This window comes from Homo sapiens, chromosome 2 (assembly GCF_000001405.40).
Source record: "Homo sapiens chromosome 2, GRCh38.p14 Primary Assembly".
Classification (NCBI taxonomy): domain Eukaryota; kingdom Metazoa; phylum Chordata; class Mammalia; order Primates; family Hominidae; genus Homo; species Homo sapiens.
This window is the reverse complement of record NC_000002.12, coordinates 176,064,369-176,346,121: the sequence shown is the minus strand read 5'-3', so window position 1 is coordinate 176,346,121 and position 281,753 is coordinate 176,064,369. Positions and strand designations below refer to the sequence as shown.

Here is a 281,753-nt window from a genome sequence, read left to right as displayed (position 1 = left end):
TTTTTCATAAAACCTGTTTTGAAAATTCAATACTTTTAATTCTAAATGAGTATTTCTTATCAAGAATAAAAAGGAACCTAGATTTCCAGCTTCTGCTTACAATGTAGAAAGATTTAAAAAGCACTGCTCCCACCCTCACAATAACAACAAACACCAGACAATATGCAAATTCACCACGGTTCTTGAACTTATACAGCTGAGGCTGCAGGACCAACGAATCCAAAATCTAAGGACAGAAGAGTCACAAGCACTTGCTTACCTGAAACAGATACTACTGGACAATGGTAAGAAAAAGTAAGCTAAATTTTTTAACTAATTGCTAAAGGTTTATTATAAGCAAACAAGAGTCTCTAAAAACCCTGGGGGTCACAGACACAAGGGGAATTCATACTCATTCATAGGTTCTTCTCCAAGAACCTCACAGAAAGTTTTTTTTAAAAAATTGCAGACACGGTAGGAATCCTAAGAAAGTGACCCTTGCTCTTTGGAGAGAACAGTTGCAGCTGTAGGAAAGGCTTAAAGCCCCCAGTTGGATCCTTCTCCCCTATCTCTATCCTTATTTTGTCACATGTTGATGGAACAAAAGGTGCCAAGGAAAATAAATTGCATAGCCATATGAAAAAAATAAAAGAGGAGACTCCTACCTCACACCATACGTTAAAATTAACTCAAAATGAATCATAGACTTAAATGTAAGAGCTAAAACAATAAAACTTCTAAAAGAAAAAATAGAAGAAAAACTTTGCAACTTTGGATTAGGCAAAGATTTCTTACATATGACAACACACACTCCATAAAAGAAAAAGTTAGTAAGTTGGACTTTATTAAAATTTAAAACTTCCACTCTTCCAAAGACACCAGTGAAAAATGAAAAGACAAGCCACAGACTGGAGTACAGTGTGTATTATTTGAACATAAGCTGTGATTAAAGATGTATATTGTAAGCCTTGGCTATTATTAAAAAACTGAGTTATAAATAATAAGCCAAGAGTGGAGACAAAATGGCCTCATTAAAAGTCAATCAAAATAATAAACGGTTATAAGAAACAAAGAACAAGCAGAACAAATAGGAAACACTTGGCAAGATGATGTTTTAATCCACCTATGTCAATAATTACATTAAATGAAAATGTCCTAAATGCAGCAATTAATACAGCAGTCCCCAACCTTTTTGGCACCAGGGACCAGTTTTGTGGAAGACAATTTTTCCACTGAACAAGGTGGGGTAGGGGTATGGTTTCGGGATGAAACTGTTCCACCCCAGGTCATCATCAGGCATTAGTTAGATTCTTATAAGGATCAGGCAACCTAGGCCAGGATTCACAGGTGTGGCCAGTGTTCCCACTCCTATGAGAATCTAATGCCCGCTGCTGATCTGACAGGAGGTGGGTCTTAGGTGGGAATGCTCACTTGCTGGGCGCTCACTTGCTGTGCAGTCTGGTTCCTAACAGGCCACGGACTGGGACTGGTACCGGTCCATCGCCCAGGAGTTGGGAACCCCTGAATTAAAAGAGAGATTGTCAGATAATCCAAGACTCAATTCTGAACTGTTTATACAAACACAGTGTAGGCTGCCACCATGGCTAATGTCTGTGATCCCAACACTTTGGGAAGCCAAGGCAGGAGGATTGCTTGAGGCCAGGAGTTCAAGACCAGCTGGGCAACATAGCGAGACTCCTGACTCCATCCAAATAAAAAAACAAAGAAATAAATATATTTTAAATAAAAGGTTACAAGTAGGCTAAAAGTAAAATGATAAAATATATAAACCTTGCAGCTGGGAGCGGTGGCTCATGCCTATAATCCCAGCTCTTTGGGAGGCTGAGGCAGGAGGATCACTTGAGGTCAGGAGCTCGAGATCAGCCTGGCCAACATGGTGAAACCCCATCTGTACTAAAAATAGAAAATTAGCCAGGCACGGTGGTGCGTCCCTGTTGTCCCAGCTACTTGGGAGGCTGAGGCATGAGAAGGGCTTAAACCCAGGAGGTAGAGGTTGCAGTGAGCCGAGACTGCACCATTGCACTCCAGACAGAGTGAGGCTCTGTCTCAAAAGTAAAAAATAAAAAATATATAAACTTTACAAACATTAATCTAAAGAAACCCTGAGTAGTCACTGAAATAATTAAATTAATATCAGACAAATAACTGTAGAATAAGAAATATCAGGGATAAAAAGAGCACATGTTGCTAAGGGGATCAATTCTTCAAGAAAAAATAATAATCCTAAATGTATGTGCATCTAACAAGAGATCTTCAAAATGCATGAAACAAGTTGATAGAAATGGTAGGAGAAAAAGAAGCCACAATTCAACATCCTTCTCTCAGCAACGCAGAATACTCCTCTCTTAGCAATGAAGAACAAGGAGGCAGAAAATCAGTAAGATATAGAACAATTAAACCAGCCAACCAAGAATAAAATCAACCAACCTGATCAACTTAATATTTATAGAATATTCCTCCCAACAACAGCAGAATAAAACATTCTTCTTTTTGTTTGTTTGTTTGAGACGAGGTCTCACTCCCTCACCTAGGCTGGAGTACAGTGGCACGATCTCAGCTCACAGCAACCTCCACCTCCTGGGTTCAAGTGATTCTCCTCCCTCAGCCTCCCAAGTAGCTGGGATTATAGGCGTGCGCCACCACGCCAGGCTACTTTTTGTATTTTTAGTAGAGACATGGTTTCACCATGTTGGCCAGGCTGGTCTCTAACTCCTGACCTCAAGTGATCCGCCAACCTCAGTCTCCCAAAATGCTGGGATTACAGGGGTGAGCCACAGTGCCCAGCCCCTAAAACATTCTTTACAATTGCACATGGAACATTCACCAAGATAACCACATTCTGAACCGCAATGCAAACTTGAACATATTTAAAAGACTTCAAATTATATAAAGTCTGTTCTAGAAACATAAGTTAAACTAGAAATCAATAACAGAACAAAATCTGAGAAATCTTCAAATATTTTCAAATTAAAGAATACAGTTATAAATAACCCATAGATCAAAGAGGAAATTGGAAAATATTTTGTATTAAATGAAAATAAAAGCACAACATATCAAAATTCCAAGCAGTGTTTAGAAGGAAAGTTATAGTATTAAATGCCCATATTAGAAAAGAGTCTCAAGTCAGTCTAAGCTTCCACATTAAGAAACTATTAAACCCAAAGCAAGTATAAGGAAGGAAATGACAATGATAGAACAGAGAAGAAACTGAGAACAAAACTACAGAGAGAAAAAAGAAAGTCAATGAAACTGGAAACTAGGGGGAAATTTTTAATTGATAAGCCTCTAACCGGACTGACATAATTTACAAATATGAAAAGGGAAAGATGGGATATTACTATAGGTGCCACAGATATTAAAAGGATAATTAAAAAAATACAAACAACTCTATGCCCATAAATCCAATAACTTAGAGAAAATGGACAAATTCTTTGAAAGGCACAAGCCAAAGCTCACCCAACAAGAAACAGATGACCTGAAGAGTCCTAAGTATATTAAAGAAATCAAAATTTTCATTTAAAATCTTCCACAAAAAAACCTCCAGGCCCAGGTGGTAAAATTGGTAAATTCTACAGAACATTTACAGAGAAAATAATAATATCAAATCTAAACTCTTCCCAAATGTAGAATAGGAAAGAACCCTTTCCACCTCTTTTAATGAGGACAATATTAACATGATACTAAAACCAGGCAAAGGCACTACAGGAAAACTAGAGACCAACATTTCTCATGACTATGGACATAAAGATCCTAAACAAAACACCCGGAAATAAAATCCAACAATATAAAAAGAGATAATATATCACAATTAAATATGATTTATCCCAGGATACTAGAGTTGACCTAATATTTGAAAATCAATTAATATAATTAGCCACTTCAACAGAATAAAATTTTTAAAAACCTATGATCAACTCGATGGATGCAGAAAAAGCCTTTGATAAAATATACCATCTATTCATGACCTTAAAAAAAAAAAAAAACACTCGGCAGACCAGGATTAGAAGGGAACTGCCTCAGCTCAGTAAAGGGCATCAACAAAAACCTACTCTCACACTTAATGGTGAAAGACTGAATACTTGCCCCTTAAGATACCACAAACAAGGTAAGAACATCCATTTTTTCATTCCCATTGAACAATGCACTGTGCTAGTTAGTGCAGTAAGGCAAAACAAAAGCAAAACAAAAAGGCATACAGATTGGAAAAGCTGAAATAAAACTATATTCACAGAAAACAGGATTGTCCAAGGAGAAAATCTCAGAGAAACTATTACAGTCTTATCACAATCGCCATAATTCAGCAAAAATGAAAAAATAAAGATAGAAATCTTATTTCAATTCTTAGAAATTTAAAAACAAATTAGGAAAACATTTATATCAGTCTAGATATAATCAAACCTTTAAATATTTCCTTTTAAGGCTCAATAAAATTTATAAATGATTTAATATATGTAAACATAAATGGATTAGACATACTACAAAATAGTTGACCAAGAAGCCACTGGTTTTAATAAACAAAAATGTCAGTATGTTCAAAAAAATTATAGTATCTTAAATTTTACTGTGGAATGTAACATCTTAAAATACCTCAATATAACACCTATATGATTAAATGACAACCATATACAATAGTAAAATACCATTCACTATTTGTTCATCAAAAAAGCATCAAGACCTATTATACTAATCTTTCAGATTGACATATTTTATAATTTCTAATTTTTCTGGATTTAGGGGAGGGATCCCAACCCCTGGGCCATGGACCCTTACTGTTAGGAACCAGGCTGCACAGCAAGAGGTGAGCAGCTGGCAAGCAAGCATATAGCCCTAGCCTTGGCTCCTGTGAGATCAGCAGTGGCATTAGATTCTCATAGGAGCACAAACCCTATTGTGAACTGTGCATGTGAGGGATCTAGGTTGTGTGCTCTTCATGAGAATCTAATGCCTGATGATCTGAAGTAGAACAGTTTCATCCTGAAACCATTCCCCGTTCCCCACCATCCCATGGAAAAGCTGTCTTCTACAAAACCGGTCCCTGGTGCCAAAAAGGTTGGGGACCACTGATTTTGAGTACCTAATGAACTAATACTACAGCTACTCATCCAATATTCAAATCAATTAAAAAGTAGTACGTTGGATTTCTAAAAAGTGTCATAGAAGATAAAATTATTTTAAACACAATAATGTAGATCATTCCAGTCATCAAATATGATACTGTAGACATTGTTGATTTAAAGTTTCTCATATGTAAAACCATCATTCTGAAGAACTACTTACAATTTAAATTTTTATTTAAATAAGGATGCATGTGCTTATTTTAAAATTCACAATATATGTAAGTATTTTGGCAGCATTTGTCAACAAACTGGTTTTACATGATAATTTTTAACTACTATGACTTGGCTTTCCAAACTCAAATTTAAAAGATAAAGGAAAAAAAAAAAACTGAATCACGAAAACGAGACGTCAGTTTCCATTTTCTATTGTATTGTTCCAAGGGTGATTCACCTCAACACTAGAAAGAAACAAGCCCTCTGAGAGTGAGCCATGTAAGTCTTAAATAAGAGTAAGCACCTCAACTTGGAATAAAACAACCAGTTTCCCAGTGTTCCTCATATTAAGAATACAGTCAGTTATAATCATTAAGATTAGAATATCACAACCAGGCCAGGTGTGGTGGCTCATGCTTCTACTCCTAGCACTTTGAGAGGTGGAGGTGGGCAGATCACTTGAGCTCAGGAGTTTGAGACCACCCTGACCAACATGGTGAGACCTCATCTCTACAAAAAATACCCAAATTAGTCAGGCATGGTGGCATGCACCTGTAGTCCCAGCTACCTGGGATGCTGAGATGAGAGGATCCATTCAGCCTAAAAGGTCAAGGCTGCAGTGAGCTGAGATTGCACCACTGCACTTCAGCCTGGGCAATAGGGTGAGCTCCTGTCTCAAAAATAAAATAAAATATCACAACCCATGTTGACATTGCATCTTTATATCTTTATATAGAAAAATCTCAAAGAAAACATCAGAATTTTGTATACTGAGGTACAAATGGTACTTGTACAATTAAATAAATGTGATGGTAGCATTAAAAGAAAAAAATACATCATTATATACCAGTACACAAAAATGTATACAAAACCTGTCATAAAAATTGTACAAAAACACAGATAGCTAGGGATTTTAATAATACACATTACAATATTAGCTCAGGAAACCTACTAAGAGCACTATAGTCCAAAGACAGTACTCAAAGTTTACATGGGATTTACACGAAGGCAAACCTAATGTATCCTTTACATGGTATAAATCTCTATCTTAAAAAAAAAAAAAAAAAAAAAAAGCATGGTGATGAGAAGCCAAACTCGGCCAGGCACCATGGTTCATGCCTGTAATCCCAACACAGGTAGGAGCCTTGGGAGGCCGAGGTGGGTGGAGCACTTGAGCCCAGGAGTTCCACAACAGCCTGGGCAACATGGTGCAATCTCATTTCTACAAAAAAATACAAAAATTAGGCATGGTGGCAGACCTGGACTCCCAGCTACATGGAGGCTGAGGGAGGAGGATCAACTGAGCCCGGAGGAAGGTCAAGGCTGCAATTAGTCATGAGCATGCCACTGCACACCAGCTTGGGTGACAGTGAGACCTTGTCCCCCAGAAAAAAAAAAAAAAAAAAAAAAAAAAACTTTAAAAAAAAAGCCAAACTGATGCCATGACTCATGGGTGTGAATTCCAACTCTACCATTTACCAACTTTATGACCTTGGACAAGGTATTTTTTGTGTCTCCATTTCCTCATCTGTAAACTGGGAATAATAACCTTCATGGTGTTTTGTCTTTGTTGTCAAGTTTTTATTTTATAATCATAAAATTAACCATTCAATCTAGCTAGATGTAGAAGGGAATAAGGAAAATATGGAACCCAAAGTACTACAGTGAGAGCACAAAGATTATGGGATATTGCAAACACGTAGAGTGGAAGGTTGCTCTCCTGAGCTACAGAAGGAATAGTCTGGTAGTTAAGATAACACAAAATTCAAATTTATTAGAGTTGTCCACAGTTGGCAATGGTGATCTTCTTGCTCATCTTGCCATTCTTGGACCCAAAGTATTCCATGGCTTCCATGACACTCATACCCTCTCTCTCACCTTTTCCCAAGACCACATGCCTACTATCTAAGCCTTCAGTCTTGGCACTACAGATAAAAAATTGGAAACCATTTGTGTTGGGTCCAGCATTTGCCATGGGCAAGATGCTAGGACCTGTATGCTTCAGGATGAAGTTCACATCATCGGATTTTTCCCCACAGATGGTCATGCCACCAGTGCCATTATGGCATGAAGTCACCACCCTGGCATATAAACTCTGGAATAATTCTGTGAAAGCAAGAACTCTTAAACCAAACCCTTTCTCTCCAGTGCTCAGGACACAAAAGTTTTCTGCTGTCTTTGGAACTTTGCCTGCAAACAGCCCAAAGGAGATGCGGAACTCCTACTTGGCAGCTATGTGGGAGAACATGGAGCTGATAATGGCTGATGGCAGGCGCCTCCAGATGGTAGCAGTGTCTGCAAAGCCATCCTATTTTTATAAGGATTAAATAAGTTAAAATTCCCTGGTACATAAAAAGAAAATATAAAAGTACTATTATTCTAGACATTTTTAAGAAATCATTTTTTACGTCTGTCTCTTCAGAGCATCCCTGGTTTTATAAGATATAAACTATGAGAAAATTTGGAAAGGACACAACATATAATCCTTAGTGTTTACATAAAAATTCCTGTTAATACTTTTGTGAAAACTATCTTCCCTTCCCCACAAAGGAATAAAAGAGCATTATTAAAATGTTCTTGTCTCAAAAAAAAAGGTTCCTCAAACTTTTCCTTTATCAAATGTAAATCACAGCTGCTCTGATGAAATGTTTTTTAATTAAGTCTCTATATAAAGAATGTTCTTAAATGTCAAATCTGCACCAAAATTTAATTACCTTAAAACCATCCATATTTTCTAAGTGCACACTTGTTAAGAACGTTTATTCCCATTATCTGCTTCACCATGTAACTAGCAAGGGAATCTTGGGAGTATGTAACACAAATTACTTGCCTTAGAAAAGACACTGTTTATTCCACATGTGTAAAATTCAGTGAATGACTTTCAGAAAAATCAAAAGAAAGTAAATGTAACATCCATACAGTTGTTTAAGCTTTATTTTTAAATGCATGCATGTTTCAAGGAAACAAAAATTTCAAGATACAGAATACAACATATCAGATTAAATAATTCAGAATTATTTTAATGTATACACAAATAACAATATAAAGCACATACATAAGATACATTATATAATTTGAGGTTTCAAAAAGCAGTAATTTGGTTTTAAAATTCTGACACCAATATCTAATGTAACATTCAAGTAAAACATATTTCAAAAGTTAAGACTCCTGAGACTAACACATAACTCTATGACAGCCTGCCTTTACCACGATCTTCAAAATAGTGCTGTTCAATTCTCCTACAGAAAGCAAGGAGGTTGCTATAGTTTTTCACCTTCTCAGAAAGTTCATCATTTGTCAATTGTGTGGTAAGAATGGTGTATAGATGGCCAAATACCAGTGCGTCAAGTTCAGTAGGCCTAAAAGTAGAAATGAGAGTAATGTGAGTAAGTAGCATTTAACTTTTACAATAGAAAACACAGTTGGCCCTCTTCACCCACAGGTCCCATACTCGTAGGTTCAACTAACCTCAGATCCAAAATATTTTAAAAGATTAGAAATAACAATATAGGCCAAGCATGGTGGCTCATGCCTGTAATCCCAGCACTTTGGGAGGCTGAGGTGGGCGGACTGTTTGAACTCAGGAATTCACAACCAGCCTGAACAATGTGGCAAAACCTCATCTCTACAAAAAATACAAAAATTAGCCAGGCATGGTGGTGCTTGGCTATAGTCCTAGCTACACGGGAGGCTGAGGTGGTAGAATGGCTTAAGCCCGGGAGGTGGAGGTTGCAGTGAGCTGAGATCACACTACTGCATATCATTTAGATTGTGTGTATTGGGTACTATAAGTAATCCAAAGATGATTTAAAATATACGGATGTACATAGATTACATGCAAACACTGCACCATTTTTTCTTTCTTTCTCAATACATTAAGTTTACGTAAGCAATTATGCCATTTTATATAAGAGACTTGAACTCTGCAGATTTTAGTATCTGTGGGGGTCCCGGAACAAATGTCCTGTGGATACTTGAAAGACCCCCGTGGATATGTTTTTTAAAATCATTTTATTCATCAACTTAAAAGAAAAAAGCCACGTAAGAAACAAATCCTACCACAACTTGATATAACTTTTCTTGGAGTTTCTGCTATATGGAAAAAAAATATGATTTGCTAGTTGTGTGACTTGCTTTCTTTAGTAACAACATTTAGGTGTGTTAAAATAATATAGATGTAATGATCATATTCATTTAATTCATTACTTTTCTCACTAAATATAGCAGATCTCCAATGTGCCAGAAACCATACCAAATGCTAGACATAAAAACAAGAAAAATACTCTAAGACATGTACATGAAACATAAATTATAAAGTTGTTTTAATAAATACAATTTATTAAGTGTTTTAATAGATGCATAAACAAAATGCTGTCAAAGCACAAAGGATTTCGCTGTGGTGATAGGACCAAAAAAATGATACCCAATCACAAATCAACAACAAGACACAACTTTAATTTTACCACATTTAAAGTAACTTAGATTTCTGAAGGAGACAAAATCATAAGGATGGCTTCAACATAAAAATTTCTAGGAATTTTTTTCTCTGTAATTATATATTACTAACAACAAAATGAAATCTACCCCACTACTAATGATCTATAAATGGGGCATCACCAATTTACATTATATTAAAATAATTACTAATGCACTATTACTAAAACAAGAAAATGTCATCATAATTACGAGCTAATTATTACTGTGTCCCACAGTGATAAAGTTTTTGAGAAAATATGTGCTAGCCTACATAAATGTGAAAATATGTTGCAGTAATCTGGTTTGGCAGAATAAATTTGGGGGTTGGTAAAAATCCAAATTTGAACTCCAATACTATCACTTACTAGCTATGTGGCCTTGAACCCTATTGATAAGTAGTCTCCTAGAGATGCATGGCTTTAAATACCATCTTGATGCCACTGACTCCTAAATATTTATCTCTGGTCCTAATGTCTCCCCTGAGCTCTGGATTCATACATTCAAATGCCTACATAACATCTCCACTTCAATGTGGAGTATCTGTGGAGCAGGATGTGGAGCATCTTGACTAAGATGTGTGGGATACTTTATTTTCTCAATAGCAGTAATTTACAGTATCCCAAACCTGCTTGTCCCCCAAACTTCCCAAAATAAAAGGCACCACTATCCAACCAGCTGTTCAGGCCAAAAATTTAGGGGCTACTCTTGAGTTCTTTCTTTCACCCTCCTATATCCATTAGCAAGTCTGGTGAGACACTACCTCCAAAATATGCCCTGAATGCCACCACTTATTCTTCATTATGATTTCACAGTGTAACCTACCATCATCTGTCACCTAGACCACTGAGATAGCCTCCTAAAGTGTCTTACTGCTTCTACTCATTCTCCATACCATGGTCAGAATGACTAATGTCAGCAGATCATACCAACTCCAAGCACAAAATATTCTAATGGATTTCTGTTCTACTTATACTAAAATGCCAAACTCCTTACACTAAGCACACAGAGCCTTGATAATCTGGCCTCTGCCTGCCTCTTTAGCCTCATATCCTACCATTCATAGCATACAACCCAAACTGGCCTTGTTTCTTGCATTTGAACGTAACAAACTCAAGCCAATTAGGGAACCTTGACTATAACTATTCCTGCTGCCTAAAATACTCTTCCTCTGACTTCACACTGGCTCCTTATTTTTTAGAATAAGGTTTAAATGGCACATCTTAAAGTCTCCTCAGACCACTCAAATTAAAGTGGACATGTAGTCACTCCTTATCATGTGGTCCTTTTTTAATTCTACATTTGATAATTAATACCATATAATTTTTTTTTTGCTTATTGTGCATCTCCTCTACCAGAAAGTCCTGTAGAGAAAGGACCTCACCTACTTGGTTCCTGCTGTAACCCCAATACCTAGAACAATTCCTTGCACAAAGCAGGAATTGTGCAATAAATTTGTGTTGAATGAACCAATAAAAAGGTGACACACTTCTCATACCATATTATAACTGTGTTCACTTAACTGTTTCCCTCACTACACTCCAAGCTCTTCAAAGGCAATGCTGTATATATCTTTATATTCCCAGTTCTTAGCACAGTATCTAAGGAACTGAAGTAGCACTTGCCGAATAAATACATGAATTAAAAAAGAAAGCATCCTAAGATGTGTGGAATATTTAATTTTCTCAATAGTAGTAACTTACATTCTTTGAAAGCCTTCCACTCTTTTGACATTCATGAAGTGTTAATCAAAGTCAAATGTGCAATCTATGGCCATGTTTAAATGGGTAGCCAACAGTATAGTTTTAAAAAAAAAAATCTCAAGGGTCCTTAGACTCAACAGCACCATAATCTTATCATCACAGGAATGAACCAATAATGAATAGATCCCTGCAAAAAACCAAGGATGTAGAGTGGATAAATGGGGAGCTGAGCTGAGGCACTTGGTGAGAATAATACAAACACCAATTCTTCCACATCCTTAAACATATTTCTTAAGAGGTACATCTTATCTTACCAATTTAGAACTTATTTTCCTAATCCTTGTTTAGTGCCAGCTACCCTATACTTCTTGTACTAGAGCCTAAAAAAGGTGCATATATTCTCTGATGCAACTTCCAGTAGTATAGATGGGCACCCTTTATTAATAAATGAAGGCTCTGAAAGAGTTCAACTATCAATGTATGCTCAAATGAGAGTGCTCCAGAAGTACCCCTGAAGTGGTTTGTTGCAAATATATATCCACATAACTCCAGAGGTACTGAATTATATATGGGCATGAGCATATAAAAACTGATCTGATTTTACATAAAGACAGCAACTTTGTGGCAAGTTACTTTAGAACATCAACAGAAGTAGAATTCAACAGATTAAACCAAAGCACATACAGTTGTGTGTTGCTTAACAGGAATACATTCTGAGAAATGCACTGTTTGGCAATTTTCTCACTGTGTGAACATCATAGAGTCTACTTACACAAACCTAGATGGTGCTATACACCTAGAGTATATGGTACACCCTATTGCTAATAGGCTACAAACCTATACAGCACATTGCCAAACAGAATACTGTAGGCAACTGTAACACAATGATAATGTGTATTTATGGTACACAAATACTTGTGTATTTAAACATATCTAAACACAGAAAAGGTAAGTAAAAATATATTACAATCTCAAGGGACCATCATCATATATTTGGTCCATCACAGACTGAAAGGTTGCCATACAGGGCATGACTGTATATATCCACACACACTAACCTTTAAAGCATATTTTTTGTAATTTTTCCAAATTTGAGCAACTCCTTACACTGACTCTGACATATATAAATTACTGATTCCAACAAGTCTTTTTAAGAAGTACAAATAATATTTTAGTTGATAGGTGACAGTTACACAACTGTATGCCTTTGTTAAAATTCATAGAACTACACGCATAAAAGTGCCAATTTTACTAGATGTAAATTACACATCAATAAACCTGACTTAACAAAAAGACAAGTAACATATTTTATCCAGTATTTCTACTGAACTATTTAATCAAGTCAAGATCTTCATATACCTCCAATTTTAATTATCTTGCTATATCACGTGAAGAGAAAACACAACTTTCTACCCTTCTGCTTACCAAATAGTTTGTGATTATAATTCAAATATAGATAGCAATTCCCCTCCTATGAGCTCTAAGATGTTTCATATATTATTGCATTTATCTTTATAGACTTTTTATTAGAAAAATATTCCAGGGTGACAAATATATTTTTAAAGTCCTAAGAAATTTGATGCCTTCTTACATTATTATTCTTTCCACATTCCTGTTGGTTATCTACTATTTTTTCATTTGAATATCAAAACAAAAACAGTAAAATTCAACGTTTTCATAACATTTTCCATTTAAGATTTTTCTGGCACTCAGTAAAATTCAACATTTTCCTAACATTTTCCATTTAAGATTTTTCTGGCACTCATATTTTTTGCTTTGCTTATTCATTATTTCACATTTATTTCTCTCTGATACCTTCATAGTATCATCTATATTAATGCTTTCAAAAGCATTAATTTTGTCTGAGTGTTTCCTAATTGTTCTTTCCCATTAACTTTTCATCTCTTTATAGTACTAGAAATAATCTACGTTATCTTTTCTTTACATCCTAATCACTTATCTTTAGGGCTGTCACCCAAGTTTTGTAAATCAAGCCCCTTGCTTTTTGGCCTCTTTTCCCAATTATTATTCTTTCTGTGAGATCTCCCTTAACTACCCTTTTCCTTTTCTCTCATCAAGTAACGGTATTTGGTTTCTTTCACGAGTCCTCCCAACATCCCCAGTAGTTGAGCTAGAAGGAAAGTTAATTCTAATTTTAGGGGATTAATTCTAATTGTAGGGGGTTAATTCTAATTTTAGGACTGGCATACACATAGAGAAATTAGAGTAACTTAGAGATATGTCAGAGCCAAGAATAGAATTCAGACCCTCTGACTTGCAGTATAATACCTGACTTAGGCCACAGCTCTATTCAACATAGTATCTCACAAAGTAATGACTCCTGCTACAGATAAAGGAATGAGAAAAATGTTGGCACAAGGAAGTGAAATACCAGTTACTTTTTTCTAAATGTACTTTATTTGCATTTTAGTATTAATTAAATGATCGAATAAAATTAAAAATCAAATCTCTTCTATCTTTAATCTTATTTTTAGGGAAAATGTTTATCTAAGTATCACGCAAAGGAAAATTATGTCAAAACTCTACATCATAATATCAATTAAATAGTTCCTCAAAAGCAAGGCTTTGGTGTTTGAACTGTTCTAAGTTAGAAGTTTTCATCACAAGTGTAAATGTAATTGTGCCCTTATGAAGAAAAATGATATCTTGATATTTCCACTGAGTCACATGCCAAACTCTGGTTACTAACACAATGACAATGAGTTTAACTGAGAAGAAAAGTAAGTTAGATCTATTCTCCTGGCCTCCTCTAAAGACAGTGTGCATAACAAAACTAAAATAGAATAATGCATTTCAATAAAACACACCCCTTCTGAGCTTTTCAATTCCTAAGAATTCCTCTGTTAGAAAGAAAAGAAATCACGTAATATTGACATTTGGATACATTTCTCTTGTGTTAGGGACTGAAAAATAGAATCTGTAGAGCAAACATCACTAGAAACAGGAACAGAGTTGTAGAAGCTTTACCCACCAGAATTTCACAGTTTGAATTCTGAAGATTTTTCTGCTTCAAAGATCAACAGAACCCAGATTTTAATATCAATTATATATGTATATATTACTTGTGTTATAGATTAATATAACTTAAATATTTCCAAACTATCATCATAGCCATTTTTACTACAAATATTATCTTTACCCAAATATGTTTGATATGGTTATAGAAGAGGAATGCTTATGACGATATAACACATAATAGCAAATAAAGCCTTTTAGAAATTATTAATCTAAAAATCAAATAATTTTTATTAAAATGTCAAGAAAAGGTCAGACTTTCTAGGGAAAGTTTTGAGATTAAAATGCTTTAAGCCCATCTTACACTGGATCACAGGACAGCTGATTCTGATATATTAAAATTGTAATTTTTTAACAACGGAAAATTCATTCTTTGCCTTCATTAGAGTCTTTTCAAAACTGCAAAAGCAAATCTATTAATGAAACATTATTCAACTTACATATATACACATATATTTAACCTATATCCTTTATATTAATTTCTGTGTTTTACAAATATTTTCATTAACATTTTAAAAGATAAGTTCATAATAGTGCTTGTCCATCAAACAATATTTTTTAATATTTAGTTTTATTGACTCTTCTAATCCTCCAGCTATCATTCTATATAGAAAACCATAGTTACATTAATAGTAACTTACTTTCCTTCATGTTTAATAGTACAAGTTTAGAATTTTGTTAAGATTTTGTAGTTCCATGTATAGCACCTTGAACTACCTCATTAAAACCTTATCATACAATGATTGATTTACATGACTGCCTTTAAGAGAAATTCTTAATGATAAGGACCATATTTTAGAAATCTTAGTCTCCTAGAGCCTAGCACTGTGCCTGAGAGTAAAGTGCCACAAAAATATTTGAGTACAAAAATTATAAAAATAGCTAAATATTTTCTTGAAAAAGCAATTCTTTTATGAAAAAAAGAAATTTGCAACCTAACAGTACAGAAAATTAACTTTAAAAAAGTAAAATTTCTTACTGCTTATTGAAGAAATACGGTTGTGTTCCCAGTCTTTGAGAGAGAGCTTGACAGCACTGGTCTACATCCTCTAAGACCTAACACAGGCAATGAACCCCAAGGAAAAGTATTTCAATTAGCAAAACAATAAAAAGTATCTAAAACGTAACTTGTATCACAGTTTATAACAAAAATATAAATTTAAGTTAACCTTTTATAATATATTTTAATAAGACCATAGACCACATATATATATAATACTTTCTATATAAGAAATACTTATAAGAAATACTTTCTATATAAGAAATACTTATAAGAAATACTTTCTATATAAGTATATATATATAATACTTTGTATACAAGAAATAGGAAGAAATTCTCAGTGAATGTCCTTCAAAATACAAGTACATTTAAGTTACTTATAAGGATTTTGTCAAGAACAAAAGTGTCTTCCTGAATCCATATATTCAAATGGCTTTGCATATACCAAAAAATCTGCTTAATAAAGGTAACAACATTGACCCACTATGAGTAAAAGCATTTGAGTTATTTTCCCACTAGTGGAGATAGATTTTTATTTATTCTATCCCTATTCATTTACTGAAACCCCCTTGTAGCCAATGGCACACATCAGTGAGATGGCTGGCTAGTATTAAGGGTAGCCTTGGAAAAGACGGGCATTAATTAACTTAATGATGCTTGTGGACAAGATAAGTATTTTTAAGTTTTGCTACTTTAGTAGCAAAAATATAGATAGACAGATAGATAGACAGATAGACAGATAGATAGACAGACAGACGGACAAAGTACTGTATTTAACAGGGCTTTTTTTTTAAGCCCTGATGCTGCAGATCTATATTTAGTTACATAAAAGGTGCCCACAATGTATTGTTCAATTAAAAAAAAAAAAAAACCCTCAGGTTATACAGTAGCAGGCATAATGATCCCATTTGAGAAAATGTTACTAAGAAACATCTAGAAGAAGGCTCTCCAAATAGTTAAGGGTGGTATTTTCTAGGTGATGAGATTTCAGGCAAGTTTTATTGCTTTTTTACACATATCTGCATTGCATTGTTTGCTTTACATCAAGCATGTATGATTTTTTAGAAATAAAATTACTTCATGTTAGTGAAAATCACAGGAAATGGTTTTCTTGCAAATCTTATATATATTTTTTTAAAGGAGTATCAATATAAAGAATGATTCTTTTAATGCATAAAAGTTGAGGGTTTTGTCAACTTCAACCTGAACTGACCTGGTCCAGAGTCTTCTTTCCCCATCCAATAGCTTTCATCTTACGTTTGACTTCCCACTGTTTTTGATAGGCCAAAATATGATTCAGAGGCCAAGGGTAAGGAGATCCATACCTAGCATGAGTGATCTAAAGTAAAAAGATTTTGTAAAAAAGGTGATCCTTCCTAAAAACAATGCCCGTTTTTACAAATAGAATTCTAAAAGAAATATATTTTCAGAGAACATAAATAGAGCAATCTGAAAAAAATACACATCCTGCAATCTAAAAAATTAAAATTTTAAGCCATTCCCTTTAAAAATATATAAACTTTTATGTACTTTGCAACCCGTTATATCAAACAATGACACATAGCTTCCCTAAAATGTTATGTGCAAGCAAAATTAAAGTAAGTGAAAAACTATATCACTAATGGTATAAACCACAATGTTTCATTTATGAGCAGGGACTTGCGATTCTGAGCAAAAGTGTTTTCTCATTAAATTTTAATTAAGATAAATGTTACAGAACCACTCACCTCCCCTACTGTAGCTTCATCACACCACTGAAGATACAGCTAGGAACAAAAGAACAGTCACTAAACTTTAGAATACCAAAGAGGAAAAGGATAAAGAAAGTTATTTTTTGCCAAGGCAATTTTTTATAAGCTAATTTCATAAGTCACACATGTAGCGGTTTGTTTTTCTTAGCTGCTATCCACAAAAATGTAATGATGGTACGTTATAAAAATATTTTTTATTCACACAATACATGTCTAAATACCATTAAAGTGTTTTACAGATATTATTTAAGCAAATTTCAAAAGGCCAAAGTAAAATAATGAGTAGGCAAGAATCACTCCTTTTTATAAACAGAAAAACTAGAACTGAAAATGTCAGGTAACTTGTTCAAAGGTAATAATCAAATAATTTAGGTAGCCAACTCAACTCTAGAATTACTTGACTATTTTCCCATTTCTCAATAACTTTAACCCATAAGAAAGATTATATTTTATGAGAATGAGAGAAAAAGCTTATTTTCAAGCCGTATCATCTAGTATTTTACCTCTGCAGTCAACAGCATATTGTTGACTAATTCCATGTAAGCTTTCATTTCTGCTTTTTGGACTTCCTCCAGCCCATCACTAAGAGAATGGCCCTAAAGGGAATTTAAAAAAATTTAAAAGAACATCATATTAAATATACAAAAACTTTCAGTTATCTCACTAACAAATAACGTAACATGCAACTATACAATGAATTAAACGTCCAAAATGCCCCCTAAAAATTATTTTATATAAAAGCATAAATAATACTCTGCTATCACTACAAAATATTAGTATGTACTTACTTGTCATTATACAAATGTATCTTTCAATAGAGAAAATTACACTATCAACTACTTCACAAAAGAAGAAAACAGAATGGTCAGCAAACCTTGTTTAAGAGATTAACCTTATTTAGAAATAAAGGAAATGCCAAAAGACTGACATGTGCTGTTTATAAAGTGGTCAAAGATGAAAAAAATACGTTTGTAAAGATATGGGGGGAGAAACCCACTTATTTTAAAATTCTAATACTCTATAGTTACTAGGAGATACATAAAATGATATAACCTTTAGTTCAATCTGGCAATCTATTACAAGATTTAAAAAGTACATAACCTATGACATCCTAATACCACTCTCAGGAATTTATCCTAAGGTACCAATACCAACCTTAGGAATTTATACAAAGATGTATATATAAGAAAATTTATCTTAGTACTCTATAAAAACAAAAAATTGGCCATGACCTAAAAGCCCAACAATAAACTTGAGTAAATAAAATTCTAATTTATCCAATACAGGGGGAGGGTGTTGAAGAAAAAAAAAATAATATATATATATATTTTGGAGATATATATATATCTCCAATACAGCAGAATACAACAATGTGAAAGGATGATATATACCTACAGCTATTAATATGGAAGAATTTCCAAACATATTTATGATTTTAAAAGGTATGTTGCAAAATAATACACACTAGTATGATCTAGGTTTTTCTATATATTCAAAAAGTCTGGAATGATTTTTCAGAAACACTAATGGGAGTTGTTCCTTAATAACTATTAAAATCTAAACTGAATAAATGAAAAGCAGAATCATTCAAATGGATAAATACATTCAACTTCAAACAAATCCTGTATCTCCCTTTTCAAAGGTCAGCCAGACACTTCAAAACCTAATAGTTTTTCATTTATGACCACAGTTGTAGTAAGCATAAGTTAGAAAATTATCTACCATTTTGTAAAGATCAAACCATCTCTTTAGACTAGATATTAAAATTACATACCTTTAATAAATTTGACATTAATAGAGGAAAAAAAGCTACCTCTTTTGCCATTATATCATGAAAAAATACTAACTTACACTTCAGAAATATTTTCCAGTAGTTTGCATTGGCATTTTATAAAACTAGGTTGAAATCAATGTAAATGTTAAGACACATTAAAGAATGATGAATGACTTGGTAACTGATCAAATACATTTAATATCTTTTTATTACCTTGGCTTTAACAAATTGGACTATTGGACCAAGTTCTGATACTACTTGATTTCCCACATGAATAAAAGGTACTTTACCTGTTGAGAGAAAAAAAAAGTATTTATAAAAATACTTCCAGTATGTTAAAGTTTGTGATAATTAAAAAAAATTAACACAAAACTCAGGTATTTATAAATAGGGATTTCATAAAACTGTAACTTTTGAAAATTTTTGTCAGATGTGTATATTAAATTCTGTAAGTTTTTAAACTGATTACTAACCAACTTTAGAAAAAAAGAACAGGTAAATTCATTTCTAGAGTTCTCACTTAGATATAATAACAGATCACATAACATTCTCTTTTCAGAGCCAACACAAACATATCACCATATAGCAGCAAACACTAATTATCCAAATTACATGAACCAAGCCAGGACACTGGTACATGACCACTGATATATTTCAAAGAAATGTAAGCTTTCTTTTCAGAGTACAGTGAATCAATCTATATTGTAAACTACATTTAAAAAACCTTTTTACATCTTTTAAGTCTTTGATACCCATTGAGATCAACATTTTAAGCAAGTAATTGTATATCAATAAATCTCTTTAACTCAAAATAGCAAGAATTAAAAGAATTAACAATCTTTGAAGGCATGCTAGTTGGTGAGTTGTAATACAGAGTATGTTCCCAACATGTGGGAAAAAATAATAGTATGTTTATAAAAACTAGCTTCTATAGATAAATGTCACATTAAAAAAGAAATATTTCACTTTAACAAATACTAATACTTGGAATTATTAGAGATGAGAGAACAAAATAATCTCCAAATAGCAAGAAGGGTCTACTCCAAATGCTAAAGAATGAAACCTGCTGTCACACCTAGTTCAAATAGAGTTCACACTAACAGCAGGCTTCTTCCTGTTCCTTTTCAATAGATTCACTCCTCTCTGGCTCCGTCAGCCTGGGGGTAATGGATGAAGTACAGAGGCCTAACAAAAGCTTCAACTGCATCCATAGGACAACATGCATTACAAAGAAAAGGCAGGCCTTTTGGAACACAACAACTCAATAGATGTATTGAGAAGATATTTCCCTGTTGCCAATTCTGCATTCCTTCCTTCTACTGCTTTATAAATCTTGCAAAAAAAAATTTTTTTATCTGGTTAAGCATTAGGCCACATTGTTTTCTTAACTCGGGATAAAATCTTTGTAACTACTATACTACCAGAATTATTACAGGTCCCCTGAGATCAAATGATCTGAGAATGAAAACTATTTAGTACCTAGACAAACAGTATTTGGGGGTATAATATTTTTAGAGCAAAGCATATTCCTTGTTTTTAATGACCAGTTTCAGGTTCTTGGAAAAAAGGGTTTGTATTTTTTTTCTTTTCTTAAAAATACATTGAGCGTTGTCAATTCTGAAGCAAAAAGAAGTGTGGATAGTCAACTGAGTATTAATCTTATATATCTCTAAATATAAAGAGATATATAAAAACAAACACAACAAATTAGAAGTGAATAATGTTTTCTGTCACTAGCCTGCTTAATGAAAATGGAGCCAATGTTATATCCTTATTATTGCAGGTATCAGGCAAAAACACAGTAAGACAGTTATTTTCTGGTGCGAATCAAAGGTCATATAAGAAAACTGAGGGCTTTGTTTACCGTCTTAGACAGAATAATCACTTTTAAAATTTTTATTCTAAAGAAAGCAAGAATATGTTGCCAAACAAGTTGGCAGATTCAAAGAATGCAAGAAATAGGACCTTGGATGTCATCTAATCCGGCTACCTTATATTACAGATGAAGTCACTGAGGCTCAGAGAAGTGAAATTTCTCAAGGAAATAGTTAATATGTGACAAAGTCACAGAAGGATTAGTTAAAGATTTCCTAACTCTTTAGGAAATAAGAGTTTAAGTCAACTGGTCTTCTGACTAGTCCATGCTCTCTGCTTTAAAAATCTACCGCAAGATCAAAGAAGCAAATACAATAAAAAACATTTCCCTATCACCTCAAATCATTAAATGAAAGAGAATACCAATCTGAGATATGATAAAGTTTAAATATCTTAGTAGAAAGTGCCATTTTCATCTACCTATAGGAGACTCCTATGAAAGAATGTATATTTTTGTATGTCTCTAGAATATTTATGTTTGTCTTTCGCGCAATCTAATAAAAAGAAAATAGGTATCTACCTAAATGACACTAAGTATAGTAATTTTAGGAAACAGGTAGATAAACTATATTGATATCTCACTTGCCAAAGATCTGAACTTTAGCATTAGATTACTAACCTTCTAACCTTTTTACATAAATATACAAACTGTTTGTATGACTACATAGAGGAAAAGGATGGACAAAACACAACATAACTTATTTCACCAGAACTCTGTAGTTCCTAAAATCTACGTATAAAACCAACACAAAAATGAGTCAATGAATGCCCTCCAAGAATCTAAAATATGTTTACATTTACAAGCCTAGAAATTATTTTATGGAAATGTTTTCTAAATGTATATTCATAAACCTCTAAAACCAGGTATTTATATAAAAGAACATTATGTACAGAAGGGGTGTCTTCATACCTTTTAACAATTTCTACCACCCTTAAAAACTTAAGGTGGAAAAAAAAAATTTAACACAAGTCACTCCTAAATTATCATATCAAAATGAAAAATGTCTCCCTAAAAAGCAATGTTACACACTTATACCAATCAGTTATACTTAATAATTTATTCAAAAAGGAGTAATTCTACGTATTATTGCTCCAACAAAACCATAATTACAATAATCATCCATGATAATTATATATAACATTTATTTATCAGCTTTGTAGCACATTTTTATATTAAAAATTTTGAATTATTTATTTAAAACAGTAATTTAATCTACTGACATAAAGATAATACTGATTTTAAAAAATAGGAAGCTAAAGCATCTCAAAACCTGTTAAAATTAAGCATTAGAAAAAATAATTAGAAACCAAAAACATTCAGTGATGACTTCAAGATCTAACGACAAATTAATTTTTCTACAATCTCTCTTCTTCCAGCTGTATTATGGGAGAATATAATTAAGAAAGATGTGTGGAATAATAAATGGATTCATTATTACTAAAATTTGTTTTCTCAACAGGAAAGTCTTATGTACATTAAGACTAGGGAAATCTGAGATCATGTATTTCCTTAACATTTACTATTTAAAACAATTCCCTTACTATTAAAACCATTTCCACACGTCAGTAACCATCTCTGATCACAGTTGAAATGAATAGATATGCCAACCCCAAGATTGTCAAATTTGCAATTGTTACTTTCTAAAACCATGGAAAGATTCTTCAAAGGGTAAACAAAAAAAATCAGGCATTTTAACATGTAGATACAAACTGGACTATCACTATAATTTTATCACTCCATAATATTAACAGAGAAGAAAAAAAAACACACTTACCAGATGGAGACATATATTCTGCATTTGCCCTACAAACTACTTTGATAGGCAAGTTACACATTTGCAAAAAGGCCTGTAAATCAAGATACATACAATAAGCCCAGTAAAAAGCATATGCATATTTGAACAGAAATTTGTATGCATTTCTTTTCTAAACTGAATAGTTTCATACTACAAAACTCTAATAGAAAACAATGAACCAATTTAAAGTGAAGGATTTGTTTTCCAAACAAAAATGTCATGTCACTACTTAAAAATCAGTATGATTTAGACATCAGTAAATACATGAAACTTAAAGTATGTATGTATACCTAAGGAATAAAATGTAAATTATCCACATTTATGTTACTGTATTAGTTTATGTAAACCAGCAATACTATATATATAGCTTTAATTTTCTTAAGTAGATGACTAAAGTCCAAATTTTATAAGCTATTAATTGCTTCATTCCACTATTTTCTATAGGATCATCATCTTCCTCATTTTAGAGGAAAACTCAAAATACTATCTCTGCTACCTCAAAGTTCTCTCCAGTAATACCCTATATTCCAACATGTAGTTTCTGTGCTCACGAATTCACTTTTTAAAGACTTAAATTGTTTATCTTTGCTCATAGTTACAAAAATGTTATAAGCAATTTAAATGTCTAATAATAAGGGTATGGGGTAAATCATTATAGTAAATCCAAACTATGGAATGCTATACACAATCAATTTTAAAACTCATGCTTTAGAAAAAATTTTACATCAAGAAAAAATGTACACATTATAATATTAAGTAAAAAAATGCAAAACTCTATTACTAGATCACACTAATTCATTTTTAAATGTTTTTAAGACACCAGTGAACTCTGCCAAACCCACTGTTTTTTACAATACTCAAAGTCCACTCCCCTTGTTCTCTCTTCTATGACTTCTTGGCTTCTTTTTCTCTATTCACAAAATTTACTATGTTATTTCTATAAAATAATTCAGTTATTCAATTGGGGAGGTCATAAGTTACAATGGTTCTAATTACCACATACAAATTGGAAGACAAACCTTTTGTCTATTTTGAAATTGAAAGTACTATAAATAGCTGTCAAAAGTAAGATAAGATAAATTAATAAATTAACAAGGATATTATTTATCATTTTACTCAACAGAGATTTCTCATAGGTTTATTATAATTCCTTCCTCAACTCTACATTAGAAATAAGTGTTAAGACTCTTAAGTGTTAAGGGTACAAAACAGTGATTAATATCTTGTACAAAGAACTCCATTTACCCAAAAGTATGTCAATTCTCTTCTGTTTTCTCAAAACTCCAGTCCTTTAGAGATGCCTGCCTCCAAAAATAAATCCCACGTGAGTCTGATTCCCCCACTAATTGCATCCTCTGATTCTTACATTGCTCTGTAACTTATGTATGCATGTCTGATCTCCTCAAGTAAATGGCATCTCTTAGAAAAGCAAGGGGGAGATTTTTAATTTTTTTTTTCAATTCTGTTCTCCTTCCCCCAATCTCCCTCATTTTCCCACAATTCATCTTTCATAGTGCACTACTTATAATAAGCAATATTGTTTACTGATTGAGCCATTCAAAGCTCCCAAGAGCTTATCCTGGTAGAGGCTGTTATCCCTGCCACATATGTTCTCTCCTTTCCCTACAGTGGTAGAAACTATCTGCACACAAGGCTGCCTAAAATAAAAACTTATTTTCCGGGCTCCCTTACAACTGGGTATGGCCAACTGGACTAAAAGTTCTGGACAACTGCTGGGAAGTTTCTTTAAAAGGAGAAAGTATCTCCTCTTTTTCCTCCCTGTTGACTAGAATGTAAAAAGGATGGCTATAGCTATAGCAGCCAAACAGAACCATGAAGTAGCAGCTGAGTGTTAGAAATGGTAGAGCAACAAGAGTAAAGGGGCCCAGGTTCTTGATAATCATGTAGTCACCAAACCTGGATTACCCGTGTTTGTCCGAGAAGTGAACTACCTTTTTAAGCTACCACTATATTGGGTTTCTGTCACTCACTGCCAAATCCAATCTTAATTAATTCACCTACAGTTATGATTTCTAAGTTTAAACACCATCCTGCCCCACCAGAAGTTGATTCTTCTGTGTCTATTTAAGTGGAAACTAACGGTCCTTTAAAACCTATAACCAGTGATTCCAATTCATAGCAATAATAGTGAGCTTCCTGACTGACCCACAAAGATAGGGTAGGGTGGTGATTCTCAAACTTCAGCATGCATCAAAATCATGTCAAAGCATGGCTTGCATGGAAAGAATTAGAGAAAATGAATATAAACAGTTCTTTCAAAAAGCCTGGATCTGAAAACAAGGAAGAAGGGAGGAGAAGAGTTGCCTCCCTTCTATTACATATGAAGAAGAGTGGAGCTTATTAAAACACAAAGAGAAAAAAAATAATGGAGATAGGCTGAAATTACATAAAACAAGTGAAATAACTGATATACAAGATCCATGTGGCCAGAAGCAGTGGCTCACACCTGTAATCTCAGCACTTTTGAGGAGGCCAAGGCAAAAGGACCACTTGAGGCCAGGAGTTCAAGACCAGCTTAGAAAACATAGGGAGAACCCATTCCTACAAAAGAGTTTAAAGAATTAGCTGGGCATGGTGGTGCACACCTTTAGTCTCAGCTACTCAAGAGGCTGAGGTGGGAAGATTGCTTGAACCTGGGAGGTCAAGGCTGCAGTAAGCCATGATCACACCACTGCACTCCAGCCTGGGCAATACAACAAGACCCTGTCTCAAAAAAAAAAAAAAAAAGAATAAGTAAAAAGGGAGGAAGTAAGACCTTAGCTGGAGAGATCTGTTTTTGTCAGAACAGGACACTTTTTCCACTGTAATGCAAGAGGTGGTGGGGAATCAGTGATGATGACTGAAAGTTGATAAGAAAGAACAAGAATGTGAGTGCTCATATTTTACGAAATAGAAGGAGAAATCTTTTGCTGAGAATGAAAAACTAAGAAGGGATTGAGGCCTTCAGTAGAACAAAAAAGAGTTTGAAATAACTGTTTAATATATCTTCTCAAAGGCCTGAATAATATTCAACTGTTAATAATAATATTGTATAAAATAGTAAATATAGTATATTTTGCTAAACTACATGCGTAGTGGTAACTATGCTAATTAATATTCCAAAATGCTGTATTTCACTTAAAATAAAAGCAGAATTGTAATGTTCTGCAATCAAACCTATGCTTCTTTTTTTTTTGAGACACAATTTCACTCTGTCGCCCAGGCTGGAGTGCAGTGGCACAATCTCAGCTCAATGCAACCTTCAACTCCCAAAACCCATGCTTCTTAGTCCCATGCTTTTTATTTTTTTATAAAAACTAACTGACAATTTTACCAATTAAATGACACTCAACTTACTACAGACCTCAACTGATAGCATAATTCTAGTTAGTCAATTAATCTGTAGTTCACAAAAAAGTTTGATGTCACAAAGCATTTTCATCCAAACTTTAAAAATGCAAAAACAGGCCAGTCCCAGTGCTTCCAGAGGCCGAGGAGGGAGCATTGCTTGAGGCCAAGAGTTCACGACCAGCCTGGGAAACATAGTGAGAGCTTCTCTCTACAAAAATTTTTAAAAATTTTTGGCTCATGCCTATAATCGCAGCACTTTGGGAGGCCAAGGCAGGTGGATCACAAGCTCAGGAGTTTGAGACCAGCCTGGCCAACATGGTGAAACCCTGACTCTACTAACAATACAAAAATTAGCCGGGCGTGGTGGTGTGTGCCTGTAGTCCCAGCTACTCAGAAGGGTGAGGCAGGAGAATCACTTGAACCCGGGAGGCAGAGGTTGCAGTGAGCTGAGGTCGCACCACTGCACTCCAGCCTAGGTGACAGAGCAAGACTCCATCTCAAAAAACAAAAAACAAAACAAAACAAACAAAAAAATTAGCAGCATGTGGTGGCAGGCACCTATAGCACCAGCTACTCGAGGAAGCTATGGTAGGATAGCTTGAGTCCAATAATTAAAGGTAAGCTATGATCACGCAAAAAAAAAAAAAAAAGCAAAGCCAAAACATCACCATGACTATCTTCAATAATGTAAACACCCTAAAACAATAGCAAGGTTTGACTCAAACAGTATTTCCCCTTTCTCTTGAAAGATGGAAGAAAACACTGGAGAGGCTCACTGTCACCTTCCGCTTTGACTTTCAATATCTTATCAGCACAAAAAATACTCCAAATAACTGGCATGGCACACTCATCTAAAATATATTTTCTTTTCAATTCGGAAATAGCAATCTGCATATTTTTATTCTTATGGAAGTCAAAGAAAAATGTATTTCAAATTATAATAATGAATAATGAACTTGGAACAACTCAGCTAACTCTTATTCCTCGGTTGAATACTTTATTCCAAACTAATTTAAATGAATAACAACATAAAATAATTTGAATAAAACACTTAGCACATCCTATCAGAATAACGTTTTATAACTATGCTGTCCAATATGGTAGCCACTAGTCACATGTGGCTCCTTAATTAATGTTTGAATAAAATTTTAAATTCAGTTCCCTAGTCACACTAGCCACATTTCAAGTGCTCAACAGGCACGTGTGGCTAGTGGCTACTGTATTTATTGAACAGCACAGATTTAGAACACTTCCATCTTCACAGTGTGATGTGATGATGTCTACTGGATGTCTATCAGACAGCATGGATATATAACAACAGTAATCAGTACATAAAGGAGACCTTAGCAAGAGAGGCTGACATCATCTGAAAGTGATTATAGCAAACATTATTTTTAAAAACCTGCATAATAGCACAGTGTCCAAAAACCCTGCAAGTGATACAATCAACTTTTGATGATGGTGACACATTAAATACTATATTTCCAATTTCTGAGAGAATATAAAGATTTCTCATTTGCTGAGCAACTCCAATTGCTAAAATGAGGAGGCAAATGTATTCTTATGTGAAAACTAAGAACTAAAGAATGAATTAAAACTGCACCCATTCTTTATATATAAATTTAGTGACTACCTGGTAGGAAATTTTTGAAATGCACACATATGTATATGTACACGTAACATAATTGCCTGTACCTGATTTCTAAGACCCTGAAATTTAATCAGCTTGATGTAGTTTCAACATATTGAATACATTAATTGAATTCATAACATCAAAAAAATTCACTTGAAGGGGTAAGGTATCAGGGGTAGGGTTTTTTACTTTAAAAAAAAATTCACAGGAAAAAAACTATTACCAGATCATCAATAACTGGTTAAACATGAAGGACTAAATTTACACATTTATCTCTGCAACCTTTAAAAAAAAATCTATTAAAATAACAATGAAGAAACAGAAAAGGTATACACCCAGAAAAACATTAAGAAGAGCAGAGGAGACAAAAGCAGACCAGAGATGTCAACCCATTTTTCTAAGATGGAAAGCAGACTTAGCAGGGCAGAGGGCAGAGGAAGCTGAAACCTAAGAGTTTGCACAGTAGAAAATCAATACATTTGCATCACAGAAACTAGGAAGATTCCAAAATTGGAAGCACCAAGTAACACAGAAGGCAGAGGTGAGACACAGGACAGCAAATAAAGGACTGGATGAAAGTCTACATAAGCATTAGACAATTAGCCCTCCCCCAGTCTAGCAGGAGACAAAGGTTTATTCTTTGGAGAAACTGAGCTAGAGGGACCCAAACAGCAGAGGGCACTGGGTGAGGTGCCACTCTGAAAGAGGCAAAGTTAAGGGTAAGTATACATACTGATCGAGGTTCACACAGGATCCCTCTCCCTCTCAGCTCCCAAACATAGGATATCACTCCAGGATATCTCTCTGGAGAAAAAAAATCTACATATTGATGGTTTTATTGGGGGTGGGGTGGGCTAGGAATAGTGACAAACAAAAATGACCTCTCAATATATAATCAATCTACAGTGACATCCACATGTCAAAAAGTCCCTCATCTCTTTAGCCTCACTCTTAACTATAAATTGTTAGCAGAGATCAATAGATACTTGAGGAAAGCCTCAAACAAAATACAGAGCCAAAACAAACCACAGAAAAAGGAACTGGCAAACAAAACTGCAGAGAGCAAGACAACTTCACTGAAAAATTATAATGGTGAATATTTACTGAGCACTTACTCTATGCCAAGTACTTGCACAAGAACTTTACCCTATAAGGTATGTACAAGTATCACTATCTTAACATGAGAAAAAAGAACAGAGATCAGGGTGTAGAGAGAGGGAGGGAGAGAAAAAGAAAGGAGGGAAAAAAGGAAGGAAAGAAGTTATGCGCCTGGTACATAACAGGCAGATAATGATTACCAGATGAATAAATAAATGAACATATGAAAATGTAAAAAATATTGTCTAGTTTTAGTCATGTGAATTTTTGAAAACAAAGCAACAGAAACTTCTGAAAATAAAAGTTTTTGTTTTTTTTTTTTTAAAAAAGACACTTAGTCAAAATCCAAAACACAATTTATAGTCAACCACTGGTTGTAATATACAATCAATGTGACCTTTTGAGGGCACTTTGGTAAGGTCTACCAAAATTCTATACATACATATCCTTTGAACTAGAAATGTTATTGCTATAAATACATAATATGAACATATATGTATAAAATTATACAAGATATGTGTAAGGATATTCACACTTAAGCCCTATTTATAACAGCAAAATAATCAATAGTTTGATACCTATCAATAAAAGACTGGTTAAAACAAATTGTGACGCATCCATCAACGGAATATTTATAGCCTTCAAAAAAGAATAAGGTTGGCTGGGCAAGGTGGCTCACACCAGTAATCCCAGCACTTTGGGAGGCCGAAGCAGGTGGATCGCTTGAGCCCAGGAGTTCAAGACCAGCCTGGGCAACACGGCAAAATCCCGTCTCAACTAAAAATACAAAAAAATGGACAAGCATGATGGTGTGTGCCTGTAGTCCCAGCTACTTGGGAGGCTGAGGTGGGAGAATCACCTAAGCCCAGGAGGTTGAGGCTGTAGTAAGCCGTGATCACACCACTGCACTCTAGCCTGGGTGATGGGCATAAGACCCTGTCAAAACAAAAACCAAACAAACAAATAAATAAATAAATAAAATAAAGAGCAAGGTTGCTTCTCAACTGGATTTCTTACACTAAATTCCAAAAGACATTTCTCCTCTGGAATCTCTAATAAGGGCTACTGAATTATACAAGATGACATATGCCAAATGCAAAATTGCTTTTCATGAGGCTGTTTCTTCTAATGACCTAGAGCAAAACATTAAAACATAGTTCAAAAAGGCCTACAAAGGCTATTTGGTCCACTATGAAACTTCCTGGTGAGCTAACTTGCCAGAAAGACATAACTTTGAGGACCTACAAAAATAAATTCAACATGTATATACTGAGCACCCACTATGTATCAAGGACTGTCCTAGCTACTGGGACAAGCAGGCAACATAAAGTCTTAGTCCTTATGGGGTTTACACCACAATGGATACAGATAACAAGCAAATAAACCAGAAAATATGCATGGTAATTCCTGCTACTTAGAAATACAAAGCAGTGTAAAGGTATGGCTATTAAATATAGGGTAGTCAGATAAGGCCTCACTAATAAGGTAACATTTGATCATAAACCTTAGAAAGTTAGGGAGCAAGCCATGCAGATATCTAAGGGGAGAACAGTCCAAGTTTAAACACCTGAAGCAGGCTTGTGCTTCAACTATGTTTCAGCAACAGTTAACAAGACCAGTATGACTATGTGGGAGTAAAGAAGTGAGTACTAAGAGATGGGATCAGAGAGGCAACCAAAAATATCATTTAGGACCTTATAGGTAATTGTGAAGTCTTTGGCTTCTACTGAGTGAGACAAGAAATCATTAGAAGGTGTTGAGCTGGGGATTGCTGTAATCTGACCGAACCCTTCAAAGGACACAAACAACTACACAGAGATTAGACTGTTGAGAGCAGAACCACTGAAGCAGGAGAACTAATTAGGAGGCTTTTGTAATGATCCAGGCAAGATATGATGGTGGCCTGGACCAGGGTGGGAGTGATGAAAGTGATACGTCAGATTCTAGCTATATTTTTAAGGGAGGGTCAAGAAGTTCTGCTGATAACTCGATGTGGATATAGGAAAAATAATTCCAAAAATGACTAAAAATTTCTGGCATAAACAACTAGAAAGATGGAACTGGTATTTACAAAGCTAGGAAAAACTGTGGGGTGAGCAGTTTTTGGTGGAAGGAAGGGGACCTACATGTCTTTAGATTGTTGTCTCTAATTATCACTTTTTGGATAGACTTCTGACGAGAAATGAATAGCAGACAACTCTACTCTTTTTTCAAAGGCCTAGAATTGCTAAGAGTACGGCCATGTGCTTTGAAAACCAGATAAGCAGGTTCTATTAAAAATTTGAGAAGCCCAATCCTCAAGGCCACCCAACCTCTTTTATGCACACAACTGACAGAAGAGCCTACAAATGTACATCATACTATCTGTTAGCACTTCCTGCAGGTATGATACTTATCAAGGTGCTAAGAAATGAGAAGAACTACAGATGTCAGGCAGAATAAAAATATAATCAAGGACCATCTTCATCTTTGGTCTTTTCTGCTTCCTGCACCTATAGCGTACCAAGTTTAAAAACTGAAAAGTCAATTTAACGTCTTAGTTAAATGAGAAGTTTTAAGAAGCTGTCCCATAAGAGCAGTATAATCTTCTGAAAATTTACTGAGAAGTTACACATGAAGGAACCACTGTTAGCTTGAATCCTTTAAAATCTCAGCAATTATGGCCCAATCTTCAGGACGTCAAAAGTAAACAAGCAGGTCTTATAATTAAGAAAAGCAGGTAAACAGAATAACATTAATGTGTAAATCAACAAAACAAAACATCTTAAATATTATACATATCTAATTTCAAGTCTTCAATCCCAAATATACTAATAATACTCCAGAAAGAAATGTTGGAGGAAATCAGTGAAACTAAATGTAAAGCCAAAAAGTAACCCAATTATTTTACAGAAAAAAGTAAATATATTGGGTTTTTTTTTTTTTGAGACAGAGTCTTGCTCTGTCACCCAGGCTGGAGTGCAGCAGTGCAATCTCGACTCACCATAATCTCTGCCTCCCAGGCTCAAGCAATTCTCATGCCTCAGCCTCCCAAGTAGGTGGGACTACAGGCGTGTACTACTACACCCAGCTAATTTTTTGTATTTTTAGTAGAGACGGGGTTTTGCCATGTTGGCCAGGCTGGTCGTGAACTCCTGGCCTCAAGTGATCTGCCCGTCTTACATTCCAAAGTGCTGGGATTAGAGGCGTGAGTCACCACCGCACCCAGCCCTTTAAATATGATGGTTTCTGACACGAGTAAGGGAACAGACTCTACAACACTTTTTAAAATATCAAATATACTTTGCTTTAACTGCATTAAGTTAAAAAAAAAAGAAGAAGCAATACACAGTTCAGAAAATGGTAAAAAGGGCTCAATGTGGTTGAATGGAAATAGTCAGCCTTGGTGGCTACTGTGCACAAGAATGACGCTAACTCATTGAGATTGCTGTCCTTACCATCCTTTATTCTTACTTTCTGTTGCTGAGTCATAAACCCTACCACTCATGACTGGGCAACCACCAGCACATTTTACTGATTAAGTACCCTAGCAGAACCTAATGGATCCTAACAGAATACAGATTTTGAAAGCAAGTTACCTAAGTGAAAAAAAGATTCGAGTGAACATACATTTAATTTAAAAGAAGGAAATCCTCTGCATCAGTCTTAAGAATCAGTATAGAACAATAAGGCCAGGTGCAGTGGCTCATGCCTGTAATCCCAGCACCTTGGGAGGTCAAGGCGGGTGGATTATTTGAGGTCAGGAGCTCAAGACCAGCTGGCCAAAATGGTGAAACCCCGTCTCTACTAAAAACACAAAAATTAGCTGGGTGGTGGTGGTGCACACCTGTAATCTCAGCTACTTGGGAGGCTGAGGCAGGACAATCACTTGAGCCTGGGAGATGGAAGTTGCAGTGAGCCAAGATCACACCACTGCACTCCAGTCTGGGAGACAGAGTGAGACCCTATCTCCAAAAAAAAAAAAAAAAAAAAAGAATCAGTGTAGAACAATAAGAAGTTAATGAGCAGAAGATCAGAGAGAGAGCTCTCTGGGTAGAATCCTGGGAACTGTGTTAGCTTGAAAAAGTACCTTTATCTCAGAAGCTTTCTCATTTCTAAATTAGACAATCAGGCAGATTAACTGAAGTTCTATATGTAAAACATTTTATACACTATCTGACACAGAGTAATTCAAAAAATATTAGGTATTATTATTAATAGTAGTAACAACATTCATAATAATAAATACTCATTTGTTCATCTGCAAAGGAAGAAAGACCACTTAACCTTGGTGACTTCAAAAGAAAGCTGGCTTCATTTATTTTATTACCTTTTAATGTCTCCTTATGAGAAAAATTAAAATAATTATTATGTACTATAATTTAATTGTATTTACTTCTATAAAATCAAAATACCAAGATTGTGTACCGAAATAAAAACTTCTAGAAAGATGTTAAAAGAATAAAGGAAAATAACCAAAAGTACTTTTCTTTCTTTCTTTTTTTTTTTTTTTTTTTTTGAGATGGCATTTCACTGTTGTTGCCCAGGCTGGAGTGCAATGATGCAATCTCGGCTCACTGCAACCTCCGCCTCCCAGATTCAAGTGATTCTCTCACCTCAGCCTCACGAGTAGCTGGGATTACAGGCATGCGCCACCACCCCTGGCTAATTTTTTGTATTTAGTAGAGATGGGGTTTCACCATGTTGGACAGGCTGGTCTCAAACTCCTGACCTCAGGTGATCCACCCGCCTCAGCCTTCCAAAGTGCTGGGATTACAGGCGTGAGACACCACACCCGGCCCAATAGCACTTTTCAAAAGAATAGTGAATATATGCTCTATGTTTTCAATATATATAATTACATAATATCATCTTTTCTAACAAAGCAAAAACAAGATATCTAAATATTGATATAGAGGTTTGTGAATAATTTTTAGAGTCATACACACTGATAAAACTGATAAATGAACTGACAGAAGGACTCCATCCCCCAAGAATATATGGTTCGTTAGTATACATAGACAATGTCTATCTTGTTTACTACTTTAGTCCTTGGCATACAATAAAGTCTCAATAAACATTTGCTTAATGAACAAGCCATAGATATTCCTAAAAATAAATGCAAACATTCCTAAGTTCACAGAAAGCTAGTAAACTATAGCAAAAATTAGCATTTTGTAATTTTATGGGTTCAGAGCTCACTGCTTTAAAAAGTTAGATGTAACTCTTGTTAAGTTCAGAGATATTTTAAAAAATCAATAGTTACAAATATCAATACGTTGATACTGCTTTAGAAAACAGTAACAGGAATTCAACTTAAAAACTATTAATAATGATCTGCACACAACTGCAAGAGGGCCGAACAGGAATGGCTCCAGTCTGCAGCTCCCAGCATGATCAACGCAGAAGATGGGTGATTTCTGCATTTCCAGCTGAGGTACCTAGTTCATCTCACTGGGACTGGATGGGCAGTGGGTGCAGCCCATGGAGGGCTAGGAAAAGCAGGGTGGGGCACTGCCTCACCCAGGAAGCGCAAGGGGTCAGGGGATATCCCTTTCTTAGCCAAAGGAAGCCATGACAGACTGCCTGGATAAACGGGACACTTCCACCCAAATACTGTGCTCTTCCCATGGTCTTAGCAACCGGCAGACAAGGTGATTCTCTCCCGTGCCTGGCTCAGTGGCTCCCACGCCCACAGAGCCTTGCTCACTGCTAGCACAGCAGTCTGAGATGGATCTGTGAGACAGCCCCCTGGCTGGAGGAGGGGTGTCCTCCATTGCTGAGGCTTGAGTAGGTAAACAAAGCCACCTGGAGGCTCAAACTGGGCGGAGCCCACTGCAGATCAACAAGGCCTACTGCCTCTACGCTTCACCTCCATGGGCAGGGCATAGCTGAATAAAAGACAGCAGACAACTTCTGCAGACTTCAATGTCCCTGTCTGACAGCTCTGAAGAGAACAGTGGTTCTCCCACCACAGCGTTTGAGCTCTGAGAACAGACACAATGCCTCTTCAAGTGGATCCCTGACCCCCGTGTAGCCTAACTCGAAGACACCTCCCAGTAAGGGCCGAAAGACACCTCACATAGTTCGGTGCTCCTCTGGGACGAAGCTTCCAGAGGAAGGAACAGGCAGTAATATTTGCCGTTCTGCAGCCTCCACTGGTGATACCCAGGCAAACAGGGTCTGGAGTGGACCTCCAGCAAACTCCAACAGACCTGCAGCTGAGGGACCTGGCTGTTAGAAGGAAAACTAACAAACAGAAAGGAATACCATCAACATCAATAAAAAGGTCATCTACACCAAAACCCCATTTGTAGGTCACCAACATCAAAGACCAAAGGTAGACAAAACCACAAAGATGGGGAGAAACCAGAGCAGAAAAGCTAAAAATTCTAAATCAGAGTGCCTCTCCTCCTCCAAAGGATAGCAGCTCCTCGCCAGCAATGGAACAAAGCTGGACAGAGAATGACTTTCACAAGTTGACAGAAGTAGGCTTCAGAAGGTCGGTAATAACAAACTACTGCAAGATAAAGGAGGATGTTCAAACCCATAGCAAGGAAGCTAAAAACCTTGAAAAAAGGTTAGACGAATGGCTAACTAGAATAAACAGTGTAGAGAAGACCTTAAATGACCTGACAGAGCTGAAAACCATGGCACGAGAACTTCGTGACGCATGCACAAGATTCAATAGCTGATTCAATCAAGTGGAAGAAAGGGTATCAGTGATCGAAGATCAAATTAATGAAATAAAGTGAGAAGACAAGGTTAGAGAAAAAAGAGTCAAAAGGAACAAACAAAGCCTCCAAGAAATATAGGACTATGTGAAAAGACCAAATCTACATTGGATTGGTGTATCTGAAAGTGATGGGGAATGGAACCAACCTGGAAAACACTCTTCAGGATATTATCCACTAGAACTTTCCCAGCCTAGCAAGGTAGGCCAACATCCAAATTCAGGAAATACAGAGAACACCACAAAGATACTCCTCAACAAGAGCAACCCCAACACACATAATTGTCAGATTCAACTTGAAATGAAGGAAAAGATGTTAAGGGCAGCCAGAGAGAAAGGTCGAGTTACCCACAAAGGGAGGCCCATCAGACTAACAGATCTCTCGGCAGAAACCCTACAAACCAGAAGAGACTGGGGGCCAATATTCAACATTGTTAAAGAAAAGAATTTTCAACACAGAATTTCATATCCAGCCAAACTAAGCTTCATAAGTGAAGGAGAAATAAAATCCTTTACAGACAAGCAAATGCTGAGAGAGTTTGTCACCACCAGGCCTGCCTTACAAGAGCTCCTGAAGGAAGCACTAAACATGGAAAGAAAACAACCAGTACCAGCCACGGCAAAAACAGGCCAAACTGTAAAGACCATCGATGTTACGAAGAAACTGCATTAATTAACAGGCAAAATAACCAGCTAATATCATAATGACAGGATCAAATTCACATATAACAATATTAACCTTAAATGTAAATGGGCTAAATGCCCCAATTAAAAGACACAGACTGGCAAATTGGATAAAGAGTCAAGACCCATCAGTGTGCTGTATTCAGGAGATGCATCTCATGTGCAAAGAGGCACACAGGCTCAAAATAAAGGGATGGGGGAAGATCTACCAAGCAAATGGAAGGCAAAAAAAAAAAAAAAAAAAAGCAGAGGTTGCAATCCTGGTCTCTGATAAAACAGACTTTAAACCAACAAAGATCAAAAGAGACAAAGAAGGCCATTACATAATGGTAAAGGGATCAATTCAACAAGAAGAGCTAACTATCCTAAATATATATGCACCCAATACAAGAGCACCCAGATTCATAAAGCAAGTCCTTAGAGACCTACAAAGAGACTTAGACTCCCACACAATAATAATGGGATACTTTAACACCCCACTGTCAATATCAGACAGATCAACAAGACAGCAGGTTAACAAGGATATCCAGGACCTGAACTCAGCTCTGCAACAAGCAGACCTAATAGACACCTACAGAACTCTCCACCCCAATTCAACAGAATATACATTCTTCTCAGCAACACATTGCACTTATTCTAAAATTGACCACATAATTGGAAGTAAAGCACTCCTGAGCAAATGTAAAAGAACTGAAATCACAACAAACTGTCTCTCAGACCACAGTGCAATCAAATTAGAACTCAGGATTAAGAAACTCACTCAGAACTGCTCAGCTACATGGAAACTGAACAACCTGCTTCTGAATGACTACTGGGTAAATAACGAAATGAAGGCAGAAATAAAGATGTTCTTTGAAACCAATAAGAACAAAGACACAACATATCAGAATCTCTGGAACACATTTAAAGCAGTGTGTAGAGGGAAATTTATAGCACTAAATGCCGACAAGAGAAAGCAGGAAAGTTCTAAAATCGACACCCTAACATCACAATTAAAAGAACTAGAGAAGCAAGAGCAAACAAATTCAAAAGCTAGCAGAAGGCAAGAAATAACTAAGATCAGAGCGGATCTGAAAGAGATACAGACACAAAAAACCCTTCAAAATATCAATGAATCTAGGAACTGGTTTTTTAAAAAGATCAACAAAATTGATAGACCACTAGCAAGACTAATAAAGAAGAAAAGAGAGAAGAATCAAATAGACACAATAAAAAATGACAAAGGGGATATCACCAACGATCCCAAAGAAATACAACCTACCATCAGAGAATACTATAAACACCTCTATGCAAATAAACTAGAAAATCTAGAAGAAATGGATACATTCCTGGACACATACACCCTCCCAAGACTAAACCAGGAAGAAGCTGAATCTCTGAATAGACCAATAACAGGCTCTGAAATTGAGGCAATAATTAATAGCGTACCAACCAAAAAACGTCCAGGACCAGATGGATTCACAGACAAATTCTACCAGAGGTAAAAAGAGGAGCTGGGACCATTGCTTCTCAAACTATTCCAAACAGGGAATCCTCCCAAACTGATTTTATGAGGCCAACATCATCCTGATACCAGAGCCTGGCAGAGACACAACAAAAAAAGAGAATTTTAGACCAACATTACTGATGAACATCAATGCGAAAATCCTCAATAAAATATTAGCAAACCGAATCCAGCAACAGCACATCAAAAACCTTATCCATCATGATCAAGTCGGCTTCATCCTTGGGATGCAAGGCTGGTTCAACATACGCAAATCAATAAAGGTAATCCATCACATAAACAGAACCAATGAAAAAAACCACATGATTATCTCAACAGATGCAGAAAAGGCCTTTGACAAAATTCAACAGTGCTTCATGCTAAAAACTCTCAATAAACTAAGTATTGATGGAACATATCTCAAAATAGTAAGAGCTATTTATGACAAACCCACAGCCAATATCATACTGAATAGGCAAAAATGGGAAGCACTCCCTTTGAAAACCCGCACAAGACAAGGATGCCCTCTCTCACCACTCCTATTGAACACAGTGTTAGAAGTTCTGGCCAGGTCAATCAGGCAAGAGAAGGAAATGAAGGGTATTCAATTAAGAAATCAGGAAGTCAAACTGTTCCTGTTTGCAGATGATATGATTGTATATTTAGAAAACCCCATCGTCTCAGCCCAAAATCTCAAGCTGATAAGCAACTTCAGCAAAGTGTCAGGGTACAAAATCAATGTGCAAAAATCACAAGCATTCCTATACACCATTAACAGACAAACAGAGCCAAATCATGAGTGAACTCCCATTCACAATTGCTACACAGAGAATAAAATACCTAGGAATCCAACTTACAAGGGATGTGAAGGAACTCTTCAAGGAGAACTACAAACTACTGCTCAAGGAAATAAAAGAGGACACAAACAAATGGAAGAACATTCCATGCTCATGGATAGGAAAAATCAATATCGTGAAAATGGCCATACTGCCTGAAGTAATTTATAGATTCAATGCCATCCCCATCAAGCTACCAATGACTTTTTTCACAGAATTGGAAAAAACTAAAGTTCATATGGAACCAAAAAAGAGTCTGCATTGCCAAGACAATCCTAAGCAAAAAGAACAAAGCTGGAGGCATCACACTACCTGACTTCAAACTACACTACAAGGCTACAGTAACAAAAACAGCATGGTACTGGTACCAAAACACAGATATAGACCAATGGAACAGAACAGAGCCCTCAGAAATAACACCACACATCTACAACCATCTGATCTTTGACAAACCTGACAAAAACAAGAAATGTGAAAAGGATTCCCTATTTAATAAATGGTGCTGGGAAAACTGGCTAGCCATATGTAGAAAGCTGAAACTGGATCCCTTCCTTACACCTTATACAGAAATTAATTCAAGATGCATTAAAGACTTAAATGTTAGACCTAAAACCATAAAAAATCTAGAAGAAAACCTAGGCAATACCATTCAGGACACAGGCATGGGCAAGGACTTCATGTCTAAAACACCAAAAACAATGGCAACAAAAGCCAAAATAGGCAAATGGGATCTAATTAAACTAAAGAGCTTCTGCACAGCAAAAGAAACTACCATCAGAGTGAACAGGCAACCTACAGAATGGGAGAAAATTTTTGCAAACTACCCATCCGACAAAGGGCTAATATCCAGAATCTACAAAGAACTCAAAAAAATTTACAAGAAAAAAACAACCCCATCAAAAAGTGAGCAAAGGATATGAACAGACACTTCTCAAAAGAAGACATCTACGCAGCCAATAGACACGTGAAAAAAATACTCATCATCACTGGTCATCAAAGAAATGCAAATCAAAACCAAAATGAGATATCATCTCATGCCAGTTAGAATGGCAATCATTAAAAAGTCAGGAAAAAACAGATGCTGGAGAGGATGTGGAGAAATAGGAATGCTTTTACACTGTTGGTGGGAGTGTAAATTAGCTCAACCATTGTGGAAGACAGTGTGGCGATTCCTCAAGGATCTAGAACTAGAATTACCATTTGAGCCAGCAATCCCATTACTGGGTATATACCCAAAGGATTATGAATCATGCTACTATAAAGACAAATGCACACATGTTTATTGCAGCACTATTCACAATAGTAAAGACTTGGAACCAACCCAAATGTCCATCAGTGATAGACTGGATTAAGAAAATGTGGCACATATACACCATGGAATACTATGCAGCCATAAAAAAGGATGAATTCATGTCCTTTGTAGGGACATGGATGAAGCTGGAAACCATCACTCTCAGCAAACTATCACAAGGACAGAAAACCAAACACATGTTCTCACTCATAGATGGGAATTGAACAATGAGATCACTTCGACACAGGGCAGGGAACATCACACACTGGGGCCTGTCAGGGGGTGGGGGTGCTGGGGGAGGGATAGCATTAGGAGAAATACCTAATGTAAATGATGAGTAGATGGGTGCAGCAAACCAACATGGCACATGTGTACCTATGTATCAAACCTGCACATTGTGCACATGTACCCTAGAACTTAAAGTATAAAAAATAATAATAATGATCTATGTAGAAATCAGAAACCACAATTCAATAAGCATAAAAAGCTTTAAAGAGAGTGAATTTATTACCAAAAAATATGAAATGTTATTTGAGAGAACATTTGAAGACATATCACTTCATAGACTGACCTTCCTTAATGAAACTCTCACCTAGAAACTACTCCTGGAATATTTGAGTCAATTTTAGATACATCAACATCTGACAGCTATAGAAAAAAATCAGGTTATTTCTGAAAGCAACAAAAGAGACAATTAGAATAGAGAAAGATATAAGCTTTCCCTGTGATAATTACATATAAATAACGCACTGATAAAACCAATAAATGAACGGATAAAAGCCTGTCCTCCCAAGAATATAAGCTTCATTAGTACATACAGACCATGTCTATCTTGTTTACAACTTTCATAAAGTTGTAGGGTCAAAATTAAGCAAGAGTTATAAAATAGTCGAAAGTACAGAAAGAACAATTCTTGTAACCCAATAACCTAACACAACAGCAGTTACATAGTTAGCACTCAATGAACAGTTGGGGAGAAAACGAAAAAATATATATATTCTTTTTCTGAGCTCCTATAATGAATGCTTTAAAATTTTGTTACTTACAAGAAAATTCCCAACTGATAAAAATAATAACAAAAAAATTAAAATTCTTAGGATGAACTAGTAGATGGAAGGAACATATATTCTTTTTAATTAACTAATAGTAACTCAATATTGAAACACTTGCCAATGACCAGCACCAACTGTCTTCTTTCCTCTTCTTTATTCCAAAGACAAAAATGAACATTTGTCTTTCAAGTTAGATACACAGCACACTCTCTTTAGTTGCACCTAAGCAATAAAATCAGCATTGCTTGCCAATAAAAATATAAAAGTAATTCAAAATTTTAAAGAATTGCCTTTAATAAGTTTTTAAAGATTAGATGCTTTACACTGATTAATACCATGAGATTCAAGGCGTTATAAACACAGCTTCTAAATTTATGTAAGTCACATGAACAAAGTTATTCAAATTCTAGATAGGTAGCAATCCATTTTCAGTCCAACCAGGTAAAGCTATCCTTAGACAGCAGACCTCAGGTTTTTCTTCTTTAGAACAAAGCTTCTATTTATTTCCTAATTAAATTTGAAATATTTTATGTAAGAATTCACTAACGACTACTCGCAAGCATGCAATGCCATTTTCAGGACACAAAATAAAAATGATTGTGAATTTTAATTCATATCCTTTTTCAACCAGACACAAAGGAAAATTTGTGACAATTGAAGAATTATTTTCTACCTTACTGAAGAGGCACAATTTAAAATTAAAAACCATGAACAAATCTATCTATAAAATAATTCATTTTTATATCAAACAGCTGCAGACCCTGTAATTGAAATAAGGTATCTAAGGTTATAAATGAAAAGTGTTAGGTATCATTCTTGACGCAACAGATTAAGTTCCTAATCCAGTTACCATAACAGCCATATTTGTAGTTTAACATAAATTAAGACCTTAATTATATTTGTGACTATTTTAAACAAAATAACAAATTCCTTTGTACCTGTGAATGTAATTTATAGCAAAGCCAGGTTCATTTTCCAAACCAATCTATTTCACACTGCAGAAGTACTCTGGTATAACAGTATAATGTAATTCTTGTTGTAGAATGTTCAAAGAATAGATTCACTAAAAGCACAGAAGGGGTTTGAAGATAAATGAAGATGCTATTCATTCAAGGGTAATTTCATCTTAGAACTATATGAAAGATGTTTCACTCACACAGGGTAGTGTATGGCCTCAAATTTAAGTGTATTTTCAGCTCAAATATAATGCTGCTAGATTGATTATGTTGATATTGTATATCTAATAATGAAAAATTCTAGCCTTTTTCTGTTTTAAAAAAAGGCTGTTGTTTTTCCATCTTACTACTGTATCTTTATGGTTCTGTTTAATAGCAACAAACTATAAAATCCTGCTTGCTATTTACTTTTTAAACAAAAAAGTACACAGCTGATATTCTAAGTTGCAATCTCTCAGAACTACAGGAGTGTGAATTTTCGTTAAGTTAAATACGTATTTATATCAGTAAACCATTACCCTTTAAAAACATTTTACATTATTTCACTAATTACTAAAAACAACAACTCCTATAGCCACCTAATTCTATTTTGAATATACTTCATTTCCACAAATTCTACACTGCCTAATTTTAATGTTGTATATACACCATGCCATTTAAGTGTTGAGAAACTAATATTGAGATTTGTTTTTTAATCTGCTAAATTCTATTTGCAATTTAAGTTCACAATTATCTTGATAAAGATCACATTTTATATACTGAAATAATCCAAGGTCTTATGAGCATAAATCAGCAAAATGCTTTAACATTTCTGACACACAAACTATAATAATGTAAGACAATCAGTCTGAAGAATTTAAACTCAGTGATATCAAAGAAACATCTGCAGCCTCCATTTTGCTTGTCTGGAATACTGAAAAGGACTTTACAAGTCTCTATATCTCATAAATGTTCACTAAATTCTATTTATCCCTTAGCTTTCCTTTCCTTCATCTAATCCTGAAAGTGAATTCAGAAGCCTCATCTGACAGAGGATGATCAAATTGAGAGGAATGTACAAATTTTAAAAACCTAAAACTTTATACTTTATGAGGCTTTAATAAAGTTTTGTCAATTTTTAAATCTTTTTCATAAAATATTATATTATTTATTAAAATATGTCCACTCATGTCATCCTACTTCTATTTACATCAGGTTTAAACTGATCCTTTAAAATGGCATAAAACCCTGAACAACTCATTTAAAACAAAATGTATCCAATCAAACTGAAAATTCAAAATCATTTCCTCTAAAATTCTGCAGGTAGCTGTCTACTATGGCCATTTAAATGACAAGACAAATTTACAGCAGCTGTATTTTCACACTCAAAGTTTTGTCTCTAAGGCAGTAATCAACCTGCAGCCTCAAAAGAAAGACAGATATTCCTCTCTCCTGCCCTTTCCCAAACACTACATTTGGATATTAGCATTAGCCAATAATTAATACATCCTTCTAGAAAGCATCATTTGCTAAAAGGAAAATGCAAGGGTCAGCTAAGTATTTATCATCAAATCTGAAATGTGAGTGTTCATGGCCCAGCATTAATGGGGCCTATAAAAATGCTGACTTTTGGTCAGGTGCAGTGGCTCACACCTGTAAACCCAGCACTTTGGGAGGCTGAGATGGGTGGATCATTTGAGGTCAGGAGTTCAAGATCACCCTGGCCAACATGGTGAAACCCCGTCTCTATTAAAAATACAAAAAAATAGCTGGGCTTGGTGGCACACACCTGTAATCCCAGCTACTCAGAAGGCTGAGGTGGGAGAATCACTTGAACCTGGGAAATGGAGGTTGCAGTGAGCCAAGATCACGCCACTGCACTCCAGCCTGGGCGACAGAGCTAGACTCCATCTCAAAAAAACAAAACAAAACAAAATGCTGACTTTTAAATTATATACTACATTCAACAGAAATAAAATAGTTTTTTTCTGTTGTCTTCCCTTTCATTTTTAGAGAAAAGTATTTATTAACAAAGAGTAAGAAAAAGTAAAAATATTAAATGGAACAAGAACATTCTCCTTCACTTTACCTTAAATGCTATTCTTACTTGAAGTAAAAAGGACAAAGTAAGATTACTTGTTCATGCAATATTCTAATAATGATCATCAGTTTGAGACACTCTAAAAAACAAATTCAAATTTTTATAATATCTAGATTAAGCCATACAAAAAAAAAAAAAAAACACCAGCTTTTTAAAACTGGCTTCACATACATGAAGCGAAATTCTTTCTAAAACTTACTAGAAAGTCTCTGTTGTGCAACGGCTAGCACATTGGACTTCTAAAACTTATTAGAAAGTAACATTTTATTATATAAAGACACTCACAAAATATGTACATAAATCTTTGAAGTCAAAATAGGCACTAATTCTGTATTTGACATCTTACATTCCTATTCCTTTCACTTTTTTCAAAAGAATTTCCCATTTATTACCTAACTTGAGCTTCATAATATTATAGAGGTAAGACTATCTTTATCCCATTTCAAAGATACAAAAGCTAAGACATGTTCTTTTACTCCTTAATGTAAACTATTAATCATAAGATATAATTTACTAAGAAATGTCAGAAGTAATTTGTGATTAAATGATCACTTATTGTTAGGTGAAACTTCAATATCTGTTATCACTGGACTAGACCAATATGCAGCAAAGTGTTATGAGTGTGGACTGTCGATCCAGACTTCCTGGGTCTGCATTCCAGCTGTGCCACATACTATTTATGTAACTTTGAGCTCACTGTTTAACCTCTCTGCCTTACCTTCCTAATCTGTAGGAAAATAGGAATAATAATAGTACCTACCTCATAGGGTAGCTGTGTGAAAGGATTATTTATGATACCTACCTTATACAGCACTTACCTCATACAGTTGTTATAAGGATTAAATGGGTTAATATGAATTAAGAGCTCAGCACAGTGACAAGCACAGGTGGCACTCAACCAATGTCGTTGTTGTTTTCTGTTTATCTCCACAATTTGTGGGTTCTATGAAATGTGGGCGAAGCATCTTTGAGCTTCAGTTTCCACATCTTTAAAATGAGGATAATAATAGTACTGTGCACTAGGGTCATGGGAAGGATTGAACGCAATGCTCCACATAAAAGCTTTCAATAGAGTGTCTTATACAATAAAAGTATTCAATAAATACTGTTTTAAAATATATTATTCAGTATCAATAAAATTTTGTTTGCATTAAAGCATTCAATATTAATTTTTAGATAAAGAATGATACAAAAGTTAATGTTCACACAAACACAAACATGTCCAAAAAAGATTCTTACACATAACATTTGTTTTCAATTACTCTAGTGTTTTCAGGTACTATGAAGGCTGCAAGCTTCCATTCCTCTTACTAACATTGAATACGTGTATTTCTTTCAAAGAATTAGGAGAGAAAGAAGTAATAAACAGCATTCATTGCATATTTACAATATGCCAGGTACTCTTCTAAGTGCTTTACATATGTTAACATATTCAATCCTCACATTCAATATGTTAACATATTCAATCCTATCCTACCCAACAGGATAGCTTCTATTATATTTCTATTTTACATTTGAGCAAACTTGAAACAAAGAGCTCTATTTAGGGTTTGCTGTTTTTTGAAACAGATACCAATTGGAATCTTCTATAAAAGACAGCATATACTCAATCAATAGACATAAACTTCTTAAATAAAACAATTTGGCCAAAACCTTTGAGAGCATATATGTATTTGCTCATATTGTATTCTAAACCTGCAGTGTCTAACACAAAAGCCACTAGCTACACGAGACTAGTGGGCATTTGAAATCTGGCTAGCATAAATTGAGAGGTACTGTAAGTGTAAAATACACATCAGATTTTGAACTTAATATAAAAAGTCCCATTAATAAATTATGTATTGGTTACATACTAAAATAATATTTGGATATACTGGGTAAAATAATGCATATTATTAAAATACATTTTGCCAATTTCTTTTTACTTTTGTTAAATGAGGCTTCTAGAAAATTTCAAATCACAAATGTGGCCAACATTGTGTATTTATTAGATGGCTGGTTTGGATTTGGGGGTAACAGAGAATAGTAACAGAGAATTATTATCAAAGTTACTTTTTCCAGTCAGCATAAGCTTAAGTCCTTCAAAGCACAAGTACAGAATGGAAGATATCTCTCTCTCTCTCTCTGTCTCTCTAGTGTGTGCATGTGTGTATAATACTGCATATATACACATTCGGCTCAAGGGACCAGAGAAACATGCTATACTAATACTTCAGTATACTCAACATACAAGAGTGAAGGAAAGCAAATCTAAGGGGAAATAGCTACAGGAAAAAAAAATTATTTTTAAACTGAAATCATAAAAGTTCTTAGAGTTCAAAAAGACCCAATCACTTAGTTTTGGGGGTATAATAAACACCAAGTGTATGTGTTAAGTAAAATTTAAATTTCCTAATGGCCTAACTGGCAGACTATTAAAATATCTGATGTTTGATATCTGGTATCTTCTAGAAAATAATCCAGTTTGTGGATACCTGTCACATTGTTTTGATCAATTTTATACATCAAATGTAGGCCTTTAACTGATTCTTCTAAACAAATGCTGGCCCACTATATAGAAGAAAATTACTCCATAAAGTTTATATCAGATAACTGGAAAAGTCACATTTATAGTCATGGCTACTATCAGCTGTCAAGCCAAAGAATATTGAAGAAAACCAAGAAATTTTAATATATGCTGCGTAATTTATCATCGAAGTGACATATGTAGGATAAAAACATTGAAATGGTTAAGGAAAATTCTACATTGTAAAAGGTCCTTTTTTCTGGTTTTATTTTTAATTGCAACTATGATTTGAGAAAGCAAATTAATAGAAATCATAAAAATAGAATTAACAAATAAAATACACACTAAGATTTATTTTTTCCCCCCTTCTCCGGGTTATTTAAAACGTTAGTTTTTTTAAATGGTAATATACTGGTATTTTGGTTTGTACTGAAAACTGGCTAACTCACCTATTCCAGGGTTTGTCAACCTTGACAAATCTATTTACATTTGGGGCTGGATAATTCTTTGTTGTGCAGGGACCACTCTGTATGTTTTAGGATTTTTAGCAGCATCTCTGGCATCTACCCAATGGATGAGAATAGCACTCAACCCTTCAACCGTTTTGACGAGCAAAAACACTTAAATATTGTCAAATGTCACAGGGTGGTGGTAGGGGGAGTACTAAAGAGCTGCCCAGTTGGAAACCACTGTCTATTCCTACCCAAAATACCTTTCTATTTGATGAAAATTACTTCAGCACTTCCTAAACTAGTATTATGTAGTTTTAGGGGCTCTTCCTAGGGGATCCCGATAGCTTCAGCAGGGAAATCAGTAAACCTACTGAAACCACATGCAGAATAGCCTGGCTATATTTTCTGTTAAAATGTTCTATAGCTTTTGCCAGATCCTGAAAGGGTTATCCCCAAAATAGCAATTTTAAAAGGGTTAAGAATCAGTGCTTCAACTAAAATATTCACAGTGCCTTCAAACTGTCTTTCCAAAGATATAAAGATTGAAAATATTATTTTATACACAGCAAATCATTTACTTTTACATTGGTTATCAAGGCATGACTACTTTCACCACACTTATAAACCATTCATACAACAGACATTTAGTGGATACAGTCTACATGCTCAGTCCTATGTTAAACTACACAAGCTAAGTAAATGGCAGCTAAATATGCAAAATGTTTGGATAACTATAATTCCATAACCTACATCATAAACATTGTTTTTTAAGCAAACCATCCCCAAGTATCCTATTCTTCCTATAATGCAGCTTAAAGTTTACAGGGGCACTAATTTTTTTTGGATTATACAAATGTTATATACAACTTGAAGAGCTGTTACATTTCATAAATGGTTTGGGGATAATAAACACTCATGTAATCAATAAATATATGAGGAGTGGCTAGAGAACCAGAACATTGCTACAGGATTACCAAACAGATTAAAAGCTAGAGGCCAATGAGTGCAATGAGCAAAACAATGCTTAAAAATATGTGATAAATAAATCTTAACGAATTAGAAAATAATTGTGAGTCCACAAATGAACATATCACCCCAAATAATCAACACCATCATATCCAGCCAAAAGCAAAACAACTGCTAAGACACAGAATGTGCCTACCACATAAAAGTGATTTCTAAAAAAAAAAAAAATTTATGTTTATTTTATATACTGACAATTAACTGAATAATATTACATAATAAAATTATTCTTCACAAAGAAGCAATGTTATATAGATAATGGTAAATCACACAGAAAAAAATCTAAACATATAGTATCAGACATTTTGGAAGGGGAAAAATATAACTGCAAGTCAAAATGATGCAAACCACCTAGGGGGTGAAAAAGATATTACATTATTTACATATTTACCTGCACTGCAAGAGAAGCTGCATTGTCAGAAAGTAAAATTTGCTCCCCTGTGGAAATACAATGAAGCATAAATGTTAACCAAGTAGAATATAGTATTTTTATTTTTAAAAAGTATTTCTATTTATTCAAAGGTATCGCCTACCACTAAATTCTAAAGTTTTATATCAATGTTAATATATAATTATAATTTTGATTAAATTATCACAAATAATGATAAACTAGGACAGTTTCCTCTAAAACTATTTGATCACTTATTTTATCAGCAATGTAATTAAAATTGTTTACTTAAAATCCAATTCATTTTTCAAGTTTTCAAGAAATGTTCCTCTTCATTAAAATTAAGTAAAATCTGGTGAAACCTTTCTAGTTAAAAGTAAAAGCATTCACAATAATATAAAACCAGCTTGCAGTTAATATTGCACAGTGTGTCTAGGTCCGTCACACAAAAGAAAGATGACAAGTTCGTGGCAATAAAAATTCCATGCTTAGAAGACTAGGGCTGCTGCCTATTAGTCTTCATTACTTTGCAGTCTTCTGACAACTGTAGCAGGCTGCTAAGCCCCAAATGGGGTCCATAATGTGATCTGATGATATATGAAGAGCTGCTAAAGGGAGCCTGAACCATCCTAGCCTATACATTTTAACAGTTCCTTTTTACTGAGAGCCCACTTTACCACAGGACTTCAAAAATCTGCTGTCTCAGCTATTGGTGCAGTAAATCTGCCAACTGCTCCTGCAACCACATCATTTTACACCGCCTACAGCAGCCAATATAATGAGTCAATAATAAACTAAGGACCTTATAGGCCATGAATAGTTGGTTTACACTGGCAGATACAAGTTCAGGTAAAACCTCCTAGACAAATTATACAAGGGAATCCCTTCTTTACATTTTATATTCTCTTTGCAGTAAATTGTATTACTGAGGATTTTTCCGTAATAAATATAGTTTGATACAAAGCCATTTTTAATTGTGAACAAGACTTACCTTTCAATTGCTGATATAATGTAGCATTTTCAGGCCAAGGTTCTGCAGCTATGGAAACAAGGCAGTGATAATTAGGCACATAAAGCAAAAACATATCAATAACAAACCAAATTAATAAGCATGTACATTTGCCTACAGCATTTAAAGTCATTTGCTAAGGTTGACTTATACATGGCAACTAATCACACTATCTTAGATTCTATGGTAACCTGTATAAGTAGGTTAGATAACTTGTTTTAAAAGCATGTTTGGTTTATTGTTTGGTGATTGTTTTTTAATGGGGAAGAGGGGAAGATACCTTGCCCAATCCAAAATGAGAATAAAAAAAACAAAATAGCTCATATGCTACAATTCCTTTAGCTTCTTTCAAACACAGACATATCCTAAATATTACTCATATGTATAAAAAGATACTGATGTTTAATTCACTACAAAAAATTGTAGTGAAATAATATTTTTAATATTTTACGGCAAACTTTTAACAAAGTAAAATTTCAAGCAGACATTGTAAGAAAGAATCAAATATATCTGTATCAAGCTGTCCATCTTTCCCCACAATCTGGCAGTATTTAAAAATACAGAGGAATCCTGTTGTATTCCAGAAGATTTCATTGCCTTGACCCTACCAACACCACCCCACAAACACAATTAGAGCAAAGTTGCATGATGAAGCATTACATACCTACAATGTGAAATAATGCCAGTAAAGATAATTTTAGGCCTGAAATGAAACTTGACTTGACCCTTAATCTCTCATCCAGAGAAGACTGCAGCTACAAAGAGAATATTACCAACCTCCCAGTGTTTGGGAAAAGTACTAGATTTGAATTTTGTCTAATCAACTGCACTTAAGAAGCAATGGCTCCACTGACAGAATATATAGGATATCAGGATATCACTTGCTGGATTCTCCTTTGTAAAAGCCATAAAACATCAGAATCACCCATTTTAATAACATAACTACATTTGCTCTCAGCAACTAAATATATGAGATTTGATAATAATTGATATATTTCTAATTGTGTTTATACTACTTTAGTCTCTGTGACATAGCAACAAATAACTTTAATATATAATTCTGGCTGATTTTTTAAAAGAAATTTATACATGTGAAGCATTTTTTTCTTAAGACTGATCATTTAAAATGTTCTAAAGCAATCCCTGGAATAGGAAAAAGGAACTCCTTAATTTGCTTTTACTTATGCTTTAGAATAAAAAGAAAAACACAGTATTATTACAATAAATAACAAATGTGACTTTTAGGTTTAGTTTGGTTTGGGCTACACAAAATTAAACTTGTATTTAGAGATAATGCCATGAAAACATCAAGTAAATAATGAACTACACATAGTTTTGTATGCTGTCACACACAATACTACACATATACGTAAGGGACTGAATTTCAACGCACATACCAACACAGCAATGAAACAAAATATTTTGCTGTCAACTTTTAACAAAGTAAAATTTCAATAAGAACCCAATTAACTTGTATAACAGTTTTTTAAATAAAAGGAAACAAAAACAAGCTGACATTAGCCAATTACTCAAAAAATAACCTTTTAGGATAAATTGTATGGTCAGCACACCTATATTGCTTACATCTATACTAAAAACAATACAATGAGATTCGTTATAAAATTCTAAATCATCAAAGATTCAATTATATGCATTACATTAATCTTACTAGCAATAAAGCATAGTAATAAAATTCACAAAATTTCAAAGAATAAATATTGAAATCAAGTTCCTTGGAGGCACAGATGTGTCATATGCATCTGTGTACCCCACACTGTACTACGATTTGCATACAGTTGATGTTAATTGTCTGTAGAAAGAAAGAAGATATTTGATTAAACCTACCATTTAATTCCCTAAACATGCTGGCTAATTAAAGTTTTACTCAATATTATCATCTATGTTAAGGTAACAGGATATTCTAATTTAAAATTGTGGTAATTTTAACTCTTAGTTAGCTATTTTGTGCACATACTAGGCATGCATTACAAATTTTTAAAACAATTAAGTATTAGGTTGGTGCAAAAGTATTGCCGTTTTTCCCCAAAAACTGTATTAAACCTGTATTACTGTGTTAAAATTGGTGATTCTGATGTTTTCTGGCTTTTACAAAGAAGAATCCAACAAACGATATGCCAAAAACTGCAATTATTTTTGCACCAACCTTTACATACACTAGCATTAAACATATGCTGAATATGATTTAAGTGTTCTCTGATAAATCAGAAGCTACTTCACTACTCTGTAATGTAACAGAGTTCTTATATGAACAGCAATTTATGTGGTCAGTAATTTCAGTTAAAAGTTAATTCATCAGCTGGGTGCCATGGCTCACGCCTGTAATCCCAAAACTTTGGGAGGCCGAGGCGGGTGGATCAAAAGCTCAGGAGTTCAAGACCAGCCTGGCCAAGATGGCCATCTCCACTAAAAATACAAAAATTAGCCGGGCGTGGTGGCTGGCGCCTGTAATCCCAGCTACTCAGGAGGCTGAGGCAGAGAATTGCTTGAACCCAGGAGGCAGAGGTTGCTGTGAGCCAAGATCACGCCACTGCAGTCCAGCCTGGGTGACAGAGGGAGACTCTGTCTTAGGAAAAAAAAAAAAAAAAAAAAAGTTAATTCATCATCACTCCCATGGATTCTCCAGATCTCATCCAAAAGACAAATATGAAAGTAATAGAAAGTTTGCAACATATTACTTCACTGCAAATAAGACTAAAGAAGCTTCCTACAAATACCAAAAGCTCTCTTATTAAGAATCTAAAGCTGGAAATAGGTGAAAAGGGTGAATATTTCACTCAATCTAAGACATAAACTCTGTTTCAACTCAGAAATCATTATTGAAAATAAATTCTCAGAAAGTAACTCTACCAAAACATCCAGTGTTTTCATCACAAATAGAACCTATGATTTAAAAAGAGAAGGCAAGTAGACTGATATAAACCCATATAGCCAGCAGCTAGGAATTGCAGTTTATCATGCAGTAGACAAGAAATGGTAGAGTATACAAAGAATGAACAGCTGCCTATCTTACCTATGAGCAGCTCAGAGAATATAAATATCACTGACTTAAGTGCATCACCTACATGATTCTGTTAGGCTGTTGGCACTGTTGTAAAGAAATACCTGAGACTGGGTAATTTATACAGAAAAGAAGTTTATTTTGGCTCATGGTTCTGCAGACTGTACAAGAAACACGGTGCCAGCATCTGCTTCTGGTGAGAGCTGCAGGAAGCTTACAATCATGGCAGAAGGCAAAGGGGGGAGCAGGTGTCACACACAGCAAGAGCAGGAGCAAGAGAAGGGGGGGAGATGCCGCTCTCTTTTAAACAACCAGATCTCATGTGAACACAGAGAGAGAACTCACTATCAAGGATAGCACTGAGCCATTCATGAGGGATCCACCCCCATGACCCAAACACCTCCACCAGGACCCACCTCCAACAACGGGGATTACATTTCAACAGGAGATTTGCAGGGAACAAACATCCAAACTGTATCAGTGACAGAGCTCATATAATTACACAGTAACTGGTATATTTCTAATTGTGTTTATACTACTTTAGTCTCTGTGACATAGCAACAAATAACTTTAATATGTAATTCTGGCTGATTTTTTAAAAGAAATTTATACATGTGAAGCATTTTTTTCTTAAGACTGATCATTTAAAATGTTCTAAAGCAATCCCTGGAGTGGGAAAAAGAACTCCTTAATTTGCTTTTACTTATGCTTTAGAATACTTATGCTTTAGAATAAAAAGAAAAACACAGTATTATTACAATAAATAACAAATGTGACTTTTAGGTTTATTTTGGTTTGGGCTACACAAAATTAAACTCGTATTTAGAGATAATGCCATGAAAACATCAAGTAAATAATGAACTACACATAGTTTTGTATGCTGTTACACACAATATTACACATATACGTAAGGGCTACTGAATTTCAACACACATACCAACACAGCAATGAAACAAAATTTATTTTGCTGTCAACTTTTAACAAAGTAAAATTTCAATAAGAACCCAATTAACTTGTATAACAGTTTTTTAAATAAAAGGAAACAAAAACAAGCTGACATCAGCAAATTACTGAAAAAATAACCTTTTAGGATAAATTGTATGTAAATTACATGTAAACCATGACATGAAAGAAAAAAAATCTCTAGTTTGTTATTCCCTAGGAATGCCAAAAGTGAAAATCCTAAACTGGGCAATGGATCTACAAATCAATCACGCAGGTATCATTCTAGGAAATGAGCTCTATAACTGTCTTCATATGTAAATCTATGAATCATGAAAATTATTATCCACATCTAACAGAAAGAAAGCTTATTTGTTGGTTTGGGAATACCTATTATGTAAAAGACAAAAAAAGACAACTTCTTCCCTACACTTCTCTTTCCCAAGGTCAAAGTCAGTAATCACCCCTTGCTCCTGAGCATGTGTAAAAGAGGAGATTAAGGATTTAAAATCATGATGCTGACAATATACATTTTAAAAATCTGTGGCATTTTAAAAGGAAAGTCATTTTAAAACAACAATAAAACATTTTTATATTTTACTAGTTTTTCTTCAGTTGACCTGAAATGTTTTAGACCACAAACTACTTCAATAGTAAATAAAATGTCATGACTCACCTACTCTACCTATTTTCAGTTTCTATCACCCTGGTGTGAAGTGCCATTTTAAACACACCTAAAGGAAGGGACAGCCTTAGAATAAACACAGAAGGTGAGACTGAAAGTTTCTAAAAAAGGGGTTGGTAAGAAATGGAGGCTGAGGAAGAAAGTTGTCCAATGCTGTCAAAGTGCAAGTTACTGGTATTCTCACCACATCAAAAGTAAATTTTATGCTTAAGACACATCAATAGTTATGTGTGGTTCTTGGAATAAAGACCAAAATCCTCAACATGGCCTACAGGGCTCTACTTAGCCTTTCAAGTTACCCTCTCTATCAGCCTACCTCATCACACACACATCCCTAACCTTGACTCTCTGCACTCCAGCCCCACTGGCCTTCATCCAGTTTCTGAATGCACCACTCTCCCCACTGCAGTTTCTTCTGCCTGGAACAATTTTATCCTCCTATGGTATTGTCACATCTCAGCTCAAAAATTACTTCCTCAGGTACAGCCAGGTTCACGAGCGTGTAACCTGTGCAGTTGCATAAGGTCTGCACTTGGAAGGGCCCCCTGCTTGGTTTAATGTTCTGCTGTCTCAGTCTTGAAAGTGGATAATATTTTAACACTTTCATGTTGCACTGGGCCTTAAAAATTATGTAGCCAGTTCTATCCACAGGGAAGTTTTCGCTGACCTCCTTGAATAGTTCAAACACTCCTTTTACAAGCTCTTACAGCATGCACTCCCCGTCTGTATTTTTACATTTAAGTATTTGTTTATCTTCTCCATGAGAAAATACGCACCATCAATCCAGCATTCACGTCTGATTTTTGCTTACCATTTCATCCCTAGAACCTAGCACATAGCAGGTAATCAGTAAATGTTGCTGAATAAACATCTGTTTTCATTATTAGCACTATCATCATTGTTGTTATTACTCTGTACTATTCAGGCTAAGAATGTAGCAGGGAAGATAAGAAAAATTCATGGCAAAACATAAAAAATAAAATAAACTTTACTCAAACAACTTCAACACTATAACCAACAACACAACTCAAAAAAATACTAAATAGCTGCCTAAAATTCCTGGAATTTGAATTTTATCTTTTTTAACTCTACTTTCTTTTTTAGTGTATGTTTTATAATGTGCATGATATATCGGCTCAGCAATTAACAACTTTATGATTTCTAAATTCAGGCCTGCATGCTCAAATTTTTATTGATAAGGACATGAGATTTTCATAAATGGTGATTCTTGGGTTAGAGTCATAGGAAATGGAAAGGGGAAGAGTGAGACTGTTTGTCAGATAAGCTGAACTGAGGAGTGATACAGCAGTAACATCTGATGTAAACTATATATTTAATATAAAACATTGTATAGAAAGAGATTTCCAGTTTTAGTGTTAGTGCAAAGGTAAGAAATATATAGTTAATTTATGTTTTTCTTCCTGTATTTCAAAGGGTTGTCTTGCACACATATTACATGTAAAGCATGACATGAGAGGAAAAAAAAAAAAAAAAACTAGTTATTCCCTAGGAGTGCCCAAAGTTGAAATCCTAAACTGGGCAATGAATCTACAAATCAACCATGTAGGTATCATTCTAGGAAATGAGCTCTATAACTGTCTTCATATGTAAATCTATGAATCATGAGAATTATTATCCACACCTTATAAAAAGCTGATCTCTTGGTTTGGGAAAAGACAAAATCCAAAAGGACAACTTCTTCTCTACTCTTCTCTTTCCCAAGGTCAGACAAAGTCAGTAATCACCCCTTGCTCCTACATACATCTCATCCCACATTGGAGAATGCCGTTCTAATTAAATAACTACTTATTTGAAGTTTTTGCAGGAAACCCAGTCATTCATGTACTCTAGAGCAAGGAAGAGTCTTGCTCTCTTCTGATAAAATCATCCTTTTTGACCAAGGAGAAAGCTTGCGGGGGGAACACACATGAATTAGTGAGGAGAATGGGGATCCCTGCCTACTACCTCCCTAACATGACCCTTGTATCAACCAGAGTACTTCAAATTTCCCCCACAAACTTCATACTTTCTCATCTTTGTGACTTTGCTCAAATTGTTCCCCTTAAGTTCAGAATACTCCTTCACTGCCATATACCCAAATCCTATACCTTTCTCAACCAAGTTTAAATGCCACATCCATCAAAAAGGCTTTTAGGACTAAGCAAATCTAATTTCTCCTTTATCTATACTGTCCATAGCAGTCTGCATTTTTCTTATATATCATTTTCTACTCTATCATATTGTTATGTCAATATCTTATTTCTCTTTCTAGTAGGTAAATTCCTAGAATGTGAAAAATTCCTTGTGGTCCCAAGGTTATTAAAAACTTGGCTTCTCAATTACTCCAAACTGAAGATGACATCTACAATAATACATGCCAAAATATGAAATTTAAATTAACCAAGATTAAATTTTATATAGGCATCATTTAAGCTAATATCTTCATTATAAGAGTTCTAAATTAAACTACCCACCTTTTAGAAATTAATTATTTCATGATAAAGAAATTCCTGTACCACTTTCATACCAAAGCAATAACTTACTCTAAGGTACTCCTAGTGACCTACATTAATTCACCCTTTAAAATTAGAATTACTATTCTAATAGTATTCTCTAACAAAAGATGCAATAAATTTTTATCATTTTTATAAAGAAGAAATATATCCCTATACTGCAGATAAAAAGAATACCTAGAAATAAAGCAAATATCAAAGCACCTCATAACTAAGTGCATATCCAATTAGTTATTAAAAGTCCAGTTAGTTCTTTACCTACTTCCCAATTTTGCCCAGGCCCTGATTATTCTATATTTAGTGTCTTCTTTACCAGGAGCAAAAGAGATGCTGCTTAAGGTTTCAGGCTTTAGTGGGAGAGTTTTTTTTATGCAAATGAATATTTCTCAAAGAAACTCATAAGTATTTACATTGGAGAACAAAGTAAAATCAAAAAGAAGTGACACATATTCTTGAACTTCTGAAAGCCATAAAATAAATAATGCATAAATGTTAGAAATGCACACATGATAAAGCAACACCCGTGACCCAAAAAAATAAGTATTTGCTTCTCATTCATTTTAATTATCTTTAAGTTACCTATTTTTAAGCTTTATCAACCAATACAAAAAAAACAATATTCTTACTATTAATCCATTATCATTTTTAATGAAATGACTGCTAACCAATAAATTCACATAAGTATACCCGTAAGTCTCTTAAAGACTTTATATATTACTTGTAGTATTCTCTTAAATATTAGGTTAGGATTATGTATCTATTTATTCCATTCAAATCAACGTATTTCAAAGTATGAAAGTGCTATGACCTAAAAAAAATTAGTCTAATTCTGAGGTCCATCTCTCGATGATCTAATATAAGAGGATTAAGAGAAGGGCCATGAAAAGAGATGCCCTCTGTTGTTTGTTTCTTTAAGTTCTGCCTTCTTGATGTACAACATGACTCCTCTGCCACATGAATGTAGGTGAAGACATAATTTCCAGAATAATAGGCACTAATATTACATGCTGCTTCAGTTCTGTCATATTTCCAATCCATCAAATTGATTAATGCTATAATAACTCTACACAAACCTATCATTTGTGCACTAATGAAGTCAAACTCAGTTTATCCTTAGGCAACTAGATTCCAAAAGCTCATAGATGTCATCTCTTCAGCACAGCAAGACTATTTAGACAGTGTTATATAAAAGGAGCAAGAAACATGGGTAGCCTATCTCCAAATTTGGATGGCTTCCTGCCAAAGTTGTAAATGCAAATACTGCTAATATAACAAAATGTTCAAAGAGCATTCGGCAGCTCTTAAACATGGACAAGTTACTGCAAGACACACAAAGAAAGGAAGGAAATTTGTTAATTTGACATAAATATTATACTAATGATATCAGTGATAACATAGACACCATACTCAAAACCCATCAAGTTTTAGGCAATATATGAAGGTTTCATTTAAAATAGATTTTTAAGATGTTTAGACTTAAAATATGATGATATGGGACTTTATCAAAACTGAAATTTTAAGGGCTATATATTAAATTCGAAAGCAATTCAACCTGCAAACTATAGTGCAAGTCAAAAATAACACTATATAATGATGGTCATGAAATTATTAAATAGTAATGCCCCTTAGCTAGTGTTTCATAGGGAATGTTTAATGATACGATACAGGATGTGTAAGCAGAAGTGACTCTTCCCACAAAAGGTGTTTAAAACCATTTTCCCATTACCTTAATAGTCAGAGATCAGTGTTTATGTAAGAAAATGGCTTGTGTTGGAGAACAGGGAAGTGCAGCGTCATATTGCCATTTCCATAAACGTTAAAAAAAAAAAAAAAGCAGTCAGTATTGCATAGCACAGTGGTAAGGCTACTTAAAAAACACATTTGCAAGCAGGTGTAGATACAAAGATATAGACTACCTTCAATTAAAATAGAAATCCTGAAGCAGAAAGCAAACATTCTAGGACAAAATAGAGAAGTATTAGACACAAATACAAAAGAAGTCCTAGATTCTAGAAGATTCTTCTAGAAGAAGATTCAGACCAGAACTATTCCTTTGGCTACACATCATCACAAGTTTTTAGGAAAAAGAAACTTGTTGACTGACATAAGAGTCTACTGTATATCCATTATTGCTTGTTACATACAGGTTGAGTATCCCTTATCCAAAATTCCTGACACGAGAAGTGTTTCAATTTTGGATTTTTCTCATAGTTTGGAATATCTGCATTATATACTTACCAGTTAAGCAACCCTAACCCAAAAATCAAACATCCAAAACACTTCAATGAGCATTTCCTTTGAGCATCATGTTGGCACTCAAAAAGTTTTGGATTTTGGAGCATTTTCAGATTTTGGACTTTCAAATTGGGGATACTCAGTGTATATAAATATGTATAGTAAATTATACATACATCTTACTTCAGAAAGTAAATTTAGCCACAGCTACAAATCAGTTTTATCGTTCATTCAATAAATACATTGAATGCATATAAAGTGTCAGGCACCATTCTAAGAGCTAAAGGCACAATTATAAAGAAAACCAAGTAACTGCCCATAAGGCACTTCTATTTTAGAGGTATCATGTGGCCTATCTCCTTATGTGTACCTTTACAATGTCTGAAGTTAAAAACACTGAAGTCTACCTCATTATGACAATATTATCTGGTATACATATAACAAGGCTTAATTCTGTTTGGGCTACACATTACACAAAAAACAAGAAAAAAACATACACGACAGTGTATAATCTCTAAAACACCAAATGAATTCCAATTTACTGAACTACGGCAAATAACTCAAATAATATTCCACAAATAACTATCTCCAGCAACCCATTCATTTGGAACAAGGTAGTAAGCAAAAGATTAAAATGACCCAGAGTGGGTCGGGCATGGTGGCTCACGCCTGTAATCCCAGCACTTTGGGAGGCTGAGGTGGGTGGATCACCTGAGGTCAGGAGTTCGAGACCAGCCTGGCCAACATGGTGAAACCTCATCTCTACTAAAAATACAAAATTAGCCGGGCATGGTGGTGCATACCTGTAATCCCAGCTACTTGGGAGGCTGAGGCAGGAGAATCGCTTGAACCTGGGAGACGGAGGTTGCAGTGAGCTGAGATCATGCCACTGCACTCCAGCCTGGGCAACCAGAGCGAAACTCCATCTCAGAAAAAAAAAAAAAAGACTCAGAGTGAGTAATAATGAATGAATGAGGACAGTAGAATACCCAAGGCAGATGGGTCTTAATACCCTGCCATTCTAGAAGCACAAGATGGAAAGCAACAAAGATTGAAAACACAGAAAAAGGAAGGCAGAACTTCCCTCTCACAACCAAAGCTGGAGCCCAAATAAAACTAGAGAATAACTAGAATCTATCTCCTGGTCAAATACAAACTAGACTTCTATTTAGGCAGATGATGATTATGATAACGACAGCAATTAAGATTCCGCAAAACTCATACAGCATATATCCAAAATATGTTAGAAACTCTTACAACCCTATAATAAAAAGACAACATAACCCAATTTTTAAAATTGAGCAAGGAATGTGAATAGCCATTTTTCCAAAGGAGATATACAAATGGCCAAAAAGCACATGAAAAGATACTCAGCATCATTAGTCATTAGGGAAATGCAAACCAAAACCACCATGAGATGCCACTTCACACCCAATAAGAAGGTCATAATCAACAAGACAGACAATAACAAATGTTTAGCAAATGTGGAGAAATCAAAAATTCTCACACGTTGCTGATGGGACCATGAAATGTTTGGCAATTTCTCAAAATGTTAAACACAGAATTTTACCATATGACCCATCAATTACACTCCTATGTATTCACCCAGGGGAAATAAAAATAAATATCCAAATAAAGACTTATATACAAATGTTCATAGCAGCATTATTCACAATAGTCAAAAAGGAAAGCAACCCAGATGTTCATTAACTGGTGAATGGACAGACATAATGCAGCATATCCATATGATGGAATACTATTTGGCAATAAGAAAGAACCAAGTTAAGTACTGATACATGCTACAACATGAATACATGGATGACCCTCAAAAAGCATTATGCCCAATAAAAAAAAAAAAGCCAGACACAAAAGAAAACATATGATTCCATTTATATGACATGTCCAGATGAGGCAAATCTACAGAAACAGAGTAGACCAGTGGTTGACTCAGGCTGGTGGTGGGAATGAGGAGTGGCTGTAAATGGGCAAGGAGTTTCTTTTGGAGGTGATGGAAACCTACTGTTAGACTGTGGTAACTGCAGAGATGAGTGGAAAACTAAAAAAAAAAAAAAAAAAAGATTGTGGCAATAGTCACACAATTATGTAAATATACTAAAAATCACTGAATTATAAATCTAAAAGGGTTTGTAAATTATATCTCAAGAAAGCTGAACAGAAAATCTTAAAAGACTTATTGCACTTACTGTACATGTAAGTGCTTGACATATATTAAACATCCCACAACTTTATGAGGTAGACACTATTATTATTTTCCCAATTTTACAATAAGAAAACTGAGGCACAAGCTAAGTAATTTGTTCAAAGTCACAATGCTAGTAAGTGACAGCAGCCAGGATTTGAACCCAAGTAGTGTTGCTCTACAGTCAGTGAACACACAACTAAATTAGCTAACCTCCTGCAGAGCTCACAAATAAACATTCTTGGGTAGTAATTATTAGAATTAAAGCAATTATAATTATCTTACAACAGTAGTTCTCAACTCTTCCTGTACACTTGAGGAACTTGATAAAGTTATGTATTTCCTAAACTCAGGAGTTCTGATACTGTAGAGATGAGGACCAAAAATCTGCACCTTTAACAAGCAATCCTGGTAAATCTGATGCAGATGGTCTGTGAACACCACAACAAAGACCATCCTAGAGACACAGATGGCACTTGAGATAAGATTATGTTCTTTTTATCTTTCATTCATTTAGCTCAGAGAAAATGGTAGTAAGGATGTGTGTAGATTAATTTTTTTCAAGAAGATTTTTGACCATCTTTTTCTCCTTAAGCATTGTGGCTATGGCTTAAAGCCATGTTTTAAAACATGCCTTAGTAACATGTTGCTATTTTATAATGTTCAAGAATAAGCCTTTAAGATTAATGAACTCAGGCCACATTTATTTTGCAATCAAAGTGGTAACATGATAGTTTTTCCATTAGAAGTATTCGATAAGGAAAGTAAAAATAAGTTAGTAATTATGAATATCAGTTGTGATATCTATCTGTGACTAGAGATCAATTTCAAAATGGTATTCAAGGACCAATTTCGTAAACCTGACAAACTTCTAGAGGTTAACAAGGGTCAAGAAAACAAATTCACAGCACCAACAAGCCAATAACTCAGGTAAAGTAAATAAATATAAGTCAAATTTAAAACTTTCCATTCTTCCTTAATAAGTATGTATGTGTCATGTTCTCAAATGGTTATGTTTAGACTTTGATCCATTATAAAAATAATCCATCATAGCTGGACATGGTGGTGTGCACCTGTAGTCCCAGCTACTTGGGAGGCTGAAGCAGAAGGATCCCTTGAGCCCAGAAGTTTGAGGCACGCCTGGGCAACATAACAAGACCCCATCACAAAAAGAAAAGGAAAAAAAAAAGAAAAAAATCCATTATTTTTCATTAATTTCCAATAAAAAGCAGGCCAACTACATATGATAATGATAAATTAACAGAAGAGTCTTGTAATTGTTACTCAAACTTTTTTCATTTTTAAAATGGTAATCTGAAATTTAAAAAAAAAAGAAGCACTGATACTATGAGTTTTTCTCAGAACTAAAAATGAATATGAGATCAACAGCAGAACTATAGAAAAACAGCTGGTTAAGAGTAAAAGTCTAATCCATCTGGCCAAAAAACAGATACAAAAACAGCCCCACACAACTGTGAGACCTCAACAACATTAACCTTCACAGTGCAATAGTTTAATGGTTCTCTAAATCTAACTCTAGAGACAGAAAACAAATATCCTTCAAACTAAGTAGTTCTTCCCATCTAAACCAAATACAATCACTGTAATGTCAGCACCTATGTTTTTAAGTATCTACTATGTGATTATGGTTCCAGGTACTGTACATATACTTTGCTATCTCATATCAAGCTAGCTAACCAAAAAACTCTATTCCTCTTCCTTCACTCCTCCCAGCTAGTTATAGAACAAATTATCCCCCACAGAGAATCTGACTTATTATTATACCACCTGAAATGCTGACAAAACTGCAAGATTCTCCAAGAAGAAGGAAACAGGAAATGAGGTAACGGTCAAGAATTTCCTTAAGAGTATGAGAACACAGTAGAAAATGCTCAGAGGATTCCCCCTAAAAAATATTAAAGGCATTTAAATGAACAAATAGGTGATAAACATCCAAAATGTACCCACAACTATAATACAAAGATGAATATAAAACTGTCATTGCCCTCTAGGATCTAATTTTGTTGAGCAGGTGAAGAACAAAAAGGGAGGTGGGATTAGGGGTGACTAAGGTAAACATAACCATTTAAAATACATTAAGCAAATACAGGTGGTGTAGGGAAAAAGCATACATTTCAGAGTCACACATACCTGGCTTCCCCTCCCAATTCTACAACTTATTGTGTGAGTTATGTTGGCCAAACTGGTTAACCTATTCTTGTCTCAATTACCTCACTGTAAAAGAGGGAAATATTAATTATCTTGTTGGGTTATTGGAAGAATAAAACTAGATTGGCCAGGTGTGATTGCTCACGCCTGTAATCCCAGCACTTTGGGAGGCCAAGTTGGGCAGATCACCAGGTCAGCAGTTCGAGACCAGCCTGACCAACATGGTGAAACCCTGTCTCTATCAAAAATACAAAAATTAGCCAGGTGTGGTGGTGCATGCCTGTAATCCCAGCTACTCAGGAGGCTAAGGCAGGACAATCGCATGAACCCAGGAGATGGAGGTTGCAGTGAGCTGAGATCGTGCGACTGCACTCTAGCCTGGGCAACAGAGCAAGACTCCATCTCAAAAAAAAAAACAAAAAAAAAAAAGTAGATAAACTAAGTACCCTATAAAGTCTCTAGCTCACAGTATATTTTCAATCAATAATTCTTAATATACACATTAGAACAAAAGTGTGTATAAAGCCCTATAGAAATATTCATGAAGAAATAACTAAATCTGCCTGAGGAAAACAGGAAAGAATTCACAAAAGGAGATGAAATCTGAATTGGATCCAAAAAAATAATCCAAAGCATGCCAGATAGAAGGTAGGAGGCATGGAGACGAGTTTAGATATTTACCAAAAACCTAACATCCCTAATGCAGTTTGAGGAAACGGAGGCAAAATGTTCAGCAAAGGCTTACTAAACTAGATGCCTCTGTGCAGATTTCTACTATAGATATAGCTCTTCATATTAAAATGATCTATTTCTGCAAAAGAATATAAGCTCATGAAAGGCAAGAATTGTTACTTATTTTTGTACCCCCAGCACCTGGCAGAGCACCTAGCACAAATTAGGTACTCAACAAACATTCTGCAGAAAATACAAGCAGGTCTTTTGCTATCTAAAGCCTGAAAGATATCTGACAGCAAAAAAAAAAAAAAAAAAAAAAAAAAAACTACTGTAACTCTAAAAATAATATCATTGAACCAATTTAAGGAAGGATAACATCTCAACAATGGGTACCAAATTCAACAGTGTAAACTCAAGAATTCACTTTCTCTCCGAATCATTCAGTGGTTCCTAATCAAAGACACACAGACAAATGATCTACAGAGTATTTGAAAACTATACTTGTCTTATCTCCATCCTCAATCTTTCCATATGATAGGCCTTTGGTGAGAATAAAGGAGTATTTGTATATGCATGCATGTTCGAGCAGGCATCACTAGCTTTAGAGAGTTCCATAGATAACTAATTACAACGTACAAAACCACCCGCACTACTCTACTCACCCCCAACTCCCCATCTATCCCCATCCTTCTTTAGAACCTCTATTCAGTCATGTGTGTGCCTTCTCGGTTCCCAGATCTAAGAAAAACAGGCAGTACCACCTTGGTTATTGTGGCAAAGTATATGTCTTAAATACGTCCACAACAGTAATTCCTACCCTACAATTCCCCTTCCCTTGAATCTGGGCTGGCACTGTGACCCACAGAATATTGTGGAAGTGATGCTGCAGGACAATTGAGAGTAGATTATAAAAGATGATGCAAATTCTATCTTGCTAGCTCAGGCACTTGTATGTGGTGCACTGAGTCACTACATAAAAAGTCTGACTACCCTCAGGCCACCAAGCTGTGAGGAAGCCAAGCCACATGAAGAAGCCACATGTAAGTATTCCAGAGAACAACCCCAGCCAAAGTCCTAGCCAGAATCAACTGTCAGAGATACAAGTGAAGATGCTTCCAGAGGTTTCCAACCCTGAACCACTGGATCATTCCCAGCCTTTGAGTCTTTTCAGCTTAAGACCCAGACATCATGAGTGAGAGACAAACCATCTTTCCTGTGCTGTATACAGCACCCTATACATAAGTAACCCTATCTTAGAAAAAGACCCCACCTTACATTTAAAAAGGCATCATGCCAACAGGGACCACATGTTCATCTAATCAACAGAGACTACACGTACCAACCAGACAAAGACATAACCAGACACACTTTTTACTATCAGTCCTCACCAGAAGATGTGAGGGCTATAAAAGGAGCAGAACTCCACCAACTCAAGATGGCCATCTTAATAGACACTGTCTGGCAGTCACTCATGATCAGCACCCAGCATTTGCTGCCAAATGCTCTGCCCAAATCAAGAACTCTTCCTTGCAAGACACTGACAACTGTCTGGATCAGCCCAGGACACTATCCTTGTCCATGACGCTCTCCTTAGACTGGTTCATTACCTCTTTTCCTGTCCCCTTTTCTCTTGATGTTAAATGTTACTGTGTGATGTGGAAATTTTAATCTATAACATTTATATATTAAGTATACTGCTACGTGCGGTTTGCAACATTGACTGACTTGTGGATTGGCTTAGTCTATGTGCCACAGCTCTGACTACTGAGTGAACAGGTAGTACTAAGGAGAATTGCCTCCTTAAGGAACTCGATGTTGCTTATTGCTTTTATGACTGAATAAGCACCAACAGAAGTCTGACCTTGTGGAAAGACACAAATGTGTGTGGATATGGTTATATCTCACCTTGTGCCACTCACAACATGTGCCCTGTGTGGATTACTGACCCACAGGATTCATAAACATAAGAAAGTGGCTGTTTTACACCTGTAAATTTAGGGTGGTTTGTTACACTGCAAAAGTAACTTGCCAGTTAAGACTTTTGATAGTTACTATTAATCACACAAAATGTTGACTCATCTGAAGCCTCAGAATTCCGTTTATCTAAATCGGTTACCAAGCTGACTCCTGACCATATTACGTTTATAAATTCCCTTTACTGCTTCAGACATAGATTTTGACACTTGCACTTTCCCTACAGTTTCACTTTATTAATCCAATATCTTGAATCTTTGCCTTCCTGAAATCTCACTATATCTCCAATTTGCTGACCACATCACCCTGACTCCCTGGCCTCTAGTCCCCAGGATTTGGTACCCAGTGACTAGAATGGCTTACATCCATCTTTAAAAACTGACCTAAATGGCAGTTGCTACATTATTCACAGATTGAGGAAACAAAAGAGAATCCAAGAGAGAAACAACTCTAGCTAAAGTCAAATCTAACTATATCTTTTCATAAAAGTCAAACCAATAGTCATTTACCTATGATACAAAGATAATCTAAAACAGTAAATAATGAAAGCATAGTTTATATTTGTCTATAATCTGCACTCTGTAATTTCTCACACATTAGCACCGTTTCTAAATATTTATTTTAATATTAAAATTATTTTATATTCTCCAAACAGCCACCAAATGCTAGTATGAGAAAATCAGTGCACGTAGATGGCAAAAAGGAGAAAACTGTTTAGGGAGAAAATACATCAAAAATAATTCACAATCTCAATGTAAGAACAAATGTCAATTATCACTTAAATAGTTAACATTATGTAACTAGTTCTCCTGGACTAGCCAACTTAGAATCTTAAATCGATGAACAGTAATAACAGTAATAGTAAAAATAACAATGATAGCATCTAACAAAAAACTAGATAGCAACTTTTATTTTTATGGTATTTCTCATAAAGACATAATCTTTTTTTAAATTTATAAAATAAGAAAGAAACATTACTTATAATTCATAATGCCAAAACATTTTTCTATAACATAAAAGCTAACAATCAAAAGAAATGGAGGTCAAAAGAAGGCTAGTTCATTGAGTCAGCTGCCAATATTACTTTACAGAAATAAACACTGGAATAATAATGGCCTCTTCATGTTATACAAATGACACAATTTATTCATATAAAGTTCTGATTAGTGCTCTAAATTGACCAGGTAATAAAATATGATGTGGGGGTAAATACCATTGTAATACTCAAAGATACTGTATCCACTGTAATAAATATACACATCAAAAGTCTATTTTTTTCCATCTAAAGACAGATCAAGTTATGAAGAAATTCTTTGGCTTATACAAGTTCTTAGAGATAAAATATATGATCAGCAAAAAAACATAGCTAAGTGTATAAAAACAGTGAAATGCATTTTATGGTTTCTATTTTGCCAACACAGTTACAGTTAACGAGAATTGTCATGACAAAATGATTGCTTTTATGAAAAGAACCTTCTTTATTACCAACCAATCAAATTTCATTTTTATTACTGATGTAAAAAAGTTCAAAACCATAATTCATTTATAGAGCGTACAAAAATAAGAAAAGTGTTCAAGAATAGAGGAGAGGATCATTTACAAAGCAATAAAAAATTAAAGCATGCATCCCTTTTACTGGCAAGGCAAATACTTCTATATATGAATGTCTATAGCTGGATTTACTGAATATTATAACTTCTGTCTTTGAAAAAAAAATGAGAAGCCTGAATTTTCAATATCTCATCTCTATTTGATATCTTCAGTCCATCTGATAACTGCTTATCAAGAAACTTCAAAAATGTTTGAAAAATATTAAAAAGTTTGGTGGCGTTTTCTTTCAATTTTCACCAAAATATGGCAAGCTTGGGCTAACGTTAATAACTCAAAAGTCTTCAAAGAAATAAGACTGACAAATTTTATGGGGCACCCATCACCAAAATCTTTTAAGTTAAAAACTAAAAATCATGTAATTTCAGAGTATAAAATGTTAATAAACCACATTAAGTAAATTAAAACTCATATTACAGCCTATGAACTATTTCATTAGCAGAAAACAAGCCTCTGAAGGGATCTTATTATCAAAGTTTTCAAAAATTTACATAATATTGCTGTTAAGAATTTAGTTTTGGCCAGGTGCAGTGGCTCACACCTATAATCCCAGCACTTTGGGAGGCTGAGGCGGGCAGATCACATAAGGTCAGCAGTTCAAGACCAGCCTGGCCAACATGGTAAAACCCCGTCTTTACTGAAAATACAAAAATTAGCCAGGTGTGGTGGTGGGCACCTATAATCCCAGCTACTTGGGAGGCTGAGGCAGGAGAATCACTTGAACCTGGGAGGCAGAGGTTGCAGTGAGCTGAGATCACCCCACTGCACTCCAGCCTGGGCAACAGAGCAAGACTCCATCTCAAAAAAAAAAAAAAAAAAAAAAAAAAACCAGTTTCAACCTATTCAGCAATACAGTATAATAAAATACAGGATCCACTGCTGTCAATAAACTATATCTTGCCTCTAGTCTGAAGTATAACCTATTTTGTCACTATTTTGCTTTACCATCTGCACCATTCAATCTCAGCTTCGTATCTTCAAGGTCATAAGCACAACTGTGTAAGATTATTCATATGACTAATATGTTTTTTTTTTAATTCTCTTAAACGTGACGGTCGGTCCAATAACTTTTTAATAATTCCTCAGTGCCTTCCTCAATACTGGAAAATCCTCAGAATACTGAGTAAAAATAACAAAATATCTTTATTTTCAAGAGCAAAAGATTAAAGGCTGGGCACGGTGGCTCACGCCTGTAATCCCAGCACTTTGGGAGGCCGGGGTGGGCAGATCACCTGAGGTCGGGAGTTCGAGACCAGCCTGAACAATGTGGAGAAACCCGGTCTCTACTAAAAATACAAAATTAGCCAGGTGTGGTGGCACATGCCTGTAATCCCAGCTACTCAGGAGTCTGAGGCAGGAGAATCACTTGAACCCAGGAGGCGGAGGTTGCAGTGAGCCAAGATTGTACCACTGCACTCCAGCCTGGGCAACAAGAGCGCAACTCCATCTCAAAAAAGAGAAAAATGAATTTAATGCATTGTATTTCTTCAATTATCTGTTGCAACTGTCATCATTAAATATTCTGATACATGGATATACAAGCCTTTACCATCATTTTCTTCATTGTGAGCAATAGCATCACTTCTATATTACAAAAGCCTTTAAACCTTTATTTTCTACTTCCTTTAGCCTCTGGAACTCTTCTGAATGCTTTTCAAGTCCAGATTCCCCAGTACTCATGTGAGGAGGGATGGAATGAAAACACTTTATTACCAATATAAAAACAAATTTTTAAAAACATACCTGTTTTAATCACACTTTCAAGATGCGTACATATGGGTTCCATGGAACGCTGCAAAACTACTTTCCTAGCTCATACTATAAATTAATGCTACTGCTTAAATGAAGTTATTAATAAATTTAAATAATTAAGCACCCAAATGCCCACAACGAGATAAATGGAATATTCCGACCATTCTTTTTTCATCCTTTATATAGTTTACTGAGCTTCTAAATAAAGAACAGAACAGATATTGTTCTTATTTCAAAAGATTAATAAATTATAGTATGATGAAACTAACTGATGTGCTTAAAATATGGCAAGGCACCGGTGGAGTAATAAATCAGAAAAGATGGTATATGAGTAAAGAAAAGTAAGAATACTTTGGGCATTTTCTGCTGTCCAAAATGGTAATGGGATACTACATGTTAAGAGTTAATATCCTCAAAGGACCCCTTACTATAAGGTGAAAGGCTCTTGGGCAATAAAAGTAACAATAGAAACTAACATGTACTGAACATTTATTATCTACCACCCTATACTAGATACTTGACATACATTATAAATATATTATCCCCTTTTACAAATGAGGAAACTGAGGACTAGAAAGGCCTGCCAACAAGAAGCAGGGTTGAGCTTACTCCAGCTCTTACTCCAATGACCTTGTTCCTAACCTTTATACTGAGTTTCAGTATTCTTATCCACAAAATACCTAACAAGACCAAATTGTTATTATTAGCAATTACGTATATAAATCATTTAACACAGTAGCTCAAAAGCTTACTCTTATTATCAATAACCAGCTATGGCAATTCTAATTAACAGACCGCCAATATGACCTATACCAAGATTCAATTTTATAATGAAAATAAACATGGCTGGAGCATATCAAATGTATATATCTTGAAATAAACATCCTGGAATAACAAATTATTCTAGGATACATTACTAAGTAATTTTAATAACTGCAATAACTGTATGTAGATACTTCATATTATTGAATTAAATTATCTGTTATTTACAAATAAATTTTTAAAGCTTTACCAAAATTGTATCTTTAAAGTAACACATTATTATTTTCACCATTTTACAAATGAGAAATCTCAGGCTTAAAAAGGCAGTTAATTTGCCCAAGTTCACACAGCTAGGAAGTAGCTGAATAAGAACCCAGGTTAGACCTTTCACTTCAAAATCCATAGAAAGTGTAAAAGCAACGTGAAGGAAGCAATCAACACTGCAGCCAATTTCTGCTGTTTAGTGCTCAACACCTCTCTCCCTTCTTTTGTGTATCTGGTGGCACTGTGGAGCCCTAATACCTGGAGCCACTCCTGGCACAGGGATGGGCAAGTGAGTTAGGCCTGTCCACCCAAGTACTCTACCCTTTTGGCTGCTCCAAATGCCGTCATGTAGCCCAAATGGGATTACACAACCCTCCCCTATGATATATTCATAACCAACTGACTGGAAGAACAAAATTAAAAAAACAAAATGTGAGTAATGTATTGAAAAATCTCTCCATTAAAAAAAGTGAAAACAAATATACAGGTTATAAAATATTTTTAAACTATTTTTAATAATATCCAGGTCTATTTTTATCCTTTTAAAATTCTAGGCCGGGCACAGTGGCTCACACCTGTAATCTCAGCACTTTGGGAGGCTAAGGCAGGCAGAACACTTGAGGCCAGCAGTTCAAGACAAGCCTGGCCAACATGGTGAAATCCCATCTCTACTAAAAATATAAAAATTAGCTGGGCATGGGGGCAGACACCTGTAATCCCAGCTACTCAAGAGGCTGAGGCAGGAGAATAACTTGAACCTGGGAGGTGGAGGTTGCAGTGAGCCAAGGTTGTGCCACTGCCCTCCAGCCTGGGTGACAAGAGTAAAATGCCACCTCAAAAAAAAAAAAAATTCTAAATCCAGCACATCATCATCTAGAGAAACAACTATTCATTCAAAAGCATAACTTACCATTTCTTTCCATATTAAGCTAAAAGAACAGTTCAAAATTATCTTCCACTTTAAAAAATATATTCCAAAAAACTACTGAACAGATGCATAAATATGTTTACGTAAGCACTGCTTACAACAGACAAAAATCACACACACGTGTGATGGCTTTGGGACACATCAGCTTACCTACACTGAATACACTTGCCAAAATTCCCTTTCTACTATGTCTCTAAAGTGGGCTACAAGGGATATTCTCCGCCAGGTGTTGGGAAGAGAAGAGAGGCAACGTCATTTTGTAGCAGACACACACTTCCTCCTAGCTTTTCTAACCCTAATCTAGGTGCTGCCATAAAGAGATTCTGCTGATATAATTAAAGTCCCTACTTAGTTAGCTTTACATTAATCAAAAGGGAGAGTATCCTAAGTGGCCTGATTTTATCAGTTGAAAGCCCTTTAAAAAAGGGTCTAAGTCCTCCCTGGGATCAGACACTCCAGGTAGTACCTGGTCTTGCCAGTGCTTAGTCCTGGATCTCCCCCGGCTCCTGACTGCCCGCCTTGCATGCTTTGCACTTACTTTGCCAGCCTCCACATTAAGAGCCAATTCTTTGCCATGTGTTTGTGTATGCACATACATGCATGTGTGTGTGTGGCTCGAGAGAGAAATAGATATCCTGGTACTTCTGCTTCTCTGGTTGAACTGACTGATAACAACTCTCTAAATACCCATCCGAGTAATACTACTTAAGTAAATTTTGGCTTCTTCATTACAATGAAATACTACATAACCATTTTAAAATGATGATGTGTAATTCCATTCACAGACATGAAAAGAGATCCCAATATATGACAAAACAGGTTACAAAAAATTATGCATATTATATGTCGATTTTTTTAATTCAGGGAAAGAGAATGAAATAGCTTTGCTCATCAAAGTTTTAATGATGGATGGAATTTTAAAGTCTTAATCTGTGTGGTATGATTTCAGGTAATTTTTACTTTATCTCTGGATTGTTTTCATTTTCCATAATGGCAACATATCATTATCATTATCAGGAAAAAAAAACTAGACAACAAACCTTTCTCATTTGACAGGAAAAAAATGTCAGGTAGACTTACATTAAATGGTTAAAACGGTGCCCAGAGTCTTAAAGGATGAACAGGAGTTATTCAAGCAAAGTGCACATCTCAGGCAAGGGGCAAGGAAAGAAGTGACAAGACATGAGGCTGTCCTACTGACAATGAGAAACCAACAAAATGTTAAAACAAGAGGAGGTTTTTTTTTTTTTAAGGAAAATTAAAATAAAACAAAACAAACAAAAAACCCACTGAGGCTTGCAGTGTATGGACTCTACTGGAAGGAAGCCAGACTGGAAGCAGAGAAATCAATTCAGAGACTACTATGGTTATCTAAGCAAAAAATGACAAAGCTTTGAACTAAGGTAACAGCAGTAGAAATGGACAGAATAAGTCCTATTTAGGAACGATAACTGAGAAAAGTTGGCAAGGGAAATACTGGTAGTAAGGAGATAGAAGCAGTTCACTTAAACTGGGGAGTTCAGAGAAGACTTCTAAAAAGATATCCTTATGAATAAGGATCTCAAAGAAGTCACTTCAAGAATACCACAGAGAGATGCCAGATATCTTTAAATGTTTCCAAAAGAAATAATCAGTGTTAGCTCATGTCCACAGGAAGGAAAGGTAATAAGCAAAGTGTTGGATACACTAAAAATTAGAGCTCTCAACTACAAAAACAGATTCATAATTACTTAAGTTATAACAGATCTATATAGATACATAACTCCAACCTGTACTACCAGAAACAGAACACTGTGAATAGTTGCTGGATTTGAGTCACATTTATAAGTCATTTACAAGTCAAACACAGGGTTTCCGATAAATTATTACTTTAACCACTGCTATAGTCTGAATATCCCCTTCACAACTCATGCTGAAATGGAATTACCATTCTGACAGTATTAACAGGTGGGATTGTTAAGAGATGACTAGATCATGAGGGCTCCACCCTCATGAATGGATTCATCTCTTTATCCCAAGAGTAGGTTGTTGTAAAAGCAAGTTCAGCCCTCTCAGTCCCTGGCTCTTGCCCTCCCTGGCCTTTCCACCTTCTGCCACAGGATAATGCAGCACAAAGGCTCGCATCAGATACCGGCACCTTGAAGCTGGAGTTCGTTGCCTCCCAAAATGTGAGACTTGAATTTTTTTTCTTTGTAACTTACCTAGTCTGTGGTATTCTGTTATAGCAACACAAAACAGATTAAGGCAGCCTCCTGTTTTCACTTCTTGGCAAAACATAATCTTATAAATTTTAACAATTACAATCATTTAAATTACAAAAGTAAACTATGCTCACTATAGTAATTCAAACAATTCAGAAATATAGTTCCTCCACCCTCTACCAACAATCTATCTTTATTATCCCAATCGCTAGTTACAATTAGTTGAATATTCTTAACATATATAAACATATGTATGTTTATATAGATTTCATGAGTTCATACAAAATAGATATTATTTTATAACTTTTTACTTAATATAACCATAGCTTTCAAGACAACGTATTTAACAGATATACTTCTTCATTTTTGGATCTGTAAAAATGTGACCATACCATAATTTTTGTATAAATGTTTTTGACAAATAATAACTGTACATTTAGGAGGTACAACGTGATATTTTGAACTAAATAAATCAAAGAATAGAAAGAATAAATCAAGGTAATTAATATATCCATCACCGCACCAACTTAAATTTTTGTAAGAAAATTATAAATCTAAGCCTTTAGCAATTTTGAAATATATAATACATTATTATTAACTGTGGTCACCTTGCAGTGCAATAGATCACTAAAACTTTTTCTTCTAGTCTAACAAACTTTGTTCCCTTTGATCAACATCTCTTCTCCATTCCTCTTCCCCATCTCTCACCTCTGTCCCCCTCAGCCTCTGGTAACCACCTTTCTATTCTGTTTCTAGGAGATCAACTTTCTTAGATTTCCCCAAAAAGATTAGATTTTAGATCACTACTTGTCTTTCTATGTCTAGCTTATTTCATTTAGCATAATGTCCTCCAGATCCATCCATTTTATCACAAATGATAGGGTTTCCTTCTTTTTTAAGGCTGAATAGTATTCCATTGTATCTTATATACATTTTCTTTATCCATTCATCCACTGATAAACACCTGGGTTGCTTCCATATCTTGGCTATTGTGAATACTGCTGCAATGAACATGGGACTGCACATACCTCTTAGACAATTTCAATTCCTTTGGATACATGCCCAGAAGTGGAATTGGTGGATTGGTGTACAATAATTTGACATATATTTAAAACATTTCTAGTTTTTCGCTATTACAAATAATGCTGCAATTAATATCATTGTGTATTTCTTTAAGTACTGGTCTTTACATTTCTATCAGATAAACCCCCATAAGTAGAATTTTCAGGCCAGAGAATGTCATTTTAATAAATATTGCTACATTACGTTCCCAAAAAGTAATACTAACTTACAGACCCAATAGTTTGAGAGTAACTTTTCCCCATGCCCTATTAGTACTAGAAATCATATTCACTTTTGTCCATCTGATGGCAGGGGTGGGAGGATGCTATACATTATTAGGGACAGAGAACATCTTTTCATCTGTTCACTGTCCATCTATATTTCACCCTTTTGTGAAATGCCTGTTCCAATCCTTTGTCCTTGATTCTGTTGGTTTGTCTTCTTATTTGTACTAACTTGAGATGTCTTTTATCAAAGTTTTAAAATTTTTTCGGCAATCAAATCTGCCAATTTCTTCTCTTATGGATTATGAATTCTTAAGTTTTGCTTAGGCCTCTTCTGCTATCCAAGGATTATTAAAATAATCTATGTTTTCCTCTAATTATTTTATTACAATTTTGTTGTTTTATATTTAGATCTTTAATCAATCTGGAATTTATTCATGTGGTGTAATGACTTAGTAGTTGTTCCAACACCATTTATTGAATTATCCATTTTTAAATGCTTCCTCCTAGAGTAACAGATCACTACAAATAGCTAAGACGGCAGACAGACAAAATGCCTAGAAATTTTTAAACGTCACTACTTAAAGCAGTATCCAAAGTTTATTAAAAGACATTCATCATTTTCTCATTAAAAGAAATCACATATTAGGACACATGCACACAGTGAACCACTCAACATACACTGTGAAGTTTTTTTTTTCAACATAGTAGCAAACTAAATTAAATCGCTGATCTAACTATATAAGCCTGATTTTGTTTCAACATAAATGGTAAAAGCAGAAATAATCATTGCTTGAAATCTCAAGATTAGTCATTGATTTGGGTCGCAAATATTTATTGAGCACCAACTGACTATGGATACAATGGGGAACAAAACAAGTTTGATCCCTACTTTCAGGAAGCTTGCAATCTAGTAGGAGCTTCTCTCCTCTAAAAAATAATGTTTTTAAGTGAAGAAGGAAAAAAAAGAAATGTACGTTCACACAAACGCAAAGCAGTGAAAAACATTCCGGCAAATTTTATGACACATTCTGTACTTCCCATTTCCAAAATACTATCTTATTACTTCAAATGTACCTATTTATTGTGGTGACTGTCTTCATTACTGTACTCATGTTGAAAACACTGCTAGGGAGTTATGACTAATTCCATTAGCCTCTATCTCAAAGTACCTATGTTTAGTCTCCTCACTTTCTCAACAATATTTAATTTCTTTCATTACAATAAATAAAAACCTCAATAAGAGAAATTACAAACCTATATACATCAGTCATGTTCAGTCCACCGACTCAAAAGTATTTCTTTAAAGTACATGCAGATTTAAAAATTTTCCATGAATCCGCGCGGGCGTGGTGGCGGGCGCCTGTAATCCCAACTACTCGGGAGGCTAAGGCAGGAGAATCGCTTGAACCCGGGAAGCGGAGGTTGCAGTGAGCCCAGGTTGTGCCACTGCACTCCAGCCTCGGTGACAAAAGAGAAACTCCGTCTCAACAAATAAATAAATAAATAACTCCTAGAGTCTTAGCAAATGGCACTACTGTGTCGCTGGGAGACGAAGCAAGAAGTCTGGTGTTCCCTCAACAATAGGTAACAACTGATTAGTGACAGTCACCTTAAACTTTTTGAGTACCAAGACCCAGAAACTGCCACCACTCTTAGACTGAAGCGTTCAGATGCTTGCCCCTGTGGTAACGCCCCCCACCTCAATCCCAATCCAAGGCCTCCCCCTCATACTCCAGCACCTCCCAACTGAATGGGGAGGTGGGACAAAGTACCGCCCAAGGGAAGGAGACGGGACTCCTGCTCCTGCGGGGTGACCTTGGCCAAGTGTCTCCTTCTCAGTTTTCCCATATGTGAGATAAGGTTGGTAGTCCGTGCCCGCCTCCACCATCCGGGCCGGGTTCAGCGTATAATGCCGCAAGGCTGGAGGAAAGCTCCAGCCCTGTACCCCACGCGGCTCCCCGAGACCGCGCCGCCACCTTCTGGGTCTGCGGCCAGCCGCGCTACCTGCAATCTGGGAGACGAAGGCTTCCGCCACTAGAGACATGTCGGCTGGGAGGCCCGGCGCCCGGGTGCCTGCCCCCCACGGGCCTCAGCGTCCTCCACCGCAAACCCGGAGGCTCTCGGCAGTTAACGAGCCTAGCCCCGCCAACGTTCAGACTCGCAAAGCCCACTCCAACAGCAGCGGCGGCTGCAGTGAGGCCCCCAAGGTTACCGCCAGGCCTGGCTAGGGACTTCCGGCGCAGCCGACAACGGCACTCGAGCGCTTCCGCCGGCCCCGCCCCCGCGCCGTCCTACGGGGCGCCGGCGCGGCTAGCTCCGTCCAGCCAATTCCAGGCTCTGCGCTGGGGGCCCGCAGGTGGAAGCGAAGTACCCGACTCGTCTCCCACCCAGGGGACTGGCAGGGGAATCTGGGAGATTTTTAGCGTCCTTTCTGTAAGCCAGAATTTTGTAACCGAGTAACATTTGTAAACGCCCACTGGATACCAGGCACTTATATACCTATATCTACACACACATATATACATATATACACACACACATACACACATATATAATATATACACGTATATATGTACACATGTACATATATACACATATATACATATATATACACATATATTCTATTTGACTTCGTCTTCTCAACAACCCATTAAAGTAATAATATTATCGCCATTTTACGGATAAGAATATAGGCTTAAGGAGTTTAAACTGCCTGCCCAGGCAGTCCTCCAAGGACCAGATTCAAGGCTGCATGAATTCCCTCTATTCCATTATATTGCTGGGTTGATTAGTCCGTGGATAGACATTAGTGTTTTTTGTTGTTGTTGTTTATTCAAACATGCTTGGCAGAAAGGAGGCTTGAGCAGCGCCTAAGCCAGAAGGTAATTTGTCCTTCAACTCCATACACCCGAAATGATGCTCAGCTTGGAGAATAAGATACTTTAGTTTCACACACTTCTCACCTTTCGGGGGTGAACGGGGCAGGAAGAGGAGAAACTAAATTCCCTGAGTAACTTTGTCTTAACCTAATAGCTTCTTAAATTACACAATTAAAGAAAAATCATATGCATTACAGATTGGTGGTATTACAAGTGGGACAGGCTTCAGAGCTGGTAACCCAAAGCCCCCTTCACTGATGAGAAACAAGTTCAGAGAGGTGAGGTAACTCATTTTAAATCACACAGTAAATCAAAAAGTCAGACAGCTTACTAGGTTTTTGCAGAGGAAACCTGTATTCTAAGAATTACTGTCCATGACATTTAGAAAGCTATATTTCCATTCTTTATATCCGTAGATCTCTATTACTGTTCATTCTGCCTCCTTAACTAGCGTGGTTGGTTTCCTAGAGCTGCCAGATTACCACAAACTGGTTGGCTAAACAACAGAAATTCATTCTCACAATTCTGGAGGCTAGAAGTCTGAAATCAAGGTGTCAGCAGGGCCATGCTGTCTTGCAAGGCTCCAGAGAAGGGGGTTGCCGGCAATCTTCCATGTACTTTGGCTTGTAGATACATCACTCCAATCTCTGCCACCACATCACACGGCATTCCCCCTGTGTGTCAATGTGTTCAAATTTCTCTCTTCTTGAGAAATAACACCAGTCATTGTGTTAGGGACCCCCACCCTAATCCAGCAGGACCTCATCTTAACATGATTTCTTTTCTTTTCTTTTCTTTTTTTTTTTTTTTTTTTTTGAGATGGAGTCTTGCTCTGTCACCTAGGCTGGAGTGCAGTGGCGTGATCTCGGCCCACTGCAACCTCCACCTTCCAGGTTCAAGCGATTCTCCTGCCTTGGCCTCCCAAATAGCTGAGATTACAGGTGCGTGCCACCATGCCCGGCTAATTTTTGTATTTTTAGTAGAGACCGGGTTTCACCATGTTGGCCAGGCTGGTCTCGAACTCCTGACCTCATGATCCGCCCGCCTTGGCTTCACAAAGTGCTGGAATTACAGGCGTGAGCCACTGTGCCCAGCCCCATAATTTTTTTAAGGTTAAGTCATATTTTCATCTCCCTCAGCAAAAGGAAGCTTCTTAAACAGCATTTAAATTTACCCAATAATTTACATTGACATAAACACAGCAGCGTCTTAGGAAGTAGTGTCTTCTCTATAGCTGAAATTCAGAGTTGACAAGCAGCTGTGAATAGTAGAAATACAGGGAAGATAATATTAATAGGTTTTTCTTGTTTGTGCAGAGAGAGGTAACACTGATAGTAAAGAATACATGAGATCCAATTTCCTCCTCATCCCATAGGTATTATTGACCAAGAGAAATGAGCTGTTCCAGATACTTTGTTATCAATCAAAAGAAAAGCTTTCAGGCCCTGTCTGTTCTCCTCACAGTGGAGAATTATGTATAACTGTAATAATGAAGAAGACATATCATCACTTTAAGTTCTATTATTAATTTTGGTTTGTCATTTTTATAAAGCTGAAGACACAATATTTTGACTACTTTTTGACAGATTTGAAGTTTAAGATTTCTCCATATCATAGGGCCTGTGTGAGAACTTGAGCCAAAGTCCCTAGAGAGTAATGAAGATTCAACTGGGGAAACCAAAATCAAACATATCCAAAGGGTAGAAGTGAGCCCCAAAGTGGAAGAGACTGGAAAGAGCCAGAGACTGGACACAGATGCAAGAGAAACAGAGCAAGATTAGAGGCAAAGTAGAATGTGCCCTTAAAATTTAAGTTAAGTACCCATGGCTTGATGCATGATACATGCATGAACTGAGCTGGCTGGAAGGTACTGGTTTGGGACTGACACCAATCATCTTTATTATGGCAAGTGCCTTAGTCCATTAGGGCTGCTATAACAAAATATCTTAGTCTGGATAATTTATAAACAGAAATATACTGCCCTGACTTTCGGAGGTTGGAAAGTCCATGATCAAGGCACCAGCAGATTCAGTGTCTTGGGGGTCCCAGTTCTCACAGATAGCACCTTGTACATGTCCTCACATGGCAGAAGGGCAAAAGGGGCAAATAAACTCCCTTGGGCCTCTTTTATAAGGACACTAATCCCATACATAAGGGCAGAGCCCTCTTGACCTAATTACCTCCTAAATTCCCCACCTCTTCTTAATACTACCATAGTGGCAATTGAGTTTCAACATATGAGTTGTTGAGGGACACAAATATTCAAGCCATAGCAGCATGCTTTTTAGAAAAAAACAGAGATGTGCCGGGGGCATTGTCGATACTCAACTCTTTCTTCATTTTAGCCAGGGAAGCAGAATCATCAGCACCATATGGATTCACTTTTTCCCCCTGACTGATGGTTCTTTTGCTTCCCACACAGGCACATTTAGGCTGGAAAGAATCTGTAATGTGGGAGGTCTTTATTACTAAAAATTAAGTTCAGTAAAATGCAGATGTCTTTATGGTGCCCACAAATAAACTGTCTTTGTAATAAATAGCCAACTGGAGAAAATATATTTACGCATCTGTATTAGAACGAACGGCAGATTTAAAACTGAAGATCTGTTTAAGATCACCACAATTGAGGGAAATACAAGAAAACAAGCCACCAGAATTTTTAAGAATGAGGTTATAAAACAAAAGTGCTGGGGAATCCATATGTTACTAAAAAAATAATTACACAATTTTTTAAATAAAATATCAATGCATGACATTAACAGTCTTATTGTTTGCCCTAATAAAATCACTTTCTTGCAAAACTATTATAGAATATTTTCATGTCCCTAATCTAGACTTTTATGTTACTGTATTAAATGTAAGAAAATAAGCAGTTATTATGATGAATATATACTTTATTAAGATTAAAATACTAAGATATTTTATCTACCTTTTAATTTTCTCTGACAGAATGTTAATATTTTTAAGGTAAACGTTTTATTTTTAAAAAGGTGTCAGCAAGGAAACATTTTTGTCTATGATTCCTTTAAAATTACTATTTACTTAAGAACAATATATAAATTCAGACCTTTTTATCAAATTACTCCCTCATACCTCATCAACAGAATTAACTATAGTTAAATCAATCAACCCAAATAGAGTGTTAATACAGTTAAAAACACTAAAATAACTGTATTAGTTCATTCTCACACTGCTATAAAGAACTACCTGAGACTGGGTAATCTATAAAGAAAAGAGGTTTAATTGATTCACAGTCTGCAGGCTGAACAGGAAGCGTGGCTGGGAGGCCTCAGGAAACTTACAATCATGGTGGAAGGCAAAGGGGAAGCAAGCATGTCTTGCCATGGTGGAGCAGGAGGAAGAGAAAGAGAAGGGAGAAGTGCCACACACCTTTAAAGGATCAGATCTCGTGAAAACTCACTATCACGAGAACAGCAAGGGGGAAATCTGCCCCCATGATCCCATCACCTCCCACCAGGCCTCTTCTCCAATTGTACATGAGATTTGAGCAGGGATACGAATCCAAACCATATCTGTAACAATGTTATGCTTCAGTGCCTTAAGTTCCTCTGTTAATAGTCTTTACTGCTTTAGAAACAAACTGTAGACAACTATAAGCAATCTAATATATAAGGTTTACAAAGATATTTTTAAAAGGGTAGATAAATGTGACAGTCATTCATCCTTATATCCCTCAACTCCTTTCCTCCCCTTATAATTCCTAAGAAATTATAACCAACTCAGGACTGTTACATTCTTACCTTTTTCTTGCTTTCTGTTCTTACCCCCTATTTTAGGCTAGCACACTGTCACATAAACTATGGCATATTTGACCATGCTTTGGGAAATACCTGCAATATTGATTGTAGTGGACCTAGATTATTCAAATATTAACTGCTTTTCAAAAGATATTAGGATGCTAAATTTCCAAAATATTCTTCCACCTTGAGCCTATATGTTGCCTCATTTTCATAGCTTTACCATATTGTAGGGAGCTGAATCTTTTTACTCTATCTATTGCCTGCTCTTTGCTGCTGGTGGTAATGTCTTATCTACAGTTACAGGAACTGTATTAGGACTTTTCTGGTTGCAAGTTATAAAAAAAAATACACAATAGAACTCAGCTTAAGAAAGTTTAATTTTATTGCTCCATAGTGGAAGAAAAGATACAGAAATAATTCACAGAACAGAATGGAGGGTTCTAGGAACCAATACCTTAGTCCTTCAGCTCTCTATCTCTCATCTCTGTTCAGCTTTATTCTTTTTAACTGAAGACATGCCTTCTCTCAGATGGCAGGAAAAATAGCAGCCAGCAGCACCAACTTGACATCTTCCAGGCTTGGCAACCCAACAGTAAAGAGAGTTACTCTCTTCCAACTTCCTTATGCTGTATTCATTTCAGGGAAGAATTATAATTGTCCTTGCTTGCATGGTCTCACTCTGGATTAAGTACTTTGTCCAAGTGAATGGGCTGAATGATTTACCAGGCCAGGGGGAAATGTGGCCTGTGACAAGAAGGAAAATGGGAGAAAATATGCTTGAGGTCAGGCGAAGTGGCTCACGCCTGTAATCCCTGCACTTTGGGAGGTTGAGGCAGGTTTCAGACCAGCCTGGGCAACATAGTGAAACCCCATCTTTACAAAAAATACCAAAATTAGCCCGGCGTGGTGGTATGCACCTGGCGGGAGGATCTGCTTGAGCCTGAGGCTGCAGTGAGCTGTGATTGCACCACTGCATTCCAGCCGGGGAGGCAGAGTGAGACCCTGTCTCAGAAAAAAAAAACAAAACAAAACAAAACTATATATATATATATATATATATATATATATATATATATATATATATATATATATTTGCTTGACATATATAAGCATATATATGCTTGACAGCCAAAACCATAGTACTGCTGTCCACAGTAAGAATTAGAGTGCTGTACTGTGGATACTCGTTTTAAAACTTAGACAAGCCAGGTGCGGTACGTCACGCCTGTAATCCCAGCACTTTGGGAGGCCGAGGCCGGAGGATTGCCTGAGGTCATGAGTTCAAGACCAGGCTGGCCAACATGGTGAAACCCTGTCTCTATTAAAAATACAAAAAATTAGCCAGGCGTGGTGGCACATGTCTGTAATCCCAGCTACTTGGGAGGCTGAGGCAGGAGAATTGCTTGAACCTGGGAGGTGGAGGTTGCAATGAGCCAAGGTCATGCCATTGCATCCCAGCCTGGGGAACGGAGCGAGACTCTGTCTCCAAAAATATATATAAATAAATAAATAAAACTTAGACAAATCATCTAAGCCTTTTAATATTTTTCATTTCTATGAAAGAAGTAGTAAAATATAATGATGCATTAATTACCACCCCTGGGGTGGGTAGGAGGGGGAATTCAGATGATTGGGTTAATCAAGAGGAAGAGAACTGAAGATGCCTTCAATGGAAGTATTATATATATGTGAAAGTAACTACTTTCTTTCACGTAAATATAATTAACACTAAACAATGCTAACAAAAATAGTCAACACCAAATCACCATAGCAATAAATTTAATATTTATAAGATAAAGGAAAACACACACACACAATTGCCTCATCCTTTGGTGTATGTTGTGCTTCCAGATCTGGCTAACAAGGATATACTTTCTTTCTGAAGCTATAATTAATATGTATGAAATCCATGCAATAGCATGAAAAATGTAAATGATGCAATGTTAAGGAAAAACAGCAGAATGTAAAATGTATTTTCTTGTGAATACAAGAATGCAAAAAAGCATGTATATAAAAAAACTGGATGGGATTTCTCAAATGTGATAACACTGTTATATCAAGGCAACATGGGATTTTTATTTTTATTTTTTGCTGCCATCTAAACTTCCTGGAATATTTTTATGCCACTTTTACCATTTGGGGAAAAAGGGTGTTTTTGTCACACTGGGTAGAACTTCTTTAAAAATGACTAATATAGCAAGTGCTCTAATCTGTCTGCATCCAGGTCTTGCATAATAGACAGTCTATTAATTATACTGCTGACAGGCTATTTCAAACCAGCTCCATGTTTGATGTTCCATGGCAGAGATTCACTCTTATGGTAATAATGAGAGAACATGTGCAGACAGAACAACAACACCGGCTAGGCGCGGTGGCTCACACCTGTAATCCCAGCACTTTGGGAGGCCAAGGCGGGGGGGTCACGAGGTCAGGAGATCGAGACCATCCTGGCTAATACGATGAAACCCCATCTCTACTAAAAATACAAAAAATTAGCCAGGCGTGGTGGCGGGCGCCTGTAGTCCCAGCTACTCAGGAGGATGAGGCAGGAGAATGGCGTGAACCCCGGAGGCAGAGCTTGCGGTGAGCAGAGATCGCGCCACTGCACTCCAGCCTGGGCGACAGAGGGAGACTCCATCTCAAAAAAAAAAAAAAAAAAAAAAAAAGACTGTATACAAATGGGCAAGACACATCTGGATATGTGATTTCTATTGTTGAATACTAAATAATGTGTTAAGCAGGGAGAAATTGGCAAACTTTGTAGACCAGTTATAGACACTTTTGTTAATTTGACATTGGTTTTAAACTGTATTTGAGTTGTTACATTTTACCTTATAGCCCCTAAACAAAGCTGAAAGGATGGCAATGATGCTTAAGGAACCCTGAAGCAAGAGCATTGGCAAATAACTGGTAAGGAGTTTACCCTAAGAAAGCAGAAATTTGAAAGGACTCCTGAATACTTGGAACTACTTTGAGGAAGACGCTGCCATGATGGAGAAATAGGTCCCTCTAATATAAAGCTGGCAATAATGCAAAACAGCATGGTCATCACCATTTTCCTTTGCCTTCTGTTCAAATCAGAATCTATAGTAGAGAATGAGATTCATTCACTCATTCATTCTTCAGGTAATTATTGAATCTCATTTTGGAATGTTGGGTCCTCAACATCTAGAGATACATGGTGAACAGAAGTCAGTGTCTGCTCTCCAGGGGTTTACCATCCAATTAAGAAGATGGTCAAGCAAACAGGCCATTTCAACACAGTGTAATACATGCTACTGAAAGAGTGTACAAACACATTCAAAGTTACAGGCAATGTTATCTAAGAAAGGTTTTATGTTGCCATGTTGCACAGCTACCACACTCTTCAGGGTAAGTGATATGCCCTTGCAAGTATACCAAATGACTTTCCAAAATTTGGATATCTGAAAAATAACTAACCGGGCTAATAGAAAATGCACCTTCAATAATTTCAGATATTTGAAACATCATCAAATATCTCAGCATTCACAAGAATAATGACCAACCTTGTTTTGGTACATGCTTGAGCCTCACAATTCCTCAGAGGCACAACATGCTTTGTTCATAGCAATCCCTTCCTTCCTACATAAAATGAAAACATCACACCATTTAACTCTTCAAAATTATTGAAAGCAACCATTTTAAGCTGCTGGTTAGTATGAAATATTTGGTATCTTGCCAACTTCCTTTTTCTTTTTCTTAACAGTATCCCAGAAATAAAGCACAGGAACTCAAAAGGAATAAAAACAACTAATATCAGATAGTAGTTCCTCCTGCCAATCACAGCAATCATTTCCATTTTTTCTCTGGATTTTTTTAATTGACTAAATATTCTCTTCCCTGTTGAAGCCAGTTACTCACATGAATCCACATGAACTTATATTCTATTTAGTTTTTCTGCATTTTACTGCAAGTAAAGGACCTAATTCCAAGTATTAAAAATCCCATCTTCCTCTGCTTTGTTTAAAGTTGTTTTTAAAATGCCAGTAGTGCTGTCAGGCTACCCCTCCAGTTCAGGAAAAAAAGGATATTTTTTGTATGGAGCACTCCAAGCACATCAGCTGCATCTACACTGCAATCTAAGGCTGAAGTATTAAAAACTCAAGAAGGCCTTTCACTAGCTTAGGAAAGGATCAGAGAATTCAATTTCTCCACACAACTCCCTCATCCAGTTTTCTCCAGAGGATTTGTAACTAGATCCCTACACAGCTGAGAAAAGAGAACTAGCTTATATATCTAGGAGTATAGTTGGGCACATGCAAAAACGCAAATATGGAAAACAATTTTAGTGTCTTAAAATTAAATGAAGTCAGGGTAAACAAAGATAATACTTAATAACTTTTTAAAAATAATAATAAATTTACTTTGGTCTCTAACAACAATTTAAAGGTCATATAAGTAACCTGTATATTTTTCTTATATCTCTTAACTTTTCCTTAATGCCCATTAACATGTTGAACTGTATGTTAACAGCAAGACACAGGATTTTAGAAAAAAATTGGCATGCCAGAAAGCATGTTAAGCTTACCAGCTCTGCCAGATTATGTTGTCATAAGAAAATACTTTATGGGCCCAGCATGCTTCTACTGTGCTACTCTGCTACATAGAAAATACTTTAAAGAAAATGTAAATTGGATTAAAATATACTGTAACAGGCCAAAAATTAAATTAAATATCATTGCTTTCTCAGTAGTTTTTAAAATTTCAGTTCTTGAGTATTATTTACTCCTAAAAGCTGAAAATTATGTGCTAATTTATCTAATTGCCTTTAACTTTTATTTTGAATAATTTTAGACTTATAGAAAAGTGGCAAACATTGTACAGATAATTCTCATATGCCCTTCACTCAGATTTCTCTAATGTTAATATCTAATAGAGAAATAGAATTTTTTATTTTATGTAAATACAAAGTGGTATTTGCAAATGTAGTGTACTTGTATTTGTAAAATGCACATGTATTTGTTAAGTATAAAATATAACATAGTAAAATTATTGAAACCACGAAATTATAATACAATTGACCAATCTACGAAGTTTATTCTGATTTCTTCCATTTTCCCACTAACTTCCTTCTTCTGGTCCAGGATCTCACATTGCATTTAGTTGTCATGTCCCTAGTTTCCAATCAGTGACAGTTCCTCAGTTTTTCTTTTATCTTTGTCTTCCATGACATTGACACTTTTGATAAATACTAGTCAGTTCTTTTGTGCAATGTCTCTTAATTTGAGTTTGCCTGATATTTCTCATGATAAATTGAGGTTATGTGTTTTTGGCAAGCATACCATTGAAGCAACATTGTGCTTTTGCCAGTACATCATGTTACGGGGTACACATCAATATATTTTATTACTGGTAATGTTAAATGTGATCTTTTAGTTAAGGTAGTATCTGCCAGGTTTCTCCATTATAAAGTAACTTTATTTTCTTTGTAATTAATAAGCACATTGTGGGAGATACTTTGAGACTATGAAAAACCCTGTTTGTAATCATACTTTTGTCGAGCAACTTTAGTTATCAGTAGATGGTTCTTGCCTGCAACAATGATTGCTTTGGTGTTTGCCTAATGGTGACTTTCCATAATATTTTTAACATTTTTTCTACATTTATTCATTTAAATTCTACTTGTAAAGAAGAGTTGTGCCTTCTCCCCCTTCATTTATTTATTTGATTATTTATATCAGTATGAATGTATGGATGTTTATTTTAGGAATCCTATTGGTTATAACCAAAAACTAACTTTTTTTTTTTTTGGCTCAAATTTTCCCAGATTGGTCTATTGGCGATCTTTCAAGTTGATTTCTGTGTCCTTCCAAAAATGCCTGTATTGTCTTTTGAACAATTCTTTATTTCCTTATTTTCTGGTGCTAGAAGATGTTCTAGACTAATTTTCTACTTTCCCTGCCCCAGACACAGAAGCAATCATTTTCCAAGGAGCCTTGGTTTCTTTTAATGGAGAATGATATTTAGAAACCAAGATCTGGGCTGGGCATGGTGGCTCACACCTGTAATCCCAGCACTTTGGGAGGCCAAGGCAGGCAGATCACATGAGGTCAGGAGTTCTAGACCATCCTGGCCAACATGGCAAAACCCCATGTCTACTAAAAATACAAAAAAATTAGCCAGGTGTGGTGGTGCGCACCTGTAATCCCAGCTACTTGGGAGGCTGAGGCAAGAGACTCACTTGAACTTGGGAGGCAGAGGTTGCAGTGAGCCAAGATTGTGTCACTGTACTCCAGCCTGGGCCACAGAGTGAGACTCCATCTCACAAAAATAAAGAAAGAAAGAAAGAAAGAAAGAAAAGAAAGGAAAAGAAAAGAAACCAATATCTGTTTCTTAGGTATGCCCAATGTTCCTGGGTCGTCATTTCTTCCAGGTCTTCTCAGCCCAGAAAGACAGGAAATATGTGTGTATATTAACATACTCTCACACGTCTGCATTTATTTCTAAAAATATCTGTGTGTGTATGTGTATATAAAACCATGAATTTATACTGATACCTTCCATTTTAATCCAACACAAAGTTCATTCTTAGCCTTCCCCTCTTTCCTTATTTGTAAATTTTTCTCTGACAGTGGGAAACCTGGCTCTCATTATCCACAATATATTTTCTTATTTGTTCAATCATAGTAATGTGTACACATAAAGTACTTTAAGAATTGCAAACCCATCTCCCCAAGAAACAAATTTACTAATTAGAGTACAATATTTCTATCCAGATTTTTGGTCTTTCATCTTACAGTTTATAGTCAAAATACTATTTTCCAAGGATACTCAAGTTAGTTCTTTCCTTCCCCACTTACTTCAGTGTGATTATGTTATTCATTTAATGCACTTAGTTTCATCTACCATTCTTCATATTCCATTTGGGGTTCCCCCACATCCTGGGTGATTTTAATTATTTATTTGGGGAGGTGGATATATGGGCTGTTACCGTGTTTATGATAGTCAGAGCTATACAGAAAGATGTACAGTCCCAGCATGGTGGCTCAGGCCTGTAATCCCAGTGCTTTGGGAGGCCTGGGCAGGAGGATCACTTGAGCTCATGAGTTCAAGACCAGCCTGAACAACATAGTAACACCCCCACCTCTACAAAAAATTTTAAAAATTAGCCAGGCAGGCCAGGCACGGTGGCTCATGACTGTAATCCCAACACCTGGGGAGGCCAAAGCAGGTGGATCACCTGAGGTCAGGAGTTGAAGACCAGCCTGGCCAACATGGTGAAACACCATCTCTACTAAGAATACAAAAATTAGCTGGGCATGGTGGCACGCACCTGTAGTCCCAGCTACTCAGGAGGCTGAGGCAGGAGAATTGCTTGAACCCAGGAGGCGGGGGTTGCAGTAAGCCGCGATTGCACCACTGCACTTCAGCCCGGCAATGGAGCGAGACTCCGTCTCAAAAAAAAAAAAAAAAATTAGCCAGGTGTGGTGGTGCGTACCTGTAGTCCCAGCTACTCCGAAGGCTGAAGTGGGAGGATCGCTTGAGCCTCGGGGTTTGAGGCTGTAGTGAGCCATCATCATGCCACTGCATTCCAGCCCGGGCGACGGAGCCAGACCCTGTCTCAAAAACAAAACAGAGCAAAAACAAAAGATCTATACAGAGAAGTGGCACTCTCCCCTCATTCTTCCTACACATTCTTTCCGCCCCATCTTTTTCTGCTCCCTGTAGGTAACCTATCTCATTGTTTCTGGTTTATCCCTCTTGCATTCCTTTTTCAAAAGTGAGCAGATAAATGTTTATTTTCTTAAAACCCCCTTTTTACATGAAGTACTTTATCTTTTTCAGTGTTTTTCTTCTCTTGCAGTTTTTGTTTTTCAGTGTTATCCTGACTATTCTTGCATGTTTGTTTTTCCACATGAACTTTGTGTCAATTTATACAACTCCATAAAAAAGCTTCTTGGTATTTTCATTGAGATTGCATTAAATCTATAAATTGATTTAAGGATAACTGACATGTTTATAATATTGACTTATCTTACCCAAGAATAGAGATTGTCTTTCCATTTGCACAAGTCTACTTTTCTGGCTTTCAGGAGTGTTTTAAATTGTTCACATCTAGGTTTTGCATATTTCATATTATGTTTATTCCTGAGTTTTTAATCTTCTTTATTGCTATTAAAATGGGATTTTTCTGTAATTTTATGGACTGTAACTGGTTATTGGTTATGTATATGAAGGCTATTCATTTTTGACATTTTGCCTTATATTTTAAATGTTAAATAGTTAACTTTGGTGACTAAATAGAGGTTATCCTTTGTGATTTTAATAAAAGGACATTAAGAGTGATATCATTTCGGCCGGGCGCGGTGGCTCACGCCTGTAATCCCAGCACTTTGGGAGGCCGAGGCGGGCGGATCACGAGGTCAGGAGATCGAGACCATCCTGGCTAACACGGTGAAACCCCATCTCTACTAAAAATACAAAAAATTAGCCGGGCGTGGTAGCGGGCGCCTGTAGTCCCAGCTACTTGGGAGGCTGAGGCAGGAGAATGGCGTGAACCCCGGAGGCGGAGCTTGCAGTGAGCCGAGATTGCGCCACTGCACTCCAGCCTGGGCGACAGAGCGAGACTCCATCTTAAAAAAAAAAAAAAAAGAGTGATATCATTTCTTACCACCATAGTTTCTCTTAATCTAGTATCTATAGTACATAATGCAGGCCTGAAAGTGCTAGATTTTGAGGAGCTTTTCCCCTCAATGTATATGTCAGCAAAAAATAATGCCAAATGACAGGGTTCTATTCAAATGAAGCCCTTATTTAATATTTCTAAAAATATATTGTCCACAAAAATCATAGCCAAAGTGACCAGTCCTTGGGGGAAGTCAAAAAAGCCTGCATTTTGTGGAAAGTGAGATATAAATATGTTGAATTTGAGGTGCCAGCAAAATATACGAGTGAAAACGTTCTGGGGCATTTTGAGATGCAGCACTAGAGCTTGGAGAGATAGTAGGGATTAATTTTTTAAGTCCATATATGAGTGATGATTGAAGACAATATATAGAATGTGACCCCTAAGGAAGAAAAGAAAGAACTGAGCTGAGGCCTGGACCTTGGAGAACACCCAGTTTTAGGACACCATGAGGAGGTAGGAGGAGCACTAGAATAAGGAACATCACAGAGACCAAGAAAGAAGAAAGGTCCAGAAAGGGAAAATGAGCTTCTCTGGCAAAGACAACAGTAGCTGCAAAGGAAATGAGGCCTGAGTCAATGCCATTAGGTGCAGGTGGTTCTAGTGTTTTCCAAAGTGTGGTCCCCAGCATTCTAGCTTCTTCTGGATGATAATATGTATTATTCCAAAAAAAGTTGCAGTGGTCAAAAAGTTTGGAAAACACTGTATTAATCAAAGTCAAACAGGTTACCTCACTACAGGGCTTCTCAGGGCTGTTAGCATGCTGCTGTGGATTGCAAATTTCTATGAACAAGGATAGTATGCAGATTTCTATAAATTTCTTTAACCAATTTCACCTGAAGTACTTTGACCAAGCTCGTTTTTCTCCTAGGCATTTCTCAAGATGAGATGTATCATGGAATACACTTTGGAAATTTTAGAGCACACTGTAAACTAATCTTCCTTAGCTTTCTCTCTGCCTTCAAAGTCAAACATAGAAGCTCAGAATCCTATTTTATTTTATGGGAAACAGCACTTTCTAACTCTGGAAGATTGCTGGTACTCCTGGCATTTTGCACAGTTCCAGCTGAACAGAATGCTGAAAATCCTCTAAAGCAGGAACTGTGAGCTGGAGACTGAGATGGGGACAGCAAGAGGATGCGCTGAGGAGGAGGGCTCTGTGGAGGGCAGAGGGGAAGAACAAGGAGCCATTTGAGTCAAGGGTCCCAGAGAATTTGGAATCTCAAATGCAATTTGGCAGCATCAGTTCCCAAGAGATCTGACCCAAAAGGGCCAGACGACCTTGTGGTTCTCAGAAGCAAACCCTCAACCCTAGGAGTAGGGAAGCTGTAGGCTATTTCCAGAAAGAAGGGAGCAGCTCATCTGGACTGACCCTGCAGTTGGACAGCAATACAGCAGGCCATTAAGGTGGAGAGATGAGGGCCAACTGGGATTCCATCTCTCTAACAGAAAACATTCTAAACTTTGGGGGAAATCCTGGAAAGTTCAAAGTAAAATTTTCTAAAATGAAAAATTACTCCCGTAAAGATACTTTATCAGCAAAAAAGTGCTTTTTGTTTTATAAACACCTTAAAAGAAATTATAGTGATAGTGGAAGCCAGATAGCAGAATTGGATGGACTTATCATAAATGTGTTCAGTGAGATTCAACATTCATTCAAATAGAAGTCATGTCTGCAAAAAGAAGTATTTTTGCATGATGTTTTGAATAAAGTTAAAGGGATGACAGTTGTTTTATTACCCAATACTAATGTAAGATTCATTTTTTAAGACTTAAGGGTATTGCACAGTCTAGAGATAAGTGGACATATAAATATAGTTGGTTGTATCAGTTCCTGCCTCATGAAACTCCAACTAGCAGTAGGCCCTAAATTTGCTCAAGATCTGAGCAAGAAAGCCTGGCAGCATATTGGAAACTCCATTCCCATCAGCATGTAGGGTCTGGAACTAGCCATGTTAACCTAAGTCTTGTATCCAGGGTACCCATATTTCCAACCCTGAACTATGTCATTCCTGCTTTCTATCTTCCTCATGCATGCCTAATCTGTATTACAGGACTTCTTTCCCAATTTATCTTGTAGGATATACATCTTCCCTACATTCAAGCCTTCTTGACCAGGGTCTTGACAGTCACCCAAGTCCTTGTCAGCTGCTATCTTCCACCCCTACTCTGACCCCTCCACCCCTGCTACCTGGTAGCTAGAGTCTTGCTTTGAACTAAACAGAATTTCACAGCCACTATTCTTCCATTTTACTTAAATTATCACCACTTAATGAAGATCCATGCCATGAGGCTTCACTAAGAAAATCTGACATTTTAAGTATCAGTATTAATTGAATAGAGTGGAAGTTCACGCTAGCCCCTTGGACACTAGGTTTGAAGTGTTGACAATTCCCAGACATTCATCTTAGCCCTGCTTTGTGCCCAACTTTGTCCCTTTTCCCAATAACCTGCCCAGAATGAGGTCTCAAAATATCTTTTTTTAAAGTTAATGACTTACTCTTTTCTATTGTTTTTAATTTCTTTTTTGAAGTCTTCAAGTATATAAAGATTTTGTAGGCCAGGTGTGGTGGCTTACGCCTGTAATCCCAGCACTTTGGGAGGCCTAGGCAGGTGGATCACCTGAGGTCAGGAGTTTGAGACCAGCCTGGCCAACATGGCGAAACCCCCTCTCTACTGAAAATACAAAAATTAGCTGGGCGTGGTGGCAGTCGCCTGTAATCCCAGCTACTTGGGAGGCTGAGGCAGGAGAATCACTTAAACCTGGGAGGCAGAGGTTGCAGTGAGCCGAGATCGTGCCATTGCACTCCAGCCTGGGCAACAAGAACGAGACTCCATCTCAAAAAAAAAAAAAGATTTTGTAATATCTAACTAACCAATACTTATATTAATTGAAGCTCTTGAAATATAATCATGCTATTTGATATATCTGCTAACTCTCACTCATAGTAGATTATTTCCTTGTGTCTTTTGTAAGTTTTTACCTGCTCTGCTTGTGTATGGAATTTATGTGCAACTAGGGTGTAAGAGGTAACCCTCCAGAAAGATATTGCATTTGCCTCCACCAAGCACCCTGGAGGTTTACCAGCCTGACCTTGATTACTTTTTTTAGGTTAATTTCTCAGTGTGGGAGAGTTCCTGGGTTCTACAAGTGGTGTAAGTTCAAATGACAAATGAGGGCTTGTGGTTACGAATTTTAAGAGGATACTATTTTGGTCCATGTGGAGCATACATGAAAATCAAGCTTTCTTGTTACCTTCCTGTGTTGGTAGACATTTTTCTGTTAGCTAGCTCTTTTTTTTTTTGAGGTCAGAACCTTTTGAGAGGTCTAGCAGTATGTGGGAATCTAACCTGTCACTGGCACAAGGTCTTGCATGGGAGAGTAAACCCAAGGCTCTAGGTTAATGAGACCAACAAATCCTTCAGGCAACCATAACATCATCTTCCCCGGCACCACTTTGGTTTTCAATTCCTTCTTCATTTTTGGTGCATGGATATGTTTGATTTTACCCTAAGTTTCCAAATGATTTTTCTTAGTCATTTTTGTTTTGTTTTGTTTTGTTACTGAGAGAGAGTCTCGCTCTATCACCCAGGCTGGAGTTCAGTGGTGTGAACTCAGCTCACTGCAACCTCCGCCTCCTGGGTTCAAATGATTCTCCTGCCTCAGCCTCCCGAGTAGTTGGGACTACAGGCACCCGCCACCACACCCAGCTAATTTTTGTATTTTTAGTAGAGATGAGGTTTTGCCACGTTGGCCAGGCTGGTCTCGAACTCCTGACCTCAGGTGATCCACCTGCCTTGGCCTCCCAAAATGCTGGGATTACAGGTGTGAGCCACTGCTCCAGGCCTTCCAAATTATTTACAATGGGAGAGTTTTTCAGGTTATTTAATCCACAGTTTTTCTATAAATAGAAATGCCAGTGTGTCTTTTTAATAATGAAAAGGTCAACTGTCAGTATAATTATACATTATTCAATATGTCTTTTACATAAACAAAAGTACCTTCAACAGAAATAATGCAAGACCTTACTAAAGAATATTTCAGAGAACATCTCACTGTAGTTTATACATTTACTATAAAACAAAAGACCTGGATATATTTTCTGCTCTGTGAAGTATTAATAATAAAATACAATTCATTTCCTATTGTCTTTTTCCATTTTCTTTGCATATTTACTACCACTCTTGTTTGGACCATTGACTCATGTCAGGACTTACGAAACAGACTCTTAATTGATTTCCTGTTTCCAGTCTTGCCCAACTCCAAATCATGCCACAGGTAACCCTGAGATTAATCTTGCTAAAATGCTACTCTTGTGGTAACATGTTTTCTGCATATCAGATACTTCTGTGCACAACTTAAACATTTACTCATTATCCCTTTGCTCTCCTTGTTAATTCTTGCATTTGCTCATAATTTTCCTGTCATCTAGTTTTCCCTTCTACCTTCTCTCTGCCTTTCCAACTCCCACCTATTCTTAAAGGCTCTGCATAAATCCTCCATCTTGAAAAGATCTCTCACCTACCCCACTGGAAGCAATCTTGCCCTCTTCAGCACACCTTTAGTGTCTAGTATCTGACACATCCATTTAATATTTATCATAATGAATACAGAGAACCCCCAATTTTATAAACAGGATGTGTTCCAAAAGCACGTTTGTAAATTGGCTGCTTGAAATGCTAAATACCATTTCCCTCAGAAGTCCCATTATAAATGCTGCTTAAATTTCAGAGCTAGCTCACAAAAGTCTATTCAGCCTTTGATGAAACAGAACCAAAGTACTGATCATACCAGTTCAAGAATCTGTGGATCAAACTTTATGCTGTCAAGGAAAGAACAAAAGGATATAGTAAAGTATTCCCCCCTTTTGATAAGGCAATAATTTCTATGTTTGAGCAAATTTCTGCTTAATCTGACAAATGCTTACTAAACAATTACTTAGTGCCAATTACTGTTCCCGGTCCTGTAGAAATACAATGAACAGGACAAACACATCCCTCGGCCTCATGGAAATCCTTTGTCACTACCCTTTCAGGTACACAATCTTCCCCGATCCCACTGTGGCTTTCTTCCAGTGCCCAAATCTTCTGACCTGGGGACTGGGTTGCTGGAAGTAGTACCATTCACCAATTGGAATTGTCAGGGAAAGAATGGTTTGGTGGGGTTTTGTTGTTTTGTGGGGAATGGAGGTGTCAATTGAAGTGGTTTCTGTTTTTCTTATATTTGCTTGTTGTGGGGTGCAGGGGAGATGATGTGTCAGGGAGAAAAAACATGTATTCTATTTGGAACTTAAACTTTGGAATGGAAAACATCAGAGTGAGGCAGGTATCAGGAGGAAAGTGGCTGTGGAGGAATGCAGCACCCAGGGGAACCCTGCAGAGGGCGGGGGAAAGCAAGCATCCTTATTGTCATCATCATCAGAAGCCACATCCAATATACAAAAGTGGGGTGTGACCTGAAGGAAGCAGATTCCTCCTGCAGGACCCGGGAGATACCCCAAATACTGTGCTGGTATCCACCACTGAGAGACCCACAGACAGTTCACATCACAGGACTCTGTGCAGACAACCCCCATTACCAGCCCAGAGCCTGGCAGACTTGCTAGGTGGCTAGATCCGGAAGAGAGACAACAATCACTACAGCTTGGCTCTCGGGAAGCCACATCCATAGGAAAAGGGGGAGAGTACTACATCAAGGGAACACCCCATGAGGCAAAAGAATCTGAACAACAGCCTTCAGCCCTAGACCTTCCCTCTGACAGAGACTACCCGAATGAGAAGGAACCAGAAAACCAACTCTGGTAATATGAAAAAATGAAGTTATTTAACACCCACAAAAAATCACACTAGCTCACCAGCAACGGACCCAAACCAAGAAGAAATCCCCGATTTACCTGAAAAAGAATTCAGGAGGTTAGTTATTAAGCTAATAAGGGAGACAACAGAGAAAGGCGAAGCACGGTGCAAGGAAATCCAAAAAAATGACACAAGAGGTGAAGGGAGAAATATTCAAGGAAATAGATAACATAAATAAAAAACAATCAAAACTTCAGGAAACAATAGACACACTTATAGAAATGCAAAATGCTGGCCGGGAGTGGTGGCTCACGCCTGTAATCTTAGCACTTTGGGAGGCGGGCGGATCCCCTGAGGTCAGGAGTTTGAGACCAGCCTGACCAACATGGTGAAACCCTGTCTCTACTAAAAAAAAATACAAAAATTAGCCAGGCAAGGTGGTGTGCACCTGTAATCCCAGCTACTTGGGGAGCTGAGGCAGGAGAATTGCTTGAACCTGGGAGGTAGAGGTTGCAGTGAGCTGAGATTGTACAACTGCACTCCAGCCTGGGTGACAGAGTGAGACTGTCTTAAAAAAAAAAAAAAAAAGAAATGCAAAATGTTTTGGAAAATCTCAGCAATAGAATCGAACAAGTAGAAGAAAGACATTCAGAGCTCGAAGACAAGGTCTTCTAATTAACCCAATCCAACAAAGACAAAGAAAAAAGAATAAGAAAATACGAACAAAGCCTCCAAGAAGTCTGGGATTATGTTAAGTGGCAAAACCTAAGGATAATCAGTGTTCTTGAGAAGAAGAGAAATCTAAAAGTTTGGAAAACATATTTGGAGGAATAATAGAGGAAAATTTCCCCAGCCTTCATAGAGACCTAGACACCCAAATACAAGAAGCACAAAGAACATCTGAGAAATTTATCACGAAAAGACCATCACCTAAGTACATTGTCATCAGGTTACCTAAAGTTAAGATGAAGGAAAGAATCTTAAGAGCTGTGAGACAAAAGCACCAGGTACCCTATCAGGTTAACAGCAGTTTCTCAGCAGAAACCTACAAGCTAGAAGGGAATGGGGCCCTATCTACAGCCTCCTCAAACAAAACAATTATCAGCCAAGAATTTTGTATCCAGCAAAACTAAGCTTCATGCACGAAGGAAAGATAGTCTTTTTCAGACAAATGCTGAGAGAATTCGCCACTACCGAGCCACCACTACAAGAACTGCTAAAAGGAGTTCTAAATCTTGAAACAAATCCTGGAAACACATCAGAACAGAATCTCTTTAAAGCATAAATCTCACAGGACCTATAAAACAAAAATACAATTTAAAAAACTTTGGAATGTTTGGAGGTCACTAGGTAGAGGATATGTAGTGTGAACAAATGTAAAGGAATCCTGTCCTAGAGTTGGTGGGGTGAAGTAACCTGGACCAGAGCTACAGGCTTGGGGTGATCAGTGTACCAAGGTAATCTTTCTCATCATGGGTATGAATAAGATCACTTTTGTAACTGTGGGTTGCTTGAAGGTTTACATTTTGAAAAGTGCTAAATTCACTATATAGCCTTGTACCTTATTTTGGTTTTTTCCTTGCAGCCATTTTATAACTGCAACTAGTTTTTTCCCTTAGGGCAAGAAACTTTCCAATCCAGTTTTATACCCCATAAAGACTCGCACACTATATGGATTCAATAAATATTCGTCGATTGTTCCACTGTGTCAGTGTTACATTCTGAGACACATCAATAATTTCCCTAGGGTTAATAAAAGTAATTGTAAACAGTTGGATACTCTGATGTACCACAGGTTGGCTAAATATAGCAATAATAGCTACCACATTTGCTAAAATAACAGCTAAGCTGCTGTATACAATTTGGGATTAAAGACTCATTAAATAATAACACAATTCTTTCCAGCCAAACTACCTTACTCTTTATTCTAAGCCAGGCATTGAATATTCCAGCTCTCATGTTTCTGGTGACTCCATTTATCTTGTCTGTTAAGACCTTATCACCACATTGCCACATTCTACCTTAACCTCTCTAAAGTCCCCTCTTTGAAGGTCTTCCCAAATGCCCTGGGCCTAGGTTGTCATTCCCACCCAGTATACAATACTCTGTTTCCTTAATTTTATCTATCTAACCCATCTTCCCAACCAGATCTAGCAGGAATCTTTTAAACCTTTTAGTATCCTCTTGACTAGCACAATGTGGTAAAATAATAGGTATTCCATAACTCATTATTGTCGATGATGATTGAAGGATAGGCACCAAATAAGTCCCAAGATCATAGACTGTTAGTGTTGGAAGGAAACCTTGGGACTTCAATGATCTGAGCTTAACACCTGATAGACATTGTATGTTTGACCTCAAATTGACCACATAGGCTAATCAAAGGTTCCCAATCAGGAGTCCCAAGACGGCTGCTGAAACGAGGGCCTCCAGTGATGAAGCTGGTCAGAAAAACTAGTCTAATCCAATGTTATTTTGAAAATGAAGAAACATAGTTGCAAAGAGCTGCAATTATTTTTCCTAGGTCACGTGACTGGTTAGTGATAGAGTCTAGAAACCTAGTTTACTGACCTCTACCTTGAAGATCCTTACACAACACCAAAGTATTTGGAGACTGATACTTCAGCCATATTACCTGTATAAAAGACATACATACTTGACAACTTTTCCTTTCTGCTTTCAATAATGATATTTTGAGTTCAAAATCCTTTTAATAATTAAACTAGACAGCGACTGGATAAACATTGTTCTTTGGGTTAACCAAAATAACTTTGTACTTAAAAATACTTTTTATGGTTATCACCACTGAGGCTTAACTACAAATAAAGTGAAGTAAAAGAAAGCTTCCATAATCAAATTGCTTCCACAATTCTATCCTTGCTATGACCTCCAACAAGGACAAAGATGCTGTGAACTACTAAATCCTCCAAAATAGTTCTTTAATGTAGGTATGTCTTCTTTGATGTTGTAAAATTATCATGCTTCATTTTGTTTTGAACATTCTAGAAAGAATTCAACTGTCTTAATATAGAAGATGCTTTTTACATGGAGTATGCTATGATACCCTCTCAAAAAGAGAGTTTATTAAGTAATTGAGCATACTTAGCTTTCATTGCATGCTCACGAAGTTCTGGTAATGGGAATAATCACTGCCAAAATAAAAAGCTATTTATTTCAGATCTATTCATGCTTTTAAGATTTTGGGGGTACTATCTCAATTTTTTAAATGACATTTAGTATATGAATTAGCTTTATTGCTCTCTGCTTTCCCCCATCTTTTAAACTAACAAAAAAATATGAATTTTAATTTTTAGACAATTTATTCAGCCTTGCTATTGTTATATCTCCAGGGACTAAATTTACATTTTGAAAAAATACCATGATGTGCAAATGTGCATACCCTATTCAGCCAACATATCATAGATACTGTATAGTAACATCTGGGAATATTAAACTTTGCCTTTACTGGCAACCCAATTGGCATCTTGAATTTACAGTGAAGATGTTTTATACTGATGTGTTTTGGAAATCTTTGAAGTATTCTCAAGACAGTATTCTGAGGTTTCTGCAGTGGTCCACTTGAGCCTTTTGAAGTTCCCTATACAATAGGATACATACATATATTTTCCAAAACATGTTTTAGTGGGAAAAGAAGAAAAGTTCAAGTTGGCGGTATAATAAGCTTCCCCGAGTTGTCTGAACCGAATTCCTTTTTGGCACTATTGTTTTGGCAGTCAGCAAGCTTTATGAGACCAGTCTGATAAAACCGTTCCTCTTCCCAGACTGCTTTGTAGATGCTAAATCATTTTAATGCCTCATATTTATGAAGCACTCATATTTCTAAAGTACAGATATAAAATTTTAAATTTACCTCTGAGCATCTGATATTTCAGCTGTGCTTTATCCAAGGGTGATACCCCACAATGGTGGTCACTGCCTGTGTGTGAGGAAATGCTAATGAGCCCACTGTGAAATGATGAGTCCTTCCACAGTGTTCGCCCTGAGCACTGTGCTTTCATTCACAGCCTCAGCCACTTCTGACGGTGCTTGCTCCTGTTTGCACCACTAGCTCCTCCACTGGAGCACAGTGTGGCTTTTGTTTAAAAAGACCTGCCTCGGCCATCTGTTGCTGGTGGTTGCCAGTGGTCCACTACAGTGCTGCAGGCTTACACCATGGATTTCAGAACATTTCTAAAGCACAGTTTTTATCTCCCCTATTTCAGTGTGGTGTCGTTAGCACATAGAAAGCACATAGCTCTGGAGACAACACATGTTCCCAGATGTAACTCCCAGCTCCATCACTTACTAGCTGTAAATCTTTGGAAAAAATCTCTTTGACTCTCAGTTTTCCTTCTCCTCTGGTGGAGTGGCGATACCTTCCTAATTAGACCGTGGTGAGGATGAAATACAACAATGGGTGTAGAACACTTTTCATATGTCAGACCTCTGTTACAGTGTGCAGTTGCCACTCTCTGAACTCCCTTGGATTAGCCAAATGTTAAAATGCACACTGCTTCAATTCTTTTTTAATGTAAAATACACATAACATAAAATTTGTCATTTTAATCATTTTTAAGTGTTCAGTGTCATTAAACACATTCACATTGTTGTGTTACCATCACCACCATCCATCTCTTTTTCATCATCCCAAACTGAAACCCGGGGCCCATTAAACACTGATTCCCCATTCCTCCCTTGTCCCAGCCCCTGGTAACTACCATTCTAATTTCTGTCTTTATGAATGTGACTATTCTTAGGTATGTCGTATAAGTGGAATCATATAATATTTGTCCTTTCTCTTCAATTCTTATAAGTTAGCTATGATTCAGGAATTATTGATTACCTTGCCTTGGCACTAAATTATTAACATTGCCATATATATAATGTATTCAAGCTGTTAGTATCTGTGTGTGTATGTACTTACTATCCTTCTAATGGGATATTAGATGGCAGGATGATGATGGTGGTGGTGGTGGTGTATCTTCCACTGTTATCTCCCCAGCATCCTCCTTTGCATCCTATGGAGCAATAATTTCACTATTAGCAAAATCTTCTCATCCTCTGTCTCTTCACAAGATCTGCCTCACCTCTTGCCTATGGAGAACTTAAGAACATTCTACACCCCCAGCAAGCTACTGCAGCCCTCTGGAGTGGAGGCTATTCATTTTGCATCTCCCATATTCAGTGGGCCCAGAGGCAATATTGGCATTGTCTTAATATTTCTGTTTTTAAATGCATTACTTTTTTATCTTTATGCAAAAACTCTTCATCCTTTAGGTATCTTGTAAACTGAGATTAGCTAATAAAAGTTGCTAAGGCATTGGATGTGGGGTATGAGAAAAAAAGTGATGTGAATCATGATGCCCAGGTTTTAGGCTTTAGAAGGATGGAGTTACTACTGACTAAAATAGAACTGAAAAGGTGGTTTGAAGTAGAAGGAATACATGGAGCTATGTCAGGACATGTTAAATTTGAGATACTCAGATGCTCATCAGATAGCCAATGGGAGATGGCAACTAGGCAGCCTGGGGGTCAGCGAAGAGGTAAAGGAATTTGAAATTCATCAGCCTCTAGATGGTAAAGTCGTGAAGTTAAATGAGATCATGTAGGGAATAAGTGTAGACAGGAAAGAGGAGAGGGCCAAGAATGGACACGCCAACATTTCCAGGTCAGCCAGAGGAAACTGAAAAGAAAAGGCCAGAAAAGTGGGAGGAAATGCAAGCTAGAACGGTATCCTGGAAGACAGGAAAAGAAAGTTTTTGAAGGAAGAAGGTCATCAATTGTCGAATGTTGCTGACAGGTCAAGAAAGATGAGGACTGAAAAATGTCCATTGGGTTTGGAAATCCGGATATCACTGATGACCTTAAAAAGAGCAGTTTTAGTGCAGTGGTGGGAGTGAAAACCTGCCTTAAGTGGGTCCATGAGAGACTTATGGAGAGAAATTGGAGACAGCTAGTATAAACAACTAATTTAAAGAGTTTTGCAGGAAAGGGACAGAGAAAAAAGTGTGCTTCTTGGAGGAGGAGGGAGGGCCATGAGAGGTTTTCTCATATGGGAGGAATAGCAGCAGCATGATTGTATGCTGATGGGAATGGGGTCATAGAGAGGAGGAAGAGCTGCCCCAGCAGCAGCCTTGCATTGAAGGGCATGACACTAGCATTCAGGCAAAGGGATTGGCCTTTGCTAGGAGCATGGCGGTTTTTCCATAAGTAATGTAAGAAAAGGTAGTGCATGTGGGCACAGATACTGGTAGATAAGTAGAAATGCCAGGGAGAGCTTATGAAAGTTCTCTTGTAATTCCGCCAAGTGTCTTGGTGAAGCAAAATCATCAGCTGATAGTGATGAAGGCTAAGGAAGTGATGGAAGTTTGAGAAGAGAGAAGGTACAAAATATTCTAGTCACTTAAAGCAGTAGAACTCCAGATATATTCTGCAGACCAGTGTTTTTTGTTTTTTGTTTTTTTTTTGCAAATTATTTGTTATCTTTCCATGAAAAGATGAGTTCAGAAATTAAGAATATGTATTTAGAAGATTCCGTAGCAACTGGACAGAGTAAAATTAGAGACCCATATTTTTATGTCTTTATTTCATTTTTGTTGTAGCCCATTTTTGCTGTAATTTACCAAAGTATTATACCAAGATGGATTTAAAATTATAAGAAGCTTGTCTCTCTCACTATGGATAATTTGAGAAATGCTGGTTTAAAGATGGACCTAAGCAAATATAGGATAATTTCTGGGAAGCATTAAAGGCCCAGTAGATGTTAGTAATCTTAAATTTGAAATAGTCAACATAGTCATTTTTGTCTTGTCTTATTCAATGGCACAGATCAATTTTTATTAGGAGAGTGGGATTTAAGCAAGGTTTTAGTTTCTCCAGGTGAGTATGGTAAAGGGAGAAAGGACAAGGGTGTCAGAGTGTAGCAAGGATTCAGTTATAACAGTGGTTTCCAACCCTTTTGGCATCAGGGACCGGTTTCTTGAAAGACAATTTTTCCAGGAACAGGGCCTGAGGGTGGGTGGGGGAGACAATTTTTCCAGCAGGGAGAGCTGGGGAGGGGGAAGGGAAGTAGGGAGGATGGGCGTGGTGGTTTCGGGATGAAGCTGTTCCACCTCAGATCATCAGGCATTAGTTAGATTCTCAGAAGGAGCACCATAACCTAGATTCCTTGCACATGCAGTTCACAATAGGGTTCCAGCTCCTATGAGAATCTAACGCTGCTGCAGATTTGACAGGAGGCAGAGCTCAGGCAGCAGTGCTGGCTCACCTCCTGCTGTGTGGCCCAGTACCAGTCTGAGGCCCAAGGGCTGGGGACCCCTGAGTTATAAAGAACGATATTATTTGCCAAAACTCAACAAATGTAAACTTAAGATTTGTGCATTCCTTCATAAGTACATTTTACATCAAAAGAAGAAAACTATAAACAAATATTGAACTTGATATGCATGCTGAAATATTTAGGGCGAATATACGGAATCTGTGATTTACTTTGAAATATATTTATTTATTTTTCTCTTTTATTTAGAAACTGATGTTTATTTTCCATCAGCATTATTTCCATGTTGCTTAAGTGCCTATGCAAGAACAGCTTAAGAGTTTAAGACCATTCAGTGGTTGCTTCTACCCATTCAGTGGCCGGAGCAGTGGGAGCTGCACACCAGCCTCCCGTGGCAGGCTAAGCACTCCAGGCTTCAGTAGGGAACTGCTGAATAAGCACAGAGGGCACCTGCATGTGCCCTCAGACCAGTCTGCACCCTCAGACTGAGTAGCGGAGAGCTCAGGAGCTGGCATAGTCCGTTCATCCTGAAATTCCTCGTTGGTCACAGCCTTTTCAGCAGCAGCCTGGTCTTTTTCCATCTCTTCAGGATCTCTGCAGATGTAGAAATCAGGCATGACATCCCACGGATGTTTGTGGGAAATGGTGCCAGGCATGTGCAGGACTTTCTGGGCCAGCATCCACCATGTCAAACCCCCTGAGTGAGCTCCCTTGTTGTTGCATGGGATGACAACTTCCACATAGCACAGAGGAGAATCTGTGTGACACAAAGCAATGGTAGGTAGGTTAACATAAGATGCCTCTGTGAGGGGCTGGTGGTCAGCCTGGGATTAGTAACCACCAGAAGCCATGGCTCCTGGAAGGCTGCCTGGATCTGGTTAGTGAATATTCTAGGAGTGAAGCAGCCAGTAACAAGAGTGGCTCCAGTGACAGCAGCCAATATCGGCGTGCCTTTCTGGCCAGTTTTCCTGGAGGATATGACACTGACATCAGCAGGGATTTCAATGACAACAATGGCATGAGCTGCCAGCAGAAACTTCTCCCAGGTCTTCTTCTGATTTAGGATGTAGATGCCATCACTTTTCATATAGATGTACTGTTCCATTTGGAAGTCAAGGTTGGTGCCACCTAAGTGGGTTCCTGCTGAAAGGAACTTGAGGACGTCCTCCTCCTTCATTGGCAGGACATCAAGGGCTCTGGACATTGTGAACGTTTTCCTTTAAGTTATGAAGGGAATCCAGAACAACACAGTATGGATCCCTCTGTGGGTAGCGCGGAAAGGCAAAATATATTTATAAAATGATGAATTGCATCAGGTGCAGTGGCTCACACCTGTAATCCCAGCACTTCCGGAGACCTAGGCAGGCAGACTGCTTGAGCTCAGGAGTTTGAGACCAACCTGGGCAACCTGGTGAAACCCTGTCTCTACAAAAAAAAATAATTAGCTTGGTGTGGTGGTGTGCACCTGTAGTCCCAGCTATTCGGGAGGCTGAGGTGAGAGGATTGCTTGAGCCTGAGAGGCGGAGGTTGCAGGGAGCTGAGATCGCACCCAGAACTTTACTCCAGCCTGGGTAACAGAGTTAAATGAGTCCATCTCAAAAAAAAAAAAAAATTGATGGATGGATAGAGAAATGGCTACATGAATAAATATATAATAAAGCTTAATGGCTGAATTTAAGTGATGGATATATGGGTAGTCACTATAAAATCTTTCCATTTTGCTGTTTGAAAATTTTTATAACAAATATCAGGGGAAAAAAATGTCTTGAATTTTTTTGTGACCATTTTATCTTCTCAGCCAGACTATTAGCTCCAAAGAGCAAAGGCAGTTACATCTGGAAGGTTATCTAGTTATATTTCTTATTTCACAGATGAGGAAACTAAGTCCTGAAGATACTAAATGACTTTATCAAGATCAGGTGGCAACCGGGTGCGGTGGCTCACGCCTGTAATCCTAGCACTTTGGGAGGCCAAGACAGGTGGATCGTTTGAGTCCAGGAGTTCGAGACCAGCCTGGACAACAAGGCAAAACCCCGTCTGTACAAAAAATACAAAAATTAGCCAGGCATGATGGCACTCGCCTGTAGTCCCAGCTACTTGGGAGGCTGAAGTGGGAAGATCACTTGACCTAGAGGGAGCAGAGGTTGTAGTGAGCAAGATCATGCCATTGCACTCCAGCCTGGGCAACAGTGCAAGACCCTATCTCAAACAAACAAACGAACAACAGCAGATGGCAAGTTAGGGACATACTTGATTCCATACTTAGTTTCTTCTCATTACACTAGGGACAACTGAAGCCCATAACTCAGGCCTAGAGGATCCATGGAAGGGCTCCTGGAATGCCCATAAAACCCCAAATTCTGAATGTAAAATTTAAGTATATGTTCAAAGATACATTTTCTTTTCTTTTCTTTTCTTTTTAAGGCAGTACTTTTATTTTTTCTTACACAATGATGTGTTGCTGGAGCCTAAAGATGCATTTTCTAAGGAGAAAAGTCATAGCTTTCAAAAGATCCTTAAGTGGTCTATGACTCAAAAGGAGTTCCTGTCTCTAAAAAGTTACTAGGATTAACTTTATTTCCATCAAATTCCTCCTTGAAAATAGCGAGCACAGTGTTAAGACATTCAAGAAATATCTTTAAACTGATAATATTTTACTGATAATCCATGTTAAGCTAATATTTTTAACTGATTAGTGATAATGGTATTCAAAAAAGCTTTTTGGAGTTCCAAGACAGATTGTAAGAACGTGTAATGTGAGCCACTCAAGCCCTTTAGAGTTTTTAACTATTTTTTATCTTGTCTCACACAAGGCTGTGGTGACCCACATGAAGTTGGCTAAGTTCTGAAAACATATTTATCTTTGTATTTTTTACTTCCTTGACCTTTGGAGATCACTGTGTTGCTCAGCAAAATCCATCCAGAGCTTTCCCTTCTTAATTTCCAAGCAAAATAGTTTATTGTAACATCCTTCAGGTTCAGGCTATAAGTTATTCTGCCTTGAGTATGCACTTAGCAAGGGGTTGCCTCCAAGTGTAGAGTTAGGCCTGTGAGCTCTAACCTCGTCCTCTGCTCTACCATTAGTTAGAGGAAAGCCGACTTCCTGAGCATTAGCTTTTTTTAACCTATAGACTAAATTTAACATCTCCTAAGGTATCCCACAAGGTTTTGTTAGCATGAGTAAATTGATATTTTTAAAATAGCTTGTAGAATATGATACAGAACTTAAAAATATGGTGTTACTTTTGGTCAAGGAAAAATGTATATGTCTTATTTGTATACTTTAAGAAACCAAACACTAAATTATGGAAGAAATAAATAATTTGGCAGAATTTCTTCCAACATTCAGGGAAAATATTCCATATCTCGTAGAAGGGTCACTTTCCCGAGTGACCCTTCCATCTACATGTGCCTGAGTTTGCCATCCCTCTATTTTTATTTCTCAACTCAGTCAATGCCTAACATTTGTTATATCACAAAAGCATATAAACATGAATTTTCAGGTTTCTTCTGAATCTCCCAGAGATAAACTGAATAGATACATCAGCACAGCTAAAACAAGACTGTCTGTAAATCTGCTTGGGCTGTCAAAAGAAGAAGAGAAGAAGAATTGTGCAGGAAGTAAAAGAGTCAATGAGACAAATTAAAGGAAATAAAGAATTCTGGTGTGGATTGAACTGACAAGCTCAAGAACAAAATGATAAAGACCTTTAATCACGTCAGAAAGTCTATAAAGCTATGTAAGTACAAGAACTAGCAAATGTTAATAATAAACCTTATCCTATTACATAAGAGACAAAATGAACTGCCAAAACTCCAGAAAGGTCAGATCTATCATATATTGTATCTGTATTGAATGCTCGTATTGAAAATTAATTGGAAGTCTAATGAATAACTTGCTTTGCTAAGAAAGAATGATCTGTTAATGCATCGGATGATTTAAAATTTAGAAGACTCCTGGAACCCTATGATTGCCACAAGATCATGCCTGAATTAGCCTGCTGTGGGATGACATACAAGGAACAAATGAGCTGTCCCAGTGGAGGCCACGCTAGATTAGGCAAACAGCTGGTCAACTGTGAGAGAGCCCTAGCTGAGATCAGAAAAGCCATACAGTCAAGCCCCGCCAAAATCAGCAAAACTGCCCAGCCAACACAGAGTTCAGTCCCTCCATAAAGAATATCCTTGATGAGGTGGGATGAGGTGGGAGCAAAGGGAAAATGGGAAGACCAGTGAAGAGGCTACTACAATATGCTATGCTAATAGCTCCCAAACTACGGGATCAATGTTAACATCACTAAAAGAGAGATAACAGGCCAGGAGCAGTGGCTCACGCCTGTAATCCTAGCACTTTGGAAAGCTGAGGCAAGTGGATCACTTTAGGTCAGGAGTTCAAAACCAGTCTGGCCAACATGGTGAAACCCCGTCTCTACTGAAAATACAAAAAAATTAGCCGGGCATGGTGGGAGGCACCTGTATTCCCAGCTACTTGGGAGGCTGAGACAAAAGAATTGCCTGAAACCAGGAGGTGGAGGTTGCAGTGAGCTGAGATCACCCTACTGCACTCCAGCCTGGGCAACAGAGTGAGACTCCATCTCAAAAAAAAAAAAAAAAAGAGAGAGAGAGAGAGAAAACAGGCATTATTTGCCTCCTGATGTGATGCATAGGGAATACACAATACCACTTAGGGAGTAGTCTTCCCTCAAATAGAACCTGCTCTGATTAAGTATCCATATCTAACTACAAATTTGCAAGAAATATAGGGGACAGAAAACATATTAAACAATGACGGGGGTTGCAATCGCATAATCTGGAATATGGAAAACCCTACAGGACAAATTAGCTGGTTTCTTCAACAAATAAAGGGTAAATATAAGGAGGGGGGAATCTAGACTAAAAAATATTCTATAGACAAATTGGCTTTAAAATACATATTTATGAAGGAATCGGGAATTTGGACAATGACTGGATATTTAACAATATCAGGGAATTATTAGGTTTTTTATAAAAGATGTGATAATGGTATTGTGGTTGCTTTTTTTGAGTCCTTATAGAAATACATACTGAAATACTTATGAATGAAAAGATATATTTGGATTTTCTCCTAAATAATGCACCTGGGAGTGGGGAAGTGAGTGGGGTACAGTATGAACAAAATAAGATTAGACGTGAATTGGTAATTAATGAAGCTGGTTGATGGGTACGTGGGGGTTCATTATATTTTTCTCTCTACTTTTGTGTATCTTTGAATTTTTCCATCAAAAATGTTTTAAAATTTTGGAAGAATATCATTTATATACAACATATGACAGGAAAAGGTTCATGGATACCGCTCTTCCTCATCATTGACAATTAAGCTCTGCTATTGCAAAAAGCCTTTCTCCCTTTGCAGACATGTCCTCTGGAGACTCTCCAGTGATATTATTAGTGCAATGATCCCCCTGGGCTAGAAAGTGGCTCAAACCAATATAAGAATGAAATTCGATTCAGCAATCCTACTTGTGGGAATTTACCCAAGAGATTCAAAATCAGTGTGTCCAAGAGATGTCTGCACTCCCATGTTCACAGCAGCACTATTGATGTAGCCAAGTTATAAAACCAACCTCATCAACAGATGAATAGATAAAGAACACGTGGTACATATACATAATGGAGTACTATTCAGACTTAGAAAGAATTTCTGTCGTGTGCAACAACACAGATGAAATTGGAAGACATGCTAAGTGAAATAAGCCAGACACAGTAAGACAAATACCGCATGTTCTCACTTATATGTGGAATTTAAAACATTCAAACTTATAGAAGCAGAGAGTAGAATGGTGGTTGCCAGAGGCTGGGGTGTGGAAGAAATGGGGAGATAATGGTCAATGAGTACAAATCCTCAATTAGGAGGATTAAGGGGTTTTTTTTAGCTCTATGGGTACAGCATGGTGAATATAGTTAATAATAATGTATTGTACATTCCAAAATCACTAGGAGTGCATTTCAAGTGTTCTCGCCACATAAAATGATAGGTATTTGAGGTGATAAATATGTTAATTAGCTTGATTTAATTATTCTACATTATATTCATTAATCATGAAATCATTTTGTACCCCCAAAAAATATATACAATTATAACTTAGCAATTTGCAATAAAAATTTTTTAATTAAAAAAAATTTTTAAAGATTGAAATGAAAGCATTGTAGCAACACATATGTATAATGTGTGCTATCCACTACAGTATTTATTTTAATGTACAAATACATACTATGTATTTTATACATAGTCACTGGATTACTTTATTATCCTTCTAAAATTAGACTTATAAAATTATCCAGATTTTTTATTATTAAAATAAAATGCTCATGACCAAAAAACCTAAACAGTACAGAAGATGAGGAAAAGGCAAAAAGTAAAAGTTCTTCCTCTGAACACCCAGTCAGTCTCACTCTCAGTGGTGTGGAATCACTTAATTAACACATTCTTGAGTATCCTTTCAGAAATGTTCAATGCATAATTGTGTGTGTGCTGGAAAAAGTTGTTTTTAAGGAATATTGATTAAGTACAAGGGTGACCTGGCTTTTGGTTAATTTTATTGTAAATAATTATTAGTTAATATATAATACATCTTTGTTTTGCAGAAATACTTTTATATTCACAAAGAAGGCATACAGCTTAATCACAGCCCTTTTGTCATATGATTATCCATATCATTATAACATAGTTATTTATGTTTGTATTGATCATTTGAAAATATAACTGAATTTTTCACCCTAATATAAAAAAGATACATTAAAATGAAAACACATTAATGACTTACCATTGTTTCTTTCTTTAAACCCTTCAAATTGAAATTGTTTAATAGATTTTCCTTTGGGGCTATTATGTTGCTGTCTTACATCAACAAAGTAATACAAAATTTTAGGGTATGAAAAGAAAACAAGATTGGTATCTTGCTTATTCTTATATTATCAGCCTGAATTAAAAATTAAAATAAAAATGGTAGATATATGCAATAAATTTTCAAAATATATTAAAATTATGAGGGTATTTCTTTTATATTACCTTTCTGTATGTTTTAACGTTCATATTTAAAAAGTTGTAAGATTTGCAGCAGTAAAACAGAAACGATTCATTCTTTAAAAAATTTAACCACTAATTTTCCACAGAACTACATGATTAAAGATGGCTTTCAAATGAACATTGACTACAAGTGTTTTTTTTTTCTATTAATTTTTTTTTTTTTTACCACATTTCAAGATTCATCTGAGGCTTGAGTTATCCATTACCAAGTTGTTTTTTAATGCTTCCCCATTGGCATGTGCTTATTTTGTTTGTGTTCTTCCAGTGATTACTGATTCTTCAAATTACTGAAAAAGAGAAGAAGAAGAAAGGCAACTCTTACCTTGGTGACATGCAGAGCTGGTTTCAAGGGTGCATGATGTGCACAGTCACAGAGTCCCACGGTCAGAAGTGTCTCATGGTTGGTTTAATGCTCTGCGGTCACCATCTTGAAATTCATAATAATGTTATCTTAAACTTGTTTTGTAAGTGAAGCCCAAAGAAACATTTTGTGCACGAACAATATGCACAATATGTTTGTATGGTGTTCCTTGCCACCTCATTTGCATACAGCCTTCTGATGTTCCATGAGCAGAGAATTCCAGTGGACCCAGCATGGGAGATCAGCAAGACGGAAGCAAATAGATAAACATTTTATGGGAGCCACTGGCTTCCACAGAGTGTTGGTAGAACAGGCATGTATCAAAAAGTGGAATAAAAAACAGTTGTTAGGTTTTTTGCATCATTTCCAGTGTTCTGGTAAGAACAAAATACATATGCATGCACAAGCTACAAAATACAAATTATATTATATCAGTGGTTCTAAATACAGTTTTGCATTTAAAACTGGCATTCCATAATATAAAGATGAATGGTTTTTAAAAATTATGCCAATAATTTAAATTTTTAATTTTTCTTCACTTAGACCAGCATTAAATAACAAACAACACCATGACAAGTCAAGAGAAAGACTGTGGAAGCAAGAAAAAAGCTTTACCTTTAAGTATCTTTAATGGCACTTTTCCCCAGATTTCAAAACAAGGGCCCTGTGTTTTCATTTTGCACGGGGCCTCACAAATACTGTAACCAGTACTGGTTACACATTCTTTGTCTTCCCCCAGAATCCTCCTGCAGGAAGCATCTGTCTTCTATTCTAAAGTCATTAGTTCACCTTTGCAGCTGAGTTTGGGCTGGAGAAGGGACATCTTTATTTTGGCAAATGGCAGAAGAACTGGCAAACAGAAATAGCAAAAGGAATAGACATGTTTCCTGAACTCTAGTATGGTAAAATGCTTAAGCTCTTACAGATTAGGTTTTCTTTGCTTCATTGTGGTTTACAGCTATGGATTTTTCACACTGAAGGGCAGTTGTCAAATAAATATTTTTCCTTCATCACTTCTTTACACTCAAGACTTCTCAGTATCAGTACCATCTTATTATGAATTCATTTTATCTTAGAGCTACTAGAAATGATTTAAGACCAACAAAAAGCTGTGTTATTAATTTTTATTTTGTGCTTTTTGTCATTGTCTCTATGAACCATTTTCAGATTGTTTCAACAAATATTTTTGGAGAGCCAGCTTTATGAGGACCACTGTGCTAGACACTGAGGACACCCAGTGAAAAAGAGTCCCCACCTGCCAGGGGTTTAGGTCTAATCATCCTCCAGAGGGAATAAATGGGCCAAAATATGATGGTGAGGGCTGGTTTATGTGGAAAGTTCTTTGGGTTTTGTTTTTTTTCTTCACACAAAGTGAACTCTATTCTTTGCGGTACATAAATCACTCCCTAATAGTGAGGTAAGTCCATTAAGTTAACTTAGAGCACCACTGGTTATATTATTGCTGCAGGAAATGGCAAGTCAGGATTGCAACTGACTCATTTTAGAGGAAGAAATGCCCCTTTGAAAAAAACTATTGTCCTTTGGAGCTGAAATTTCTTTCTCTGATTTTTAAAGCCAAGTACAGAAAGGCTGTTTAGGAGAATGAGACTAAAATAAAACTCCCTAAGTCCCAAATCTGTGATTCAGAGTAACTCCACTGACAATGATCAAAATCATTCCTCAAGTCGTGGCAGGCTGCTGTTATCCTTCCAGAGTCCATTTATCCATAAGTCTCTGAGGCCCTTTGTTTTCAACATTCACTCGCTCTTCTTCATTCCTAACACCTACATTAAGAGTGATCAATTGTGATGTGCTTCTGACACCAGGTTCTTGAGAGTGGTGCTTTTAGCTTTATTAGAAAACTCTTCCTGAAAATGGTTTAATGTATATCTTAAATTATGTATTTAACGTGGAAAGACAAACTTTTTGAGACTTGATTTCATTAAATTCTCATGGATACTTTATTCCCAATAGTTCCCAGTTACATCATATTTATCTATTCCCCAACATTTATTCTTTCCTTCTTCCTTGCAATAATACTGATTTTTAGCTGAGCAACCTGGAATAAACCCCACCAGAACAAATTTAGTCACCTGGAATAAAGACATTTCCCAGCTAGGTATCACCACATGACTAAGCTTTATATAATATCCCTTCCTGTTAGCTGCAATGCACATGTAATCGCTGGAACTTTAGCAGCCACTTTGGACTATGAGATGGAACATCAAAGACAGGAAAACAAAAAGACAGAAGTTTGAATCCCTGATGATTTCAAAGACTGCCTACTTCTAGACTTTTTTTTTTTTTTTTTGAGGCAGTCTTGCTCTGTCACCCAAACTGGAGTGCAGTGGCACGATCTCAGCTTACTGCAACCTCTGTCTCCAGGGTTCAAGCAATTCTCCTGCCTCAGCCTCTTGAGTAGCTGGGACTACAAGCATGCGCCACCACACTTGGCTAATTTTGTATTTTTAGTAGAGACAACATGGGGTTTCACCATGTTGGCCAGGCTGGTCTCGAACTCCTGACCTCAGGTGATCTGACCACATGGGCCTCCCAAAGTGCTGGGATTATAGGCTTAGTCACGGCGCCCGGCTGACTTATAGACTTTTAGATGAAAGAAAAGTGCAACTCCATCTTGTTAAAGTCACTATATTACTTTTTGTGTCTCTGTTACTTGCAGCTAAACCTAATTCTAACTGATAATTTATTATAGATTCCTGGTTCATTCTGCCTAGATGAATGCAGTCTTTTTTTTTTTTTCTTTGAGACGGAGTCTTGCTCTGTCGCCCAGGCTGGAGTGCAGTGGGGCGATCTTGGCTCACTGCAAGCTCTGCCTCCCGAGTTCGCGCCATTCTCCTGCCTCAGCCTCCTGAGTAGCTGGGACTACAGGCGCCCGCCACCACGCCCGGCTAATTTTTTGTATTTTTAGTAGAGACGGAGTTTCACCATGTTAGCCAGGATGGTCTCGATCTCCTGACCTCGTGATCCGCCCATCTTGGCCTCCCAAAGAGCTGGGATTACAGGCGTGAGCCACTGCGCCCTGCTGGTGAATGCAGTCTTAATACTTATTCTTTTTTCTCTACCTTGAAATTTATTGCTCCTTTGGCTAGAGAATCCTTAAGGAATATTATGTTTTTCACAGTTCAGTTAATTCATCTTTGTTATAAAAATGACTTAAACAATATAAGAGCAACAAATATTAAAGTAATAGCTGTAAATAGCAGTTATTGGTTTTCTGTCAATGCATATTCTAATTCTGCTAAGACTTTGAGTTTGGCTTATCTAGAGCACTCAGCACTGAGCCCACCTCTGGATTGGTTTCTGGTCCTACCCATTTCACCAGCTTCCACAAATCAATGTTTAATTAGCAAAATAAATAAATTAATTAAATTGAATTAAGGAACAGAGCATCTGAGTACCACCTCAAACCTGTATCAAGTCTGATGGGAGGGAGCATCATGTCTCCTTCTAAGTGGAACATGGGAGAGCATGTCCTGAGATGACATTAAGGAATTGCTAGAATGGGGGAGCCAGGAGATGATGCTGAAGTTATAACCTGAAGACTACTGGTGTCCTTCCAATCCAAATGACAAGGTGAGAACTCGATGGACAAATGAGTTATAGAGTCACCAGCAGAGAGAGTCTCAGACAGATGGGGGAACGCCAGACTGGGTCTACAAAAACGGTTTAGGACTTAGTCCAGCAGCAGAGTAAGCGCTGGTGGGGAGGGGGCATTACCGAGTGCCTTCCAGACACAAGTGAGAAGGATGTTCCAATGGCCTGAAAATTAAAAAGAAGACCTAAGATCATGAGCAAATTGCTACAAATGTGAGAAGAACATGCTGGCTGAAACAAAAATAAAGCACCTAAATAGATAACTATATAAAAATAAAAGTTTTGAAGAAAGTTATGGACAAAATTACCATGCTTTAATTGGTGTAACTTTTTAATTTGAATTTTTGGGTACCTAGATGGATGAGATGACATTAATACCAAGTGATGGTGACCAATATAAGGTCTACTGTCCATTTTAAACTACTCAGTTTCCCTGCACAGAACTATTTCCATCATGAAAATCCTGATGCATAAATAACATTCACTTTAACTCAAAGTAAAAAAGACCAGGAGTGTTGGAAATTAAATTAGTAATTGAAGAGAACCACTCCCAAACAATCTCAAAATATACTTGTTTGAATTACTGGGCACTTTAGTTCCTAAGAGAGCAATGGTAAAATATATCAGCCAGTGGCAATAGATATCAAGAATTTAGCAAGAAAACTAAAACAATAGTTTGTGACTGAACTCCAGTGAGCCTCAGATAAAGTCTTTACTTTCCCACTCTCTTTAATGAGGTGGGTTGGAAAACGGTTTCTCAACCCTGAGAGTTGAAGCCAGTTTAGCCACAGAGCTCCCTGTTCTTTCCTCTTTGGTCTTTTCCTTATTTGAAAAGGGTTTTCACAATGGGGTAGGGTGGCTCACCAAGAACGGGAGCATCTGAGCCCCCAGGAAGAAGGACTGGAATGCAGGAGCTGGCCCAGTCTATCAGACATCTGGAGCTATACAGTCTGATTTGACAGCTGTTTCAGAGTGTACAGAGAGCTAAGCAGGCATTATTCCCAATCTCATTTCCTTCTTTACTTTGAGGCTAGGTACCTGTGATGCCTTTGACACCATGGCAGACAGAGTAACAAACTCTGACTTACTAACAGGAAACATAAAAAGTATTTACTGAATATTGTCTATATGCTTGGTACTCAAAGGATGCAAAATAATAGATACGAGTCCTGCCCTATCCTTATGAGGAAGTTGGCAAAACAAGGAACGAACACATATAATGATCTCTTCATGTATCCCTGACCTCTCTTAGACTGTAAGCTCTATGAGAGTAGGGTCTGTATTCATCATATTACAACTGCTCATAATAACCCAGTTCCTGCCCACTCAATAAATACCAAAAATGAATAAACATGAGCCATTGAAGTAACAATACAAGGAAGCCTCTACATAGTTATGTACCAAAGAGAGAAGTAGACAATTAAAGCTAAAAGCAGTTATAGAAAGCAAGACAGCTAAGTAGACAGTCAGTGGGTTTAAAAGTGAGATTAGGCCAAGTGCAGTAGCTCATGCCTGTAATCCCAGCACTGTGGGAGGCCAAGGTGGGCGGGTCACCTGAGGTCAGGAGTTCGAGACCAGCCTGGGCAACATGGTGTAACCCCCATCTCTACTAAAAATACTAAATTAGCCGGATGTGGTGGTGCATGCCTGTAGTCCCACCTCCTCGGGAGGCTGAGGCAGGAGAATCACTTGAACCCAGGAGGTTGAGGTTGCAGTAAGCCAACATCGCACCACGCACTCTAGCCTGGGTGAAAGAGTGAGACTCCATCTCAAAAACAAAACAAACAAACAAAAGTGAGATTAGCGTTGGTCTTTCCCATTACCTGCAGAATAGAAGAAGTTCTCTCAGCTGGCTGGAGCCTGACTTTGGGGTCTTGACTCTGCCCCATCAAATGTATAAAGCATTCTCAAGAGAGGACATAAAGTGGCAAATGCCCCAGCTCCAATGTCAAGGCTATCTTTCCCATATAGAACAACAGTGGTATCTTTGTAGGGTTTCTCAGGACAATCTCTTATCTGGAGTCTGGGGATCTCCAAACAAATGACACGTAAAAACACTTTCTTTGGTCACTAGACTGTTCGTTAAAGAATTCAAAGCCTGAACGCCTTAGATACTGCTTTGGTTTGGGTGTGGTTTGTACCCACCAAAACTCGTGTTGAAATTTGATCCCCAATGTGCCAATGTTGGTAGGTAGGGCCTAGTGGGAGGTATTTAGGTCCTGGGAGCAGGTCTCTCATGAATTGATTAATTCCGTACCAAAGGGTTGAGTGAGTCCTCACTCTTATGGGAATGGATTAGTTTCTGAGACAGCGAACTGTTAAAAAGAGTATGGCTCCCTCAGTTTCTCTCTCTTGCTACCTCTCTTGCTGTTTGATCTCTTTGCACATGCCTGCCTTGATTCTGCTTTCTGCCATGAATGGAAGCAGCATGAGACAGAAGCTGAGCAGATGCTGGTACCATGCCCCTTGAACTTCCCAACCTGCAGACCCCTGAGCTAAAGAAACCTCTTTTCTTCATAAATTATTCAGCCCCAGGTGTTTTGTTATAGCAACACAAAGGAGACTAAGACAAATGCAAAGCTTGATTATAATACTGTAATTTAGGTGTGAATGATAGGCTTGAAAAGTGAGGATTTGGTTGACATTTAGCTACATAATTTTTAAGAATCAGTAGACGTCTGGACAGCTCAGCCCCAGATTGCCTAGCCACTCTTGATAAGGGTCCAAGCTATACTCAGAGGAGGAATGTAACAGTCATCTCCCCAGGACAGCCCAGGACAAAAGTTCACTGCACAGCCCAGGTCTCTTCTCATGATATGCTGAAGCTAATGGAAATGTCCCTTCATGTTTGACTGGAAGTGGAAGGATCTGGTTTACCTTTTTGTTTTTTGTTTTTTGAGACAGGACAGTGGCACAATCATGGCACACTGCAGCCTTGACCTCCTGTGCTCAAGCAATCCTCCCATTTCAGCCCCCTGAGTAGCTGGGACTACAGGAGCATGCCACTATGCCCAGCTATTTTTCTTTTCTTTTGTAGAGACAGGGTCTCCTTATGTTGGCCAGGCTGGTCTCAAGCTCCTGGGCTCCAGCAATCCTCCTGCCTCGGCCTCTCAAAGTGCTGGGATTACAGGTGTAAACCACCACACCCAGCCCAGTTTTCTTTGACTCATAGCTGTTGGAATAACTTATCTCCCTTTAGCATTAGCATCTGCCAAACCCAGTCTGGAGTAATGAGAAACCAGATCCTTCTTTGGCCAAGATGCCCCCTCTTTCTTTCCCAAAAGTTCTGGTTTGTGACAATAAAGTTTGTGTATCACTCAAAGTCCCAGTGGAAAACAGATGGCACACTAAAAATGGATAATTTAAGGAGAATTTGGTAAGGGCACTGTTTACGAGGGTGTGAGCAGGCTATAGAGAATCAACAATGGATAGCACTGCAGTACCCTAGGACTGTTGCCACCCTGAAATATATGCAAGGGAATAGAGAAATTGCTGGAACCTGAAGAGAGAGAGGCTACGTGCAGAGGACCACCAGATGGGAGCCAAGGCACCAAGCTGATGAAACCTCTCAGAGAGGAAACAGAAGAATAAGTACTCTCCTCCCACCAGTCTTACTTGGTAATACTCACAGGAAGTTGGAGGGCAAGGGAACCCTTTGATGGAGTCTGTCCAGATGAGACTGGTGCAGAGAGCAAGATGGACAGTGGTGAGAGTGGATCTCAGGGGCAAATGGAAGCTCTCCAGCACAGCTATGCTTTATCCATTCTCCAAGAATCTGTGTCTGTAAAACCCCACTCATTTCAAGTGAAAAAGACCTCCTTTTAGAATTAATCCTTAATCAGACTAATACAGTGAACCAAAAGCAAATAGAATTAGGGAAGCAAGACCCTACATTCTAATCCCATTTCTGCCAGTAATTTGCTGTGTGAGGCTGAGAAAAGTAAGTTTTCTGCATTTAGGCTTGTTTATCTACTGCTTACTATCTCTTGAGAGTATTGTGAGGATAGTTGCAGCACTTGAATATGTATCATCCTCCTTTTTTTCTTCAATCACTTTCCTTTATAGCATAACTACCAGGTGCTTCCTTGATTCTCTTTCTATTCATTTCTTCTCTCTCTCTCTCTCTCTCTCTCATTTTCTCTTCTTTCCCACCGTGCTTCATTTCATATTGAGGTCTGCCTTGTGGTGTACTGTGAATACTGTGTTGTGGTTTAATTCTATGTCTGTTGTAGTTATTGTTTAGCTCTGCAAAAAGCTGATCCTCCAAATTTGTGTTGAATCATCCCAGTGATAATTTTATTACAACTTGTTCAAAACACAAACGCTGCTCACAAATATTGTTCTAAATCTCCTTGCATTGCAGTATATGCCAGAGACAGTAAAATGCCAGGAGCTGCATTATTCAAAAAACAACCTATTCTATAGGATTGTGATTGTGATGATGATGACAATGATTAGTTAATCAGTGTTTATATATTACATATGTTTACAAATTACTAATAAATAATTAGTGTTGACTATGTGGCAGGAACCTTACTAAGTAGTTTGCACATGTAATTTTATGCCATTATTAATAGGTACTATTAAGTGTAATTATTATCCCCACTTTGTAGAAGAGGAATATGAGGCTTAGAAAGTTGGGTAACTTCCCCACAGTTGTAAAATATTACTCAGATTCAGGACTCAAATCCAGGTGTGTCTAACTCTATAGCCCATGCTCTTAGACACTACAATTTGCTTGAATTTTAAAAGTTAACAGGCATGTGATTTAAACCCTCTGACCCTATAATCACACTCAGGAGCATTTTTCCTAACCTAAAAGAAAAACAGTATCACTGATGTTAGATGAAGATAGTCGCACAACAATGTAAATGTACTTAATACCATCGAACTGTACACTTAAAAATGGTTAAAATGACAAAATTTATATTAGGCATATTTTACCACAGTAAGGACCGCAATAATTTGTAAGAATCAACAGGAACAAAAAAGAAAGCATTATGTAAAACAAATAAAGTGACTTTGCAAGGTTGCTTTAAAATTAATGATGAAATTAAATATCATAAATATCTAATACCTACTTTGTTTCCATGTATAAAACTGTATATTCAAGCTGGTTAAAAACTTTGAAAATTTATCTTCTTATTGGGGAGATGGAATTTTTCTTAAGTTCGATATTGCCATATATTTGGGCACGACAATTTTCAATATAAAATGAATAGCTGTCTAAGCTAATACTTAAAGAGGAGAAAAACAAAGATAGCTTTGGATATGATCTGACCCAAATTTTGCTATCCATTGACCACGGAGGATTATCTGAGGAGTTATTACAGCAATTACCAAGGAAGAGAATGGCATGGGAGAAATTGAAATGGAGAGGATAAAAAGGAAAGTACCATATAAACAAAGATTCTGATTGCAACATTATATTTAATTTCAAATGAAATATGGGAAGTAACTGAAATGCCCAAAGAGAATGAGGAAATTAGCTATTTTATAGTACCTTCACTTGAGAGAGTATTATGCAGCCATTAAAAATTATAATTATGAAGATTTTTGTAGCAACATGGAAATACTTATGGCTTAATGTTAAATAAAAGATAGGATGCAAAATTTTATTCACATTATGCTTACAGTGTAAATATATGTGTGAATATGTGTGCAGACTGAAATAAAACATGCAAAAACTAAAGCAGTGTTTGTGATTCAGTGGTAAAATTATGGGTGATTTTTTCCCCTCTGTTTTCCAAACTTTAATGTTAAACTTCATTGTTGTGTTAGTTATCTATTGTTATGGAACAAATTACCCCGAAACTTAGAAGCTTAAGACAACAAGCATGAATTTTCTCACAGATTTTGTGGGTGGAATCTAGGCATAAGCTTTGCCAGCTCTAATAGCCTCATGACTGCAGTCAGCTCAAGTCTTGACTAAGGGAAGATTCACTTCTAATGGTTGTTGACAGGATTCAGTTCCTCTGCAGCTGTCATAGCGAGAGCTGGGGTTCCTCCCTGGCTGTCACTTGGAAGCCTACCTCAGTTCTTTGTCACATGGCCTCTCCATAGGGCAGCTCAAAACATGGCAGCCCTTTTTTCATCAAAGCAAACACATGAAAGAGCAATCAAGGGCAAGTATGATGGAAACCAAAGTCTTTCTGTAGCCCAGTCTCGGAACCAAAATCTCATTACTTCTGCCTTATTCTGTTGGTTAGAAGCAAATTACTAGGTCCAGCCCATACTCAAGAAATCAGGGATCATTGGGACTGTTTTAAAGGCTGCCCACCACAATAGTCATCAGAAATAAATAAAATAAAAGGATGAAATAAGAGCTCTTGGGCTGGGCATGGTGGCTCATGTGTGTAATCCCAACACTTTGGAAGGCGGAAATGGGAGGATGGCTGGAGGCCAGGAGTTTGAAATAAGCCTGGGCAACAAAGTAACACTCCATTTCTACAAAAAATTTAAAAATTAGCTGGGCACAGTGGTCACAGCTACATGGGAGGCTGAAGTGGGAGGACCACTTGAGCCCATGAAGTTGAGGCTGCAGTGAGAAGTGATCTGGCCACTGCATTCCAGCTTAGGCAACAGACCAAGACCCTGTCTCCAATACACACACACACACATGCACACAGACACACACAAACACACACACACACAGAGCTGTTCTTCTGATCATCCAGCAGGATCTAAAATCAACTCATGACCCATTATTCTTTGGGAATAGGATTTAGCAAATCCTTTTCGTGTGAGTATCAGCAGGAGCGATTATCATCAGAAGCGTTTTGATATTGCAAAGTTTATGCTTCTAGGCATGTAAAGAGGCCCGTTGGGGCCTTTTCTGAAAGGGCTGCAATGGAGGTGGAGGCTGAGGAGTGGAGGAGTGCAGAAACAGATTGCTACTGTTACCTAGAAATAGAATCTTTTCCTCCCCTAACTCTACAAATCCTAAAAGATTTCCTTATGTCTTGTGGTTGACCAGCATGTCTTTGAATCTTTTGACTTAGGAAAGACCTATTATATTTTTTAAAGGATCAGAGGGAGAATTAAAAGGCAATAAAGAAAAACAATTCTAGCCAAGCCCAATCTGGCAGTTCATCACAGCTACATAGAATTCTACTATAAAAGCTGCACACATTTTACAGAACGGTAACTTATACCTTTTCACGGGGAGGTACTAGGTATCCCTGACAGACAAAAAACATGTGCAGGGATGTGGGAAGAAGAATGGGAGAGACAAAGTTGATCCCCTCCTCCAAAATAGTCAGAAAGAAAAAGAAAAAGATGCATCAATGATGGGGTGTTAGTATCTAATTATGCCCCAGATACCAGTAAAAACCACTGTCTGTGAAATTACCCACCCAGGGTCTGTCAGTACTGTAGTTAATGTCTTCATGTCTCCAACAGGGGATTGCAATCTATGCTTTGAGGAAAGGGGAAGCCTGTCCAGCTCTCTTCCACCCAGTTCAGATTACAATGGTACATCTTTCAACTATTCTCTTCAGACAACTGCAAGAAAGTTATTGTTTGCCTCAGTTTACTTTTTTTTTTTTTTTGAGATGGAGCCTCGCCCTGTCGACCAGGCTGCAGTGCATTGGCTCAATCTTGGCTCATTGAAACCTCCACCTCCCAGGTTCAAGCGATTCTCCTGCCTCAGCCTCCCAGGTAGCTGGGATTACGGGCATGTGCCACCAAGCCCAGCTATTTTATTTTTTAATTTTTATTTTTAGTAGAGACGATGTTTCACCATGTTGGCCAGGATGGCCTCGAATTCCTGACCTTAGGTGATCTGCCCATCTCAGCCTCCCAAAGTGCTGAGATTACAGGCGTGAGCCACTGAGCCTGGCCTCAGTTTACTATTTGAAACATGAAGTGAGCCCCCAAAGGACTCAAACCTCAATTCTGCTTCTGTGACTGTCACAAATCTGGGAACTTTCCCCAAGCTAGACAAGGCTCACTTGGAGTTTGTGATTCAAAAACATTTGCTCCCAATCCTCAAACCAAATGACAAATCTGTCCAGCTAAGAAGGGTTTTCATTTCACTCTCCTGAAAAAGAGAAATGGATTGCCTTTTTTGTTGTTGTTTTTTGTTTGGGGAGGTGGTTGTTGTTTAATGGGAGCATGGGAAGATTTTTTTTTCTGCCTTGTGGTAGGCAATGTCCATGTCCTAATCTTCAGAATTCGTGAATATGTTATGTTGCTGGGCAAAAGGAATTCAGATTGCAGATGGAATTATGGTTGCTAATCAGCTAAACCTAAAATAGAGAGGTTATTCTGGATTATCCAAGAATCACAAGGGTCCTTAAAAGTAGAAGCAGGCCAGGCGCAGTGGCTCATGCCTGTAATCCCAGCACTATGGGAGGCCAAGGCGAGTGGATCACCTGAGGTCAGGAGTTTGAGGCCAGCCTGACCAATATGGTGAAACTCCATCTCTATTAAAAATACAAAAATTGACAGGAATCCAGTATCTGGCCTCACTGCTGTAAGACATGGCTTCTGTTCAAACTCTTCTTCTTACCCAAGGAAGACAGTTTATTTCATGTGTCCACTTGGTCAGGGGTTAAGCATCAGATACATTAAAAGTAAATGCAGAGGAGATCTGTTCCAAGATGGCTGAATAGGAACAGCTCTGGTCTGCAGCTCCCAGCGTGATCGATGCAGAAGACAGGTGATTTCTGCATTTCCAACTGAGCCTCCACTGGTGATACCCAGGCAAACAGGGTCTGGGGTGGACCTCCAGCAAACTCCAACAGACCTGCAGCTGAGGGACCTGACTGTTAGAAGGAAAACTAACAAACAGAAAGGAATAGCATCAACATCAACAAAAAGGACATCCACACCAAAACCCCATCTGTAGGTCACCAATATCAAAGACCAAAGGTAGATAAACCCACAAAGATGGGGAGAAACCAGAGCAGAAAAGGTGAAAATTCTAAAAATCAGAGCACCTCTTCTCCTCCAAAGGATCACAGCTCCTCGCCAGCAACAGAACAAAGCTGGACGGAGAATGACTTTGACAAGTTGACAGAAGTTGGCTTCAGAAGGTCGGTAATAAGAAACTTCTTTGAGCTAAAGGAGCATGTTCAAATCCATCGCAAGGAAGCTAAAAACCTTGAAAAAAGGTTAGACGAATGGCTAACTAGAATAAACAGTGTAGAGAAGACCTTAAATGACGTGACGGAGCTGAAAACCATGGCATGAGAACTCTGTGATGCATGCACAAGCTTCAATAGCTGATTCAATCAAGTGGAAGAAAGGGTATCGGTGATTGAAGATCAAATTAATGAAATAAAGTGAGAAGACAAGGTTAGAGAAAAAAGAGTAAAAAGAAACAAACAAAGCCTCCAAGAAATATGGGACTATGTGAAAAGACCAAATATGTGTTTGATTGGTGTACCTGAAAGTGATAAGAATGGAAACAAGTTGGAAAACACTCTTCAGGATATTATTCAGGAGAACTTCCCCAACCTAGCAAGGTAGGCCAACATTCAAATTCAGGAAATACAGAGAACACCACAAAGATACTCCTCAACAAGAGCAACCCCAACACACACAATTGTCAGATTCACCAAGGTTGAAATGAAGGAAAAGATGTTAAGGGCAGCCAGAGAGAAAGGTCGAGTTACCCATAAAGGGAGGCCCATCAGACTAACAGCAGATCTCTCGGCAGAAACCCTACAAGCCAGAAGAGACTGGGGGCCAATATTCAACATTGTTAAAGAAAAGAATTTTCAACACAGAATTTCATATCCAGCCAAACTAAGCTTCATAAGTGAAGGAGAAATAAAATCCTTTACAGACAAGCAAATGTTGAGAGATTTTTGTCACCACCAGACCTGCCTTACAAGATCCTGAAGGAAGCACTAAACATGGAAAGAAAACAACCAGTATCAGCCACTGCAAAAACATGCCAAATTGTAAAGACCATTGATGATATGAAGAAACTGCATCAATTAACAGGCAAAATAACCAGCTAATATCATAACGACCGGATCAAACTCACACATAACAATAGTAACCTTTAATGTAAATAGGCTAAATGCCCCAATTAAAAGACACAGACTGGCAAATTGGATAAAGAGTCAAGACCCATCAGTGTGCTGTATTCAGGAGACCCAACTCACATGCAAAGATGCACATAGGCTCAAAATAAAGGGATGGGGGAAGATCTACCAAGCAAATGGAATGCAAAAAAAAAGCAGGGGTTGCAATCCTGGTCTCTGATAAAACACACTTTAAACCAGCAAAGATCAAAAGAGACAAAGAAGGCCATTACATAATGGTAAAGGGATCAATTCAACAAGAAGAGCTAATGATCCTAAATATATATGCACCCAATACAGGAGCACCCAGAATCTTAAAGCAAGTCCTTAGAGACCTACAAAGAGATTTAGACTCCCACACAATAATAATGGGAGACTCTAACACCCCACTGTCAATATTAGACAGATCAACGAGACAGAAGATTAACAAGGATATTGAACTCAGCTCAGCACCAAGCAGACTTAATAGACATCTACAGAACTCTCCACTCCAAATCAACAGAATATACATTCTTCTCAGCACCACCTCGCACTGTCTATTAAGCTCTGCACCAAGCAGACTTAATAGACATCTATAGAACTGTGCACCCCAAGTCAACAGAATATATATTCTTCTCAGCACCACCTCGTACTTATTATAAAATTGACCACATAATTGGAAGTAAAGCATTCCTCCTCAAATGTAAAAGAACTGAAATCACAACAAACTGTCTCTCAGACCACAGTGCAATCAAATTAGAACTCAGGATTAAGAAACTCACTGAAAACTGCACAACTACATGGAAACTGAACAACTTGCTCCTGGATGACTACTGGGTAAATAATGAAATGAATGCAAAAATAAAGGTGTTCTTTGAAACCAATGAGAACAATAACACAACGTACCAGAATCTCTGGGACACATGTAGAGCAGTGTGTAGAGGGAAATTTATAGCACTAAATGCCCACAAGAGAAAGCAGGAAAGATCTAAAATCCACACCCTAACATCACAATTAAAAGAACTAGAGAAGCAGGAGCAAACACATTCAAAAGCTAGCGGAAGGCAAGAAATAACTAAGATCAGAGCAGAACAGAAGGAGATACAGATACAAAAACCCTTCAAAAATCAATGAATCCAGGAGCTGGTTTTTTGAAAAGATCAACAAAATTGATAGACCACTAGCAAGACTAATAAAGAAGAAAAGAGAGAAGAATCAAATAGATGCAATAAAAAGTGATAAAGGGGATATTACCACCGATCCCACAGAAATACAAACTACCATCAGAGAATACTATAAACACTGCTACGCAAATAAACTAGAAAATCTAGAAGAAATGGATAAATTCCTGGACACATACACCCTCCCAAGACTAAACCAGGAAGAAGTTGAATCTCTGAATAGACCAATAACAGGCTCTGAAATTGGGGCAATAATTAATAGCCTACCAACCAAAAAAGTCCAGGACCAGACAGATTCACAGCCGAATTCTACCAGAGGTACAAAGAGGAGCTGGTACCATTGCTTCTGAAATTATTCCAATCAATAGAAAAAGAGGGAATCCTCCCTAACTCATTTTATGGGGCCAGCATCATCCTGATACCAAAGCCTGGCAGAGACACAACAAAAAAAGAGAATTTTAGACCAATATGCCTGATAAACATCAATGCAAAAATCCTCAATAAAATACTGGCAAACCGAATCCAGCAGCACATCAAAAAGCTTATCCACCACGATCAAGTCGGCTTCATCCTTGGTATGCAAGGCTGGTTCAACACACACAAATCAATAAACGTAATCCATCACATAAACAGAACCAATGACAAAAACCACATGATTATCTCAATAGATGCAGAAAAGGCCTTCAACGAAATTCAACAGTCCTTCATGCTAAAAAAAAAACCTCAATAAACTAAGTATTGATGGAACGTATCTCAAAATAATAGGAGCTATTTATGACAAACCCACAGCCAATATCATACTGATTGGGCAAAAACTGAAAGCATTCCCTTTGAAAACCAGCACAAGACAAAGATGCCCTCTCTCACCACTCCTATTCAACAGAGTGTTGGAAGTTCTGGCCAGGGCAATCGGGCAGGAGAAATAAATAAAGGGTATTCAATTAGGAAAAGAGGAAGTCAAATTGACCCTGTTCGTAGATGACATGATTGTATATTTAGAAAACCACACTGTCTCAGCCCCAAATCTCCTTAAGCTGATAAGCAACTTCCACAAAGTGTCAGGATACAAAATCAATGTGCAAAAATCACAAGCATTCCTATACACCAATAACAGACAAACACAGAGCCAAATCATGAGTGAACTCCCATTGCTACAAAAAGAATAAATACCTAGGAATTCAACTTACAAGGGATGTGAAGGACCTCTTCAAGGAGAACTACAAACCACTGCTCAATGAAATAAAAGAGGGCACAAACAAATGGAAGAACATTTCATGCTCATGGATAGGAAGAATCAATATCATGAAAATGGCCATAGTGCCCAAGGTAATTTATAGATTCAATGCCATCCCCATCAAGCTACCTGTATTCTGTAAAGAAAGTTTCTTCTTCACAGAATTGGGAAAAACTACTTTAAACTTCATATGGAACCAAAAAAGAGCCCACATTGCCAAGACAATCCTAAGCAAAAATAACAAAGCTGGAGGCCTCATGCTACCTGACTTCAAACTATACTACAAGGCTACAGTAACAAAAACAGCATGGTACTGGTACCAAAATAGATATATAGACCAATGGAATAGAACAGAGGCCTCAGAAATAACACCACACATCTACAACCATCTGATCTTTGACAAAACTGACAAGAACAAGAAATGGGGAAAGGATTCCCTATTTAATAAACGGTGCTGGGAAAACTGGCTAGCCATATGTAGAAAATTGAAACTGGATTCCTTCCTTACACCTTATACAAAAATTAATTCAAGATGAATTAAAGACTGAAATGTTAGAACTAAAACCATAAAAAATCTGGAAGAAAACCTAGGCAATACCATTCAGGACATAGGCATGGACAAGGACTTCATGACTAAAACACCAAAAGCATTGGCAACAAAAGCCAAAATAGACAAATGGGATCTAATTAAACTAAAGAGCTTCTGCACACAAAAGAAACTATCATCAGAGTGAACAGGCAACCTACAGAATGGGAGAACATTTTTGCAATCTACCCATCTGACAAAGAGCTAATATCCAGAATCTACAAAGAACTCAGACAAATTTACGAGAAAAAAACAAACAACCCCATCAAAAAGTGAGCAAAGGATATGAACAGACACTTCTCAAAAGAAGACATCTATGCAGCCAACAGACACGTGAAAAAATGCTCATGATCCCTGGTCATCAGAGAATTGCAAATCAAAACTGCAATGAGATATCTCACGCCAGTTAGAATGGCAATCATTAAAAATTCAGGAAACAACAGATGCTGGAGAGGATGTGGAGAAATAGGAATGCTTTTACACTGTTGGTGGGAGTGTAAATTAGTTCAACCATTGTGGAAGACAGTGTGGCAATCCCTCAAGGATCTAGAACTAGAAATACCATTTGACCCAGCAATCCCATTCCTGGATATATACCCAAAGGATTATAAATCATGCTGCTATAAAGACACATGCACACATATGTTTATTGTGGCACTATTCACAATAGCAAAGACTTGGAACCAACCCAAATGTCCATCAGTGATAGACTGGATTAAGAAAATGTGGCAAATATACACCATGGAATACTATGCAGCCATAAAAAAGGATGAGTTCATGTCGTTTGCAGGGACATGGATAAAGCTGGAAACCACCATTCTCAGCAAACTATCACAAGGACAGAAAACCAAACACCGCATGTTCTTACTCATAGGTGGGAATTGAACAATGAGCTCACTTGGACACAGGGCAGGGAACCATCACACACTGGGGCCTGTCAGGGCGTGGGGGGCTGGGAGAGGGATAGCATCAGGAGAAATACCTAATGTAAATGATGGGTTGATGGGTGCAGCAAACCAGCATGGCCTATGTATACCTATGTATCAAACCTGCATGTGGTGCACACGTACCCTAGAACTTAAAGTATAATAAAAATAAAATAAAATAAAATAAATATAAATATAAATAAATAAATAAAAATACAGAAATTTCTGGGCACAGTGGCTCAGGCCTGTAATCCCAGCACTTTGGGAGGCCAAGGTGGGCAAAGCACAAGATCAGGAGTTCAAGACCAGCCTGGCCAACATGGTGAAACCCCATGTTGTCACTACTAAAAATACAGAAATTAGCCGGGTGTGGTCGCACGTGCCTATAGTCCCAGCTACCCGGGAGGCTGAGGCAGGAGAATTGCTTGAACCCGGGAGGCGGAGGTTGCAGTGAGCCAGGATCGCACCACTGCACCCCAGCCTGGGTGACAGAGCGAGACTCCATCTCAAAAAATAAATAAATAAAATGAAATTCAAAAAATACAAATACAAATACAAAAATTAGCCAGGTGTGGTGGCATGCACCTGTAGTCCCAGCTACTCGAGAGGCTGAGACAGAAGAATCGCTTGAACCCGGGAGGCGGAAGTTGCAGTGAGCCAAGATCGCGCCACTGCACTGCAGCCTGGGCGACAGAGCGAGACTTAATAAAAAAAAAAAAAAAGTGGAAGCAGAAGGTGGAAGATGAGTGTCTGAGTGATTTGATGTGAGAAGGACTTGCCCAGCTGTTGCTAGCTTTGAAGATGAAAGGGGACCATAAGCCAAGGAGTATGGTGCTTCTGGAAGTTGGGAAGAAAAGGAAAAAGATTCTCCCTAGCGCCTCTAGAAAGAAACATAGCCCTGCCAACACATTGATTTTAGCCCAGTGAGACCCAAATCAGACTTCTGACTTCCAGAATTATAAGGTAATAAATTTGGGTTGTTTTGAACTACTGAGTTTATGGTAATTTGCTAAGACAATCATAGAGAACTAATGGCAGCCACAAGCCAAATAAATTGCTAAAGTATAGCTTATTCAGTCTCAGATTGAATGGTTGTTGCATTGGGAAAAGTTGCACAGAAATGGATAAGGATTGGTTTCGGCCTGGTTTACAGTAATATTGTTTAAGCAGTCTAAGCTGCCATGGTGATCATTAGAAGTGGTCATAGAAACAGCAGTCTTAAATTTCTCATTGACTTTTCACACTGAATTGTGATAATAACTTTCATGCACTGTAGAAATTGATTTCAGTTAGTGGAGAAATTGGAAAATATAGACTTGTTTATTTCATTGAAAAATGAATGGAAAAACAAAGACATTTAACTTTTACTAAAACTCTGAGAGCACAAAGCCTGCTCTCAGCTTTCTTTAAGTCCTGCAATTTAGAGACATTCTGGATTAGGCCAAAAAAAAAAAAAAAAAAGAAGTGCTTTAATGCCCATGTATATCAGAGAGGCCTCTCTTTTTAAAACTTGTCCTTCATAAAATAAGTTAGATGAAATCCCATTAACATTATCTAGAAAGATAAAGAGCAAAATCCATTCTCCAGGGATGAGAAACTGTGATTCCAAACAGTTTAGCCATTTTAAAGCTAAAGCTATGGTGTGGTGAACTGGTAAGTATAAAGGACTTCTCTTGCTTAAAAAGCTTTGAAAATGCTATGAGATTTTCTTTCCTTTTCCACCGACCTTTAAGAGTCTGTAAAATGGAAGACTGACAGATGACTGTGGCTGTTAAGAGGTATACTCTTCCAGTGATGCATTTGTGCAGCTTCCATTAACACTTAGGGAAATTACGTGCAACTATCAGTGGGAGAATATATCCATAATACTCTATTTTAATTTTTTTTTCAATTAACAGTTATGTTTAGTCAATCCCCAGCAGGGTTTGTTAGTGAGATTGCTGGATTCCTAATGCAAGTTTCTTTTTAGTTAGCCAAGCTAGTGCTGATGACCTGTTATTACTTGGTGATGCATTGTTAGATATATCCAGTATCTACCTAAATGGATTTGTGAATTAAATCTTGTCTGGGAAGGTTTGCCCATTCAACCTAGAGATTAGAAATTATATTGACCCAAGAAGCAAGACTTGCTATATTTAGTCTGGATCAGTGCCAAAAATTCACAGCCAGACCAAGGATTTAGCAGGCCTTGACATCACTTTTACTCCAGCATCTTATAAAACATAAAGATTAGCAATTACGCTACATCATTTGAAAGATACAATTCTTAGGTTTCAATTATTTTACATTTTGTTTGGAGCCTTATTTTCAAATCAATGCTATTCAGTGCTCAAAGGGAAAAGAAGAAACTAGAAGGGGAAACAATCAGCCTTTACCAAGGACCAACTGATATTTTTATTCCCATTCTGTGATGAGGAAACTAATACACAAACAAGCTAATTATGTAAATTAAAGAAAGGTACAATTGAGTTGGTAGCAGGATCAACATTCTGCCCATACCTATCTGAATCCAGGTCCCACATACTTGTCTTTTGATTATTAATCCTATCTTGATATGAGAGAAAAGGGCTATGTTTCACTTCAGTTGGAAAAGTAAAGAAGTGAGACAATTATAATAATGGAATAGGTTCAGAACCTCCCAAGGAAAGCCAAATAGCTTTTGACTCAAGCTTCCATCCCTTTTTTAGACATTTTCCTCCTCTCCTCTCTTGCCTTTCCTTCCTAATAAAAGCGCTGTTGAAATTAAACATTAAAACTCCAGGAAGAAAAAATCTCCAGGAGGGCACAGATTGCCATTTATCTTTGTATCTCCAGTGCCTCCTACAATACCTGGCCCAGAATAGGTGCTTGTCACTGGCTCATCATAGGAAAGAAAGAATTAATAAACCAGTGAATCAATGAAGATTGTTCTATTTATAATGCTCTTTGGAACTGCTGTTTCACTTTCAAATATAAGAAAGTATTATTTTATTATTTTAAACCAGCTTCGAATATGTTAAATGTTTCAAATTTCTGACTTCTGTTAAGAAAGACATGAACATGGAATTATTTTTCTCTCTCACTATACACAGATATAACCATACATATATATTTAGTCATATATTTTTATTACACCTCCAAAAAGGATTTGAAACAGTTTAAATTCAGTAACATTCTCAGAAAGAGCCTTTAAAAATTCCATTTAGTTATTTATTTATTTTTTATTTTTTATTTTTTTGAGATGGAGTCTTGGTCTGTCACCCAGGCCGGAGTGCAATGGCATGATCTCAGCTCACTGCAACCTCAGCCTCCTGGCTTCAAGCAATTCTCCTGCCTCAGCCTCCCAAGCAGCTGGGATTACAAGTGCGTGACACCCTGCCCAGCTAATTTTGTATTTTTAGTTTAGTTGGAGTTTCACCATGTCGGTCAGGCTGGTCTCAAACTCCTGACCTCAGGTGATCCACCCACTTCGGCCTCCCAAAGTGCTGGGATTCCAGGCATAAGCCACCATGCCTGTCCAAAATTCCACTAATTTAAAATAAGGAAGGCCAGACGTGGTGGCTTACGCCTGTAATCCCAGCACTTTAGAAGGCCAAGGTGGCCGGATCACATGAAGTCAGGAGTTAAAGACCATCCTGACCAACATGGCGAAACCCCATCCCTACTAAAAATACAAAAAAATTAGCCAGGTGTGGTGGTGGGCGCCTGTAAGCCTAGCTATTCAGAAGGCTGAGGCAGGAGAATTGCTTGAGACCGGGAGGCAGAGTTTGCAGTGAGCCGAGATCAGCCACTGCACTCCAGCCTGGGTAACAGAGCGAGACTCTGTCTCAAAAAATAAATAAAATAAAGACACCTTTAAAATGATAGTATTCATAGACCTCTCTAAAATGTAGGTACCTCTTAGACAGGATTTATAAATTGCCCAACTGTAATAGAGAATAATTTCAAAACTTGGGTAAATGTGGATGATGTTACCATTAACAAGAATTTTTTTCCATAGTTCATATTTTAAATCGGGCTGCATTTGAAGTAGTGGTTTTATCTGTATCCACACAACCCCAAAGAGCAGTCAAAAATTTCCAAAAGTAATACAGAGTGATGCTGTCAGAGTTCTTCTCAAAATGTACACCTAATATTTCCCATATTAGGCTTTTCTCTAGAAGAAAGTATAGTATCTTAAGTGTCTTTCTAGCAAAAAGAAGACAAATTTCAAATTTCTTCTTATATAGCATTCCATGAAATGCCTTGTTTCCAGGTGAAAAAAAAGAATTCTAAGGAATTGTAATAAAATTTGTTTTATTTCAGTAAAAAGACCATTCCTAGAACTTTATTTTTTATCAAGTATGTGACATTTTCTGTGAAAGACTTCAGTTCATATTCTTGAGAAACAGAGAATTTTTAAAAATAATACCACCTTTGTAGAATGTATTGGTATAATGAAAATGTCAATACACATAGGTCATACATGAGGTATGCTTGGATTGATTATGTGTTCTAATAGCCTGAAATCTAAATGAAGAGGTTTTTTTAATAAGAAGCTAATAGGACTATAGAGATCTTTGTATGACATAAAATACACAGAGAGGTGTGTTGCAATGTGAATAAGACTAATTGATCATCTTATTGGAGAAACACTTATTTTGAGATGAAAAATGGCCACACTGTTGTTTGACATTTGGATTGTCGATGGCTTGACCACAAGAATTCTTGGTCAAACACTCCAGAGACAAGAATAGTTCAAGAGATCAGTTGCTTGCCAAAGGTCACTGATGGAATAATATTTCTTTTTTCTTCACAGTCTTAAGAAAGTCATCTGACTCTACTTATATCCTAGTGAAGAGGAAATAAAATGATAGACAAAAGTCATCCTTTTATTAAAAATAACAGCATTCAATGTTACAACCCATATGACAGGACAAACCAAAATTTCTTCATAATAAAGTCCCTAAACAGCATACTTAGGCCTATAACCTATACATTGCTCATGTGATATATAGCAAAAGTAAAATATTGCATTATTTTTTAGCAAACATAAGCTAAGAAAACACCCAAGTTGAATCAGTATTTATCTAGCTTGAAAATGATCCAAATGAGTAGAATTCTCAAAATATGTTTAGAATCCATATCTGTTTTTAAATTTTCATAGAAAAAGAGAGTGTAGGTAGGCTTAAAAGGATTTTTAAGAAGAAACAAAGAAAGAGACTCAATCCTCTCCTCTCTACCACGGAGTTAAGGTTTTCAGATAGGAGAGTAGGTGAACGCTCTTAGACATTTCACACACCTTTACTAATTTTATAATTTCCTGTCCCCCTGAAGCGGCTCACATTAAGAACTGTAAATTAAAATAAAGAAGTGTCTAATTTAAAATAAAGGAATATATAAAATGGTGATATTAATAAGTCTCTCTAAAATATAGGTTGTCTTGAACAGGACTTATAGATTGTCCAACTGTAATGAAACATAAATTCAAAAACTTCGGAAGATATAGATGGTGATACCATTAGGAAGAAATTCATTTTGAAAAACAGTAGTTCATATATAATTTTTAAATAGTTGTTCATTTTTTAAAAATTGTCTGGGATTTTAATGCCACATTACCAAATACCTCACAACTGAATTATTTAACAAGGTGTTAGTAACAGTGCTAAGATGTGCTGGTGGACACGAGGCACTCCCAAACCTTGGACTTCTCACTTTGTGCCAAGGAAAGGTTTTCACAAAACCACCCATTTTAACTAGTGCATTGCCTCTCCAAAGTGTGCAACAACATCTAGGATCATCTCTGGGAAAGTTAAGATTTCTCTATTACCTCCCCACCCAGTAGGGAGACTTGAAAGCAAAAAGAAGTCAAAACAATGCAACAGGAAGCCTGCATTGTGTGCAGGGGAAGGGAGAGAGGCAGCTCCATTTCCCTTTACCTTGGTAAGAGTTGGCTGTACATGAGCTTCAGTGCCACCTTCTTAACTCAACCCTCCTCTCACACAACAGATACCCACTCCTTCCTTGGCCATCTTGGTCACTCTAGCAACAAAGGGCTCTCTAAGAACTATATCCCCAATTCACTCTACCCTCAGGGATTGTTCTGAGGATTATCTGCTGGTGTTTGGTGAGTAACAAAATTGACCACCAAACTTTTTTCTGCCCACAGCAATGTGAAATAAATTTTGGGTCTCTTAGGCATGCACAACATTATCTCCTTGATTAATGACTTATTTGTCAGTAAGCTCTGAAAAATACAGTACAGTTTGGATAAAGAAAGGTTGACCTAATAACTGAATTACTGTGAGATCCAGATTCTCACTAGTACTTTATCCATGGTGTCTAGGCCATCTCTCACAACTTGGATTGCATGGAAGAACCTCAACAATATTTCACCTGTTCTTTTCAATCAGGAATCTGTATTTTTAAATCCCAGAGGAAAATGCATGGATCTCTAAAATACTCTTTTCCAAGTGGTTAGCAGTGCTATCAATTCAGTAAAATTAGCTTATTAATAAGATTATTTTGCAGATCAAACTGTTATTTGCAGCCAAAGATTACCAAAATCCCATAGATTCTTATGATCCATACATAAAACATAGCTATTCCATTCCAGAAATACCCCCAAGCTGGACAAGCAATTACCTTTGGAGCTGAAAGATTACTTGAGACCAAAGTGTCATGAAGTACCAAGCTGAACTGCTCGTCTACAGTAAGATGGTAGCATCTAATCTTCTGTCTGAATTTGTTGATAGGTTATATCTTAACCAAATCACTCAAAGGTTTGAACAGTTTTACCATTATCACCTCTGAATCATAAACTTTAAGCTAAAATGGTGAACCAGAGCTCCCAGAAGGCACCCTGTTCACCAAGTGTTTCTGACTAATCTTAGAAAGAAGTCCATGTCAATAATTCTAAAACTCTTTCTCTATCTCCTTCTCTTGTCCTCTACTTTTTGGGGTTTATAATAGTCACCCTACTTAATAATTAAGTTATCAACAATGGACATTTCACTAGGAATGAAGATGTGTTTAAATTCGTTTCATATTAGATTGTCAGGCAGCAGAATCAGCTGAACATTTTGAACCTATCATTTCCTAGTTATGTGATCCTGGGAAAATTATTTAACTTCTTTGCTGTTGTTGTTTGTTTGTTTTTTGTTTTTTTCATTAATGCAATGTAACTAATAATCCCTGCCTCACCAGGTAGACTGTAAGGATTAAGTGACATATAAAGTAACTAGAATGTTATAGGCACATAAGAGATCTTAAATATTTTAAACAAATTTTGAGTTTATTTATTTAAAAAACTAGTTATGGATGTGTTTTTCTTTTGACAGAAATACATTTACTGTTAAATTATCTTTATTCACAATTTTAAAAGCAGAATAATCAAGCTTGTTTAAGATTTCCATTACTTAAAGTATCTATACAAATACAGTATTACCTTGTTTCTACTTTTGAGTTAACTTACTTTTTTTAATTTATAGAATCACATAGTCTTTATCATATTCATTTAGTGCATTCAAAATTTTCATAGAGTGATGTATGATAATTATCTCTTTCCATTATTGGATATGTAATTTGTTTCCAATTCTTCAACACTATCATCAATAATATTGGATGGGAGGAGAAACTTTGTGCACAGGAGCTTTTTTTAACTTGTCAATTGTTAATTTCTTAGGATACAGTTCCAGAACTGAAATTACTAGATCAAAGGATGTGAAGACATTTTTATGGTTCTGATCTGTTTTGTTGACTTGAAGTGCATGGAAAGAAGAAACTACTGTAAGAAAGGATAGTCAGAGGTCTCAATTTGTGGACTTGGAAGGTTGGGAAAAGAATATTTCAAAAGGAAAAAAAAATCCTTAAAAAAATCAGAATCAGGCCGGGCACGGTGGCTCACGCCTGTAATCCCAGCATTTTGGGAGGCCAAGGTGGGTGAATCACGAGGTGAGGAACTCAAGACCAGCCTGGCCAAGATGGTGAAACCCTGTCTCCACTAAAAATACAAAAATTAGCCAGGTGTGGTGGCACATGCCTGTAATCCCAGCTACTCGGGAGGCTGAGGCAGAAGAATCGCTTGAACTCGGGAGGTGGAGATTGCAGTGAGCTGAGATCCTGCCACTGCACTCCAGCCTGGGCGACAGAGCAAGACCCCACCTCAAAAAAAAAATTAGAATCAAGTAAGAGTTCAATATGAATAAAAGGCAATGGAAAATTCACCTGGCTAAAGCTGGGTGCAGTGGCTCGCACCTGAAATTCAGCAACATGGGAGGCCGAGGCAGCTTGAGCCCAGGAGTTTGAGCCAGCCTGGGCAACATAGCAAGACACCATCTCCACAAAGTGCTTTAAAAATTAGCCAGTGTGGTGGCATGTGACTATAGTCCCAGCTACGAGGGAGGATCCCTGGAGCCCAGGAGTTGGAGGCTGTAGTGAGCTATGACCATGACTCTGCACTACAACCTGGGTGACACAATGAGATCCCATCTTAAAAAATAACTTCACTTTGAAGTAAAAGATTTATTTTGGCAGTAGTGAGAAATCTGGCTAGACAGATTGAGAAGATTCTTACAAGAAGGGGCCCTTGAGAGTGAAATAAAATAAATTAAGCTTGCTATAGTATGCCTAGAGTCCAGGACAGTAGCAAAATTGAGAGAAGAAGATGGCTTATGATGAATCACTGGCAGTGGGATTGAGGCTGAATTGGATGAGGACATGAAGTTGTGGAAAATAGCTATAATTAAAACTTCACATGTGATGTTAAAGAAGAGGAAAATGGAGGCCGGGCGTGGTGGCTCATGCCTGTAGTCCCAGCACTTTGGGAGGCCAAGGTGGGCGGATCACTTAAGGAAAGGAGTTTGAGGCCAGCCTGGCCAACACAGTGAAACCCCATCTCTACTAAAAATCTAAAAATTAGCCGGGCATGGTGGTGCATGCCTGTAATCCCAGCTATTCAGGAGGCTGAGGCAAGAGAATCACTTGAACCTGGGAGGCGGAGGTTGCAGTGAGCCAAGATTGTGCCATTGCAGTCCAGCCATGTGACAGAGTGAGACTCCATCTCAAAAAACAAACAAAAAAGAAAATGAAGAGGAAAATGAAAAGCAAATACAGACTGTTGAGAGAAAAATAAAAGAACTTAAAAAGAAGCAGTCTAAGAGAGTGAAGAAAAGTATAGTACCCCACAGTTCACACCTGAGTGACTAGAAGTGAGGAGAAATAGTTGTCACTCAAGTGACAGCAGTCGGGCAATTTTGGGAAGGGCACCAAGTTTATTGGAGGGGTGAAATGGGCAGGAGATGCTGATTTTGAGTTGAGAGTAGGATATTCAGGTGAAAAGGCCAAATATAGCCTGTTGGAAGGCTTTACATTATTCAGGACTTTAGTGGTTTAAGTTGGATACATGCAAAACAAGTTTATATTGCAGAACAGGGCATTTTTACTAGAAAATGGGGAAGATACAGTGGAGTTTCTGAGAAGACCTCATTAGCCAAGGCCTTGGACCAAAGTAGCAAGTGATCCTGGCTTATCAGCCATGGCCTCCCAGGATTGAGCTAGTGTCAGAATTTCATCAGAAATCATATCCCATTGCTATGGTCTCAATGTCTGTGCCCCTGTCCTCCCCGCCACCAAATTCCTATGTTGAAACCTGATCTCCAATGTAAAAGTATTAAAAGGTAGGGCCACTGGGAGGCGATTAAACCGTGAGGGCAAGGCCCATGTGAATGGGATTAATCCCTTTTATTTTATTTTATTTTATTTTATTTTTTTTTTTTTTTGAGACGGAGTCTCGCTGTCGTCCAGGCTGGAGTGCAGTGGCGCAATCTCGGCTCACTGCAGGCTCCGCCCCCTGGAGTTCACGCCATTCTCCTGCCTCAGCCTCCGGAGTAGCTGGGACTACAGGCGCCCGCCACCTCGCCCGGCTAATTTTTTGTATTTTTAGTAGAGACGGGGTTTCACCGTGTTACCCAGGATGGTCTCGATCTCCTGACCTCGTGATCCGCCCGCCTCGGCCTCCCAAAGTGCTGGGATTACAGGCGTGAGCCACCGCGCCCGGCCGGGATTAATCCCTTTTAAAAGAGGTCTGAGAAACTTCTTTGCCACTTCCACCATGTGACGACATAGCTGGAAGGAAGGCATCACCTATGAGGAAGAGGACTCTTACCAGTCACCAGTCTGCCAGTTCCTTGATCTTGAACTTCCCAGGCTTCAGGACTGTGAGCATTAAGTTTCTGTCGTTTATAAGCCACCCAGTTTATGGCACTTTTGGTCTAGCAGCTGGAATGGACTAAGATACCCATTCTGTAGTTCTACCATCATATATGGTCAAATATAATTGCGGTGGCTGGGAGCTGTGGCTCACACCTGTAATCCCAGCACTTTGGGAGGCTGAGGCGGGCGGATCACAAGGTCAGGAAATCGAGACCATCCTGGCTAACATGGTGAAACCCTGTCTGTATTAAAAATACAAAAATTAGCTGGGCATGGTGGCGGGCGCCTGTAATACCAGCTACTCGGGAGGCTGAGGCAGGAGAATCACTTGAATCTGGGAGGCAGAGGTTGCAGTGAGCCAAGATTGCACCACTGCACTCCAGCCTGGGCGACAGAGCAAGACTCTGGTAAAAAAAAAAAAAAAAAAAAAAAAAAAGCATGAGGACAAGAAGAATTGAAATTTAGAATTATTTAAGGTAGATGCAAAACTAGCAATACTATTATAAGCTCAACTCATTTTATTTGGGGGCCAATGACATATAATTCATAAATAATTAATTTTTTACTTTAGAAGGTACCTGTGTCGAAAGACTCCTCTAGGCCAGGCACAGTAGCTCACATCAGTAATCCCAGCATTTTGGGAGGCCCAGGCAGGAGGATTGCTTGAGCCAAGGAGTTCAAGACCAGTCTAGGCAACATAGTGAGACCTCATCTCTATTAATTCAGGAGGCTGAGGCAAGAGAATTGCTTAAGCCCGGGAAGCAAACGTTGCAGTGAACCGAGACTGCACCACTGCACTCCATCCTGGGTGACAGAGCAAGATTCCGTCTCCGAAAAAAAAAAAAAAAAAATTAGCCATGCATGGTGGTGCAAACCTGTGGTCCCAGGCACTCAGGAGGCTGAGGTGGTAGGATCACATGAGCTCAGGAGTTTGAGACTTCAGTGAGCTATGAACACACCACTGCACTCCAACCTGGGTAACAGAGCAAGACCTTGTCTCTAAAAAATAAAACATAAATAAAATATTTTAAAGACTCCTCTAAAATATATCTGAGAAACTCTGAAACTTGAAAAATCTTCTCCTTAAGAGGAGGATGAATAGATTTTAAGACACCACCCAATAATGAAAATTTGGCAGGCCTCCCACCTGCAAAAACTTACAGATAGACTCGTGTCCAAACCAGACAGTCAGAATTCTGGATTCATCTTTTAACTACAGAAAATTCCACAAGAAGAATATAATAATCTCCTGGGTCACCTCAAACCACTGAACACATACCCGGTATTCTAAATATAATCCTTTGCATTTTTCTTTAGAGGAATACTAATGACATGTGTGGACCATATGTTGCAGTCTAATATCTCTGCAATCAGCAAGGAATTTCCTTGGATTTTTTATAGGATCCCTGAGGAACCAGAAGTAGACAGCAGGAAAATTCAGTTTGAAGTAACCCTCTTAGATTGAATTAAATATAGTTGTATCTGTAATGATATCAGGATCTGCTAGAAAATTTGGAGTGTACAAAGTATTCCTGAATTTGTATGATTTATCTATTTTTAATTATTACTTGTAAATTCCTGGGAAAATATTTTATTAAAATAAGACAATTCACGAATCATAAATAAGACCATTGGTTTGAGTAAGGCCATAGTTAGTCACCTCAAAAAAGGTTCACGCCACCTTAGAAATGAATAGAGAACACAACAGAATAACTCATAGACAGTGCAACTGCTCATGGCCCAAGGATCCCCTGGCACAATTAAGCGGCTAAGCATTCTCAGTTTGCAGAAGGCTCTAGAAATTGCTATTGGTGAGTCACTCTAAAGCCCTGTATCAAAATCAAGCTAGGAGAGTGTTAGATACATCCATCTCCCAGGAGTTTTCAACCACAGGTCTCCAGGGCCTTCTGAGTACAAAAGATGCTCTGGCCCAGGGTCTCCTGCTTTCTTAAAATCCACAAAGCTACAGTGAGGAGAGAAGGAAGGAAGAGATGGAGAGGGAGAGCATGGAGAATCACTCTCTTGCTCATTACCAGAGGTTATTTTGATTCTTTTAAATTGATAGAAGTACTGAATTACATATTTTTCCTTTTCTGTAATTTCAGTGAATATGTTCACTGCAATTAAATAAGATTTTGCAGTCCATTACCTTGTAATGGATGTAGCCTTTGGGTATTTTTGAAAACTAAAATTAAAAGAAAAATGAGCAAGTGAACGTGTTGATTAATGCATCTATGAGGATCTTACACCAGCTTTTAAACATACTAATAAACATTTTAAAGCAAAATAGAACATGGAAATAAGTATACTGTATATTTGTTTTTATTCTATTTTCTTTTCTTTCTTTCTTTATTTAGACACGGTCTCCCTCTATTGCCCATACTGGAGTGCTGTGAGGCAATCACAGTGCACTGCAGCCTCAGCCTCCTGGGCTCAAGGGATCCTCCTGCCACTGCCTCCTGAGTAGGGATTACAGGCACACACCACCACACCTGGCTAATTTTCTAATATTTTGTAGAGACAGGGTCTCACTTTGTTGACCAGGCTGGTTTTGAACTCCTGGGCTGAAGCCATCCTCCTGCATCAGCCTCCCAGAGTGCTGGAATTACATAATAGGCATGAGCCATCACACCCAACCTATATCATATTTGTAATGACAAACCTGTTTTTCAAAACAACCACCAATGAATTAATATTGTTCAATACATTCTGAAGACAGAGACAGTAAGTCACGAGGAGACCACATTGCTATTGTACACTGCAACTTGGTAGAGGCAGCAGCCACTAAAACTGCTGCCCAGTCAGATAACAGTGATTATCATGAAATTTGTCAAGAGTTTCACAGCTGTACCCAATTTCCTTAAAGGAAGAATCATATTATCTATACTTTTTAGGCAAGGGTGTGTTCTGAGGTCTGTAACTTCCTTCAAAGGCTGTTTCTTCCTGATTCAAGCTGCCTTTAGGGCAAGGAAAGGCTGATAAAGCTTGCTTTTGGGTCTATCACTCCCAATGGGGCCACTTTAAAGTCTCCCTCCATACCTCAGTCCACCCCCATGTTTCTCCTGTTTCTGAGCTAACTTGAAATTAAAATTGGAGCTAAAGGTGGGTGTGGTCGCCAGCCTCCCAGATGGCCCCTAGTGATCCTCAATCCTAGATCTTCAGGTCCTTGTCCAGACGCTTCCACACTAAATCAGAGCTGACCTGTGTGACTGCTAGAACATTCCAAAGTGATAGCATACAAGTTCAGAGGCTAGGTCATAAAGGCATTGCAACATTTACCTTGGGTTTTTAGATTGCTTGTTTTGAAGGAAGCCAGTAGCCATGTTGCAAGGATACTCAAGCAGCCCCACAGAGAGACTCAAATGGAGAGAACTGACCTGCCAGCCATAAGCGAACCACGTTGGAAGTGAATCCTTTAGGCCCAGTCAAATTGCAGCCCAGCTGACATTTGGCTGTAACCTTCTGAAAGATCCTAAGCCAGAATCACCCAGTGAAGCCACTCCAGAATTCTTGACCCACAGAACCTGTGAGGTTTAACAAATGCTTCCTGTTGGTTTAAGCCACTAAGTTTGGAGATAATTTGTACATGGAAATGGAAAACTAATATAGTAGGTTAATATATAACCCCTTTTGAGGAGTATGTATACTTTAACCAGAGTCTTTACTAAAACAAAACCAAAAAATGGTGAAATGACTGGTAGAGTGTGGGTGAGTGGGAAAGGGCCCCACTGGCAGTCTGTCCCTCCATCACCAGGCAGCCCTTCCCTTCTTTCTACTGTGGGGACATAAACTGCAGTGCTTTTGGTGTCAGGTGACATTTTATCACTCAGACCTCAACAGAGTAATTATTATTATTATTATTATTCTTGAGATGGAGTTTCGTTCTTGTTGCCCAGGCTGGAGTGCAATGGCCTGATCTCGGCTCACGGCAACCTCCACCTTCTGGGTTCAAAGGATTTTTCTGCCTCAGCCTCCCAAGTAGCTGGGATTACAGGCGCCCTCCACCACGCCCACCTAATTTTGTATTTTTAGTAGAGACAGGGTTTCACCATGTTGTTCAGGCTGGTCTCAAACACCTGACCTCAGGTGATCCACCTGCCTCAGCCTCCCAAAGTGCTGGGATTACAGGCGTGAGCCACTGCACCCAGCCGAGAGATTCTTAATTGTAACCTGATGTTCTCCCCTCCTCCTGGCTTCAAGAAACCCAGAGAGCTATTAGGAACACAAAAGTTCTGATGACTGTAGCTTCAATCCTGGCTGTACATTCAGCCATCAGGCCACATCTCTGTGCCTCATTTTTCTCATTTAGGAGATGACATATTTTTAAATGTACATTATTTCACTTCTTTTGATTGTAAAATGTAACATACATGCAGAAGAGTACACTAAACTTTGTATACAGTTTTAAAAGCAGCTAGGTTAAGATAGAACACTGCTAATTAGAACCTAGAGCTGCCTTAATCTACTACTGACTGGACAGTATTGGTAGGCCTGTACAGAGAGGCTGTTAGTGGCCGGAAGAGTCTCAGAAAAAGAAGAGACAGAGACAGACTTTCTTGCTTCATCACTGTAACCCAAGCATGGGATGGAGTACCTTCTAGCAGGACCAAAGTGGGCAAACAGACAAGTCTTTTTTAAAAATCTCTTCAGTAATTACAATATGCAAAATGAGTATAATACCCAACACAGCAAAAGTGAATATGGTAGAGAAGCTAGAGCTAGAAAGATGAATATGTTATATCTCCTGCCCTGGAGGAGACAGACATGGATACAGGTAATTGCAATAAACAGCAATTGTTCTATAATAAAGATGTATGCAAAGTGCAGTGTGGAGCACAGAAGGGTTTGGAAACAGAAGGAATTAAAATTAATCCAACCATGAAACTAAGCCAGAAGCAATTAGTATTGGGATCTTTGTCATCACTCAGTCCAAAATTCCCACTTTGAGCTGAGAAGGAAAGTTCTTAGGAACCAAAAGAGATGGAGGGGGAAAAGAATGACTTCACTTCTCCATTGCCAGAGTCTGTGAAGCAGCTAGCAGCCAATTACCAGTGGAAGTTGTGGAGTTCCCTTCTCCAGAAATCTTATGATCGACATTGTAGCCCTATGTTTTCAATGCATTGCCAAATTTGTTAAAGCAACTGGATGCTTGCCAGCCTGCCGCTTCATTTTGTGCTGTGTGGACACAGTCCTAAGCATGTGAAGTGCCAATAAAGCACTTAATATTATTTTTGGACTTATCCAATCTTCCTTTCTACTGAGTTTGTAAGTTCCTTGAGGGTAGTGCATCACACTGTGTTCTGAGTGGCAAACATTGGACCCACTAAAGGTAGCTTAAAAAAGAAAAATGATTAACTTTAGTTATCTCTAGGAGGGCTAGGAAACTAGGTTCGGAGGGTACTCCACACGCAGGAGGCAACAGCAACACCTGGAATGTAATTCTGGCACAGGCGCCAGGGCAGGTATCACCATCACGGGCACGGGAATCAGCTGTTCCTTTTCCCACAGAAAAAGTGTCAGGTCGTTAGAGGGACAGAAAACGAATACTGGGCAAGCCAAAACAATGGCAGCTATGTAATAGATCCTCCAAAGGATTTAAATAATTTCAGCCAAATGAAGATACCTAATACCATTAGAAAAAGAATATATCTGACAGTCAGGTGCAGTGGCTTACACCTGTAATTCTAGCATTTGGGGAGTCTGAAGCAGGCGTATTGCTTGATTCCAAGAGTTGGAGACCAGCCTGGGCAACATGGCAAAACCCCATCTCTACAAAAAATTAGCTGGGTGTGGTGGTGCGCGCCTGTAGTCCCAGCTACTCAGGAAGGAGGCTGAGATGAGAGGATCACCTGCACCCTGGGAGGTTAAGACTGCAGTGAGCCAAGATCACGCCATTCCACTCCAGCCTGGGCGACAGAGTGAGACCCCATCTGGAAAAAAAAAAAATCTGTTTTAAGTCCTCTCAGGCATACCCCGAGTGATCAAGTTGCTAGTGAAATAAGCCAACTTCTAAATAAAACTAATGGAAGGACTAGCATTTTCTTAGTATGGTTACCTAACCCTTACTAACCTTCTTGAGGCTTAATTAGACTTGTGTTTGTATGTATGTTACACAGACCACTATCAAATTTTATAAATCTTGCTACAACAAAAATTAAAGAATATTTTAGTGTTGCTCCCTAGAAAACTGCAAAGCTTACTAAAAATATGCATCCTTTAAAAAGTGTGCCTATATCTTTATAAACTTGCTTTTAACATTTCTTTAATTTTGTATTATAAGTATAGAAAAATGATAGAATAGTTTTCCACATTTCTTGGATTCTCCATTTTACTTAAGCTAAAGGTATACTTTTCTTATTACTTTGCTAATCGTGAATTCCACTTTTATCAACACAATTCAGAACTTGTTTCCAACTGGTAGGATGAAAATTGAACATATGTGACACTCAAATGCTCAATTCCCTGTTGAAGAAATGAATGATAGACCTTATCTATCATTTATTTGACTCATGTGTACACCCATGTATATCACAGACATTTTTATTTAATTATTCAAGAATTGGCACATGAGAAGCATTATCTAATTCCTCTGGGACCTTCCACTGGCAAAAATAAATGCAATGACTGTGGCTACCAGATGAATTTTGCCCTTTTTCTTATATTTGAAAGTAATGACTTTATTATTTCTGAATTTAATTATTTAAATTTTAAGCAAAACAGAAAATCACTACAAAGAAAAAAATGTCAACAAAATCTTACTATGTAGAAGAAACCGACCCCTTCCCTCAGCTGCCGCCAAGCTGCTCGGTCCTTCCGAGGAAGCTAAGGCCGCGTTGGGGTAAGGCCCTCACTTCATCCTGCGACTAGCACCGCGTCCGGCAGCGCCTGCCCTACACTCGCCCGTGCCATGGCCTCCGTCTCCAAGCTCGCCTGCATCTACTCGGCCCTCATTCTGCACGACGATGAGGTGACAGTCACGGAGGATAAGATCAATGCCCTCATTAAAGCAGCCGGTGTAAATGTTGAACCTTTTTGGCCTGGCTTGTTTGCAAAGGCCCTGGCCAACGTCAACATTGGGAGCCTCATCTGCAATGTAGGGGCTGGTGGACCTGCTCCAGCAGCTGGTGCTGCACCAGCAGGACGTCCTGCCCCCTCCACTGCTGCTGCTCCAGCTGAGGAGAAGAAAGTGGAAGCAAAGAAAGAAGAATCCAAGGAGTCTGATGATGACATGGGCCTTGGTCTTTTTGACTAAACCTCTTTTATAACGTGTTCAATAAAAAGCTGAACTTAAAAAAAAAAAGAAGTAACCATCATTAATATTAGGTGAACATCTTTCTTGACAGCTCTATGTAGACACTCAGATATTAGGAGTGATCGGTGCATAAATAACTTGGTACATAGAAATAATTTTATAAAACTGGATACATATTATGCATGCTATTTTTAAATAAAAATATTAAATTTACATTTACTTAGACGTAATAAGAGAGAGAAACCAGATGAAACTAACAGATAACTGTTTCTTCTTCACTAAGAGAGCCCTCTAGAAGTATGGGAGAAAAATATTTACAAGTTTGGATTTTTTTAGCAATCCAAATGTGTTGTTGAACTTTATTAAAGTGTTCCTAAAATTAAAAATATAACAAATAAATCAGTTGGGCATGGTGGCACACACCTGTAGTCCCAGCTACTGGGGAGGCTGGGGCAGGAGGATGGCTTGAGCCCAGAAGCTAGAGGCTATAGTTAGTTATCTATAATTGTGCCTGTGAATAGCCACTGTACTCCAGCCTAGGCAACATAGTGAGACTCTGTCTCTAATTTAAAAAAAAAAAAGTAAATAAATAAATAAACAAGCAATTCTAATACTACATAATCTTAATTGAGAAAGCTTTAAGCTAAATCTATTCATCTTGAGTTCCAAATGATAATTATGTTTTATAACTAAAATTGGAAGGAGGCAGAAATAGAACATCTGAAACCTTTAGTCTTTATTTACATATGAATTGCAGCTAGCTTACCTTTGTCATTGTGACACATGTTGAATTAGGGACAGGTATAAAGCAATACCTTTATTCCTCTTAGTTCATTCAGAACAAAGTTCATTCATTTCATTGGTGTACTAAAATATCTAAGCTGCAATTGTTTGTGTTTACATGGAACCAATTGAGATAACATTGTCCTCTAAAATATGTAAATTTTTTAAAATCAAGGGCCAAGCCCCAAATTACAAACCTTTAATAAAAACAGGCCTTGAGAATTCTCAGATAGCTTCCCCATGTGACAATTCTGAAGCATACAAACACAGTTGTTTCTGAAGTTCCCAAAGGAACCATATGCTGCTAGAAAAATAGATTATTCTGGTTGTATGTGTGCTTTTATTTGCAGTCAAAACAGAAGCTTATTGGACTTTCTTGGCAGGTTAACCCAAGGAAGTTTAAATTTTAAATCTTTTTAAGATTTTTAGGGACAAATAGTATGCTATTTTTGTCTGAATAAGAAATATTGTTGTTTTAATTCATCATTTGGAGCTCATTTTATATATTCACATAGAATCTACCTTTTCTACAATTTTTTTTTTTTTTTTTGAGACGGAGTTTCACTCTTGTTGCCCAGGCTGGAGTGCAATGGCGTGAACTCAGCTCACCGCAACCTCCGCCTCCCAGATTCAAATGATTCTCCTGCCTCAGCCTCCTGAGTAGCTGGGATTACAGGCATGCATCACCACACCCGGCTAATTTTTGTATTTTTAGTAGAGATGGGGTTTCTCCATTTTGGTCAGGCTGGTCTTGAACTCCCAACCTCAGATGATCTGCCCGCCTCGGCCTCCCAAAGTGCTGGGATTACACACATGAGCCACGGTGCCCGACCTACAATTATTTCATAAGCGAGTAGTTTTTTTCCCCCTATATGAAGCTAACACACTTCACATATTCAAAATGTGACTCAAGTTTCAGATGTAAGAGGAGATGTAAACATTTACATATGATAGAGTAATTACTCATACAGGCAATTGAATACTAACACTATTTTGACAATTAGATCATAAGCAATCAGGAAAAATAATTTCTATTTATATAGAACTGTCCTTCAGCCATTAATTAGACCACAACGTGTCCTTTTTGCAGCAAGTTTTTATTTATTTTTTTCAGTTTAAGGGTAGGTTTTTATAGACCCACAATGGCAATAGAGTTTTTTTGTTTGTTTGGTTTTCGTTTTTTGTTTGTTTGTTTGCTTTTGAGACGGAGTCTCACTCTGTCGCCCAGGCTGGAGTGCAGTGGCGTGATCTCAGCTCACTGCAAGCTCCGCCTCCCGGGTTCACGCCCTTCTCCTGCCTCAGCCTCCCGAGTAGCTGGGTCTACAGGCGCCTGCCACCAAGCCCAGCTAATTTTTTGTATTTTTAGTAGAAACGGGGTTTCATCATGTTGGCCAGGATAGTCTCTATCTCTTGACCTCGTGATCCACCCGCCTCGGCCTCCCAAAGTGCTGGGATTACAGGCGTGAGCCACCGCGCCCGGCCGGAAATAGTTACAGTTTTATGCACAGTTGAGAAAATTCACAATTCCCCACTGCCAGAGTAGGTAGAGGGAAGAATTTTTCCTTTCTGCAGCAACAGGAGTTAATGTGGTTGATCACTCCTCTTCTCACTTTGATGTCCACAGAACACAACCTGAACCTCTCTATTTTAAAGAATGATAAATTCAACCCTGGGGAGGTGCTACAGTGTAGGAAATGTATGTAAATCATCATTGCATTCTAATTTATGGCACCTGACCTCTAAAGTGCCATGTATGTGAATTCACATGTCCTTTTGGATAGAAAAAAACTGAACAAAAGTGTGATGGATTTAAGTTTTCTGTGCTCAGAATAAGCCAGTAAACTAGAAGCAGTGGGTAATGGCCTGACACCTCTTCCATCCTTTATTTCTCCCGGGCTTCTTCTAAGGTCTTGGGGCTTAGTTTAGTGAGTGCCCAGCCATTGCAGTCATCAAGCATTCATTAGCTGCCATTTTCCTTTCCTCTGTTATTATGTACCACCAGTATTTTGCTAAATGTATTGAATAACCCTAGACTTTACTTATTCTCTCCAGCCATATTCACTGCAATGATTCTTCCCTTCCCAGTATCTCTTTAATCCTAATTGGTAATTGTCTGTGCATGGCACCTGGAAACTCAGTACATATTTGTCATATATGTAAGTATTTCTCTCCTTCAGTCCCTGTCTTTCCATCCAAATGCCTATCACAATGCTCATTACCCATTCTGTCTTAATAATTAGCAAAGGTTACACTAGACATTGTTCTAAATGATCCACATGTATTATCTCTGTTCTTCCTCACAAGTCAGTGAAGTAGAGACATTAATATTCCCATTTTTAAGGGAGGAATGTAAAGCTGAATGACACTGAGTCACCTGTCCCGGGATTTGTGCCCAAGCCTGTCTGCTTCCAAGGTTCACTGTGGTAACTACTACATTTAATTGTCTCTAGAAACCCTCTGCTAGACCTCATTTGGTTTCGTCAATCTTTCTCCAGGAGTTCTGTTGCCATAAGGTACTCCAACAACTATAATAAGTAACAAATACAATATATTAAAAAGCCTCAAACAACAACCAAAATGCATTATAAATTACATTCTGTAAGAATAAAAGGGATTGGCTGGGCATAGTGGCTCATGCCTGTAATCCCAGCACTTTGGGAGGCCGAGGCAGGTGGATCACCTGAGGTCAGGAGTTCGAGACCAGCCTGACCAACATGGCGAAACCCCCTCTCTACTAAAAATTCAAAAATCAGCTGGGCATGGTGGTGGCCACCTGTAATCCCAGCTACTCGGGAGGCTGAGGCAGGAGAATTTCTTGAACCAGGGAGGCGGAGATTGCAGTAAGCCAAGATCACACCACTGCATTCCAGCCTGGGCAACAGAGCAAGACTCCATTTCACAAAAAAAAAAAAAAAGAAAGAAAGAATAAAAATAATAAAAGGGATTGTTTTAGATAACATTCACACTTTATTGGTATACAAAGGATTTAATCAAAAGAATGTACCAGATGCATAAGGAGGAAAGTCTATAAGCTCTCCCTCCTTCAGCTTTCTAGCCTCCTATTTGTATTTTACTGTGTAGTCAAAAATCACTTGTGTTCTATTATAAGTGATGAAATATAGAGAATACTTAGCAAGTAAGTTATCAGAGTGTTCCTCACCTGGTAGAAAGCACTTGATGAGTAGCACTGTAAGCTTTGATCCACATTCAACATTCAGCAAATGGTATAGGACCACTATTATGTATAAAATACTCAATGATAGATGAAATATACATATGCCCATGCAAGGGGAACTAATGATAGGGGAAGAAAGGCAGAAAGAGAAAAAGACCTCTCATAATATGGCAGGAGATTCTAAGTGCTTAAGCAGGTAATACAAACAATAAATACTACAGCAGCTCAGAGGAGTCAGCTTTAAATTTGGATGATGTAAAAAAAAGGTTTTATAGAGGTGGTGAGGTTTGAGCTGTGCCACAAAGGATGACTTTGGATAGGCAGAGAGAAAGTAGACGTATGAGACAGGAATGATGTGAGAAAAGGTTCAGAGGCAGGAAAGCATAAGTTTCTTGCAGGGAGTATAAACAGTCCACACTAACTGGGGGTAAAGTTTGTGTGTCAGGCAATGGTGGGAAATTATCAGGGAAAAGATGGCTGGATACAGGTGTTGAGGGCCTTGAATCCCAAGCTAAAAACATCTGAGTTTCTTCTACTTGCTACCAGCAGCTACTGAGAGTTCAAAGTGGAACAATACAACGAAAGCAGGGCTTTCAAATGGATTGACTGGGAAGAAGACTGGACGCAAGGAGACCAATAAGGCATCAGTTGCATTGCTGAATGAGAAATGATAAAGACTAAGCCAATGGAGAAGGAGAAATAGAGTTTGCTGACTAATGGAAAGAAGGAGAGATTTGTTTATCCATATTTCTTTTCTTCGACAGAACGGAGCATTCACTTCAGAATCCCATTTATCTGAAAGGAAGAGAAAAGACTCAATATGACTTCTCTATTCTGAAAGTTGTCAACTTTGAAGTATGGAATTAAGGACAAGGAGTTTGAGAATCCAAATAGAAAGTGCTGACACCATTTGAAAAATCTCTTGTTAAGATCTAGTTTATCTATTCAAAGGAAAGTGGTCTTTTTGGAGGCTCTCACCATCGTTAGCTTTTAGTTCATCAGGTAGACAAATGAGGAACATTACCTAGTTCACATATACATATGCACATACACCCAGATTCTAAAGCCAGATAATTTTTTTTTTTTTTTTTTTTTTTTTTTTTTTGCGACGGAGTCTCGCTCTGTCGCCCAGGCTGGAGTGCAGTGGCGCGATCTCGGCTCACCGAAAGCTCCTCCTCCTGGGTTCACGCTATTCTCCTGCCTCAGCCTCCCAAGTAGCTGGGACTACAGGTAACCGCCACCACTCCCGGCTAATTTGTTTTTATATTTTTAGTAGAGACGGGGTTTCACCGTGTTAGCTAGGATGGTCTCGATTTCCTGACCTCGTGATCTGCCCGCCTCGGCCTCCCAAAGTGCTGGGATTACAGGCGTGAGCCACCGGGCCTGGCCCAAGCCAGATAATTTTTAAAGGTCTCAGAAATTACTTCAATCCCAGCCTCTCATTGACATTAATCTTACAGAGCTACAGTACTACTAAATACTCTTCAGTAATAACCAGCACAGTAAAGGATTGTGAAGAAATGCTAAGGTGATAAGGGAATGTAATGATCATCCAGACCAACCCACTTTGTTTTATAGGAGAATCTAAGACCAGGCAAGCTATTTTTCCTTTTAATCAGAAAATACAACTGGTACTGAAATCCAGGTCTCCTCCCTTAAGAATAATGTTCTTGGCCAGGGGCGGTGGCTCACACCTATAATCCCAGCACTTTGGGAGGCCGAGGTGGGCAGATCACGAGGTCAGGAGATCGAGACCATCCTGGCTAACAAGGTAGAAACTCTGTCTCTACTAAAAATACAAAAAATTAGCCAGGCATGGTGGCGGGTGCCTGTAGTCCCAGCTACTCAGGAGGCTGAGGCAGGAGAATGGCATGAACCCGGGAGGCAGAGCTTGCAGTGAGCTGAGATTGCGCCAGTACACTCCAGCCTAGGCGGCAGAGCGAGACTCCATCTCAAAAAAAAGCAAAAGAATAATGTTCTTACTGGGTGTGACAGCGCATGCCTATATTCCCAGCTACTTGGGAGGCTAAGGCAGGAGGGTCACTTAAGCCCAAGAGTTCAAGACCAGCCTGGGCAACAAAACAAGATCCCATTTCTAAGAAAAGAAAAATAATAATGTTATTTGTTCAGGGTCCTTTACTTCAGCCTCAGTGGTTCCATCCTAGGAAATGTTTAGACGCTAACAATGTGGCTGCATTGTCTCCAGCTATATCTTTCTCTTCTGTTTATATCTTTGAGAAGAAAACACAACAGAAGGGGACCTCTAGGATGAGATAGGGTTCCCATTCTAAGGCAGTAGAATGGGAAAAGCCACTGGCTAAAGTCAGCCACCCAGTAGCCCAGAAGAGCACAGTGAGATTGAGATGCTAAGAGAGTAGAACAGAGTGCCAACCTGCCCTTGTCCCCATTATCCACTATTTGATGCATTTGAAGAGAAAGAGTGACTCTGGCTCTAAGATGTTAGAGAAAAGCGATCATTGCTATTATCTCATAGGCAATGATGGCAGTGGAGAAAAAGTGATGGTTTCAAGGAAGGGGCAGATATGAATTTACTATGAGCCCAGTGAAATGTAAACTTCACTAACTTGAACCATTCCACATCCTGGGAATTTTGTATTAACAATTTTGTATTTTTTTCCTTAAAGAGGTTTCCCCAAATTGTATAAGCTTAGGCTCTACAAAATCCCTAAGAATTCAGTGTGCTGAAGAGTCCAGCACCTTCTAGAAATGCCTCAAAAGTGTCAGTTTTAATAAACTTGTAATAGTTTATTAGCTATGACAAGTCCAAATGACTACTCTTTGGCCCTTCTTTCCAAAATACATCAGTAAGATTTCTAGAAGGAGAAGAGATTATGTTGAAATCTTTACAAGCTAAGTAATAGACCTTCCTTTCACACCAATATTTAGGATTTTCATCCTCTTGGTTCATTATTGAATCTAGTTAAACAGTTTCTATAGAAATTTTATTTCTGAATAACAAGTACAACGTAATAAGCAATTACAAATGAGATGTTGAAATAGAGTTATTTTGCAGATTTGTTGCATGTTCATGACTTGAAAACATTAGATAGAGGTAAAAACCATGAACATCTTTGTTTCTATTTAGACGGATATTTATCTTCGTGAGATATGTCCACTATGGTTTTACTTTAAAACCACAAATAAAGTTTTAACAATGGGCATTTTTCTTGTTGAGAGGTCTGTGGTCAGACTAAACAACTCTCGGAAACTGATTAGATCCTGAGGTTTTCAAATTCAATATTCAGCAAATATAGATCATTTCTTTGGCCATAAGGAATAATTAAGAACTTCAGAGCTAATGCAACTCTCCTGAGCCTGCTTCTGTTTTTTTTGGATGACACGATAATCAGACAGCCTTTTCTGGTGTTGGTCCTCACCATATTTGAGATTGAGGCAGCATAAATCACACACAATTAATCTTTTGAAACTCTAGGTGACATTGCTTTAGGTTTTTATATCAGCAAAGCCTTCATTTGCTAGTACTCAACTTATGGGAATTTTATATATTATTAAGTGCTTTCCTTTTCCTCACTCCCAATTATCCTGATCCAGAAAAGTAGACACATGGTCATTATGTGAAGACAAAGGAACATTGAATAGTTAATTATACAACAGCCAGAACTGTCCACTGTGTATTCATCCTTGTAACAGATCACTGGAGGGTAAATTAGCATATTTAGTTTGAAATCTTGTAAAATAGAAACGGGATTGTTTGAGTAGTTGCAGTTTACATAGTAACCTCATACTTCATGGAGATCTGACTCAAAATAACACAAGGCTCAAAATAATAGGAAAAGGAATGCTCTGTAAATGATCCACATTGCCTAGGTACCTCCACTGACAACATGTATTTGATAGTGTCTAAAATCCTCTTTTCCTGTATAAACACAGTATCACTGTAATCCTAGACAGCACATTTGCTTTCTCTTAGAGCCTAACTCCCTTCAAATGATAGGTCTAAAATAAAATATGCAGAAGTCATTAAATTGTAGCATTTTCATTGTTGGGAGGGACCTCCAGAGGTCACCTAGTTCATCCCGATCTCCAGCCAGGACTCTTCCTAATACTGAATATAGCTGTACAGTGATCTGCATTAAGAAAGCTTTTAAAGATCCCTGGGGTTGGGCAAAAAATAGCTAATATTGGCCTGATTCATAGAATAGCATTATACGAATGTCATAATAGCCACCTTCATCAAGGAAGACATCCATCAGGGCTAAGTGCTAGTACTAGCTTCAGAAGGAAAAGCTTTATTTTCTCAGAGAAAAGGGTGGTAGATTAAGGAAATGACCCAGCATGTTGGTATTTTGTTGTTGTTGTTGTTTAGGTGTACATTTAAATGCTTATCAAAAAGGAAACATTGTCATGTCAAAGACCACTGCAGGGGAAGCCCAGAGGTGGCTGTAAGCAAGCAGATCACAAGTCCTTTAACAAGTTCTTTCAAATAGCAGTAGAGCTCAGAGGGGGGCTGTTGTTTCAAACAAGATTCAATTAGCATCAAGTTATTAAAGGGCAGCCGGGGAAACAAGAATAATATTGACAGACCTGCTTTTTAAGCAGTATCTTTTCCCTCTAATCAGCTGAGTTTGTTGGAGCTGATCATTTTATTTCTTCAACTCCATTCAACTATAGGTGCAAAGAATGAGAACTTCAGTGTAACTCCAATTTTCTAAGAGAACTAATCATATTGCTGCTTTATAAAAAAGGTAATCTTTCACAGTTGCTTAGATTTATGAATAATTAGATTTAAAGCATTATACTGGAATCTAGAAATCTAGCTAAAAGAGCTGAGGTTCTTATCTGAATTATTTGGGCCGTTAGCCCTTCTGTTGAACTATAGAAAGAACTTAAAGATATAGTTGTAAAATAAGGACGTACTCCCCAAAACTGTCCCAAGTATCCACTTGATTCTGTATCTTTATATTGCATCTTTTTCTCATATTTCTGCAAGTTTACATAAACTCTGGTCAACTATGAATGCCTCCCGGGATGAGAAATGGGAGTTTGGGTGAAATAGATTAGAGAATAGGTTTTGGGGTTTTTTTTAACCACATACTCTCTTGTCAACTTTCAAGTTTTGTGCTTGTACCTCTTCCAAAGTATTCATTTGAAAATATTTCATTTTTGAAATCAGAAAGGCACTGTCTGTGCTCTCTCTCCGCCAGATACTCAGTCTGGGTTACAGGAAGTAGAAATTTGTGACTACTAGCCTTTCCCAGCCTCCTTTGTAACTCTTGACTTTGGAAATGGGAATTCAGCCACTGAGAACTTTTTGATGTGCAGCTGCCTTTCTCAGGGAACACTAACCAAGAAACAAAGTCTTCAGGTCACCTTTCCTCTTCCTTTTGTGAGGACAGGAGACAAAAGAACAAGATCTCCCTGAAGTGTCTCCTTGGCTTTACAACATTCCACAGTAGGCACCTAACACTTGAGTTAAATGTGCAGACTACACACCTACCATAAAATTAGGGCACTCAAGGTAAGGAAAGTATTTCCATAGTTACTTGGATATTTGGCAGAGTAGTTTTCTCTCTTAAACTACTAATTGCCCATAACTTGCTGGGTGTGTACACAACCTGTAGGAAGTATTATTTTTAAAAGTTATCGGCTGGGCGTGGTGGCTCACGTTTGTAATTCTAGCACTTTGTGAGGCCGAGGTGGGCGGATCACCTGAGGTCAGGAGTTCGAGTCCAACCTGGCCAACATGGTGAAACCCCGTCTCTACTAAAAAAAATACAAAAAATTAGCTGGGCATGGTGGCTCATGCCTGTAATCCCAGCTACTGGGGATGGTGAGGCAGGAGAATCACTTGAACCTGGGAGGCAGAGGTTGTGGTGAGCCAGAATTGTGCCACTGCACTCCAGCCTGGGCAACAGAGCAAGACTCCGTGTCAAAAAAAAAAAAAAGTTATCAACATAAACAAATTCTCATAGCAGAATCAAGAAAATTCAAATACAGGAAACTGAATCAACTTTAAAGAAAGAGAATCATTATTAAAGAGTGTAAGAAAAGCAGAGAGCAGCAGATTCTATAATTTTTATTACAAAAAAAACCCTTTACATGCTATGACATTAAATGTCACTTATAAGGTCATTGCAAGCAAATCTTTTTAAAAAATATACATACTGTATATATTTACATTCAAGTTTGAATAATATTTGTCAAGATATAGTTCAGATTCTACTCTTTACCCATTCTGTGGATTTGTTCATCTAGTAACTAAACAGCGATTGTATCATCACTCAGGCACATAGAGAGGTAGAAACCGCTTTTTTAAAGAAAAAAAAACTGGAGTGCAAATGTGAAGATCACTGAAGCAGCTTAGCTACATCAAGGAGACCCTAACTAGCTTTGGTCATCTCAAAAAGCTGAATATATGTAGCCTTGTCCTTTAAATTAAAACCAGAAAAACTTTGGGCAGGTGCTCTTCTGAGCACATCAGAGTGCTGACAGAACTCAGCAACTAATGGTCTGCCACTCTGCAACGCGAATTGCACATGACTAAGTGAGGCAAAGATAGCAGCGGAGCTGGGCTGGCAGCTGGGCACCTTTTCCCTGATAAGACACAAATCATAACCAAACAAGTGGCTTACAAGACAGTCAATTAATATCTGGACATATAGTCTGGAACTCGGAAGCCAACTAAAGTACTTCATTTCCCAAGTGAAATCCCTATTCATTTTTGTTCTCCCACCTCCATCCCAAACTGAGCTCCTAAGTCTAGATAGGGATGGGGGTCGCCTGGGACTTCTGCAGGCCACAGTTTTTCGGCCCCAAGTACCGGCCTCACGAAGGCTCTTGGGACTGAGAAGGGCTGCCGGGGTTCTTGATAAACTTAGTGGGGGTTGTTCCAGAGAGGGGAAGTTGGAGGGGAGCCACAGGAATGGCCGTGGCCAGAAGCCCTTCTCGTTCCCTTTTCTTCTGTTTCATCCTGCGGTTCTGGAACCAGATTTTGACTTGCGTGTCATTCAGGTGCAAGCAGTTGGCTATCTCGATGCGCCGGGCTCGAGTTAAGTACTTATTGAAATGAAACTCTTTTTCCAGTTCTGTCAGTTGCTTGGTGCTGAAATTCGTGCGGATCGCGCTGGAGGGGCTAGCGGCCCCATACTCGGCGAGTTTGCCTGCAACGTAAAGACAGGGCGTCAGCCAGGCCTGAGGCCGGGGACAGAATGTGGGTGAGCAGTGGAGCTAGTTAGAATCAAAGTCCCAGCGCAGCCCTCCTGGGTCCCTAGGAACAGAATTTGTACCAGGAGAAGTTCCACGGAGAGCTCCTTCCTGAAATTTTCTCAATGCCTGGCACATTTTCCGAATCTGTACTCGAGGCAGACTCCATGGAATTCGCCCGGGAACGCGTCTCCTCCACAAAACCCAAACCGCTGTCTGGAAAGGCAGCGACACCACGCTCCCAGCGCATTTCCGCGGGGGAGGCTCCGTCCCCAACCCCAGGTGGCCCCATCCAAGGCCCGCGGACTTACCTTTCTTAGAGGCATTCCTCTTCACTTTCATCCACTCGAACGTGCTGAAGGCGGCAGGGAGGCCGGAGGCGGGAGAGACGGACTTGGGGTAGGTGCCTGGGGCCGGGGATGCGGTCTGGAAAGCACCAGGGTGGCCGTCGGCTGACGCTTTGAGACAAGCCGGAAAAGGGCCGGGTTCGCCGAAGGCCGCGTAATCCACCTGGCCGCTGAGGAGGAAAGAGCCGCCGCCCGAGAAGACGGCCGAGGTGGCGTAGTGGACGTGAGACCCGCCGTCGTCGGCCGCCCGCCCCAGCACGCCCGGGAAGTCGTACGCCGGCCCGGACCCCAGGAAGCCGTAGTCCGCGCCCCCAGCTGCCGCGGCAGGTGCGGCACCAGGTTCGTAGGCCCCCTCCAGGGTGCACTGCGCGTACTGGGGCGCGGCCGGAGGCGGTACGGACGGCCGCGCGGGGGCGGCCGGGGGCGAAGGCGAGGGTCGGGCGGCGGCCAGGGGCAGACAGCTGACGAAGGCGCCGTCGCCGTTGCCCAGAGGGAAGGCGGGCTGCAGAGCCACGGGCCGGGCGTCGGAGCGGCAGAACTTGGGTGCCAAGCTGAGCACGTCGCCGCCGACCCCGCCGCTGCTGCTGCATGACACGTACTCCAGGTAGGAGCTCATGGTTCGGGCCCCACCTTTCTGAGGGCGCAGGCCGGGGCCGGAGTACGGAGCCGGGCAGAGGCTGAGCAGGACTGCCGCCGTCTGCGCCGCTCCGCCAGCCCTCTCTACCCGAGCTGCCCTCTCCAACCCATGGCGAGTGAGCCGGAGGTAAATAGTGGCCTAATATACCGGCGGGGGCGGCCACGTGGCGCTGGCCGGCCAATGGGCGGCCTCTCCGCTCGGCCCGGTCGGCGCGCCGCTCCTCGCGCCTGCCCCGCAGCCAAGTTAGCCAAAGCAGCCCAGGGCCGCCGCCCAGCGCCCCCGAGCCCCGAGGAGAGCCGTCGCGACCGGGGGCTGCCTGGGCAAGGGCGGGGCGAGAGGGCAGAACGCCTGCTCTCGGACAGGTATTGGGCGAGGTGGGGGGAGAAAGGCAGGACTGGACGCTTGGGTGAGGGCCCGTGGATGCAGCGGGGCGAGCCGCTTCTGCTCTGGATCGTGGGGGGGGCTAGTCCCTCGAGGGCGGAGTGTGGGCGTCGCGGCATGGAAAAGGTTAAATGGGAGCGTGACGCGCGGCCGGTGGAGACTGCTCTTCGCCCACCTCCAGGACAGATAAAGTTATTCCTCTTCCCCTCTTCTGAGTCCTCTGCGCTTTCGGTTTGCTTGGCGCTGATGTTATCCCTCTTCTAAACCTAGAGCAGATGTTTGGTTTTTTCCTTTCTTCCCCCTTTCCTAGGACTCATGGAACTACATCTTATGCTGTGAGTGCTGTGTGCCTAGGGCGGGACAAAATTTTCACTTTTTGACTAGGCTTCCTTTTAACGTGACTTTGCAGCTTTCTTCTATCCCTCGCAATTTGTGGCGGCGTGATGAGGGCCAGTGTTGTAGTGCCAGATTTTGATAAAGTTTCTGCCTTGTGGGGTGGTTTAGCAGATTTTCCCCTCCGGCTGGGTTGTTGGAATAAAGAATCCAGAGTGGTGGTGGAACACTCCTTATGCTCCTTTCTGGGAGACTGGCACAGGCACCGGTGCGGCGCTTGCTTTCACTGAGGAGCTTGTCTGGAGGGCGCAAGGGCTTACCGGGGACGGGTGAGATCTCAGAGGTTTAGATGGACTTGTACCTCGAAGCAATTAGAGCTTCTGCTCCATCAGATAAGTGCTGCATCGTCTCTTGTGAGTGAAATCTGAGGGCTCACAATGTTAATGGGCTCACGTCTTTCCCTTGATAATATGGTTTTGTTTACTGAGTGTAGAGAGACGGGAAATAAAAGTGCAATTGCCACAGGAAATGAAGAGTAGAAAGGTTACAAAGACCAGCTTTACATTGACAAACTTTCCAACTTCCTTTAGTATTTCTTTTAATGTTCCCTTTTGAGGGGACTGTAGGAAAATTACAAATTAGATAAATAGAGGTTATTTACACACAGTAGTTATGAAAGAGGGTGGTTTCCTAAAACCCTGTGTGAATAAAGACTCTAAAGAGTCTACTCAGAGCTTATATCAAGTGCCCTTGAAAAGTTAATCTATTACAGCCTCTAAGTTATGGTAACCGAGGTTTTATCATTGTTTTACTGATTGACTTGTCATAAAAGAGCGATTGAGCTGTTGTTGCCTAAATTTCCACTCTGAGGAAGTCTTTAGAATAGGCGCCATCACAGCCCAGGGAGCCAGTTCCTTCCAGGGTTGTGGACTTGTGAATAAACAAAGCCCTACCAAAATGTGGACTACTGATGGACCCGAAGTTGCTGCAGGATGGGGGAGGGATGTCCCCAGGTTGAGGGGAGCCAGTAGAGGGTGGATGCCTAGGAATCAGCACAAAGTTAAAGAGGTCTGTGGTTCCTGCACTGCTGGAGTTCTTGAGTTTGATTGGAAATGGAATACCTGTGCTGAAAATAGCCCTTCAATCTTGATTTTGCTATTTCAGTTGTGCTATAGCCAGTCAGATAAGGTCCTAAATAATTTTTATTTATTTATTTATTTAATTTTTTTTTTTAAGTGCAGTGGCGCGATCTCGGCTCACTGCAAGCTCAGCCTCCCCGATTCACGCCATTCTTCTGCCTCGGCCTCCCGAGTAGCTGGTACTACAGGCGCCCACCACTATGCCCGGCTAATTTTTTGTATTTTTAGTAGAGACGGGGTTTCACCGTGTTAGCCAGGATGGTTTCGATCTCCTGACCTCGTGATCCGCCCGCCTCGGCCTCCCAAAGTGCTGGGATTACAGGCGTGAGCCACCGCGCCCGGCCCTAAATAATTTTTAAGAAGAGAAAAATAAAAGTTCTTCCCTAACACCCCAGTTAGGAAATGTTAGAGCTCTTCAGAGCTAGCTCAGCCTTAAAATGTAGACACGTTTCTTCACTGCTCTCCTGTGCCATTTATGCAAAAGTAACAGCAAATAAGATGCTGCTGAGTTCACAATGCCCCCTCCTCCACCTCTGGCTAGATTTTAATAGCCAGTTTTTATCTGCAAGATGTCCCAGCTCTCACAGTGTTCCCTCAAATGATACTTATCCTATCACAACTCCAAAGCCTAGAGGCCCCATGGGTCAAGAAGGAAGGATGACTTTGTAAACCTCTTTGGGGAAGACATCCAGCCGGCTGCAACCCAGGGTTTAGGGCAGAAGAGTCAGCCTGACTGTCCGGCAAGTCTGACCAAAACCCCTCAAATTAAGGGCCTTTTCTCTAAGGTTTCAGAAAAATCAGGCTGCCTAGGTGTCCTGGCAGCTTTCATGGCAACAAAGACTAAGTTTTTCCTCCTGGGCATTTGGGGCAAAGGCTGGGTCCTTCATGATATAATTAGGCCTTGACTTTAATGCACCCATGAGCTATCCACACTAGCTCCATCAAGTAAAATTTTGGAGATTTAGCCTTTCTGAGGGAAGAAAGTGCCCTAAAAAAGAATGAAGTTTTTAAAAATACTGTTTTGTTTTGTTTTGTTTTCACAACTGTGGGTGAGAGCGAGGGAGAGGTGTTCAATATTTGTTCAGACCCAATAGCATTTCTTTGATAATCGCATACAGAAAACTACATTCTGGCTGGGCACGGTTGCTCACACCTGTAATCCCAGCACATTGGGAGGCTGAGATGGGTGGATCACGAGGTCAGGAGATCAAGACCAGCCCGGCTAACACGGTGAAACCCCATCTCTACTAAAAAAAATAAAAATAAAAATAAATTAGTGGCACACGCCTGTAGTCCCAGCTACTTGGGAGGCTGAGGCAGAAGAATCGCTTGAACCCAGGAGGTGGAGGTTGCAGTGAGCCAAGATCATGCCACTGCACTCCAGCCTGGGTGACAGAGCGAGACTCCGTCTCAAACAAAAAGAAAGCTACATTCTGTTCACCCTTCTCTCCACTCCCTTAATCTCCAAATCCTTGGCATATCCCACACCTTGGGGCTCAGAGTTAGCATCTCCATTCTTGGACTGGTTCTTGACTTGCTCAGGTTGGAAGTCATGACTCTGGTCATCTCATACTCAAATTCAACAGATGTTTGCCAAGGATTTACTATGTAATGACATTTTGTTAGGAGAAAGTTAGGCTAGGGAAAAGACAGTCTTAAACCAAAGGAGCTAGAGATTTATTTCTGACACAGGTTTTAGCTATACTATAAATCTACTCTAGAGGAATCTTAATGTATAATTATCTAAGGAGAAATTGGAAGATATTATTGGGGAAATATAGAAAGATGTGAATATAGCATATTTTGAGTAACATTAAAGTTTGTCTCTTAGATGTTCACCAAGTATGGGAGAAATGTCTTACTAATTTTATTACTTGTCAAGCCATGAATTCCCCAGGGTCACTTGCTCTGCTGGGTCCTGGTGCTGAGTTCTCCACGGGAGGTGACAGCAGAGGGGCCCAATTGCCAGCTTGTGTTTGATGTAGGAATGCTTTGAAATCTCTCCCATCCTGCTCACCACAGCAGCCACCCCCTACCCACTCCCTATCCCTTTCATGACTACCTTTCTCTCCCTTTCTAATAACTAGCCTCTTTTCTGCAGACAGAAGTGATAAAGGGTGGCAGTCTGGTTTTCTGTGTGTTTATTTTATTTTATTTTATTTTTGAGATGGAGTCTCGGTTTGTCACCCAGGCCGGAATGCAGTGGCACGATATTGGCTCACTGCAACCTCCACTTCCCGGGTTCAAGCGATTCTCATGCCTCGGCCTCCCAAGTAGCTGGGACTACAGGCACATGCCACCACACCCAGCTAATTTTTATATTCTTAGTAGAGACAGGGTTTTGCCATGTTGGCCAGGCTGGTCTCGAACTCCTGACCTCAAGTGATCCACCTACCTCACCCTCCCAAAATGCAGGGATTGCTTCTGTGTGTTTTAAGTTGTTTTCAAGAAGCTCCGGGTAAGCCCTCTAGACAAGTCCCACTGTGTTACCGCTTGGAGGCACTTGAGCACATTGCAACGCTTGGCTTCCTAACCCCAAGTCACAGAAAATCTTGTTTGTTGGGGTAAAAAAGGGTGGGTGTCTTTTTTTTCTTAATCCACATTAAGAGAAAGTGAAGATTAAGATGCAGTTCTCTGTAGCATCCCTCAGTCATCCTAGGATGGAGGTAGGGATGCAAAGGAGTCCTAAGGACAAGAATTCTAAACCTGTTGGAAATCTGACAATATGACATTCCCTGAGGAAAACCATTTAAAGTGCTGTGCCTTTCCCTGAGAATTTTGTGAATGAAAGGCTTACTGGTCAAGCCAGTGATTGACACATGGAGGCATTCAAAAGTGTTTGTTGGACGTAAGCAGAGTGGACAGAATGGTGTGTCTTTACCGTGACTAATATTGGCTGAAGGATATCTTTAGATTGTTGCCTCCCAAAACCACATCAGGTGGGTAGAAATCACCATAGAATCTTGTTTAAAAGTTCAGGTTTCTTGAGTCACCCCCAGAGATTTTTACCTAATAGTCTGACTCAGGAATTTTTTTTTAATTTTTGATTTTTTCATAGACACGAGGTCTTGCCATGTTGGCCAGGCTGGTCTTGAACTCTTGGGCTCAAGTGATTCACCCACCTCAGCCTCCCAAAGTGATAGGATTGCAGGTATGAGCCACTGTGCCTGGCCTAGGAATCCTTTTTTTTTTTTTTAACAAGACTTTTGGGTGATCCTAAAGCAAGATTGTTTGGGACCACACTTTGAATAATTCTGCTGTAGGAGTTGGGGTGGGAGGGGGCCGTGTGGGAAGAAAGGAGATGTTCCTATGGGAGGGACCATGAGTGATGAGAGGTCATGGCTAGCTGGCACATGAGTATACCTAAAAAGTGTCCAGAGGTTTGTTGGGTTGCAGAGAGGTCAATGTCAAGGTAAAACTTAAGTCTACTTCGGCTGAAGTTCTAGAGCATATCCTTAAGAAGTGGTCAGTTGGAAGTTTCCCAAGTTTTGCTGACCAATTGGTGCTTTGCAGAGACTGGGCTCACTTCTGCTTCTTGCCACTTCCTTACCTTGGCTTTGATGATGCCAGTGGGGTGGGAAGAGAAAGAGATTTGTCTCTCCCAGTCTCTTCAGAGAAAATTTAGAGTGGTTCTGAGGCAATGGGAAGAAGGAAGGAGTGAGAATGGGCATCTGAAGAGAGAGGACTCAGCCTTTTTTTTCTTCCATCTCTCAAATTGGAATATGCCTTTGAGCCCCAGGGATCCAGAGGGGGCCAAATGTCCCTTAGCCTAAGCAGTAACTCTTTCTCTGGCTAAAGGCTGACTTTTCACAGCCTAAGATGTCAAAGCTAGAAAACACCTTCCAGATAAGCTAAATCAAACCCCTAATTTTAGAGAGGAAGTCACTTTACTCAGAGGTTAAAAGGCAAAGCCATCCTGCAAAAAATGGAACCACCTTGGGTCTCGTGACTTTCCACAGTCCATTGCCTTTTCACAGTCTGCAAAGAGGAAGAAATATAGTAGCTACTCCTTGGCATTGTGGCAGGCCTCCATCCCAAGCAAGCACAGCAGTGTTCAAGAAGGCACACTCATTTCCGGGAGGCCACACAGTCAGTGGTTCTGACTGAGAGGCCTGCTGCTCTGCCAGACTTCTGTAGCCTCATCTTGAGTCCTCCTAGAAGAGAGGGTAGAGACAGACCTGTGACCCCAGCACCAAGCAACAGTGAAGAATCCCCTCATTATCGTTGAGGTTGATCAGCATCAGGGCCCTGGGGGAATAAAACAAGAGGTATCCCAAGATTAATTTTGCTGGATAGAGCAAGTACAAATAAGGACACATATGAACACACACAGGCACACCCAGGTCACTTGTACTAAACATTTTTTTGTTGTTGTTCCTTTATCATTTTAGTCAGGGTGAGTAATGGCATTGTTTTGTTTTGTAACTTTTAAGTTCAGGGATACATGTGCAGGTTTGTTAAATAGATAAACGTGTATCATGAGGGTTTGTTGTACAGATTATTTCATCACCCAGGTATTAAGCCTAGTACCCATTAGTTATTTTTCCTGATCTTCTCCCTCCCCGCACCCTCTGCTCTGTTCCTTTTTTTTTTTTTTTTAATTTTTTTATGAGACAGAATCTTGCTCTGTTGCCCAGGCTGGAGGGCAGTGGTGTGATCTTGGCTCACTGCAACCCCCACCCCCTGGGTTCAAGTGATTCTCCTGCCTCAGCTTCTGTGTAGCTGGGACTACAGACTTGTGCCACCATGCCCAGCTGATTTTTGTATTTTTAGTAGAGATGGGGTTTTACCATGTTGGCCAGGCTGGTCTCGAACTCCTGACCTCAGGTGACCCACCTGCCTCAGCCTCCCAAAGTGCTGGGGTTATAGGTGAGAGCCACTGTGCCCGACTTCTTTTATTTTTTCAAAAGAGTAATAAATTTAAATATGCTTGCTTCAAGATTCAAAGGGTACAAAGGGGTATACAGTGAAAAGTCTTCCTCCCACTCTTGTTCCCAGCTACCTAGTTCCCCTTCACATAAGCAACCAACTTGTGTATCTTTACAGAGACACTTTTTACTAGCATAATTTATATATATGTGTGTGTGTGTGTGTACTCCACAGGTTTTTACACAAATGGTAGCATGCTAGGCAGACTTTTTCGCACCATGCTTTTCCCCCTATTGTATCTTTCAGACCATTCCATATATATCCACACATAACTTCCTGGATTTGTTGTTGTTGTTTGAGACAGGGTCTGACTGTGTCGCTGAGGCTGGAGTGCAGTGGTGCAATCATGGCTCCCTGCAGCCTCAACCTTCTCGGGGCTCAGGTGATCCTCCCACCTCACCCTTCTGAGTAGCTGAGATTACAGGCATGCACAAGCACATCCAGCTAATTTTTGTATTTTTTGTAGAGATAAGGTTTCATCTCTACAAAACCAGGCTGGTCTCAAACTCCTGGGCTTGAGTGATCTGCCAGCCTTGGCTTCCCGAAGTGCTGGGATTACAGATGTGAGCCACGGCGTCTGGCCCTGGTTTACTTTTATAACTTCATACTGTTCTACTGTATACACCTGCCACAATTCATTTAGCCATTCCCTGTTGGTGGGCATATAGCTTGTTTTCAACCTTTTGCTATTACAAACACATGGTCAAGCTTTTACCTATTAGAAAAATTTGTAGAAGTGAAATGATTTAGTCAAAAGATATGTGCACTGTGAGTTTTAATACATTTCTCCACAGAAATAAATTAATTTATACCTCTATCAGCAATATATGAGAGTTCCTGTCTCCTCACACCTTTGCCAAGTCAATGGGATGTTGAAGTTTTTATGTTGGCCAATCTGATAAGTGAAAAATAATACCTTTTATTTACTCTTATAACATCTCCCAAAATATCTCTCTTCCTTATCTTGAGCCTTTCATAATTCTGTATTACAAATGATAATACTAACACAGAAAAGATAACCAACTTGCTGTAATCACACCCGGTGTAAATGGCCAAAGTCAGATGTTCAGCACTCTTCTCTATACTACACCATTCCACACAGGGCTCAAGGAGGTTCAAAAGAGAGTAGGTGGCTTCAAGCATTCCCTGAAAGACACATGATATTTTAAAAAAAAAAAAAAGCATTGAAGCTTTCTGACATCTGCTAAAAGACCTCTTTAGTGGTTTGATACCAAGAACACATTACTGCATGAATCCTCCAGCAAGTACCGCTCTTGAAGGAGAGGGCTCTGAATAGCAATTTGATCTGACCTAGTCCTAAACATTAGCTTGGATTCAATATCTAGGAAGCAGTAGGATGTTGTTGTTTTTAATTTCTCTAAGACATTTCTCACTGGACACCCAGGATCTAAGTATTCATCAGCATGGTGTGAGTGCGGGTGTGTTTTTCCTAGGTTTTAGCTTTATATAGAACACTCACTTGGACCTGGTGAAGATACCAATATCTAACACGCATTCCCATACAACTCTAATGATAAGCCTATGAGGTAGATATCTTTATTGACTCTTTCACTGATGAAACTGAAGTCCAGAAAGATTAAGTGGGTTGCTTAGGGCCACACAGTGTATCAGTAGCAAAGCAGAAAATACAGTGTAGACTGCAACCGAACTCATTAGATTCCTTGCAAAGCCTTCTCTTCTCCCTCCTCTATTCATTTTAGTGAATGACGTGACTCAGTCCCTCAAATCTAGAGATTAACATCCACAACTCCTCTTTTACTCATCCAATTGATCACTAAGTCCTGTGAATTCTACCTCTAAATGTCTTTTCTCTTCACTCTTGTTACATTAGTTCCTCTCTCTGCTGTGTTGTTGCGGTTGCCTCCTATTTTGTTCTTCTTGCCTCGTGTCTCTCCTTTCTCCAATCAGACACAGCATCCCTGAGTTAGCTTCAAAATACATAACTTCACATCCCAGCTTAAAACCTGCAGTGGCTCCCCAGTCTCTAGAGAGTAGGTCCAGACTCCTTCACGTGAACCCTGTGCAACCTCTCTTTTCAGCCAGGATAACCACACTCCAAAGTACTCTCCTTGTTCCAAGCCCAGACTTTGCTTTTTCCTCCCTCTTTGCTTTTGCATGAGTTGTCCTCTCTACCTGGTATGGCTTCCCTTCTTGGCCTGAAAAACGCTTATGTTTCAGGAACCCGAATTCACCTCCTCTGAAACTATTTTTTTTGACATTATAGTACTACTAGTGGCTCCTTTTTTATTAGAGGAACATTTTGACCACACCTCTGTTATAGCACCTGTCATATTGTTTTAAGATTATTTCTCTTCCCCACTAGATTGAAGAGCATACACCATCAGTGACTTGTCTTTGTATCCCAGAGCCCAGCACAGTGTGTATAGGAGCTGTTCACTAGAAATTGGTGAAAGGCAAGGAGGAGGAACAGACTGAACCAAGGACAGCAGGACCAGTAGTTTCATTGCTCAGTGAGTTCAGGACACTGTGTGAGGCTTAATGCTTCAGCTTATATCTATCTGAAGCAAGATGGTAGAACATTTTTCCAAAGCAAGTTAATTTTCCACCCAAGAGGATGAAGGGAGAGAAGGCTGAAGGAAGAGGGGGCAAAGCTGAGGCTTTCTTTCCTTCAGGGACTATTTTCTGTGGCCTGAGGCAACACATTTACTAACTTCAGAAACATCTCAGCTGAAGTCCCGCAGCAAAAAAGGGTAAAAGGGGAACTAGGCTGGAACCTTGTTAGGATTTACAAAGAGAACAGCATGACCACTCCAGAAGGGTTATAAAAATGCTTCACCACTAACTCCACCAAACCCTCCTGCTGTAAACAGCTCTAATGCTAGTGACTACCCTCAGACACTTACTGTCTATCCCTTTAGGGTGTTCTTAAAATACACCGGAAAGAACGGAGGTAAAAATACTGGAGTGTTTCCTCCACACTGGAAAGAGGTGAGTCATATCATTGTGATTGGTGTTTTAAGTATATTTTTATTGTTATTTTAAATGGCATTCAAGTTTAGCTTCAAGTTCAACAGCAGTCTTAGCCTACTTCCTCCCACACAAATACTCCTGCCAGTAAATAGGCACTCTTAAATAAAACAGTGCCTGCAAGAACCTTCTGACCCATTGAAATTAGTCTTGCCCTGTCTTCAGAGGTGTATTCGTCCCTCTCTGGGTGTAGAGCGGTATTTAAGGGTGACACTCGGGCACGCAGGAGGTGTGGCAGGGGGCGGGGAATGCAAGGTCACTGTGGCTCAGGGGCGGGTGTGGGTGCAGGCGCGTTGGGAGGACCCTGGGCGCCCTGGGAAGTCCGAGGGCAGGCGGCAGGGCTGGCGGGCAGCAGTGCTGGCTTCCGACGTGAGGTGGTGACGGCGGGCCCTGCGCCCAGGCCCTGTGCTGCCGACCGCTGTCCTGGCTGCGCAGCTCCCCAGCAGGCGCCGGGCTCAGGTCGCGCCTTCAGTTAGCGCTCAGCCTGCGCTACTGCGTCTCCTCCGCTTGCGATTTCTGGTCGGATCCCAGCTGGCCCAGACTTGCTCTGAAGTAGGAGGAACCGCTGTCGAGCGAAAAGTGCACACCGGGTGATTGATGAACTCTTAATAGAACTAACCTCTCCTGCCCCCAACCCTAGACACACACAGAGAAAACCTCCACCCCAGCCCCTTCTCCAGTCCTCCTCGCGGGCGAGAGGGGACGCGGCCGCCAGCCGGTAGGGTGATTAACTCACCGTCTGTCTTTGCAAAAGTGTTCCAGGTGGATCAGGAGCGCCAGCCCACCCCGCCCGCAGCCTGGCCGCTCGCTGAGGCGCGGAGAGCGCGGAACGAGCGCGCGCATCACGTGGCGGCGCGGACGTTTGTGCCGCGCGCCCGCCAGACCGCCCAGGAGGCGGCGGCTATTGTTCCCCGCAGGGGCCCGGGGCGCCCTGAAACGGGGTCCACGTCAGCCCGCTCCCGAGCGTGTCCTCAGGTCTAAGGACGGGTGGGGCTTCCTTTGTGTGTTCTCTGGAAGGGGCTGGGATGGCGTCGTTGCTGCCCCAAGGGGTAACCGAGGGGGATTGAGGGAAGATGGTACCAGCTCCCTAGAGCTCAGCTCACCAGACCTACTCTTCCGCTCGACCCTTGCAGAGGAGGTGGGGACGGATATGGTATTTGTAGGGCAGCGCTGTGAACAATGGAGCCATCAAAAAGGCCTTCTCCCAGCCTCCTCACCAACCACGGACATTCCTGGCCCAACAAGACCTCCTGGCCAGGTTTTGAGCCCTGCTTCCCAGGTAAAAACACTGCCTGTACCAGAGCTCTCCATGAATTTTGGTTTAAATTAGGATTTAAATTCTTCTGGCCCTTACTAATGTTAAAACCCAGCTTTTATGATTTCTCCAGGTAGTATTCTTTCCTTAAAATAATCCAGACTAGCTATAGGAACCAATCAGGACATTTTGCCCAAGATCTAGGACAGAAAGACTCATGCAGTAACTCCTGCCTTACAGATCTGGGGACCCTTCACCTGCCTCTACTACTGCAAATGATTGGATATTCGTCTGACTTGGCTCTTCCCTAATGTGTGGAACTAATTTTGTTCACTCTGTTTCATGCTGGACCTGGCCTGAAAATGGGCCCTTATATTGTCTTTGCACTTTCCAACTTGCCAAGGTAGGTGTGAAACCTGAGGGAAGTTTTTAGGAATAGGCTTTAGGCCAGGTACTTAAATCCATTTGTTCCCAACCTTGGACTCCAAAGATAAGGGCATTTGTAGCTGGAGTAGAAAAGAAGGGAACAATGAGAACTAAGATTTCATCCTCTGTGATGATTCTTATCATTCACCGTCCTTCCTCTCCAGCATCACCAGTGCAGAAAGTGCAGAGGACTTATGTACCCAATCTTTTTTTTTTTTTTTTTTTTTTTTTGAGATAGAGTTTCACTCTTGATGCCCAGGCTGGAGTGCAATGGTGTGATCTCAGCTCACTGCAACCTTGCCTCCCAGGTACAAACGATTCTCCTGTCTCAGCCTCCCAATATACCCAATCTTTCTCCTTTCTATCCAGGCCTTCTGCAAGAGAGATCTAAGAACCAGCCCTCAAAGATGGTAAGGGCTTGGCTAGTGACAGCCCAGTCTCAGCTCCCTGTGCCCAAAGTGTCGGAACAGGGCCACTCAACCCAAGCCCTACATATATACTCTGGGAAGTTGCAGTGCCTCGAAGTGATCAGGCCATAGTCCTGTGAAGACTGGGGTCATCCATGTCCCTTCCTGCCTACTCACAAACTTCTGTTCTTCCTATTCTTTTCTTTCAGTTTCTGAAAGAAGGACCAAAGTAATGCCAAGAACTCCCAGATGAAGAGGACCTTCCTTAGACCTATAACAGATTCACTACTTGACTTCAGAGGGAAGTTTCAGCTAATTCTCAGGAAAAGGTCAAAACAGGCCTGTGACTGTCCCTTGAATACTGAAGGTATAAACAAGCTTCTGGCTCCTCCAGGTCAAGCAGAGGAACACTTTTATTAGAATGAAGGGTTACTTCTTTGTTATTCAAACACACACCCACACACATCCTCTGTAGTCTCCCTAATGAAAAACCTCAACAGATGGAGAGCCTGAGCTCCCAAGTCCGCAGGCTGAGAAGATGCACTTCACTCAAGGGCCAGTGGGCTGGTACAGACTAGGGAAGAGAAAAGGGACAAAGGCTGCTAGTATAGGTAATCACTATCTTTTAATACTCCTAACACATAGAAATTCGAAAAATCTTGTTCAGCAATGTTAGCAGCCTGTGAGCCTCGGAAACTAATTTGGCTGATGTGTCTCTGATAGGGAGCTTGGGGCTGCACCAAGGGGAAACATTCTCCTCCTGTATTCTCTCCTCTCTCTCGTTTGAAAGCCTGTACAAAGAAATGGTACAAATGGATGGTTAACTTAATGATTCCATCAGAGGCAGATTTTTCTCTGTCAGGTCCCTGGATAAGGTGGAGGTCTGAAAGCCAGGAGACAGAATATGTACTTAATCGCCCTTTCTGACCTGCTTACCAGTGACCAGGACTACTCTCCAGGCCTTTCTTCTGCCACTTCCCCATTCTTCCTGGCTAGTTCAGTTGGGTCTCAGCACTTCAACTCCTGGCTGGATCCTGAGTTTTTCTTGGTTGCAGGGAAAGCTCTCACTGTCTGCATCTCCTTCCCCACCCCCACCTCCCGTTTTGCAGCTGGCCATTCTGGCTGCCTCACAGCTATCCTGCCTTAATTCATATTTGATTGCCTGGACAGAACCACCTAGAATGTCCAGACGACTGCCACCCCTCAGCCATGGGCCTGAGATCCTGCCCTGACCCCTTTCTTCAGACCCCAGGAGGACCCACAATCTCCCTGATCCCCACCTTCCCCAAAGTAGTCTCTAGGAAAAAAGCAGAGCTGGCTAAGGCCTGAGACAGAGCCATTTCTTCCCCTTGGGCAAACGAGGTAGACCCTCCCAGAGACCAATGCCGGAGAGGCCCGGATCCGAGCTCCCTTTATATGGCCTCCCCCATCACGGATCCCGTGGGAAAACCTGACACACAATGGCGCGGCTGCTCCGGGCACCCTCAACCCAGCGCCCTGCGGCAAGGCCTGGAGCAGCCTGGTGGTCTTGGTGCGCTCCCTTTGCCCTCCCCGCAACCCTCTGCGAGCACTCGTCCCAGGAGAGAGACCCTGGCTAGGGTGGAGGTTGCCTCCCGCAAAGGGCGCTGTTGCTGGGGCCTCCCCTCCCCCATTCTCTTGTTTTTCTGCTTCTGAGACTCGGGAGGGAGGCGGCAGGCGCCTCCGCAGCCGATAGAGCAGCTATTGTGACCTTCCCTTGCAGAGCGGGAACCCAGCCGAGTGTGTACCGCCGGCGGTGGCGGGGGAGGAGGCGACTGTGTGTGCAAACCTCAGTCGGAGAGGGGGTGGCGCTGGGAAATAAAGGTTTGCAACCTCAGGCAGTTGGGCCCTTCAGAGGGCGTTTGGTTGTGTTTAGACTCGGTTGCTTTCTAACACTAATTGCAGGCTCAAAAGGAGCGGAATTTATTGCGAAGGCCAAGGCGGCTTGTTTATAATTTATGAAGTTTTAAATGGCTGTGCCGCGGGCCCCAACTTTCTCCTGGGCTGGCAGCCGCGCGGAAACGCGCCCTCCCCCGGCTCGCCGCCCACCCCCACCCACGCCCCTCAGATGAGTCTCACGCCAATGGCAGGAACAGATCCGAGCTATTAGAAGTCTCGGGAACCTCCAGAGATGACAGAAGGTGGCAGATTTGGTCCAAGCCCTCACCCCACTCGAGAGGAGGGCGTCGGGGAAAGCTGTGGCTGCCTGGAGAGGGAGCCCCTGATCCCACACTTCCTTGGAGCCTGAGTGTGAGAGGAAGCTAATGTCAGCCGGGCTAGACACCGTTTAAAGTCTAATCCATGAAACCCTAAGCCGCAAATGACACTTGGGGCTTTGCAGACACCCGCAGACTCAGCAGATACTCCTGCGGTAACACACTGTGCTGGAAAACGCCTGGAGCCATGACACATTACGTATTTTTATTATTATTTATGGTAGGAAGAGGAGATGAGGGAAAATCGGGCTGAATCTAAGCAGCCTGACAATTCAGCTAGTTAATATTTAGCCAGTTAAGAAAGGTGGTTGTAATCCCTGCAAGGCAGTGAGCTCTCCTTTGATTTCTCTAATAGCTTAAAAAATAATTTCTTACAAGACAATTAGAAATTCTGCCTATGGATGCAAATTTCATAGAAAACAATGTTAAGCCTTGAAAGTGGGTAAAATGTGCCTTCGATTGAAGTCATTTATTCTGTTGATACACTTCTACAACATATATATTTTAAACCTGCTCAGATAAAGTGAAATTTAGCAAAAGGATATCCCCTCCCACCCCCAAATCTAACATGCCATTTTAAAAACAGCACAAAGGAACAAGGAAACTAAATATTATTTTGAGCCATCATTACTTAGTGAAATACAAACATCCAAATAGAAACGATTGTTGTTCCACCAGAAGATTAGAAGTTAAATTATTTCCACACAATAGGAATTTCACTTCGTGTCATCGGGGATGTAGTAGGAGTTGCATTATTTGTCAAACCAAATAGAGATGCGTGGGCTGACTTTGCTGAAATACAAAAGAATTGAACCTTATCTGAAGGCGTTTTCTAAGTGGCCCCTCCCATAGAAGCCGGGAAGTTGTCCACCCCTAGCAGAAGCCACATTAATATTTACAAAATGGTTATAAATCCTTGAAGACATTTTTGCCCATTTTGTATAAGAAACAGGAGTAAACAAGGTGTTTATACTTGTTATGTTTCATTAATGAAATATTATTACTTTACATCTTGGGGAATGTTTGTTTTCTTTAGAAATGAACTAATGATCACTACAAAGGAAGAATTCATGACAGCATTTCCTAGAGAAAAAGCTTAGGTACGCGTCTCCAAATGATGGTTTCTTTTTCTACACCTTAGCTTTTTCATAGCTCAATTCTTCTTACAACTTCTCTTGTGTTTTTTCTTTGATTGTCAGTTTTCTTTCAAAGTTTATTTTTTGTTACTTAATGCAGAAAAGTGAGCTCTGGTCTCCCCAGTGTAAAAGTCGATTGTGTCTAGAAAGAAGGCAGTAAAAACAGCAAAGCAGGCGCTGCTTTCAAAAAGCCCTGCCCAAATCATCCCGCCCAGAACCTTCTTAGGTTTGCATCCTCATTTCCCCCTCCCCTAATTTCAATAGCTGGAAAGTAATCAAGTATCCCGAGAACCAATTTATGCACTAGACTCCAAATAAATAAAATATTTTTTTCAAAGTGTCAGTCTGTTTCGGGGCCTTCCATGGGGATTGTGCGAGATAAAGGCATAGTGATCTGCTTGCAAGTGTGCATGATTAACACAGATACAGTTCCGACTGGGAAATTTTTTTATTCTAAATATTTGTTCCAATAGTACCAGACAATTTGAAATCAATAAACTGTGGTGAGGACTGTGGTTTTTGAGAAATGACCAAAGTGTGTTGTGCCACGCCACCGGGCTTCCTGACTCTACCCATGAAGGACAATTTGCGGTCTTAATCCTTTATGTCAACTACAAACACCAGCCACGGTTACGACTGTTCAAAACTACTCTCTCAACTAGTTCAGACCAGGGGGACTAAGGAGGTGAAATGTGGCCCCCACGGCCTGGAAGCGAATTCCTAAGCTCGGCTGGATAAATCTACAAATATACACATAAATACATTCAGACAAGGATAAATAATCAGGGAACGAAATGACTCGCTTCAAATAATAAATACAGATAGTTTAGTCCGATGCAATCCTTACGGCACAGGAAGGAGAATATAAATTAAGGTCTCTGAAACTAAGCTAGACGCGGGCCAGGCCCAAGACTCTCCAAGCTCTGGTCCCTCTGCAGGGCGCGCCGCTGATGGGTCTCAGACTTACCTTTGGGACACCATTACCAGATTGGAGTCCCTTGGTCCGCAGTATGTGGCACTGTCAAATTTACAGGGAAGGATCCTTGCGGCTGATTTATGGCGAGTCACCCAAAGGACGCCCATGGAGGGGAGGCCCGGTCGCCTGCGCCTCCGCCGCTGGAGGCCTGAGACCCGGGAGGCGGCGGCAGGGCAAGAGCGGGGAAGGGGGTTCCCGAACTGCCCCGCGGGCCCCACCCTCTACCCCACCACTACAGCAAGAGAGGTAATTTTGCCGCGAGTTCGGGCTGGCGGCGGCCGCTACAGATGCGTCAGTTTGGGAGCCTCCGGCAGTCGTCCCTGAGACGAGTGGTGGGCCGAGAGATCTGTGTAGGTGGGATGAGGGTCGCAAGGTCCATGGTGGTGGTTGCCTGGAATCTGCGCGGCGCAACTGTAGTCCACGCTGGCCGACGACGGGTGCGAGAGGTGGCCCAGGTTGAAGACAGGCCCGGACGCGGGCGCCATGGACTCGACGAAGTTGCCGCCCACGTACACCGGGCTGCCCTGCAAGTTGGCGCTGGCGAAGCCGCCGCCGTTGCTCGCCATGGGATGGGGCTCGAACTCCGGCGCTGCGTAGCGCTTCTGTTGTGGCAGGCAGCTGCTGAGTGGCGCCGTGTAGGCGGCCAGGCCGTACATATTGGGCTGTGATTTGGCGAAAGCAGGCGGCGAGGGCGCGTCGTAGGCCAGGCCGGGCACTGGCGGCAGCTGGCCGGAGTAGGCCACGTGGCCAGCGGCGCCGCCGAGCGGTGGGCTGCGCTCAGGGGACTGGCTAGCCGGCGAGTGCAGGATGCCCTTGGCCTTCTGGTCCTTCTTGTACTTCATGCGCCGGTTCTGGAACCAGATCTTGATCTGGCGTTCCGTGAGATTCAGCAGGTTGGCCATCTCCACGCGGCGCGGCCGGCACAAGTAGCGGTTGAAGTGGAATTCCTTTTCCAATTCCACCAGCTGCGCGCTCGTGTATGCCGTGCGTACCCGCTTGGATGCTGGGCCTGGCGGGCTCTTGTCCTCGCAGCTCTCTCCTGGGCAGGGAGGGAGAGAGGGAGGGCGCTGAGCGAGTGGGTGGGGACCCTCAGGACTGGAGAGGGGTGCTTCCCTGGTTCTCTTTTCCTCCTCCCTCCCCCCACCTCCAATCCTGGCTGGGGAGGGGAAGGGCCGTTTGAGAGGTATGATTCCAAGGGGGAATTCACCTACCTACCAACCCCCTACTAGGCCTACCTATCAGTCGCACCTGAAACCTCCATCAGCCTTCTGAGATCCAGTTCACTCTGCCCACCCTCTCCCCTGCAGCCTAGTCCATCATCCCATACCCACCCAAAGGCCATGAAAGAGTTTAATGAGAGACCAGGAGCAGCTGGTAAGGCCTCCCTCTGTCAAAGAAGGGCCAGACTCCTTTGAACACTCCTCCCAGCCTCTGCTGCCAGGGGTGGGGTATGGAGAAGGAAAGGAAGAGGAAATAGCTCCAGCCTGCCTTGCTTAGGAGCTGGCCTCTGGGCAAAGCCCCCCACCAACCCCCAGCAAAGTATGGGGATGGAGATCTTGGCGCCCCACTGCAGCCCAACTGCACTCAAAGCCAGGGAGGTGACAAACCAAAAAATAAAAAATAAAAAAAAACCAACCAAACAAACAAACAAAAAAAAACACTGCCTGGGTATTTTAGGGAGTCCAAGGCCAGGCTGGAAGCATTTTGAGTATTCACAGTGCTAGGAGCAGCAGCCTCAACACTGGCTTTTACTACCCTGCCACCTCTCAGCTGCTTGTCCACTCCCTCCCAGGGAAGACAAATGGATTTCTCCTGGGAGGGAGGGCCTGAGCCTGCAGCTGAGGAAGGAGGGGCAGGAAAAGGAGGTTGCAGGCAGGATAATACCCTCTCCCTAGGAGCAGCAGCCCCAGAAAACATCAGGCAAACCAGATCCCTGATAGCAAGCCACACCCCAGGCCCCAAACTTGCCCTGGACCTGGAAGCAAGTTCATCTACCTGAAGATAAACCACATCAGATACCACAAGGTCAGAAAATTTCAGGAACCAAGCAGTCTAAGCAGAGAGAAGGAACAGCCCTCAGAGTTCCTGGCCATGCCTATCTTCTACATGCCCTGGGTGGACCTAGAGAAGGCCCCAACTGGAGGGGCTCCCCTTCCAGTTAGAGAAATCCAAGGCTGTTACTGTCTCCCAGAATATCCTCTCCTACTAGGACAGGCACCTCCCCATTATGGATTTGCTGGAGTGGGAGAATTGGGCTGAGGTGGGCCAAATAGAGACTCATGGTTATGCTTAGCAGCCCCTAAAGCCAGACTGACTGGATTCAAATCCACCACTTTGCAGTTTCAGAATCTTGGGCAAGTTGCCTATCCTCTCTAACAGTTTTCTTATCTGTAAAATGGGGATGTTATCATATACCTACCTCAAAAGGTTCTTTGAAAAATTAAATTAGATAATGCTTAGAAAGTACTTAGTATGGTACTTTCTAAGACTTTAGTTTTTATGAGTTTAAGGGAATGAGATTCGTGTGATATGGGCTATATAATCACCTAGGCTTGGGGATTGTAATACCTATCTTCAAATCTTGAAGAGCTGTTGGGTGGAAGAGGGAATGGAGTTATAATTAGCAGCCCAGGAAAACAGATATGCCCATATAAGGAAGCACTCTCTATTAATAGCTATAAGACCTGTCCAGCAACAGCACCAGCAGCCTGGAATGGAAGGGAGCACCCTGTCACTGCAAGGTCATGACCCCAATCAGGAACACTAAAAAAAAGAACATTTTGACGTGAGTAGGAGTTTAGACATATGACCTCCAAGGTTGCATTTCCAGCCCTGACTAGGCTTCCTTGGGTCAATCTGGAGGGGGCTTGGTCTGGCAGTAGGCCACCTCAGGGAGCTACCTGCAGTGGCACAGCTGTTCTTCTGCTTGGAGTTCTGTCGAGACTCTTTCATCCAGGGGAAGATCTGCTTGCTGATGGTGGCTGAGGAGCTAGAAGCATTGGGCCCACCTTTGGGCTTCTTGGCAGGCACTCCACCTCCAGGATTGGTGGGTGAAGATGGGGGCAGGGTCGGTGGTGGAGGAGGGGGTTGTGGTGGCTGCTGCTCTGAGTTCAGACCAGGAGGCTGGCTGCCACCACCCCCACCCTGGCTGTTCCCAGTGCCCGGCCGCATGCAGCTGCCATTGAGTTCAGCTCCTTTGTGGGCTGGGGCTCTCAGAGGGGCAGAGCTCTGGATGGAGCAGGCAGAACCTGGATAGTCAGTGTCCAGGGAGCTGGCAGCAGCAGGGGGTGGGTAGGGCTGGTGGGGGGTGCTGTAGCCGTAAGTGTCCGTAGTTTTGCTGTAGCCATAGCCTCCAAACAGTCCTGGGTTTTCATAGTAAGCAGCCTTCTGCATTGTGCACTCAGGAAGCTCCAGGGCCTGCTGACCCTGCTCAAATAACATTGACTACCACTGTATCCTTCACTGCCACCTCCAATGTCTGCTGAATCCTGAGAGAGCTGGGCCGGCCCCCAGGCTCCAGGTGACCTGTCAGAAGAAAAGCAAGAGGCCCCAGAGGGAGTGTCATTGGCAAGACCAGTCAATATAGAAGGACTAGCCCATGCTCTCTGCTTCCTACCCACTTCACGGCGGGGAGATGGGCAAGGTGCTGGATCTGAGTTTATTTACTTATCTATTTATTTATTAATACAGTGTCTTGCTTGTTGCCCAGGCTGGAGTGCAGTGGCATGAACATGGCTCACTGCAGCCTCAATTTACTGGGCTCAAGCGATCCTCCCACTTTAGCCTGGTATTAATAGCTATTTCAGAGTATTTCAAAGTCCCAGCTATTCTGCAGTATTAATAGCTATTTCAGAGTATTTCAAAGTCCCAGCTATTCTGCAGTATTAATAGCTATTTCAGAGTATTTCAGAGTCCCAGCTACTCTGCAGTAGCTACAGGTGCCCACCATGCCTGGCTACATGTCTTAGTGTTTTGTTTTGTTTTGTTTTAGATGGAATTTTGCTCCTGTTGCCAAGGCTGGAGTGCAGTGTCATGATCTCAGCTTACTGCAACCTACGCCTCTGGGTTCAAGCAATTCTCCTGCCTCAGCCTCCTGAGTAGCTGGGATTACAGGCACCTGCCACCACACCTGGCTAATTTTTTATATTTTTAGTAGAGACAGGGTTTCACCATGTTGGTCAGGTTGGTCTTGAACTCCTGACCTCAGGTGATCAACCCGCCTGGGCCTCCCTAAGTGCTGGGATTACAGGTGTGAGCCACTGCGCCAGCTCTTAGTTTTTTTTTTTTTTTTTTTGTAGAGACAGGGTCTTACAATGTTGCCCAGGCTGGTCTTGAGTTCCTGGGCTCTTGTGATCCTCCCGTCTTGGCCTCCCAAAGTGCTGGAATTACAGGCATGAGCCACTGCGCCTGGCAGATTTTATGAAGTTCAACTTATTTGAACCTCTGGAAGTATCAGAAGGAATTTTTCCTAAATGTAAGAAGAGTTTCCTTCTTTTTAGCTCAACTGTAGCTGAGGGAAAGGGCTTCCCTCTACCTCCAGATACAATTTACTTTCTTCAAGATTGTCCATTTAGCCTTTCTTCTGTGTGGAAAAGTACTTATAGCCTCAGACATTTTGTTGGCTGATTCGCCCACTAAACTGTAAGCTCCTTGCAGGCAGGGGCTGTGTCATTTGTCTACTGTTCCTAACATCCAGCACAGTGCCCTGCATGTAGTTAGTGCAATAAATGCTTGTTGAATAGGTGAATTAATAAGTGGATCAATCAGTCAATCATTGGGTCAGCACAAGGTTTTGATGGGAAATGAAAGTCCTATAACATGCTCAGAACAGCCAGAACTTAAAAAAAAAAAAAAAAAAAAAAAAAAAAAGGGTCTCCCCCCACCTGGTTTCAAAATCACAGCATCTTGCATGAAAGTCCAGATAGTCCACTTAACGATGACAGGGTGAAAATCAGCTGAGTAAGCTCTATGAATCAGCAGTGTAAAATCTACAATGTAGAAAACTAGGGGATAAACACCAACAGGAGGACTTGCAGACTTCCAGACTCATTTTGAGGCTAGAAAATGTTTCTTCTCTTTCATTTACATTTTTCTAGACCTTTTACTTTTGACCTCCCCTACTTTTAAACAGATACCACTGGAAATGGGCAAAGAGATCTAGAATTTGAAATGCATGGAACATGGGTGAGTGGAGAATGCTTTATAACTTTATTATTTTTGCCTTGGATCTATTGTATAAATAGATATTATTGACATCTGCTCTGGATAATCTATTCTACCCTACCTCCCACCCAAACCACAACCAATGAGAGAACCTTTCATGACATGATGAATGGACCCAGAATTAGAAGAAGAAAAAAAAGCTAAGAAAAATCCTACCCCTTTTGTATTCCCTTCTTTATGGGGGTTTCCCTTCTCTCCCTGCCTCCCTACTTCTTCTGAAAGGCTCCTAAAGAGTTAAAGTATAACTAATACCATTCAATCACTTTGTCTGTTTGATAAAGAAAACTCATAGGTCAGCTCCCTGGTCTCAATTCTTGATCTGTCTTTCAGGCAACTTTCCTTCCTAGAAACTCTCCCTGGCTTCCATCCTGGTCATCATGATGTACCACATCATCTAGACAGCTTATGTGGCCTAATGGATTTGACCACAGGTACCAGAATGATTCACTAGTTTTCCCTCCACCTGCACCAAACAGCCTAACCCAAATTTTAAAATTCTTCTAATTAGTCTTTGGTAGGTAGTGTTGTTGCCCTTTTTGTTTTGTCTTGTTTTAGAATATAAGTGAGTATGCCATTTGTCTTGATGAGGAACAGGCCCTTAATACCAAGATACTATGTTGTAGAAATTGTTTCCATTATTGTTCTTAAATGTATGTAGGTAGGATATCTACTTAACAAAGCTGGACTTAATTTTTCTTTTGATTAATTTTATATATCATTCTCTGTTAAAAGTTACTGGATATCAAATGGACAGCTAAGTCTTCATTCTGTGACTAATACTTACATATGTTTGCCCCCTGCTGAAGAAAGAGGCACTCTGGATTTGGTTATGTTTCAGGCTTTTCTGGTATCCTGCTTTCAGTCTTAACCCTCTGGAGGCCTAATGGTCACATCGGACACTCAGACTACCAGAACTTGCTGCTGCTCTGTCATTCCATTTACAACTGTGGAAGCAAAACATTCACCCTCCTGCCTCCCAAGTTGACAAAGTTGATCTAGATAGGTGAACCAGTCACGTTAAAATAGCTTACTTAGGAACTGACCAGTTCTTCTGGGACAGATGGCTTTATATATATATTTGCTTCTATGGCATATTCCTAGAAAAAGTTCTGTGTACAGACCTCAAAAGTACAAACATTGGGCATCTTCCTGAAAAACCAGAGTCTGTTTTCCTAACTGTTTACATTGTCTCAAGAAATTTCCCACTCAATGACAATCCACTACCTTAATGTCCATTTCCCCAAAAGCAAGAGCCAGTGATGGTGCTGTCCTTACTGGAAATGGCTTTGCAGTCCCCCAAAAATGCAGTTTCCCAAAAGTGATCCCTCTTAAAACAAAACCTGAGAATATAGTTACAAAACTGGTAAAAAGGCTTATTTCTTTTCAGAAATCCCTACTCCTTGTGAACTCTGCTTGAACCTAAAAAGCAGGAACGGGTCATAAATCACTTGGACAATGGTCAACTGTTCAGTGGCTCATCTTTTCGATCACCCCCTCACCCTTTTTTTAAAGCCTTTCTTTTCTCGCCCTTTGGTACCTTTGCTCATTTGGGCTCCAAGACCCAAATGTCTTGGGGTGAAGATGAGCCAGTGTTGGGGGAGGGGTGGTCGAGCACGGCTTCTCATTTCTTCCAAGTCCTCAGCTGCCCTTTCCTCTCCCTCCTCCTCTCCTCCACCCTCTAGCCCGGGGAACTGGCCAGGGCAGCCTCCCCAAACTCCGCCGGCGCCATCCCCTGCTCCTCCTGGGAAAGGGGTGCCAAATAGGTCTGGCTCGCCCTTTCTTGCGGTGCTGGGAAGTTGCCCAACTCAGCTTGGAGGCCCAACCGCAGGCCCGGAATACAGGGCCAAACGGTCTCCTGCCGGAAGGAAGGTATTCTCTGAGCGGCCACCGCCCGCTTCCCCGGGCCCGCCGGCCCGCCGCAACCGCTGCGCCTCCAAAGCAGCCGAACCCTGATACTTGCTCACCGCACTTAATGCTACTAGAGATCAATACCTAATATGATACCAAATAAATAAAAGGCGCTCACAGCGACCAGGGGACGGGGTTATTAAGCAGCTGGAGCTCTCACGGTGCATATCAATGCACCTGTCATTGTGGTTTGTAGCAAAATTTATGACTGCGACCACGGCGGCAGTAAACGCTTCGGTAAGGAATGAAAAGAAAAACACTTCCCAAGGCCCGGCACTTTTCAGCAGTGGAAAGCAGGCTCCGCGTAGGAGGCAGCGCAGCAAAAGAATTCCCTACTCCGCACTTTTCCCGCTCTTGCACCCTGCGAGCAGCAGGATTATATAAAGTGACCGGCGCCTGCTTCTGCTAGCAGCTCTGCTCGGCGGTCGGAGGCGGGACGAACGCGCGCAGCCTCGCTGGGGACCAAAAATCTGCTGCCCGTGGTGGCCTCGGACGCCGGGAGGCTAGTCCGACTTGCGGAGGCCGGCTCGGCACTTGCTTGTACGCCGGTGGCAGTGGAAAAGCTGAGGGGGCTTGGGAAGGGAGGGGACACCAGGCGCCAGGCTGTGACTAGCGCTGCAATCGTCGTAAATCACCGACGGGTAGAGTCAGCCCATCCAAGTTGAAAGAGAGGGGGAAGGCGATGGAGGTTGCGGTCAGTTTCTCTCAAAATCCGCTAGTGCTCGAGCTGGTCTCGGCGCCTCCCCCTGTTTTGCCTAAACCAGGGTCAGAAGCCCACGGATCTCTTTCTGGCGGCCAAGACTTTTGCTGAGCATCCCCACGAATTCACTGGAACCGAGCAACGATTCTCCCTTTCCTGTTGGCTTTGCTACTTCGGGATTCGAAACCACTGGTTTTTGGGTTTGCTCGAAAGGAGACTTCTTTACGTTCCGCCCAAGTTCTCCCGATCTCTAAGCTTGAGCCTCTTTTGCTCTATAAGAAGACCTGGACGCGCCTTCTAAATCACTCTTATTTAGCCCAGATAACTCAATACTGTAATGCACCCTGTATTTAAGGCACTGGGCTTGCCCCATTAAAGCGCCATAAATTTGAAGGCCAATGATCGGTTTTCATGTAACGGGTGGTACTTCATACTGAAGTGACCCACTTCAAAGCTGCCCTTTGTTCTATGTCTTGATGTATGAATTTTGAGATGGCCACCTTGAGTTGCAGAGGGAAATGTACTGGAAATTATTATTTAAATGATGCCCACTCACCACAATTATGTATGTGTGTGTTTTCTTGAATTTTGTCTTTATCTCTTTTTTTTTTGTAGGCTCTTCAGGTTTCTTTTGATATCTGTGGAGGCGAATCTGGAACAAAATGGAAAACTCTCAGTAGCAGCCGGTTCTTGCTTACAAACACTTACATGTTGAAGGGCTTTTCCCACTTGAAGGACGTCATAGTCAATGTGACTATTGTATATGGTACCCGTGACCATCCAGACGCCTTCTCCCCGGCAAAACACAGACTCAGTTGGCTCCTGGGGAGCGAGGGCCCCTTTAACGCCAAAATCCATGGCTGGATGGGGGAGGGGAGAGCCCGGACGTGAGGGAAGCGCCAGACCCTCTAGCCAGGTGGGTCAGAGGTGCAGGGAAGCCAATCTGCTCTCCTCCTGCCCCTACCAAATTCTAAATGCTCCTCCAGGTCCCAATCCCGGAAGCCAAACACTCTCCTAGGGGCAGAAGAGAGAGACCGTGCAGAATTAAGGTGGGGGTTTGGCAGGGGAGGCTGCAGAAAAGGGCACCAGGAAAGGAAGGTAAATAGGCTTGGGTGGATCTTGGTCAGGGGCTGCTCTACAGAGCCTCAGTGAAGAGGACCTGGGCGCTAGTTCCTGATTTATACATTAAATATATCAGATGCTTTCCCTGAGTTTATTCATTCCGGTAAGTATCCACCACACTCTTGGCCCTGGGCTGCCCACTTCTGGGTCAGGATCAGACTGCAAATCGCCTAAGAAACAAACATCCTTTCCACCCCCACCCAAAGCCACAGACCAAGCTCCCCCACCACTGTCACCGCTCAGCGGGTGACCACCCCCCGTCAGGTGAAAGGAGAGAGACAGAGTCCCCCTCTTGCATCTGCCCTGTGCAATTTGTCGACTCAGTAGTTTGCGAGCACTAAACTACACCCGGGAAAGCCTCACACAAAGCGTTCCCGGCGCTTCTAAAGACTAAAGCGCGCAGCCATAAGCCTTTGAAGTGACCTTTGGCTCGCACCGCAATAACTCACCCCTTAATGAACACCCAACAGAAGCGCCTCGAAGAGATCCCAGCCCGGTAGGGCTCCTAACTTCGCGCTGCGGCTTCAGCTTCCCAGCCGGCCTGGACCCAGGGGGAAAAGCCACTTGCCCGCCCCCCTCCCCCAAGCGCTCTTGGCTGGGCCGGGACCTGAGGGTGGTGCGGTGGAGGCCCGAGGTACCAGGGCTCTCAAGCCAGCTGGTCCTGTAGCTGCTTTATATAATACATTCACGTGGGCGGACGTCAACTTTCGCCGCTTGATTATTTTTTATTTATTTATTTTTAAAAAAGAGTTCTTTAGAAGTAGGAGCATCCCCTCAAAAGAAGAGCTAAGTTGGGAGGTCACCCGGGGCCGCCACCCCCTTATGCCTCTAGCTAGATTTTTCTTTTTCCAGCCGCGGAGGAACAGGGTAAGTTTGCGCCTGGGGGTTCCGGGGTGCGCGGTGCGCTTTGAGCTCTTGGCGTAAGAGGCTTGGGAAGAAGAAAGGAAAGAGGACCCCAAGTTAACCAAAGTTGGACCACCAGAAAAGCCTTCAGCACCTTCTCCCACGCTCCCTACCCTGCCCACCCACCATCCCACGCGGGTCCAACTTTGGCTCCTTGTTTGCCCAGATTCTCAGCCTTAACCGGGCTGGCTTTGGACCACCAGCACTGGTGCTCTTTCTGGAGCCAAAAACGGGAAGAGCAGGAAGGAGCTGCGTCCGTGAGCTGTCAAGGAAGAGCTGAGTCCAGGCAGCCCCAACCCTACACCTCATCCCTCAGCAGCACCCTAGGAAAACTCTTTAGGATAGGGCCAGCGTGGAGCCTTGGTAGGGATTATTGAAATTTTCGGGGGAAGTTATAAGTGAATGCTCCATGGGGCCAAATGAAATGCTACTCGCGGTAATTGGATTCAGCTGACTAAGCTGGCAGGCGCGCAGCTTCAAGGCAGCTAGCAAAGAAAAATGTCCAGCGACTTTCAGTTCTGATGAAGCCAAGCGCAGGAGATTGACAAAACAACTTTACTGCTCTCTTATGATGGCGAAGCCCCTGGAAGTCGGTTCCTCTCCTGCTAGGGCCTGTCCCAACCTAAGCTAAGGGAATGCTCCTTGCTTTTGAGGTTCTTTCCCCATAAAGGTCCGGTTGGGTCTGGCCCAGTGGCATTACCACGAGCATGGAACCACTCACTGGAGCTCCTGGAGCTGCTCACTCCATCCCTGGCACGGAAAGACCCGGGATGGGTTGTCTTCTCCTCTCCCAGCCAGTAGCCACAGGGAGCAAGTAAACAAAAGGAGAGATGGGATTCGTGAACCAATATATGATTTAGCTTTCATTCAGGGTTCTTTGGGGAGAAGGACCTAGAAACACTAAACCTTTTCTCTGCCACTACGGCAATCAAAAGCCTGGATTGGTAAAGGGAAATGTGGAGGAACCTCCCAAACTCTTCTGGGTAGTTTGGAGGTTCTCTCAAATTTTGGGAGGAAAAGCTCAGTAGCGTTTTAATCTCCCAAGAAAAAATTAAGCCAACAGCAAGAGGTAAAGGCTGTGTGTGGAGCTCGCTACCGGAACAATGCAGGGAGCTGGCTGACCACCGAGTTTATTTTAAATACATATAAATCAACCCGCCTGCACCCAGCCCGGCAGCTCAAGACACAGAATTAATATGACGCTCCATCTTACTTTGGCAGTAAAGTGTAAAAAAGTTTTAATTTCTTTTTCAGCCCATTCTCCTAAGTGCACATTTAGCCCCCAAATATTTCCTCCAGCACTCAATCCCCTCACCAGATCCCCTCCTTAAACTGCTACTACCACCCCCAATGCTGCCGGCCACCCTCCAAGCCTGGCAAGGTAGTGTCCTCCTAACCCTTTGGTAGGCGGGGAACGTCCCCACAAAGCGCGCCTTGTTACGATTAATCACCGTCCTCCATGTATATGTAGCAGTGTATCTAGGTCTACGCGGGCTGCCTCACCAATTGGCAATAATCAAGATCACAGATTACACAAAATAAATCATATTTAATATCCCGCTCAGGGCGGCAAGCAGCCCCGTGCCCAAAGATTTCCATTTTGTCATGCAATTGCTTACCTGGATCCCAATTTATCATAAACCTGGTGTCCTCGGCCTCAGAGTGGGCGCCAGTGGGGGGCAGAGCTAGCCTTCCCCCTTTGTCTGCAGACAACACTGTCCCAACCCTGGTCTTGCGCGCTCGCAGACACGGCCATATACTCGAGCACACGGAATTCCCGGTAGAACGGAACCAGGCTGAGGTTCAACTACCAATAAACGCAGGAGGAACGAGTTCGTAGTCCCCGAGCTGGCTTCGCCTGCGCTGCGCGCCCATCGGTCCACCCGCCCGCCCGTCCGCTCTCGGGCCCAGAGCGGCAGCCACCCGCGCCCCCACCCACTCCTGGGTTTCTGCCCAGCCCTCCCAGGCCCCCCAGAGCTTGGGATTTGTTTTGCTTGCGGAACGTGGTCGTTTCTGGATTTGGAGAGAGCCCCGGAAACCCCCTCATAGTCGGGAAATACAGACGCTGCCTTCAAATGCAAGCATATTTGTTCACGTGACCCCGAGGGAAGCTTGTACTGATTGAGGCTGAAACTTTCACGCCACCCAGTCCCGGAGCGCAGCCAAGCCTGGGGGCTGGAAGGAAGGGCGCAGGAGGCTTGGGACCTGGGCCCCATTCCTGGGGCAGACGCGGATGGGTGTGGGGCGGAAGGAAAGAACACATTTTCGCAGCTCCGGGCCGACTCAGTCTTGGCCTGGCCGCCCTCAGTGGGTTGGGGGCGTTGAGAGTCTCTCCCCACAACGACCTCTGACCCTGGCTGGGCCTTCCGCCAGACTGGTCCGGGAGCTGGAAATTTTAGAAACTGCCTCTCTTAGAAGCGTCTCTGGAGACTGCCGTGGAGCAGCAGAGGCTGAGGGTACCCCTAGCTTCCCGGGCCCGCGGAGTACTCCGCAGCCTCATGCACCCCGGCAAGGCGGCCTCCCCGCCGCGGAGGCCGACGCCCAGCTCCTCCCAGGGCGAGGACCCGCTCCGGCCCAAAGGTGGAAGCCGCGACTCTCAGCTCTGGCCAGTCACCTCAGAAAACCCCGCCACCACCACCATTCCGTGGCTCGTTCCGCGGACTCAGCAGCCGAGTCACCGCCACTTCTGAGACAGAAAAGGCGCGTAGCAGGCGACCCGGACCCAGAGCGACCTCCCCTCTCTGATCCCTGAGCACCCCAACCTGGTCCTTCGAGGCCTGGAGCCGCCTAGGCGCTGAGCCACTGCCCGCCGTGATCTGTGCGACTCCAGGTCTGGGCAGGACCCGCAGATCCCACAGGCCCAGCAACCGCCAAGCCGCGACTTCCCGCTTCCTGCGGCGCCTCCAGGAAGGCGAGGAGGACTGCGCAATGAGTCCTGGCTGGGCTAACCTGGGGGACAATGAAACTTATATTTTAGAAATATTAAACCAAGACAGATTCCCACCACTCTCCGAGTGGCTGGTGGGAATGATTCTGCAATGTGGGAAAAAAGAATTAAGCGTGCCAGCGCCAGCAGCGGACCTCCTGGCCTGTAATGAGCGCCCAAGACCCTCCCCCAGCCGGGGCCACACTCGGGAATCCCGCACCACGGGGAACTCTCCACCCTGTCCCCGAAGTTTTGGTTTCGTTGCCAGCTCTGCTCAGCGGCATCAGGCACAGTGAAATGCTCTGTTGCTGATTGCAGGGTCTGAGACCGGTGAAAGTGCCCAGCAGCCATAGAAGAGCCCCAGAGGAGTGGGTAAGGTCCACCGCATCCCCACTCCAGAGGCGCAGGAATGTCCTGGAGGCCCGAGCCCCCAGAACCGTCTACGAGCCCATCCTTTTGTTCACCTGGCCGGGCCTGGCCAGAGGCCCACTCGGGGCGTCTCTCGAAGCCGGATCGTGGGTGACCCCAGCCCACCCCCACCCGGAGGACCCCGCCCCCTAGCCTCTTGCCAGAGGCCGACCTGACGGCCAGCAGCAAGTGTTAATCCCCAGCCAAAGAGGGGGGCTGCTTTGCGGGAATTTGTCTCCAGGAAAGGATCTAAGCCTTCTTCAATCGGAGCATATGTTCATAGAGCAATAAACCGGAAAGATTTACAGTCCTCGCCCGGCCCCCAACAGTCTCGCACCCTTTCAGGAATTACTTACGATGATTTATCACACCAACCCGGGCAATTGTCACACTGATAAAATAGCCCGGGCCAGTGCCCGCCAAGCCGGGGCCTTGGGAGGCTGTTGGCTGCCGGGCTGCCAGCAGGGCTGGGGAAGCTTTTTGTGGGTTCCTCTCTGGGCCTACAAGGGGATATCTAGGTGGGTTGGAGTGGGTTGGAGTGGGGGGGGTGGGAGGGGAGACGATTCTCATTGAGAAAAATGCAAGCAGCTCAGAGAAAGCGCCTGGAATCTGCGCCCGAGTCACTCGCAAAGCACATAAACATTTGTCATCTTTGAATAATTGAATTAATGTGTTATTGTTTGAATGTATAATTCATAATGGGGGAAACTTTGTTTCTGTCCTGACGGGGAAATATACACACACCAAAAAATAAATGAAAACACACACACACACAAACACACACGCACACATAATCCCAAAACAACCACCACGCGCAGCCAGCCCCTGCTCGCTGAAATCATTCTGAAAGCCAATGGAGGTATCTCACAGCAACAAGAGGGAAGGAGGCGAATGAAGAGGCGCCCGGGTCGGAGCTGCAAGCTGGAAGAAAAGAATGCTCGCTACTGCCCCAGCCCACGACCCTGGCAAGCTGGGGATGGGGTGGAACGGAGCGGAGTGGCTCTTAGGACACCCAATTTTCTTGGAGTGCCGGTGAAAAAAGGCAGAAACGGGAGCGAGCAGAGAAACAGCCTTCTGCAGCCCGCACTGGCCTCTCCCCCATCCTCCTTTCCCCAGGCTTCCCGTCGCCCCGGGGTCTCCCACTCGGGCTGCAGGGACTTCTTCTCGCGTTTATTTTAGCTCTTCCAAAATAGAAATAAAAAATACAAACACAAAAATAAACGGGAAAGAAGAAGAAACTCGCTGGGGTGACAGAGGCAGCAGAACTTGGGTGGGGAGAGAGGAGCGGGGGGAGAGGCAACTCGGAAATCATTATCTGTTGGTTAAAACCTGCCTGGGGTAAAATTTCAACTCGATTTTATAGCCTTCTATTATGACGCAAAGAAAAATTTACGACCCTCGCTTGAAAAGAGGGCCAGGGCCTTTTCTCACCGGTTTAAGAATAGGCGGCAGATGCCGTGACAGCGACCATTGTTCCTGGTAGACACAGGCGACCAGGCAACCTCGGCCCGCGTGCGCCAGGCGCGTCCGCCAGCCGGGCCGGTTTTTTACAACTCCTGTTGTCTTGGAGCAGCCCGCGTGCACCTCGCCCCTCACCCCTCGCCCCCTGGCACCCTAGCGCCTCGCACACACACCCTCTCCCTATCTCTGTCTCTGTCTCTGTCTCTCCCTCTCTCACACACACAAGCGCGCGCGCGGACGCACGCACACACACACACACTCGGCCGCTCTCAGTAATTTTTCATAAGTGCAAAGCTTTGCTGAACCAAAGGTCACCATCCAAGCCACTAACAACTTCTCGCCGGCGCGCAGTTCCAAATCAGGAAGCAAAGGGAACTATTTGTCAGCGGCCGTGACAGCTAAGTTCATTAAGGATTTAAATCTGATGAAATAAAAGTTGCCAAAATATTTACCTGCGGCCGCGCTCCCGCGCCCGCCGGGGGCCGGGGGTGGAGGGCCGGGGGCACCGCGCGGCCCCCCTGGACGGGTGATATTCTTGGGATCCCTGCACTTTCCAAGTCGGAGAGAGCCCTTTGCGTGGCAGATTAATGACGACTCCGTGTTTCTTAAGGGACGTGCTGAATTAATTATTTCGCCAATCACGTGGTCGGGACTTGTAGAAATCTATTCTTATCATCTTCCTCGCACTTAGAAAATTCTCCGGGTTATGAAAGGCCCTCCCCCGGCTGCCAGCGAGCCCCGGCCGCCCAGCCCGGCGCGGGGGGCAGGGAGGGCTCCCCAACATGGCGGGCAGGCGGGCGGGAAGCGCCGTCCGCCGAGGGTCCCGATTTACTGTACTCTATACTCAGCGGGCTCTGCTATGGACTCGCTTCCTCCTCATCCCTGCCCGCGATTCAATACACACAACGGTATTGATGTATTGGTGGGCACGGGAGGAGCCATTAAGCAGAAGACGGGCAGAGGACAATCATAAAATGTGTCTGAATATTTAAACTTCTGCCTGCGCACTTATAAATACACATGTCCACGCGTCTGGGGCAAGCCCTTCCATATATTAAGGACAGATGTCTGATTTTATGCATTCTGCTCATTTCCTGTCTGGAACAAGCACCCCCATCTATTTTGGGACTCCTGTCTTGGCCCCTTCTTCAAGGCGAGGCCAAGATGTAAAGAAGCCCTTGCGGTAAATGTAGTGCAGGGCACTTTTTATAGTGGGGAGTGTTTATTGTTGCCTGAGGGGTGGAGGGGGCGCGGAAGAAGGAGGGGCAGGTGCTGGAGTCCCCACAGGAGCTTAACAGTACTGGAAAAGTAGAAGCCCAAGAGTGGAGGCCCGGGGGTCAGGTCAGAGCAGCCACCCAGGAGCCTCAGCTCGGCCCAGAACCCAGCACGCTCTCCCTGCCTTAGGGGTGGGGGACCAGTAAGGTGTCTCATCCACCACTTCCCAAAGACTTCCTCTGAGGGCTTCCAGACCAAAAAGGTCTGGGGCCTGGCCCGGGCCCAGCAGAATGCCAACCTGGATCCCCCTATTAACCTGGGCAATTACTTTTTCTTCAAAAAATTAACACCCAACACTCTGTACCCTGAATTCAACCCCAGGCTTCCCAATGCTCACAAAATATGGTGGCCAACTGGGAGTGTGTGTACATTAAGGAGGTGGTAATAATAGAATTGCTAAGCCTTACATGGTTTAACCTTCACACTTTAGGCACCCCCCAAAAAATGGTGCCTAATTTATTGCAGAAAATAATAACTTGTTTATGTTAAATGTTAGCTTTTAGAAGACTTAACAAAGGATGAATGCTTCTGTTAAGGCACCAAACAGGAGGGAGATTTTGCTACACCTTTTATTATTTTAAATATAGATCAATGAATTACATCAAAACTACAAGCAACAATTAGTATAAATAATACTTTAATCAGTGGCAGCAAAACATTGGTCAATTCTATTAAAAAAGCATCTCGTGTGAACAGACATCATGGGCTGACTGACAGTGTCATCTCCCAACAAAAGGCTGCGATGGACAAAGTGAGATGGGAGTCAGAGGAGCAATGTCCTCAGCAAACACTTCACTCTCCCCCTCCCCCAGTCAGGACCCCAACACGGTTTTTGTTTTTGTTTTTAAAACACCAACACAAACACTTCTGGCTCATATTTAAAGGAACAAACTGGAAACAAATAATAGCAAATGGGCATTGGAGCTTTTCCACACCTAGCTTTCTCCAAAGCACGTTCTCAGATGGAAACCCATTTCCTTCCCTGCCCTAAGTGGTTACGGGGCCCTACCCCTTCCCTGGCCCACTCCTGTGGGCCCAAATGGATGCTGGGGTCCGACTGGGACCTCAGGGTTGGGGGCTGCACTCTGGGCCATCCAGGCTCCATTAACATTTCAAAAGAATCCCTCCAAGCTGAGAAGGAGAGCTGAGACTTATAAACAAAGAAGTTGTTTCTCTGATTAAGTTACTTTCCAAAGTAGTGGGGCTATGTTTGAGAAGGAGCTTGGGTTTTCCTCATGAAAACATGTTTCTTGGCTTTCCTCTGGGGCAGGGATGCAGTCAGTTAAGCCTGTGTGGCATTTGGTATGAAACTGGGGGTGAGTAACCTGAACTTCTGAGGTGGGGGAAAATCTATACAACAAATCTCTATTATATATATGTAATTGGATGTTGTGAAAATATATACCTTTTTCCCCTTCTCAAAGAGAAGGTTCAATGTATAGACAGATTTGGGTTTTAGGAAAGCAGCTTAGCAACTTTCCAACTTGCCTAAGGATAGCGGCTCCTTTCAAATGGTACATCCAAAGACTGCTCTCCATGTTAGAGAGGAAAAAAGAAGAGAAGGGTAGTTAGAGTCCAAAAGGTTAGGGGTTTAGAGGTCAGTCCTCCCGGCTGAAATACAGCTAATCAAATAGAAAATTTGTCCTCTGGATGAACCTGATTCTGTAATTTACCCGAACTTCGGTAAAATACCTTTTCAGCTTCTCAACGTGAGGGCGTCAGAAAAAAGACGTCTTGACTATGTATGAACTCTGTGCTTTTTGTCATAGAAACAATGATGTGAATAATGCACGAATATCCATCTTTAATATCCCGACGTGGTGACATTCAAGTATTGCCATGTGCAAGTCTGAGAGCCAGGCTCACCCCAAGGAGAAACAAAGAGCAGTCCCCAGGGTCTAATACAAAAGACCAAGGCTTGGAAGACACTTCAGAGAAGCGGAATTTCAGCCTAGGGACTGCAGTGAATACCTGCCCTCAGCTCTCAGGAGACACAGCCAAAGAACAAGCCTACAGAGAAACTCTTTTTTCCCTCCCACTTAAATATATTTTTTAAATTACAACAGAAACCTTCTAAAGTGTTTTTGAAGTACTGAAAAAAATACCCCCCTTCTGGATCTTAAAATTAAATTTTAAGCTTATCCTTTCTCCCTTTCCCACTTTGGTCACTTTTTGATAGCTACAACCTTTTTTGGAGCCTGAGGCCTTGGGAAGACTGGTTTCATCTGAGTATATGAACTCTGGCCATTAACTTTGACTTCTTCCTCCTTATGCTTGAGGGTCAGCATTTTAGAAAAATGAACTTTGAACCCTTCCCAGGAGAGGCAGAAGAAAAACGACTAGAGGACATCTCCCCTGTTGAGAGTGATTCTTTAAAAAACCACTATTCTCAAGGCAAAGACGAGTGCTTGAAAACTTTTATACTTTTACAAATTCTGCTTCTAATTAATGAGCTGAGGAAAACTTCCTTAGATTTGGTTTTTAAAAAAATTAAAACTTCAGGGGGAAAAAAACTCTAAGGCTAACTTTTGTGGACTTCTAGATTCAATTAGGGTTTTTTTTTTTTCCTTCTTAAAGCAAGAGTTCCTCACCTTCCCACTTTCTCCCCACTGCACAGCCCCTCCCCTACACAGGCCATACACTAATTCCTGTAAAACACTGCTATATGAGGGTATTTAGGGCATTTGGAATCCAGTTGGAACAGAAAATTCAGTCATTATCTAATGACCCAGTGCATAGAGGTTTTGTTTTCTTTCCCCAGAAGGAAAATGTTGGACCATTTGTTGGTTTTTTTCCCTTTCCTTTAATCACCCAGAACTGGTTGTAAGCACAGTGCTGAAAAAAACACATGTGGAAATATATTTTCAAGAATGCAACTTTGAGTGAATCCTTTGCTTCCTTCTGGAAGGGTTAAGGCCCCCCTATATACATTTCCAGAGAGTGGGGAGGGGTGGAGTTCAGAAGTAAGTGCACATATCTCTGATTCTGCTCCCTGAAGTTCAGCCCCTTTCACCTTTTTAAGATTTTTGGCATGAAGGTGTCAGTTATTTCTGTACCACATTTCCCAACAAATAAATATTTAAGCAAATATCTAAACATAAAATAACCCATTTTTACTTCCTTCTTAGACCCATTTCTTTGGAGGTGGGGCCACTGGGAGCAAAATATATATTTTTTAATCACATGAAATTCCATAGACAACCCAGAAAGTCCAGAAATCCTGACCCAGCTCTCTGGCTTCCACTGAAAGCACCTAGCACAGGGGTGGCCAACCTTCTGCCTCAACTCCCCCACATTATTAAGCCACAAAGCACCCTGGAGGGGTGGAGTGGGGGAGAATGTCCAAATTCACAGTGGGATAAAGCATCCAACCTTCATTTGCAAATTCAAAATCCAAGAGCGGTGATTTTCATAAGTTTAATGACTCGCCAAGATTTTATGTTCTCAGTAGCTCCTGCCATATAATATACTTAGAGAGAGAATCCCGCCCCCCCTCCCATCCCCATCCCGCTCTAGGGAGGGGGCTGCCCTCGGGCAGGATGCTAACCTAGTCCGAGGGCGGCCTGCTTGTCCCAGGTCCACCCCACAGTACCTTAGAGCCCAGCGAGGTGACAGCAGGCCCGGCCTGCCCCCGCAGCTTCGGCTCAGCCTGGTGCGCAGGGAGAGATGGGCCCAGGGTCCCCACTTCTATAAGGTCGTCAGGTCCGTGTGGTGGTCTTTGGCCATCGGCTGTAAATGCTGGCTGGGGGCGACTGAGGAGGAGCAAGATGAGGAGGAAGATGAGGACGATGACCTGCCTTTAGTGTTGGGCAGCTTATGATCTTTTTTCCACTTCATCCTCCGGTTCTGGAACCAGATCTTGATCTGGCGCTCCGACAGACACAGGGTGTGAGCGATTTCAATCCGACGGCGCCTTGTCAGATACCTGTTAAAATGAAATTCTTTTTCCAGTTCTAGGACTTGCTGCCGGGTGTAGGCCGTTCGGGACCGCTTGGGTTCCCCACCGGTGTAGTTGGGGTTCACTGCGAGACAAAACAGACAGGACAGGCAGGTCAGCGCCCGGCCACTAGTTAGGCCCCTCGCCTCCGCCGCTCACTTCCTGGCGCGCCCCGAGGCCCGCGGCCCTCCCCGCGCGCTCCCAAGCTCGCTTGCTTCCTCCCTCCCGCCCTCTCCCCGGCGCACACGCTCACTCCCACCCACCTCCTCAAACACACCCACATACCCCAGGCTTGCGGGATCCCCAAATGTGCTCCTTCTTCTGGGCCCACCACCAGGTCCGGAACCCTCAAGCATTTTGGAAATCCCCCGCTCCTCCACAGCCTTCCCCCTGCTCTGAAAATGGAGTCCTCCCCCACCCCCCCATCCCCACCCCCTTTTGCGCCCACAGCCGAGCAGCCAGCCACATGGTCCTGACCTGCTCCCTCAGCTATAAAAATTTATGGGGAGAGTAATTGCGGCGCCCATGGAAGCTCCACACGCCCCCACCTACTCGCACCCCCTTCCAGAGGACCCAGGCTAACGGGCTGGGATGTGGACAGAAAGGTTACTGGACCCTAGCCTTACCCGAATTCACGTGCACCTTCTTCATCCAGGGGTAGACCACGGCCGGCTGCTTGAGTGCCGTCCCGGAGGGCGGCTGCTTGGGGTCGGACTGACTGTAGGCCCGGGCGCCAGGCAGGGGCGCCGGCGGAGGCGCCGGGGGAGCTGGGCAAGGCTCTCCTGGAGCGGCGTAGTGACCGCCGGGGCCGCCTGGCTCTTGTCCGTGACCCCGCGCAGGCAGCGCCGAGCCAGGCCCGGGGCCGCTGCCTCCGAAAGGCTGCTCACCGAAGTCGGGCCGTGGGTAGAGCCCCGGGGGCTGGAAGTCTGCGCCCTGCGCGCCGCCGCCGTAGTAGTCGGCGCCCTGCTCGCCTAGGTAGCCGCCCTGCAAATACTCCTCGCACGGAGGGAACTTGGGGTCCACATACTTGGAGTTCACCATATACGAACTCATGACCATTAATTTCAGAAGGTAGAAAATACTAATTTTTCTCGTGTTGTCTTTTTTTCTCCTTCCATAGGGCCCTCCTACTTGCTGTCAACTGAATAAAGTTGGGCAGCCATGTGACCAGGCCAGCCAATGGCGAGGGAGCAAGTTTATCACCGGGTTGGTGAGCATCTCATAATTTTCACAAATTTAACTAAATAACATACGTGTAATCAAGTAGCTTGCTATGGCACATTTGAGAGCCCCTGCCAGATATTAATGTAGTTCCAGTCCCCAGCACCCCATTCCCCTCAGGTAATCCCAGCTTTTGTCTGCCACTGATTTTGCCAACCTTCCGTGGCCCTTCCACTCACCCCCAGCTGAATGCAACCCCCGCCCCCCGACACCAAGTAGGCACAGCTCAAGGGAGAATGAATCCTCCTATTGGGGTACAGAGCAATGAAAGGTGGGTGGGTGAACTCGCCTCTGAGTTGGGCAGAGTGCCCCAGGCGAGGAGGGTTCCTGCCTGCCCGCCCTGCCTGCAGCCGGCGGGAGCAGGGATTCTGCCATACAAAGGCCGCCGTCCTGGCTTTGTCTTCATCAGGGTCACCCAAAAGTTACCAGAATCTGGCCAGCTTGAATCAAATTAGGCAATGAGTAACCGCCATGCTTTCTACCAGTGCCCAGGCCCGGGGGTTCCCAGCCAAAGCTGGGCCCTGCCAAAATAGCAGGGGGCCCTCGCTGCCCTTGCCCATGTAGCTGGGGGTGGGCTGGGATGGTGGCAAGGGCACCTCCACCTTGTCAAAATGCACCCTAGAGCTCCCCACTGGGCTTCTTTGAAGCTTGCTTTCTTCCCACAGGCCCCAAATACAAGCAAGCCCCCATTTGGGTACCTTTGCACCTCATGTTCCTGGAGGGCAGAGCTGGGACTGGGCAAGCTGGCCTTGTACCTCACTCCCTAGTACCCCAAAACCTAGCCCTTTGGCCCTGCATCCATGCAACCAATTAGGCTTGCATTCTCTCTTTCTCTCTCTCTCTCTCTTTCTCTCTTTCTGTCTTTCTTTCTTTTCAGCACCCAGAGGATACTCTGTTTAAAGGTGAGGAGCTTCTGGAGAGGAAAAGCTGCTCTATGTCACCAGGCGCAGCTGATCCTCCTGGAGTCCAAGGTAATAAAACAGAACGAGGCGGCTGACCAGCGCCGGCTGCTTCTAGTCTCCATGTCGCACTTTGGTCTCTGGCTATTCCGAAGAAACGTGAAGTTTTTGCATCGACCATATATTCCCCTAGAATCGAATCTGTGACTATACGGATACCACACAAATTCGGTTCTACAGGGTATATATAGACAACGTTACAACCTCTGGGTCCCACCCAGAGTGAGGTACCTAGGTCGCTGCCGGCCCCAATCTCTTCCTCTGAGCCACCACCGTTCGACGCAGCCACCCGCACTTTCTGAGACAGTTCAGGTAGCCTAATGGGCTTGGCGACAATTTGAAGCAATGAGTTCCCTCATTCTTCTGCCAGGGTCAGGGTTACCAAGCAGGCGAACAACCAGAATATTCTTCTTAAGAAAGAAAAAAAGAAAGAAAGAAAGAAAAATAATCCATCCCAAGGATGGCGGCTTTATTAACCACCCTCCCCCACCAGGATCCAAATAACCCTCCTCCTTACCAAGTGGTATTTTCCAGAAAGGAACAAATGCCCTCAGCGGCAGAAGAAAAAGAAGCGAGAGGGGAATATCCTGTGTCTACTCCTTTTCCTACTGCCCGACCAAGCCAGGTTGTCTGCCAAAGCTACTTCTCCAAGAAGTCGCGCATTTACCTTCATGGGCCCTGATCCGGGCTGGCCTCTCCGTTCCGCTGCTGCTGCAGACCCCGAGGCAGGCGCTGCTCACAGGCACCGAGCCGCCTTGGGCTGAGGCCGGCGCGCTAATGGTGAAGGGCAGGGCGAGGGGTCATTCGAAATCATTTACAAACATATCACAAACTTTCATTATTTTTGCTTTGCCGACAGCAGCACACAAGAGTACAAAAGTTCACAAATTTCACCCGCCCCAGCGCCTCGGCACTGTGCAGTGCTTGTCCCTCAGTTCAGGGCATGGAGAGCGCAGACTCACTCAGAGCCTCGATGGATTTCAGGGGCACAGGGATGCCCTGGCTCGAGTGGGGCTTTTGGGTGCCTAACTGTAGGCTGAAGGTGTTAGATTTTTTTTTAACTGTCTTGATTGCCCTTCCTACCTCCCACATAATTCAAAATTTAGTTTCAAGCCTGGGCCTGGGCCTGGTGGGGTGGGGCAGGGATACTCCCCCTCCAAGCCTGGCACTTTGCTCATCCCCCCATCCTTTGCTTCCACCACTTTACCTGTTTCGTAGGGATTTTGGGGGCGCCAGTTCTAACAAGGGCTATGAGGCTGCAGAATCTGTTTATCCCAGGAGAGTCCCCCCAATTTCCCTGAATGCCAAAGACTCCCAAGTATCCACCTTCCTGGGACACTGGGCCTAGGCTCTATCCAGACAAATTGGGGGAGCCTGCTGAGCCGGCTGGAGACCGGGGTGAATATACACATTTTCATATTTGTTAGACGCTGTGACCTGCATTTCACCTTATTGCTCGACTTGTTCAGACAGGTCAAAGCCAACGAGTTATTGATGAACAAAAGCGTTAAATATTCACCTCCCGCTCAACTGCCCATACTAATGCTTTTGATCTCTAGGGCTTTTTGTGCTGTGTTCAGCTACAGGGCGCTGAATGTGGGTTTGCTAGCGAGAAGCTTCTGCAGAGATAAGCACCCAGAGCCAGTGCAGGGGAGGAGAGAAGCAAGACCAGAGGTCCCCAGGACACCAGATTTTCCAGACTGGAGCCCAGAGCCCCTTTCACTTGAGCCAGCCTGGTGTATAGGGGTAGTTGCTCTTCTAGGGGTGTGCACAGTCTACAAAGGGTCGACTAGACTGCCCAGCCCAGCGGGGCCAAAAAACCTGTCTCTGAGGCCAGCCCCAGCTTTTCCAACCAAGAAGGAGGGAGACTGGTTCCTGCAGCCCTCACATATTCCAACTCCCATTAAAATAAAATCACTTCCGTTTTGCAGTGAGGGAGGGGCCACAGTTCTTTCTGTGACTCTCCCTCCAATACCATCGTCTTAATGAGATGGTCCTCCAGGAGGCTTCACAGGCCTAATCAGAAATGTACCTGTCTTTCGCGGCACAGGCAACTCAGAAAGATCCAAACATCCAAGCCAAGGATCCCACGAGTCTCTGGCCCCACCCCACCGCATCCACCCCACTCCACCCTCCTATGCCTCCTTGCAGCACCAGCGCCTCTGGGGCGGAAATTCTCCAACTGCAGTTACAGAGAAGCAGAGGTGAAAAGAAGGTCCGTATCCCTCCTCGCTCAGCCAGTGTCCCAAGCCCAGGGCCCACACCGCTGCAAACAGATCGGGGGAGGGGCGGGGAAGGAATGTCCACATAAAGCTCAGAAGCGGGCAACTCAACACACCCACGGCCACAGAGGATTGAGTTTTTGTTTTCAGTGAATTTTTTTAAAAACAGAAGGTTGGCCAGGCTAGACCAGGTTAAGAAGGGTTGGGCTGCGGAGGGGACCGCATTGCCTTGGTGTTTACTGCGTTGGTTTGAAGCCGCTAATAAGACAGGCTGCTAATTAGCAAGCTCTTAACAGAAGTGAGCGCCTTGGCGGAGCTGCACCTGTGCAGAGCAGGGAAGGGCCGCGAAGGTCTAGGGAGGCCCAAGGAGACAAGGGCGAGACCCCGCGGACCGTTCTCTCAGGCAGGTGTCTGTGAACCAGGCCCCAGAAAAGCTTTCCGGGACCTCGATTTAGCGCCTCCACCTCCCGAAGCGGGCTAACCTCGCAGAGCGAGGCCGGGGGTGGAGGGTGGGGGTGGGGTGGGGGAGGCAGGGCCTTTCTTCTATCCGCCCACTCCGCTGGCTTGGCCCCTTAGCCCACCACTTCCCCGCGATCAGTACCGTCTCTTCGCGATTCGGAAGAAGCGGGAAGGTACTTACAGCGGCGCTCTCTCATGGTCCTGAACCTGTTGCAATGAAAACGGGGATCACTTAAATTCCACAGGATAATAAAGCAGACACATATAACACACAGAAAAATGACAAGGCCCAGATACCCCACCAATACCCAGACCTCCCTGCTTCAGGTGCCCGCCCCCGGGAACTGCGCAAAGTTCTCCGCAGAGCCGGAGACCGCAGTCCCTCAAGAGCAGAGCCACGGATTATGACAGATTTCGATCTCCATCGCCTCCCCCACTCCACGCACCCTTGGGCAAAACCTCACTAGTTACTGGGCCCGAGTCAGGTCGCCTGTAACAGGGTTTTCCCAGTGGGAAAACGAGAAGCGAGGAGAAAATGGGCCTTTGTGTGTTTCCTTCTGCGCAATCGGGCCGGGTGGGTGCAGGTCCACTGGGGAGGGGGTAGCCGCTCCATCTGCCCCTCACCCCTGCTTCCTATCTCTCCCACCCTGGGAGCAATTCAGCCTCCCTTTCCAGCTTCAGCTTGGTTTCAAATTCCTCAGCCCCAACCAGTGCCCCCAAAACCTGTCTTCTCCTCTTCAAAGAAGAATCAGGCATGGCTGGGACTTGCCACTTCTACTCCAATTCAAAACAAAGAGCAATTTCCAGGGGGAAATGAGGACCCAAATGATAACCAAGGAGGAGGAAAATCAATGGGTTTAAAGGTGAATGGCAATGCTTTAGATTGTTATCCAGCTCTATGGGTATGACATCAATTTTTCAGGATTGCTGCTGGAGAGCCCAGAAGACAATCTTACTAAGCAGTGGTCCTCCCAGAGGCTGGTGTCCAGTTTTAAGTTTTCAGTCTTTCCTGATATTATTATAGGAAAGCAGTATCAGAAATCTCAGGGACAAAGCAGCTTCACCCTCATCCTCTCTTTCTTTCCCCACCCAGAATACCACTGTTTTATTCCACTTCTGAAGGAGATGCTCTTAAGGGGGAGGAGAGGGGCAGTAAGTCCCTCTTGTGAGGTGAGAGCCCTCAATTCCTAACTGTCCCTATCAGGAAGGGAGGGCATGGGAGATCGAGATGCTCATTCTATTTGTTAATTTAGGTTTAGGCTAAAATTAGAATTAACTTCGATGAGACTTATCCCCATCCTAGGCAGAAAAGTCAGGAACAGAGAAATCTCCCACCTCTGAAGTTGTTGTGGAAAAAGTAATAAGTGACTTACTGTTTTTCTTTCCTAGTGGGCAGGGGAGCTGGGAGTAGAACCGTCTCCTTCTTAGCCTGGAGCTGGCTGGAGCCTCTCACGTTCCTATTGCTGCTCCAGGAACCCAGCATCTGCACTTGTATGCTCTTAACCTAATTTATGGTGGGAATTATATTTTGGCTTGTCAACTCTCAAGCCATAAAACAAAGTTTATTGGAATCACGTGCTCGTAAATAGCCACTCAGGTCCCATCTCTGCAGAACCATAAATAACCTTTGGCTTTAAACTTTTATTCACTAAATAAAGGTTCGCTGCAACGGTTACCTCAGATTTAAATAGTTCCAAATATCCAGGATGCAAGGGAGGTCATATTCATATCAATACCCCAGGCTTTTCAAATAGCATCTTTTCGGAGAAGCTGTTTAAGTTGGGAGATAGTGCTATTTGGAAAAGGCTAGTTGGTGGGCATGTCTTATGATTCTTTGGCGGCATTCACTGTGAGTACCATCAACCCCTTTATTTCAATAATTTTCTAGCTCTAGATGTGATAAAGAGGAAGGTCAAAAGCCACTTCTTATTTGCTTATGACAGAAGTTGGAAGTTATTTGAGATTTTTTTCAAGTTTCAATGGAGAAAGGGTGGTTAGGGAGAGGCTGGGTGGGTTTGGGGGTGGGAGTAGCAGTTGGAATTAACACTTGGCTCCCTCCATATTGTTGTGCATGGGCTTGGACAAAGTTGAAGGTAGCCACATGCCTAGAGGTTTCTGTAATTCGCTTAGATCTGAAAGGAAAGCCTTTGCAAGTGACCAAACTGCTTAACACAGCAAGACTTGGGGTTTGGTAAAGTGAGAAAGTGGAGAATAGCCTCATTAGAATCTTTGGCAACTAAAGCTCCAAAGAAGGTTATAAAACAATAAAACAGCCCTGGTGTGAAGGCGACAGGGTGTGAGGAAGCAAATGAGACTCTCAAGGAATCCAAGCCTAGGAAGTCAGATGTCCCCACTCCCATGGTGTCTCCAAGCACAGTGATTAAGGCTCAGGAACTTTGGGGGCTCAAAACTGGGTGGGAGTTTTAGGAGCACTACCCCCACACCCACACTGCTGCCCCCACCAGGGAGAGAGCCTAAGAGAGGAAGAGAGAGTAGTACACTGCCGCTGTCCTGCTGAGAAAGCCAAGGAAAGAGCTTGGGCCTGAAGCTGCTCTCTAGGAAAATGTGGCATTCTCTGCTTGGGGGAGGCTGGGGTGGGGGTAAGAGAGAGGGAAAGATGCCCTCAGCTCCCACCAAGGAGCATAAATAAAAAGAGAATTGACCCCCCAGCACCCTTCAATAGCCCACCAGAGTTGCCACCAAACAGTGTAAAAACGTGTGGTTTTGACTATTCTGATGAAAATAATGGATGTTCTGTGGAGATTTGTAGAGCACACACACATATGATTTCTAAATCAAATTCAGTTGCAACTGTTCCCATCAGAAAGACCCATCAAGCCCATAAAAGAGATCCCTTCATACAAAGATCTCTTTGCATCCCAATTTCCACCCATTCTACATGCATTTTCAAACCCATTTCCTGATTTCACTGTCATTAGCTAGAAAGCAGGGGGCTATTAGCCTGGATTGTAAGGCATCCATTTCTCCTTTTTTTGTTTCATTAGCCATGTAGGAAGATATTTTTCTTTTATGGTTGATGGCATCTGTTTTTAAAAATGGATAAACTCTTCAAAACATGTTTCTGATTCTGGTTAGCACTAGATGAGCAGCTGTAAAATAATAATAATAGTTTGAGGGGTTGAGAAGAGCTTTCTTTATTTTCCTGTAACCCCGGCACTTTGGGAGGCCAAGACAGGCAGATCACAAGGTCAGGAGTTTGAGACCAGCCTGACCAACATGGTGAAACCCCATCTCTACTAAAAATACAAAAATTAGCCGGGTGTGGTGGCGGGTGCCTGTAATCCCAGCTACTCAGGAGGCTGAGGCAGGAGAATCGCTTGAACCCAGGAGGCAGATGTTGCAGTGAGCCGAGATCGCACCACTGCACTCCAGCTTGGGCGACAGAGCTAGGATCTGTCTCAAAAAAAAAAAAAAAAAAAAACCAAGAAAGAAAGAAATTAATCATAGTACATATTAGTTTCCAGGCAATTGTGATGAGCTTTTTATGAGAATGGGGTAACGAGAAGATAAGACTGAGGAGAAATAGTGTTTGAAACAGTGATGGGTACCCAGTTAGGGCTAGGTAGACATTCTTTGAACAAACGGTGATGAAGCATGGTGACTGAGACATGCTTGCAACCTTTATTGTGGCCTACACAAAAAGATAAAATTACATAGCCTACTCTGTATATTTAGACAATAACGGAAAAGTAGCTGTGAGTAAAGAAAAGGAGAGACGAAAGGAATATATTGAGGCAGACATCATTTATGTCCTGATCTTAGGAAAGCGAGGCAAAGTGATTAAAGAGAGAGTAAGGGTCCACCTTCTCATAATCTTCTTTTGTCTCCTCCTTCCCCTATTCCTTTTCTCCTCCCCTCCTCCTGGTCTTCTGTAGATGAAAGAAAGGGTGAAATGGGGGAGAGAAGCTGAGTGGTGGAAAGAGCAGAGCTAGCATGTGCCAGTTTGTTGGGGAGTTTCCCAAGAACTTGCAATGGTTGTGGTGATAATGGAAGAGGCAGTGGGGAAAGACAAGTTGAGCCTTCTTAAAAACCTAGAAGGAATTAATTTATAGGTAAAGTGGGACTGTAGGTACTGTCCTTCCCCATGTGGCTAAAAAGAGCCTAGGAAGCTCCCATGAGATAGGGCACCTTGTAGGGCTCCTCCAAACCCTGGGAGCCAAAGTAGCTCGCAGGAAGGAGGAGAGAGTGAAGGGGTCCCGGGAGGAAGCAGCTCTACTCCAAAAGTAATGAAAGTCAGCCCTCTGCCCACCCTAAGGGCCCCTGCTAGGTGGCTCCAGGAAAGAATATTCTCATTTTGGCTCTTAAGAGGCCTTTTGCCTAAAGGGGGGTGGAGCTTTCCTCTTAAACTAAATGTTTGTACAACCAGAAGAGATAGGTGGGGCTTTGAATACCTGGCCGGGGCAGGTGGAGAAAGAAGACTGCCCAGGGCTGGTACTTAAGGACGTAGTCTGGGGGTATAGCCAGAGAAGGACTGAACAGGGAGTCCCCAGCATGAGAGAAACATAACTCTATATTCCTGGCACTATACTCTATCACCAAAACAGAAACATTTCTCTCCCTGCCCACTTCCCTCTGCCCCAGTGGAGTCACTCATTGGAGCTCTGGCTTGAGGACCCAGGGAGGCAGAGGTGACCCCAGACAAAAAGGCCAATAGTGAGAGAAGAGACCAAAACAAAAGGGGAGGGGGCTTGGAGCAAGATGTTTGAGAGCAGAGCGGAGGCTAGAAATAAGGCTCCAGTGGTCCCAAGAAGGGCAGAAGAGGCTAAGGTGGCTACCTAAGTACTAGGAGAACCAAGATTTGTTGGAACAGGAGGTGCTGCCCTAGGCTGTAGGCAGAACACTGCCTGACAAGGTTGGTAGCAGAAGAAACTGTACGTTTTGAGGGAAAATCTGACCCAGGAGGACTTCCTGGTTAAGCCAAGCAAAGCAGCTTGGCCAAGAGCTACTAAGTCTCTCATGAAAAAAGTCTGTAGCCAGAAGTCATGGACCCAGAACTAAGGGTGAGGACTTATCCCTCAATTCTCCATTGACCCTTCCAATTCTTTTAAATTCCGTACATCTTTTATGAAGAGTTATAAAAATACCCTTTCTGGCTACAACCCCCACACATGTTGGGGGCAGAGGCTCAGCTGCTGCCCTGGAACCCAGATCCTGGGGCACAAGCAGTTAAAGGGGTGAGAAGGGTTGGGGGGAGTGGAGGTGGGGCTCCTCGGCTTCCTTGGCTGTTGTTGGTCTTTTGCTTTCCTACCCTGCCCTAGATTTTAAAAGACTAAGGAGGGTCCTTGCCCTGGGGCTATAGAATAACAAGAGGAACAACCAGCCCAGTGGGTGTGACTGACAGGACAGGGTGGTGATGGAGAAGGTGATTGCAGGAGCTGGATAAATGGGCCTGCTCTCAGGAAAGACCTGAAGCCATCTGTGGGAGTCGAAGATGTGCCTGTGTGAATGTGAGGCCTCCCCTACCTGATACCTGCCCACTGAGGAGTTAGGGCCACTTTCTGCCTGGTGTAACCCTGATACATTTAGGTGCCAGACACTGAGACCCAATGGGCCAGGACTATGTGGCCCACAACAGCAATAGGTTAAGTCACGGAACTATGTTCTCCTGAGTCTGCTACTTCCTGTGTGTTCAAGCCTGTCTTCTCCTCCATAGAATTCAAAAATTTGGTGAGTGAACCAGGGGTCTTTTGCTCTAAAAGTCTAGGCCTGATTACTCAGCAAAAGGGGGATAATAAGAAACATGTATGTATTGAATACTTGGTATGTGGCAAAACACTGGTTTAAGTACTTAACCAGTGAGTTAAAGGTACATAAAGCAGTTAGAATAGTGCCTGACATATAGAATTGCAAGTAAGTAAAAATTCTCATAGCAACCCTTGAAGGTACTCTTATCCCTCCTTTTCAAAGAAATTAACAGGTCTAGAGAGTTGCAGTACTCGCCTAAGGTCACGCAATAGGTAAGTGGTACCATGGCAGTCTGAACCCACAACCTGCTGTCTTTGAAATCTGTAAGCCAAAAGTTAAGGGATCCACGGCCTCTTCCCTAAAATGTAAGTATTCAGTCTATAGGGTGGTGACCTTAAAAACCACAACCCTGGATGGAACCCTAAGAGCTCTGGGGGATGCTTAGTTGTAGGGTTAGAGGGAACTTGATCTTTGGAGAACAAAGGATCATAAAAGGAGCAGGAGAGATAATTGACCAGTGGTTCTCAAACATAAGTATGCAGCCCAAGTGCCCTGGGCGGAGGAGTGTTTACAAAATGCAGGTCTCTGGGTACCATATCTGGATATTCTGATTCAGTAGGTCTGGGATAGGACCCAGAAACCTGCATTATAAACAAGAGATTTGATGCAGGTCTTCACTGAGAATCATTACCCTAGAGAAGGCGGTGGGGAGAGGGGGACAAAAGACTGCATTGCCAAGAGATAACGGAGGATCAGTGGGATTGGGTCAGAGCATTATTTAAGTAAGGTGTCGCTGGCTCTTGAACCTGGTGCGAGGAGTGCCCAGTGGAGCCCACAAAAGGCCTGAAATGAGCGAAGTGGTGATAGAAGAGTGGTTGGGTGGTGTGGAGTAGACATGCGCATCTGGCTAGTTCTCTTGAGCTGCAGAGCAAATGGGATTTACCCAAGCTCTGAGTCTCCAGGGAGTCCCAGGACCCAGGTCCTGTTCTAAGTGAGCAAGGGCAAGGCCCATCAGCCTGTTGGAGGAGGCACTAAAGGATGTGCTTTTCAAGGCTGTCCATTCTGGGTACCAGGAATCCTGGGCAAGGTAAATGACGAGACCCACGGCCCAGCGGGAGGGGCTGGTTGGGATCCGCGGATTGGGCCCAGCTTGCCCCACACAGGATTCAAGTTGCTGCTCCTACAAGCGCAGCACGAGGAAATCGCGCCCCCTCCGGGAGCGCGGAGAAAGCGAGGTGGCCCGCCAACCCGGAACGGCCCTAGGCTCCCAGGCCTCGGAGCTGCTTCCACTGCCAGTCTGGGGAAAGGAACCCCTTGGGGGACGGGGCGCAGCACCGTCGACCCTTGTTCGAGGCCCCACACACTTGGCGCGCGGAGGTAGAGTGCGCGGGAAGGGAGGAGCGGGTACCGATCCCTCCGCTCCCGCCCTCCCCGGCCCGCCGCAGCCGGCGAGACGCTTGTCCTACAGCGCCTCCTCCTGGACGAGGCGCCAGACAGCAGAGCAGGGAGACCACCAGCCCCGGAAACCTGAGGCTGGGACTTCCTCCGGCAGGCGGAGGTCTCCCCGCACCAGAGGCTGGTTCTACAGTGTCCCCTGGGGCGGCTGGAAGGAGCAAGAGGGACCTGAGGCCACCTCTCATCCCCTACCCCCCATCCCAGGACAAACAACAAGCTCGTGGCCCAGAGGCGCTTGTCCCCCATTATTTAAGCGAACCCAGGCGGGAAAAGCCCTTATATGTCCGTTCATTTATTTGTTTATTTATTTATTTATTTGACTGCTCTTCGCCGAGCTGCTGCCCCCCAGAGCCCTCGAATGTGCTGTGCTGGCATAACAAGATCCGGGAATGGTCAGGCCGAAGGATTGGCCTGAAGTGTGGCGGTTTGAACAGGCGCCAGGAGAAAAGGCCTTTTCCCAAAGTAGTAGCAGCAGGCTGAAAAAAAAAAATCTACAGCCTTCCCCGAGGGGCAAATATATGCTATATATATATATAAACTGGAAAGAAGAGTGTTTCCTTTGGCCCTCGTCTCGTATTTTCAGCCTATGTCTAGCGTACAGATTTAAACTGGGGTGAGGTGATAAGTCATAATGATTGGAAATGTAGCCAAAGGTAGAACTGTTCAGCTATACAGGGAAGGCTGAGATAAAGGCAAGATGAGTAGCGAGCCTTGACGGAGGGAGAATGGAAAGATCGGGTGTATCTTCCTGCTCGAGTCCACTCGCCCCCCCCCACCCCCCCGCCCCCACACCCGTGCTTTGCCGATCGAATTCCCGGGCTAGGCCATTTCACTGCACATGCGCTGGACCTCTGGCGCGGGTGTGTGGCGGGCGCTGCGGGACCGTGAGCTGTGCGGCCGGCTTGCACCGCGCAGTGCGGATAAGGTACCGCGCACTGCTTCTACGCCTGGATGCAGAGGAGCTTGGGAACCTCATCTCAAGAAGCAGGAAACACACTTTTCTTTTTCAGGAAAACATGTATTAAAAGCTTCAACTGTCCTTTCTGATTTGCAAACCCTATTCCGCCGAACAAGCAGCATCTCCTCGTTGCCAATGAACACTCTGAAGGTTGTTATGTGGATCAGAAATGTCACATCTTGGGCACCGCTTCCCTTTGAGTCGTTCTTCAAGGCGGGGAAAACCATCCTACATCCAGAGAGCACAACTTCTCCCTCATTCTGCAAAACTATCAAGTCTAAAGGACCAGTCCCTAGAAAGAGGGCATCTGTTCACGCCATTTCCGAAAACGTGACCCTAAATTGAATTTAAGTTGAAATTCTGAGTTCTTCATGGCTTCTCCCCAGCTTCCGGTGCCCCCGCATACCCTACCCGGCTGCCTGGCCGCCGCACTGCGGCAAGGCCGTAAATACCTCTAACAGCTGCCTGCCAGCCCAGGGTGAAATACTGTCTTTGTTCGATTTCCCTTGCCTCTCTGATTCAGAAAACAGAACTCTGGCGAAATTTATTTGTAGAAACATCTGACGGGAAAATACGCTTTGTTTTCAGCTCTCGTGCTTGGCCACATTTATAATTTCGAGCTTCGTCTTTCTCCTGGTCCTCGCCAGAGATCTCAAGCCCAGTTCATGGCCTGACCCGTCGTCACCAAGGCCCGGACATGCTATCGGCTCCCTGATCTATGAGAGAACAGAGGTTTGGGCCAAGGACACTGGGAGTTATACTTCTGGGCTTCTCAGCTCTCAGGGTCCCAGCGTTTTAAAATTTCGTTTCATTTTTTGGTTAGGTTAACAGAAACAATGGGGTTATTTCCGGTAGTGGCAACAGCACGAACTAGTTTTCTTGTGGACTAATGGCCCGAGAGTTCCTGTGATTTGTGGATTATTTCCCTTAGATGCAATCGACCATTTCGTTCCAATAAGAATTAATGCTACCACGGGGCTTACAAAGAACCCCTCAAGTCTTCCAAATCTGCCCATGACATCAACCTCTGCTGCGTAATCGGACCTGCACCCAACCCAGGTTTTTAGTCACTCAAGCGCGCTGTGCTACAGAACCAGGGAAAAGCACTGAAGCTCTGAACATAGAGCTTGGCCATCAGGGCCACACCCCCACACCCACCCGGGTACCATCCGACCTAGGGACTCTTCCTGCTCCGAATCTACCTGGCAGGGCCTAGAAGCCACTATCCAGGTGCCTGCTTTTCAATGGGGAATGTTTTTTACCCCGATCAAAGAATGACCTCAAAGGTCATTGTACTGTAGTAGAGAAATAATTACAAAATACAAACACTCCAAATAAAATAACAATCACTCAAGTTTCTTATTTGTAAGTGATCAGAGTTAGTGATCCAGGATAATTTGCAGGCATCAGCTGGCCACAAATCGTGGACCTCCATTTTGAAATGAGCATGATTCCATCATTAATTACGAAAAACACCTTTCCACAAAGATGACATGTTTTGTTCAGAAACTCTTTTATGGCCCACGTTGTTACATTGGAATTTTAAGGGAATAATAAGTTAGGATTTACCACTGGGTGCTTTGGGAACCATACCCTTGCCTTGCGCAGGCAGTCTCATGCGCAATGCGGCAGACTGTCCAAAGGTTTCATTTCACAATGTTCATGAGGGAATAGGCAATAGGATTTGCGAACTGCATCCGCAAGTGCCATTCAAAATCAGTGGGAGAAAATAGCTTTTTTTCTTCTGCAAAGGATTTTCTTTTATGCATATTGTTTCAGTTCAGCAGTTTTGAAGTTGAGGGAAGAATGTTGCAATGTAATATTTATTAGCAGGTGGGAAAAAAAACACAACCCATCAATACATTTAGAGAGCAAAAAGATCTACTCTTTTCCTACTCTGGCAAATAAGAAACACACGATGTTTCAACACAGAGATGTCTTGTATTTCTCAAAGATCTATTGGGTTTTTACCAAGACCTGCACCATATATTCTGATACCATTACCTCCCAAAACATGGATTCATTTTGTGATATAAAAGAATCCAAATTCACCTGACGGATTATCATATGCGGGAAGAGCCTATCTTGAGTTGCTTAAAAATTTCTCTAAGAACTAGAGAAACATTTAAAAATATTTAAAATTCCATCTCATACAACACAAGGCCCAATAAACCATCAACCCTAGAAATTAACCAGCATCAGTCACTAAAGCCTAGATTCAAACACCAAGCACATCCTAGAAACAGAGAATTCACCCCACCCCCACCCAAGCCCCAACCCTCAAAAAACACCTGTTAGCCTCCCAGGAACCTCTGGCCACGGCCACAGGTAAACCACAAAAACCACAGCTCTATATAAAATGCCTTTAGTGACCCCCAGCAAAGTGGAGATGTTCAGTAGTAACCCGTCTATACACTTTCCTAGGGTAGGATTGAGGGGCTCTCCATCTAGGCAGTGGGATCCTGTCTGTGGCTACCCGTATCTCAGAATTTTTGAAATAATACTGCCCCCTTAGACTTCTGAACCCAGCCGGACTCCACCCCAGGCCCCAGGGGACGCCCTAGGAACGAAGTGATTGGGGGAAGGGGCTTAGACAGCGACCCCCCACTTCCCCGGGAAATGTAGGGGAGCAGCCGGACTGAGCTGCCCAAGGGGGTCGGCGCCCCAGGCTTCTTGGTGGCATGCTGGGGAGCGGGGAGGGGGCGATTCTTACCCGAAGGCTGCCGAGCTACAGGCGGCGGTCGGTCCGGGCGTCTGCTGTAATCCACTAGGCGCTGCCCGGCTGCGCTCACTCTCGGACGCAGAGACCCGCTCATGTTGGTGAAGAAGCCGCGCCAGAACCGCGCGGCTGCAGTCACCTCGAGCAGGCCGGCTGCTCCTGGCAGGCGGTGTCGGCGCCGGCGGGGGACTCGGCGCCCAGGGCCCCTTCCAGGCCCTCCCTCGCCGGGCTCCCCACCAGCTCCGGAGGTGGCGGCGATGCGGACCGAGTGAGCGGCGGTGGGGCCAGGCCGGGCGCCGGGCGGGAGCCGAGGCCGCGGCGGACTCCGCAATCCCGCAGCCGGTGACTGGAGCCCACCTCTGCAGAGACAAAGGTTAGAAAAAGAGGGGGTGAGGCTCTGGGAAAGCAGAATGCGGGGGGAAATTCGCCGGGGAAATCAGGAAAAAGGCCGTGAAGGCGAGCGGCGCCTGCACATGACCAGCCGCAGCCAATGACGACCGCAAATAGGTCATAAAAAGGTCTATTACCAAGTTGTAAATTTTCTTCAAACAAAAAGGAATTTACTGCAATTCCTTGCGGATTTTGCACATACAGCTCGCAAGCGCCATGTTTTTTCCTCTTCTGCTTTCTCTCTCCCCCGCCTCCTCTCTTCCTTCTCCTCCTCCTCTCTCTCTCCATTCTCTCTCTCCTTCCTCCCTTCTCTTTCTCTGTCCCTCTTCACCTTTCCCTTTTTCTTCCCTTCGTGGTTCTTCCCTCCCTCCCCGCCTCCTCTGTTTCTTTTTCTAGGATTTATTTGTGTGTGTGCGTGTGTGTGTGTGTGTGTGTGTGTGTGTGTGTGTGTGTTCTTTTCTTTGGTTTGGCTCAAAACCTCTGCGCAGTTGGCCATCGTGAAGGAGGGAAATGAACTCAATGTACTGCTCACGCTCTGGGGAAGCGATCCCCACAGCTACCTCCTCCCATCTCTCACCCTGTGCTAGTCACTTGGCTTCTCCTCCTCTCCCCTCAGGAAAAGGCCTGTCCCCAGAGGCAGCCAACCACTTTCGGTTTCCCCTCCTCCCTCTCATCTTGCAAGCCAGCCCCAGTTACCTTGGGAAGAAAACGAGGGATCTGCAGGCCAAGAAAATGTGCCCCCAACACACCACTCCAACATAAATTGGGGTCCCTCCCATTCCCGGGAGGTTCTGCAGTAGGATAATCACCAACCAGCTTAAAGGCTTCAAATGGTTTTAGGTACTTGTCAACCTCTCCGAAATACCCGTTTGAAACTCTACCACCTGGTCTTTCTCCACAGAAACATCTTTCTGGACAGACAGGGTTATGGTTTCTGGATCCCTTCTGAAACTCCTTGCTCTACGTCCTCCTCTAAGAGCAATTCTCATTTTTATGGAGTTTAATTCTAGTTCTCCCCTCTCCCCTTGCCCCCAAATATTTCCCAATTGAAAAATTTGTTCAACGCAATACTGAAAAGACATTTGTTCAGGAAAAGAGTGACTTCCTCAGATCAGCCTAGAAAAAAGAATAATTCCTTTTCCTCAAAGGCCGGTGTCACATTCCCTTTATATTTTTCACAGGAACTGCTCTGGTGAACTCCCCCTGAAAGTAAATGTCCTTGGCTGGCCTCCAGCATTCCCCTCATGGGCATAGCCATGCAGCCTTCAGAACCTTCCTGAAAGAGGTAACACCACCCCCCATCCTTTTAAAGACAGTGTCTTTACACTTCCAGTACTATGTTACAAATGTTTGCATCAGATACCTGTGTATAAGTTCTCTGCTATTAACATCTGCACACCCAGTAAGTGCCTAAGTGGATGTGGACTGAAGCAGGAAGCAGCACAGCACCCTCTGGAGCAGGCCATTTGTTATCCCTTGAAAAAGTTCTGATGACCTTGGATGTTTTTGATTAAAGGACTTTTGCTGCCATCTGTCAGCAAAAGTCATATTCTTTCTAGAAAAAAGCCAATGGGCCCTAACTTTGCTGGAGGGAACCGCAGCAGCAGCCAGGGCCCATTAAAATGTTCTCTCTCCTCCCATGTCCATCCCTAGATGCCCAAGGATTCAGCAAACACGGGGGAAGCAGAGGACACAAGAAGCTTGGATGTGAAATAGCACTTCCTTCTGTGTTACAGAATAAAACAATATTTTAAATTACACAAGCAGATGGGGCAAGTTTTTGGGCCCTCAGAAGCCCAGAAGACTTCACACTAGTATACTGGTATATACATGTGGAATTGAGCAAATAACTTGTTTAATTCCAAAATTTTCTGAGAAATAATCTCAATAGTCAATTTGCCTCATTATCCTCTCCCCATCTTACCCAAATAAAAGCAGAGCTTTATGACCCTCCCTTTCAACTTGGGGAATGAGGGCCGCAAAGACACTTTGCACTGAAAAGCAGCCATATTTGCATTTTTCTCCCCTTGTGCAGAGGTAAGCGATATATTGGGCTTTGTGGAACCTCACAAAATGGCATCCTTGAACTGACTTCTCTGAAAACCACTGAGACCCACATTCTCTTTTGTGTGTTTCTGGTCATTGCAAATGGAGAGCCTAAATCACTCAGAAGGCTTGGTTCTTTCATTCAGTGTTAACATTGGAGAGAACCATTTTTCTCTAAACGGTTTACAGACCTCACTAGGCAGACTGGTGCAGTTCAGGGCTGAAAAGTGCTGCCTGGGATGGCAAAGCATTCTCTGAAGGTTTATGCAAATTTCTGCAGCAAAAAAGTGTTCGCTTGTTGCCTCAATGCTTGGATGTTGACACATTTGAGCCCATTAGAAGGGCATCTTGTGCGCAAGTCACTGCCAGTCTGTCTGCATGAAACACCATGATGGGGGGTGGGGATGTCTAGTCAGTGTAAGAAAGAAGGTGGCGAGTGTGTGTGATGTGTAATTCCCCCAGGTCTTTATTTGAACACAAATCTATGCTCTTTCCCAGCTACAAAAGGAAACATTTACCTACATGAATAATCAACACTCTGGGCGTGTGTGTAAGCTATGTATACATACAAATTCATAATCTAATATATACCAGCTATTGCAACAGTCTGTCTGTACATGAGGTATGAATTTACCATGGTTTAGGCGGCCAGTGGGGCCAGAAGTTACACTTTGAGACCAGCACAGAATGCTGAAGAAATGACAATTTTATCTCCTCTTCCTTCCTTGATTTCCGTACCCACCCATACACAGGGCTCCCACCTGACAGTCTTGCCAACATTATTTCAGGGTTCTAAAAGTATCTGGTGAGCATCCTTGAGCAGGAGACAGCCAGTTTTGCTAATATATAAAGAAGTCCTGAGTCCCTTAAATCCAGGGCAGCTGGATTTCAGCCAGCACTGGTCTTTGGATGGTTTACACTGGAGGCTGTTCCCCAGCCTCTTGGCCCTTGGCATCCTTACTCTGTACCAGCTGACAGCAGAGTCTTAAGCAGTGCACAGAGCAAAACATTCTCAAATCCAGCATAGGCATTTGCAGCTGTCTCTTGGAGTGCAAATGTTTAAGTTCTGGGCCACCTGTGATTTAAAATTATCTTTCCTGGCTCAGGTCAGAGAATGTCACAGCCATCACTTCTTCCCAGCATGGAAAGCCAGGTGGTGCTTTCCTTCTGACCTGGCCAGTGGCAACATTTCTGTGTCCATGAAGCCACAGGCAAACAGCCTGATAAAACCCGATGAGGTGACCCTGGCGCAAAACTATAGGATTCCATTTTTCTTATCTATGTAATAAAAGCAACTCTGGAAATAAAAATTTACCCCTTTGAAAATAAACATGGTTAGAGAAAGCAGAGAGCTCTTCGATGACTACCTAACAAAGGTGCTTTCCCTTTTTCGGGAATGTTACTTTACTTGAATTTCTCCTCTTTTCTCCCGCTCCTCTTCCCCCCACTTTCCCCTGTAAAATGGCAGCTGCAGGAGCAGCCTCCAATGGAAAATGGATATCTTGTTAATAACAGATGCCAAACCCCAGCATCAACGCCGGCTCAGTGCAATAAGCTGTGGTGTAACATGGACTTTGCGTTGTCCCCCACTGGGCCTACAACTTGAGTCCTTTAAGAGGATCAAAGCTCTCAGAGCATCTTAGCAAGATTATTTAGAGCAAGATAGACTAGCCAGTCCTCTCTGAAAAAGAAGGGGCCCCTGCGGCCTTTTTTTTTTTTTTTTTAAACAGCGCGGAATGTGTGTAACCCCACCCCTTTCTTATTAAACAGAAGCCTTGAGCGAGTCCTTTCCTTCGTGCGAGCCCAGGCGATTGTTAGTGATTCATGGAAAAGGGGTATTTGCGGCGCTCAAAGACACTAGCTCCAGAAAGAGATTCATTTATTTACTAAGGAGCTAGCGACATTCCGGAGTTGTTTACACTCAGGTTTTTCTGCGTTTCCTCTCAGGGCTTGTTTCAAATAGGTGAGGCTATCGCTTTCCTGAAGAACAGCGGAGGACGTACCAACCGACGTCTGAGATGCACACAGCAAGCTGGTTTAAAACCAGCGGCGAACAGAACAAAGGCAATACAAATAAATATGACACCTACTGAAAATAACGGAACACAGCGGCAGCCACCGCATAAAGAACTAGCGATTTCAGGCGATTACAAGGGCGGTTCAAAACGAAAGCAAGTTAAAAAATGAGACGCATTTTACAAGGCGATTTGCCAGAGTTGCCAGATTATTTAATTTGTATGGACTATAGAAAAATAATTGTCAACTTGGACATTGTCTTTAAATTCTTGTCACTGGCCCAATCTTTTTCTTAAGTTTAAGGAAGCTGCAGAGCTGGACTACAAGTTACATTCTTCAGCTAATACGTGCTTTTCTAATATTTTCCCCGAGATATTACATTTAGAAAATACGCAAAGAAACCTTTTAGGAGTAAACAAAACGCACCCGAACTATTCATTATAAAGGAAAGAATAAAAAATCCATAAATAATACATTGTAATCAAATAATATAAAGTATTCTGCAGACATAATTTTTTTTAATTAATAAACTCCTTTTAATTTACTCACCACAAATATTAAAATGTTCAAGTGCACTTGTTTAATTAATAAAGCATTTTATATGCAATTATTAAGTGCTAATCATTAGGAAGTTTACGTTGTTGAGGCAAATCACTAGCTCAGACATTAAAAACCATTATAAAAATATAGCTACAAGGTCAGTATCAAATTACCCTTCCATAGGACAGCTCAAGGACAGCTTCTATGTGATACTAGAAACTTTTTTAAACACCCAAATCCCTCTCAAAGCACAGAAAACCTCAAGAGCAGTGACATGAAGGTAGCTTGAAACACAGGTAAGGTCCTTTCCAACAAAGAAAATAGGTGGTGTCCACAGCATATGGTGATTATTAGTTTTAATAGTCTGTGGTAAATTTTAAAGGTAGAAGTTAATTTGTCAGGCCTTCGGCTCTGTCTTCCTCCAGCTCTTGGGCTTCCTTTTTCGTTTCCCCGTCCTTCACCTCCTGCCGGGAAACGGGAAATTTGTCCTTGTTGTTTTCCTTTTTCCATTTCATTCTCCTGTTCTGGAACCAGATTTTTACCTGTCTCTCGGTGAGGGCTAGGGCGTGGGAAACCTCGATTCTTCTTTTCCTGGTCAGATAGGGGTTAAAAAGAAATTCCTTTTCCAACTCTAGAGTTTGGAAGCGACTGTAGGTTTGTCTTCCTCTTCGTCTACCAGGAGCTGCTGATTAAAACAAAAAAAAAGGGGGGGGGAATAAAAGTTTTAAAAATGTTATGGTACCTCTGCATGTTGCTGGAGGTTTGTGGAACGGGGGTCTACGGGGTGAAATATACACAGAGCTCTTTAGCTCCGATATATATATATAGGGTGTGCAGGCAAGAGGAGCAGAGAGGTCTTCACAATTATTCTGTCCCCATCATCTTTACATGGTTCCTACTTTTTTAAAAAAAGTCTGTATTACTTTATGAATAAGAGCCACTGTGGCTACACAAGAAGGAAAAGGAGGGGGAGAGGGAACGGGAGTTTTAAAGCCAGAACGTGAGATGAAAGCAGATTTCTCCCCCTCTCCCTTCTTAAAAAAAAAATGCATCCCAACCTTGTGGTCTCATCCACGGAAACATTTGAGAAGGAGACGAGCTCTGATTTAAGTGGTCTGGGTCCTCGCCAATATTACCACTGGACGATTTACAGTCAGGATATTGTACCAGCTCGGCCTCTTGCTGGGTCGTAAAAATCGGCTGTCTCTGTAAGTTATCGTATCCGTAAAACTTCGCGGGCTCCCCGTGACAGGCAATCCCGCCGCAGGGGGGAGGTGGCGGCGGAGGCGGAGGATGCGGAGGAGGAGGGGGGGCGGCCTGGTAGGCAGCGGCCGGGCTGCCCCCGCCGGGGTGGAAGTACTCCTGGCCCCGGCCTTCCCTACCGCCGCACCCAGTCCCGGAGGGCGGCGGGGACGGGTGCGGGTGCGCGTGCGCCTGCGGGGGCGCGTGCGGGAAGCCGGCGGCGCTGTTGCCATAGAGCTGCAGGGCTGCTGCGGCGGCGGCGTGACGGCCGCCGACCTCGGGCGCGAAGTGACAGTCGTAGTAAGTGGGATTGATGGCCTCGCCCGCCGCCGCCGCCGCCGCAGCCGCCGCCTTGTACTTGGAGTACAGCGGGTTCACGAAGTACGAACTCATTGGGGCGTCAGCGGCGGCGGCCCCGGGCGGGCGGGCGGCGCTAAGCAGCCAGAGAGCGAGCCTCGACTCGGCCGCACTGCCGCGGGGGCCTGTGGGGCGGCTGCTCTCGCCGCCGGGACCGCCGGGCTACGTCGCTGCTGCCGCCCGCCCGCGCTCGCGCGTCGCTTCTGAGGCCAGGCAGCCGCGGGCGCTCAGCTACTGGGCGCTCATGCCCGGCTCTTGCGCCCGCCGCCTCGGCTTCGCGCCGCCTCCCTCGCGGGTCGCGGGGCCTCGCCCAGCCCCCGCGCGCCGCCGCCCTCCCGGCCTTTCCCGGCGCGCCCCGGCTCGGCCGCAATATAATCGCCGACGCCCCAGGCGACCTGCCCCGCTGCCTCCACTGTTTCCTCTCAGGCACCAGTGACTGAGCGCACCCGGACAAGAAAAAAGTGCGCTCGGCCCACGGGGACACTCTGGCCTCGGTTTACAAACCCCGGCTCTGGAGGGAAAAGAAAAAAAACACCCTCTGCCCGCCGCCACCTCTTACCGCGCCCCCCCCGCGCCCCCCTCCCGCCAATCTCGCCCCCGCCGCCGAGGCTGCCGACCCGGTGCGCACCGGCGAGGCATTTTCGCACCACAGCACTGCACGGAAAGTCAGCGTGACGGGGACGAGGAGCCCCGCGGAGGGATCCGCGCGCAGTTCAGTCGCTACGGCCGACGGACGGAGCGCCGCGCCCGGCCCGAGATGCCTCCGCCGGCCTTAAAGGGGGCCCATAAAGACGCACTGCCAAGGGCTCCGTGTGCCCCGGGGCCGCGGGAATGCGGATCGCAGCCGGCAGGGAGGGGCCGCGGCGGAGCCTTAGACTTGGGGGAGCCAAGGAGGCCACTCCCAGGAGGCTGCGGAGCAAATGACTGCCTCCCCGAGCCCCTGGCTGCAAAAGCAGAGGTTGCCCGTGGCTTTTGCAGCTCTGGACACGCGGGTGCAGCCCAGGGAACGTGGACAAGAGGTGTTGACGGACCGGACCGTGCATTTGAGTTGGGGCATATCGAAGTGGTTTAATTAAAAGCCGCGAGTGTGGCCCCAGATCCTGGCGTTATCAAAGCAAATCAAAGCCTTTCTTTTCCAGCCGAGCGGGCCCTGTGGAAATGAGATGTACATTTACCCTTGACGCACCGCAAGCCTGGCCGAGGCTCTCAGGTTAATTGATATTTAATGGAAATCATGCCCATGAATATAGTTTCCATCATTTCACCCTTGATAGACGTCAGCCCTGGGCGCAGGGGGAGGCTGAAGAATGCAGGAGGGGGCATTAGGCTTGCTGAGAGAGTAAATAGAAGAGCGGACAGAAACGTTCTGAGGCGGGAAAAAGGGCTCGCGCTGGGGAGGGTGACATTTCCTCGGGCAGGACGCGGCTCCCGGGTCTCAGCCCCGGCGCGCAGCGAACCAGGGCCGGCTGCGGTTCCCGGAGGAGTGCGGAGGGCAGACGACCGCAAGTTCCCCCCAGGAGCCTCCCAGCCGGCGTTCAGATCGCGCCGGTTCCAGGCAGCTGCAGGCGGCCCATCTTATGCTAACGATCCTACTTCCTCCGCCAAGCCTGTGAAATTACTGCCGAGAGAGCGCGCAGGCCTCAAAGTTACGAATTTTTCCCAAAGCAGAGAAAGAGAAGGCTCAGCCTAGTTTGTGAGCAGAGATGAAGAAAAGTTGCCCGAGTCATGTGGCCCAGTCGAGTGTGAATCGACAAAATATTCCCGATTTTAGCAGCTCTCTCCAAAGCTGTCTGGCTTTACCCTACCAACCGCCTCCCCACACACTTCCTTTCCCTCTCTGCTCCCGTTTCAATGTCCAATAAATGCAATGGTTCTCTGTTGTGTGTGTGTGTTTTCCCCTCTCCTGCTCGGCCTTTCTCGTGGGCTCTTTGGGTGACTGAGCCCCGTTTCCTTCGGGATAGGTACAATGTCGTGAGGGCGCCAGGCCCACAGCCTTGGAAATAGACCTCCAAGGCGCCCCTGCTCAAGCTAAACGCACCACGCCGGCTTTCCACACCAAATGCAAATTTCCGAAAACCCCAGACGGCCTCAGAGATGCTGCAGGCTGGCGAGCGATTTCAGCTACCCCTAGCTCCTTGTGGGTTGGCCCAGCCTGCGAGCGCGATCCTGACTTGTGTCCGGGTGGACTGAAATATCATTTTTACAAATGGAGAAAATGAGATCGAGATGGACAGACATAGCAAGGTGATAATGTCCGACTCAATTATTTCTACTGGGAATGACTGAAAGGTAAAGGAATCGTTAATGAATCTGGAGATGACAGAGGCATGCTTTATTTAATTTTTAAATTAGTAAGGAGTGCAGACTTGGGGTGGTGGAGAGCAAGGGTTTTTTTGTTGTTGTTGCTGTTTGTTTTTGTGGGGTTTTTTTTCTGCTGGTTATTGCCAAGTATAATGACTTTCTTTAAATCCGAAGGCGAACGAATTGATTCTGACAATTAAGGATTTGTCCTTCAATCTTGCAAATGCCCAATTAAAAGATTATTATTGTCAATAAAGCCTTGGAGCTACCTTTGTAATTGTGCCCCTTTTTTTCAGTTTGGCGTGTGTGTGTGTGTGTGTGTGTGTGTGTGTGTGTGTTTGAACCCTGGATAAATGAGTGGATTTTGGAATGGAATGGGGGGGGGGAAAATGAAAGAGCCTGGATCTCAACAATACCAGGCATCTTGTAGAACTGTGTGATTCCTCGGGGGAATAAAAGAAAAATGAACACTAGAAAATTCATTTATAGACATTCAGGCCAAATTTAGAAAACGTTACAACATTTCCTCTTGGGACAAAACAGTTTTTAACATTTATTTAAGCATTCCGTTTATAATATGAGTAGAAAAAGAGCGCGATTAACTTAGTAAGAAAAGATCTATGCTTTTTACAGCTTTCTGTTTTGATATAATACATTAATTTATCATGTTTTATAGTTTCAGCTGTGCCACAGTCCAAAGTTTCTGAAGCCATGATCGAGCCAAAATTTTATGCCCAGCAAACACAGAAATTAATAGTACACCTTGTTTATTTTTGGTTAAAATTATCCTAATTTCGGATTAAAAATAAGATTGTTAATATTTTTAATCAAAACCTTTCTCCGCCGCAATTCCAGCTTTACGAGATCAGAAAGTGGAGCAACAGCGCTCTCTAGTGGCCAAATGCCACCTCCAGTCCACTGAATTTAATTTTTATTCATCTCAAACCAATTCTAATCTCGTTCTTCAATTTGGGGCTTGGACTGCTGACACTAATAATGCTTCATTCCTGTGACTGTCAACAAGTCAAGAGCAGCAAGCAGGAGCTCCTGTATGCCTAGGATATTCTAATCAGTGCTCCCAACAGCTTCCAGTAGTGTCTTTTCCAAAAGCTTCCAGCCCTTCTTTTGCCAGACACCAAAAGTCCCCATGCTGTAACCGCCCAGCTGTGCCTTTTAAAACAATTATAGGACAGGCTAGATTTAACAAAACCTACAACTTTCTAAATATCAACTGCCAAGAGGCTTTTTATTTTCCAGAGGAACCAGACACTTTGGCAACCAAGAAATTACAGAAATCAAGTATTGTTATGTTTTTGTTTTTCTCTTACAGCTGTTACTTTTAGGATTAAATCATGAATATTTGCTACTTTAACACTGTAACTTTAATGCTTTGGGGCCCACTTAGGTGGCCGATTTTGGGGGGAATCGAAGCCAAATCAAAAGCTTTTTGCTGGATCTCTGAGTGGCTGTCTGGAAAGTCCCTTTGCGCTTCTGTTTGTTGGAATTTCTATGGACAATAAATGGGATTTTAAAAATATATATCAAAAGTCATTGAACTAAGCATTCCACTAGAATTTTTTTTAAAAGCAATGACTATTCAATTGGCTTAAGTGTTTCCTGTTAGGTTAATCTTTTTACTCATCTTCAAAACTGCTTTCCTCCAGTTTAGGTGTAACAATTGTATTTTTTTATAAGTGAATAGACATAAATTTCAACAACATTTTGCTTCAAAGTTTGGAGTGGAGGGCCAGAGATTCTTGTGAATAGGCATCTAACTTCATCTTTTCCCGCGAACCACACTTCTGGGAGACTCTCACCTGGGTAAATGACCTAAGATCACTAACCACCCTATCCCCAGATAACAGGCCAATTTTTTTGTTTGTTTGTTTCTAAAGAACCAGCTAAACCGTGGTCATAGTCAAAATATTGTAAAATGCCATCTCCTTAGGCTACTTCCATTACCTGGTTCATTTCAAAAATCAGAAATTCATTCACCTCTTCCTTCCTACCTCTTTCATGTTTACTTCCTAGGTGCTCACACCTCACCTGGGGGCTCCCATGCCCCTGCCTTCTTGGTCCAACGCAGTCTTGTTTATATTTTATTGTCTAGATTTTAAGACCCAGTTTTGTCTGCATTTTTCCTTTTCTCCCACAAACACAAACATCAAAATGAGATGGTTTCAAAGCAAAGCACTGGGCCTGTCGTAAACTCATTACCTCCAGACGTCTGGCCCGCTAGATGGCTTTATGACACCTCGGCTCTTCCTGTTTTCAAAGAGCCCTAGGTACCCAGCTGGCCACAGTGGCAGGGGTGCGCAGCACCTTCTGCCGGATCTGGGCCTTCCTTGGCTTTCCCTCCCAGCCCCCCTATGCTTTTTCTTCGCGTCCCCTCTTTCATTGGGATCCCCCAAGATCTCTGCCACCGCCCCCACCTTCCACCCAGCTCAGGCCACTTGGCAGTGCTGCCTCTTTGGCCTGCAAATGCTGTGCTCACCCAAACCCTCACTTACAATGACCTTCATTTTAGCCCCTGAATGCAGCCCTCAGAGGGCCAAGCTGGGGGCTAAACATACACAGAAGCTGGGTGGGGGGAAGGGGGCGGTGAAATGGAGGTGGCTGGGGAGGAGAGCCTTGACCATTTTGATCGCTAAGGTCACTTTGGGGCTTTGGTGGGGAGGAGCAGAAGCTCACAGCCTGACCAGCTGGGACCTCCCGGAGCCAGCTAGCCCCACCGAGCTGGGACAGTTGCTCCAGAGTGTAGAGTTGGCCTTTCCCTTGTTTGGAGAGGGGTTTGGCATCTGGGGCTTCAGGAGCCCAGGGAAGGTTAGGGTGCTGTGTACCCAAGCCCCAGCCTGAAAGTGCCTGGCTTCTGGGGCCTGCTGGCTCTTCTGGGCGCTTCTGCAAGGCTAACACTGGGCCCAAGCACAGAGTTCGTGGAGGACCTTGAACCAGGCTTGGGGAGGCACCAATGTCCCCCCACAGGGTCTGTGCTGCTGCATCTGCCTACACAAAGGGATGTGAGGCAGAGAAGGCAGAGACACATCAGAGAGATCTGTCAGGTGGAAGGGCCCTGAATTTTTAACAATGTCTCACTCCCAGGGGTAGAGGAGAAATATCCTGAGTGTGATATTTTGCAGAGAGGCAGAGAAAGCAGGCACACAATGTTTAGGGCCAGCGTCTGGGCTCCATTTGATCAGGTCAGCATTTATTAGTAGGAAGCAGTAACATTTACAACTGGTCCTCGGGCAGGAACCGGGAGGGCCACCACCCGCGGCCGCCCACGCGAGCCCAGCCTTCAGGGGAGAGAGCAGCGCGTCCAATGCACTGAGGACAAACCCCAACCCGCCCGAGGCCCTGGGCTCCTCTAAGCCTCACTGGAGATCTCCACCGAGGTCCCGCGTGCTCCCTGAGGAAAGGGGGCTTTCGCAACTGGTGGGCAACCCCGCCGGGCTTCACCGTGGGCTAGCAGCCGGGGTGTCCGCACTGTTGTCGCTCTGCCTTCATTCTTGGAATTGGGGCGCACTTGGCCCCTGTTTGGGCAGTGCTGGGGGTGAGGGGACTAAACTACAGCACTTTTCAGAAACATGGGGGACATTTACACAAGAGAGGGCTCCCCAAGCCAGCTTGCACTCACAAAATATAGCATTTCTTAAGGAACCAATGGAGCAGGAAAGAGAGGGAGTGGGATAGGGCGAAACCCCAAAGCCACTTGGTTTTTCCAACACGTAAACGAGCAAATACAGAGTCCCCCAAATACCTCAGAGACCAACCACACAGTCACTTCTATCTAAAAAGAAAAAAAAAAAGAAGAAGAAGTCCAAGTCGCTGGAGAGTTTCTGGAAATCAAGCACCAAACACCCACAAAGGAAAACAGCAACAACAACAAATCCGCTGCCCTTGAGCGCTCCCGCCAGCACCGCGCCGGGTCAGTCTCCTTTGGGGCATTTCTCCTTGCTCATCTTTTTCATTTTCATCCTACGGTTCTGAAACCAGATTTTGACCTGTCTCTCTGTTAGGTTGAGAATCCTGGCCACCTCGTAGCGCCGGTCCCGGGTGAGGTACATGTTGAAGAGGAATTCTTTCTCCAGCTCAAGCGTCTGGTATTTGGTGTAGGGACAGCGCTTTTTCCGGGTGGAGCGAGCGTGGATCCAGTTCGCGGCGGGGTTGTCTACAAAGAGGGAGGTTTGGAGACGGGGAGAGAGGAGAGGAGGGGAGGCAGGGAGAGACCACAGGGTGGGGAAGAGAGGTCGTTAAATTAATTTCACCAAGGATGGTCGCTTTTCACAACTTGTGGGGAATTATCATAAAAAGCCTTAATGCTCGCGCTCTGTTTACCGTACTAACTGAGCGCCCAGGGTAGGTGGTTATGGGAAGCTCTTTTTATGGATGCATGTTGTTCGCCTAGGCTTGGGTAGGCGTCTAGACGTTTTTATAGGTTAGTAAAACTATCAGTTTTGCACATTCGAGCCTTACAGGTTTCAGCAATAAATCAGGGGGCAATTTCTTTTGCACTTACTTGGGTCAAGTTGCTGCTGCTGCGGCTGCGAATGCTGCTTCTCCTCCTCCTTCAGCGAACAGCCTGGGATCGGGTGGTCGCTGCAAGCTGAGGGCTCCGACGAGCCGCCCGTCCCAGTCGCGGCCCCGATCCCTGCCCCAGGCCCGGTTCCCCCCGTCGCCGCTGCCGCCTTCTCCTGCAGGAACGAGTTGCACGAGAACTCGGGGCCGCTGCTCCCCTGGGACTCCCGGGCCACGGAGCACTCAGTCCGTTTGGAGGAGGAGGATAAGGAAGTGGAGGAGGAGGAGGTGGTGGAGGCGGCCGTGGCGGGGGCCGGGGCCGCTCGGGTTTCAGGCTTAATCCCGTAGTGGCGCCCGTTGGCTGGGCCGCTGGGGCCAGGGCTGGGACCGCGGCCCGGACCGCCGCCTCCACCACCACCGCCACCGCCCGCACCGCCCGGGAAGCCGGGCAGCGGCTCCATCCAGGAGCGCACGTAGCGGCCGGGCTCGGAGGCAGAGGCGGCCAGGGGCGGCGGGGGAACGTACGGGTGGTAGAGGCCGCTCATCGCCGCCGCTGCCGGGGGCTGGGAGGGCACCGCGGACCACGAGGCAGAGAACACGGCCGATCTGGGGGCAAAACTACACGAGGCGAACTCGGCGGCGGTGGCGGCCGGGCCATCAGCCACACCTGCAGGCCGGCCCTGCGCGCCTGGCCCCGGCGGCCCGAAGCGCGCCGCGAACACCTCGTCGCCCTCATGGCCTATAAGCGAGTCCACGTAGTAGTTGCTGAGGGTGCCACTGGAAGACATTTTGAGGCGTCCCGCACTCCCACCCAACATTACACTGTCCGCCGCCGAGCAGCTCCCCGCCGGCGCCCGAGCCACCGACTAGTTCGCAGGCTGCAGCCTCCACCATTGGTCGCGCGGCCCACGTGATCATATTTACCAATACCGGGAGTAAATCAGTCCGCTAAACTGGGGGCTGCTGTGATTAAAAAAAAAATCATCAACATAAGCGCCGCAATTAGAGCCCGCAGGCCCAGGTCCATGTGCCCGGCTCGGCCCGGCCCGACCTGGCCTGGCCCGCCCAGCGGCTGCCAGGACCACAGACGCGACCGCATCCAGAGGAGGCGCTGGGGACTATTTGTTCGCTTCTTCTTGCAGCCCTCGGTCCCGCAGTCGGGCCCCGTCGCTGACTCTCCAGCTTCCGAGCCGCGGGCGGCGAGTCCAGGGCACACGGAGCGGCCGCGGGGGCGCCAGGCCGGTGTCGCCCGAGGCAGGCGGGCCCTCGGGGCGGCCCCTAGCGCCCGAGGGGAGCTGTTCTCCCCTCGCCTCTCTCCCTACTCACACCCACCCCTCCCCACACATCCCCACACACACGCTTGCTCACAGCTTGTCGTGTTGTTTAAAACAGGTGGAAGACCTCTGTAATGATATTATGCCTTTCAATAAAAATTTTATGAGGTGTATTTGATTATAGATTAATGTGTCCCTAATAAAACGGACGGATGGAGCAGATCGGAGGGCCCCCTCCCCCTGCCACACTCACACACGCCCGCGCGGCCACACACACCCCGACGTGAGGCTGGGCACACGCCGCGGCCCGAGGGGCGAGCCGGGGCGCGGCGGTGGAGGACACAGAGGGGCTTCTGCCTGCCCTCGGAAGGGCGGGCGGCCGGGCGAGTTGGCGCAGCACGGACAGTGGCGGCCAGGGTGCTTCGTCTTCTCCGATGATGCTGGAAAGGCCCTGGAAGAGAACACGCCACAGGGCAGAACCCAAATGCTAGAGCAGCTTGCTCCCGCCCGCCGCCTCAGCCCTGCCTCAGCGAGTCTCCCCGGGCAGGGCCGCTTCGCGCGGTTCGCACTTAAAGGCCTCGGAGGAGACTCCCAAAATGTCTAAAAAATTCGGCCGAATGGCTAGGTCCTTGGGACACTCCCTTCTGATTTTTTTCCCCCTACAGAGGTGAGGTTGAGCAGCCTTGAATCTGAGGGAAATGCCCATTGTCACTCCCAAATCCATGGTACAAAGCCTCGGAAGCCCGGCTGGGAGCCCAGACAAAAGCGGCCGGGGCGCCGGCAGCGGAGGGCATATTCCTTGCTCTACAAGTTGCCCAGCTCACCCTTGGAGGGCTCCCGGCCCACCTCCAGCCCCGAAAAGGAAGCGGGTAAATGGCTATTTATGGCCTGATTGATTACCTTTGCCAATAGCTTTCTGATTTTGTTCCAGATGGGATGCCTTTGCCTTGTAGCTCAGGCTTTCCTCGGATACATGGCCCGCTATCAACAGCTAATGGTATTCCCCACATGATCGGAGAAACGGCTAAATAAAAATTACCCTCCTCCTGCCCAACCGGTGTTAAGTCTGGGGCAAAGCTATTACAACGTTTTCAATCTAGCATTGATTCCAAGCCCTCTCCCCCACCCCCAGGAAATGGCCCCCTAAAAGAGTTCTGTCTTGGAATGTTCCTGGTTTTGGGGCGGAAGTTTAAAATTTTGAATGCCAGTGTCCCAGAGACTCCCTGGCTGAGGACTTATAGCACCTAAATGGATCGTTCTTAGGGAAACATTTAAAAGGAAGAAATGGAAAGGATGTGTTTTGTAAAACTGCTGGAAGCTATTTGAAACTGCAGGCAGGACCTCAGGTAACGAATTTTCTGTTAGCTTTCTCCTGCAAGGCCTCTTCTCCCTTTTCCCCGACAGGACTAGATAAGTCTGGGCTCTCTAGTGGAGATCCTGTTGAAGCCGGTGGAAGCTGGTGGGAGTCCCCTGGACCATGGCAGCGAATGGAACATTAGACTTCATGGGAAGTCATGTTCATTTGCAAAATTTTCAGTCACCCTTTCTGCATTTTCTTGCATCCCAGATGCAGCAGTTCCCACCAGCATTTTGTAATTAAATAGAGGAAAGACTGACTGGGGAAAATCTTTTCATTTCTTCCTTTAACAAAATTTCATGTGGGCCACTAAAAGGTAATGACTGAGCATAAAACCCGTCCACAAGGAGATCAAGGCGAAGTGGGATGGGAAAACTCACCCATCCTCGGCTTCTCTGGGGTCTGGCTGTCTTGCGCTTGGGATGGGGGTAGGGCTGAGGGAAAGGGGGCAGAATTGGATCCGCTGCAGTGCTACACTGCTGTTTGTCCTTGCTCCTGTAATGGAGGCCGGCAACTTCCAGGTGGGCAAGACTAGCTTCAACCTAGCCCCTGATGATTGCTCGCCAGCCAGAAATCACCAAGATGCCACTGAAAGCATTAAAAACAACACAACCAAAACCAAAGAGGAGAAAACACACAAATGGGAAGCTTTGAGGAGAAAGTGGCTTGGGGTATAGGCTTACTTACCAGGTTCAGGCCAGAGGAAAGCTCACACCCATTGAGAGCGCAATTATGTTACTATCACTGGGGACTGGGAAAGGAAAGAGGAGACTCCCCTTCCTCCCAATTATGAAAACTTCACTCTCAAGCTAGCTTATAATTCCTCTCCCCCAACCACTGCCAAAATCCAACACCCTAGGCCTCCTCCAGCTTTTCTCCCCCATCTCCCTTCCCCTACTAGTCTATCACTCCCCTGCCCAAATGCCCCAAACAGGGAGTGTAACCAGAAGATAATCTCACCATAGGCTTTCATTTCCACCATAACATATTTCCATTTCAGAAAGCAGAGGGAGTGAACTCATTTCCAGAGTTTATTGCATTATACATGCGACCAGAACATGCACAGAAAGGACAGGTTGCTGTTGTACTTCTACCAAACCACAGATGCACCACAAGGGAAAGGCTACAAGGCATAAATCGCCAATATCCCATCTCACCAAGGACAACTGCTAAATTCATTTGTGAAAAGATACATTGTAATGTGCTTTTTAAGTCCCCCTCCCTCCAACTTGTGGGTTTTCTTAATCTTTTTTTTTTAAATATATATGTCATTTTTAAAGTACTGGATGTATTCAAAATGCCATGAGTTCATGGACTAACCACACACATAGACCTTTTGTGTTAGGAAAGACATGAAAAAGTCACATTGCTGGATGGATGGATGGATGGATGCTCTACAGTTCCAATAAGTTAAGACCCAAATGAAAATGCGCAATAATAGTTACCCTGCATTACGATGAAAAAATAATAAATTACACGTGCTAAGTTTTTATATATATATATATATATATATATATATACTCATAGGGATTACAGATCACTTGCAGCACGAACATAATGACCCCAAAGTCACATTCTAGCAGGAAAACAAAATACAACAAAACAACAAACAAAGAGCGGTGAAGGTTTTGTTTCCGCTTTCCCAGTCCTCCAGCACTGGGCCCTGGAACGCGGTGCCCCCTCTCCAATCCTGGCCTCTGACCGGCCTCAGACCGGCCTCAGACCTAAGAAAACGTGAGGTTGGCGGTCAGTTCTCGGATCCGGTTCTCTCGGCTCATCTTCTTGAGTTTCATTCGGCGGTTTTGAAACCAAATCTTGACCTGCCTGTCGGTGAGGTTAACGCTCTTACTGATCTCTAGGCGGCGCTCGCGGGTGAGGTACATATTGAACAAGAACTCTTTTTCTAATTCCAGCGTTTGGTGCTTAGTGTAAGGGCACCTCTTCTTTCTGCCACTCTTTGCAGTGAGCCAATTGCTGGTTGGTGTATCAGACTTGATTTCCTCTAACAAAATTAAAGGGAGAAGAAGAAAAAAATCAAGAGGTTTTTTGTTTGTTTGTTTTTGTTTTTGTTTTTGTTTTGGTTTTGGTTTTGGTTTTCGTTTTTGTTTTTTTCTTCAGACTGTTCAAATGTACCCTTGGCCGTGACCCTGCTGGCAGCCAGGCCGCTTTGGAAAATGCTAGTATTAAACATTACTCACATGAAGTGGGCCTTGGAAGGGAATCTTACATTGATGCCACATTACTTAAATGACATGATGGCAGGACAGTCTGCATTTGGGTTCTCGCTCTCTCTTTCAACTTTCTCACTTGTACAAAACATTAGTAGAATAGTAAACTTTCCAGATCTCCCCAGCAACATTCTAAGGGTTCAGCTCCTAACAGGGACGGAGGGGAATACGCCACGACCTGGACAAGCCTACCAACCCCACTGCTGCCTCAGGTCCCCAAATCTGCCACTTCTTCCCCACCTCTCCTAGGCAGTCAGGAATCCTGACAGTCAGGTTTATAGGTGCCCATTCTCTTTCAAAAGATAAATGGGGAAGCGAGACACCTTCCCCCACCTTGCCTGGGTATTGTTGCATTCCCCAGAATTTCCTTAATTTTCATGTCTTCTTGCCCCCACACTAAAGCATTCCCCCAGAAAGGGAGCCCCCTACTGTGGCCCACCTCTAAGCACTGGGGGAGAGGAGGAGGGTTCCTTCTCAAAAAGCCAGATCCCTGGCTCTTTGCCTTAGCCCAGCCCTAAGGCTGGCCTTGCAGGGAGGGCAATGCGGGTTCCACTCTCCCCCTCCGCCTTTGCCCTCTTTGCCGACGGATTGCAAAGACTGCAGCACTTTTCCTAAACAAAGCCAAGGTTACCTAGCCCAGCAAAGGCAGTAAGCCCTGTTTCCCAACTCAAGCACCAACCAGCCCAGCCATCTCTTTCCCCTCACCACCCCCAAGCTCGCAGGATGCGGGGTGCATACACTTGAACACGAACACGGTGCCCTGGATCACCTTAACATGATCATTGGGCTCAAGGCAAAACTGGAACTGCAAATCTGAGCAGGAGAAAAGAGGCTCTGTGGTCGTGTTTATGAGCCGCAGGTCTCCTTTGCGCTCTTTTGTTGTGTTCAGGTCTAGCTCAGGAAAAATAAAACCGGCAAGCTTTTCCTCTGCCCGGGCGCCATCAGCGTGGGGCCAGGACTGGCGGAGAGGGCCAGGGCAGCAGGGGAGAAGCGGGGACTATCTCAGGGCTGAGATCACCCCTCTAAAACCAGGCGGAGCAGCACCTGCCAAGTCGGGCTCCGGCTCGGCGCTGGGCACCCCGGCACTCCCTCTCTGCCGGGTTCCCGGGCTGCGCGCCCCGCTGGGGTGGCAACTCTGCTCATACCGACCTTTGCTTTCCTTCTCCTGCACTTCGGGACTGGACACGGAGACCTCAGCCAGGCAGCTCCTCTCTTCGGGAAGGCCGCCTTTGGCCTCGGGGCTCTCCACCTGGGAGACTTTGGTGGGCTCCTGGCCGCTCACGGGCTCGTTCATCTTCTTTTCCATCTGCAGCTGGGCAGCGGAGAGCTGCGGCTTGGCCGCGCCACGAGGGTTGAGCTGGAGCATGACAGTGGAGCTGCCTTCGGGGCTATTATTGTACTCTTGGGTTTTCCCGGTGGCGTAGGTCTGACTCAGTCTAAAATATCCAGGGACGGGAACCTCAGGGTTCTCAACGGGACAAGACTCAGGGACCAGCCTCTGGTACGAAGGGACCTCGGCCGAAATGAGTTTGTTGCGCTTATCAGAATACATGCAGCAATTGGATTCTTCCTTAATGTTGGTGGTGAAGGAGCAAGTGGGGACTTGCTGTGTAACAGGTTGCTCTATTCGACAAGATCTGTTCGGATCTGTCCAACTGTCTACTTGAGGTATATAAGGATGCACATTCATACCCATATTTTGGTGGTTCACTTCTCTTTTGGCCAGAGACGGGAGCAGTCCACAGGTTTGCATTCCATAGGTCCCCATGTCTGCGCTAGGTGGTGGCATGTACATGCTGGCGCTGCTGGAATAAAAACTGTCACTCCTGCAGGCACTGATCAAGGAATCTACTAAAAAAGTATTAGCAGCAGGAGAGCTGTTGGGAAAGGACATTTTGGGGAAGAATTTGAAGAAGAGAGATTGTGTCCTTTGTAGGCTGACATCTCTAGGAAAACATTCCCCGTGTAATTGTGGATGCCTCTGCCGACCACATGACAACCAAGCCAATGAGATTTGAAAATGGCCTTGAGCCGCAGCCTCCTCTCGGGTCACGTGCTCCAGAGCCTGGCCGGCCGGCCGGGTAAGCACGGACAACAGCGACATCTACTACGCGCCCGCGATAGTGCGCGCTGGAGACAACCGGCCCAGCGCTCTCCGCCGCCCTCCTGTCCGCCTCTCCAGGGCTCGCTCGGCCAGCCCGCCCCACTCGCGTCCCCCGCTTCGGCCCCTGGGCCCAACCGGCGGAAGGAAAGTCTCAGCTCTAGGGGCCTCCAAGTGGACACGCACGGACGGGGAGGGAAGCCAGAGTGCCCTGGCGCCAGCGCACAGAAGCATTCCCCCCACACACAACCAGGCAGAACGCGCTTAAGAGGGCCGGGTCCAGGACAAGCGGGTGGGGGCGCAGGCTGGTTAATTTAGTCCCGGGCAGCCCAGCGGGAAGGTGAGTCGGATTCCGCGGGCCCTGAGACATCCCACCCCAGGGGTCCAAAGGAAAGATCCCTTGGGGCTAAGAAGCGGCCAAGGTGTCTCTAGGAGGGCGGAGGCAAAAAGGGCCGCGAGGGCCGGGAGGCCAAGCAGCTGGCCGGGCCCGGATCCCCATGGATGGGTTGGTCCCTGCGTTGTCCTCCCGCTCGGTCCTCCTGCCTGGCTCCGGGTTCCTATGCGCCCCGGAGGGCTACACGAGGCTTCGGCTCTCAGAGGAACCACACCCTGACCTCTGCGGGGCCGGACCTCTGGGAGCTTTCAGCCCAGAGACAATTCTTTGCCAGCAGTTCACTATCCGCGAAAGCGTCCCTCGGGCTCCCTGTAGGAGAACTAAACAGAGGTTTCTCTCCCCACACCCTGATAATGGAGGGCAAACAGGAAGGAAGAAAGGAAAAAATAATTTAAGAAAAGGGGAAACTCTGACCCTCAGAATCCAGAAGTTTTAGAAAACTGACTGGGCCAAGAAGGACAGAGAGAAATGCAAAGGTGTCATTTTGGTTCTTCTGCAAAGAAAAATGTTTTCCTTTTATGGATTTTGTAAAAGCACTGGTTTCTGACAAGTGCAAGGTACAAAAGGTTGTGGAATTTATTAATACATATTAAGAAGAATCAGGGCGATCAATAAAATTCTCATCTACATTCTTGGGCTACTTGGTAATTTTCTTGCTTCTGAAGGTTTTTAAAGAGTTATGCCCGCTGTTGCCACACACGGGAAGATACTTTATTAACAAATCAATCGAGACTTTGTAAAGGATAAGATTAATAGTTAAATTTACCATAATGGCGTTCGCTTTATGAATTATTGAAAATTATACTATTGATTTTTTTCCCTTCGCTGCTAACCAAGAAGGTCATTTTTGTTTTAATACAAATTGTCAAATATTAAAAGCTATACTTTTGTCAGAAGTTGAGTTTTACAGTTTTGGACAATTTCTGAAATTATTTGACAAGGCTTTGCTTGGGTAAGGGAGGGGAAGGAGGTGGGAATCTTAGTTCTCTGTTTCCTTTGGTGAGGGAAACTTCTATGAAGAGGATATGGTCTGGGGTTGTGGTCCGGCTCATTAAAGAACCACCACTACCACCACTACCACCACTACCACCACTACCACCATGGAAACTCAGAGTTTTATGAGAAACTTCAACAACTTCCTCCCTCCCTCTCTTGCTGCAGGCGGGTGAGCCGCCCTGCGGAAGCCCGGGCCTCGGGGCAGCAGCGGGGAGCTTTAACCTTGATTTCCAAAGACTTGCCCTGAGTGAGGGGCCGGCCAGGGCTTGGAGCCGTCCTTCGGCCTGCCAGGTTCCCTTCCTGCCAGCCAAGAAACTAAAGCGGTCCCAGAAACTCTGACCATGAACCAGTTCTCAGTCCGGGAGGGCATCTGTGTTCTCTTTTCCCCGTACTCGCTGGGGCATGGGCTGGCCTTGGATTTCAGGCCCAGAGACTGAACTTGTGGGTAAATTGGGTTTCCACCTCAATAGAACATTTCTTTGGGGCCTGAGGTTCATTAAAGCGCCTCAGCATTCTGGGGGACCTAGTAGCCCGCCCGCTCCTTTACAAAAACCTTTCCCAAAAAACCCTTTGTCCCTCTTCCCAAAAAGGAATCTCCCCTGGCCTGGTTGAAACAAGCGTTGAACATTATTTTCGGCCTTGGGACCCTTTCGCCTGTTCCCTCTCGGTGCTCTCGCCCAAACAATAACCTCTTTTAAAAAACTCCGCGGTGGCAATGAGACAGACCTTTTAAACCTTTACGCAGCTGTTCAAATACAACATCATTGTCAGGTTAAAAGCCTGGCGCCTCTAACTGCTTTGGCTGCAGCATCCCAGCATAGCCTGGGGTTTAAACATTACCTTTCCACAGGGGTGGCTGTTTTCGAGCTTGGGGGTGGGGGTTGAGGATGGCCGGAAAAACAAAACAAGACAAAACATAACTTTTGACTCTAGGTTGCTAAGGTACTGTTCAAAGCTAACAGCCACTGACCAGCGCCCTGAAATTTGCTTTCTCACATAGTAGAGATCTTGTTTCAAGCCAGGGCTAAGCGTGCCCAAAGCTGAATGAAGTGCCCGCTGCACTCGCTTGCCGCAGGCGCCCTGACACTAGCTTGGCGCTCCAGCAGTATCGAGTGTCGCCCTTTTGCCTCTTGGCCAGAAGAGCTGCTGGGAACTTGTTTGCCCAATTTTCCCTACCCTAAGAAAGGCAAGACTGTTTAATCTAATCGGGAATTTTATGCCCATCAAATGCCCTTTCATAATCTTTATTTATACATGAAGAAAACATACAGGCTAAAAACAAGCAATTCCTTGCGGGCGGGTAGGTCTGCAGTGAGCCAGAATAGGCAGGATGTGTCTTCAGAATTTGGGGACCTTTCCATTTCAGCTTTCAGTGGCTTTGAGCTCAAAGTCACTCCCTTATTGGTTAGAGTTAAATAGGTTTTTACTCACAGACAAAAATGTGTATATCAGACATAATTTTGAATCTGTTCTCACAAAATTCTATTTTTTATCTTTAAAATTTCTGCTTTCAGACCCGCTCCTTGAGACAAGAGACTGTCAATATTTTGAGATATTTTATCATTAAAAAATTGAGCAAGATAGAAATAATACAAAAGAATGATCCGAGCCCCAAAGGATGGAAAGTGTGCCTAAGACTCTAAGGCTGAGGTGAGACAAATGGAATAAAAAGGCCGTGCTCTACAGGCCAGCCTTTATTTTGCTTATGAGTATTTAATGTAGCTGATGTTTTCCATCATCTTTAGATCAGTTGGAGCAGTTACCATTAATAATAAATCAATATTGCACCATAAAGGAGATGAATACCCATATTTGTACCAAGACGCCCTTCTCCCTGCCACAGTTCTTTCCAGGGAAAAATTAAAAGAACAGCTTGAACAAGAAATTAGCATTTGTAATCAAAAAGTGGCTTGCATCTGCACTCTTGTCTCCTGGAAGAAAAGTTGAAGCCCTGGGCCTGAGTGGACCTGTGGGCTCTTAGGGTCACCCCGGATTAGGGTTCTGAGCCACCTCTGGGCTGTGTCACTCTTTGGGGACAGAGCGGATGGAGTCGATTAAAAGCTGTCTTCCCCGGGCGCTCCTCCGGGTTGCACTGTGCACCTCCAAGCCAAGGTGAAAGGAAATCTAGGGGGCAAATGGGGAGTCTACCACCAATGCAATAAGGGGTCTATCCAGACGTGCAACAAGGGCCGGCGGCCGGAGAACCTCCTTCTGCACAGACACAAAAGACTCCTACTTCGCGCATTTCCCTTCCACTTCAGAGTCTGAGACCTTGGCGCCTTAGGATCCAAGGCCACTCTCCGCAAGCCCCACACACTTTGTAAGATGGGGGTGGGGAGAGGTCTTCAGCCCCCAGAGGTTCTGGTCTGATCCCGGGCCCTTGTCAGGCCCATCTTGGGCGCAGGGAGGAAAGGAACTGCAGACCGCTGAGAAGCGGTGTTTCGCAGGCGGCTGCCAGCCAAGTCCAAGGGGCCCCCGCACAGCCAGATGTGCAGCCGCTGGGGCCGCCTTGAGAGGACAACGACATTTAGGGAGGGCAGCTCTCACTTCACATAGACCGAGGACCCCGTTCAGCCTCGGGAAAGGTAGCGTCACTATAGACAAGGTGGACCGGCGGTCAGACTAGTGGAGCCAAGGTTGCCTGCGGGGAACACCCACGCCACTCGTTGGAGCCTCGCCGGGGGGCTCACTGGAGCCCCGGCCTCCCCACCAAAGCTGAGGCCAGCTCCGGGAGAGGGGCAAGCGGCAGGCCCCAGGGCCTTTGGTCCAGGGCTTGGAGGGCCAACAAGGCCAGCGCTAATTCTGGGGGTTGCAGGCTCTTCACAATGAACTTCGGGGAGGGAAAGGGGGCAGTCATCCTCCCTTAGAGAGGCCAATGTCGGGGAGCCCTGTCTCCTCTCTTGTGAACTCCGAACGGGGACACAGGCCCTCCCCAAGGTCAGGGGCTTTGCTGGAGGAAGGAGGGCACGCAACGAATGCACTGCTTCTGAGAGCCACAATTCAACTCTGCTCAAGACCGGCGTGCAGCTTGGAAGGGTGGCCAGTTTTCTGTCAAACGCAAAGCCCGTTTGCTTCAAATACATTCCCCGTTTTACAACGCCTTGAAGTATAAACGTTTCCCCCGAGTGCCTGCTGCCTCCCGTGTCCGCATCAGCCCAGCCCGGCCTGGGCACACCAACTCACAGTCCTGCCGGCGCCACTCGGTCGCCACTGGTAGCCGCGCACTCCAGGCACGGCCGCGGGCTCCCAGAACGATTCTCCCAGTCCCCCATGCGTCTTATTTTTTTCTGAGAGACATTTGGCTAAGTGGCCCGCTCCCTGATCTGTTATAAACAAAAGCCTTTTAATCATCCCAGGAGGTCTGAGAGGGGGTAAAACCGATGAAGGTTTTTTTTTTTTTTTTTTTTTTTGCGGGGGGGAGGGGGATGTTAAGTAGGGGGTGTCCAACCCTAGACAAGGCTCTCCACACTGAAACCAAGAAAACTGATTTTCCCTAATTTAATTAACCAGCAGTGGCTATGGTATCTTTCAAAATGCATACATTTATCTTTTAAAACTCTGCTCCACACCATCTGGTTATACCAAGGTATTCTTTTGCAACAGCTTTGTCTTTAAAGAGACAAAGATTAGGCTGTTTCGTGAATCTAGTTGCTCCGTTTTCTGTCTCTATACAACTTCTCACACCTCATGGCTGCTTAGAACAAATAAACTAGCAAACACCTTAGCTGCCGCCTGTTTCTAAGGGGTTGAGGTCGCCTATTAGAATCCAGTGTTGGACAGACAAGGTACCGCGGCCTCTTGGTCAAACGCGGCTTCTGGAACGTGAGCGCGCCCTCGTGTGGATCTCCAGGCCCCTGCAAACGGAAAATGGTATCTCGGGTTCGGCTTGCCTTGGGTGGTGGGCACACAAGCTTGCTACGTTTAGATGCAGTTTTAAAAAATAGATGGAAACAGAAAGAAAAAAAACAGTTTTAAGCTCATGGAACGATCACACTATTAGGGCACTGACATTTTAACCGATGTCTAGAATACCAAAGGAATCCCCTTCTTAACGAAATTTTTCGATTGTAGGCTTTGTTTCCATTGCATCTTTCACCAAAGGATGCTTTTAAAAGCATTATAACTATATTTCCTTTTGTTCCTTATTGTAGAAAGTGCAATAATTTATTTCACAGGGTGGCAAATTGCTTTCAAATTTAATGAAGGTGTAAGGCTGCACAGAACTTCCTCTTTCAAAGGCTTGATTTTAAAACTGTAGTTCTTCATTAAAGCAAAGGGGACCACTATTTAAGACCCCCCGCCAGAATTCTCAGCCTTTCCTAGCTGTAGTGAAAGCAGCTAGAAGGCATTTTAATCTAATCAGTATTTTTAAAAAGAAGTTGACTGCTATTGCATTACACAAACGTTTGCAGGGAAATTAAGGTTATTGATCCTGAAATTAGGAATTTTCTTAGATTTATGGTGAGCTCCTGGTATGATTTTGTGTGGTCATAAATGTGTGTGTGGCTCTCTATATGTGTGAGCATGTATGTGTGAGAGTGGGTGGCAGCTGAAAATCAAGAAGAACTTAAGGCGCCTAATTATTCAGAAAGGTTAAAGGTGATGACCTTGACATTTTGGAAGTTCAAAGGCATACATTTATGCACTTATTTTTTCCTTCCCAAATAAGGCTTAGCAATTTTTTTAATTGCATTTTGAAGTGCATGACTCCTTGGAAGATGCATGGGGTACTGTGCATTTATAGATTTATATTTTGTCTTTGGGCTTAGGAGAGGTTAAGACTCATAAGATTCACTTCACTCTTTTCAGAGAGAGAGCTTTTCTCACTTCTCCAGTTTATTGCACATTGCGGAAATCTCTTTTGGGCCCACCAGAAGGTGTATAATATAACCCAATTAAGCTGTTTAGAACTTTGGCTTTTATGGTGTTGTCTAGACAGTTCAAGGTTTTGTAAACAGCCTGGCCTGGCCCTGCAACATAAAGTGCAGTAGAGCCCTCACCACATTCTTTAACTTGAAGCGATAAATGCCGTGAGAGGGTCTGCAGCTCCTGGCCCTATTTCAGTGGGGGCGGGGAGGGTTTACCTTCCCTACTCCAGGTCCACTTATGACACCAGCAAGCCCTCTCCACCTACTGATGACTTCCTTTTCGAAAACTTCTCCCTTCAATGGAAGTTTCTAATTTTGGTTTCTTCTTTTTTAAGGGACTGTGACTCCTTGTTAGCTTGTAAGAGATCATTTGGATTTTCTAACCAGTTTTTAAAAATGGTTGCTGTCTTTTCAGAAATCCCAAGTTCACTAGACTAGTGGTGGGGGTGGGAGTTTTCTTCTTAGGTTCCTGCTGCCCCAGCCTTACTGCCTGGAGAAGGCAGCGCCAGCATTGCTTGGTCACATCGTCAATTCAGAAATTCATCACTAACATGATTTTTAAAACCAGTGTAACCTAGAGGTGGTGGGAGGGTACGACTACTATTTTAGTGGGACTAAAAAGTATTTCATTCGATTTTCAGTTGCATGGGTTCTGGCCACTAAAATATCCTAAGGAGGCACTAAACCTCAAAGAGGAGAATTCATACAGTGTATTGAAGCTGTAACCTCCATTTTACTAGAAACCATTTATTCACACAAAAAAAGACAGTGACTCATGCCTTGATATGACAGACTAAAAGTACATTTCCCAAAGTTTAAATAACCTGCATTCACCGAAGAGGAAGGAAGGGATCTCTTAAAACTCAGAGCAAAACACCAGCGCCTTCTAGCAACCCCCAACCCGGCCCAACTTCCTACAGACCCCGCCGTGTCCCCACGAGGACTCGGAGAGGGGGAGGGGGAACGACAGCACACTGGCGGTAAAATTGTAACGGGACGTTTGCATTTACCATTTTCCCCTTATTAGGATCCGCTCGGCCAAGTCCCGGCCTCGTCCGCAGGCTGCAGTGGTCGCTGGGAGGTCCCGAGTTGACCGTGGGAAGGAATCGTGAAGTTCCACAGAGAAGAGACGTCATTAAACCCAAGGACAGTGGGCCTGCGGAGAGCAGGCTGGTGGGAAGGAGGGTGGGTGAGTGGGGCTGGGGTGAGGGCGCTTCCTGGAGCTCTCAAAATAAGGGGTTTCCAGTGAAATACTGCAGACGGTCTCTGTTCAGTTTCTTTTCTTTCATCCTGCGATTCTGGAACCAGATTTTGACTTGCCGGTCAGTGAGGTTGAGCATCCGAGAGAGTTGAAGTCTTTTCTCTTTGTTTATGTACACGTTAAAGAAAAACTCGCGTTCCAGTTCGCGGATCTGGTACTTGGTATAGGGACAGCGCTTTTTCCGGGACCGCTGGGGGGCAACTGCAAGGCAAAGAGACCAGGGGGTGAGAGAGGCCGCTGCCTGACAGCCCCCACCCGCCCGCCCGCCCGGGCCACTGAGCGAGGGCCAGGCCCTGGCCCCGTTGGGGACGTTCTCTGCCGCGGCCGAAAGGCCCTGCCTGCGTCGTGGGGGATGATATATGGGCGGGCACAGGAGAGAGTGCGGGCGTGGACATGTGTTCACGCCCGGACACACACACACACACACACACACACACACACACACACAGAGCCTGGCACGGAGGTGGGGAAGCAGAGGGCAAGGCAGGCTCTAAACTGGAACCTGAGGGAACAGAGACAAGAGCAGGCCCGCCGGGGCATCTGCTTGACTCCAGCGGCGCGCGTCAGCTAGCGGCTTGGATAAAGTCCAGTGCAAGGATCAAACTCCCCCCACTTCCCCACCCCCCGCCTCTCTCCCTTAAAAGCAGGAGGCTCCGGTGTATGCACTCACACTGGCTTGAAATCTCCCTCCCTCCCTCCCTCCATGGTATCTAGCAACCCCCTGCCCAAAACTGGGAAAAGGCTCTCGACAGCTATTAATGTCCTCCTCGAAGTCTACCTTAAGCCCACCTAAATTGGTTTCCTACCATAAACACACTTTACAACGGCCCAGGAAATCTTATAGGATGTATAAACCTCTTCGAATGCTTATAAAGTAGCACATAAAAAGGCGCAAGCAGAGGGAGGCCTCCGCCCCCCCCCCCTCCCCCGCGGCCCCCGGGCCCACCGCTTGCCCAGTACCCGGTGCCTACCTGCGCTGCTGCTCTTCTCGGCCCCCGCCTCTCCCGGGGGGCCCTCGCCGTCGCCACCGCTGCCTTCTGCTGCCCCCTTGGGCTCCGAGCCAGGGGTCGCCTTGGTGCAGGGACTGCCCCCGCCGCCACCAGCCCCGGTCCTGGGGTCGCCCTTGTCGGCTGCGCCCTCGGGCTGTGGCGGCGCGGGTGGCGGCGGGGGCTGCGGCCCGGCGAACGGGGGCCCGGGCGCTGCCTCGTAGAACTGGTCGAAGCCCTGTGGCAAGATGCCATTGCGGCCCACCGCGCTGTAGAAGTTGGAGGCGGCGCCCGCGGGGCCGTGCGGCGGCCCCGGCGCAGCGCACACCGGCTCAGGCGCCTTGAAGAGCACGTCCGGCCGGCGGCCCGCGGGCGGGAGAAGCTCGCGTTGCATGGCCGCCTCCTCGGCCGCCGCGGCCGCCGCAGCCGCCGCCGCCGCCGCCGCGTAGTAGGGAGCGTAGCCCCCCGCGCCGCCGCCGCCCCCGCCGGGGCCGCCCCCGCTGCTGCCGCCCCCCGCGCTGCCGCCGCCGCCGCCGCCGCGGTACGGCCACTTGGCGCGCTCCAGGCCGTAGTCGCGGAAGGCCACTTCGCGCACGGGCTGGACGTGCGGAGCCAGGTTGGAAGAGTAGGGGAAAGTCATCTGGCAGGACGACGGTTGGGAAAGGAACGAAGGCTTGCTAGCGAAGTCAGACGGGGCCACATAGTAGGCGCAGCCCGGCAGGTACATGCTGGCTGCGCTCTGGCCGCACTCGTCAAAGTCGTTCATGACTCCGCGGCGTGCGCGCCAGCGAGCCTCTGGCCGCTCCCCGCGCAGCCAACCTGAGCCATCGATTGCACAAGAGGCTTGGGCCAGGATCAACTAAGCAAAAATCCCCACCGGGCGCTGACGTGCAATTCATCTTGATTGATTCTGGTGGTAATTATGTCACGTGACGCCATGAAGAGAAATGTCCTTATATCTATATCAACGCTCGCCAACACGCCCCGGGACGGCTCCTGGCGCCGAGACGCGCGCGCTGGGGGCGGATCGGCTGCCCTCTGCCGCCAGCTCTCCCCGGGCGCTCCCTGACCAGGCTGCGCCTCAGGCCGGTCACCTGCGCGCCGCTGGCCGCTGTCACCGCTGGGCGCATCTGCCACCGCCCGAACGGGCCGCCCGCCCGCGTCCGCCCTCCCGCGCCGCTTTAAGTACGCGGACCGAGGCCGGCGGGGAGGAGGAAGGAGGGGGAAGAGGGGGAGGAAGGGGGAAGGGAGAGAAGCAGCGAGCAGAGGGGGGGAAGCCCCGGCTCCAGGCTCCCTAGAAGCTAGGAACTAGGTGTGAGGGTGTGAGGTTCCGAACCCCACCCCCCTTACTGCAGCCGCTCCCTCCCCCGCGACTCTGCCACCCTCTGCAGCTCACCCGCCTGGGAGCTTGTTGCTTCTTGTTCACCGGGCGGGAGTAATTTCGCCACTCTCCAGGGCGCAGGGAGCCCTGATTTACATATTTTTCTGCCCAGCGCGTTCAGAGTGGAGTGACTTGGCTCTTTCCGGTTCTGACCCCAAGGGTGCGAGTGCTGGCCTCGGAAAAACCCAGGCCATTCACCACCTAGGCACTCACCCAGGCCGGGGCCTTCGTGCCCACCCGGCTCTCTTCCCTTCTCTCTGGTTTCCCTCTCTGTTCTTGTCTCTCTTTCTCCTTGCCTCGTTTCTCTTCAGTCTTCTCCCTTCTCTCTCCTGTCTTCACTTCTCTCCTTCCTCTTCTTTTCCGCTTTCCTTCTTCCTTCCTCTTGCTTTCCTGTCTCCCTTCTCCTCTCTCTCTCTGTCCTCTCATCCTCTCCCCTCCTTTCCTCTAAGCTGTGTGTCACTGTCTCTGTCTCTCTCCCCGTTGCCTCTCTGCCTTCTCCTTCAGCACTGAAGCCAGGAGGGGGCTCAGCCCGTGGTCCCCAGCCTCCCTAGAATCTGGGGAGTCTGGTGAACAAAAGGATCTGGAGTCCTACTCTTAGGGTGCTTGGCTTCCCGCTGGCTCCCCACAAGAGACAACCCCCACACACTCGCACCTTCGTCCTCCTCACCCCTCTGCTTTCAGGCCTAGCCTGGGTGTCCGCCTTATACCTAGACCCTTCACTGCTTCGGAGCCCCGCCAAGGCCTGCGAATCCACGCCGCGTTTCCCCGAGGCTCTTCTGGTACCCTTGGGTCTGCATGGTCACTTCAGCCCCTCCCCCAAGATAGGTTGTCTCTCTAAGGGCTCTCAGCGGAGCCTGACTCCCTCCTGGAGCCCCTCTGTGTCACCTGGCTCTGAGGCAGACTCTTCGTGGGGCACCCCATCCACTCCCCCAAGGCCTCACTCTCCTCCCAGCCTGCCGCGACCCTCTCCTAGCCCATGGGTCCAGGCAAGGCCTGGGATCCCACCTCCGAGTGAGCAGACGCTTTTCAAAGGTAAACCGTCTCTTCCCAAACCCAAATCCCAGAACCGAGGGCAGGAGGCTGCCCCTTTCCCCAAGATTCCTCCGCCCAGGCAATCCCAGCGCTGGGGCCTGGGCCTCAGTCCTATACCCAGGGCAGGCGGCGCTGGCTGTGATGCTGGTTCCCTCCCTGGCCCGGGCTGCTGCAGTGCCGGTGCTGTGCGCTCTGCCCACCGTGCGGACAGACAGAGAAAAGGCGGGTGGTCTGAGCTAATATCTATTTTCTGGCTGATGTACCCCCCCTTCCTCTTTTTCTCCTCCCTCCCTTTCTCCCTTCCTCTCTCCTTCCTCCGCCCCTTCCCATGTCTTCTTCCCTCCCCCAACACTGCGCAAATAGGTCTGTGGCGACTGGAGGGCATCGAGCCTCCCCCAACTAGAACTGCCCATCTTGTGTGCTCCCTCCCCGCAGCTGGCACCCCCGCCCAGATTCCAGCTGACATTCTTCTCCTCAACCCAGACCCCCAGCACACTTATCTGCCTCCCCATCTCCATCCCAGGCCCAAGCCTCTCCCTTTCGGGCTCGTGGTCGACGCCCCTGGATCTCTCTCCTAAAATGGCTCCCTGGACGCTGCACACTGGCCCTGCGGTAGCTCAGGACCCAGGGCAGCTGCGAGGACTTCAACCCGGGTCTTTATGTGTCTGGGGATTCGCAAAATTCTCGCACCTTCTCTCTACTGGCGGCACGGGGTGGGGTGCAGGCAGCCCGGCGCCCCCAGTATGGAGCCTGCTGACCGCCGAAGAGGGAAAAGGGGAGGACGAACCATTCAAGTTCAACGACATGGCGACGGCAGCTCCGGCGGGAGCAGCGATTTGGCGGGGGAGGGTGAGCCATCTGCAGTGGCGCGCCGGTGCATAGGGGAAGGGGGCGGCCGGCCCCTTTCGGCTCCTTAGCGCGGACCCTTGCCCCCCGACCCACTCCACAACCCAGAGCGCTTTCATTCCAGTCCCAGCCCGCTTGGCTCTTTGGCCCCAGCTCCCTCCTAGTTCCTACCCCCATTCCCCAAACCCAGGGAAAACCGCAGCCTCCGGACCCGCGCGTCCCGCTCGAGAACCTACCGTGAAGACCCCGACTCTGTGGCCTTGTCCTTGCCTGCGCGGCCCCACCCGAAACGCAGGGAGCGCACCAGGCCTTCGGGGCGCAGCCAGCCGCTCCGCGAGAAAGAGCTTTCCGCACAGCGCCAGGACGCGATGCGGTGATTTTGAGTCACCCAAGATAAGACACTAACTTGACCTTAACTTTGTCAGGGCGCCCCTGGTATCTGGAGAACGTGAACAGACACTGTCTGGCAGCTCTCGTAAAAGCTGACTGGGGAAGGGATTCTGAGTCATTTCATTTATTGCCACTACAGTTCTGCAAGAAAGCTTTTCCTCCCTGCCAAACTTTAATTATTTATGCTCTTTTAAGAAACGAAAGAAGAGAAATGCAGGGAAAACACCCAGAGCCAGTTCCTTCCCTACAGAGCCTTCGGAATGGACTTCTTAAGTCAAGCGACTGGAGAACAAAAATATGGGGAGATCACCTTTGTCTAAGGACAGTGGGGCAGTCGCCTTGCCCTCCCCCACTATCACTGAGGGGGGAATGCAGCTGGGAGAGGCGGGTGAAGGGTGAAGGGGCATCCCCCCACATGAATATTTACAACGGTTCCAGATTTCTCTTCCACCCGCCGGCATCCCGGAAGCCTCCTCAGCCCGCCTCCCTGGGGGAGAACCCCCAGGCCTTAAAAGCGTCCCCCCTTCCCCGCCGCCCTCTGAGTTCCCAACTGATTGAATGCCAGATGAAGCTGTTTTTTTCTCGTTTTAAAACTGTTTTCTTGGTCAAGAGGCCCGCTTGGACTGCAGCATTTCAGAGGACACATTTGTCTTTCTGAAGGGAATGTTGAGCACTCAGATTTTAGCGTCCTTTCTCTTCGGCTTTTTTTTTTTTTTTTTTTTTTTAACAAATTTCCTAGTGGTTCCAAATCTCTGCGGGAACCCGGGCTATGGAAGGAGACACCAGAGTCTTTGTATTTGTGTGAAATAGCAAACGGGATAGATTTGGAAAAGACTGCTGAACCAAGAGATACGCTTTTATATTTAGAATAATTTAATTTTCTTTGAGGAGTGATCTCCATGAATATCCCCTCCCCCCACTCATCCCAGGCTAAAGGGAAAGAACACGATGATTTAATGATATATTTTGGAAAGAAACGGCCTCCGTGTTTTCTGTCTTAAGGCCTGGATCTGAGTTCATATGCTTTCCTCCTCCTTTCCCCAGCCTTCCGAGCGCTCAGTGCGGCTTCAGCCTTTGTTCAGTTGTTTTTGAGGAGGCAAACCTCTGAATGCAGACTCAGACTTGGAGATCCTGCTCTGGGTACCATCGCCTCTATGTGCCCAGCCAGGTGGAGAATCCTTTTGAGCCATAGGGCCTTGGCAGCTCTTGCTTCTTTCTCTCCTATTGAATATATATACATATAGGTATATATAGTTGTGTGTGTGTATACAATTAAAGAACAATTAAAAATTTCAATTATACACCAAATTTGCTTCTGGGAAAGGGAGTTGAAATGTTGAATATTCAGTGTTAGTGATTTAGTGGTTTTGCTAATTCTTCCTCTAGCTAAAAGCTAGTTTCCACCTCCACCAGCTAGGAGCTTGTTTTTGCAAGAAAATGAGTAGCAAGCAGGCCCTGAATTTCCTGGACTAAGCTAGAGGTTCAGATGGACTAGGGAGTTTTGAGGCCCCATTTCCCAAGGGAGTCTGCTGGGCGCCTGGTAAACCTGCTGGTATCAAGGATTTAGCAGGACATAGCCGGTTCCAGAGAAGTCAGACCAAAATTCGGTGGAGACAGACGTTTTGTTTTGACATCTGAAGAACCTCAAATCTTTACAGACCCCGAATACCAGCAAGCTTTAAAATTTGAGAATTTAGGCTAAGTGTGGAAGTCCCAGCTTGCAACAAGCTGAGAGTCCCCTTAATGTGTGAGACACACTCAGATCTGCCATGGTCCTTCCCTTTTGGATATTCCAAACATATTTGGTTTGTAGGCTTTTACACACCATTTCCTGACTGCCTCGGAAGCCATTTTCTCATTTAACGAACAGTCAACACTCGCGGTGAAACAATAACCAGAAAAGAAAAACGAATTTGGTGGCCTGAAAAACATTAAGGTGGAATCCAAAACATTTTGAAAAATTGACTTCAGCTCCTTGACAGCTTGGCTCAGACCTGGATATTTATTTTCACTCAAAACATTTGTATATATTGTGTCTGATATATACAAGCTACTGTTTTTGACAAAATCAAAACAAAACATGCATGATAACTATTAGATAGCCTAGAAAATGAAATTAGTTTAAATATCAACTGAAGTCAGTTGGGCTAAGGCTCAGGGCTCTCTGTGAGGGGCCCACTCCAGATTTAGGGCCAGGTCCTGCACTGAAAAGAAATCACTGGACTTTGGGAAGGAATCCTGAATCCTTGAGTTGTTGTGCATCATGCTAGGAATTGCGAAGGAGGAGTGCTACATGTCAGAAGGAGAGGGGAGAAGAGGCAGGGATAGTGGAATGAGCTCGCAGGGGGAGGCTTGGTTCACTGAGATTAAGGCGGGACACTCCAGTACACCCAGAACAACTCCACCTGGCATTTGGGAACCCCTGCCTCCATGAGGCAAGCCTGGCAGGGCCCAGGGCCTTAAAGTCTCCACTGGGACAGGCCAGACATGCCTCAGAAGGGGCACAGTAGCTGGGCCTCTGGTAGAGTTGGCAGATGGTAGAGACGGTGAGAGGAACTTCTGGTCCTCTTTGCTTTGTCAAGAGCAGCTAGCGGGGCAGAGAATCTAAGAGACTTCCTTCCCCTCCCCTTGACTCTTGAGAAGGATTTTTGCCTATCCTTATGGGGTTCCATTAAGGTAATTGAAGAAAGAAAGATGCACCAACACCTTTACTCACCTCAACTGGAAAGCCATATTTACAGTTGGAGTGCAGCACCCCTCCTCCTCTTATTCACTCCCTTCTCCTCCCCTGGATATTTTTCCCTCTCCCTGTGCAACAGAGCTTCAAAGCAGACCAACAGCTCCTTTCACCAGAGCTAGCCTCTGGGGATCCAGTTACAGGGTTCATAGGCCTGGCCTAGGCATGTTTGAGAAGGTGGGAGTAGGGCAATGTTTGCCAGTCTTGTCTGGAGATGGCACTTGTCTGGAGTCCCAGTCTCTCTCATCCCATCTCAGGAAATGAAGGTTCCACATATTCTACCCAGCTGGAAATAGGCCAGCCTATTTCGCATTTCTCATTTCGAGATATCTCCAAGTTTACCCCACTACCCAGCCCCTCCCCTTCCCTCCCTTTTCCTCCCAAAGTCTGAAGATCTAGTGTGGCTTTTGTTCTCTCAAATCAGCCAGGGCAGACAGGAGGGTGGAGGGTGGATGGTGCCCTTTCCTTTCTCCAGAGTGAAGATCCTGGCCTTGCCACAAAGGGCTTCTGCTGCAGAGACCTAATTGTACCCACAGTCCTTTCCATTCCCTCAGGAGGCCTTCCACTCTGAGCCCTAACTAGGCGACTGCTATACGCTGAAGGGGCTGGAGAGAGGGGGAAAGGGAGAACGAATTGGGTGGAAACAGAAAAATCCAGGTACCGGGGAGCAAGAATGAGCGGTGGGTGCAAATGCCCCAGCCAGGAGCAAGGAGAGTTGGCCTCAGTCCCCCAACGTGGAAGCCTTAAGGCCAGCCAGAGTTGCACTGGTACTTCCGCACGTTTCTCACGGGCTTCTCAGGGACTGAGGAAAGCAAGGAGGCCCAACTGGCCTGGTCTGTAAATCTCTTGGTGGCTTCTGGGGCCAGCAGAGAAGGAACCGAAGGAAAAGCCTTAGCCTTAGCCCCAGATCCCCCTCCCCAAACAAGGCCTCTGTCCAAAAGGGCAGATCCAACCCGGCCCTGGCCACGCGCGCGGCTAGTAGAGCGCCAGCGCCTGCTCCCGAAGCACCACGCGCTTCTTCTTCATACGCCTGTTCTGGAACCAGATTTTGACTTGCTGGTCGCTGAGGTTCAGCCTATTGGACAATTCCTTGCGTTTCTGCCTGTTGATGAATTCGTTGACGAGGAATTCGTTCTCCAACTCCGCAATCTGCTGCTTCGTGTAGGGTTTCCGCTTCTTGCGGGCCCTCCCCGGGGCCGCCCCCCACGGCAGGCCTGCAACACAGCCCCAACCCACGTCAACCCAGCCCGTACTCTGTCTATTGCCCGCCCCCAGGCGGTTCACCTCCCCTTACACTCTCCCTTGAACCCCACCTCCCATCCCGGCCCAAACCGGCCCGGGGAGCATGGGCACCGTTTACCGTCGGGCAGTGAAGGTCGCAGGCAAGAGGCAACGCCCGCCGCCTGCACTGTCATGTTCAAGTTGAGCGGGCCCTTGGTGTCGTCCTTGAAGCCAGGGGCGCAGGGAGCCCCCTGGAGCAGGGTCGTGGAGCCCGGCGTGGCACGACCCACACCAGCGTAGTCATACTTGGCCGCTTTGAGAGCAGCCACTGCAGGAGCCAGGCTAGACTCGGGGGCGAAGGACGGCCGGGTACGACCGCGCTCCTCTGGCCCAGCGGCCGCTTCGGGCGCATAGAACTTAGCCTGCTCTTCGGGTCCGTCTTTGGCTGTTGGGGGCTGCAGGCCGAGAGGCCCGGAGCCAGCCAGGTAGGGCTGCGAGAAGCCGCCGAAGGCAGTGGCGCCCGCAGGCTGCGCGGGGGCGCAGGAGGCGGGCGTGGCGGCCCAGGGCAGCGCGCCGCGCGGGTAGGAGATAGGGGGAAGCGCGGCCAACTGGCCGCCATTCGGCCTCAGGTTGGAGAAGTAGAAAGAGTCTGGCGACTGCAGATTCAGAAGCGAGCCCACATAGCCCGCTCTGTAGAGACTGCGCTCACACATCTCCAACAAAGGGCTTCGGCTGCGCTCGCAACAGTATTTAGTTACAACCGGGAATAAGAGGACAGGCTCAGACGATTGGACGAAACTTTGCCTGCAGGTTCTTCAAAGCCGGTCATTTCAGCACCGCCTACATCCCCCCGACCCGTTTTCCCCCCCTTCAGAGTATTATGATAACACCCGCAATGTTCGATGGCGAAGGACGAGGCTGCCAGCAGAGCCAAATCAGGTTGAGCGAAGACTAACTGTCTGCGGGTTTCCAGGCCCGGCTTCAGCAGCTGGGGACATCGGGCAAGAGGGTGACTCTGCCCAAGTGTCCCCTGGGACTCTTCTTGGTCGTGATTGGCTTTGCGATTCGTTTTCCGCAGGCTTTCTGGGCCCGGCTTGCTTCTACCGGCTTTAAGTTGCAGCGGAGGCATTTTCCATTAACCGGCGCCTCTCGACTTATCCGGAGAGGGCGCGGTCCGGCGGCACCAGGAGCTCTGTCCCTTGGCCTGAGCAATGTCACTTTTACCCCAATCACTCCCACAGAGAGGGTTTCTCCAGAGACCTCTGCCTGAGGATCTGGCAGCAAAGACCCATTCGCTACTTGAGCCCTCAGTCCCAGGCCGCAGACACAAAAAGGGCATCACAAACTACCCAATTTTGGGATCCAGGAAGGAGGCCACACTATTTCTGGTTTGTGTCCCCATGGCTAAGAACTCTGATCATAGGGAAATTGCCATACAGGTCCATGGAGAATGTCCGCCAGGGAACCCATCAGCTCGATCCACCAATCGTGGCCAAAGGCTACATTCCTTTTATCTTCAGGAGTCCTCTCCAGGACTACACACTGCAAACCAGAACTCCGAGGTGTCCCCATCCACCAAGTGGAGGGCAAAGCAGGACGAACTCCCCCGACTGGGTGTGGAAAGGCAGAAGAGCCAGAACCACCTGGCCGGGGAACAGCGGGCGTTCGGAGGCAGCTGGCTAGCAGAGTTCCTTGCCTCAGCGCCCCCAGGGGTGCCGGGGATAGGGAGTTCACGGGTCTGACAAACAGGGAAGTGGGAAAGGCAGCAGTTCTTAGCCGGGAGCGGTGTGCTCAGACCCCGTCGCTGGCCCTCTTGCCTAGTCCGGCCAGAGGACTAGGGGTCCTCCCCTCCTGCCTCTGATCCCAAGACCCTGGGAGACCCGGTGACCGGCGCCAGTCTCAGCCTGCAGCAGGACCCTCGGTCTCCGAGCCAAGCTGGAATTGGTTAGATCGCGGGCTCCTGCACTGAGACCACACAGGCGCCGCCGGAGGGCAAGACTGACCGCCGCGCTGCCACTTTATTGTGTGAGTTATGGCGACCAATTGGGTGGCTCTGGGGAACGCAATCGGCCTCTTCCTCCTGCTCTGGTGGGGGGGAGAGAGGGAGTGAGGACGGGGGGGTGGGGATGTCTGGGGCTCCTCTGGCTCTGCCAGAGAGTTTCCTTAGGAGCCCAGGCATAGAGACTCACTCGCTCTCGTCCTCTCTTGGGAGGTGGGGGCAAGCACAAACTGCAATCCCAGTTCCTAGATACTCAAGGGAATACAAGCCTCAGATCCCTAAGAGCTCTTATTTTGGGGAACCCATCCTATTTTCGAGGAGCTGCAGCTTCGTTACTCCCGAAAGCTCCAGCTCCAGGGGTCCCTGCAGTCTCTCCTCACGTTTCAGTGCACGACGATTCCTCGTTATTTCCAAGCCGAGGGGTGTCTCTTTCGGACCTTTAGGCAGCCCTACAACAGCTGTTTGCGCCTCAGGACTAAAGGCATAAAAGAACTCAGTGAAAAACAGGAAAAACAAGAACAACTAGGTTCCCTCCATTGCTCCTTGGACAGTCTTCCCACTTCATCCCCCGGGTTTATGACTTTCGAGGTCTGGCAGGCAAAGTCTTATGCGAGCTGGGGAACCTGATCGAGGGAGGATCGGGGTGGAAAGTAGTGGCGGGAGAGTGGCTTGGCTGGTGATTAAGAGAATGGAACAGGATTTGGCTGAGGAGCGAATAGAGAGCTCTGCCAATGCCGCCCAATGCCCAGGAGATGGCGAGCGCGCTCCATGCCTATCGGGGCGCAGCCGCACGGTCAAGATCAACAGTGAAGGGCGGTGCGGCCTCCCTGGGGTCGCCAGCCCGCTTTCAGACGCAGCCTAGCGCCTCCGAAAGCCGGAGATCTTGGCGGCAAGGCCGCCCCTGACAGCGGAGCCAGAGGGACCCAGGGGGCTGCCAGAGGCGGGGAAGCACTGCAGTCGCCCCTTTGTCTGACCGTGAGTCCCGGCTCCAATGCTTCCTTCGCCTCTTGAATCACGCGACACGGGGACCTCGTTCCCCCACCCGCGGCGCTAAAAACCTGCCGGGTTTCTGAGGAGCTCTCCTGCCGCCTGTCTCCAACCGAAGGAAAGGCCTCTCTCCAAGCCCCCTTAGCCTTCCGGGTTCCCCGAGGGCCTCCCTCCCAGTGCCTGGGCCACTTACCAGTTCCTCTCCTCCCTCTGCAATTTGGAATATAAAGGGAATGCATATGAATAACAAAGCCTTCTTCTGTTATTGATTTAGCCCTCAATCCAAATTCCTCCAGAGAGCGTTTGAGCACAGTTTTAATCTTCAGCAAACCTACCATTTCTCCAAGGCGGGGGGAGGGGGGGAAGTGACATGCAAACTAGAGATGAAAGGAAAGCCTCGAGGCAATCTCCCCTACCCACGATGGGAAACCCGAGAAATAGACAGGGGAAATGGAGTGAAGCTCCGGAGTGTGGGACTCACAAAAAATGGAGGGGAAGTTGGCGATTAGGAGAAAGGAAAAATGTGCCCGTTTCTGATGAAAACACATCTTTTGAGAAAAACCACAAAAACGGTAACGACCCTTCCCGAAGTGTAAGGTGGGGGATGGTGTGGCCCCTTGTGCACGGGTTATTTCTTCTGCAAAGATTGAATCGCGATCATATCTCTCTCTGTTTCTCTGTCTCTGTCCCTCCCCCTCAAAATCGAAGTTAGCTGTCCACGGTCGCCAGTAAGATATGAAAGAAATCAAGCTGGGACAGGGAAAACGAAAGTAGCTCCAAGTCTTAGGTCTCTGCGTTTTCTCTCTCAAAGTCATGAGGGAGCCCTCCCACCAGGAGAGTTTTCACACTAAGTGAGGTTTTAAATATCACTATGTAACTAACTTACACACTAAAACTTTAGCAACCACTGAGTTGATTGTGTGGGGAGCTAACCATGAGGAGTCATCCAGTTCCTCATCGGCCATTTCCCTGAGTGGCAAAAAGGCCTCAAACAGAAAATTCTAGTGCCTAAAAATTGCGTCTGAAAGTTTAGGTTTTATGTTTTCAGTTGTCAACTGCTCTGTGCAGACTGCCCGGAGAAGGCGATATGGGATAAGCTTGAAATGTTTCTTTTTCGATTGCCAAATATGGGTATGTCTTTCTAATTTCAAGACCTTCCTAGTCCAGATGTTTATAATGGTCTTTCCAGGTTGAAAATTTTCAAGTGAGTAAGTTTTTCTATGCACAGGCATACAAATACATATGGATTAAAAAATAAATAGAACTATATAAATAAATTGACAATAGTGAAAGAAAAGTAAAATTTTATTGTCTTTTGAGCTGGCCTGGTATAAAATATCATTTTAAACACTGTAAATGATATCCTCATTTTAAAACATCACTACTTATGTTAAAGTCATGGGCAAAAGGGAGGGAGGGGGGCAAAAGTGGAGAGCATGAAGGTTCCAGAAACCAGAATTAGTGTTGAGTTTCCTTCATCTATAGAGAACATAATTGTGTTCAAGATACCAAGATTTTGTAATAAATAAGAATCGTTTCAAGAAGAAACACAAACTTGAAAAAATAAAACAAATGTATAAGGACTCAGAAGAAACAAAAGAGTTCTGTTTATTGGCATCTCCCTAGGAGTAAAAAGTGATTTTTAAATGTCTGAAGCACTGCCCATGTATCCCAGCTCACAGACATTGCATTTACAAAAATAATCTCTCAATTGTATAAATATGCAGCACTTTAAAAGTAATTATTTATCATCACTTTCAGAAACATCATTATTTTTCTTCTTGGACCTTGGAACTTCACATTTTTCATATTTGTTAGATGCTTTACAGCTCCATGCGAGGCCCCCTTGTTTAGACAGTCAAGTTCTTCATTGGGTTCTGTATGTAAGTTCCCACCCACGGCCACATTGATTCAGCCTCTTTTTGAGGATTGAGGAGATGACCACAATCCCAGACCCATAGATCCAAGGCCAAGAAAAGGAGGTGCATTTATGCCATCCGCGGGTCACTCTACTGATTGCAGCCATTTAAATGTCTGCATTGAGAGCTCAAGAAATGAAGGCATCCACGATCCATGAGGACACATGAGTTTCAAATTAAAGATTATGAAAACACAAACCTACAAAGTGTTAAAAACAAACAATTAAAACAGCAAGTGAAACACCCAAAGTTGGAAAGATTGTCTTCATTTCAATATTGATACAATCCCTATTTAATAAGGTGGCCATTTTTAAAGCCATCACAGTACCTTCAGCCTCCTGTTTTTAGACTTTCTCGGTGACCCCAGAGCACTGCCTGCCTTTCCACTTGCCTCAGGGCAACTGCTGAGAGCTAATGATTCAATTACCTAATTACAGGATATGAACGACTGAAAACCATTCTGTCCTAATGGATTATGAAGATAATCAGTGCTGGGAATGAACAAATAAAGTAATTTTTTAAAAAAACCCTTAAATCAGAATGGCACTTCTGAAGTTCATTGGGGGGCGGATTATTAAAAAATACTTCAAGTCCCTTTATACTGGCCTGGAGGGAGAAACAAAACATTAAAAACAGATATTTTAAAAACCCTAGGCAAGAACAAAACCAATAATAAACAAGTAAAAATCAGAACTACAAAGTCAGGTTGGGCAGCAGAAGGTTTTAGAGCCAGATAAGGGGAAGAGAGAAAAACAATTCACAAAATTTGCCACCATTGGCAGGGGGTGGGGGGAATTAAATACATATTCAAGTCTTTCCAAAGGCCTTTTGGAGACAACCGAATGGCTTCTAAGCTGTCTGTGGCCAACCTGGACCACATCAGGAGACAGTATCTTTGAGCTTGGAGACAATTTTCTTGTCCTTCACTCTTCGGTTCTGAAACCAAATGGTCACTTGTCTCTCAGATAGGTTCGTAGCAGCCGAGATACGCCGCCGCTTGTCCTTGTTAATGAATTTGTTAATGGCATACTCGTTCTCCAGTTCTTTAAGCTGCAGTTTGGTGTAAGGCACTCTCTTCTTCCTCCCTCTTCGGTAGACGCACATGTCCGGCTGATTTAGAGCCACATCCCCTGATACAAACAAAAGCACAAGAAAAATTAGGCTGGGATATTCGGAGCACCTAGCTGAGGATTGTGTGTGTGTGTGTGTGTGTGTGTGTGTGTGCGTTTGCAGGGGTGCAGGAAATTTTTAAAAAATGCCATGCTGTTTGGTCTTTATTATGTACATAGACATAACACTTACCTGTTATTAAAGAAGGATTATTTGCACTTAACAACAATGGTTAATTTGATTGATTATCATAGTTTCTCAAACCGGCATCTTAACAAGCTTGCAATTTTATGGTGTGGTTATTGGGCACGTTCATGAGGACAGTTTCTGCAAATGTCGGTTGTATAAAAACAAACTTACATACATAGACACATACCAACTCAGGTCTTTTGCTCAAATTTTGATTTCCCGCGTTCCTATGTTAGGAGTTCGTGAGCTTGATCTAACAAGCTTTAGTAGTCATCTTGGGGCAGTGATGTCTTTGAAAATGGGGGGACCCAACTCTGTCAGGTTTCTTAGGAAAAAGTTCTCTTTAGGAGAAAAGGGAGAGGCCCAAGGAAAGGGCACGCAGAGACTCTCAACTTTAGGAGAAAAACGTGTCTGCGCTGCACACAGGAAAGAAAGGGCAGTGACGGAGGCAGTTGAAATCAGAGGAGGAATTTACAGATTTCACACGAACTGGACAAATTTCCACTGGGTTAACCCTGGTCACGTGTGGAGCACAGGCACAACTCCCACTCCCAAGTAGGGGCGCATACTCTTAGTCCTTTCTTTTCTCCTTCTCTCTCCCCCTCCCTCGTGTCGGTCCCTTTTCTCCATCGCCCCTACCTGGAAAGGAAGATTTCCAAAAGTGGGACCCCTGTGGCTGGTCCTTGGTGCAGTACACCTGGCTGTTCCACCCGTTAGCCAGCGTCCAGGACTGGTACCCCTCCATGGAGATGTAGGCCTCGTGCCGAGGCTCCCCGGAGCCGAAAGTGGACACCATGTCGATATAGCCGGGCACGTGCTGGTAAGGGCTCGTATAGCCCTGGTAGAAGGATACCTCCTTGGCTCGCGCTGGCACCTCGTTGGCCGGTACGCTGCTGCTCGCCAGGCCTGACACGTCCATGTACTTCTCCACGGGAAAGCCTCCCAGCGAGGCGTGCGGCGATGACTTGAGCGCATTCTGCTGTAAGCCCACGCCGTGCGACATACGGCAGCTGTAGTAGCCGTTGCCGAAGTGGTAGCCGTAGCCCAGCGCTGGAGCGCTCGGGGGCGCTGCAGCGGCCGCTGCAGGCGTGGGTGCTGGGCACTCTTTGGCTGGGGGAGCCTCCGGGCGCGCCGCTACAACGGCAGAAGAGGACGACGACGAGGAAGAGCCCGTGCGCTCAGAGGTCCCGGGGTACGCAAAGCCGGAGGCTGCCGCCGCCGCCGCCGCAGCCGCCGCTGCCGCCGCCGCCGCCCGCCCCGAATGCGTCCCGGCGAACACAGGCGCGGAGAGAAAGCCGCGGCACTGGCCTGACGCCGCCGCCGCCGCCACCGATGAGGAGGAGGAAGAGGCCGGGGCGCCACCGGCGCCCCCGCCGTCTGCCCGCAGCCCGTCCATGTCCCAGCTCCCGGCGCGGCTCATGGCCCGGCCTGGCCCGGCCCCGGCCCTGGCCCTGGCCCCGCGCAGGACACCATGGCGCGGCGCGCCTCCTCCCTCCTCTCCTTTCTCTCTGGTTCGCTCGCTCCCGCCCTCTTCCTCTAGCCCTCTCTCCCTCTGTGAGCCTCCCGCCTCCGGCCCGCCTGCCCTCCAACAGGTTAGCTCATCGCGGGACGTTTATAAAAACGAAGTTCAGGTTGGGAGGGGGCCTGGGCCGGTCGGGGGGCCGCCTCCCGCCCCGAGGGCCCCCGCCGGGGGCGTGCCATTGGCTGCGCGCGGCCACGTGGGGGTAGGAACGCGGGGGAGCCTGGCTCCCGGCCCAGGCCTGGCTGGACCCACCCACTCCGGCCCCCACCCCTCTCCTGCCCCTTGCAGGGTCCACCTCCCATTCCCGCCCTCCCCCCCGACCCAGGCGTACGCGCTGCAGCCACCCCCACGAGTTGATTGCGCGACGGCCCATCCCAGGCCCTGTCTGCGACTGAGGCGGGCGCCAAGGCCTGCGCCTTGTCTCGGCAACCGCTGTTTTTGCCACCTCTCCTCGGCTCCCCGAGTTGCACAGCAAAATGAAGACGAAGGACAGAGATGATCAGAATGATGTGAAAACAGGCCCATTTTTTTATCCTGTTGCTGAATCCCTCAGTTAGTCGACTTCTAGACCCCAAATCCGAGTGAGCTAATTTGCCCTACCTTGTGCACTGGTACCCGGCAAAGGCATTTCACACAGGTAAGAGGCATTGGAGCAGACCCTTCCTATACACACACGCTGTCCGTTCGGAAAATGCCCATGAAGCGCCCTTGGGGCTGGCGGCAGAGACTTAAACAGATGAAAGACAGGCATCGGCGCAGTGAGCCTGACAATCTGTCCCAGAAAGAAAAGTCCATGGATGCCTACTCAACGCTCTTCGCCTCTACTCTTGGGCCAGCCGGGAGTGCTTCCGACCTGGGCCTCTCAGCTCCCGCGGGTCCTTCTTCGACCCGCAGAAAGACCCTGAGAACGGCGCCGGGGGAGAAAGCCACTCAGCCTCCCACCGTGAAACTTCTGTGTCTCTCCAGCAGCCGACCGGCCTCGCATTTTGCAGTCACCACCCACTCCCGCCCGTTTCTCACACCAAATTAATTGAAAACTTCACTTTCCCAGGGACCTTTGTTTCGCTTCCTTTTCCAAGCTGTCAACTGCAGAGAACTGAGAGGGGCAAATTAAGAGGGCGCTTGTTCCAAGCAAATTCGGATTTTGTGATAGGAGCAGCCCAGAGAAACGGTCTGACTTCAAGGGGTTAGGTGGGCTCAGGGCAGTGCTGGTGGGGCTAGGTCCAGCTCTGGAACCAAGCTGCCAGGGTGTTAGGGATTACAGCCCTGTCCCTCATCATCCCTTTCTGTTGCTCCTCAGCCTCAGAGCTCCAGCCCACCATCCCTCAATCTCAGCAACTAATGGGGCACCAATGAGAGTCCTGCTGTGACTTTGGGGCTCTGCCTTAGGAACAATATTAGATCCAATGAGCCCAGGGTTCTGGGGGTGGATATGGGATCCTTCAGAGCCCATTTGGTTCTGTGGCATGCACTCCCCAAGCCAGCCCATCTCCAAGAAAATCACTCCCCTAAGCCTGTGATTGGTGAAAGCTTGTCACCCAGCACCACTGTTCCCCGACCAAAGATGCCCTGAGTAAGATGAGGAAGAGAGCCAGGAAGGCCCTCCTTGGCCTGGCCTGGCATTTCAGGGTAGGCTGCTGGTGTTAGGAGTGTTGACATGCAAAACGCAGTAACCATAAAAGGCTCAAATAAAGGGGAAAGTTATGAGAGGGGTGTTGGAAAGGAAAAGCAAGAGAATTCGTTTCATCGTTTTGAAGTTCTAGACATGTTCATGATCAAATTTGAGATGGGAGGGGCCTGAATTTACAGGAAATCATAGGGAATAGAAGTTTGCTGATGAGAAAATTTTTTTCACTATTTGGGAAAAGAAGGCAAAAGTCAGCAATGAAAGTTCAACCAGCATTTTAAAAAGGCCAACTGTGGCGAGGCGACAGGATTGCTAACTTTTAAAGAGGGTTTGGCTGGGTCTTTATGAAACAATTTTGGTACCAAACCACCAACCATGGGCCACCATGAAATGCTTTTATTTTCCCTTTGTCTCATTTTTTCTTCCTCAGACAGAGAAAACATGAAGATAGTTTTAACTTTTTATGACTCCAAAAAACAAATTCGTTGAAATATTTCTAAGATATAAGTAGAACCAACAAACTTTCAGTCTCTTAAAATTAAATATCCCTGTGGTTTTGTGCCTTGGGCTTCTGCTTCATTTTCTCACTGATAAGTACATTTTAATGATCAATTATGTGTTTAACAATAAAGTAAAATGAAAATGGGAAGAATGTGTCAAGTTTTGTTGATTTCAAGCAGCCCATCACTTCTGGCTGAATTTTCCATTCAGCAAATTAAGTTGTGCAGGAGTGGGAGAAAAATCTGAATTACTACTCAGGTTGAAAGGGATTTCTCAATGGTGGCTCTGCTTCCAAAAGCCCTGTGGGACCCTCTCAGAGCAGGGCAAAAGTTTTCTCTGTCCATCCTAATGGTTGTTCAGAAGCCAGGAAGATTTTGAATTAGGAGCTTTGCCCCTTGATATCCTGCTGCTGAACCTGCTTCCAGCATAGCCTTTGGGGTCCCAGCCCTGTGGGAGGGCTTTGCCCTGAGGAAAGGGGGTCTGACTTTGTCCACTTGGGCTCCAAAGCCCAGCACCTCTGGACAAATTCTACTGGCTCCTAGGGCTGTGGTTGAGTACAAGGCAAAGTCAGGGCTGCTTTGTTTATGAACTAATGAGACACATAGTTTACAAGCCAGGGATGCCAGGTAGAGGAGGAATTTTGAGGCTGAATTTGCAGAAACATTTCATTCAGGTTTAAACTTACTGGGAATCAGTTTCTTTAGGTGGCCAGGAACACAGACCAAGCCTTGTGTTTGTGTGTGGGTGCATTATGCAGGGGTTTTTAACAACAGAAATAGGCTTTGTTAAGTGAGAATCCTTGGAGACTACACATGTCTCCAAACGTGTGTCTTCTTCAGTGAAACCAGTTTTGCCGCTGTTCCTGATTTTGGTGAAAAACTCAGGATGACCCTATGGTGCCCAAAGTCCCACTGTATTCTCCCATCACTTGCTCCTCTTCCTCCTTTTCTTCCAGAGGCATCCTTTTTAAGCATCAGTGCTGTTCTGGAAGTCATATTCTCTCCTTTCAACCTAGTAGATGATCTTTCAAATTTTGCTCTTGTCCTGGTTTGGGGGAATGGGCAGATACAGGCTGTGATTTAGATTTATTGAAGTTGCTCTGCTTGCCAAGACAGCAATGAGCTCAATTAACCACATAATCAGTGGCCATTAAGGCCAGGATCACAGGATTCTATCAGAGTGGGGTCCTGGGGACTCCTTTGAAAGCACTTGTCTTGATGGCCAAGATCAGGAAGTGCAGGACACCCTCCTAATTAACTTGTAAGAAGCCAAATATTTGGTGTAGAAATAGAGTCTTAATTCCAAAGTAAAATCTTAAGTCTAGCAGAAGTGGCTGGACAGTGTTCTTAACCAAATCTGTGTTCTGCCAACTTTGGAGCTAATTTTCCCTCTCCAGGCAACACCCAGTTTTACTCAGCCTGGAGATATCAAAAGAAACAACAACAACAACAACAACAACAAACCAAACCTATTGTGAAAAAAGGGGACCCTAGCAACAGCTAGACAGTGGAAGCCACATTTGAGTACTTTCTACCTTTGAGACATATTCCGTTTGGGTTTCACAACACGATTAGGCTTTATCAAATGAAAATCGTTTGCAGCAACAACAGTTCCAAACCCCCTCCAAATCAGAAACATTATTTGGTGGAACCAGGTTTGCCTCATGCAGGACAGCGGGCCCTTCTTTGGGATGGAGAGAACTTCTCCAGCCTTGGAAAAAATTAAACACAGTGAGGATTCTTTCCTTTGAAGAGAAGCACTAATCTCACTGTGAAAGGGACGCAGGAGGGTGGGGCAGGAGCCAGAGGCCCAGAGTAACTTGTTGCCTTTTTTTGGAAAATAAAAGCTGGGACCCTAATTTGCTGAAGTTTTATCCGACATTTCAAGGTGAGGGGTTGTCCTTGGAATACACTTCCCTAGCAAAACTACTGGGAAGTCCAGTAAATTCTCACTCTGTCGGTAGCTTGAGATAAAAGAAAATGTCTGTCTACCTACCTATCTCCATTCCGCAGAGTCCATTGTCTCTATGGGGAATCCACATTGTCCTTACCGGCAGGGCAAAGGGATGAAGGTGAGGAAAGTGCCCAAGCACGAAGGGGGGAGCCGAAAGGGAGGCGGAGGGGCAGTGTTCGGCTCCACTTCCCGGCCCGGCGGCGCGCAGTTCCCCACGCCTGGCGCTAGATGTCCCTGCAAGTTTTCCCGTGGCGTCTGAGGGCACAGGAACTCGAGGCAGGCGATGGGTCTGCGTAGACCGAGCCCAGGAAGAAAGTATCCCCCAACTCCCGCACCACGACCTTCCTCCGTGGGGCGCGGGATTGCGACGGGAGTGGGAGGAGGAAAGACAGAAGCAACCGGAGAGACCCGGAAGGGACAGAGAGCTAGAAGCTGGCCTGCCGAGGGCTCGAAATCTGAGTCTTCCCTTATGCAGCGAAACCTGCACCCGTGGAAACCGCACTTCGCCTGAAGACAGGGAGCCCGAGGCTCGAAGCCCAGGCTTTCGCGGTCCTACTGTCCCACTGCACCCTGCAGCCCCAGCTCTCGAGCAAGCATGCGTCCCAAGGCGGGACCGCAAGTTGTCGGCCCCAATTGCCCGCAGCCCCCCGCGTAAGAGGAGAGCCAGGCTCCGGCAGCGGCAGACGCGGGGCTTCGCTGCAGCTACGGCTTTACCGGCGCCCCTCCCCTCGGGCAGCCCGGACAGATTTTTATTACCTGCAGTCATAGGCCAAAAGTGTTTACCACTTCACCTCAGAGGACCCGCTGCTGCTCAAGAAACAAATATTTAGTCTGGAAACCTAACCAAAAAATTAGGCCTCTTCAAAGTCATTACTCCTTTAGAACAAAAAGGGCTTTTCAGTCCATGCGAAGGAAGTCCTTCCTGTACTCCCCACCCCATCTTAAAAATTTCTGCCAAAGCATGCGGGCTTGGGTTGGATTCTTGACTTGTTTTATCTAGTGGGTTCTGTACCTTGGTAGTGGGTAAGAGGCCTTGACGGTCACAGAGGCTGCATCAAACCACCCGGAACATTTGACAGGCCTGTTCCCAGCCTTGGCCTTCACATTCTGGGAGACGTGCAAGTTTGGGTATTTCATCAAAAAGCATCAACAGGGAGGGGCGCAGTGGCTCACGCCTATAATCCCAGCACTTTGGAAGGTCGAGACAGGCGGATCACCTGAGGTAGGAGTTCGAGACCAGCCCGGCCAACTTGGTGAAATCCTGTCTCTACTAAAACTACAAAAATTAGCCGGGCGTGGTGGCGTATGCCTGTAATCCCAGCTGCTCAGGAGGCTGAGGCAGGAAAATCGCTTGAACCCGGGAGGCGGAGGTTGCGGTGAGCTGAGATCTTGCCATTGCACTCCAGCCTGGGCAACGGTGTGAGACTCTGTCTCAAAAACAAACAGACAAACAAACAAACAAAACAAACAAAAACCACCACCAACAACAACTACAACAAAATACACACACAAATCAACAGAACTGCACTCTTCTTACTACCCTCTATATAGGTTCAATGTTTTTGAGGTAGGCCTGTATTTACATAAGGCATATGCAAAATGAGAGAATTAACCTAAAAAATGCTGCCCAAGGCTTTAAACAACACTTTTGACTTTATCATCGGAGATAAGTTTAAATCACAAGTCCCTGAACCCCTCTGGCTCATAATCTCTGGAAAAGGGATAATAGTTTAAATCTCACAGAGTTACTGTGAACCTTAGCTGAGATAACATGTAAAAAGCACTTGGAATTGCAAAGTAAGAGTTTTGTATAAGTTAGCCAATATTACTACTAGTGGGCGTGGAATCTCTAAATAAATTAAGGGACATTAAATATTGGAATGGAATGGTCACTGTACCTCATGAAACATTATTGCCTGCTACACCCAGTTTAGTGGAAACATTATAGGTGTCTTTTACTGTGAGTAGTTTCGCTGACATGTCTCTGACATGTTTTTTGTAATAAACGTGCTAGAAATGCACTATCAGTGTCATTTAAAAGGTGCAAAAATAGTTTTCAAAGCCACTAATGAATGAAGGTGCTGCTGAGAAATAGTGTTTTCCCTTTCGACAGACTGAGGTCCGGTTTGGCGCAGCCTTTGGGACCAGAGGCGTCGGGTCCCAGAGGAAGGGAAGATGTGGGAGAGCCTCGGGCTGAGTGATAGAGGAAGGGGTCGTCAGTCCTCACCTTAGTCCCCAGTGACTGCGTCTCCGACTTGAAAACCAACTCACAGCAGCCGAAACCGCGAGGAAAACAGATGGGGGCGCCAAACGACAGCAATAAAGGCATCCACGGATTTCCACCCAAGCAGTGCCTCGGTTCACCCACACTCCCGCCAGGGTCTCGCACCACTTCCCACCCCCACCACCCCAGCACGACCCGAGCCTGAACCAAGGTGTCCCATTCAGTCCCTGGAGCAAGCGAGGACTGGGTAGGGGGACCCTTCCTGGGTCACAGGAGCAGCGACTGCCAGGCATGGCAGAATTGGGCATCCGGGCTGCGGAGCAGGGAGGGAGCAGGTGGGGGCGTTGGCAGGGCTGGACTCCCACCGCGCTGATGGCCCCAAAGCCGGCGCAATGAGAACTCAGGGAGCTCGGAGCTGGGTGGCCAATGGGGCAGGGGCAGAGGTGGACGCTGGGTCAAGTCCCAGTCCCGGTGCGCTGGATGCCCACTCTGCGTTCCCCGCCGGTTCCCCGTTCCCCCAGGCACCGCCTGCCTATCGAGCTTTCCGTTTATTACCTTAAAGATGTGGAATTGATTTTCTAAGCAAAGCTCGCGTTGTTGAAATAAGTTGGCGCCGAGGGGAACAGAAGATAAACTTTTGGCATTGACTATATGTGTGTATATATGTATATAAATATACTTCACACCTCGCTTCCCCTTACATTCCTGATGCGCCCCCAACGGGTCTAAGGTTAAAAGGAAAGCGCCAAGAGCTATAGGCGAATAGATCTCGAGCTTGCCCCCTAACACACCCCAATGTTCTGGGTGTGTCGGCAGAAAGAAGAGGGGGCCCTGGTTGGGGTTCGGATTGAGGCTAAATGTGGGGATGCAGGACCCGCGCCCAGCGCCCAGATTGTCAGGGTCTCTCAGCCGCTTCAGAAGCTCACGGGCGGACCTCCGCGTCCCATCCCCGTCCTCCCTCGCCTCCGCCTGTGTCCGCGAATCTCTCTCCGGCTGGGCCGTTGGCGGGTGGGCACAGTGCTTGGAGGGTCAGGGAAGGGTGGGCGCAACCGCGGGAGATGAGGAGCGGCCTGGAGTGAAGATTGATCTTCGTTAAAATGGTTGCCACCGGCGTCATTATGACTATCAAAGTTGTCGCCAAGAGGCTCAGCCTCCAAGCCCAGGCCGCAGAGAGCTGCTGTAAGGCTGTTCGGCGACTCTCTGCGCCCGGACCCAACGCTGGGAATACCTGTGGCCGCAGGTAAGGGGCTGGGGTTGATGAGGGGAGGAAAGAGAGAAGGAAGAAAAGCAAAGGGGAAGGGAGGGCAGCGGGGAGGTAGGGGAAGAAGGCTGTCTCCTCTTTCCTCTTTTGACCTCGAAATCCAGCGCCTTTGCCGCAAATAATTCTATTTGAGGAGGGAGGGGAAAATCTGGCAACGTGAGCGTGGATTCGGAGCGCCCGTATGGCGCTGTAAATCTCCACTGTGTTTAAAGTTAGCTGTCGAATTCTGCTATCAAATCGTCCAGCCTAGTTCGTTTCCCCTCAGGAAAATGCGTAGGCGAGAAGGCTTTCTATCAGCAGGATTATAAAAGTAAAAAACCGGGGACTTCGAGTTCAGATCTCACTCTGCAGACGGTGTTAGAAAATCAGAGAGGACCTAATGATTTCCGTTTGGAGGCGCGGGCCCAATGCACCTCCGCGGCCACGTAGCAAGAAAGCGCTTTCAAAACTCTAGGATATTTCTATTTCTCTCTCTCTCTCTCTCTCTCTTTCTCTCACTCCGTCTCCCTCTCCCTTTCTCCCTCTCTCCCTCTCTCCCTCTCTTCCGCTCTCTCTCTCTCCCGGGGTGGGAGGAGAGCATTTAGGCTGAGGTGAAGAAATAGGGAGGGAAAGAACTCCGGCGTCCTATTTGTTAAATAAAATACATATTTGGTTCCGAAATCCGAAAGATAAGTAATCCAGATAGGAGAGGCGCAAGGTCTTCTCCTTACGCAACTCTTCCTGCATCCTCCCCCTTATCTCCCCCCACTTATGCCCCCAGCTTGTAAATGGTAAAAAAAAAAAAAAAAAAAAAAAAAAAAACCAAACCTTCCCGAGGACCTACTCTGGAAAGTCAAACCATTATCTATTATTTAATACGTATCTGTGTCCAAGGAAAAATGAAGAAGGCGCTGCATGATTAGGACCTAAGGGGCAACCTAGCAAACTGAGAGCGTAATGATGCCCCTAAATGAAGGGGGAAATGTGCCGCGGCGCGCTCTATTAATCAGACTGTCAATTTCACCCCCGAGGCCAAACCCCCGGGCGAGCAGAACTGGCTCGGAGCGGGCAAAGGACCGGAGCCTTCCTCCTCACTTGTCTCTTCTCGCCTCCTACCTGGATCTATTTGTCTGCTCTGAAGCTGCCTTCATTACCCACTGACAGGAGGGTGTATTTATTTGCTTATAAACCTGTTACAATAAATGATTATTCGAACAGCGTCATTCGTACCTTAATGACGAGCGGGCGCTACTTTTTGATGAATGACATCTCGGGATCGGAAGGATGTATGGGTCATTTTGACCAGTCATTCCCTCGCTCTGGCATCCCACAATTTTTCCGCCTCCCTCCGAAAGCGATAATAATATTTAGAGGCGTTCGCTGGGGCTGAATGAGAATTAGCCCTAGGCGCAGCCTATCATTAGGACGGGACAGCAGGGCCACTGTGACATTTTTAAGAAAGCTGAGATGATGGAAAGAATAAGAAAAGAGATGATTCTGATGGAGAGAGGGCTGCACAGCCCTACGGCGGGCAAGAGATTCTCCAATTTGTCCAACTCGGCTGGCAATGCTGTGCTCGAGGCCCTGGAAAATTCGCAGCACCCGGCTCGCCTAAGCCCGCGCCTGCCGTCTGCCCCCCTGCACAGCGCTCTGGGAGAACTCCCCGCCAAGGGCAAATTCGAAATAGACACTTTGTTCAACCTGCAGCACACGGGCAGCGAAAGCACCGTCTCCTCCGAAATCTCCTCCGCCGCCGAGAGCCGCAAGAAGCCGGGCCATTATTCAGAGGCGGCCGCTGAGGCCGACATGAGCAGCGACGTGGAGGTGGGCTGCTCCGCGCTTCGCTCCCCCGGGGGCCTCGGCGCCGCTCAGCTTAAGGAAAACAATGGCAAAGGTAACCGCGCCGGCCGCACCGCGCTCTCCAGTCCCATCCTCTTTGCTCCTCCGCGGCCCCCGCCAGCCTTTCCCGGTGCCTTTTCCCCTCTCAGACCCTCCACAGGCAAGCTACACCGAGCTAGCACGGGCGGGGGCGGGACGCATGTCTGGGACCGTGCCTTCCAGTTCTGCTCCTTGAGCTTTCCCGCCAGGCTCAGGCCTGCGGAGCCTGGAACACCAGGCCCACCCGCCCTCGCTCCTGAGTCCGAGAAAATGTTTCTGCGCTCGTGTCTAAGAGCCCGAGCGAGCCGGTAGACCCCTAGTCAGCAGCCGAGTTGCTTTTGGGAAAGGTACCCTGGGCAACTACTCTGAACTCCCCTGCCCCTGTGCCCTCAGGGCTGGAGGGGGCATTCTTCTGGGTAAGTCGGAGGAAGCCTCGCCGGCGTCTCTGTTTAGGTCAGCGGGAGAAAGAGTTGAAAAGTATATTTCACCCCCTATTGGCTTGGGTTTGAGCTACTGCTGTGTTGGAACTCTTAAAATATTTGAAACCCCGAAGACTCAGATAAAGGTTAGAGGCCGTATAAAAAGCTGCCCTGCGGTCTCCAGACCATGGGAAACCCAGAGCTTCCCAAACTGCGCCCAGAGGTAGGCATTTTCCCTCGGCCACTTTTCCTCCTTGGTTGAAAATTTCTAATTATTAAAAAAGAAATCTCCTAATTCCGTTTCTATTATTTGCTTATGAAGGGCTCCCCAAACTTTATTGATTCCATTAACGGCAGCAATTTGTAAGCATGACAGACCCCATCAATTCCGGCAGCGACTCTCCTTCCTGACGGGGCTTCCCCGATCCGCGCGCAGCGCCAGCGCCGGGCTGTTGGTCCTACAGCCACTCATGCGCTGTTGGTCGTTTGTTTGCCAGGGTACGCAGAGAGCGGCTCGGCTGCCGGCACCACGACGTCGGCGTCGGGCTCAGGCCTCGGAAGCCTGCATGGAGGCAGCGGAGGCAGCGGCGGGAGCGCGGCGCTGGGTGGCTCCGGCTCTGGCGCGGATCAAGTGCGGCGCTACCGTACGGCGTTCACCCGCGAGCAGATCGCGCGCCTGGAGAAGGAGTTCTACCGGGAGAACTATGTGTCGCGGCCCCGCCGGTGCGAGCTGGCCGCGGCACTCAACCTGCCCGAAACCACCATCAAGGTATCAATTCCAGTGCATGCCTGCTCTGGCCTCCCCGGGGGCATCTGGGTTGATTGTTTCTTTTTCCCCTTTCCCCTTTCTGGGTGGCTAGATTTAGCTAAGGGTCTGGAAATCCGCGGGGGGTAGTCACCAAAGGAATTGGCTTATTTATTTCCCGGCCACCGAATCCGAACGGTTGTCCGGCCTGACGGATCTAAGAAGGCCCCCGAATGGTGACTCCAATGCTGAAAGCACTCGCCCCTGCTCCATTGTGCCCAACGCCTGGCCAGATGCCCCCTCGCCCATACCCACGGCCCCACTTTCCCCTAGGCGGCAAGCCCAGTTGGTCTTTGTTCCTCAAGCAGGAACCAGAGGTGAAACTTTTCATTTGCTCTTGAGCTTGGAGATTTATTTTCCGCATAAATCGTTACACGGAGAAAAGGATACTGTATCTTTAAAATCGATTGGTTTGAGACAGTAGTTTCCTGAACATTTTCCTCTTGGGCAACGAAAAAAGGGCAACCTCCTGCGGGGAAAAATGCAACGAAATTGTCCTTATTTATATATAACTTTAGGTTATTAATTTTATTATACGTCTGGGAGAGATAGCCGGGAGGTTAGGCGATTTGGTGAGCCCTTCATGGAGCGTTCGACACTGCAGAAAAAAGAAAAAATCTCCACGGGGTAGGGGAGGAGTGTGGAAGTCTCCCTCTGGTTTGATCGGGCTTTCTTTAATTTAGAGTTGTGACGAATGATGTCTTTATTAGATAGTGTTGGGAGGGGTGGAAACGTCCCCTTCCCCGTTTATGGAGACATTGCTCTACCCACTCATTTAAGGCAAACGATTCCAACAAAATCATCCCTTCAATATCAAAATCGGACCCGTGCCCCTAGGGGCAGGTCCTTGCAGTTCGGAGGGCTCAAGACTTCGCGCGGCGACCTCTCAGAAAAGCTGAGCGGCAGCCTCTCTTCAAAGGCTGCCCAGAATCCCCGTACAAATCCTGGGATTGAGAGACGGGTGCTCAGCGAGACCGGCACTGGTGGGTGGCGGGAGGGAGAGGAAAGGTTGGATTGGGACAAAAAAGTGCAGCAAGAAGTAAGGGAATAAAAGCCTGAGGAGCAGCAGCAGCCGGACGCGGGGGAGAGGACCCTCTTCGTTGAGGACGGTGTGCCCACGGCGGTCCACACACTGCCGTCCACACTTTCCCAGCTGGGAGACCACAGGGTACTCGGGGTTGGGCTTGGTCGGAGAGAAGTAGACCAAGCCATTCAGAGGTCCGGAAGGGGCAGAGGTCCTGGGACAGGAGCTGGGAACACGGGGCGCTCCCTAACCCAGGCTGCGGCGCGTCTCTCCCCGCAGGTGTGGTTCCAGAACCGGCGCATGAAGGACAAGCGGCAGCGCCTGGCCATGTCCTGGCCGCACCCAGCCGACCCCAGCTTCTACACCTACATGATGACGCACGCGGCCGCCACCGGAAGCCTGCCCTACCCCTTCCACTCGCACGTGCCGCTGCACTACTACCCGCACGTGGGCGTCACGGCGGCGGCGGCCGCGGCTGCAGCCTCAGGCGCGGCGGCCGCGGCTTCGTCGCCCTTCGCTACTTCCATCCGGCCACTGGACACCTTCCGCGCCCTCTCGCACCCCTACTCTCGGCCGGAGCTGCTGTGTAGCTTCCGCCACCCTGGTCTCTACCAGGCTCCCGCGGCCGCCGCGGGGCTCAACAGCGCGGCCTCTGCCGCGGCAGCCGCGGCAGCCGCAGCGGCTGCGGCCTCCTCGGCGGCGGCGGCCGGCGCGCCCCCCAGCGGCGGCTCTGCACCCTGCTCGTGCCTCAGTTGCCACAGCAGTCAGTCGGCGGCGGCAGCCGCGGCAGCAGCTGCCGCAGCCCTGGGTTCCCGGGGTGGCGGTGGCGGCGGCGGTGGTGGTGGTGGCGGCGGCGGCGGGGGCGCCGGGGCCGGGGGAGGCTCGGACTTCGGCTGCAGCGCGGCGGCGCCGCGTTCCGAGAGCGGCTTCCTGCCCTACTCGGCCGCGGTGCTTAGTAAGACGGCCGTGAGCCCGCCGGACCAGAGGGACGAGGCTCCGCTCACCAGATAACTACGTCGCCACCGCCAGGGGGCCGCGCCCGCCTCTCTGAGTGTGCCCGGGAGTCCCCTGTGCGCCCCCTGAGCCCTCCGCGCGTTGCCCGCTGCTGCCGCTGCCGCCAGGGGGCGCCCCGGGGCGCGGGAGGCCGAAGGGAACCTGCTCCGAATTGGGGGAGAAGGAGCAGGCGCAAAAGCCTGGCGGGCATCCCCCTAAATTATTTCTATTTTTGTATTTGCCACCCAGCCGTCTGCCCTTCTCTCTCTTTTCTGGCTCCCGGGACCCACTTTCCACCTCTGTCCTGAGCGCTTGGTTTCCCAAAGACCAACCCCTCGCCCCCTAAGCTAGTCCTGGCTGTGCACTCTCAGGTCCGGGTTGCTTGGCTGAACGGCGTGGCCCGAAGCAACGGAGAACCACAACAAAGACAGAGGGGGATGCTGTGCGCTGGTGCTTGGGGGCGGGGGAGGAGTCGCCCCGGAGGTTTCTCGCTGCTGCTGTTTTTCTTCCTTTTCTTTCAACGAGGGTGGGGGAGGTGGCAAACGTTCTTTCAGCCTGAGCTTATTAGGGACCCTGCCCGAAGAGTGCGGGAGAACGGAGGTCTGATAAGGCCGGGAGGACGGATGGAGAGCGTGGGCAGCGGTGGTTGTTTGTGAGATTGTTTACTACGTTCAGGAGCAAGGCGGGTAGGGATGTGGCCGCCTTCCCCGGGAAGGACAAAGCCGAGGTGCTGGAAGGGGTGGCCGTTGCGCCGCCTCCTTTTCGGTCCAACACCTTTCTCTCTTTTGGTCTTTGGTTTCAGTGCTGATGGAATGGAAGCATCTTGCATATTTTATGCAAAAAGTGATGGCAAAAGAGGTTGCCACGGCCAGGGAAGGGAAAGGAAGGGAGTTGGGGTAGGGGTAAGACTGATAGATCGCTGTAGTATTTGGAGAGGCGTTTTCAGCTCAGTTTTCCAACTACCGGGTTCCACTCGATCTGGGAAATACTTGAATCTCTAGATATATTAATATTATCCTAAAGCATTTCCTTAGACACTTTTCTAAGTTAGAACTCTCTATGTCCCTCGTCCCCTTCTCTCCTCGCTTTCCTTTTCCTCGGGTGAAATGGTTCTTGGCATATTTCTCACGCATGTCTATTGCGCCTTCGCCTCTGCAAAGCCACCGCTGGGTTGCTGAGACCCGCTCTGCCAACCCGGCTACTGGAGGGGTTTCCTTGAACTTGAAGAAAGGTACATCAAAACCCACTAGTGTTAACTGCCACGTCAAGTTTGATGCTAATAATGTGCAGATTATGACGAAAATTGCCAATCATGCTCTCTGATGGACCTCCTTTGAATGTGGAATTGGAGAAAAGTTCCCCGCACGGAGACCTGCTGTCAAGTACTAACAACCCGCTAAGGGAAGTCATTAGGAGAGACGGATAAGAGACTCGGTACATAAAACATTGTTCTTGGTGCATAGAATGTATGTTATTTAATGTTATCTCTGTTACCTGAAGTGATTTCGCAGAAGAAAGCCACGTTCTTATCATCTCAATTGCCGATTTTCATTTTGGTAACTTGGACGCCCTGGGTAGACTTTTCTCTGTTAAGTTGATATTCCACCAGTGTGAACAGCCTCATTAAATCAAGCCCAGATATTTCCATAATGCTCCCCGCAGAGCCACTTGGCTCCTCACATAATGAGATTTTCTGAAGAGTTGAAGCCCTAAAATAACTTGCTAGTGCATGTTTAGACCCAGCGAAGTGGGTATGTGTGTGTACGTGTATTAAAATGTAGGTAGGCTACCTACATGTGTTTGTGTATGTGTATATATATGTATATGTATGTATATGCATATATATATCCGTGCTCTTAAATACATATGTAAGAGATACACACATATTCATGTATACATACACATTGGCACTATTTTCTGTGGTTTATTTCAGATTTGTGTCCTGCCATCATATTGTTATTTTAAAGACACTGGATTTTAAAATATCATTTCCTAAATATAGGCTTTCAGTAAACTTTTGAAAGAATTAGTTTTCCAGGAGAAATTATTTCCATCAAATGGAAAATACATAAAGGGGAAACAGTATTTCGAAATTCCTGGGGTCTATTAAAATATTACCATAAAATATTAGAGAACTTTCCAATGAAATAGCAATGATCTAAAACTTAAGTTTTTGTTTTTGTTTTTAAAAACATGAGACTACTTATGTAAAATATTGATTATACCAGCTCTTATTCACTGAGTTTACATTTTTAAAAATATTAATATATAATTTAAGGCTAAATAAAATAAACCAAAATATGGTACCCTTTATCAGCTTTACCTATTTAGATTGTTAAAGTCCTTTGTTATGATCAGCTAACAGATGTATATAAGGTACTTTAGGCAGTAATGTTTACATTTCCCCCAAAAAATATATATGATTGATGAGAACGCTGGTTGGTAAAATTAACATAAATTCATCATTTGTTGGGTCCATTGGATCTGGTTATTATATTGAAATAAAATTGTAAATAAAGTCTTCGTGCTTTAAATATTGCTGGATGTATGAACTCACTGTAAGATATTTTACAAATGTGCAATAATTATAAAGCCTTGTATATTACGTTATTTATTGTGTTTGGTCATGTAAAATAAATGTTATTTAAATCAAGGCAGTTTTATTTGTTTAAGAGATTGCAAAATGGTTTGTGCTAGTGTTCGTTTTTAACTGTGGCATCCAGGGTTATGAGAATCTCTTAAAACAACATGTTTAAATCCATATAATACACATATCAGATGGATTAATTCATTCTAATCATTATTTTTATGGCAAATACATTACTCATGTTTATAGGAGACATGCACTCTTCCAAACATTGGTTTAACGTTAATTGGCTGGCTAAACAGATAAGAGTGTTTAGGAGTAGTGTGTGTGTCGATACACATGGTAGAGGACGTGCCGTCATATATATAGGGAGTGTGTACACAGGGTTAGGAGCTGTTTATGTTTGCAGTACTACAAAGGTAAACAAAATTAATTCCTCTATCTAATTAACTTGCCCACTTTTATTCTCCCACTTATGAAGTAAATATTAATATTTAATTCAAGGAAAAAGTTCACTCTTAATAGGAGCTCAGCCCTCTTCAAGCTCAGCCCTCCCTTACTAGTTCCATCTCCTTTGGTCTCTTTTAGGGGTGTACAGCACATTCTTCAAACTTAAGTAGTGTTTCTGTTTGCTGAGGATAAAGGATGCTGTGAACATTTTACCAAATTGGCTATGAGTATTTCAAGCAACTGGATATTTAAAAATATGATTTCCCCTCTTCCTTCTTTCTTTTGCTTTGGTACTTCAGCCCTGTTTTTCTTTCCCAATCCTATCTTCTTTCCCGAGTTCAGTCCACCTCTTCGTGTATTTACAGATCTGTCTTAAAATCGATATTTCGATGGCAAAATGCAAGAGTCAATGGTGTGTGCAAAGCAGTCTATTCGATTTAAAAACCAAGATGTCCCTTCCTCGAAATTTTCTTTTTCCAACTGCTCACCCTGGCATTAATTACAACGATGAGGACACTACTGGGAATACAGAGGCTGCGATCACAAGCCATTTTGGCCTGTAATTTACCATTATTATTGCATTAGCTCTAAATGATACAAGCTGATACCGTCTTTAATTGCAGGTTGGTTAAATATATACTGAAGTAATCCCAAGGGTTCCCTCCCCCTCGATAAATTCTTTTCTCTCTTTCCCCTTCTCTCTTTTCTTGAACTCCCCCATTAAAGAAATACGATTATAGCAGCACATTTGGACTGGTGATGTATCACCCTGGTTTTCGGTGCTCTTTGCTAACTCGGGGGTTGTAACCCTTAAAAACAAAAGCATTGAGATAGATGGGCCAGCAAACGGAAAAAGACAGTGGCCAAAAAACCCTGTCCAAAATAACAGCATTTTTTTTGTCTCGAGTGTGCAAAGAATGAAAAAATAATTCATCATAAAATGCAGAAGACTGTCTGTCATCAAGCCCGAATTGTTTTTGACAAGAAAATAAATCTGTAGGTTGTTTAATATATTTTATATTTTCTTTATTTCGTCGCTAATGGAAAAACCAAATTAAATGTCCACTAGCGAGATAGAAATGCAAAGATCGATGATCCACCCCCCTACTGTCCAATCACCCCTATTTAATTGACTGTATTTTCTGGGTAATTGAACTGCTTGTTGTAAATTGAAGATTTTATAGAAACGACATGAAAACTACATTTACTGACATTCATCGCATCTTTGACATTGATTATCTGATCAACGCATGTCACGGTAACCTCCAATTCTTCATTACACACTGTTTATGAGCTGTTACAGAACAACTTGCTTGTTCCAGGGTGATTGATTGCCTTATTAACGCGTGTTCTTGTAAGTGTGACCGAACTGATTACGATGCATATGTTTAGAATAATGTTTCATTTAGCTGACTGCGAGTAATGCAGGGTGACAGCTGCTGCAGGGAGGACAAAAAAACCTGAACTACAGGGCGCGTTTGGGACCAAAAAGCCCAAGTTATTTAAGGTGGAACGGACCACCCCGAGAGGAAATTCCAGAGCTTGTTGCTGCTCCTTAGTCGCTCGGAGGAAGCTTACCCTGGCATCCCCGCCCTCCAAACTCAGAAATATGAAACATTTGATGAAACAATCGCTACCCTCTGCAATTAAATAAGTTATGAAGACTAAATATATGGTAAGGGTTTTCCTCTTGTTACTTCTCTTCCATAAATTGTATTTCTTTTTCTTCCCATAATGCTCCGGTGTCCTGGATTTTTAGGTGCAAAAAGAACAAGCAAAGAAATTTACCTTTGTAAAAATCTACTTACTTACACACAGCTCCAAACTCAAAATTCTTCAGTCTGCTATGGATTCCAGGAAAGGTGTCCTTTCAATCCTACCCATCCTGAATCCGCTAAAGGAAGACTTATAACTCTCCCTCCCGCTAAAACTTGAGTCCCTTTCCTGGGCTTTCTGAGGAAGGAAAGTGACCTTTTCCTTTGCCAAGGCCCTGAGCGTTTTTCCTAGGCCGATCAGGTCAGAAGCTGGAGTGCATTTTGGTTTTAGGCTGAACCTTTATTGGCAGCTCTCCCAAACCCCAGTCATCAAAGGCCTACACCTGGAGACCCTGGAGAGCAGCGTAGGGCTCACGCTATAATTTGTCTGTTAATGTTATGAGCCATGATTTGATCAGAAGTGGGGATCTACTTTCAAGTAGCATTCTGAGTTTCCTCTCATAAGGAACCAAAGAAGGGGACATAGAGCCCTGCAGTGGTCATGAGAAGTCAGTCTCTTTTCCTTTCCTCTTTTTCCACCTAGGACTGGCTGCACAATTTTTGGTCCCAGTGCAAAATGAACATGTGGGCCCCTTGTTCAAAAGTTATTAGGAATTTCAAGAGGGCAACAACAGAACATCAAATCAAGCTGGGGGGTGGCTTTTAAGCCCATCACCCTGTGTGACTACAAAGATCCCCACCCACGAAGCCTGCCCTGTCTCACCCCCTCTCAGATGGAGAGACTCCCCTTGAGTTTAAATAACTTATCCCAATAAAAGACTGGCTTGGGAGTAGAGAGGGAGAAATGTAGGGGGTTATGGCTCCTGGGGGCACCTCCCCTTTCTTCAGTGACCTTTTGGCCTGATCCCTTCTCTTTCTTTGGAGCCACTCTCACCTCAGCTTCTCTGACCTAAGGTCTGGGTCCAAAGAATCTCATGGAAGCTTCCTGAACCACTTCTGAGGTGGGAAGGGTCACCCTCTCTTCCAGCTTCCTTTACACCAATTTGCAAAGTATCCACAACTAAGCTCATCATCCCTGACTTAGGAAAACCAGAATCAAGGTGTCTCTGCCTGTGACGGAAACCCAGGGGAGGAGGGGTGGTGGCGGGGGTGGGTTGGGAGGATAGTCCAGTCTGCAAACGAGAAAAGGGGCAGGCTGGTGTTTCTGAGGTTTGAACTCAGAGCAGGCACTTTGGAGTAAAACCAGTGACCTCCAGACCCTGTGGTATTCCCAGCCAAGTTGGGGAGGGCTGGCAGTGGGGGTCTTGGTTTTCCTGGAGCGATGGGAAAGCATGCTGTGAAAATGCTTTTTATAGATTCTCCCACCTCCACCCCAATCTTATTTTAATAAATACATCCTCAGGCATTATTTACAAGCTCACATAATTTACCTATGCTATTTGGCAAAGCAACTTCGCAAAAGAAAGTGAATGAATAAATACTTCATAACTGCTGGTAGAGCAGACTGGGTCCTGTAATGAAGAAAAGATTTATGTCACCTTATTTCAGCCCAAATAGCAGCAGCCTCGGCTTGTCTCAGCCCAGTGCTTCTATTTAAATGTTACTTTCATATATTATGTGGCATTAATTTAACTATAGCTCATTAAGGCAGAATGAAATGGTTAAATTAACTTATCAACCCATAATGATGATGAATGAGGTATTAATTCAGATACAAGCTGGGCAATTTGCAAGTTTACGCATTGTGATGGTTCTCAAATAACATTTTGAATAGCGGGTCAGCGCCTCAATCAATTACATAAGCATGTAAAGTTGGTCTCTCAGAAAAAAAATCCTTTTTCATGCATATGCATTAAAACATGTTCGCAATTATCCTCGGAAATTGCCTTCATTGGATTAAGCAGCAGCCTTGGACGCGGGTTCTGATCTTCCCTGGGCTTTTATTAAAGCTCTGAGCAGCTTTGGCAATAACAGGGCGGATGGGCTGTTTGTTTAAAGAGTGTTTACCAAAGAAAAGGGCCGACGGGGTGTGCTGGTTGATAAACAGGGATCTACCTCCTTGGGAGAAGTTGTTAGGAATCGTCTGACTGCCCCGAGGCTGAGGAGGGAACCCTGTCAGCCCAGACATCGGCTCCGGGGCTTCGGCTTTCCGGGCTAGTAATTAACTGCCACCTCAAAACCAGCCTTGGGTTCAGGCTGTGCTCGCCAGGGAGATACCGTGCCCGGCCCAGCGTTCGCCCACTAGGGGACTCGGGCGGGGGGACGGGTAGGCACACAGGCAGCCTCCTGCGATCCTTGGTTCATCCAAGCCAGACCAGCAAATGACTTACTTAGTCCTGGGATGGGGGCTCTGGAGGGGGATTTAATGAGCCCTTTGGCAGGAGCTGATTCAGGGCGGCGGTGACCCGTTGTTTCCACCTTCATGCCAAGACGGTTGGCGAATCTCTGCGGATATCCTGCTCGGTTTGACAACTTTGTGTGGGAGAAGAGTTAGCCCAGGTTCAACTCTGGAGTGGAAGCTACAGGAGGGCAGGGCTTGGCCTCAGATATCTCATCTGCAACCCCACCCCAATCCCGACCCCGACCCCGACCCCCAAGCAGGCCTGGTTTGCCCTCCCTGTTCATGAGGCCTAACTTAAGTTCTCTCTGGAGAAAAGTAAAAATAAAAAAGTCAGAGGCCACGGCAGAAGGCTTTGCGGAAGGGCAGGAGGGATTAAAATGAGTTTTTCTGGGACCTCCTTCTATTCCTCTGCCCCATTTTAAAAAATCTTGGTGAAAATAGGGCAGTTAAATAAAACTTTGGCACTTTCCATATGCCACGTACTGCCAAGAGCATACATTAACTCATTTAATTTTCACCACACTCATACGAAATAGTTTCCATCATTATCCCCATTTTACAGAGGGGTAAACTGGGCTGTGGGATGAACACTTTTCCCAGAGTTGAATATTGCACTGCCCAGATCATGAGTTTCACGCTCTCAGCTACTCCGCTAAGCTGCCCCAGAAGGCTTCCCTTCAAAGAGAGGTGTGTGGGTGACACTGCAGTTCCATAATGGGGCACCCACGGAGGTAGATCTGCATTTGTGTAGGTAGGAAGGACCCTAGTCCGGGTTCCTGAGCAATTCTGCTCCTCTTGGGCAGGCAGAAGGCTATTCGGGTGACTGCAGTCCGGGCGGAAGAGGCGGTCAGGGGTGAGGTGGCCTATCCCCCAACCCCGACCTCATTTTAGGGTCTCTCCCAGGCAGGTCTTTCCCCTCTTTGGATGGGTCAGCTCTGTGGAGTGCTGGCCGAGTGGCCACTTCGAACTCGTGCACTTCTGCTTTCTCGGGTTCGGCCCTGGCTTTCATGCCCGGGAGCTCCGCAGCCTGGAGATGCACACCCCGACACCCTCCTCCCCTAATTTCGCACCCGAGGAGGGACGGCCAGGCGAGAGGGCCCTCAGGGTTGGCCCAGCCTTTCTGCGATGGCAGCGAGGGGTCTCTTCGGAGCAGCCGAGACGGGTGTAACGCCGTGGGCGGGAGAAGACGGCTGGTGTCCACGCTCTGCAGGGACTCGAGCCTTCAGAGCTGTCGCAGGGGGACGCGCGACCCGGTTCCCTTCCTCCTCCGCCCAGACGCGGGGGAGAGGGGGATCCAGCAGCCGGTGGCTCCGGGAGCTCCTCGCCGCCTCCCGTGCCAACCTGAGGATGCGTGTTCCCTGCGGTTGCCAAAAGGGTTCGACGGAAGAGAGAAGCCAGAAGATGCGAATAAGAAAAAAAGCTTAAAGGCTGCAATCTCCCCAGCGACTGTTTGCGCCCGGTCTTCTCCAGCACGATCGCTCCCCACCCTCACACATTCCGCCAAGGCTTCTCGCCTCCTCTGACTATCCAAGTCATCTAGTGGGGTGGGGGTAGGGTGGTGCTTTGGAAAAGCTGATTCTCCCCACTCAGATGCGTGGGCTTAGGAGTGGTGAGGGGCTGGCAACATCTGTCCCTCTCCGGAGTGGGCCACCTCTGAATGCGTCTACCGACATAGCTTTGCTAGCCAAATTGCAGGAGACTACAAGGGCTGTGTGAGGTGACTTCACACTGCTCTTGGGAATAGCTCAGGCAGGTTTCGAACCCCACCACTGCCTCTCACTACTAGCCTGTCCTGAGAGGCCACGTGGAATTGAGGGTCCAAAGGGCCATTCATGAACATTCTCATCAGCTTCTTAGGCCCCAAGGCCTGTTCACCCTTGGGGTCAGCTCCTCAGCAGTCTTCCTGGATTTCTTCACGGTCAGTCTTCCTGGATATCTTCCCGCTCCCCTTCAGAGACTCCTGCATTCACCTATCACCTGCAAGAGCAAGGGGTGGGTTTTAGCTGGGGATCTCTGGGGCCTGGAGCAGAGTAGAGACTCAATAAATGCTTGTTGACTGGACAAATAAATTACCCGGATGGAGGGGAAGCCAAAGGCTCCTGAAGAGCCCAGGGCTGCTGCTGGGAGGGTGGGCTTGGGTTTGGCCATCAAGGCTATAGAGGTTTGATTCCTGGGGGTAGGGTGGAGTGGGGTGGTGTGGAGAGGAAAGCCCCTGCCAGAAAACATCTGCCTCACCTGCCACCCTTAGTCAAAGGGAAAGAATGGAGGGGCGGCTCATTGTGTGAGGCAGTGACCCACACTCAGGGTCTGGTTGCTTGGGGTTTCCTATGGGAATGCAGTGTTGGGAAAGGGGGTGTCCAAGAAACTGGGGTTGTAGGGTACTGGTTTCTCCCCTGGGCCAGGTTCTGCTCACATCAATCATCCAGAATCCAGAACTCTTCACAGCCTCTGGATCCATCAAGAAACAAACCCCAAAATAAATGTGAAAGCAATGGCCTGGAGATCGCTCTAGTCCCTGTGCCCTGCAGGGTCTCCAGAGGAGAAAAATGAGGTGGAGGTGGGGGTGGGGCAGAGGTTTCCTGGGAATTCAACTGGATATCCAAGCAGAGAAAAACAAAACAAAACAAAACAAACAAACAAACCCAAAACCATGTGCACAGAGTGAAGGGACTCAGACCCAGAGAGGCCACGAGGACGGTCACAGAATGGTGCTAGTGACAGACTGATGATAGAGGCAGCACAGAGGTTGGGCAGGGGACAGGGAACTGAGGCAGAGGTGGAATAGGGTTGGGAACAGGCTTACACTCAGGGACAACAAGGTCCAAGACTTCAGGGGTGTGTGAGGTGACTACCTCAAGGTGTCCAGGCTCAAGGATAAGGCCAGGATGGAGCTGCTGAGGCAGAGCTGGACAAGCAGTGTTTGGTTACCCACAGGCCTCCAGACCTTAGGAGCCTGGGGGAAATCTTGCAGATTAAGGTTCTAACTGGCCTTCTCTTCTTGCTAAGGGTGCCTTTGCCACTCATACTCTCCAAATGCGAGAGGTTGTATGGCTTTGTGGTTGAAATCTCTGCTTAGCCACTCATTTGTGGTGTGACCACAATCAGGTTGCTTTCTGCCTCAGTTTCTTCATCCCTAAAATAAGAATAGTAAGTCCTCCTTCTCAGGAAGATTGAGTTAATACAGTGTGTTTAAAGCTCACACTAGGGCCTGACAGTAGAGTAAGTTGTATGTATTAGTTGTTCCCAACACTAGGAAGGAGTAAGGAGTCTGAGGACCTGGTCTTGCTCCCTCCCTCTTCTACGCCCATCCACCCTTGCCGGCTGCCCTCTGAGTCCCAGAGGCTGAGACCAGTCCACCAAATGCCTGTTCCCAAGAGCTTCACTTGGTCCGGGCCTGAGGCCAAGGGAGAAGAGGCAGAAGAGGCAAATATTCTGCTTCGACCTGTGCCCGCACAGAGTCAGGCGGTTTAGGGCAGGGTGGGAGGTGCCATGCAGCTGGTGCTGCTTTGGAAGAAGCTGAAAGAAAGGAAAATACCTTATCCTGTATTCATTGTGTCCAGGGCACTGTGCTAGGCATGGGGAAACCAACAGGGAAAGATAAGAAAAATAAATTCCCTTTATTTAATCCTCAGAAAGCTCTTAAGAGTTTCCTATCTGCCTTGTGCATTATGATTCTAATTTTATAACTGAGAAAACAGAAGTGAGAGTGGTTAAGCAAGTTGCCCAAGGTCACACAGCTAAAACATTTGGAATCCAAATGAGATGAGTCTCTCCCTTGGCTCAAGGTCCTCAGTCAGTCCTGTCTTCCACCACCTTCCTCCCAGGGCCCCTGCTGGGAGGGGCCTCAAGCAGAGTTTGTTTGGTGGGTGACTTCGGGAATGAGAAGGGTCATGAGCCCCACTGAGCCCTGTAGGCTCCATTTTGCCTCTCTTCCACACACTCCACTTCTCACCCTCCAAAATGAAAGCAGCAGGATGTTGGGCTCTTCCTGACTGGGGCTCAAGTAATCGATCTATTAATCTCGCTGCATGTTTTCTCATCTGTAAAATGGGCATAATAGAAGCTGTTTCGCTGTGTTGTTGTAAGGCTCACACGAAACAATAAAACCTTTTAAAGTTTGCTTGGCATGTTCAATAAATGGTGGCCATTGTAGTTATTGTTCCTTTGATCCCTGGCCCATGGCAAGCGGGAGGAAGCCCGCTGGGTGGGAGGTAGGGCTTGGGCAAGCTCAAGTGTGTAAGCCCCTCACGCCTGTTTCCTGTCTGAGCCTCCAATGCCACTTTTGAAATTCACGGGAAGGACTGGGACTACGCTTGGCGACAGCGCAAGGCAAGTAGCAGATGTGTGATACCGACCTGCTACAGGGACTTCGGGCTGCGAACGACGTCGCCAACAGTTCACCAAGCGGCCCTCGCATCAAGCGGAACGACGACGTCGTTAAAGCACTGTGGCCCGAGGTTCTGGAGGCGGGGCGAGCCCGGCTGGAAACCTCGCTGCCCACTCCACCAGGAAGCATCCTGGGAGATCCGAAAAAGTGGCCCCGTAAGATCCTGACCTTGGGAGCGAGCAGTTCGTTCGGATTTTTAGGGAACGGGGAGGGTGCAGATGAGGCGGAGTGGCTCATTTCGGGGCCTGGAGCCACTGGCCATGCCCAGAGAGTGCAGGCTGAAACATGTAGATGCTTCTGTTGAAACCTCAGTTTCCCCTCATGGAAAAAAGCCTGTCTATATCTGTCCTCCTTAGTAGGCTCTTGAAAGCCTCCAACAGACTTGCTCCTTGCTGGCCTTACCCAAGTCTTACTTGCCAGGGTCTTGGGCGCTCAGCATGGAGATTGAACACAGATGAACTCTGTGCATTGAGTACTGAAAAGTGGCGGTTGTCACTTCAGAGTTCTAGCCGCCTCTTCGGTGTAACTGGTCGCACCCCTGACCTCTATTCTCCGCTCCCTAAGCCTTCCCCAGAGCGCAGGGGTCCGCGCGGTTTCTGGGGACTGGAGGACAGAGGCAGCTGGCAGGTGGGGAAGGAACAGAGGCCCCTAAAAATGGCTAGGCGCCCTGTGGAGATTCCCCAGACGACCCTCCATTCTTCCACTAGTGCGCGCGGGTAACCCCGCTGGAGATCCACCCAGCCGCGAGGCGAGCGCAGCACCGCAGGAGCAGCGACCGCGCAGGCACAGCTACGGGGAGAGGAGAGCCTGGTCTGGACACGGCCACAATCCCCAGCCAGCCAAGCCTACCCTGCCACTCCCTCGCAGGCCCGGAAAGGGGACAAAACCGTGGGCCCAATTCAAGTGCCAGGTGCGCCCAACGCCAAGAAGGGTCGCCCTGGCTGGCCTCTTCCACACACAGACTTCCACACTTAGGCACCGGCGAAAATCACCGAGGGCTTCGGGCCCTTGCACAACCCTGTCCTGGGCGTTAGTGGCACTGTAGGGCCAGATAATTTTTCAAAGAGAAAGTAGAGGAAAATAAGTGTTGGCTTTTGGTCCCGTGGTCACCCCGAGGCCCACAGCCACCTTCGGTTCTGATTTTCTTTTTCTTTGAAGAAAAAAGCTGAAGAAAGCGGCCGAAGCGCTCCTAGCTGAAAAAAAGGGATGTCAAGGTGGGGTTCGCTAGCTGAAGGCATGTTGGGGGCTACCCTGAACCCACAGACGTGGGACCTGGCCCCGGACTTTCCGTCTTCCTCAGCCTCCGGGTCGCGTCAGTTGCTCGGCGAGGGTCTGAGAAGTGGAGGAGGGACACGGCCTCCGCAGCCACCTAGGCGTGGCCGGAGTGGAGCGCGGGGTCGGGGCGGGCCCCACCGCGAACGAGGCCAGCAGCGCCTTCAGTGTTGTCCTCGCGGTGGACGCACTGCCAGTCCGCCCAGCAGGCCTCGTTTCCGGGAACAGGGGCAGGCGGCTAGCAAAGCTTCCCCCGGGGGCCACCAGGAAGCACCCGGAGATTTCCTGAAAAGGAGTGCGCCTTTAAAGTGTCGGCTTCCCAGACGTTGCTCTGGGGAGAGCGAGGAAGGGGAGGGACACACCTTTTCAAAGGGCTGGGACCCTGGAGGGACTTTTCTACAACTCGCCGCCGGTGTTTACGGGAGGCTGGTTTCTCCTGGGCCGGCGTAGGCTCCACACAGCCCCAGAGACCACCATTGTTTGGGGAGGGCAGATGCGCCCACCCGGGTCCCCGACCGCGTGGCGGAGGCTTGCTTGGCAGGAGTGGAGATGGTGGCGACACCCAGGTTTTCTAACTGCTTTTCTGAAATTCATTAGTAAATGAGGACTTGAACTATGGAAGTTCTGAGAGCCTGCCCCGGGAAGGCGCACCCCAACCTCTCTTCCCCCTCTCAGCCTCTCGCCCCACCATTAGTGGCTGCCTTGAGATCTTTGTATCAAGACCAAGCCAACACTAAGGAGCGCTCTAGTGAAGCAGCCTGGGCCTGGTAATGGGGGTGGAGTCTGCCAGGTGAGGGTGGCCCCACGGGTACCTCGGCCCAAGTGTAAGTTATGTATTTGCTATGAGACCTTCACCTGAGTTATTCATTTGCTGTGAGACGTCGAGCAAGTTACTTAACCTTTTTGTATCTCGCTGTCCTTTTCTGGATAATGGGGATAAACAAGAGTTCTACCTATATATGGATTGTAAAGAATTAATGAATTTTCTCATGTCGCAGAGAAAGCAGTGCCTTACTCTTAGGGGGTATTCCATAAATGTCATGTACCTTTATGTACACATCAGGACAAACCAAAACTCCTCTCTGTCCTATACTCACGCACAGGCAGTATGAGATGGGCAGTGGCCTAGGATCTGGTTACTAAGCGCTACAGAGAAGTGGGTGGTCACAGGCCAGAGGACTTAAAAAAGCCAGGAAGCCGAAATGAGTTGAGAATTCATTTTTACTTCCATAACCCAAGGCCCCTGTTTGCTGTGAAAGGCTTTATCTTTTTATTTTGTTTTGTTTTGCTTTGTTTTTAATTAAGCTATCATTAGCCACCTCCACCTTCCAGAAACCTATTTCTTTTTTCTTTTCTTTTTTTTTTTTTTTTTTTTTTGAGATGGAGCTTTGCTCTTATTGCCCAGGCTGGAGTGCACTGGCGCAATCTCCGGCTCACTGCAACCTCCGCCTCCTGGGTTCAAGCAATTCTCCTGCCTCAGCCTCCCTGAGCAGCTGGGATTACAGGCCACCACACCAAGCAAATTTGTATTTTTAGTAGAGATGGGGTTTCTCCATGTTGGCCAGGGTGGTCTTGAACTCCCAACCTCAGGTGATCTGCCCTCCTCGGCCTTCCAAAGTGCTGGGATTACAGGCATGAGCCACCGCGCCTGGCTCCAGAAACCTATTTCAAAGGACAGAAAAAGAGTAATGAACAAATTTCTTTTTGCATATGGCCCAGTGAAAATAATGAGGGCTTACTTAGAAGTGAGAGACACATGACCTGTCTTCTGGTCTCTGAAACTCTACATGGGTAAATCCTCTAACTTTCTGTTTCTTAATTTCTTCATCTGTAAAATGAGGATGATGATAACAATGCCATCTTGAAAGAATCTTTATGAAAGCTAAAGGAAATAACGTATTTTGAAGCATTTGGCACTGGCAACACAGGAGGATAGAGCTAATAATTCACCAAAAACAATAACAACCATGCTAAAATAAAACCTAAGCAAAGAGGAGAAACTCCAAAGGATGGACATTTCTATTGCAGATTGATTAGGGATTTTTTGGGATATACAGAAGAAAAAGTTCAGCTTAGACATGCTGCCTAAAATGAGTTTCAGGGAGTTCAGGATGCTTGGTTATGAGAAGGGACAATCTGCCCAGTTTCCCTCTTTAAAACTCAAGATATGTCTCCATCAAGCCTGGGAATGCTTTCGTGTAAACAGATTTTAGTTTTTTCAGTATCAACCCAGAAAACTGTCATGTATTAGAAGGAGGGCTGTGAATAAAACATGGTCAAAACATGATGTAATTGCAGTTACTCCAAATATGTTGAAGTGTGTTTTTAAAATGGAGAGAGAACCCAGATCATTTTTTCTCATGCTATCAATTATATAATAGTGGTATAGCTTCTCAATGTAATGTCTCTTTGCCCCACATATACATACATCTATTTGCATATACATGTGCTGATTTCCATTTTGTTTTCCATTTCGTTAGAGGTTTTTAAGTTTAAAGCAATACAATTTTTAATCAGAGTTTCCATTCAGAATCATGGACTCAAAAGATTTTTTTCTCTCTTTTTAATGTAAAAAACTCCAACCTGTCCAACAAAATAGAACTTATCACCTCTAGTTAATTTTGTGAAATATATTCAGTTATTCTTTGGATTATACATTCCATCTTCTTAAAAATATGAACCAATCAATTATATTAGCCATACGGCTTGATTATAACAGCTAATTTCCATTTCATAAAGTAATTGTTGTTTAAATACTGATAATTTATTAGTCAAGGTGTTTAGGAAAGTTCTCTCTAGTTCTATCTTTTAAATAATTATTGAAATGACTACAAAAATTCAAAGTCATTAGACTATTAGTTTTCATGGTTTTAGATTCTGTGGCTCCTCAGCATTAAATATCTACAAGGAGAACATTTTGCATGCTCTGCAGTCCTGGAACTCACAGCATGGACTATCCAGAGCAGCTTGGTGTTATTTGCTAGGCACAGGATTTCAACAGCAA

The 281,753-nt window shown here is 43.4% G+C and overlaps 11 protein-coding genes, 5 long non-coding RNA genes, 2 other non-coding genes and 3 pseudogenes across 48 annotated transcripts, besides 22 other annotated features; 5 read left to right on the top strand and 16 right to left on the bottom strand.

Annotated features, from left to right (window-relative positions):
- On the bottom strand, window positions 7,045-7,485 carry PPIAP67 (peptidylprolyl isomerase A pseudogene 67; annotated as a pseudogene).
- MTX2 (metaxin 2) lies at window positions 8,097-76,680 on the bottom strand. 5 transcript variants are annotated; one of them, NM_001006635.3, is made up of 11 exons: window positions 76,453-76,680; window positions 75,703-75,906; window positions 49,215-49,262; window positions 48,227-48,273; window positions 22,658-22,730; window positions 19,221-19,297; window positions 17,737-17,829; window positions 17,210-17,248; window positions 16,696-16,821; window positions 15,462-15,538; window positions 8,097-8,629 (listed from the first exon to the last, which is right to left on the bottom strand). In NM_001006635.3, the coding sequence occupies exons 2-11, from the start codon at window positions 75,710-75,712 to the stop codon at window positions 8,458-8,460; spliced, it is 762 nt and encodes a 253-aa protein (NP_001006636.1). In that variant the 5' UTR covers window positions 75,713-75,906; window positions 76,453-76,680; the 3' UTR covers window positions 8,097-8,457. The 5 variants fall into 5 exon arrangements, with proteins under 5 accessions (NP_001006636.1, NP_006545.1, NP_001306026.1 ...); NM_006554.5 differs by lacking the exon at window positions 75,703-75,906; NM_001319097.2 differs by lacking the exon at window positions 75,703-75,906 and having other exon boundaries at window positions 16,696-16,752.
- Window positions 53,958-54,107: an enhancer, noted in NCBI's record as "active region_16789". NCBI's record gives its function as "activates an Ori minimal core promoter by ATAC-STARR-seq in GM12878 lymphoblastoid cells {active_cell/tissue: GM12878}" and the evidence as "EXISTENCE:reporter gene assay evidence [ECO:0000049][PMID:35858748]".
- Window positions 75,786-76,411: an enhancer, noted in NCBI's record as "H3K27ac hESC enhancer chr2:177134439-177135064 (GRCh37/hg19 assembly coordinates)". NCBI's record gives its function as "activates a minimal SCP1, AML or CMV promoter by ChIP-STARR-seq in naive H9 embryonic stem cells {active_cell/tissue: H9 hESC(naive)}" and the evidence as "EXISTENCE:reporter gene assay evidence [ECO:0000049][PMID:30033119]".
- Window positions 76,412-77,039: an enhancer, noted in NCBI's record as "H3K27ac hESC enhancer chr2:177133811-177134438 (GRCh37/hg19 assembly coordinates)". NCBI's record gives its function as "activates a minimal SCP1, AML or CMV promoter by ChIP-STARR-seq in naive H9 embryonic stem cells {active_cell/tissue: H9 hESC(naive)}" and the evidence as "EXISTENCE:reporter gene assay evidence [ECO:0000049][PMID:30033119]".
- Window positions 76,744-76,833: a silencer, noted in NCBI's record as "silent region_12135". NCBI's record gives its function as "represses an Ori minimal core promoter by ATAC-STARR-seq in GM12878 lymphoblastoid cells {active_cell/tissue: GM12878}" and the evidence as "EXISTENCE:reporter gene assay evidence [ECO:0000049][PMID:35858748]".
- On the bottom strand, window positions 103,052-104,087 carry RPSAP25 (ribosomal protein SA pseudogene 25; annotated as a pseudogene).
- On the top strand, window positions 144,739-145,251 carry RPLP1P4 (ribosomal protein lateral stalk subunit P1 pseudogene 4; annotated as a pseudogene).
- Window positions 153,312-153,852: an enhancer, noted in NCBI's record as "OCT4-NANOG hESC enhancer chr2:177056998-177057538 (GRCh37/hg19 assembly coordinates)". NCBI's record gives its function as "activates a minimal SCP1, AML or CMV promoter by ChIP-STARR-seq in primed H9 embryonic stem cells {active_cell/tissue: H9 hESC(primed)}" and the evidence as "EXISTENCE:reporter gene assay evidence [ECO:0000049][PMID:30033119]".
- HOXD1 (homeobox D1) lies at window positions 155,215-157,454 on the bottom strand. Of its 2 annotated transcripts, XM_047444086.1 has the most exons (3): window positions 156,669-157,454; window positions 156,441-156,573; window positions 155,215-156,314 (listed from the first exon to the last, which is right to left on the bottom strand). In XM_047444086.1, exons 1-3 carry the CDS (start codon window positions 157,318-157,320, stop codon window positions 156,287-156,289), a joined length of 813 nt encoding a protein of 270 aa, XP_047300042.1. In that variant the 5' UTR covers window positions 157,321-157,454; the 3' UTR covers window positions 155,215-156,286. The 2 variants fall into 2 exon arrangements, with proteins under 2 accessions (XP_047300042.1, NP_078777.1); NM_024501.3 differs by lacking the exon at window positions 156,441-156,573.
- HAGLR (HOXD antisense growth-associated long non-coding RNA) lies at window positions 157,164-172,933 on the top strand. Of its 12 annotated transcripts, none has more exons than NR_110460.1 (5): window positions 157,550-157,703; window positions 167,024-167,093; window positions 168,296-168,411; window positions 168,628-168,790; window positions 169,430-172,933. It is a non-coding gene; the product is annotated as an HOXD antisense growth-associated long non-coding RNA (long non-coding RNA). The 12 variants fall into 12 exon arrangements; NR_110459.1 differs by having other exon boundaries at window positions 168,266-168,411; NR_110465.1 differs by lacking the exon at window positions 168,296-168,411.
- MIR7704 (microRNA 7704) lies at window positions 157,221-157,279 on the bottom strand. Its single transcript, NR_106991.1, has one exon. It is a non-coding gene; the product is annotated as a microRNA 7704 (primary transcript).
- On the bottom strand, window positions 167,113-167,956 carry HAGLROS (HAGLR opposite strand lncRNA). The gene is made up of 2 exons (NR_110457.1): window positions 167,869-167,956; window positions 167,113-167,697 (listed from the first exon to the last, which is right to left on the bottom strand). It is a non-coding gene; the product is annotated as an HAGLR opposite strand lncRNA (long non-coding RNA).
- Window positions 167,765-168,559: an enhancer, noted in NCBI's record as "H3K4me1 hESC enhancer chr2:177042291-177043085 (GRCh37/hg19 assembly coordinates)". NCBI's record gives its function as "activates a minimal SCP1, AML or CMV promoter by ChIP-STARR-seq in naive H9 embryonic stem cells {active_cell/tissue: H9 hESC(naive)}" and the evidence as "EXISTENCE:reporter gene assay evidence [ECO:0000049][PMID:30033119]".
- Window positions 172,934-173,023: 90 nt separating the features above from the next.
- Window positions 173,024-193,593, bottom strand: HOXD3 (homeobox D3). Of its 10 annotated transcripts, none has more exons than XM_047444087.1 (4): window positions 193,085-193,244; window positions 181,954-182,049; window positions 176,467-177,091; window positions 173,024-174,605 (listed from the first exon to the last, which is right to left on the bottom strand). In XM_047444087.1, exons 3-4 carry the CDS (start codon window positions 177,005-177,007, stop codon window positions 173,848-173,850), a joined length of 1,299 nt encoding a protein of 432 aa, XP_047300043.1. In that variant the 5' UTR covers window positions 177,008-177,091; window positions 181,954-182,049; window positions 193,085-193,244; the 3' UTR covers window positions 173,024-173,847. The 10 variants fall into 10 exon arrangements, with proteins under 10 accessions (XP_047300043.1, XP_047300046.1, NP_008829.3 ...); XM_047444090.1 differs by lacking the exon at window positions 193,085-193,244 and adding an exon at window positions 188,670-188,815 and having other exon boundaries at window positions 180,327-182,049; NM_006898.5 differs by lacking the exon at window positions 193,085-193,244 and adding an exon at window positions 188,670-188,815.
- Window positions 173,891-174,501: an enhancer, noted in NCBI's record as "H3K27ac-H3K4me1 hESC enhancer chr2:177036349-177036959 (GRCh37/hg19 assembly coordinates)". NCBI's record gives its function as "activates a minimal SCP1, AML or CMV promoter by ChIP-STARR-seq in naive H9 embryonic stem cells {active_cell/tissue: H9 hESC(naive)}" and the evidence as "EXISTENCE:reporter gene assay evidence [ECO:0000049][PMID:30033119]".
- Window positions 175,307-175,601: a silencer, noted in NCBI's record as "tiled region #15219; K562 Repressive non-DNase unmatched - State 21:Repr". NCBI's record gives its function as "represses a minimal TATA promoter and a strong SV40 promoter by Sharpr-MPRA in K562 cells {active_cell/tissue: K562}" and the evidence as "EXISTENCE:reporter gene assay evidence [ECO:0000049][PMID:27701403]".
- Window positions 190,352-190,855: an enhancer, noted in NCBI's record as "OCT4-NANOG hESC enhancer chr2:177019995-177020498 (GRCh37/hg19 assembly coordinates)". NCBI's record gives its function as "activates a minimal SCP1, AML or CMV promoter by ChIP-STARR-seq in naive H9 embryonic stem cells {active_cell/tissue: H9 hESC(naive)}" and the evidence as "EXISTENCE:reporter gene assay evidence [ECO:0000049][PMID:30033119]".
- On the bottom strand, window positions 192,896-194,572 carry HOXD4 (homeobox D4). Its single transcript, NM_014621.3, has 2 exons — window positions 194,056-194,572; window positions 192,896-193,514 (listed from the first exon to the last, which is right to left on the bottom strand). The coding sequence occupies exons 1-2, from the start codon at window positions 194,486-194,488 to the stop codon at window positions 193,180-193,182; spliced, it is 768 nt and encodes a 255-aa protein (NP_055436.2). The 5' UTR covers window positions 194,489-194,572; the 3' UTR covers window positions 192,896-193,179.
- Window positions 194,120-194,853: an enhancer, noted in NCBI's record as "H3K27ac-H3K4me1 hESC enhancer chr2:177015997-177016730 (GRCh37/hg19 assembly coordinates)". NCBI's record gives its function as "activates a minimal SCP1, AML or CMV promoter by ChIP-STARR-seq in primed H9 embryonic stem cells {active_cell/tissue: H9 hESC(primed)}" and the evidence as "EXISTENCE:reporter gene assay evidence [ECO:0000049][PMID:30033119]".
- On the bottom strand, window positions 195,710-195,819 carry MIR10B (microRNA 10b). Its single transcript, NR_029609.1, has one exon. It is a non-coding gene; the product is annotated as a microRNA 10b (primary transcript).
- Window positions 197,382-197,925: an enhancer, noted in NCBI's record as "H3K4me1 hESC enhancer chr2:177012925-177013468 (GRCh37/hg19 assembly coordinates)". NCBI's record gives its function as "activates a minimal SCP1, AML or CMV promoter by ChIP-STARR-seq in primed H9 embryonic stem cells {active_cell/tissue: H9 hESC(primed)}" and the evidence as "EXISTENCE:reporter gene assay evidence [ECO:0000049][PMID:30033119]".
- LOC401021 (uncharacterized) lies at window positions 205,731-209,510 on the bottom strand. The gene is made up of 2 exons (NR_148241.1): window positions 209,123-209,510; window positions 205,731-207,125 (listed from the first exon to the last, which is right to left on the bottom strand). It is a non-coding gene; the product is annotated as an uncharacterized LOC401021 (long non-coding RNA).
- HOXD-AS2 (HOXD cluster antisense RNA 2) lies at window positions 209,024-211,281 on the top strand. Its single transcript, NR_038435.1, has 3 exons — window positions 209,024-209,501; window positions 210,700-210,803; window positions 211,172-211,281. It is a non-coding gene; the product is annotated as an HOXD cluster antisense RNA 2 (long non-coding RNA).
- Window positions 211,282-213,426: 2,145 nt separating this feature from the next.
- On the bottom strand, window positions 213,427-216,417 carry HOXD8 (homeobox D8). 3 transcript variants are annotated; one of them, NM_001199747.2, is made up of 3 exons: window positions 216,348-216,417; window positions 215,179-215,326; window positions 213,427-214,805 (listed from the first exon to the last, which is right to left on the bottom strand). In NM_001199747.2, the coding sequence occupies exons 2-3, from the start codon at window positions 215,201-215,203 to the stop codon at window positions 214,510-214,512; spliced, it is 321 nt and encodes a 106-aa protein (NP_001186676.1). In that variant the 5' UTR covers window positions 215,204-215,326; window positions 216,348-216,417; the 3' UTR covers window positions 213,427-214,509. The 3 variants fall into 3 exon arrangements, with proteins under 3 accessions (NP_001186676.1, NP_062458.1, NP_001186675.1); NM_019558.4 differs by having other exon boundaries at window positions 215,179-216,417; NM_001199746.2 differs by having other exon boundaries at window positions 213,427-214,802; window positions 215,179-216,417.
- Window positions 215,594-218,297, top strand: LOC100129455 (uncharacterized). The gene has a single exon (NR_187615.1). It is a non-coding gene; the product is annotated as an uncharacterized LOC100129455 (long non-coding RNA).
- On the bottom strand, window positions 221,185-223,403 carry HOXD9 (homeobox D9). The gene is made up of 2 exons (NM_014213.4): window positions 222,537-223,403; window positions 221,185-222,188 (listed from the first exon to the last, which is right to left on the bottom strand). The coding sequence occupies exons 1-2, from the start codon at window positions 223,351-223,353 to the stop codon at window positions 221,947-221,949; spliced, it is 1,059 nt and encodes a 352-aa protein (NP_055028.3). The 5' UTR covers window positions 223,354-223,403; the 3' UTR covers window positions 221,185-221,946.
- Window positions 226,185-229,344, bottom strand: HOXD10 (homeobox D10). Its single transcript, NM_002148.4, has 2 exons — window positions 228,544-229,344; window positions 226,185-227,168 (listed from the first exon to the last, which is right to left on the bottom strand). The coding sequence occupies exons 1-2, from the start codon at window positions 229,286-229,288 to the stop codon at window positions 226,891-226,893; spliced, it is 1,023 nt and encodes a 340-aa protein (NP_002139.2). The 5' UTR covers window positions 229,289-229,344; the 3' UTR covers window positions 226,185-226,890.
- Window positions 229,778-230,450: an enhancer, noted in NCBI's record as "H3K27ac-H3K4me1 hESC enhancer chr2:176980400-176981072 (GRCh37/hg19 assembly coordinates)". NCBI's record gives its function as "activates a minimal SCP1, AML or CMV promoter by ChIP-STARR-seq in primed H9 embryonic stem cells {active_cell/tissue: H9 hESC(primed)}" and the evidence as "EXISTENCE:reporter gene assay evidence [ECO:0000049][PMID:30033119]".
- HOXD11 (homeobox D11) lies at window positions 230,443-238,842 on the bottom strand. Of its 2 annotated transcripts, XR_007073114.1 has the most exons (3): window positions 237,986-238,842; window positions 236,764-237,215; window positions 230,443-234,739 (listed from the first exon to the last, which is right to left on the bottom strand). XR_007073114.1 is itself a non-coding variant. In NM_021192.3 (2 exons), the coding sequence occupies exons 1-2, from the start codon at window positions 238,764-238,766 to the stop codon at window positions 236,980-236,982; spliced, it is 1,017 nt and encodes a 338-aa protein (NP_067015.2). In that variant the 5' UTR covers window positions 238,767-238,842; the 3' UTR covers window positions 236,368-236,979. The 2 variants fall into 2 exon arrangements, 1 of the variants encoding a protein (NP_067015.2); NM_021192.3 differs by lacking the exon at window positions 230,443-234,739 and having other exon boundaries at window positions 236,368-237,215.
- Window positions 240,986-241,972: an enhancer, noted in NCBI's record as "H3K27ac-H3K4me1 hESC enhancer chr2:176968878-176969864 (GRCh37/hg19 assembly coordinates)". NCBI's record gives its function as "activates a minimal SCP1, AML or CMV promoter by ChIP-STARR-seq in naive H9 embryonic stem cells {active_cell/tissue: H9 hESC(naive)}" and the evidence as "EXISTENCE:reporter gene assay evidence [ECO:0000049][PMID:30033119]".
- On the bottom strand, window positions 243,633-246,327 carry HOXD12 (homeobox D12). The gene is made up of 2 exons (NM_021193.4): window positions 245,747-246,327; window positions 243,633-245,600 (listed from the first exon to the last, which is right to left on the bottom strand). The coding sequence occupies exons 1-2, from the start codon at window positions 246,318-246,320 to the stop codon at window positions 245,362-245,364; spliced, it is 813 nt and encodes a 270-aa protein (NP_067016.3). The 5' UTR covers window positions 246,321-246,327; the 3' UTR covers window positions 243,633-245,361.
- Window positions 245,740-246,472: an enhancer, noted in NCBI's record as "H3K27ac-H3K4me1 hESC enhancer chr2:176964378-176965110 (GRCh37/hg19 assembly coordinates)". NCBI's record gives its function as "activates a minimal SCP1, AML or CMV promoter by ChIP-STARR-seq in primed H9 embryonic stem cells {active_cell/tissue: H9 hESC(primed)}" and the evidence as "EXISTENCE:reporter gene assay evidence [ECO:0000049][PMID:30033119]".
- Window positions 248,014-248,596: an enhancer, noted in NCBI's record as "OCT4-H3K27ac-H3K4me1 hESC enhancer chr2:176962254-176962836 (GRCh37/hg19 assembly coordinates)". NCBI's record gives its function as "activates a minimal SCP1, AML or CMV promoter by ChIP-STARR-seq in primed H9 embryonic stem cells {active_cell/tissue: H9 hESC(primed)}" and the evidence as "EXISTENCE:reporter gene assay evidence [ECO:0000049][PMID:30033119]".
- Window positions 248,597-249,180: an enhancer, noted in NCBI's record as "OCT4-NANOG-H3K27ac-H3K4me1 hESC enhancer chr2:176961670-176962253 (GRCh37/hg19 assembly coordinates)". NCBI's record gives its function as "activates a minimal SCP1, AML or CMV promoter by ChIP-STARR-seq in naive and primed H9 embryonic stem cells {active_cell/tissue: H9 hESC(naive and primed)}" and the evidence as "EXISTENCE:reporter gene assay evidence [ECO:0000049][PMID:30033119]".
- On the bottom strand, window positions 250,178-258,635 carry HOXD13 (homeobox D13). 3 transcript variants are annotated; one of them, XM_011511068.3, is made up of 2 exons: window positions 257,457-258,635; window positions 250,178-251,642 (listed from the first exon to the last, which is right to left on the bottom strand). In XM_011511068.3, the coding sequence occupies exons 1-2, from the start codon at window positions 258,178-258,180 to the stop codon at window positions 251,392-251,394; spliced, it is 975 nt and encodes a 324-aa protein (XP_011509370.1). In that variant the 5' UTR covers window positions 258,181-258,635; the 3' UTR covers window positions 250,178-251,391. The 3 variants fall into 3 exon arrangements, with proteins under 3 accessions (XP_011509370.1, NP_000514.2, XP_011509371.1); NM_000523.4 differs by lacking the exon at window positions 257,457-258,635 and adding an exon at window positions 252,451-253,401; XM_011511069.3 differs by lacking the exon at window positions 250,178-251,642 and adding an exon at window positions 255,512-256,505.
- Window positions 259,511-260,335: an enhancer, noted in NCBI's record as "H3K4me1 hESC enhancer chr2:176950515-176951339 (GRCh37/hg19 assembly coordinates)". NCBI's record gives its function as "activates a minimal SCP1, AML or CMV promoter by ChIP-STARR-seq in naive H9 embryonic stem cells {active_cell/tissue: H9 hESC(naive)}" and the evidence as "EXISTENCE:reporter gene assay evidence [ECO:0000049][PMID:30033119]".
- Window positions 261,128-261,237: a mitotic recombination region, noted in NCBI's record as "NUP98-HOXD13 recombination region recombines with the NUP98 intron 12 (HOXD13) recombination sub-region of the nucleoporin 98kDa recombination region". NCBI's record gives the evidence for it as "EXISTENCE:nucleotide sequencing assay evidence [ECO:0000219][PMID:10995009]".
- EVX2 (even-skipped homeobox 2) lies at window positions 262,160-268,650 on the top strand. The gene is made up of 3 exons (NM_001080458.2): window positions 262,160-262,772; window positions 263,673-263,944; window positions 265,284-268,650. The coding sequence occupies exons 1-3, from the start codon at window positions 262,346-262,348 to the stop codon at window positions 266,013-266,015; spliced, it is 1,431 nt and encodes a 476-aa protein (NP_001073927.1). The 5' UTR covers window positions 262,160-262,345; the 3' UTR covers window positions 266,016-268,650.
- Window positions 262,786-263,401: an enhancer, noted in NCBI's record as "H3K27ac-H3K4me1 hESC enhancer chr2:176947449-176948064 (GRCh37/hg19 assembly coordinates)". NCBI's record gives its function as "activates a minimal SCP1, AML or CMV promoter by ChIP-STARR-seq in naive H9 embryonic stem cells {active_cell/tissue: H9 hESC(naive)}" and the evidence as "EXISTENCE:reporter gene assay evidence [ECO:0000049][PMID:30033119]".
- Window positions 266,566-267,207: an enhancer, noted in NCBI's record as "H3K4me1 hESC enhancer chr2:176943643-176944284 (GRCh37/hg19 assembly coordinates)". NCBI's record gives its function as "activates a minimal SCP1, AML or CMV promoter by ChIP-STARR-seq in primed H9 embryonic stem cells {active_cell/tissue: H9 hESC(primed)}" and the evidence as "EXISTENCE:reporter gene assay evidence [ECO:0000049][PMID:30033119]".
- Window positions 269,440-270,780: an enhancer, noted in NCBI's record as "VISTA enhancer hs246". NCBI's record gives its function as "enhancer in: hindbrain (rhombencephalon)[6/6]" and the evidence as "EXISTENCE:transgenic organism evidence [ECO:0001131][PMID:17130149]".
- Window positions 272,952-273,452: an enhancer, noted in NCBI's record as "H3K4me1 hESC enhancer chr2:176937398-176937898 (GRCh37/hg19 assembly coordinates)". NCBI's record gives its function as "activates a minimal SCP1, AML or CMV promoter by ChIP-STARR-seq in primed H9 embryonic stem cells {active_cell/tissue: H9 hESC(primed)}" and the evidence as "EXISTENCE:reporter gene assay evidence [ECO:0000049][PMID:30033119]".

Bases quoted from the DNA above. Each gene is read 5' to 3' on its own strand.
- HOXD3 (XM_047444092.1), bottom strand. From the start codon at position 177,007: ATGTTATTTGAGCAGGGTCAGCAGGCCCTGGAGCTTCCTGAGTGCACA. The intron at 174,606-176,466 runs GTAGCTCCCTGA...CTCCCTGCCCAG, and splicing joins GAACAGCTGTGCCACTGCAG to GAGAGAGCTGCGAGGACAAG.
- HOXD8 (NM_019558.4), bottom strand. From the start codon at position 215,755: ATGAGTTCGTACTTCGTGAACCCGCTGTACTCCAAGTACAAGGCGGCG. The intron at 214,806-215,178 runs GTTGGGATGCAT...TGTTTTAATCAG, and splicing joins TCCGTGGATGAGACCACAAG to CAGCTCCTGGTAGACGAAGA.
- HOXD10 (NM_002148.4), bottom strand. From the start codon at position 229,288: ATGTCCTTTCCCAACAGCTCTCCTGCTGCTAATACTTTTTTAGTAGAT. The intron at 227,169-228,543 runs GTCGGTATGAGC...TAATTTTGTTAG, and splicing joins GCAGGAGAAGGAAAGCAAAG to AGGAAATCAAGTCTGATACA.
- HOXD13 (NM_000523.4), bottom strand. From the start codon at position 253,231: ATGAGCCGCGCCGGGAGCTGGGACATGGACGGGCTGCGGGCAGACGGC. The intron at 251,643-252,450 runs GTAGGGGCGATG...TGTTTGTATCAG, and splicing joins TTGGAAATCTTCCTTTCCAG to GGGATGTGGCTCTAAATCAG.
- HOXD9 (NM_014213.4), bottom strand. From the start codon at position 223,353: ATGTTGGGTGGGAGTGCGGGACGCCTCAAAATGTCTTCCAGTGGCACC. The intron at 222,189-222,536 runs GTAAGTGCAAAA...CCCTCTTTGTAG, and splicing joins GCAGCAGCAACTTGACCCAA to ACAACCCCGCCGCGAACTGG.
- HOXD4 (NM_014621.3), bottom strand. From the start codon at position 194,488: ATGGTCATGAGTTCGTATATGGTGAACTCCAAGTATGTGGACCCCAAG. The intron at 193,515-194,055 runs GTAAGGCTAGGG...TTTGTCTCGCAG, and splicing joins GAAGGTGCACGTGAATTCGG to TGAACCCCAACTACACCGGT.
- HOXD12 (NM_021193.4), bottom strand. From the start codon at position 246,320: ATGTGTGAGCGCAGTCTCTACAGAGCGGGCTATGTGGGCTCGCTTCTG. The intron at 245,601-245,746 runs GTAAACGGTGCC...GCTGTGTTGCAG, and splicing joins GCGACCTTCACTGCCCGACG to GCCTGCCGTGGGGGGCGGCC.
- MTX2 (NM_006554.5), bottom strand. From the start codon at position 76,492: ATGTCTCTAGTGGCGGAAGCCTTCGTCTCCCAGATTGCAG. The intron at 17,830-19,220 runs GTAATAAAAAGA...AATTCCCTTTAG, and splicing joins TCCAATTTGTTAAAGCCAAG to GGCCATTCTCTTAGTGATGG. The intron at 17,249-17,736 runs GTAAAATACTAG...TTTTGTTCCTAG, and splicing joins ATATGCTGTTGACTGCAGAG to CTGTATCTTCAGTGGTGTGA.
- EVX2 (NM_001080458.2), top strand. From the start codon at position 262,346: ATGATGGAAAGAATAAGAAAAGAGATGATTCTGATGGAGAGAGGGCTG. The intron at 262,773-263,672 runs GTAACCGCGCCG...TTTGTTTGCCAG, and splicing joins TAAGGAAAACAATGGCAAAG to GGTACGCAGAGAGCGGCTCG. The intron at 263,945-265,283 runs GTATCAATTCCA...CTCTCCCCGCAG, and splicing joins TGCCCGAAACCACCATCAAG to GTGTGGTTCCAGAACCGGCG.
- HOXD1 (NM_024501.3), bottom strand. From the start codon at position 157,320: ATGAGCTCCTACCTGGAGTACGTGTCATGCAGCAGCAGCGGCGGGGTC. The intron at 156,315-156,668 runs GTAAGTCCGCGG...TTTACGTTGCAG, and splicing joins GAGGAATGCCTCTAAGAAAG to GCAAACTCGCCGAGTATGGG.
- HOXD11 (NM_021192.3), bottom strand. From the start codon at position 238,766: ATGAACGACTTTGACGAGTGCGGCCAGAGCGCAGCCAGCATGTACCTG. The intron at 237,216-237,985 runs GTAGGCACCGGG...TTTGCCTTGCAG, and splicing joins CGAGAAGAGCAGCAGCGCAG to TTGCCCCCCAGCGGTCCCGG.